At 41.3% G+C, this 265,884-nt stretch overlaps 8 protein-coding genes and 2 long non-coding RNA genes across 20 annotated transcripts in view; 8 read left to right on the plus strand and 2 right to left on the minus strand.

Annotated features, from left to right (window-relative positions):
- LOC131241191 (transcription factor MTB1-like) overlaps nt 1-2,111 on the plus strand; it is a 3,686-nt gene extending 1,575 nt beyond the window's left edge. Inside the window, exons 1-2 of the mRNA XM_058239908.1 lie at nt 1-1,013; nt 1,742-2,111. The exon at nt 1-1,013 is cut by the window's left edge and continues 1,575 nt beyond it. Coding sequence (XP_058095891.1) covers nt 1-714 — 714 coding nt within the window. The 3' untranslated portion in view covers nt 715-1,013; nt 1,742-2,111. The remainder of the gene's footprint in view (nt 1,014-1,741) is intronic.
- Nucleotides 2,112-44,573: 42,462 nt separating this feature from the next.
- LOC131241192 (protein DEFECTIVE IN MERISTEM SILENCING 3-like) lies at nt 44,574-56,766 on the plus strand. 4 transcript variants are annotated; one of them, XM_058239912.1, is made up of 8 exons: nt 44,574-44,797; nt 47,547-47,636; nt 47,897-48,011; nt 48,555-48,792; nt 49,158-49,349; nt 49,806-50,126; nt 55,461-55,686; nt 56,351-56,766. In XM_058239912.1, exons 2-8 carry the CDS (start codon nt 47,586-47,588, stop codon nt 56,354-56,356), a joined length of 1,149 nt encoding a protein of 382 aa, XP_058095895.1. In that variant the 5' UTR covers nt 44,574-44,797; nt 47,547-47,585; the 3' UTR covers nt 56,357-56,766. The 4 variants fall into 4 exon arrangements, with proteins under 4 accessions (XP_058095895.1, XP_058095892.1, XP_058095893.1 ...); XM_058239909.1 differs by having other exon boundaries at nt 44,620-44,797; nt 47,482-47,636; XM_058239910.1 differs by having other exon boundaries at nt 44,620-44,797; nt 47,512-47,636.
- Nucleotides 56,767-60,747: 3,981 nt separating this feature from the next.
- LOC131241194 (F-box protein SKIP8) lies at nt 60,748-78,673 on the minus strand. Its single transcript, XM_058239913.1, has 3 exons — nt 77,989-78,673; nt 66,830-67,026; nt 60,748-61,202 (listed from the first exon to the last, which is right to left on the minus strand). Exons 1-3 carry the CDS (start codon nt 78,403-78,405, stop codon nt 60,944-60,946), a joined length of 873 nt encoding a protein of 290 aa, XP_058095896.1. The 5' UTR covers nt 78,406-78,673; the 3' UTR covers nt 60,748-60,943.
- Nucleotides 78,674-113,493: 34,820 nt separating this feature from the next.
- On the plus strand, nt 113,494-171,252 carry LOC131241195 (uncharacterized). 6 transcript variants are annotated; one of them, XM_058239916.1, is made up of 15 exons: nt 113,494-114,291; nt 116,080-116,253; nt 131,830-131,981; nt 140,893-141,012; nt 141,366-141,462; nt 141,546-141,678; nt 141,795-141,858; nt 148,666-149,437; nt 153,521-153,850; nt 155,824-159,459; nt 159,539-159,611; nt 160,006-160,091; nt 169,272-169,391; nt 170,093-170,163; nt 170,695-171,252. In XM_058239916.1, the coding sequence occupies exons 1-15, from the start codon at nt 113,689-113,691 to the stop codon at nt 170,741-170,743; spliced, it is 6,480 nt and encodes a 2,159-aa protein (XP_058095899.1). In that variant the 5' UTR covers nt 113,494-113,688; the 3' UTR covers nt 170,744-171,252. The 6 variants fall into 6 exon arrangements, with proteins under 6 accessions (XP_058095899.1, XP_058095897.1, XP_058095900.1 ...); XM_058239914.1 differs by having other exon boundaries at nt 113,495-114,291; nt 131,830-131,985; nt 140,882-141,012; XM_058239919.1 differs by having other exon boundaries at nt 114,152-114,291; nt 116,053-116,253; nt 131,830-131,985; nt 140,882-141,012.
- A 6,722-nt stretch (nt 171,253-177,974) lies between these two features.
- On the plus strand, nt 177,975-184,205 carry LOC131241196 (UV-stimulated scaffold protein A homolog). The gene is made up of 2 exons (XM_058239921.1): nt 177,975-178,260; nt 182,251-184,205. Exons 1-2 carry the CDS (start codon nt 178,090-178,092, stop codon nt 184,045-184,047), a joined length of 1,968 nt encoding a protein of 655 aa, XP_058095904.1. The 5' UTR covers nt 177,975-178,089; the 3' UTR covers nt 184,048-184,205.
- A 4,068-nt stretch (nt 184,206-188,273) lies between these two features.
- LOC131241197 (CLP protease regulatory subunit CLPX1, mitochondrial-like) lies at nt 188,274-208,455 on the plus strand. Of its 2 annotated transcripts, none has more exons than XM_058239922.1 (15): nt 188,274-189,126; nt 191,588-191,649; nt 191,843-191,943; nt 198,760-198,843; nt 199,990-200,036; nt 201,265-201,339; nt 201,421-201,498; nt 201,685-201,741; nt 201,883-201,953; nt 202,055-202,154; nt 202,582-202,686; nt 203,266-203,328; nt 203,476-203,598; nt 207,314-207,472; nt 208,191-208,455. In XM_058239922.1, the coding sequence occupies exons 1-15, from the start codon at nt 188,596-188,598 to the stop codon at nt 208,263-208,265; spliced, it is 1,731 nt and encodes a 576-aa protein (XP_058095905.1). In that variant the 5' UTR covers nt 188,274-188,595; the 3' UTR covers nt 208,266-208,455. The 2 variants fall into 2 exon arrangements, with proteins under 2 accessions (XP_058095905.1, XP_058095906.1); XM_058239923.1 differs by having other exon boundaries at nt 208,194-208,455.
- Nucleotides 189,232-190,725, plus strand: LOC131241198 (uncharacterized). Its single transcript, XR_009168972.1, has 2 exons — nt 189,232-190,009; nt 190,170-190,725. It is a non-coding gene; the product is annotated as an uncharacterized LOC131241198 (long non-coding RNA).
- Nucleotides 208,456-209,584: 1,129 nt separating the features above from the next.
- Nucleotides 209,585-239,128, minus strand: LOC131241199 (probable inactive ATP-dependent zinc metalloprotease FTSHI 1, chloroplastic). Of its 2 annotated transcripts, XM_058239925.1 has the most exons (15): nt 238,270-239,125; nt 237,666-237,750; nt 227,973-228,407; nt 227,788-227,841; nt 227,604-227,669; nt 226,474-226,569; nt 226,250-226,378; nt 216,076-216,128; nt 213,599-213,794; nt 213,261-213,375; nt 212,573-212,847; nt 212,323-212,406; nt 212,069-212,181; nt 211,739-211,988; nt 209,585-210,306 (listed from the first exon to the last, which is right to left on the minus strand). In XM_058239925.1, the coding sequence occupies exons 1-15, from the start codon at nt 238,965-238,967 to the stop codon at nt 210,115-210,117; spliced, it is 2,841 nt and encodes a 946-aa protein (XP_058095908.1). In that variant the 5' UTR covers nt 238,968-239,125; the 3' UTR covers nt 209,585-210,114. The 2 variants fall into 2 exon arrangements, with proteins under 2 accessions (XP_058095908.1, XP_058095909.1); XM_058239926.1 differs by lacking the exons at nt 211,739-211,988; nt 212,069-212,181 and having other exon boundaries at nt 238,270-239,128.
- Nucleotides 239,129-250,541: 11,413 nt separating this feature from the next.
- On the plus strand, nt 250,542-253,020 carry LOC131241200 (ABC transporter F family member 4-like). Its single transcript, XM_058239927.1, has one exon. The coding sequence runs from the start codon at nt 250,559-250,561 to the stop codon at nt 252,719-252,721; it is 2,163 nt and encodes a 720-aa protein (XP_058095910.1). The 5' UTR covers nt 250,542-250,558; the 3' UTR covers nt 252,722-253,020.
- A 2,590-nt stretch (nt 253,021-255,610) lies between these two features.
- LOC131241201 (uncharacterized) lies at nt 255,611-258,135 on the plus strand. The gene is made up of 4 exons (XR_009168973.1): nt 255,611-255,776; nt 255,863-255,984; nt 256,182-256,310; nt 257,308-258,135. It is a non-coding gene; the product is annotated as an uncharacterized LOC131241201 (long non-coding RNA).
- Nucleotides 258,136-265,884: the final 7,749 nt, after the last annotated feature.

The raw sequence follows: 265,884 nt of genomic DNA on the forward strand, positions 1-265,884 counted from the left end.
CGGATGAGCCAATTCCAACCGCAGAAGCAACAGCAGCACAGGCAAATTGATTTTGCCGGGACGACTTCAAGAGCCGCCTCTGTTATTGCCCGTCCAAGCGTTGCGGAATCAGAGCACTCGGATGTTGAGGCTTCCTGTAAGGAAGATCGGTTGGGCCCAGCCGATGAGCGGAGGCCGAGGAAGCGGGGCCGGAAGCCTGCCAATGGGAGGGAAGAACCACTCAACCATGTCGAAGCAGAACGCCAGAGGCGCGAGAAGCTTAACCAGCGCTTTTATGCACTGAGGGCGGTGGTGCCCAACATCTCCAAGATGGACAAGGCGTCATTGCTTGGGGATGCCATCACCTACATCACTGAGCTTCAGAAGAAGCTCAAAGAGATGGAGTCCGAGAGGGAGAAGTTCGGGAGTGCGTCTCATGATGCAGCATCTGAGGCCAACTCTGCAGAGAACCGCAAGCAGGTCCCAGCCCCAGACATCAACATCCAAGCAGCACAGGACGAGGTTGTTGTCCAGGTGAGCTGCCCTTTGGACACCCATCCTGTTTCAAAGGTCATGCATGCATTCCAAGAGGCGAAGATGTCTGTGGTTGAGTCGAAGATCTCTGCTGGCAGCGACACCGTTTTGCACACATTCGTTGTCAAGTCTCAGGGATCTGAGCAGCTGACCAAAGAGAAGCTGATTGCTGCATTTGCTCATGAATCGAATGCTTTGTAGCCATCACTTCCTGCTGGGTAGTGTAGAATCAGTAGAAAGGATGCATGGGAAGAAGCCTAGGGCTTTGTAGCCATCACTCCCTGTTGGATAGTGTAGAATCAGTAGAAAGGATGCATGGGAAGAGGCCGAGGTTTTCATATCGGCTGACTCTAGCGAAAAGGGTTTGAATCAAGTATCAGAGTAGTAGAAGGATTAGTATGTAGATTGACTGAGATTCGACCGCGGTGGTAAATGTCCGTTGCTGTTTGTATATTCGTCCCAACTGCGGAACTAGCCTAGACAGCATAATTTATTAATCTGTAAGTTCATTTGCATTTCTCTTCTTCTTCTTCTTCTTTATTATTATCAGTGAATTCATACTAAAGTTGCGAATTTGGCCTTGTTTGGATGCATGGGTGAATTGAATTGCAAACATCCAGTCTAATCAAATGGTCTTGACAAAAAACTAATGATCCTTGCGAGCATTCATTTCACAATGAGGAATTAGCCCTTGAATTGTATGTATGTTCCTTTCAGTTCCAACCTGGAGTTTATGTAATTGCAATTTGGGGCCTGGACCCTGAATACTAATGCTAAAGAAATTAAATTTTGGTTTTATTTCCACTTTATTCAGCTCATAATTGCAATTATTTTGATAATGCATCCAAACACACCCTTGGCTCGTATTTGATGCACTCCCAAAGCAACTTGGATTGAATACATTGTGAGGGTGTTTTCATTTTGAACCGAGCATTTGGGGCAGCTCAACAACCAAAACTCAAATGGGTGGGCTCACATTCTTCCCTGAAATAATGTTTTGTCTGTTCGAAGTAGTTTTTGCAACAAAGGAAATATTGGTGTGGTGGAGATGAGCATCCCGCCCTCCCCATCACCCGAGTTGTTAAATCTAGACGCGACCTAGAAATTTGACTAATATAGTGATCTGACGTTCTGCCTAGTTTTGATTCTTCCTGGTTTTTTTGGCTGCCTTCTTTTCCTTTTTGCATTTCCTTCCATTACCAATCCTGTGACACGATGTCTTTCTCAGGTGATGTAGCTAACTATTGTTCGTTGCTCACAACTATCGCAGTCGAGAAAGTGTGGAGATTGTAGCAAGGCACTACCCTTTTCGCATATTACAACTATGGATTTGTATAAGTTGGGTTCAGGTATTTGGGATGAACTCATCGTTCTCTTGTGGCATAGATATGACTGAAGTTCTTTCAATTCAGTGCAACATTCAGATACCTATGAAGGTTGCAGATCTCCTCTGGTAGTAATTGCTCTGATGTACGTACTGTTACGTGTTGGTAGTATTTTTGTAGACTGGTCGGGAAGTATTGGTAGTGTACATACATATATGTTCACGATTCTACTAAAGTTCCAATAGACTCTATGAGTTCTTATTATTTTGTCTACATTTCATTGCATTCTTTGATGATTTTCCTAGTGCAATGCATTAAAATTGGCCAGTTTCTTTACATCGATTCTTACTAGGGTTGTTTTGCTCATTCATGTCTAGTTGTCAAGGGCAATAAACTCTGCCTAGTAGTGATGTCTGGTCTGGAGAAAAGATGAAGGCTGATGTCAAGTAGGTAGCTGCTGGTCGTTGAACTTTTGCAAAGTAATAGTAAGAAATAGAAATTGACCCCAAATAGCTGGGAAACGCGATGATGTAGTTAAGGACAATTGATATTTTTATCTGCAGCTGGATTCACTAGCAACATATTGGACTATTAGGGTTTGCTTTTTTCCATATTGACGTTGTAGCCAATAGATAGCACCCCATAAAGCAGGGAGTGACAGGAAGAGGATTCTCAGCCGTTGAGGACTTTGCTGGTGGGAAGCAGAATTGTGGGGTGTGATTGAGAACGCGTTCATTGCTGGGAGAGTGCTCTTCTGCTGCTATATCCACCCTTGTTCGAGTCTCTCGAGTAGTTTCGTTGTATTGTTCTTGAGCTGGATGCATTGCGTTTTATAATGGAGGTGTTCTTATGTTGATGCTGGTCTCTGTTATAAGCATGGTTTTAAGACTCGGATAAGTCTGATGCGACTCGTCTTAGTCACCCTCAACATAGGCGAGTTGCAACTTGACTCATGACTGAATGAGTTGGGTCAGGTTGGTAAATCTTTAGACCATGGTTAAAAGATTTCTCACCAATTTATTCCCCTCTTCTTCTGATGAGTTGGGGAGTTCATGCTAATGATCTGGCTCCAGATTTTATCAGAATTGATTTGGTAAGGCTCCTATTTAGAATAACTGGGACCGGACTTGCCTAAATACTGAATCTTTTGTGGTTGTGTATCATTTATTTTATACACCAGCGGCATGTGTTCGGAGTTGGGCTGCATCAATCTCCCCCACCCAGGTGTGTTTGGTTGCACTTCATGATATATGATACCCAAATGCACATTGCCGCATATATCTTGCAGTATTTGAAAACAATGTGTATATATGTACATACGAATGAATGACAGATGCATCTTCTGTAACTCTTATTAAATTTCTCTGCTATGTTGTCAAAACCGCAATGCGAATGGTGTTGGACAAGATTGTGCACCATGACCTAGGCTAGGCTGCCCTTCTGACTTTGAATCGCAAATCTCTTGATTCTCATATTGTGTTATTCCACCTTCTGGGTTTTATGCTGCTTTCATAAACTTCCTTTCAAGGTAACAGAAGCAAACCCCAAATCAAGACTTTCAGTCCATGTTCCTGTGATCAATTTCTGTTCATGTTGGGCCGTTGGGGTATGTAATGCAGATGGGCCTGCATCATCGGTTGCATACAAGACAGCAAGGTTGTGCAACCCATCCATGTTGCCACTCCCGCCATTGGGAGTGCTGCAGCAGCGTGCATTGAGGAGTTGTTGCAGGTAGGCCTGCATTAATGTGCTCTTGTAGATGTATCAGGGGTCGACAGAGAGGAAAGAAAAAGGGGAGGATGTTAAAATGATCGATGTCAATGGTCTGGTAGATATTTATAGGTAATTGAGATCTTCGGGATCATACGGAGAGCCTGTTTGGATGCCCACTAAGGAAAAAAAAATTCACAAATTTCTCTGAATAGATGCTTAAGCATGGCAGCTGCTGAACTAAATATGAGATTGTGGTCAACTCAAGTGTCAAACGGGTGTGAAATTTCACATGTTTTTCTTTTTGGCAGCGAGTCTGTTAAATTGCTCGGATTTTCAAAAACTTCTTGTAATTTATCACGTGTGTGAGGTGATCCAGCAAGTATGGCTGCTGATGGGTCGGATAAGGGTCTGATATTGCAATATCCGCATCTGGCCCCGCTTAAAATAAAAAGTGGGTCGTTTAAGGGTCTGATATTGCAATATCCGCATCCGGCCCCACTTAAAATAGAAGTGGTGTAATCACGTGAAACATTTGAATTTGGTAAAGATTCCATGTCCGAAGTTGAGTAATCGGGTAAAACTTTTGAATTGGATCCGAGATCCCATACTAGAATTTTGACTTTTTGGTGTCGGATATTTTGGGTATTCTGCCAAACGGATATCCATTGGTAGCCTCAGGTGTAGCATGCCCTACCAACACCATAGGACGGTGATCTCTGTTGATATGATAGACCTCACTGCAGATGTAGCATAGGTCAAACAATTTCTAGGTTAAGCTAATTCCATCCATCTGATCACATGTTCATCATCTAAGCCTTATCAATCTGATTTATTTATTTATTGTATTATTATTATTATTGCTGCTGCTAATACTATTACTATTGGGGTGAGGAAGAGAGAGAGAGATGAAAGTGAGTGGGATACTTTTGGAGGAAGGAAGAGAGATATTTTGAAGGGGGGAGAAAAAAGGCGAGGAAAAGGAAAGGATGCGGCAACAGCACTCGTCAATGGCGCATAACCCACCTATATATATATATATATATATATATATATATATATATATATATATATAGGGAAAAGGTGCTATGCTCTCGACCTTACGATAAGCTCCCGTGAAGTTGAGCTGTGTGGGCCCCACTGTGATGCGTGTTGACCATCAACACCGTGCATTTGATGGGTCCCCTCTAAATTATGGGATATCCCAAAAATCAGCCATATACGGAACTCAGGTGGGCCATACCATCTAAAATCACATGCCAAAAACATATAAAAGCACTTGGTGGGGCCCACCTGAGTTTTGAATGCTACTGAAACTTGGTCTGAACCCTCATCCAAGTGGGACACACATAATGGATGAGCTGGATTTGCAAACCACATCTCGGTGGGCCCAAAAAATGATTATGAATATTTTAATGGTGCACGGCCCCTCCCCACTTCTGTATGTGGTGTGGCCCACACAAGTCACAGATTGACTTGATTTTTGAGTCCTAGGCCTACGATGGAATGGTGCATCAGATTGATGGGGTAGATGTTCGAAACGCATCACGGTGGGGCCTACACAACTCGACCTCATGGGACGGTCTTGTGAGGTCGAGCGCATAGTACCTTTTCCTATATATATGGAAAATGTTCTATGCAGTCGAGCTCATGGGAACTTCCCTCTATGGACCCCACCATGATGGGTGTCAAACATCTACCTCATCAGTTAGATACACCACTCCATGATGGGGTCTAGGGCTTAAAAATCAAGTCAATCCCTGACTTGTGTGGGCCACATCACATACAAAAGTTGAGAGGAGTTACCCTCCATTAAAACATTCATAATCATTTGTTGGGCCCACCGAGATGTGTTTCATAAATCCATCTCATCCATTATGTGTGTCCCACTTGGATGAGAGATCAGACCAAGTTTCAAATGCATCCAAATTTTAGGTGGGCCCCACCAACTGTTTTCATATGTTTTAGGCATGTCTTCACATGATTTTAGATGGTATGGCCCACCTGAGTAATTTATACAGCTGATTTTTGGAATATCTCACAATTTAAAGCGGACCCATCAAATGCACGGTGTTGATGTTCGACATGCATCACAGTGGGGCCCACACAGCCCAACCTCATGGCATGACCTTTTGCCATATATATATATATATATATATATATATATATATATATATATATATATATATATATATATATATATATATATATATATATATATACACACCCAAGTTTTAGATCCACCTCTTGTTTGGCCTAACATCCTTAGGTGAGGCAGTGAATTAGATGTAGACAGTGATGTTACATTAGTAATTATAGTGGCCGCACCTAGCGTTTTTTGAATGAGCTCGTCATGCATGCTTCTTGTGAGCACGGAGAGGTGAGAGTGGGATTCTCGCACGCGAAACAGTAGTAGGAGCGAGTAAAATCGCTAAAAATTTAAGCCATGTGCCCATAAGCATGTAGATAATCAAAATTTTGAAAGTACCACTTATTTACGTTGAGAATCTCACCTGATGTCTTGTAGAATCCAGAAGGCCATGACGATCATAAAACTAGGCATGGCCAAAATTGACCAAGGCTCCTTGCCATCATCCACAGTAAAGAATAATTTGATTAGAAATTTTACTTTAAAATGTTATTAGTTAGGTAAATTGTAAAAATACATGCATAATTGGATAATCAAAGGTTGATAATCCGAACAAAATTACTAAATCAGGTAAAATTGCAACAAAAAAAAGAAAAAAAGAAAAATGGATGTTATGAGCATCCACCGGAAGATTCCTGCAACCACCTCTGTGGGGGCCATGGTGGTGTATTAGTTATATCTATACCTATACCGTCCATTTATTTCACCATCTTATTTTAAGGGTGTGAGCTCAAACATGAAACAGATTCAAATCTCAAGTGGACCACAGCACAGTAAACGGTGGGGCTTATGACACCCACTGTTAAAACCTTCTTAAGGCCTACCTTAATATTTATTTGCCACCCATCCCGTTTGTAAGGTGAATCTGACCTGAACTGGATGAAGGGAAAAAACAAAAACCATCTTAATCCAAAACTCCAGTTGCTCCTAAGAAGTTTCTAATGTTTGGCGTTCAATCCCCACTGTTTTCTGACCTAACAGATGAACAGTAGGTATAAGATGCGCCCCACAGTGCTTAGGGCTGCATTAATGCAGAAATGCCGTGCAATGTGGCACACGTGGAGTTTTGGTCCAGTCATCAGTTGGGTTGGACTGCCAAAACTCTCTGGCTCAGAAATCAAGTTGGTCCTAACATCCGGATGGCCTCACGTGTACATTGAATATGAACAGCCGGTCCTCTTCTCTCTCTTGCTTTTTTTTTTTTTTTAACCATCCATTTCCGTATTCACACATGGCCCACCTGATGAATGGACTGACCTAACCCGTGTTTGGAAACGGTCACTATCTGCTGAATGGCCTGGATCTCACACACGTGCATCCCAACAGCACGCACGCGGTGAATCGTCTCCTCAACCTCGCACCCAAATTTCTGTAGCACTCTTAACTAGTATTTGATCTCAGTCTACCAAATCTTTACAGGCTTCTCAAGTGATTCCGCCGAAATAGACCCGAAATCTGAACCGTTCATCTGATAGACTCTGCCTGATTCGCGCGGGTTGGATTAAATCCAGAGTATGGGCCAATCTTGATTTACGAATATAAGAATCCAAATGGAGCTCTGTAGGCCACTGTAATGTTTGTTGACATCTACTCCGTCCATTAGTTGCCAAAGCTAGCATCAGGTGAGTCTTGTAAAGATGAATAGAAAAACCAAATAGCAGCACGATTCAAAGCTCGGGTGAGCTACACGGCGTTGAAGACACGGAGAACATGAGGTGGCGAAACTAATGGACAGAGTGGATGTAACACACGTATCATGGTGGGCCCCACAAGTTTCTGCATTTGCACTTCCTACAATAGTAGTCGCTGTAAAGGATAACGGTCCCTAAACCTGGAAATCGTATTACCAAAAAAGTGTACGATATACCGTACTTTTATAACCATCCATTTTCATTCTCCAAGAACCCCACCAACAGTATGCTTTGGACCGTCAGGTCAATGTGATTTTTTGAGGATGGTCCGTCCAAGATCTAGCCAACCAGATGGATGGTTCTGATCTCACACCTGTTTAAACTGAGTTATCAAAGAACAAGCACGGCAGCACACTCTCAGGGCCTGGATCATCTATTGTTATGTGAGAGTTGCTGGGAACCGTCCAATCCTTTACCTGACCCATCATCAGTAAATCCATGTGGTGTCCCACATCTGGATCTGCACATGTTAGATCCATGGGAGAGGAACCCAAGTCAGCGGGTGGAATGCGTGATGCCACGTCCCAACTTCACAGGCCACGTGTTAGAGCCGTGTCGACGATGCCAATGTATATCTTCTTTAAGTGGGCCGTACGTTTGAAGTAGTTAGTGGGGCATAGGAAGATGATCACGTGACTTTGTATTGAAGCGGGTGGTGGGCATCAAAAGGAGGTTGATTTACGGACGTAACCCTACTTTATTTGGTGGTGATTGTTTTTTGTGAGGGATGTGCACAGCCCATCTGACCAAAGGCCAGTAAACGAGAAGAATGTGTTCCTCATTTCCTCATCACACATTGTATTGGGACTTGGATTGCGTCTGTGAAAAGAAATTGCCACGTGTACATGTGAGACCCACACTGAAATATTACTGTAAAGAATTTTACTTTTTCACCGCAGGTGTTCTTTCTCTGCTTTTTGGTAATAACCTTCTTTTATAAAAAAAAACAATAAAAATAAACGAGTTTCTTTCGGCGTAGACCCTATCTTTCACGGATATTGTCAATAACTCCTTGTAACTACATTATTATCAAATACTACCCTTCCTCTTTGCAACCTTAGTAAAATTTTAATTTTGTTATTTTTAGTTAACTTATTAGGTAAGTTGAAAGAGGAAATGATTATTTTGCCCCATTGACCTCTCTAACTTCCATCTACATCCCTCTTTAATTCCATTCGATCGGCCCCTTTCTCTTTAGTATTTTAAGAGCTTATATTTTAAATGCCTTATATTCTGAATTAAGATGATTTTAAATCTTCATTTGTATTTGGTATCTTGAAATCTGAATGCAATGGATTGCAAGAATAAATATGTATAAGACTTTAAATTTTATTATTAAATTGACTTTTATATCACTAATTAGTGTACATATGTAATGTTTGATTGAATAATTGTAATAAGCTAGCTCATTTAAATATACATTTTAACAAAAAAAATGATAAAATTTCAAGTCTTAGGTGGGTTACAAGTATAAGATCAAGGATTACAAATGAGTGACTAACCAATATTTTTCTATTGTTGATTCATAAGGCCAATATTTTAAATGTTTAAAGTATTATATTGATGTAGTTTTAGTGATGCAATTGATAAGTTGATTATTTTGGAATATCATCAACTTGCCACATACGTGTAATGGATTAGTAGCCTAGTTATATATTTGTTGCATGTGTGAATCTTTTACCTTTAAGAATGAGTAAAAAATTTAATAATTTTGAATTACAGCAAAAGAAATAGATTACAAAATACAATAAAAATAAGTATTTGAAATACCTTCAATTCCAATTACTCTCCAATCCATGTTCCCAAACAACCTTTGATTCCAAATACACTCCAATATACATTGTTAAACAACCCCTTCATAGAGGTTTTTGGGCATTGGGCTTTAAGGTTTTTTTGTTTTTTAGATGATAAATATTGGGGTATCTTTGTCTTTTTCTTTTGAATACTATACTAATCCCATGAGAGGAAGTAACCTAGGACATAGTTTGCACACGTACAACAAAATGAATGAGCTTTCTTTATAAATGCACAAGCATGAACAAATTTTTTTTTTTTTTTGTATCTAAAAGAAGAGGGGGATTATATGTTAAAAAGTCAAAATAAGTTTAAGTGTACGGGTTATTGGAATGAAAGAGCTTTATCATTGACACATTTGCAGGCCCACCGAAATGAACGTGTCTAATAAAGACTGATCCTAAAAGAGATAAATGGGCCTAAGAACAGCAGATCCTTCAAGTGCCAAACATATTTTGAATTACATTGATCTGGGGATGGGTTTTTTACAAATACACATACAAGGAGGGTTTTTCTCAGTATCTGAGAAAGAGAGGGGGTTTTATGCAAAAATTTTAAAAGAACAGGTATGCATCAGGCCCTTAATGGAATAATAGAGCTCTGTTCTCGCACCTGACTCCACCACACGCCCAGACGGACATGCCTGTGGGGACTGATCTAACAGAGACTCTTGGAAATGAGACTCTCGGAAAGAAGAACATGAGGCTGACAGAGACTGATCCTTCATCGGCCATCCGTATTTTGAATTACATCGATCTGGGTCCTTTCCAACATGTGGTGTCCTGTCAGGTGTGGGCCCATGTAGCAGGAGCCCTTACAAGAGCTTCACACCTCACGCAAAATGCTAAAATTATCTAACTGTCCACTCCTGCTTCTTTACAATTACTTCATGATAAGCATATCTACAAGCGCTGTGGGTGGGACCCACCAAGGTGTATCTATGGTATCAAACCCGTCCAGGATGGTCGCCCATCATGAAAGTTGGACGCCTTGGAGAACAAGATCTTTTGGACCACCATGAGAATTTAGAAATACACGGAGTGCTGTGCATTTTTATTTTTATTTTGTCAGTCCCTCGGTGTCTTGTGTCTGCCAGCCAACCAGTGATGGGATGGCCCCAAAAACGTGTCTGTTGGTAAGTTGCACCATAGCAGATAATGGAAAACCATCTGAATATGGGTTTGGAATGGTTTGATTTTTGGGACTTTCAACATTTCATATGACGACGCACTCCTATTATACAGGTTGAATGCATTAAACACGCAGGTGGACCCCAATAATATAAGCTTATTCTACTAAGGCTACTGGACAACCTATCTCTACCTAAGATTAGTACTGCAAAACGTAATTGTTTGCATTTCTTTGTCTTTTTATTTTATTTTATTATATTTTTTACAGAAAGGTCTTAAAATATATTTTACCTTCGTATTTTAAAGTGGTGGCACAATTCATGTTCAGCACACTTATACAGGAGTGATACATACTCGCTTAAAGTGATACCATTTGCGCTTATCTAATGTGATACTATTTACGCTTACTTCTCAACGACACGTAACCTCGCAAAGGCCTAAAAGAGACCATAGACAGAGCCATACGTCTATACCCAAAAAGGCGATCATCAGTTGGAAGGTATAGCACCGACGTATGCTACACACACAACTACTAACATATTAAGCATGTTTCTAAAAATGATCTGTCAATGGTGAATTCTTCCGAGTCCAATATACGTATGGTATGGTTGTCCCAGATGAATCCAAAAGGAAAAATTTTCCAAATGCACATTCGAAACCCTATCAAAGGCGGCAATTAATTTCGAAACCCTATCAAAGGCGGCAATTAATTAGGAGTGCATTTTGAAAAGTTATCAAAAATAGATACAAATCACATGTGATGACATTGCAAAGCAAGAATTTCAAATCTTAATAAGATACAATCACTATGTAATCAGAGGATTAATGCATAAACATCAAGATTTATGCACGACCAACACCTGATCATTGTAACAATTGGTGGCAACATAGTTAGGCAAATCTTTATAAATCTAATCCTGATCGAGCTAGTTCTGCACTTAAGGGCATAAGTGTTTAACCAACCCTATTTGAATACAACAATGGCATGTCCAACACTAAATCTATTTGCACAACTTGGGCCGTTCATAACACCTATAACCAGTGTCTAGATTAAATAGCAATATAAAGTATTTGATAAGTGATATTAAAATAATAATAATAATAATAAATAAATAAAAGAAGAAGAAGCTTTTTTTATTCAATTTTGACACTTAAAATGTTATGATATAGGCTAACATTTTCTTATCACATGGTGTTTGAAATAGGGCTGAAAGTTGGGCGGGTTCAACCTGATCGACCTGTGACTAACCTGACATTGGGTTGGGCTCGAGCAGGATGTATCGGGTTTGGTCTCGGGCTTGGGCTATACAAACACTAACCCATAAAACTTGGGCCGGGCTCAGGTTGAGGTCTCAGATTGCTAACCTAAACTCAAACCCAATCAATATATTAGTTACTTATAAATTATGGTTGAGTATAAATCGTTTGTGTTGAAGGCATATGAAATTCCAATGCTGTCAAGTCTCATTGGTCTAAGTCATTTCCAATGACTCAAGCTAACAGGACATGCCAAACTTCTCTCTCCCAAATAGATTGAGTGCTACACGACACAACTTTTAAAAGAGTGGTCCTATATTTTAGGTTATTTGTTTTTAAAAAATAAAATTTTTTATAATAAATAACTACATGTATAATTAATAAAATCATAAGTACCAAAAGTAAGACGTGTATTGAAGTATAATAGATTCATGTAATAACAAAAATATTAGCATATATCTATCGGCTAACCCAATTGAGCCTGTTTAGGTTGGGCTTGGATCGGGAATTCCTAACTTGGGGTTGGGTTGGGTTGGGTTGGGTTGGGTTAAGTACCAGAATCTTAGGTTGGGCAAGGATTAAGCACCAACCCGCCTGATTTGAGCCCTAGTTTGAAAGAATAAAAAAGATTTTACTCCTGTCAAAGTATGAAAGAATATGAGGCACACAATTTACCACGTCATTCTCTACTTTTCAAGTAGGTGTAAATGTCCAGTCCACATAAACTCAACATTTCCCCTGTTACCCTCAAACCAAGCAGACATTTACATAATTAGGAGAAGAAAATGATAATAATAATAATAATAAAGCCAGAGTATTTTACGTCATTAATCTCTTGAGTCATGTTAATCACGAAAACTATTATCATTAAGCTAGTCCTTAAGTCATATTGTCCAAACAATCCTAACCCCTGATTCCTGAACATTTGTTTGTTGAAATATATCTATTGCATGCTTTTATTTTAACCGTCCACTAAATATCCACCAATCCATTTTTCATTTAGTCCATGATAATCTAAAATGCGACCCCATAGTTTAAACAATAAGTATCTTGTGTATACAATTTCTATATAATTTGTAAGTGCATGTACCGTCCATTACAGGCTACCAGAGCATCACAGTTTTTATCTTGTTGAAATTTTGGACAATGCCACCCAAGGATGCTACGAAATGTATGGGTGCAGGCCTAAAATTGCTGTGACCAGTTGGTTGCCATCAAATGGATATCTACAAGATGATTACCCCAACCCTCCGATAAGTGGACCCTATAATCTGAACGCTCCAGATTGAGAGATATAAGTGTGCAGTGCACGTGCATGATCCACCATAGTAAGATTTGCCTGGCAAGATAGATCATTCCATCAGGATGGCCACAGTATCAAAAAAAATGAACAGCTAGAAAAACACTGTAGTAACCATCGGTTTTTGAACGTGGCCCACCTGAAGAGTGAAATGAAATTGCCTGATTTTTTAAGGCTGAAGATCTCAGCATTTTTTGGACCAGATGGAAAGATCGGATCCCGCACACGAGTTCTCAATTGGCACGTGTGTCTTGGATCAGAAGGGCACGGCGAGGTATACCCATGTGACGCGAAATGTAACCCCAACTCTGTAGGGTCCACGTGATGTTTGCGTTATATCCGTTCCGTCCATCCGATCCATCAGCTCATTTAGGACATAGCACAGTTCATTGAGGACATAGAAAAAACACGAGAGATATCCAAAACTCAGGTGGGCCACACCAGTGGCGAATGAACGCCACCATTGAAATCACAAAAGTTTTGGACGAGAATGATATTTGGTTTCCCTTCATCAAGATGGAATCATCTCATACCTCATGAACGGGTTGGATGGCTTGTAAACATTATGGTGGGTCCAAGGAGTTTCAACGGTAAGCAGTTTTTTATACCGATTGCTTCCTATGCTGTGGCATAGTGTTTTGGATTTCCCTCATTTTTTAGTTCATGTCCCAGGATGAGCTCACGAAAGGGATGAACGGCGTAGATATAATGCAAACGTCACGGTAGGCCCCACAGAGTTTGAGATTACAGGCAAGTCGGTCCACACGGATTGTAGAAGTATCTACTTTTCTCCCTATTTTTTTTTTTTCAAACAAAAACGCGCGGCGCGGCTCGTATAGTCATGACTTGATGAAAGCTACGCAAACGGACTCGGATTTGGTACTGACCCATCCAGCACGGACATTGGTGCTGGTCAGTACTAGAAAAGTTGTGTGGACCCACCACAATGTATTTGTTTTATCCACACGCCGTTCATCCATTTTTTTCAGATCATTTTAGAGCACGACTGCAAAAATGAAGCAGATCCAAATCTCTGGTCATCCACACTAGAGAAAAGAGTGGTAATTGAACGCTCACTGTTAAAAATTTCATGGGGCCACGAAGATTTTAGATCAAGTTGCTGTTTGTGTTTTCACTTCATCATATAGGTCTGTTAGACCTAATCGAACAGGTTGGATGGAAAATAACTAGTATAATGGGGTCTAAAAAAAAAATTAGTGGTGAACTTTTAACAACACTGTTTCTTGTGGTGTGGCTTACTACTTCATTTTTTTTATTGCGTCCTAAAATTATATGGAAAAACAGATGGGCGGGAATCCGAGTCTAATGCAGGTAGAAAATCGACAAAAATCTGTTTACTGACGCGCATGATTCGACGCGTCAGTGCTCATCTTCACACGACACGTACCTCGAGCAGTATAGCTAGTGTGTGGTACACCAGCCAATCGGCTTCCCCACGCTGCGCTCCCTTGCTTGGAAAAGAATCAAACCTAAGACAGACAGATAGTCACGTGCGAAGATTTTAACCACGCGATGGTGCTGTCCAATTGCTGACGGTCAACGTACGTCGGTACCAAATTTCTACCCATTTCCTCGTGGAGAGTGGAGGGAGTGAACGCGAGTTTCCTCCCGCAACTAGCCTTGTGGGCCCACCGCGTTGTCCGTCTGAAATCCACTCCGTCGGTCAGTGTCGCCAGGTCATTTTACAATGACAACTCGAAAATAACCAGATCCAATGCTCAAGGGCCACACAACAAAAAGAAAACGGTGGAAAATGAACGCCTACCGTTCAAGCCTTATTGAGCCCCACAGAAATGGGGTATCTTCGGTAAATCCCTGACTGTGGGTCCCCCCTTGATGTATGTTTCTTACGTCCACGCCGTTCATGTGTTTTGAAAGCTCTGTTGAGGGCGTAAACCGAAAAATGAAGCAGATCCATATCTCAGTGGACCACACTACAATAAAAAGTGGTGATGGACCATTAAAAACTTCCTGTGGGCTGCAACAGTTTTGGATTTTGCGTGGCCCCTTCATCCAGATCTTTGTGATCTTATCAACAGGTTGGATGGAAAATACACATTTCGGTGGCCCCGGAGATGTTTATAATGGTGAGTATTCCATCATCATCTTTTAATGTGGTGTGATCCACCTGATATTTGGATTTACTTCAATTTCTCCATTACTCCCTCAAATGTTCTTTCAAAATTAATGGACCGCGTGGATGTAAGGAACATACATTAAAGTGGGCCCCACATTCAGAGATCCACCCGCGCGTTTCAATGGTGGGAGTTTCCATCTCCACTGTTCCTGTGTTGTGGGCCACTTGGTCATGTATCTGCCTTAGTTTGGGATCTAGTCCTGCCACAAGCTGTAGAAACTAATGGACGGATTGGATTTCACACAGAGATCACGGTGGGCCTCACAGGACCAGTTGTTGCAGGAACTCTTGCAACTCCTGGCGTCCGACTGGATCCTCTGCAACGCCAGTTTTACGCAGCGCCGCCGACTACGGAAACGGATTGGCACCCCCTGCCACCAGCACCGTGGCTGGTGGTCGGTGCTCCGTGGGCCCCACCATGATGTGTGTGTTTCATCCTTTCTGTTCATCCATTTTTAAAGATCATTTTAGGGTTCTATAATGAAAATGATAGGTATATGAATCTCATGTGGACCACACCACGGGAAAACAATACTAATTGGATATCCACCATTAAAATCCTCCTAAAGCCTACTGTACTGTTTATTTTACATCCAATCTGTTGATTAGGTCATATATATCTAGATGAAGGGAAAAAACAAATATCATCTTGATCCAAAACTTTTATGGCCCCCAAAAAGTTTTTAATGGTCGAATTTCATTCAACACAGTTTCCTGTAATGTGGTCCACTTTAGACTGGGATATATCTCATTTTTTTTCTCATACCATAAAATGATCTGAAAAAATAGTTGGACAGCATGGATGAAACACTGACATCATGATGGGGCCACAGAGCACCGACCATCAGCCATTGGCTGGTGGTAGGGAAGTAGCCAATCCGTTTCCGCCTACAACGCCCAAGGTTGTGTGACCCAACATATTTTATACGTAAAATCCACTCCTCTATCAGGTTCTATCCTCGATTCTAAGGAACTGGGGTAAATAATAAGCAATATCCACAGCTCGGGAACAGGAAACAATTGGGATGGGATACCAACCGTAGGTTTGTGCATAGGGCCACCATGGAAAAAACAACGTTTCCCAAACGCACAACTCGAGACTTCTACATGGGCCGTTAAAGCCCATGGCTTTCTTCCTTAACGAAACCGATACCATGTGCCAGTTTTTGGAGAACTCATCAGGTGGGCTACGGCCTGTGAACCCTGGCCCAAAAATCAGGCCCAATCAAACATGGTATGGTACGCTGGCTGTAGAGAAGGGTCTGACTGGAGGTGAGCCTTGCTCTACTATGGGTTGGCCCAATGACATTTGGACAAACCGATCATAAGGTTTTGAGTGCTCTTGGCTGCCCGGACCTGGCCAGATCCTGTCTACCTTGGGCCGGGCATAGGCTTCTAAGTCTTGGTTTGAATTTTAGGCCTGATGATTAATTGGGATGGATCTGGGCTTTCATTTAATGGCCCACAAGTGAGTCCATCCCTTCGCTTTTTTTAACCTCGGCCGAGTATTTAGATGGTGGGGCCTTGTCTCTTCCGAGCACAATTCTTAAATCGTGGGCTGGAAGCCTGGAATCATCTCATCTATTTATGATTTGAACTATCCGCCGTCTATACTAAGGTCAATGAAGGGGAATGATCACATCCATTTGAGCTGTGTGGGACCCTCAGTGATATCTGTGCCATCCGAGCTGTCCATCAGATCCTATGCCCCATTTTAACCCCAAAGCCTAAAATTTAGCCTAATTTAAAGCTCAGATAGGCTAAAATACAACGAGCGAAGGAGAGGATTTGGGAGGGGATATTATCAGTAGAAATTTCCAGATTGTGTGGGAGCCCCATCATGCTGTCTATATGCCATCCAATCCATTCATTGGACACTAATAACCCAGATGAAGGGGAAAACCAAAATTTATACCATTACGTAACTCATTTGGGCCATACCACTTGAATTTAGAGGTTTCAGCCGTGATTTTACATTGTTTGTGGTGTGGCCGACCTGAGATTTTTCCAGCATGATTTTTGTAAAATATAATGATCATGAAGGGGCAGACATGATTCACGGTTTTGATGGCGCAGAAACATTACGGTGGGCTTTACAGAAGTTCGAACAAATGGGAAGTCATGCACCATTCGAACGGTCAGCATACACGTGTTTCAAACTCTGACAAATAGGAATACTGTTCAGTAATCCCGACCATTAGTCTGTTGGGCCCTGCAATGGATGGGTTGTTCATCAAAATTCTTCTCGAAAAGACAACACTACCGTGTAGGAGAGAGAAAACAGGTGGTGCCCACTAGTTTGCAAAAGACCAATGGTCTGGATTACCGGAAGAAGGATCCCACTTCGCTCAATACAACCTGACCAACATGTCGCCACCTCATGGATGGGCAAGTACGGGTGCAGATCCTGAGCCGTCCTCATACCAGACGCGGTCAACCAATTGGACGGTCTAGATACGCGGCCGAAGTGTACCAGTGGAGGGTTTGTAAAGTGGATACCACTTCACCGATGATCGGAATCAGGACGCGACTTGCATGTGCCCTCCCAGGGAGGGAAGCGGATTGGCTGGTGTACCTCACACCATGTATGTAAATGCATATAAGTGTTGTATCGACGTCAGCAAGTTCCATGGGTCTGATCATGGGATATGTTTTATATCCAAGCCATCAATCCATTTGGTGAGCCCGTCTTAAGTCTTGAGACAAAAAATAAGACAGATATAACTATCAAGTGGACCACACTGCAAAAAGTAGTGGGGGATTGAACGCCTGCCATTGAAACCTTTTTCGATTCTGTGAACTGAAAAAGGTTTCAATGGTAGATGTTAAATCCCCCTCCGCTTTTAGCAGTGTGGTCCACTTGACGGTAATATTTGTCTTAATTTTCGTCCTAAGCTTTAATATGAGCTCGCCAAATGAATGGATTGTTTGGATATAACACATACCTCATGATCAGAGTCAAAGAGCTTGTTAGCATCAATACAGTGGCTATATAGTTGGTGTGAGGTACACCAGCATAGAGTTGTACACGAACCGGGCTAGCTTGGTTAACTCGCTCGACTCGACCTGAAAAAGCTCGACTCGGCCCAACCCAGAACTGGGTTCGGTCCGGGACGAGCCATTTTCTTCAGCTTGAAACTGAGTTCGGGCCGAGTTTGAATAGGTCCCAGTTCAACCTAACTCGACCTGACCCGGCCGTTTATATATATATATATATATATTCCCAAATCCTTCTCCTAATCATTTGAACTTGCTAAAGCCCTTCTCATGAACTTGTTGTCCGAACTCGCCTGATTGCTGATCGGGCCAAGTTCGAGTTGGATATGTTGGCCCGGTAACCGGGTTAAGTTTGGCTGGTGACCGAGACAGGCCAGGTTGAGCCCAATTCGACTCGGTTCGGCCCGATGTACAACCCTACACCTGCCCATCCGTATGAGGGGCCCACAGAGATTCCTGTGACAAATCCACTCTGTCTATCAATTTTCCAAGACCATAATAGTTTAGTATTCTAAAAATCAGTCAGATAAAAAACCCAAGTGGGCCACACCATATCAAACAGTTATAATGGAAACCTTTACCGTTGAAACCTTCCTGAAGCCAACCATGATGTTTATATGCCTTCCAAAGTTCATAGGGTTATTACCACTCAGATAAAATGTTGGTAAAAATATCATCCCAATACAAACTTCCGTGGCACCCACAAAGTTCCAAATGGTAGGTATTCAATCTCCGTTTTTTCGTGATTCATGTACCACCTGAGCTTTGATTCAGATTGATTTTGGGATTCCAATACTATTGTAATCCTACGAAACTTATGGACGAAGTGGATTTTGTCACCGTCATTTCCGTGGCCGCACATAGCTTTCGACAATAGAAACTTCGTGTGGCCAGGGCACAGGCAAGTCGGCAATCTGCACCACGTGCGTACTGTCTTTCCCGGCAGTGTGCCACCTTTGTAGGACATCTGTGAAATGAAAACGGTAGTACCTAACACAAAGATCACCTATCACAAAAATCGGCAATGTGCGATTATTGGATGGTCCACACTGTCGGAATCGATTAACAATCGACGGTCCGACTCAGCATAAAATATGGCCCACGTAGTAATTACATCAACCTGATTTCATTGAAAGGTAATTTTGATGGTGAAATCTACGGCTTCAATGGTCTCGATTTTCTATATGAATGACATGCTAGTGGTAAAGTTCGTACGGCAACACCATTTGTGGTCCATTGCCTGCATCAGTCAGTTTTCTTTACTAATCGGCACTCGCCGCTCGGAATCTAATTTGGGAGCGGATTGCCTGTGACCCCGATCACATAGACATCTCTGTAAGAGGTGGGCATCAAGTCGAGTTGGATCGAGTTAGGTCCAACTCTGCTTAATCTGATTTTGAAAAGGCTTGACTTGAACTCGATCCGATTCAGTACCGAGTCTAGCATGCCTGACTCGATTCAATCAGGTATGGGCTGGGCTGATCCGAACCGAATCCGACCCGGTTAAAAATACCGAGTCGGATCGAGTTGACACCTATTCGGATCGAGTCATCGGGTTGACTGACCAGCTGTTTGATAAAATGGCTGGATTGAGGAGATAAACTACGTAAATGATGATTAACCCCCTGAGTCACGGAGCTCGACACTGGCTTATTGTTTTTCACAATTCGCCTATTTGTTTTTCAAAATCCCCCCAAAATCGTGTCGCAACTCGCAAATGCGTTCTTATCAGAAGCAGATTGGCTAGTGTACCTCACACCAGCTATATAACTTGTGTATTGACGTTAGCAAGTTATGTGGGCCCCATCATGAGGTATGTATTATATCCAAAACGCCCATCCACTTGGTGAGCTCGTAGTAAGGCCTGAGATGGAAAATAAGAAAGATCTAAAGATCAAGTGGACCACGCTGAAAAAAAGTAGTGAGAGATTGAACGTTTACCATTGAAACCCTTTTAGGGGTTACATAAGTTTTGGATCAATATGATATTTTTTTTCCATTTCATCCAAGTATTTTTTACCTTATGAATAGATTGGATGGAAAATAAACATTATTGTGGGCCCTACTAATGTTTTAATGGTGAAAATCACTATCTCGTTGCTATCTGTGGTGTGGTCCATTTGAGCTTTGTATATAATTCATTTTTTGGCGCATGCTTTAAAATGATCTTGAAAATTAGATAAACGGTGTGGATATAATAAATACATTATTTGGGGGACCATGTAACTTTGATATCCTTTGAACCATTCATACAACTCAGAGCTCGAGGAGATCTCCGCAAATCTTACGTGGCCTCAAAAAAGAAATAAAAGATAAGCTTTCATTTCCCCTGTTCTATGTGGTGTGGTCCAATTGAGCGTCGGGTTTGACTCATTTTTTGGGTTCACCTCTAAAATTAGAGGAAAAAACAAATCGACGGCAAGATCAAGTACATGCATAGTAGTGGGCCCTAGAAGTTTTAGTGGTAAAAAATCCATCTTTCCTCTGTTTAAATGCACAATCAACATCAAATCACCGTCAAAGCTGCTTCCGAGCGTAAATACAGAAGTAAATTGCGTCCTACCCTACCCGGATGCTAATCCATCGTGAAAGGGCTATGTGGGGCCTGTTATGGGAAGATCCGAGCCCCTTATAGTTTCGAAGATCAGCATCTTCTTAGTTCGATCAGACGCAAGAACACCCGAAATAATGAACACTACCGAAGAGAGCGACATCCGAACATCTGAGCTTCCGAGCCAAGGGAACGACCTCCAAGCCGAGGGCTCGTCCTCGTCCTCGTCCTCATCTTTCTCCGAAAAGGTGTTGTCCCGAGCCGAAGCCGGAGAAATATGCGGACACATTACACGCCAAACTAAGAAACTACCTTAAGAAGACACTATCAATCGTTTCATCCTCAGATACACACGATACCTTACCGATCTCCGGATTATAGGTCATATCTCCACGATCATATAATCCCGATGATTGAGCAAATCGTGCCGAGATTAACGGGCCCAGATCATTCGATAATCGGGTATAAATGCAATGAGACCCCATGGTTATAAGTACGCAACATCTGGCACTATCCCTCTACCTTTCAACTTAGACCCGGATTCCATTGACCTGACTTAGGCATCGGAGGGTCCCCCGACTTAGCCAGGGTCTCCTTTGCTAATCCTTTGTGCAGGACCAGGGTCCTTCGGAAGCGCGTTGCACGGAGTGGAGGGTGATCCAGATTTTGTCATCAACATTTTTGGCACCGTTTGTGAGAAACTGATACAAAAGGTCATATTCCTATTCTCGAGCATAATGGCTAGAGGAAAGAAGAAAGTAGTAGCTGCGGAACCAGAGCCAAATGAGCAGACCCGCTCCTCCTCACTACTTCATGCTGAATCAGCCCTGGGGCCTTCCCAACATTCTTGCAATCGAGCGAGTAAGTATCGAGCCATGCAAAACGAGATATGTCGAAACAGCCCTAGGGCCTTCCCAACATTCTCGCGATCGGGCGAGTAAGTATCGAGCCATGCAAAACGAGATATAGGCCCTGCGCGACGAAGTAAACCAGATGAAGCAGCAATAGGAGCCCCAACCACGCCCGACTCAGGAAAATCCTGTTCCCGAGCCAATTGGTTTTGTCATGGAAGCTCACTCCGCACCGAGAAGTATGAGGCCCGAGGCGCCTCAACATCCCCAGATGCCAGTTTCAGGTCAGAATCCTCCTCCGACCCAAATCCAAGTCTCGGCTCGAAACACAGCCACTCAAGCTTCGACCAACACTTCGGTCACTTCAGCCTTTGCACAACAGATCTTCGTCATCAACTAGAACGGAGAAGGGAAAGGGGGACTCCAGAAATAGAAAACGCCTAACAAATTGTGCCGAATAACAAGGATCCTTGGGAGAAATGGTTCACGGAGTTCAACGACAAATTCTTAGCTCTGGAAAAGAAACAACAACCGACGTCAGTTCCCGCCGCTGTTCAAGCAATGATGGAAGAGACCGAGCCTCCCTTCACCTCGAAAATCATGAACAAGGTGATGCTTCGGAGGTTTCGGATACCTCTCGTCATCCAATACTTTGGGTCCAAAGACCCATCCGAGCACGTGGAAGCCTATCGCTCATGGATGCAGATCCAGACGGCGACGGATGTCATGATATGCCTCGGGTTCTCGATCACGCTCATGGGCTCCGCTCAGAGTTGATACCGGCAGCTCAAGCCGAATTCCATTAGTTCATTAGCGGAGTTGAGTCGACTATTTCTTACCCAATTCATTAGTGGTAAGAAAAGTCCAAAGCCCAACACTCACTTATTTGCTATCAAGCAAGAGCCGAAGGAGTCATTAGAAGATTACATCGCTCGCTTCAATGAGGAAGCACTATTAATAGAAGATTACGATGACAAGATGGCACTCGCAGCTGTGTTCAGCGGCTTAAAAGAAGAGAAATTCACCTTCTCCATTGGAAAGAACCCGCCAAAGATGTAACACCCTAAAAATCGGGGGTCGTGCATATACTCAACTCCCGAGTTCCCGAGGTCACTTATAGCCAATTTTCATTAATATGCGATCCAATTTAAATGCGCAGCCTGGAATCTCCTAGAACATGAAGTACATCCACACAAGTCCACTGAAATGAAAGAGACAATACAAATATACATACATATATATATATACATGTCCAAAAGAATACATGGGTTGCATAAGATGCTACCCAACAAAATCACAAAAGAATAGCAAGACCAAAAGAATAGGACTGAGCCCCCTGCTCAGTGATCCAATCCCGCCTCTCAAGCTGGCGGAGAACCGTCCATCAACTGGAAGTAGGACAGCTCGCCTCCTCGTCCAGGCTCGCCTCACCAGGCTCCTCCAGCCTTGAGTCACCTGCATCTATGAAAGGGTCTGGTTGGTGTTTTAAAACACCGTCCCAGAGTGGGAGTGAGTGATCAACTCAGTGGGTACTATTAGTCTTAAGTTATCACAGGCATCAATTATAATATGATCTTAATGAAAAGCATGCAATCATATACATCTAAGTAATCTTATTAATGCGCATGTATGCAGCATGACATGATGCATGCCCTTACCACAACGCTCCCTCGTGCGACACCATCTAACGATCGCCAATACCAACACTCCCTCAGTGCGACCTCGACTGCCGAGTCGCCACCCTAACTAATGCGATGCATGTGATCGTGTTAGCCGTGTGATTAATTAGGTCCATTCATCCAGCAGATTTGGGAATCTGGTACACCCCACGTATCAATGCCCTAAACGGGTTGCGAGGCTAAAACTCCCCAATGCGTGAGGCCGAGACCCCGCGGTCCGTGATCCCGTCGGGTTCCTCATCCCCGACTTCAAGCACATGAGGAGTGCCATGAGAAAGGGATCGCTCGCAGTCACTACGGGGAGGCGCGGTACCCCAGCATAGGCCGACAGCTCGGACACAGTGTCCCATTCCACCATGCCCGGCTCACGAGGCTGTAGACCAAATTTCAAGTGGGTTATTGATGGGCTACAACGGTTGTAGGGTGTTCCAGGTTCCATACAAGTGTAAACAAGCAAGGTTAACAATCAAGGTTGGTCAGACAGTAGGCTAAACCTCACGAGTCAGGCGAGCGTGAGGCGTGTGACATCGGGCACGAGGGTCCCATGTAGTCGAACTACAGCCACCCGAACACACTCGCCCAAACCCACAAGTCCAACCATAGCGTAGTCCTACCGATGGGACTACCGTCTCTCCTCAAGTTCCTGACCAACCCAAGGGTAGAAATAGAGACTCATAGCATGCCAACTACCAAAGTAATATCAAGCATATTCAACACCATCTTCTCATCTTGCTCAACATACCATTCAAATTTCTCTAACAAGCAAACTATTAACATCATGAATAAGGTGTATGTGTGTGGTGTGGTTTGGTGAGGAAGTTAATACTTCCTCCATGTTGAGAAATCATATATACAAGAGCAATAAATCATACATCCTATGAGGTAACAACACATGGAAAAATCACACAAGGCATGAACATGTAATTATCCATACACCAAATCATGCGAGAGGTAAGAACAATCATCATAGGAGTCAAACCAACAATTTCAAATTATTCCAACAAACCTACAATTCTTAGGGTTTCTCTAGATTCTTCAAATATGACATACAAGCAACCAAAATCATTAATCTTGTATTAAAATTGGTGTTAGGCCACCTAAGAACAATAGTCCGCACCTATGGATCGTTGGAGACTTGGAAGACGACCTAGGAAGATGGATTTTTGGGGTTGAACGGCCGGAATCCCTAAAGCAAGCATTTGTATGTTAGAATCCATGCCAATCTCTTCTCCACTCAAGGGTTTCAAGAAGAAAAGATGAATGATCTTACCTAGACGATCATGGAATGAATGGTGTGGTTGTGGTGGAGAGCTTTTCCTTGAAGAAGAGGTAGGGAGTTGTAAGGTTAGGCTTCCTTGGGCCCCACCATCAACAACACCCTCCACTCTCTTCTTCCTCTCTCTTTCTCCTCCTTTCTCCTCTTTCTCTTCTCCTTTTTCTCTCTTCTCTCTTTCCTTCTCTAGGGCAAAATCGTATGGGGAGAGAGAGAGCCCAAATGAGGCCCTTTTATAATGCCAGGTTTAGTGGAAATGGCCCCAAGTGTTGGGTTTTTACTATACTAGACCTATGGGAGGGTCTTTTCAAGATCTAGGGCCCACTATAGGGTATACATATTGATATACACCGTAGGATAGTTAGCCCTAATGATGATCTACGTATGAACATGATCAGCTCGCCGTTTGGATGCGCCGATCGACAGATATGATTAGAAATCTGTTCAATGGTCACCGATGGTCAATCGGGGCCACGACTATACGGATATGAGTAGGGAAATATCCTTACTCCACGTGTGAAGTTTGGTCGCAAACCGACGGTCTGAAATTCTTAACTTTGCATAAGAGTGGACGACTCAATTCACTTAAGTTCCAACTCATTCCTTTAGGGTATTTGCACTTCTCATGCACTCGTCCTTCGGCTCAAGTTGACCGGTTCTGGACAGTACCCAGGTCTGATTCCAGCGATGGACATCAAGCCCAATGAGACATACATTATTCTATAGTTTTGGAACTAGTGGCCCACCAACGAGCGGTCTAGATCTTGTTTAGAAAATTAGGGCATTTCTGGTGGCCCTCTGGCCATGAAACTTATAGGATAGGTGCTCCATGGCCCGTTGAAGGGCCATGCAAAATTTGGAGTCGATCAGATATGGGGTTTGGTCGCACGTGTCCGATTTATGATCAACGGTCACCGTTCCACGATCGGGTCCCAGAGTTTGTGGACGGGCGTAGAAAAATTCATTAGACCTCCACCGTGAATGTGGAAGAGATCCAATGGTTGGATAGCCTGGTATCTCGATTTCATTTGCAAGCGCCAGATTTCGGTCCTGGCATTGGTGGGGTGCATTCAGTCAGTGCCAGATCCCACTTCTGGGTGTCCGCTGGGTCCATGGTCCGCGATGGTCCACAAGCCCAATGAGATTTATGGTTCCCTTTATTTTTAGAATTTTCTGACCTTCCTGTGACACGGTGTAGCCCATACGGGCTGTCGCTAGGTGTAAACGGTCATCTGGCTTGGAGGCCTGCATCAGGTTCTATCAGGACCCGTCTGGCCTAATCAATTGGGCAAATCTTGATCTAATTTATTTGTGATACCTCACTACAAGTAGCTTAAATGAACAGTCTTTTGGCAAATCCTACGTGGACGCCCCAGGACACTATTCTGGTTGGGCGGGACGTTACACTACACCTGATGTTCAAGTGATCGGGCGGATTCATTGACTTCCTATGGCTGATTAATCGGACTGGTGATGTTCTTTACTGGTACCACCCCTGTATACACTAACATTGAGTCCTTATGGTTAATAAGTAATATTATAAGTTAATTAAAAAAAAATTAAGGAATTTTGGAAATCCAAAATAGTGAAAATTAAGGATGTTACAAAAGACGTTAGCAAAACTCGTTACCAGAGCTCAGAAATACACTAACGTCGAGGAATTCTCCAATGCCTGTAAAAATATCCAAGCGGCAAAGCCGAATGGTAAAAGGAAGAGGCCTAGGAACGAGGAATCTCAGCCGTCTAACAAAGGGCCTGACGGCCGCGCCCCTCATAATAGTCGCCCGAGTAGAAGGTCAAAGGGAAAGTTCCGCTCCTACACCCCCCTTAACACTTCCATCGAGTAGATTCTATTGGACATCTGAGGAGAAAAGCTGCTAAATTGGCCCGTTTGTATGAGGGCAGACCTGAATCATCGAGACATGCGTAAGTACTACCGCTTTCACCGAGATCACGGCCATAGCACGACTGACTATGTAGATCTCAAAGATGAGATCGAGGCCCTTATTCAAAAGGGATACCTACGCCGATACACAAAGGAAGGAAAAATCGCTCAGAAAGAAGAGCGAGAGCAGGAGCAGCTGAATAATACTACTGAAGAGCCCACCGAAATCCGTACCATCTTCGGGAGCTCGTCCGGTGGAAAGGACTCGAACAGGGCGTGGAAAGCCCACTCTCGAAAATCGGATTAGGAGCATTATGTCCACTTGACCGAGCGGCCCTGCAAGGAACTCCGGGTCAGCCCATGCACTCTGACCTTCACGGAAGAAGTTGCACGTGGAATCTAGCATTCGCATGATGATGCCCTGGTAGTTATTATATAACGCCCTGAAAATCGAGGGTCGTGCATACACTTGACTCCCGAGTTCCCGGGGTCACTTATAAACGGTTTTCGTTAATATGCATTTAATCAGGTTTAAATTCCCAGCTTGGAATTTCCTGGAACATGAAGCACAACCACACATGTCTACTGAATGAAGAGATCAAGTATATATATATACAGGTCCAAAAATACATAAGGGTCACACCAAGTGTAACATCCTGGATTTTCACTGTTTTGAATTTCTAAAAATCCTTAATTTTTTTAATTAACTTATATTATCACTTACTGACCGTTAGCACTCAATGTTAGCTTATACACGAGTGGTCCAGTCTGGTCACGATCAGACCGTGTGCAAGCCATCAAGTCAGATGATCGGTTTGTGCTCGACGACAGCTTGTGTAGGCCGTGCAGCAACCGAGGAAGGTCAGAAAAATTTAAAAATTTAGGAAAGCATACATCTCACTGGGCTTGTGGTCTATCGCGGACCACGGACCCAGTAGACACCCAGAAATAAACTATTCAGGTCATCCCAATGGCACTTGCCAAATGCAACCCACCAATGCCAAAATTGGAATCTAGCACTAGTAAATAAAACTGGGATTTCAGGCATTTCAGCCGTCGGATTTCATCTAAAATTTACGATAAAAGTCTAATGTATTTGTCTATGCCCGCCCATAAAATCTGGGTCCCCGATCGTGGCACGGTGACCGTTGATAGCGAATCGGACCCGTGCAACCAAACTCCATATCCGATCGTCCCCAAATTTTACATGGCCCTTCATCGGGTCATGGAGCACCTATCTTATAATTTTCATGGCCAGAGGGCTACCAGAATGCCCCATCAATCAGAATAGACCCCACAGAGTCATTTAGAGACCGGAACCATATGATCAAACCCCATATCCGTTAATCCGTTTGTTCCCAAACTTTGCATGACCCCTCATCGGGCCATGAGTCACCTACCCACCAAATTTGGTGGCCAAGTGGATACTAAGGCTGCTCCAACGCCAATAGCGAGTCCTAGAGGGCCATTGTGGACATTTTAGAAAACTTGGGGCCAATGGGCCCAATTCTAAGAAATAAACCCTAGCTCTCTCCCTCATAACTTCCACCATTCTCTCCCTCATAACCTCCACCATTCTCCAACAACCAAGTTCTCTCCCTCATAACCTCCACCATTCTCCAACAACCAAGCTCTCTCTCTCATAACTCCCACCATTCTCAAACAACAAAGCTCTCTCCCTCGTAACTTCCACCATTCTCCAACAACCAAGGAGAGAAAAGAGAGAAAAAGAGAGTGAGGGAGAGAAAGGTGGACCCTAGATCGAGGTGGGACCCAAGAAAATCAAACCCCACAACTCCCTACCTCTTCTCCAAGAAGAAACCCTCATCCACGACCGCCCTTTCATTCTGTTGATCGTCTAGGTAAGATCCATCACCCCTTTTTCTTGAAACCCTTGTGATGAGAGGGGATTTACATTAAAATCTAACATACAAATGTTTGCTTTAGGAATTTCGGCCGATCGACCCTGAAATTCGCATTCTTGGGTCGTTTTCCAACTCTCCAACAATCCATAGGTGCGGACTATTATCCTTAGGTGGCGTAGCACCAATTATAATATGAGTCTAATGATTTTATTTGCTCAGTTGTTGTATTGGAGAATCTAGAGAAACCCTAGGAATTGTGGGTTTGTTGGAATCATCTGGAATTGCATGATTAGTTCTCATCTTGATGTTGATCTTGTCTCTCACATGATTTAGTACATGGATGATCATATGCTCTTGTTTGTTGATTTTCTCATATGGTGTTGCTTCATAGTAGATAGGAGTTATTACTCTTGTGCATTGATTCCTTGAGATGTAGGAAGTGCTTAACTTCCTCACTAACCCACACAACTCACATGCACCTTGTTCATGATAACTTAGCATACTTGTTAGGAATATTTGCATCGTATGTTGTGATGTATGTAAACATGATACTATTATGCTAGTTGATAATCTTAATGGTTGGCATGCTATGAATCAACATTAAACCCTTGGGATGGTTAGGAACATAAGGAGAGACGGTAGTCCCATCGGTAGGACTATGCTAGGGCTAAACCCGTGAATTTGGGCAGGTGTGTACGGGAGACAGTAGTTCGACTACATGGGTCCCTTGTACCCAATGTTGCTCGTCGCGTACTCGCTTGACTCGCGCGGTCTAGCCTACTTACTGGCTTGCCCTGTTTGTTAACCACGTTTGCTCACATATGTATGGAACCTGGAACACTCTACCACCGTTGCAGCCCATCAATAACTATTTGAAGCTGATCCACTGTCTCGTGAGCCGGGTATGGTGGAATGGGACACTGTGTCCGAGCTGTCGACCTACCTTGGGGCGATGAGTCTCCCCGTAGTGACCGCAAGTGATCCCAATTCTCAACACTCCCCATGTGCTTAAAGTCGGGGATAGAGAACCCGACGGGATCACGGATCGCGGTGCTTTAGCCTCACGCGTTGAGGGGCCTTGGGTATCGCAACCTGTTGAGGGCATTGATACGTGGGGTGTATCAATTTCTCCAACCTACTGGATGAATAGAATTAACTAAGAACTCAGATAACATTATCATTGCATCGCATTAACTAGGTTGGCGACTTGGCAGTTGAGGTCGCTCTGAAGGAGTATTGGTCATACGCGATCGTTAGATGGAGTCGCTCGAGGGAGGGTTGTGGCGAGGGCATGCATCATATCATCCATCATGCATACGCATTAATAAGATTAGTTTAGTAACTGTGAATGTTTACTTTTCATTAAATCCTTAATATAATTGATGCTTGTTACAACTTAAGACTAATAGCACCCACTGAGTTGATCACTCACTCCCACTCTATGACTGTTTTAAAACAGCAACCAGACTCTCTCATAAATGCAGGAGATGCAGATTTCGAGGAGCCTGACGACACGTGCCGTGAGGAGGAGGATGAGTTCTCCTATTTCTAGTTGATGAGCGGGTCTTCACCGGCTCAGTAGATGGGATGTTGGACCGCTGAGTAGTGGACTCGGCTTTATTCTTTTGGGCATACTATTTTTTTTGGTGATTTTGTTGGGTAACACTTGTGCGACCCATTAGACATTCTTTTGAACTTGTATATATACTTGATCTCTTCTATTTCAGTAGACTTGTGTGTTTGTGCTTCATGTTCCAGGAGATTTAAGCGCGTATTAATGAAAACCGGTTATAAGTGACCCCAGGAATTCGGGAGTCGAGTGTATGCACGACCCCTGATTTTCAGAGCGTTACACCAGGCATTGCCCAACAAAATCACAAAAGAATAGTATGTCCAAAAGAATAAAGCTAAGTCTATTACTCAGCGATCTAACGTCCCATCTACTGAGTCGACGAAGACCCGCTCATCAACTGAAAGTATGAGAACTCATCCTCCTCCTCGAGGCTCGAGTCGTCGAGCTCCTCATACTCAGCATCACCTGCATCTACGAGTGAGTTTGGTTAGTGTTTTAAAACATCGTCCCAGAGTGGGAGTGAGTGATCAACTCAGTCGGTGCTATTAGTCTTAAGGTGTAACAAGCATCAGTTATATTACGAATTTAATGAAAAGCAATCATTCACAAACACCTTACTAATCTTATTAATGCACATGCATGCTGGATGATATGATGCATGCCCTCACCACGACACTTCCTAAAGTGACTCCATCTAACGATCGCGTATGACCAACACTCTCTCAGAGCGATCTCGACTACCGAGTCGCCACCCTAACTAGTGCGATGTAATGTGATCATGTTAGCTGAGTTCATAGTTAAGTTCATTCATCTAACAGGTTGGAGAATTTGATACACGCCACATATCAATGCCCTCAACTGGTTGAAATGCCAAGGCCCCTCAACGTGCAAGGCCAGGGCACCGCGATCCTTGATCCCGTCGGGTTCTCCATCCTCAACTTCAAGTACATGGGGAGTGCTAAGAAAGGGACGCTCGCGGTAACTATGGGGAGGCATGTCACCCCTGCGTAGGCCGACAACTCGGCCACAGTGTCCCATTACACCTATTCGGCTCACGAGTCGGTGGATCGACTTCATGTGGTTATCGATGGGCTACAACGGTTATAGGATATGCTAGGTTTCATACATATATGAGCAAACAGGATTAACAAATAAGGTTGGTCAGCCAGTAGACTAGACTGCATGAGTTTAGGCAAGTACGTGACGGAACGACATCGGGTACGAGCGACCCATGTAGTCTAACTACTGTCGCCCACACGTACTTACCCAAATCCATAGGTTTAGCCTCAATACGGTCTTACCAATGGGGCCGGTTTGCTCTCCTCGTATTCCTAACTAACTCAAGGGTTTGGGTGGTGATTCATAACATGCCAACTAACAGGGTTATCAACTAGCATAAATAACATCATATTCTCATACTTCTCAACATACAATTCAGAATCTCTTAGCAAGAGAAGCTAACAATATCTTCAATAATGTGTTATGTGGGTTGGCGAGAAAGTTATGCACTTCCTACATCTCATAGAACCAAATTGCACAAAAATTAATAAGGCATACATGCTATAGGGCAACATCATATGATAAATCAAACAAGAAATAAGCATGCGATCATCAATTTGTACCAAATCATGTGAGAGGCAAGAACAACATCATATGAGAAAATCAAACAAAGTATACAATTCCACACAATCCCCAAGCAAACATCTAAATCCTAGGTTTGCTCTAGATTTTCTAAATACATTATCCAAGCAATCAAAATCATTAGCCTTATAGTATAATTGGTGCTAGGCTACCTAAGGATAATAATCCACACCTACGGATCGTTGAAGACTTGGAAAACGATCTAGGAATGCCGAACTCGGTGCCGATCGGCCAGAATCCTAAGACAATGTATTTGCATGTTAAAATCCCATGTGAATCCACCTTCAACATGAGGGATTTCTAAGAGATGAGGGTTTTACCTACTCAATTGGTGGGGAACGGCTCTTCCGGTTGTGCGTGAAGAATTTGTTGAGGAAAAGGTGAGGAGTTGCAAGAATCGATTTCCTTTGGGCCCCACTAGAGCTATGGCCTACATCCCCTCTTCTTCACTCTCCCTTCCTCTCTTCTTCCTTTCTTCTTTCTCCTTCTTTCTCCTCTTTCTCTTCTCCCTTTTCCCCCTTTCCTCCTAAGGCAAATTCGTATGAGGAGAGGGGTGCCCTAAAGAAGTCCATTTTATAATGCTAGATTTGGTGCAAATGGCCCCAAGTGTTGGGTTTTTACTATACTAACCCTATAGGAGAATTTTTCTATCTTCTAGGGCCCACTATGGGGTGTACAAGTCGATATACACCGTAGGATAGTTAGCCCTAATGATGATCTACGTATGGATATGATCGGCCCGCTATTTGGATGTGTCAATCAACGGATATGATTAGAAGTCTGTTTAACGGTCATCGATGGTCGATCAGGGCCACGACTATACGGATATGAGTAGGGAAATATCCTTATTCCACGTGTGAAGTTTGGTCGCAAACTGACAGTTCGAAATCCTCAACTTTGTATAAGAGTGGACAACCCAATTCACTTAAGTTTCAGCTTCTTCCTTTAGGATATTTGCAATTCTCATGCACTCATCCTTTGGCTCAAGTTGAGCGGTTCTGAACCGTACTCAGGTCTGACTCCCGTGATGGACGTCAAGCCCAGTAAGACAAACATTATTCTATAGTTTTGGTACTGATGACCTACCAACGAGCGGTCTAGTGCTTATTCAGAAAATCGGGGCATTTTTGGAATGAATTAAGTATTAAGATTTCTCGGGAGCAATGACTAGGGTTTGGATTAACTATGTTCATAGTGTGGCCTATTTATAACTAGTAAAAGTGGAGGTTTGGTTATGATTACTCTAAACCGTCGGTTTTAGGCTAAAAGAGTAACGGGGTTGATTTGGTCTATTAGTCAAGATCTGGGCCTTATCTGATTCAGCTCCGGTTAGATCTTTAATTTAGTTATGATTGTCTTGATCAGTTAGCGATGAGTAGGTAAATCTTTGGGCTAAACTTGATGTTCAAAAGATCGGGCGGATTCGTTGGCTTCCTACGGTTGATTAAACGGACTTATGCGGTTCTTTACTGGTCTCACCCGTGTATAAACTATCATTGAGTGCCAATGGTTAGTAAGTGGTAATATAAGTTAATTATTTTAAAAAAATTAAGGATTTTTTAGAAATCCAAAACAGTGAAAATTCAAGATGTTACATATTATGACCATAGCGAACGGTAAGGTATACTATATCCTGGTCGACACCGGGAGCTTGGCCGACGTGATCTATTACGAAGCCTTTAAAAGAATGAGGATACCAAGGTCCCACCTTAGACCTGTGAAGACCCCCTACACGGCTTTACAGGAGAAAGAGTAATCTCCGAAGGAGCCATTTTCCTCCCTGCGACTGCGGGAGAAGGGCAACACCAAGTCACCCTTATGGTGGACTTTCTAGTTGTCAATGTACCATTGATGCATAACGTCATTTTAGGCAGACCTTCCCTCAACACAATGAGAGCAGTTATCTCCACCTATCACCTGATGATGAAATTCTCTGCCGAGGGCGGGATAGGATACCTCCGAAGCGATCAACGCGAGGCTCGGAGATGTTATGCTATAACAATCAAGAAGGGATCGGTCAAACAAACACTTACCGTCAACGTGCTAAACCTCAGAGGACCAACGAAAGAATAGTCCATAGAAGATCTGGAGAAAGTACCGCTCGACGAGGCAGATCCAAGCAGAACTGTCCAGCTCGGAACTTCACTAAACCCTGGGCAGCGATCCAAAATGCTAACCTTCCTACGGCAACATAGGGACGTCTTCGCATGGTCACACGTGGACATGCCGGGGATCTCTTCGGACGTCTTGGTCCACAGGCTGAACATAGACCCAGACCATAAACCGATAAAACAAAAGAGAAGACCATTCGATGTTAAGCGGTACGAGGCCATTGCTGACGAGGTCTTCATCTTGCTCGACGCTGGCTTCATAGAGGAGGTATACTACCCCGACTGGATTACAAATGTGGTCCTCGTCAATAAGGCCAACGAAAAATGACGGGTCTGTGTTGACTACTCGGATTTGAATAAGGCCTGCCCGAAGGATAACTTCCCATTACCTCGGATTGACCAGCTAGTGGATAGTACGGCATGTCATGAATTACTCTCCTTCTTATATACCTAATCCGGGTATAACCAGATCGCGATGCATCCCCCAGACAGGCAGAAGAATACCTTTGTCATGAATAAGGGACTCTACTGTTACCGCATCATGCCATTTGGCTTGAAAAATGCTAGGGCCACATATCAAAGACTGGTAAATCAAATGTTCTCCAAACAGATCAGACCCACTATGGAAGTATATGTCGACGACATGCTGGTGAAAAGTATTAAGGCATCTGATCACCTGACGGATCTCGGTGAAACATTCACCATCCTTTGAGAATACCAGATGAAGCTGAATCCCGCAAAGTGAGTTTTCGGAGTTGGCTCAGAAAATTCCTCGGGTTTCAGGTCAATCAGAGAGGCATTGAAGCGAATTCTAACAAAATCAAAGCACTCCTCGACATGAGTTCACCTCGGACTGTCAAAAAAATACAATGTCTCATGGGGCGAGTCGTGGCACTCGTGCGTTTCATATCCAGAGCAACAGATAAATGTTTCTCCTTCTTCTAACAGTTGAAGGGTCATAAGAAGGCAAAATGGACGTTAGAATGCGAACAAGCCTTCCAGTAATTGAAACAGTATCTGGGCTCACCCCCTGCTGTCCAAGCCCGAAGAAGGCGAGCCCCTGTTCATGTACCTTGCTGTCTCGGCCTCAGCCGTCAGCTCGGCCCTAATCAGAGAGGTTGAAGGCAAGCAGCACCCCATGTACTATATGAGCAAGGCTATGGTACCCGTAGAGATAAGATATCCACCCCTGGAGAAGCTAACGCTCAGCCTCGTCATTTCGGCTCAAAGGTTACATCCATACTTCTAAGCCCATTCGGTCGTTGTGTTAACCAATTCCCCTCTCAAACAAGTTCTTCAGAGGCCCGAAGTTTCAGGTCGGCTAATCAAGTGGGCCATCAAACTCGGAGAGTTTAACATTCAGTTTTGTCTAAAGACGACAGTTAAGGGCCAAGCTATGACCGACTTTATTGCCAAACTCACCACTCTGAGTACAGGAGAGGTTAGCACCGAGAGCGAGACTATTTCACCCGATCCTCCGTCTAGCCCAGGGACTGTGTTAGAAATCGGATGGATCCTCTATGTAGACGGATCATCTAATGCTAAGCGAGCTAGAGCAGGAATCGTCCTGATCGCACCCGATTCCACGTCCATCCAATATGTGATCCGACTCGCCTTCAAAGCCTCAAACAATGAGGTGGAGTACGAGGCTTTACTGGCTGGACTCAGATTGGTAGCAAGTCTGGGGTCCCAGACTCTCCAGGTCCGATGTGACTCTTAGCTGGTGGTAAATCACATATCCACAGAGTACGAAGCTAAGGAGACGAGGATGATCACTTATCTAGACAAGGCGAGAAAGTTAATTGAAAGATTTTAGAATTGTACGATCCACCAAATCCCCATAGCAAAAAATTCGTGAGCTGACGCCTTAGCGAAGCTGGCCTCAACCTCAGAAGGAAGGATCCCACAGATCATTCTTGTTGAATTTATAGAACATCCGAGCATCGACCAGGCCGAGAAGAAAGAGGTTAATCCAGTGCAAGCTACTTTGAGCTGGATGGACCCGGTTTTCAACTACCTCACATATGGCAAAAGCCCCTCGGATAAACTGGAAGCCAGACGCTTGAGAATCCGAGCTGCGCGGTACGTCGTCCTCGACGGTATTCTATACAAGAAAGGGCATTCTCAGCCCTACCACAGATGCCTCCGACCCGACGAAGCGGACTATGTCATTCGGGAGATTCACGAAGGAATCTGCGAAAACCATTTCGGCAGCCGAACCTTGGCCCTGAAGATACTTCCGCAAGGATACTTTTGGCCGACTCTCAAACAGGATTCGAAAGACTACGTTCAAAAATGCGATAAATGCCAATGCTATGCCATCTTGCCGATGCAGCCAGCAGAGGAAATAACCCCTATGAGTGGTCCGTGGCCATTCACTCAATGGGGAATCGATATCATCGACCCCTTACACACAGGGAAAGGGCAGGTCAAGTTTGCAATCGTCGCAGTCGACTACTTCACCAAATGGGCTGAGGCCGAGCCGGTTGCAAAGATCACGGAACAGAAAGTGAGTAACTTCGTCTGAAAAAATATCATATGTCGGTTTGGGATTCCGCGCACCATCGTGTCAGCCAATGGCCGACAGTTTGATAACAACAAGTTCCGAGGCATGTGTCAAGAGTTCGGCATCACAAATGCGTATTACTCTCCTTGGCATCCCCAGTCCAATGGACAGGTAGAAGGAGTCAATAAGGTTATCAAACACCATCTTAAAACAAAGTTGGAGAAATCGAAAGGCAGTTGGGCCAAAGAGCTCCCATTCGTCCTATGGGCCTATAGGACCACAACTCAGTCCTCAACTAGAGAAACCTCATTCTCGCTCTCTTACGGCTCGGAAGCAATGATACTAGTTGAAATTGGCCTTCCTACTACTTGAATAAAGAATTACCAAGAAAATCAAAACTCCGAGCAGATCGCAGCTAACCTCGATCTACTTGAAGAAGCCAGAGACATCTCAAGGCTCCAAGTCACCGCTCGGCATCAGCACGTGCGTGCGATTCTACAACTCTAAAGTCAAGGTCAGGCGGTTCTGCCAAGAGGACTTAGTCCTTCGCCGAGTCTTCTAGAACACCGCCTAGCCGGGGGCTGGGGCACTCGGGCCCAACTATAAAGGGTCATACCATGTGGTTCAATCGACTAAACCGGGCTCCTATCACTTAGAAGACCTCGATGGCCGCCAGCTCCCCCTTCCCTGGAATGCCAAGCACTTAAAGATCTATTACCGATGATGAAACAACCTTTAAGGCTCTTAATAAGTGTACGCCTATGAGCGACCAACCTTTAAGGCTCCTAATGAAATTCACTATTTTCTCTCTACATAATCAGATTATCTATCAAGGAAAAGTTGCATCTCATATGCAGAGGCGGACTGAACGAGTTGATCCCTTAAAGAAGGGGTTAGAGCGTAATCCCAAGAAAAATCGACGAGGCATCCCCTCTGAGTCAGGGAAAAAGCCAATAAGATGGCCCGACTCCCCAGCAAAGGAATCGGCTCATCGCCCGACTAACGGAAGGAATGAAGGTTTCTCGCCAATCGTGGGACGAGCCGACCCCCTAGGGGTTCAGACTCAGCAATGATCAGGCCATTAAGGGTTTAAAAGTTCTACGAGACGGCATTGGAAGGGGCTGACCCACCAAAGGGTCGGCTCGGCCATGCCGTGAAGTAAACCGACCTGTCAACGAATCAATTCGGTAATCAATAATCAACAGTCAATATCCAAAAATTAACTACAAATTAACATGTATAAAAGCAATCATCATTCGAGTGCCCCTTTCCAAAGGGTCGAAATTCATCATCATCTAAAGTAAAAAAATAATATCCACAAACCATCCATAAAGGAAACCATAATTTTTGTCAGCCATAAAAAATTGAAAACTATGCAATTGGAGGGGCTTGGGAGTCGGGAGTATGGTCTGGGCAGACACCTTCAGCGGGCTTCTCTCTGGCGTCTTCAGGCACCAGAGGGTCAAGGTTAAGGTCCGAATACAACTCCTGGACCGCTTCAAGACAAGCATCGAAGCCACAGTCGTAAAACTCAGTGGCTTCGGCTTCCCTCTCCTTTGAGGTCTTGAAGGCGTCCACCGCTGCAGCCAGAGAGGCCTCGCCCTCAGTCCGCTGAGTCTCTATTGCTTGAGGACAGCCCTGTTCAGTTTCTCTACTGCCGCGATCTTAGTCTGCTCCAAGACTTCTCCCAATCGAGCGTTCTCCTTAGCCAGCGAATCTGCATGAGCCTTGGCACGAGTCAACTCAGCAGTTATAGCACCACACTGAGTCTTGAAGTCATCCACGATCCCCTACAGCCGAAGTTCTCTGACTTCAAGATCATTCACAACCCCCCTGCAGCAGAAGCTCCCTAGCCTTCCCGTCCTCAAGCTACCGGCGCAACTCGCCCTGCTCAAGTCGGAGAAAAGTGGCTTCATCCCTCAAGATCCCCACTTCGGCATCTTTCTTTTTCAGCTCTCGCACTCTCTCCCGAGTCGAAAGAAGCTTCGGAACAAACTGGATGGAAATAGAAAAATGAACATACGAATGCGAAAGAAATAGGAACTAAGTAGAAAGGTAACAGGAAATATCGTGTAAAAAACAGAAGCCATGTCGTTCAAGAAAGAGCTGTCCGATTTGGTGAGAAGGCCGGTTATCTCCTCCTCTGGGGTATGTTTGGCAGCCCAAGGCGCAAGGCATGAAAGGTGGTAACCCGATTCGAACCTCCCCATCACTCATCCCCACTTGGGCCGAGCTTGCTGCTTCTGCAAACCCGGTCTCACTACTAGCCGAGGCCTGAGCCTCGACCCTGAGATCATCTTCGGCCTTGGGAGGGGCTATCATGGCGTCAGCCATCTAAACGGCCTCCTCCTGCTCGGATGATGAAGGAATAACTATGCAGGGGCCCACAGGACGAGCCTCCTCGATGGAGGGACGAAAGTAAGCGGAAGGGAATGAGTTATGGTTGCTGGAGAAAGAGTTATAGTTGCTGGGGAAGGAGTTATGATTGCTGGAGTCGGAGCAATGATTGCCGAGACTCGGGTCTCGATAGGCACCACAACAGGAGCCGCGACAACAGAAGTTAGAGCTGCAGTTCTACTGCAGCTACAGAAACTGGACCTAAGGGGCCCTCCCTGCGAGAAGCGGCCTGCCTTCTCCGAAGGGTGGTCTTCGTCTGAGACTCAGCCCTCAACATCTCCTCTGCCGTTGGGGCTGCTTTCCTCCTTCGAGAACCAGATGCCTCGGTCATGCCTGCGCAAAGAATAACAAATCAGCGACTAAATAAATATATTTCCTGAAGAACGGAAAAAAGACTTACTGAAGGAAGTAGGGATCGGCTTGGACTTGCACAGCCCAGACCAGTGAAGGTTGGTAGCTGTGATTAGGTTTGACCAGGAGCGAAGCTCCCCCGATGGCGCCTTAGCCTTGGCAATGCGATTCTTTTGGTCCAAATCGAGGAGTGGCGTGTCCCTCGGGAAATCTACAAGGATAAAGAAAATCTCAGACCAACTGAAGTAAAAGAGAGAGGCGCAGAAAGAAAGGGGATAAATGTTTAAAGTCCAACCTGGCTTGGAGAAGTGGGTGGGGACCCGAGTCGTCAGAGTCCCAAGCTCCGTCGCCGATGCCTCCCATTCGCCAGCAGCCAAGAACCATTTATTCTTTCAGTCCTTGTTAGAGGACAGAGGATTCATGACCAGCCCCGACCCCTTGTTGCCTCGGGTCGCAAAGTAATACCATGGTTCTTGGTTGTCTTGTTTGACCAGGTACAGGCTCATTAGCTCCTCTGGAGCCAGCTCCGAGTTCCCAGCTTGACGCCAGATAATGAAGGCAGAGATTAACACCTCCAAGCATTGGGGGTGAACTATCCGGGAGCCAGTCCCAGATGAGCAGTCAAGGCTTGGATGAAAGGATGTAAATGGAGTCGGAGCCCGCATTGGAGAGAACAAAGAAAAATGACAACTTCTCCCTCAACAGGCGCGCCAACAGTATCAAGGGGCTCAGGGGCCCTTATCTTAACGGAATTTGGAATATCAAACTCCGAATGAATCCATCCCATTTAAGACTTCGTTAACATGGAGCCTCCAGGGACGACCTTCAAGGCCCGCCCACTTGCAGGCATCTCAGCAGCCTCGGCAGTTGTGGCCTGGAGGGTTCGGCCAGGTCTCCTCTTGCCGACCCTCTGAGTCTGAGCCCCTGCCCCTTTCTGTCTACGGGGCTGGAGATATAAGGGCACGACTTCAAAGGGGCCTTCAGAGGCCCCTCTCCCACTATCAGAACTCCCCGGCTTGGAGGAGTCATCATAGTCCCAGGTAGTTTTCAGGTCAGACGACATCTTGAAAGGAAAGAATGTAAAGAGGCACAAGGAGGGAGACTCACCAGACGATCACCTGGAATCGCTTCTGCCGGAAATGCATGGTCGATCGGAATTGCCTGTCGAAAAACCTTAATTGGTCGAAATCGCCCTCGCCGGAAATCACCTCTTCTAGTATCAACTCAAACGTAAAGCGCAGAAGTGAACAGAGGTTTCTGAAGGAGGCTAATATAGACTTTGTCGAATCTCTGCATTAATGACAAGAAATGATGGCCGCAGCCGAATCGTCATGAGCCGACTCTGGGGATTACGTGGCCACACACTATTGGCTCGGGCTTTGCCAAGCAGTACGCTTCTGACATCGAGTAACGTGCTCTGAATAAACAAAACAACGCCCGAGTAAGGAAAGCCCCACCTGAAATGGTACTCGGGGTACACGTGACAATTGGCCATAGGCGGACGATAATTCGAAATCTTAACAGTCGCCAAGCGTCCACTGAAGGATGACTTGTAGGCGGGAAACCCTGAGGACGCGACACTTCGAAATTCCAAAATCACGATGATATCGGTATGCGTGAAAGGTTCAGTAAATGAGGCGGTTGATCTTCCGTGTGGTTACTCTCCGAGTCCGCGGCCAACCTCGATGAGTAGGGGGCTTCTGTTATGGGAATATCCGAGCCCCTTATAGTTCCGAGGATCATCATCTCCTTAGTCCGATTAGACGCAAGAACACCCGAAATAATGAATACTACCGAAGAGAGTGACATTCGAACATCTGAGCTTCTGAGCCGAGGGAACGACCTCCGAGCCGAGGGCTCGTCTTCGTCCTCATCCTCATCTTTCTCCGAAGAGGTGATGTCCCAAGCCGAAGCCGGAGAAAGATGCGGACACATTACGCGCCAAACTAGGAAACTACTTTAAGAAGACACTACTGATCGTTTCGCCCGCAGATACACACGATACCTTACACGATCTCCGGATTACGGGCCGTATCTCCATGATCATATAATCCCGATGATTGAGCAAATTGTGCCGAGATTAACGTGCTTAGATCATCCGACAGTCAGGTATAAATGCAATGAGACCTCATGGCTACAGGTACGCAACATCTGGCACTATCCCCTCTACCTTTTAACTTAGACTCGGATTCCATTGACCTGACTTAGGCATCGGAGGGTCCCTCGGCTTAGCCAGGGTCTCCTTTGCTAATCCTTTGTGCAGGACCAGGGTCCTTCAGCAGCGCGTCGCACGGAGTGGAGAGTGATCCAGATTTTGTCATCAACAGGGCCCCTTGTAATATAAAGATTTTATCCACGTCATCCATCCATATTTAAAGATAAATCTAGGATATTAACCTAAAAACAAGGAGGAACCAAGGCTTAAGTAGACTACAAAGTGGGGATTGAACATTCACCATTAAAAACTTCTTAGGAGTTGAAGAAGTTTCGAATCAAGCTGATATTTGTATTTTCACTTCATCCAAGTTTGCATTACCTTATGAATAGGTTGGATGGTGAAAAACATCACAGTGGCCCTTAGAAAGGTTTCAACATTGGATGTCATTCTCACTGCATCTTTGTTGGGTATCACAGTGGCCCTTAGAAAGGTTTCAACATTGGATGTCATTCTCACTGCATCTTTGTTGGGTATGGACCAGTGTAGTCCACTGGAGCTATGGATCTATTTTATTTTTAGGATAGTTATGTAAAATGATCTAATAAAAGTGATGGACGGTATGGATAAAACACTTATATCACGGTGGGCCCCACATAGCCCTGTTGGATGGATTACTGTCCGGGCGGAGGTATGATGCAATCTGCTCCCGTAAATGAGTTAAAAACAAACGGATGCACGGAGTACGCAACTCGCTTACATCTCCACCATTTCTATGTGGTCTCTTAACATAAAAATTAAAATTAAAATTATTTTAAAAAAAACTAAAACTAAAAAAATAATAATAAAAAAGACGCACCACCTATGTGCCGCTAGTTGCCCCTGCCGGATGGGAGAGGAGAGAGAGGAGACAGATGAGGAAGAAGATGAAGGTCGGAGGGTTCTTGACACTTGTCGGCCGATAGGTGCCGGATAAGGGGTTAAGCTTTTTCGGCTTGGGGCATGGGATGGGTAGGGTGTATATATATATATAGACCCGGATCGGATTGGATCAAATTCTGGATCGGAACGGTTCGATTTGACTATGATCTGAACTTGACTCAATTAATGATCAAATCTGATTGGCCCTGTTCGAACCACACCATTCCAAGCTTTTGGATTGGGTCGGATTTACCAGATAAGTTAAAAATGCTCAACTCTCTCTGTGATCGGAGCTATGTGGAGCCCGTAGATATGTATGCGACAAAGTCACTCCGTTCATCTGTTATTTAAGACCACGACGTGTCAGGATTCTAAAAATAAAGAAGAACCAAGACTCGTGTTAGCCATACCACATGAAAACACGCTTGGTGGTGAGTGAAGTTTTGTATCGGTATGATATTTATTTTTACTATTTATCTGAGCGTTAATAATTCTATGAATGGTTTCGATGGAATATAAACACCATGGTCAGCTCCGGAAAGGATTCAACTCGCTGTTCCCACTGTTTTGTTAGTGTGGCCCAGAGGAGTTTTGGATCTGACAATTTTTTCTAGAAGATGATATTATGGCCTTTAAAAATAGATGGAGGAATGGATTTGTCACGGACATCTCTTTGGACCCCACACAGCTATTCCTGTGCCCGGGGTCACAGGCAATGCGCTCCATATAATTCATCGTCTTTCCAGCAATTTCCCACAGAGAATTATTTGATATTCTGGCGGACTATGATGGGTGATACGCACGCAGTTAGAAAATACCGAGATGCTGCATAAGGGACACGCAGATAATTCAAAAAAAACCGTCCAAATTTGGTAAAAGATTAAATGCATCTTAAAGAAAATTTAAATTTTTTGTTAATTTAGCTATGAGATGGATAGATATTTATGGGATGGTTAAAAATGAAAATAATCCACCGGTCTTATTTAAGAAAAAAATGTCCATGAATCGGAGGTTAGGACTGTTAAACGGATATGATTTATATAATTCAACTTATCTACGGTGAATTTCATAATTTTAACGGTTTATTCCGTGATAATTATGCCAGGTGTACCATTTCTAGGTGCATGAGTATCAAGTGTAATATGCAACCGGAGTATTAAATAACCGCCCCCAACAAAAGTCGTCGTCAGCTGTCGCTGTCTCGCTTCTCACTTGTCCCGTCACGCAGCAATTGTCTAGCGTAGGGCTCTGGTGAGGGTTTAACACCATTTTATATGTTGGTAACGCATCACCGCATGCGGTGCAGACATATGGATATAGATCCGAACCATCAAAATGATGGAAACCACTATATCTGGAGTTTATTCGAAAATCAAACTCATAAAACCATCCTAACCATCCATTTTATGGCAATCAAATGTCCAGTTTAAAAAATAGGCTAGCCGTCTAAATTCAACCCGCGAAAACAGCTGATCAGTATCGTGAATTCGTACTATTTTGATCTATGCTCCAATTGGGTCCCAGAATTGAATGGACCATGTTTTCTTATACGTATGCAACGTGTACCGTGCAGTTCACCACCCTTTCATACTGATGGTGAACTATCACTGTACTCTCATTTCTTACGGAAGTGTAGATTACAATTATATACGGTGCATTGCCAAAATCTTTGTACAGCGTACACGTGTTTCCAATTCTGACAAGTGGAGTTTATGATCCAGTAATCGAGATCGTTGGTCCGTTGATTATCCGTGTGTACAGAGAACTCGAAAAGAATCTCCCAGATTAGAAGATCCCAGCCACCGATATTGTGACCCATTTTCAGTTGAATGTGGACTGTTGCTGTATTTCTCTTCTGATCCTTGCGTTAAGCTCTCTTGTCAAGGGTATTTTCTATCCATAGTCCATACACGATGAAAGGCAACAGTCCATTGGTCTAGATTATTGAACTGTGGGCCTGACCCATCAGGATTGAAAATCACACACAACGTTGCATTAACTGAACATGCAATGTTCTATTTTCCACTGACGTGTCACTTTTGTAACAGATCGGAGCCGTCCAGAAGACGGGCCGCATAATAAATATCAACTTAGACAAAAATCAGAATGTTCCATTCATCAGGCGACCTACACCGTTAAAATCAATGTACAGAAACGGTCTGGTCTCAACATACGTGTTTGCTCCACCTGGTGAGGATTGTTCCTGATCTAAGTAACCCTACGGTAAATTCCACTTTTTTCGCGGCTCAGATATTCGAAGTGAGGTTAAAGTGTAAAACAAAAACTTTTAGAAAGTTCACATACGACGTTTGTGTGACCATTCAGCTGAAAGAACGGGGTATCCTCCACTTTCAAAATGGTGGTGACTCATCCTACTCATATGTGGAACTCATGTAGAGATATCCAGACCACCCAAATTGTGGGTCACATTAGGAGAAGCAGATAAGTAAAATCACACTGATAAACCAATCCTAACCATCCAATATATGACGATAGGAAGGGAATGGTCAAAGTGTAAAGGGAAAATCAGGTGTTGACATTTTAATTTTTGGATTATACTCATAGACAGCTGTTTTAGAGACTCGAATGGTCTGGATTGCGGTACAACTATGCCATGTGCACTGTTGAAGAGTGACCGTATATTTTTTAAATGGTGATAGACTAACATATGAGTCTAACGGTGACTGTACACAGTTCTAGGGCTGTCAATGGGCCGGGCTCCGGTCTGAAAAATCAGAATTATGAATATGGCCGGTCCGATGGACTGGCCCGGCCCGAAATAGATAAAAATCCGGGCCGAAGCATACCGCAATCCCGGCCCGTCGACAGCCATATGCAGTTCTCAGCCGTTCGGGTGTTTTCTCCGGAGAGGAGAGCAACTGCGAACCAAAGAAGGGAGCTTTTTGCCTCTGCATCTCTCTCTCTCTCTCTCTCCGGAGAGAAGAGAGAGAGCGACTAGGAACCAAAGAAGGGAGCTTTTTGCCTTTCCATCTCTCTCCGTGGAATCTAAGCAGGTACTCACTCTCTCTCTCTCTCTCTCTCTCTCTCTCTCTCTCTCTCTCTCTCTCTCTCTCTCTGTGTGTGTGTGTGTGTGTGGAATCTAAGCAGGTACTCTCTCTCTCTCTCTCTCTGTGGAATCTAAGCGGGTATATTTCCTACTTTTACTTGAATTTAGTTTCTTTTCCCAACAAATCTGGCGAGAGGAATCAAATTGCATGTGGAAATCGTTTCTATACGTAGCCTAATCTTTGTTTGTAGAGAGAGAGAGGAATGATCTTATGCAGTGGCTGTAGTGAGGGGCCCACATGAAGTGTGTGTAGCATCCAACCCGTTCTAGATGGTGCATCCCTTTATGAAAAAGGGATGCCCTAAAAATCAGAACAATCCAATTATCAGGTAGCCCACACCATCGAAATCAAGGTTTTGGACGTTTGGATTGGCTATGAAAACCATGTTCTGTCCCACCTGATGATTGGATTTACCTGAATTTTGGGGGGCATCTCAATTTCATGGTGGGGCGCGCCTTTTGGATGGGTTGGGTGTTACGCACGTATGACATGGGCCTCGCATTACTGCACTCGACCGTATATGATCACTTCTTTAAAAAAAAGAAAACTTTGTCACAATTTAACAGCCAAATCATTATGCACCCATTATAAAATCAACTATCAGAAACACAAATAAACATTGGATGGATGGTGGGAAGCAATTTCAACTCATCAGGTGGGCCACACCATGCACATTGAATGCGGACAAAAGGAACATGTGCTGACAGTTCACATTTGCCTTACTGGGGAGGGCATTTTGATGAGCATGGAGGCCTCAGGCTCACATTATGCATGGCTTAGATTTTTTTTTTTCTTCCTCCCTGTGTCCTAAGTTTCCTGAACAGTGTCCCTCCGCAGGATGACTACAGTAAAAAATCACCATAAAAGAATGACATTTAAGAGGGATTCAGCAACATATTTAAGCTTAGAAGATCATATCACAATTTGAGGCATCTCTTACCATGCATCTTTCATTTATAGGGTTTCAACCTTCTAATTTCAAATCCTTTTCTTTTTCACAATTGGGCTTCTTTGCTAGGGGGCAAATGAATGGAGTCAATGTGACCCAATAATAAATGAGTCTGGATCTGAATTTGGACCCTTTGGGTCAGTTACACTGTTCCGCCTATCAAGAAAAAAAAAAGGGGATCCAACCCAGACCTGATCCTTTAAATTCATTATATATTCTAGATTTATTTACCTCTTAACTCTTTTGTGATCTCAGAGTCTGAAGATAGGGGATTTTGTTTTAGTTAGCTTCCTTTAATTAGCAATTAGCGAAAACGTAAAAGTCTACCTAAAGGAAACACATGGTATGGTGCTTAATAGGAAGTCTATATGAACGTGAGATACTCATTCTTGGGCAAGCCGCTCTAAAGGTAAGAAGGTCAGGCTCACCGCAGGTGCCGTAATATGGAATCAGAGATTAGCAAATCCAATTCACATCCAACCTGCATCTGACATGGTTAAGTGGGTTATATATGCTTCCCCATAGTCCTGACTTTTTCAAGACCTGACCAGACCCATCTTATTTCAACTTGGACCCAACCCAGATTCTAACGTATTGGATATGGGGCTAAATTTTGGACCTGATTATGAAATGGGTCAGGTCTATAACTCCCCTCATCCCAACTCAATCCATTTGCATCCGAATTCTTGTTGACAAAGAAAGCAACGAGCTTTTATACTCATGTACATGGAAAATCATTTTATTTTGTAAATAAGCTGCAAATTGCTGTTGACTATTTTATTTTTTTCTCGTATATTACTACGGGTGGATCTGAATGCATCATAGAATCCAATTGCAATATTAGTTTATCAATTTGGAAATAACCAGATAGTAATTCCCTTAGCATTCAAATTGAGGATTTGGCCTCAAAATTGCAATTGGGTTAATTTCTAGTTGGCATGAAAGGAATGCAGCTGCACTGTGAGAGCTACTCAGACCAGGAAACCTCACCTTTTGTCATTTTGTCTTGATTGAACTGGAAGTTTGCAACTCAAGTCACTTGTACATCCAAACGCCAGTCTTTTTTTTTTTCTTTTTTTATAGCAGAGAGTTTAGGCCTGCATATTTTATGTGTCATTTCAATAGCAATCTGTTTCATTTGAGGTCAGTCTGGAGACGCTTAAATATATCCTTTTGCAATTTTTATCCAATCTATTAGACAATTGCACTGAAATTTATACAAGGCATGTTTGGATTTAACGGACTAATTTTTCTCAGCACAATACATATGTAATCTTTCAGCACAATTTTCCAACTGAATTTTATGTCAATCCGAATAACATTAGAGAGACAATTTTTATTTTTTATTTATTTTTTATTTTTTCTGTATTTATGTGACATTTATGGCATAGATTAAGGGCCATTTTTCGTGTACCACCAAATTGTTGTTGGCTGAACTTCCCAAGCTTAATATGTTTAGCATTTGGGCCAGCATGGAAAATGGAATCCACATTATGTGGGCTTCTATTTTCCCACTGCAATTTTGAATGGGAAGGTCCTATTCTTATCTCAACTGCAATTTTGCAGTAGCTCATCCTGTCAGCCCTGGGAACTGGGAATAACCAAGCATGCCCAAAGTTTGGATGTTCTCAGCTTATGCTTGAAATAAGTGCATGAATGCTGATTTCTTTTTCTTGTTCAGCCTCCAATATCAAATCTTTCTCTTGCAAAGGTGTTATTTATTCTGACGTCATCAAATTCCTGAAGCTTTTGCACCGAGGTGACCTTGTGAGGCCAGGAGGCGAGATGCAAGACGAAACAGGACACAAGGTGGAAACAATTATAGGCCATTCCCAGGTTGCTCCAATCATATTTTTCAGCATCTTTTTTAGTGTTACATTCTGTTTGGATCCCAATCAAGATATGTCTATCTAGTGAATATATCATATTGGTACGTTTAGCTCTAGAACTTCACGTAGCAAAAGAGCCAAAAACCATAGATATGCAAAATCTGTTGTAACTTGTAAGCCCGTGGTAAATAGATAGATCATCTTTCTTTAATAATTACAGAAATGGATCAGGTCCGCCTAACTTCTCTCTTCATTGATTACTTGCAGAAACTTCAGGATGATTTACAAAAGCTGGGATTAAAGATCAAGCATCACGAGGACAACCTGAAATTTCTAAAGACTCAGACAAACAACCTAGAAGAATCCATTCTTGATTTGCAAGGTTAATTACATTTATATTTTCTTTGTTTTAGTTGCTTAAGTGTTGTATTCTGCCTATGAGCTGTATTCATCAGGTAAGATAGTGGAGGTGTATAAATGCAGAGACAGAATAGGAGCTCCATGTTTTGTTTCTTAAGTAAATTTAGCTGCCTAGCTGATGAACTACGAAAGTTGTGTTCTACTTTCTTCAGAATGAAGGCATTATGTAAGTGCCCAAGGGTCCATTTAGATGTGCCCCAAATTATCATTGGGTCTTATATCCATGGTGATTCAAAGATATGTTTGCCTGCTGATGGGCAGGCACCTTTACTGTATTTTCATCCAGGGCAGGGAGCTTTCCGGCCTAAATTCCAATCTAGATGACTTCTAGATGGACTAAAAGTTACTGGTGGAGGAAAGCTGGAGTGCATAACATCTGCCCCTAAAGGCAGGATTACCTAAACATACCCATATTCTTTGTTTTCACTTTCGCCTATGTTTAGCAAATTACATTTTACATTTAAGACCCTCATTATTTTCTGTACTAAGACAAATGTTAAATCAGTTAGTCTTGCAAGGTATTACTCATCAAGCACCACTGAGGCTGAGAGTCAGAATCTTAACCATGCACAGACTGAGCAGAGCACCATTGAACAGATACTGCAGCAGGAGAAAACAGCAGCTGCTGTACTATGTCAATTGAAAGCTCGTCATGGGACCCAATCATCAAATTCGCCCTTAACCAAGGATGTGCTGGGTATCGTAGCTACCCTTGGCAAAGTACATGATGATAATCTTAGCAGGTTAGCTTGGTTCAAGATTTTTAATTTCTTTAGTAGTTAAGGGCCTCTTTGCATGCTGGTGGCTCCAATTGAATTGGATCATGTGGCCCTATCAGATTCATTTCAAGAGGGATGCAGAAGGAAATTAATTGGAAAAAAGGGAGCCTTTTTAACAGGTTTCAACATCCGCCAGGAATGTTTTGGATAGACCAAATACGTGATTCTGTTCAACTCAAGTCCTATCGGATAAAAGATCTTAAAGAACCATGATTTCCCCCCATTCAAACAGGCCATATAAATTGTGTTGCAGTCATAAACATATTGTATGTCGCTGTTATATAATACTTCAACTTAACATGTGGCTCTGTTGCAACTTCTGCTACCAGGCTCTTCTCAGAGTACTTGGGATTGGAAAATATGCTGGCAATTGTATGCAAAACATATGAAGGTGTTAAAGCTCTCGAGATGTATGACAGAGACGGCATGATTGATAAGAGTGCGGGGCTTCATGGGCTTGGGCCTTCTATTGGAAGGCCCGTGGAAGGCAGATTTCGTGTCATTTGTCTTGAAGATTTACGGCAAGAACCTTGCTTAGCCATTTTGCTTTTCTTTATGGAATAACCTTTTGAATGTCTGAAGGGGATGCCTATCATCCAGAGTTGGAAACTTTTGGAGATTGACATATCTATGAACTGAACGCCACTTTGGAGCCTGTTTGTATCTACCTCAAAAACCTAATATTGGCATATGGGTATCTACATTCTAGGGAAATGGGACTTCTTATCCCGTCCTGAAAAATGCAGATGGTGAGATGCACTAAATTCTCCCTGTGCATGGATGTGATGAAAATGGCTCCTACCTTTTTTATTATCACATTTATGCTGTGGCCGTGGATGGGATGCATCATCCACATATTGCAGTATGCTCAAAGTCTCAAACTGCAAATTAGTTGCAACTAAATTTATTTTGTCCATATTTGCTGTCATTTGGACAGGTATTGAGTAAATCTTTTTTTATTTTCTTTCTTTTTACAGACCGTATGTCGGCAAGTTTGTAGCTGGGGATCCACAAAAAACGATTGCTTTACTGAAACCTAGATTACCAAACGGGGAGTGTCCACCTGGCTTTATAGGTTTTGCTGTGAATATGATCAATGTGGATACTATGAACTTATATTGTCTAACGACCAGTGGGCATGGCCTCAGGGAGACTTTATTTTATCATCTTTTTTCCCGTTTGCAAGTGTATAGAACCAGAGACGACATGCGACTTGCTGCTCCTTGCATAAGTGATGGTGCCATATCTTTAGATGGTGGAATGATGAAGAGTCCCGGTGTATTTTTCCTAGGCAGTAGGTGAGCACCAGGTTCATTCCTTAGCTTCTAATGGTTCCTTATTTTATTAGCTATTTTGATGAGTCATATGTCTTGTTTACTTATCTTCAAATGTGATAGTGATGATTTTATTGAAATTTCCGAGAATGCTTGCACTTCTTGTTTGTAGTAGTTCTTAGTTTAGAAATTGTGTCAACAAAGCAACCTTACTTCCCACTGCGACAGCCTCTCTCTCCCTCTTGATCACTGATATCGTCCTATCTCTCTATTCCATTGATCCAAACATTTTCCCAAGTTAGTTCACCCTTCAAGTTACAGGCCTAGCTTTCTCCTTAACCATTTTCCCAGATTAATTATCTCCATCACTCGGATGATTACCCAACTCTTTTCTACCCCCTCCATCACAGACAGTCCTTCATGCTCAATAATTCTCATCTTATTTATTTATTTATTTATTAACAATGCTACAAATAAAAAAGGACAAAGCTGAGGTAGAGAGGTGCCCTCTGATGATGATTTGGTTGATCAAAAGGAGAAGCTGAAATTGACTTTCCTACAATCACGAAAAGTCTATTTGGAGAATGATTTCACATACCTTTTCCCTCTATTCTTCTCAGATGCTTCACCCTCTCTATGCCCCTCCACGAGGAAACTATCTCCTTTACTGAATTCCTAACCCAACTAGCATGCCCCAACTCCTTGTTGTCCTCAAGCTAACCGCTATCCACCGCCTCACTGAATTTCCACGCCCCCTTTGTATCTGAGCATGGAGTTCAATTTAAGGTTTTGAATAATGGGATCGGACGTTGTATCGGCATGGCCTAGAAACAATACTGAGGATATTGGATATCGGCCTCTCATTTTTTTCTTTTTCTTTTTGCACAAAAAAATCTTGAAAATTATTGAAAATAGGGGAATATATATATATATATATATATATATATATATTGTCATGGGAAAATATGATCCAAGCACCTTCAAGGTCAGACCGGCCTGGTCACGACCAGGAACGGCTCTACCAAACCACCCTCAAGGTCGGCTTGGCCAGACGAATGATCATTCTGAAGATGTTTTGCTAAAAGGAACTAGCATGAAGCTTACAAACATAGTCCTCAGCAGAACGAGATCTCAAACTACCAAACACACACACTTGCCGAGAACTTGGTGAGCTGATTCGACCAAAGGACTGTCAAGGAATAGCCAGGGTCAGCAAACAAGTTAGGTCCGAGCCATAACTTGGGCTAAGATAGGCTCGGATGGATTAGCTCGAACCATCCTCGGCTATGTGACCAAGTCATGTTCTGACGGTCCCAACCTATGCCGTCCTCAGCCGACTCCATAGAGCCCGGGCCCGGCTTAGATATACTCGGCTTGGATCGTCTTTGCTCGACCAGGAGAGTCCTACCAACAAAGTCGAGCCCACTCCAGTAACGCACAATGGTATTGACTACTTTGCGCATGATCATAGGATGACCGACAACATCACCGCCCGCGCACTTCTCGCCTAATGGCTAAGATCGTGCCTGGATTAACAAACCTCCACAGTATGTTGAACGCTATAAATAAGAACCTCACCCATTGAATAGGTATGCGAAATCTCTCACCCGAAACCCCCATCTACACTACTTAGACCCAGATTCCTTGCTTGACTTTGGCATCGGAGGGTCCCATGTATTAGTCAGGGTCTCCTTTGTCTCCTTCCTGTGCAGGTGCTCGGCTGGTCTAGCAGCTCAGTCAAGGTGAACTGGATTTTTGCATCAACATATATAACACCAAATTATATCTTTTTTGTGTTTTTAACATATATTGAATGATGTATCAGACCATCGTTTGGTAAGAACAATGTCTGTCAGCTTGATTTGCTGAAAGTTAACCATATAGGCCCTAATCGAACATAAATCAAGCACATTTTAGTGGATTAGGACACATTAACATATCATCATCATCATCATCATCATCATCATCTAAGCCTTACCCCACTTAATTGGGGTCATCTACATGAATCTTGTTCTACGATTCCACTTGATCAAGGGTTAACCTTCAATTAGACCATAGGACATCAAGTCTTTTCTTACTACCTCCATCCACGTCCTTTTGGGCATCCCCCTTGCCCTTTTAGAACTTTCAACTTTTACCAACTCACTCCTAACTAACATGGTTCTTGGTCTTCATTGCACATGACTGAACCATCTAAAGTCTACTTTCCCTTATCTTGTTACCTATTGGTGCTTCTACTAAAAGTTTCCCGGAATGCACTCATTTCTAATTCTCTCTTTCCTCGTCTTACCACTCATCCATTCCAACATCTTCATTTCCGCTACAATCATCGTCATTTCTAATTTTAGGGTCCATTACATAGAAATAAAACAACAAGAAGTGATAGTTTACCTGTCTTTGGACTTTCCCAAAATGGTCCATTCCGCTTCTATCTGTTGATTCTACTCAATCTTATGTTTTGGTCATCAAAATAGGCCTAGATCTAGTCTAAAACTAGTTTCTAACCTTCCTCCCTGCCTGAAAGGAACAAAGAAGAAGGAAAGAGAGAAAATTGGAAATAACAAATTTCAAAGTATTGGCCACGTAATGGACTGATTTGCCCCTATATCTTGTTATGGGGATGGCCTATACAGTTGTGATAATCAATATTTAAAAGCATGATTTACTTTAATCCCACAATTCCCTCCCTATGTTTTTGCATACTAAAAATTTTATATTCTTGATCGATCCACTTCTGTTAGCTTAACCCTTTCCCAGCAAGATAGAAATGCTTTGGCTAATCCCACGACACTATCCTTGCCCCTGTCATGATTCAATGTATCCACAAATCTGCATTTTTTTTCTCTTTAGATAATATCATCACCATCTAATCCTTACCTCAACTAATTGGGGTTGACTACATGAATCGTATTCCACCATTCCACTCTATCACTGGTCATAACTTCAGTCAGATCACGATCATCAAATGTTTTCTTGCTACATCCACCTACATCTTTTGGGGCCTTCCCCTTGCCCTTTTAGAGCCTTCGACTTGTACCAACTCAGTCCTAACCAGCACAAGATAACTCCTTTAACCGTGCAAACTAACTAGAGAGAAGATGCCAGAGCAATTTGTTTTTTTTTCAATATCTCCCCAATATCACTATCCTATGCATGCAATATCTCGTTAGATGAGCTTCACTCTTTAAATGGATTATTCTAAAATTCAAAAGATCAACTGATGTACCTTTTACTTCTGGCAACTCCAAATCTCAACACATACCTAGATAGCTGTCTCGCCAATTCACCATGATCACCTTGATTATCAATTTCGTTGTTTTCTCCTACTTCTGCTTCATCTGCCCCCATGCAACTCAACTTCCAATCAGCCTTATGTGAACCTGTCTTCCCCTTCCCAGGCTGCCGTGTCAGTCGCTTTTGGATACCACCATGAAAGACATAACTGTCTTCCTGATGCAGGCCCCCTCTCTCCTCTGCATCACCGGACGCTTTTAGTGAAACCCTCATCACCAGCATACAATACCTTTCTTCTTTCCCCTCCACTTCTCTAATCCTCCTCCGATGCAAACCCAACAATGTGACTTTAATACTAATAGAATCACCATTTCTGCCTAACTCTGTCCAGGTGGATTTTTAACTCTGCCAACTTCAGTTTCATCTCTGCACGTTACCTTTTGGTCTACTTCTAGCACCACCCAGCTGCACGAACAAATTGCTAAAAGGTTTCAACATCCCAAGCATGCAGAGGAACCCCCACAATTCAAACATTCTGATTGAGGATCCAAACAGACTTGAACGGTCCCGTTCCCCTCCATTAACGGAGTACTCTGTCCACCTCCACTTCTGAGGTCATAAATAGAACCAAATACCAAGCCATTTTCTTCGCCCTGCTAGGATGATAATCTTCCACTGCAAATTCACCCGTCATTTGATCACCTCTACTATCACGAACAACGGATTCAACCTTCTCAACAATATAGGCGCTCAACGGGCCCTCTTTATCAGCAATAACCCTCAGCCCTCCCATGAAGGCCTTCTTTCCATGCCCAAACCTTCTCATTCGGCTTCACCGCCATTGTTGCCTCCAAATAAGACCTTCATGGATCTGCATTTTCAACTTGATTCACCCCTTTATGAAGCAAAACCTTCCTCATGTAGTTACCAGCCATTGCTGTCACTGCTTTCTTCTTTGCTGCACTCCAATGCTCATGTTTCACAAATGAACTTTCTATCTGTTTCCAACTACCTTCCGGCCATCCATAATAACAATTGCCTTGAGTGCTCGTCCCTATATCGGAACCCACACAAAAGCAGATCTCAGTTCCCTTGATGTGTGACTTCTCAGTCTCACTTTTTCCCTCAAACCACCCAAACTTGTCAAAATGCAACCTACCCCCATCTGCTTCCAAAAAAAAAAGAAAAAGAAGGGGAAACACAAGCAACATGAACCTTCCTCCAGCATGCCCCAGCCCTCATTCCTGTTGGACCTTTTCCTATTAAGAACAGTGATCCCCCCCCCCGACAAAAAAAAAAAGAAAAAAAGAAGAAGAAGAAACAAGAAACAAAAACAAAGGAGAAGGTCATTGTTTCAGGCACAATTCACTGGCATATGAAAGCTTGTAAGTGATTCGCCTAGATGTCTTCTGGAACATCCGAGGTTTGGAGATCCTGATCGGACAAAGTTCTGTGAACATGTGAGGGCATCATCTCCTTTTTTTCAACATTGAAATGAATTCAGTTTAAATAATGAAATTCCAATTTGAAAATGAAAGATTGTTATTTAAGTAAATTATGAAATCTGTGGTTGGAGTACAGGGATTTCAAATTGGTTTATTGAGATTGGTATGCCTCAAACCGAGAAGTTACCTAGCTATTATGACTGTTTCATGCCATCACAAAGTTCTGTGAATATGTGAGGGCATCATCTTCTTTTCTTCTTCTTCTTTTTCAACATTGAAATGAATTCAATTAAACAATGAAATTCCAATTTCAAAATGAAGGATTCGTATTTAAGTAAATTATGAAATCTGTGGTTGGAGTACAGGGATTTCATATTGGTTTATTGAGATTGGTATGCCTCCAACCAAGAAGTTACCTAGATGTTATGGCTGTTTCATGCCATCACAAAATCAGAAGACTCAACCCAATCACTGGACAATATAAGATTTAAAAAAAATTATCACACCCATTTTCATACTACTGAAATTCAAATTTAAAATTCTTGACCATGTCATGATCCCCTGTTCACTGGTCTGATACAATGACAAAGGCAGTAACAGAGTCCTGTTAAATACAGCAGATATTTGGGTCTCTCTTTGTGGTTTCATCTTCCAATTATGAGCTGCTATCTGATTTCAGAAAAGATATCGATGTGAGATTTCCAGTAAACTCAGGACACTCATATCTACATGTGGACATTGTTAAAACTGAGGAGCAGATCAAGCAAATGACATGGGAAAAGGAAAGAATTGACGAAGATATGAAAAGAGAAGAAGACTTATTAAGCAATGCGAAAGGCAGTTTTGACTATAAAAAGCAAGAGTTTATGAAGTTCCTTGGCAGGAGCTCATCGTACGTGACTCAGGTACTGCAACTGACCTATCTTTGTTAATTGCAATCATACATTTTACTTATGCAAGTGCCTTGTTATACAGAAGCTTCTCTCTTTTTTTTGACTTTTTGGAAGTTTTTTTTATAAAGCAACTTTAAATTTATGAGCCTCGAGTAAACATAAAATTTCGACAAACAAGTCGCATAAATATGGTGCTCTACCTGAAATATTAGTTTTATACGAGTTTTGTCGTTTTCTTTTTTATTTTCTTTTTTTTATTCGGGATATCATGTGGGCAGCCCTTGGAATGCTGAAAAGTGAATGAGTTCTGGTGTATATTAGGCTTGTTTGGGAGTTTGCATCTTCCAAGGATGCAAGACGCACCTTAGCATCAAATGATATTTGATATAAGAATGGGAAATTTTCATTCTCATCTCATCCAGGATTTTGGGTCTAAAATGTCAGAAAATGCTACCGCCCTTGATGCAGGTTGCCTCTTTGTGCCATGTCAAACTCCAAACACCTTGAGTATTCTTTGGATTTGGAAGGGCCAGGGCCCAGAATTTGTCAGCACTCCCCGATGCTATCTTTACCTGCCAAGTCGTCTTTTAGTCAGTTTTTTTTTTTTTTCTATAAATTTAAAACAGTGGCATGAACCACTTCCTATCACTGATTTTTGGATTTGTTAAATGGGCAGAATTAAGCTCAGGCTACACGAGATGGAAAAGTCCCGAACTGAGTTGTGGGTGAGATAAATTGATTTCTTACAAACCCAGAGTCGATTAGGGTGAGCTTCAAACACCGTCCGTTGGTTCTTACCACAATTTCTTCATATGGAAATAGCTATCCACTTCTCATGCTAGGAGGAAAAAAAGAAGCATATCCAAAGCTAAGATATCATCACATGAGCCAGAGAGGGAATTTAAAAATTCATCAGGAAGAGTGAGTGATTAAGCGGAATAAGTCTCTCTTTCCAAATGCTTCATAAATTCAGATTGTGGAATTCTTACAGCTAACTTGAATTAGGGAATGTCTGTAATCTTTATTCTCATTCATGGCACACCACGTTGTGATTGAATTGAAAAACGATAAGAAAGCATGCAATTTCAAGGACAGGCCGGCAATTTCTATTGCATGGGGTTTGCACAAGTGAGTTGCAAATCCACAGGTGGAGAAATACAAGCCTCTATTCACGGAGCTAAAAGTTGTGAATGGATTGTAATGATGTGGTGAGGATGCATGAATTATTGAATCATAGCCAACCCGCGCAGACGGAGTGCATCAGGATCAACCCATCTTCATTTTTGTATGGCCAGGTACGCGAATCTACAATGCTATGCAAGGGCTTGTTTGGTAGGATAGGATAGTATTTTTTACCTTACAATAATCATGGGACCTGCGAGTGATTGCTCAGCTATAGCACACTGTCTAGCTGGTTCTCTGCCCCATAATCTCAATGAGATCATATTCAACTTGCTTTGTGTAGGGAACCGCTACAATGATCTAAAGCTGGCCATTTACCTTCAGGCAAGATGCCACTACTTATCATCCCATACTTTCTTTCCCACCAACAAGCTGCTTACACAAGACATCAGTACCAAGGCAATGGTAGGCCCCATCATGAGGATCACTTGGCACAAAAATCAGGCCACTGGCTCATCAGGTGAGCCACACCATTGAGAAAAAATGGGCAACCTAACGACTTGGCTCCATTGAGTGGATCAGCTTGATATTTGAGTAGGGTAATCTTTTTGGTTGGTCCAATTATTTTCACAGTATTTTGTACTGCACAAGTGGGATGTTGGCGGGAAAGATGATATGGTACAACACCTTGTGGTACCACTGCCCGTCAGCAATCAATTCTCAATAAATTAAACAATGTAATAACGTGTCCTGAATTTTTATATTCATCAGAGCTGTCAGGAATTACAGGGTCTTGACCCTGATTAATGGTCTAGTCATGGAATTAGGAAACTATAAGGTACTGAGGCATCAGAACCTAGATATTGACCTAATGTTTGTATGTAGAAGACCCATGGTTAGGAGATACGGGCTGTTGATACGAAAGAATCCTGTTTGAATCTTTGGATTAGTAGCCTAAACATAAATAGTTTAGGGGGAAAACACAATAGGATCATCTAGTCTGGAAATTTTTTGGCTACTATCCATCCATGGATTAGCAGTCTGGATCTGCAAAAGATGGTCTGCCTCTTCAAAATCAATGCATTAGGACACAATCCTAGGACCTTGATGTTCTGGATTGCATGGTAGATGAGTTACCATGGTTCGGTAAATGGAGGAAAATCTTAATGCAGGGTAGCTCTCATATTTAGCTAAATCCCAATAGTACTCAATCTTAGCTCACTATCTCTGAGCTACAATTTTCTTGAGATTTCTTCTCATTTCGTAGGGTGCATCTGGCTGCACAAAACATTATATTTCATGATGTTGCGCACCAAGTAGACTGATTAATCATGAAATTTCATGATATTGGTGCAAACAAACAAACCCTGAGGCAATGCAGTTAATAATGTGACTGGTAGCAATAGCAAATGGGACTGCCTCTTGCATGCTCATTCTATACAGCAATTGTTGTCTGGATGATTGAAACTGTTGTTCTGGTGGGCCACTATATGAACAGGGCAAAAACAATATCACTACCATTTTAGCTGTTGTGTCGATGACGTGTCAATTGATGGTTCAAAGGAGTGTAGTAAAAAAGAAAAGGGATTGGTATGCATTCAACAGGAGAAATTTGCGAGTTGCTAATCACTGCAGTTTAAGGGCCATGGTCACTCCCAATTGTGGCCCACCTGAATAACAGTTCTAGTCACCCAAGACGATTGGGCCTGGTTCTGTTGCTCAAAATGTGTTTCTCAAAAGGCATAATCAAGTTCGTGATTTTTAACTTAAAGAGGGCATTTTCATCCTTTTTAGGATAAATATTGGACTTGCATTTTCAGCTGTTTCATTAGATTCAGGGTCCACTCATCTTGATCACTATGCGATGAAACTGTTTTGTTAAATGCAACGATGGCAGTAGAGTACTGGCCGTTCTTGCCAATGTGATATCTTTGTTGAATCTGGCCCATTCAGTTTGTGCAAGTGAAGGGGCAGGTTCAGTGAACCAAAACGTTGATATGATAGGACCCACCATTGATGGCCTGTGCCAGAAAATCTCCCAGATTGGAAGATCCTAGTTATTGAATACTTGGCCCCTTAAGTGGTTTTTTTTTCCCCCTCACACACCACAATGGGTGCCCGAACCCATGGCATTGTGTTGAGTGGAAGTCTGGAACCATTGTTGTGTTTCTTATATTGGATGGTTTACTATTTTTACCATTTGGGAGAATTTTGTTGCATGGACCACTTACAGGAAGGCCTCATCTAATTAAAGAATTTTGGATCCCCTTAGCAAGTTACACTCTTTTGCTTCGGAGTCCAAATTAGAGATGCAGCCCATTGAATATTTGATAATAAGGGCGCATTCAGGTGCCACTTAAAAATGAGTTTTAGTGCATTTCTCCCTTGAGATGCTGACACGTATCAGCTAATGTCATAAGCGAGCCAACTAGTTAAGATTCTAGTAAAGATTGTGGCCCACATAGGAATCCAATGGCCCCGGAATCTTACTGGCAGCCATTTCTCATGGTGGCAAGTCAGTTGCAAGGTTCTGATTTTGAACAAGCCACGCACCTTTACATGCATGAGAGGCAGACATCGCTCCCTTTTACCATCATGTTTCTTTTAAAATGTGAAGGTGAAAATGTCTGGCATGTTAACAGGCCCTAAACCATCCCATTTTGGATACTGCTGATTCAGCAGTACTGCTATCTACCCCTTTTTTGTTAAAGCTAGAGGCATCACACGATGCAGATTTTATGCTCCCAGTTTGCTGGGCTCATGCACTGAAAATCTGGAAGAATCGTGATCCTTGAATAGGGATTCCAATAAACACAGGATTGAGAAAGTACCACAACTTTCCAATCAAAGAAATTTTGGAAAATGTTAATGCCACTACCTTTTGGCCCAAGCATTCCAAATATTTTTGTTGTGATATCAATTCCCATAGAGGATGAGAGTGAGAAACCGTCTCCAATTCCGAGCAAGCAATGCCAGCAAACCTTGATTTAAGAAGTGTATTACCAGATGCTTGTCCAAAAGAACAGCTTTCTTACTATGGTAAGGCAGCAATTCTACGAAGAACCAAGTTTTTTACAGCACACCAAATTTCTCCACCATCAAGCGATCCTAGCAAGGTATTCTGTAATGGTAACAGTGGCCGTGGTGGCCATAACAGCCACCAACATTACCTTTACAATATGGGTCGGCTGCAACGGCAGTTACAATCTTCTTCTTTTTATTGAGAAAAAAGAAACCCGAAAAGCCTATATCTACCCTGTAACACTGGGGAAAAAAATATATCTGAAAAACATGTATTTTCCCTGAAGTAGACCATTATGAGGCTGTTGCGGCCTTTACAGAGGGCGTAATGGGGCGCTAACAGTGGTTATGAGTCTTTTTTATCCACAATGGCTGCTACCGCCATTACTACCCCGTAATGTGTAACAGACTAACAGTTGCCACTGTTACCTTTATGTAATGGCAGTCCTTTAACGGCCTTTAAGGCACACCATGGATCCAATGGTCGAAATTCAATAGGGGATCGATCAACCAACTGGGGAGACTTTTCATTTATCTTGCATCCGCCATGAGGAGCGTAGCTTTCTTCTGCCTGCATCCTAACAGAAATCACAACGTCAGGAAAAAACAGCCCAAGTCACGCACTGATTGATCCCCCTATGCAAGGGGGCACCACAACAAGGCCAGCGGCAGCAATTTTGGGGCCACCACAGAGAAGCCAGTGGGAGTAATTTTGATCAACCTTGCTAAGATGGGCGGATGGAACAGCACACACTTGAGGTGAACTTCCCCTTCCCAAATGAGCAAAATGCGCATAGCATTCACCATGCATGTATCACAACATTCATTATCAGGCCCCCAAAATTTTCCATATGACCACATTCATATCTATACAAAGCTACTTAAAGACCTTCACTTCAGATTAGTATCCAGAGAGAGAGAGAGAGAGAAGCAAGAAATATTTATATATATAATATATAACGACTGGCCCATCAAAGGACAGGAGCAAAAACCAACAATAAAGTTGGAGAAACTGTAGAGAAAAACTTTGAAGGAAAAACAGAGAGAGAGAGAGAGAGGACAGGCAAACTCCAGTGATGAGGCAGCTTGACACACGGGATGAATGGTAGTTCTTTTATTCTCCTCTTTACCCGAAAATGTTATGGTGCTCCGCTTCCCCATCGATAAGCATCACTGAACTGTGATGGTGAACCATGTACCACTGCCCGTTGTGAAACTCAAAGACGTTAGTCACGTGGAACGGCCCGGATTCCACATCAACAAAGGCTTTAAGGGTTACCCACGCCATGTCAGAAAGCACACGAACCCGCACATCTCGAATCTGAAAGGCAATTCCTTGTCCCCAGCTAAATGCAAGTTCCCAACTGTCCATAACGGCATTGTACCTGTAGAAAATAATCACTCTGTTGAGTCATTGACGGTTCATAGTGCATTACATCCGTGGAACTTGTATTGTTCAAAAAAAAAAAAAAAACATGTAGAACTTAAAGCAAACTGAATTTTGAGGCAAGTTGCAGTGGCCCAGGAGATCTACACAAATGACATGAATAGCTTTTTACATTCCCAATGGGTGATGGCATACCCATTCAATTAGCTTCAGATGATGGTGGGACACCTGTTTATTATTTTATATGTAGTTCCAGATATGTGGCTTCAGAGAGGTGAAGTTGAAAGATAGACTTTCAGGGAGTATTACTTCGATAAGATTAGAAATTGGAGCACATAGCATTTTATATTCAGAGAATATAACGCAATCGGAGGATTGCACTCAGAAATGTTGCCGAGTGAAAAGCTCCAAAGCTTGTAAGCAGTTCAGAATTTCAAAGTGTCAACTTGGAATTCACCGCTTGATTTCTTCTCCTGTTATCCAACCAACTATTAGAAATTTACTCGATGAACTATGTAACAAGGATATGGCATCTGTTTGAAAGATGGCTCAAAAGCCCAGAAACTCAAGTATATGTCTAGCTAAGTCAGGTCAACTTGAAGATTTGACTCGTGACTCTTCAGAGAGAGAGAGAGAGAGAAGGGGGGGGGGGGGGGGGGGAGCTGTTCAGCAGGCATGTGGGGTTGGTTTAAGTCACCATGAATCGTTTGGAGCCAAGGAGTGAAAAAAAAAAAAACGCATGACAAGTCTTCTTGATTAGGACTGAATCACATTCTCATGTGAATTTCCTAGTGAGTCGGCTTCAAATCTTGTTGAGTTGACTCAGCTGAATTTCAAGTTCATATTCTAGAACAATGATTTGAAATTGTGCCATGTCAAGTTGTCAACAGGCATCAACGAGCTTGACACTCTTGGATAGGGCAAAAAACAAGTTTTAGATGTAAATGACTTCTACTAAAACGATTTTTAAAAAAACATTTTAGAATGCATAATTGATTTATTGGTTTATCATTTTTTTTCCAGAAAATTGCAAGATGATATGCATGCATAAATATGTTTGCCATGCCTGCACTCGCATAGACTTCTGCCCATCTACACAAAAGCCAGAGTGCCAATGTGGCACACGTGTGCGAGATGTGAGCTTCTCATCAGGTGGACCACACTGTTTTCTGGCCTAAAATTCAGGCGGTTCCACTCCTACAATAAGGCAAAATGTATAAAATAAATGGATGGCTAGAAGCAAGCTGTTTTCCATTCATATGCTCCATAAAAAGTGGCCCACCTGATGTAAAGTGCATACCTCACACGTGTGCTTGAGGGTAGATTGGCAGGGCTCTACAACCGTGCAGGGCTCAACAAACCCCCAAAATGTGGTATTTTATAATTCTAAAAACTTGTACACAGCAAATCTGACATAAACGCCATCATGCCTCACATTCCATATCCAGGTATACGACCAGGTTGCATATATCGGAGTTTAAAAGCTATGCCTTGAGAATTCAAATAGGTTTTGGATCCACCCTCTTGCGCAAGTTTGAGATGTTCCTTTTACCTATATATCATGATGTACATCCAATTCTTTCCAAATCAGCCTGGAAGAAGTTCTTGACTAAGGTGCCGATTTGTCCTCATAGGAACCCTACAAAGTGGAAGTTATAGCCATAAGGCAAGTCTTGACTTGTACTTGCATTTCATTATTTACCACCTATGCACTGTAATTCATTGACATGTACACTTCTGGGCTTCATAGCAGGTTGGCTAGTGTCACAATTTCATCTTCCCTATGAGCCCAGACGCATTCTTCTCTCCCCTACTCTAGAAACAGTTCCTAACTGACAACTAATCAAAACCAAGATTGTGCTTGGTTGAAGTGAACTTACAACACAAGAAATCTTTGCAAAATCTACCTCTACCATCTCTGCCAACCATTAACTAAAGAATACATTTCCTGAAATCTACCATCTCTGCCAACCATTGACATGTACACTTCTGGGCTTCATAGCAGGTTGGCTGGTGTCACAATTTCATCTTCCGTAGCCCAGACGCATTCTTCTCTCCCCTACTCTGGAAACAGTTCCTGACTGACAACTAATCAAAACCAAGATGGTGCTTGGTTGAAGCGAACTTACGACACAAGAAATCTTCGCAAAATCTACCTCTACCATCTCTGCCAACCATTAACTAAAGAATACAATTCCTGAAATTCCCCCCCGCCCCGCCCCAAACAAAGAAGCATGCCATGCCCACCACCATCACAGAATCACTTTTAAGTAGCCCGCCAAATTTGTGAACTGCTTACCATAACCCATACACTCCATAGGAATAAACAGCACAAATTATCCAAATGATAGGAGCTCCATCAGACTCTTAATCCCTGCCTACTGTTCTTCGTCCCACCACTCAGCTTATGAAATGGCAAGGAAAAAGTTAGGACAGCCAAGTGCCTGATGCAACAACACAATTTTGACTTTTTAGACTCTCAAATAATGCTATCAATTACTTTCCTCACAACTGTGACAACCTCTTAAGACTGTCAGTCCATCTCTGACAAACTTTTACAACTGTAGTCCATCTGTGCTTGGTCATGAGAGCACCAAGGCCAAGGCTGCTATCATGTATTTGTTTAATGGGTCCAAACAGGAAGATTAGCCCACATCAGTTTTTAACTAACCGCATAGATTAACAGGTACGTCAGATTTTGGAGTACCACCTAATCCATGCATAAACTCAGAACTTCAACAATATGAGGCTAGCCTGAAAACATTTTCAGAATGCAAGCAAACTCGCAGCAGATTTGAGGGTTAATTGAATAAATAAAATGGAACAACTTAATACCCACAAATGGTTTAATACCCACGAATGGACCTTCACTTATGGCTTTCTGGGCCTTCCTGAGAGGAAGTAGGCTACACAAAATATTGAAACAAATTCCCGACTCTTATAGCTCATAATGAAACCAAATCAGTGAAGTCGTCTTTTTTACTTTCATGTCAGAGGACGGAGGATGGAGAAGCGATTCCAACTGCTCAACTCCACAACCATTCAAGCCATCCCGGGTCATATCCTTTTCTTGGTTGGTCAGAAAGGATAAAGTGCTCACAATTAACCATTTGAGGAGAGACGTTTATTGTAACTGTATGAATTCTCTGACTTTGCAGTTACAAAATGGTGGATGATGTGTTCGTGCATTGTGATTTCATAGTAGTATGGCAGAGGTTCTTTTAACTCTTTTGGTATGACCTGGGCGATGCAGCATTCAGCCAGGGACTTCGTTCAGGCTTTAGTATGTTGGCGGTGTGGGTAAGAGATGTAAACTATGTGGTGTCCCAAAATGCTGGCTGGATTGCGGTCAATTTGGAAGGAAAACAACAATAGGAAATTTTGTGACAAGGAAGAACCAACCTGCAACACCTTTCAAAGTGCTCTATGTCTATGGAGAGTGGTGAGTGGGGTACATAGAATAATCAGCTTGTGGCACCTTTCAAAATGCTTTAGGGAGAGTGGTCAGTTGGTTACAAAAAGAATCAGCTCACAACACCTTTCAAAATGCCCAAGGGAGAGTGGTCATTAGGGTAGAGGCATCCAAAGGATTTGTGGGGTGTAATTGAGCTCAAATCTAAGAATGTCAGCCTGGAGAGGCTTTCTTTATAATGGGAGATATGATTCCTCATCACCATTCCATATGAGCTTTTCTTGTTTCAGACCTTTTTATTATTAATAAAATTATATCCGCATTCCAAGGCAACAAAAACAAATGATGCAGTGAAGCCCAACTGAAGGTATTTTCATATCTTTTTAATTATCCTAATCTGAAGTTTCAACAATTCAATTACAAGAACTCATGGCAACACAAGAATGCAGAATGTAACTTTAGGGCAGTCACTAGTTAATGGTCTGTTTGGTAGGAGGATGAAAACTATACTGTGGTGGGAACATCAGCTATTTCGTTTTTTTGAAAGATGACAATATTTATTAAGACAGACAAACGGAAAAATAATACAAATGCAGACAAAAGCCAACCAACGGCAACAGCAAGATCAGGACACTGGCTCCCTAACGAACATTTTAGCCTGATACAAAACTCCCAAAAAAGAACCACTCAATTGGTGGAAGCAACAGTTGTTCCTCTCGCCAGAGGGCGGCCAACAAAGCCACCTTCCATCTCAATCTTCTTTTTCTCCTGGAGCGGCCCTCATGCCAAGATCAAAACAGCATCTCTATAGAGTTTGGCATCACCCAGGAAACACTGAAGAAAGACAGAATACCGGACCAAACATCCCTTGCAAAGGAGCAGTGGATAAATAGGTGGGCCATAGATTCCGCATCATTTTTACAAAAGATGCAGATACGCGGCAGCACATGGCCCAGATTATCAATGGTGAGGATTCTGTTTCTCCCAACATGTTATGTGAAGGTTGAAACCCTAGTGGGAGGCCCATAAGACCAGATTGGGCCAGTGAAAGTAGCTGACTGTAGATCTCTCGCCTTGAGAGAGCAGAGAATAGAGGGACCGGACAAAGAAAGATCCCAATTTGTCCTTCAACCAGGTCATTGAGTCTGTCAATCTGGGAGAAAGCTGAATCCCCTGCAACTGGAAGAGCAACTGAACCAGGTAATCAAATTTGACACCATTGAGGTTGCGCCCATGGTATTCCAAATCGGTTACGTAACGGCTGTTACGTAATGGTAACGGTCATAACCGTTACACGTTACGGGGTCCAAACGGCCGTAATGGCCGTTACAGAAAAACGCGCCGTAACGGCCCCGTAACGGTCCGGTAAGAACATTTTTAAAAAATTAAAAATGGCCGTAATGGCCGATAGGGGGCTGTAACGGCCGTTACGGCCCGTATCATAACAGTAACGGTGGTGGCAGTTACAGCCACCGTTACCGTTACGGAACACCTTGGTTGCGCCTAGAAGGGGGAAGCCACGCACCTCCTTCGATTTGACCTGAGAAGCAGTGGGTGACAGAAATCTCCCTATCTGGGTACAACCTGGCCAGATTTGGGAAAGCCGAATGGAGGGAGGAATCACCTATCCAAGTGTATTCCCAAAATATCCACAAACTGCTGCCAACGGAGAATCCTGCATGCACGAACACCTGGGGAGCCAAGCGAGCAACGGCCTTCCAAATAGAAGATGCACGATAGAAGGAGGAAACTTTGATCTACCAACCTCTGAGGGATGTACCATATTCACCGGCGATGATGAGTCTCCAAAGGCTGTCTTCCAACCCCAAACCTCCATACCCATTTCCCCAATATGGTTGAATTAATGTCTTCAAGATTTTTGTTACCCGTAGCTCACCAAAAAAAAAAAAAAAAAGAAGGGACAATGAAAGAGAGACATAAAGCAGTTTTTTTTCTATCTTTTTAGGTTTGAAAAGTGTAAATTTGCCTCCAAAAAGTTTCCACTATATGCAAAAATTTTAATATTAAGGTTTCCCTGCTAAAAGACAAAATAAATAAAGAAAAATGTTCAAGGATTGCACCTCAAGATTAGATGTTCCCACGAAAATATTTTCCATATCCTACTACCAAACAGATCATAACACCATCACCAATATATTCAGTGTAGAAAGAATTGTTAGAAATATAGCTTTAATGTCAAAACCAAGACATACCCTGTAAAAAGCTCTCCAGAACCATGGACGCACTTCACATAATCTGCATGGAGCCAAAGACGACCCATTGCTGAGAGTGACCTTTCATTGATGATGTTATAGAATATTGCATTAATATTCACAACAGCCTTTGTAGCTGCATAGTAAGACTTCCATCCATTAAGTGGAGTCACACTATCCTGTTCCACCGTGAAGTCCTGAAGAGAACAATTTAAAACACTGACGGTAAATTTCATCAACACCTACAACGTTCAAATTCTGCAAATGTGGGTTCTTGCCCACTTATAGATTCACACATCATTATTTTGGAATAATATGACTTTTGAATGTAAATCTACAAATGCATATCATGGTAGAACATGTAATTGTCCAAAACAAAAGGTACAGTATTTCGTAAAACTAGTCAGTAACTTATCAATAGGACATAAATAAAGGAAATTAGTTCTTCGCTACCAAAACAAAATGTAAAGGGGAGTTATTTGATACTCCGGCAAATTACGATGACTCATAGGCACGCATTCAAAAATTGTACACGTGGCACGCACATAACTCAGTGTCCGTAATGGGGAAATGAACACAGACAGTTCATAAGCATGCATTAGCATACATGCACTGTTTTAAATATCTTTAGCATCAGCGATATATATCAGTTATCACATTGTGAGGAAACAAAAACCCACTGGATTCCACATTTTACAGAATCGACAATATTATCATTGATATTTATATATCGCAATGTATCAACATGCCTTAGGTTATAGAGTTACAGTTTCGACCGAAGTTTGCGATAGCAATATTCGTGTATTTCACAGAAATTAGAGAGAGAGAGAGAGAGAGAGAGAGAGAGAGAGAGAGAGAGAGTTTTGCCCAATATTTTAAAGGATTCCCTTTGTAGCTGTGTTTGAACAACTCCACTTGAATTGTTTTTATGATGATGGCACCAACTCCTCAAACCCTTGACTTAGAGGTTAAGAAACCATTACACGCACCAGACTGGCAAATGAGAGGAATGGCACTACACTTGAGTTGTTTCACATCAAAATACGGATTTGGTGCAGAAATTGCAATCAGAGAGGGATTTTTGGCTGGAACCCCAAAGGTGAGAGAAAATAAAATAAAATTTGTTTTCTTTCAATAGATTAGCAACGAAATATTTTGAAATACATGTCGACGCCTGATTTTGATGCATTAAAATGGAATTCAAGCACGAAATGTGGATATCCAAGATGAATAACAGAAGGAATTGGGACATCCAAATTTCTTCCGCTGTTACCCTTCAGCATTGTTAAGGGTAGAAAAAAATTAGGTTGATGAGCCTAGGCCGATCTACAGATTGGTTAGCTAGAGTCTACCATTTTAAGAAAAATAATTTTTTAATAATTAAAATTTTTTATTTTTTAAATATTATAATAGAGGTATGCAGTGGATATTATAATAGAGGTATGCAGTGGATGACACTTTGCTATAGTTTGCTATAGTTTATACTCTATTTAGCAATAGACTAAGAGTTATTTATAGTTTAAATACAGCAACACACACACAGAGAGACTATTGAGTTACTAAGGTTGGCCAACTCAGCGAGTTGACTTGGGACTCGCCCGAATCAATCTGCAACCACTCTAATCTAAAACTCTTAATATTTAAAATGTTTCTCCTAAAATAGACACTTCCCCATTCCTAGCACTTTTTATCCCTTCAACTTTTAACAATTTGTAGCTCCACAAAGCAAGGATGCACAGTAAACAAATTTCTGGATTAATGGGCCTGGAGGGAAGGGGATGCCATATTCAGGTGCAATCTCAAATAGGCTGAGATAGCAGAGCAGTCAAGCATGCTGACTTTGCTCGAAAGAGTTTATTTCCATCAGGTCGTCAAGGACAGGAGATTTGAAGCCTACACTCAGAAAGTATGTTCACATCCAATACATTTTTGAGGCGTCCTTAAGTTGGCTACACTTCAAGGCCAAATGTATGGATGCTGGACGGGGAGGCTCCGCTGAAAGTTGAAGCCTTTTGCTGGATGGCTTGCTTAATAACATTTTAACCTTAAACAATTTGGTAAGGAGGAGCTTTGCTTTACCAAACAGATGCTTCGGGTGTTGCAAGGAGGAAGAAGACACTGACCGCTTGCTGATTCATTGTCCATTTTCTAGCAACAATTGGTATTCCATCTTAAGAGATTTGAAACATGTCAGGCTTTGCCGAGATCAGTTAATCAGTTGCTGCTGGTTGGAGGATGAGTGCTTGGGGTCAGTCAGAGATGATCCTGTGGCCTGTCTCAAAATCAGTGGTGTGGATCTTTGACTGGAAAGGAACGAGTGAATATATAAGGGACAGAGGTCTTCAGTGTTGACCCTCTCAAAGAGAATAATGGAATATGTGGGAGATGCAGCAAGACTTTCATTAGTTCTCCTCTACATTGCCTATGATCCAACTGGGAGAATTTGCTGTTGGGGATGTGGAGTTCACTGAACCCTTTCAGTTGCTGGCAGCCCCTTCGATCAGTTACGCGGAACTTAATTTCAACAGTTGCTCACTCAGCAACTTGGGACCACCGGGTATTTGAGATCATATAGGCGCAATATTGGCTTGGTGGGGATCAAGCGCTCCAACTACGCCGTAGCGGTTTCGCACTTCATTGTTTAAGGTGACTCCCGCATGGTGCTGACTTGGGTGAGGAGAGGGTGCTAGTGATGGGAGATTGCAAACCTGCTTGAGGAGCATCTCCCAGCTAATGCCATAGCGGATCGGCGGAGCAGTTGGCTACTAGGAAGGATCCGCCTAAACGTAGGCACCTCTAAGCAAAGGACAAGAATCACACTCAAAGTAGAAACAATAACTGGAATTTTTATTCATTTCCAAAATGCTTTGAGACTACTAGTGTGTAAGGCCCTTAAATAGACTCCTTAGACGTACAAATAAGGTATGTTCATAATGTCATTGACAGCCAATAACTCATAACAAAAATGAAAAAGCAATAAAAAGATGTTTAAGGGGTAAGAATGAATTTAAGAAGATTTGGTTGATTGATTATTGTGTAGCTAGTTGATTAATTTTGCATAGCTAGTTACCTAAATATGAGCTTGGGCCTCCTCATTGATAGGCCAGTTGTGGGGCTTGGGCATGGGCTTTATAGATTTAGGCCTGGCCCATGAATCTTGGCCCAGTTTAGCCTACATCAGTCCTCCCTTATGTGAAAGAACTCGACTCTAACGAATTAATGGCTTGATATTGCTCATAGAGGTCAAGATTCAAGTGTCGAAAGTTTGTGGTTGTAATCCATGGAGGCTTGTAGCATCAGAGAGAAGTCGTCCTTGCCAACGGACGAGAAACTTTCAGTAACCACCGTGGCGTGTGGAGATGGTATGGCCGTTGAGAACATTAATTATTGCATCTGTAGGTGGCAAAACAAGTCAAAAGTACTATAGCTTGTTCTTTGATACCATCATCAATATGGTACTCACGATAGATGAAAAGATCTTCCACGTTAAAAATTATGACTGATAAGTTGCAAGACATAAGCATTGGCACTGATCTTCTTTATAATTTTGAATGATCTCGCATTATGAGGATAGAGCTTCTTCGAGGTACCGGGGGATAACCATTTAGGATGAATACGGGTCATAACCATATCACCTTCTGCAAATTCAACAAAACAACGTCTAGCATCTGCATGTTGCTTATAACTTTCATTACCTACAGCGATGTTATGTTGAACTTCATCATACACTTGCTACATATGGCAGATGAAGTCATCAGCTTCTACACTTGGTCTTGACGCTATGGATAGAGGAACCAATTCGACTGGAAAAATGGAAGTATGTCAATTACTGCTTGAAAATGTGACATCCCTATAAGTATGTCGACTGAACTATTATAAGCAAATTCGCCCGTGGGATTACTAGGTCCTATGTATCTATATGGTCATGCACAAGACACCATAGTAACTTTTGCACAAGCTGCAGCTGACCACTTCCATTTGACCATCGCTCTGGTGGTGGTAAGCACTAGAGTACTAAAGTTTTGAAGTTTAGTCTCCGTTGCCATCCAAAGAATGTTCCAAAAAAAACTCACAAACTTGGTATCACGATTTGATACAATTGTCTTCAAAAGTCCATGAAGATGAACAACCTCTCCAAAAAATAATCGAGTAATCTTGAGGGCGGTTGTTGTATTCAAACATGTTATGAAATAAACCATCTTTTGAAAATCAATCAACTAACAAATACTAGATCAACTTTCCGAGCGGTCTTCGGCAAACCCAAGACAAAGTCCATGTTGAGATCTTCCCATGGAGCATATGGGACCAATAGGGGTTTGATACAATCCACTGTTTGTTTGTTTTTTCTTAACCCTTAGAAAGCTAGCAAACTATACATGATTGGCAGATCTCTACGACATTTTATTTCAAAAGTCCATGAAGATGAACAATCTCTCGAAAAAATAATTGAGTAATCTTGTGGGTGATTGTTGTATTCGAATATGTATGAAATGAGCCATCTTTTAAAAATTGATCAACCAACAAATATTGAATCAACTTTTTGAGCGGTCTTTGGAAAATTCATAATGAAGTCCATGCTAACGATCTTTCCACGGAGCATGTGAGATCAATAGAGGTTTGATACAATTCATTATTTTTCTTTTGACCCTTAAAAATCGTGCATAATCGGCAAATCTCTACAACATTTGATTTTAGATGAGGCCAAAAGTATCTATCTACAAAGAGACTAGAGTCTTATCACTACACCCACCAGAGTGTAACACCCTCACAACATACTCGTGGATGGATGTACTGGGTAGGTAAAGTTACGTCCCATGGAACAAGTAGCCATCATGAATGTTGAAATGTGAGTGTCTCGCATGCTCTTCACTAAGAACGCTAGTACAAATCGTCTAAAATCCTTGTCATCAGCATATACTCGCGTCGTATCTCTTCAAATCCCATAACAGTGACAGACATCAATGACAACAAATGTGCACGACGACTCAATGCATCAGCAATTTCATTGTCCATACCAGCCTTGTAATGGATGACAAAGGAGAATCTTGAAGGTAAGCATTCCACTTGACACGGCGAGTGCTCATTTTCTACTAAGAATTCAAATACTTGAGTGCTTCATAATCAGAGTATAGGATGAATTCCATACTAACCAAATAGTGACACCAATGTCATGGAGTCTGTACAATGGCATAAAACTCCAAGTCATAGGCAGAGTACCGCTGCTTCGCATCGAAGAGCTTTTCACTAAAGAAGGCCATTAGATGGCCCTCCTAACTAAGAACCCCACTAATGCCAATGCTAGAAGCGTCGCAGCTCAGCTTAAATACCTTCTCATGGTCCGAAGGCGCAAAAATGGAGCTTCGATCATCTTTTTTATCCTATCAAATGCTCTTGTTGCCGCCCTAGGCCATCAAAACTTTCTTTGTTTCTTGAAATTGGTAATCGAGACATGATGTTGCCGAAGTTTGTACAAAACATTTATAAATGTGGCAAGGCCATGGAAACTACAAACTTCAAAGATAATGGTAGGTGTCGGCCAATCAACAATGGTTGTCACTTAGGCGAGGTCCACCTCTATACCTTTCGATGAGATAATATACCTAAAGAAGACCACGGATGTATTCATGAAGCTGCACTTTTTTAAGTTGGTGTAGAAGCGCTTGTGGCAAAGGATTGCAAAGATAAGACACAAGTGGTTGAGGTGCTCCTTCTTGGACTTATTGTAGATAAAAATGTCATCAAAGTAGACAACAACAAATTTACCAATAAAATGGTATAACGACTGGATCATGACGGGCATGAAAGTGTTGGGCATGTTTGTGAGATCAAATGGCATAACCATCCACTTGTTGAGTCCACCATTCGTCTTAAATGCCGTCTTCCACTCATCACTAGCTCGGATGCGAATCTATTAGTATTCATGGCGAATATCAATCTTGGAGAAGATACTAGCACATGGCATCAAGTCCAACATAACATCAAGTTGAGGAATGGGGAAGCGGTGCTTCACTGTAATTTTATTAATAGCCCGGTCACATACACACATATGCCAACTCCCATCCTTCTTGGGAGTAAGGATAGTTAGGACAACAGATGGGTTAAGGCTCTCTCAGATGTAGTCTTTTTTTTAGCAATTCATCAACTTGACATTTCAACTCGGCGTGCTCAGTTGGACTCATTCGGTATGCTAGTAATTTAAGTAAGGATACTCCAGGAACCAAATTTATGGGACATTGAATATCCCGCAGTATGGCAACTCCTCAAGTAGATCACTAGGGACCAAAATCTTGGAAGTCATGGAGCATGAATTTGACTTCATCAAGAATAGGCCTATATTTATCAGTAACAGGATCCTACACCTATTTTGTGACTCAAGTGAACATTACATCTTGCTCCTTTCTTCATCAAACTTCCACATAGTGAGAACACATGAGTTAGGGAGGGTAGCCGATGTTGAGAATGGAGGCGTAGATAAAGAATGTGACATAGGTTGCAACAGACGAAGGTGGATCCACTAACCTTGCCATATGAAAATATGTGTTAGCTTCATTGTTGCTTAGTGCTTTTTGAATAAAGAGCCCAAATCGATCAAGAAGGACTTGGGTAACGTTCATCAAAATGACGTCACACCAATTGTCGTCCTCATATGTTGATTTATTAGGACACCAAACACCTTCAAGTCACAAGGATGGCAATGTCATCAACCCATGCAGCTTTAGATAGTTTTAGATGCCTTTCAGTTAACAATTTGAGCTTTATCAATTACCTTTTGTTAGATAATATTCATTACACTACCGTCATCGATGATCATGTAACATAACCTACCTTGGTATTTTACCCGCGTACGAAAAGTAGTGGTCCAGCACCGGTCTTTCTCTTCTTCCTCAATGGTGAGTAAGGAGGCAACGTATGATAAGAGTGAGGCCTTCAACCTCAGCTTCAACTGCAGTTTTAGAAAGGGGTCTTCTGATTGTGATACAAGCTCTATATATAATTGTTCCATCTCAATGTGCTCGTCATAATACTCATAGTCATCTGGGTCGTAGGGGTCATCCTCATTACCGCAATAGTGGAGGTTCTTGGCTTGCGGACATACGTTAGAAAAGTATCTTACTTGTCCACAACAATAACGATAAACACCATGTCGTTCTCGCCTGAAGGAAGGATTAGGATTAGGGCGTTGCCCTTTGGTGTCGTGTCCCCACAGCACTGAATGGCTTTGGTATGAATTTTATGACAGAGAACATTATACAGGTTGTGGTTGCCTTACAAGCAGAGTATGCATTTGTGGGCATGGTTGAAAATGGTAGGGAGGTAGCCGATAGCTCTGCAATAGAATCCGGTTAAAATGTGGATACGGACCTTTCCTCACAGAAGGTTCCTCGAACTAGAGAGCCAAAGCGTCGAAGAGTGTGTTGTTCAACTCGACAAGACTTCCGATGAATATTGTCCGTATACGACCATCTCGAGTTGGATCTCTTGGTTTAATCTTACCCAATAGCGATTAGCAGTTACATGGTCTATCTCTGCAAGCTTACAATGGACAGAAAGTTTATTGAACTTCTCAATGTAGTCATTCACCGATAAATTCTATGTTTGAATGCAAGGCGTTCCTAGAGGAGAGTATCCATATTGTCTTAAGGTAAATATTTACTTTCCAGCATCTCTCTCATGTCAGCCCACCTGAGGATAGCAATGCGACCCACGATGAGATTGATGTCATCAACGCTTCACCACCAGATTCATGTTGGGCCCTTCAGCTTGACATTGATAAGGGCCACTTGCTAACATCATCCATGTTATATCATGCAAAATAATCTTCAACCATTGTAATCTAATCGACAAAAGCCTTTGCGTCAAAGCGCCCGTGAAATTTGGAACTTCAACTTGTGTTTTCTTGGTGATATCATCTTTCTTGGGCATCTCTATCAAGGCACCATGGGCTCTCTCTGCAAAGAACCGTTATATGAAGTCATAAACATTCCCGAAGACAAGTGCCATGTTAATTCACCGAAAGTTATGGATGGAACCCTGGTTGCGGATTTGGGTTACCATCAAAATCTATGATCGTAATCTATGATGGAATCAGATGGCTCTCCACGTAGCTGGTCAACATTGGTTTCCAGGCTGGTTGCCCATGTGAATAGTTCAGTGATGTAATTGTCTCATTATTAATAGACAAGCCTCCCTCGATAGATGTAACCACTACAAGTAAACATCGTATCAGGGGGTGACGTCAAGAAAGTAATAGACAAAATATAGAGCGATTTCTAGTTTAGAACAGAAGATTGTTATTGGGCTAAGATTCTAGGTTTTAATGGGTTAGAACAAGGGCTGAATTTGAACTGTTAATGGTTTGGATTTTGGGCTCTTAACGGGCTGGGATAGGTGCTGAATTTGGATTGGAATAGGGCTAGTTTTCAGGGCCTTTAATGGGCTGGATTAGGGGCTAGATTTTGGGCTCATATAGAGCTGATTTTGAGGGCATTTAATAGGCTGGAATGGGGCTGATTTTTTGTGCTTTAATGAGCTAGAATAGGGTTGCTTTTTGGAGTTTTAATAGACTGAAATGGAGATGGTTTTTTTAGCTTTTAATGGCTGGATAGGGCTGATAGGGTTTGAATGGGATGAAATATGGCTAATTAGTTAGGGTTTTAGTGGGCTGGAATAGCAGCTAAATTTCCGATAGTTAGTTATCCAAATAGGAGGCTTGGGACTCCTTATTGCATGGCTAATTATTGCATGGCTAGCTAATTGATTTCGCATAGTTAGTTATCCAAATAGGAGGCTTGGGACTCCTTATTGATGGGCTAGCTATGGGGCTTGGGAAAGGTAATGGGCCTGGGCCATGGGCTCAATTCGACCTACATCATTCAGTTGGTGAAGGATGGGGCTTCAAGTTCAAAGTTTTCCATTTCTATAGGGGGTTGTTTTCCTTACATATGCAGGTTCACAGTTTTAGGCTGTTGAGCTTGTTGTTCCTTTTTTTTAACAAAATTAAGCATTCATTAAAAAAGGAAAAAAAAATAATTATGCCTTCATCTCTCACCTTGTCTTTTAAATCCTCAAGAGTTACTCTTTTCCCCTTTCCCACACATGGCTCCCTCACCTTGTCTTCCAAATCCTTAAAGAGTTATCCTCTTTCCCTTTCCCTCTACTGCTAGGTTACATGATTCTTCAAATCCACCACTGTCAATGACATGTAAACGACCTTTTCCTCTTCCAAGATTTTAAAATCCAACAGCTAATCATGACTTTTAGCAATCAAAGCTTTATCATAAACCAGTAACTTGCCAGCCACCCAGAACAAATTCTGCCACTCCCTTAATAAATCAAGAAATCCAGGAATATCCAATCACATATTTTCAAAACTAAAAGACCATAGAGATTCCTGTCCAGTCTCGAATAAGACACAAATCCAATACTGATTTAGGTAATTCCTCTTTAAAACATTTAACAAAAAAAGGTCCCTAATCAGCATAACTGAGAAAGCTTGTTTGGCAAATAAAGTTTTCGTTCTTCTTCTTTTCAATGAATAGCTTCAATACTTAACAAAAAAGGTCCCCAATAACTATAACTGAGAGAGCTTGTATGCCGAGTAAGGTTTTCATTCTTTTTCTTTTCAAGGGATAGCTTCAAATTTGAGTAAAAGAAAGAGAGCAACTACAAGCCACAGGAGCCACACCTACAAAAATATCAAACCCATAGAAGCACTAACAACGGAAAGGCCAGCCAACCATGCTCCTGATTTATAATAGAAATAAATAAATCATCTATTCCAAATTTCCAATTCATGCTTTTGCTAAACCATGGGCAACTTCATATGCCTCTCAATGAGCATGAGACAATTAGATTGGAAGCAATGTCCTGTAATTCACCCATAATGCCTGCCACTTGCCAAGCCACACAACTGTATGAAACCCAGTTGATCAAGCAGAATTCCCCTCTATAATCAGGTGAGAAAGACCATGCTCCTTAGCAATTGTACTCCTTTACTGTCTTTTACTTTCATGATCTCTGCATGCTGATGAGGAACCAATTGGTTCCAATCATTTGCTTCGAACTTAATGGAATTTTCAGTCCCTTTACCACAAAATTTGCTGATTTCTAACCAACTTGCTCTCTTGCAGAATCTCTCAAACTTCCATTGGAAAAATAAACTGAGAAAATTTCAGCATCAGGAACTTCCATGACTATTTTTTATCGACCAGGCAAAGGTCCCACAATATGGCTCATGTGCAATGTCTAGGCCTATGTCTTCATCAGCAAGAAAGAACATCTCTGTAGCATACTTGCACGCTCTGTTCATACACCATTCCAACACACACTAACACATTTTTTTCCCGTTTTATATCGCAGCTCTGAAACACAATATGCAAGTCATCACCATCATCCAGATCCTATCTAATTGGGGTCAGCTGCACAAATGCTGTTCCGCCAAACCATATCCTTGGTTAGGCCATAGGTCCTCAAGTTTTTTCTTACTACCTCCACGCATGTCCTTTTGGGCCCTCCAACAATGTGAAAGTAATGGATTAAAACCCATGAAAAACTTTTAACCACCAAGACACTTTCTCTTCACACATGCACCACTACGCATGGCAAACATGTAAACCTAGTGCAGTGTGGGATATCTGATCTATGCATAAAGTGCGCCTCACCATGCATGTGAATCAACACAAAACAAAACCACGCTGCTACTCAACATGCAGGGCACCTGTGCATAAAACACAGACGGTTTATGAAAAGCCACAACTGTCTACATTCAACATACATGTGCCACCTGCCTGATGAGCAAACACACCTCATTTTCATGCCAGATCATCTGCATGTTGGGGTCTGCCTTATGCATGCATATGTCCCACACACTGATAGGTTTGCATGCATGCTCCATGTAATCATGGGCAAACAGATCCTATCCATCAAAAACATGATACAGGTGTCCTTCCCATCGAGTCCACGTTAGTGAGTTTGACTGTAAAATCATGGTGAATTTCTGAATTCTGTATACTTTAAAATTGTTTGGTCAGTCACAATAGGGGTTGCAGTTTGTTTCAATCAAGAACTCGAAGAGAAACAGCTTCCAAAAAAAAAAAAACTAAAAATTTTATATATATATAACATGACAAAACAAATAAAAAAAGAATAAGACTGTGGACCTTGTGGTAGAGCGCCTTCCATGCACTGTCGTCATTGGCGGCCCTCCGCATCGACGTGTTGGTCATCGACAGGCGGCAAAGGCTTGGGTAATCCAAGTAACTGAGCGTGTGAGTTGTGATCTCCGGAACCAGTTGCTCCATCATCGAGCCGCCCCCCATTGGCCGCTCAACGGCCATCGTGGCGGGGCCCTTCTCGTACCTCTCCCCTGCGCTCCCGTTCGCGTAAGGAGTGTGGGAATCCACGCCGCAGGAGCAGCTGCACCCGCAGGACTTCTTCGGGCGGCCACCGTGACCCACTGCCGCCTTCTTTGATCGGACGGCCCACAACGCGCACAGGCAACAGAATGCGGTCGCTGCCGCGGCTACGCAGAAAGGAGCGAAAGAGGAATTGAATGGGAAGATGGAGGAATTTTCCATTTATAATGCATCAAGGCCGTGAGGGACATGAAACCCTAGAATAGGGGAGGAGAGGAAGGGCATGACAGGAATTCATGTAAAATATAGGGTTAGAAAAGGAAGACGGGAAGAGAGATTTTTCGGCGTTTTTTTTCTTTTCTTTTTTCTCTTTTTGTTTTTGGTGGGAGCGTTTGGAAAACACGGGACGCTGTGACTTAAGAGTAGTTGCAGTGTGGAGAGAGAAGAAGAAGAGAAGGTTAGCGACTTTTTGGACGGCCAAGGGAAACATAAAACGGAATGGGGATAATTTGGTCATTTAACAATTACTTGTAGAAGTTTATTTTTTTCAAGAGAACGGAATCCTCTGCAACACCCAACTCATGCGGGGTCCACCAGTAGTTTAGGGGCCGGTTTGGGAGCGTGTTTAACAATCCTTTCTTCTTTGTTTTTTTTTTTTTTGGAATGTGTGGCCCACCTGAGTTTTGGATGGCTTCATTTTTAGCCTTGTATCCTCTCATGACCAATTGAGATGATAGACGAAGTAGATTTATATCATCGTTAGTAGGACCCATTATATCTTGAAAAATAATAATAATAATAAAATAAAAATAAAAATTTTATTTCCGCACGCCGTCTAATCCACCTTCTCCATTCGTCCTTTCATTTCGTTAATGGGCACTAAACTTTCTTACGAAACGAAACTACCCACATTCCTCGTTCCTCACATCCATTAAAAATTAATGAAAAATATAAATAAATATTCAATCATATCGAAAAGGGAGAGAGAAAACTCGATAGATCAAGAGGGACGGGGAGAAAGAGCTTTGTAGATCAAGAAGAGAAGCGGGCCCGAATTATCAAACTTTTAAGATAGATGATCTTATCTTGAGATTTATAATTTTCAGTTAATTATTATGTTTATTTATTTCAAAATTTTAATAGGAGTATTATTGTCAGTTGATTATTATATAGGAAATTCTACTCATTTATGAATTTCTATTTTATATATTTATGATATTTAATATTGAAATAATTTATATATATATTTATATATAAATAAAATAAAATAAATTTTTAGAATAAAATAAACAATTTATCTAAGTTTATATTTAAATTTAAAAATTTTATATATAAAAAATTATTTATTAATATTAAAATTAAAATGAGTTATTCCTAAATTTAAAAAGTCATTTATATAAAGGTAAATTATTAAAAATAGAATATGCTCAATTAAGTTATGAATTTTTTTAGTCAAATGTAATATAGTATATACAGATAGATTTTATTATTTTATATCAGAATTGTTGAATTTAACTCATAAATATATTTAGTAAAAAAATAAAATTAATAACTTAAATTAATTTGTAAATTTTAAGCCTTGTTTAATATATGTATTTAATTTCATAAGTAATAATTCATTAAATTAAATTAATCTAGATCGAGTGAAATTTCAAATATTAAAATAATTTGTTAAGCTAATTTAAAGTAAAGTGGTTATAATTAAATTGTTAACAAGCAGTTAAATGAATTTTTTAATTTTTAGAGTTTGTGAATTAATATTAATTATACTAATTGGGAATTAAAAATTATTATTTTTATTTTTATTTTTGTTGTAATAATTAAATTAATGTAGATCTAAATTTAATTGAAGGCTTTAAAAATAATTAATTATAATTCAAAATTTTAGTTATTTGATAAGTATTATGAATTCTGACTTGTATGATTTCTTAAATTTATTAAGCCGAAATTTAATATGATATTAATTCAAACTTCTAATTATTATTATAATTTAAACTCTAGTTCAAGTTATAAAAAAAATAATAATTTAAATATAAGGTACAACAAAATATTTATAAATTAATAAATAATAATTTAAATTTCGAATCAAATAAATTATTTACATTGCAAATAAGTAAATAAATTCAATTTTCAAATTTTGAGACAAAATTAATATTTCAGCATTTTCAGGAATTCTTATAAAATTTTCAGCACTATTATAGAAATCAACTTAATATTTTAACAAATTTCATGAACTAAATTTTAATAACATCGAATTTATGGACCTCAAATAGAACCTGCATTATAATGTAGAAATTTGATTTATTAAATTATTATTTATTTATTTTTATTGATTTTAGAATTATTCATGTTATTCATGCTTGTCTATTGATTATTTATTTATGAGAAAAAAATATATATAGTTGTATCAACAAGTAAGGCGATTGTGTCCCTTGTGTGATAGACCCTAAAGTGAGCAAATAAGGCAATCATGTCTCTTGGGTAAAAGATCCTAAAACCTACTGGATCATTTAGAGTCTCCTTTGTGTACAGCGCATGAGTATAATTGTGTGCGTGGACATACGTCAGAGGTACAACTGGAGCAGTAGTCTGATTAGCTAACGTATAAATGGGTCCATTACCATGAGGTACCAGTGCGTGGGCGTTAATGTAACGTGATCATCCACTTGGGTACGGTGTTGTAAGAAATGATATAAATGTTATGAGTATTCATGGAAAAATCACATGCATCGCATTTTCACAATTCTATTGCTTAAATTCATTATCCGTATTCGATTTTCCTTCATTATTATAAAAATTTGATTTTATCTAAACATGTTAAATTTTGAAGAGAAATGTCCTTATTGGGCTGTTATGCTTACCTACTATAAAAAAATGCACAGGTGCAGAAGTGGAATACTACGAGCAAGCGGGTCTCTACTATTAGTTTTATTTTTCAGAAAATTAGGTTTAGTTTTAATTCAATTCAGTTTTTTGTTATTTAGGTTCAGTTTATGTTCAAATTTGAATATAGAAAGGGAAAATTATCAAGAAAGTTGAATTAATAAACATTTCAGTTGTATCTTCTTTTAAATGACGTTGAATATTTATTGAATTTGATTGAATCACGTGGATTATAATAAATGTTATTATATTATAACTTACGAACTTTGGGATTCGGGTCCCGAAGACCTTATTCGGGTACTCGAATTTCGGGGCGTAATAGCATAGATTTGGAATGCCCTGGATTCGGAACCCCCAGGATTGGAAACCCCCTGGATTGGCAATCCTCCTAGTGTCTTTGGCACCCTGGAGTGTGAATCAACTTTAATTCAAAAATACCTATACATAGTATATTTAGGGGTTTGAATTTAATTACTAAATCAACTTTAATATCCCTAATTAGTGAGATATATAATTTTTGTTACTATGGTTGTGATAAGACTGCTGAAATATATGCTTTGCCTGAAAATGATGAAATTCCAAGTCTCGGACGGACCGCAAGCACAAGATCATGTCTGAGTGACTAACCAACGATTTTTAATCGTTGATTAATATGGACAATGTTTGGACGGTGTTGGACAATATTTGGACAGTGCTGATTTACTCGGACAATGTTTGGACGATGCTGATCATCATTAGTGGGCCATGTGTTCAATAGAATGATAGTGTTTAGTGACACACATGTCACACCTGCAACTATTGAAATGATTTTAGGTGTAATCCAAGCTCTCACCGTGGATTGCAAACTCCCTCCAAGAAGGGATTAGAAACCCTGGATTTGAAACAGCTAAGGGATTGTCAATCCTCTTCAATTCCCTCCAATCCATAGTGCCAAACGACCCCTAGGTAAAATCAATTCCATCCGTCAGGTTGTATCTTCGGTCTTGGACTCTATTACTAAAAACAACCAGATCCACACTCGATTGGACTACACCATTGGGAACAATTGAGATGGTATGCCAGCCATAGGTTTGTGCGTAGGGTCACCATAGCGTGTATCTTTCATCAAAACCGTTAATGGGGTATAAATCGGAAGGATGAAGTGAATGTACAAAAATCAGTTGTATTCAAAGCTAGGGACGACCACGCTGCGTGAACTTAGATGTTTAACAAGCAATTGTACTTTGTTCCCTTTTTTGTGGCCTGTAGAAGTTTTGAATCAGGCTGAAATTTTGTATGTACGGTTTAAGTAAGAGTTCATACTTGATGGAGGGAGTGGATTTACTTATACAACATGCTGCTTTATGCATCAAACGGGCATATTAAATGATTCCAAACCGTGTAACAGGAGCTCGCCATTGGAGCCAGGGTGTCTATGGCATCCCATCTGTAGAACCACAGTTGCTACCGCAAGAATTTGGATCCCCTGTCGAATTTGGATGACATTGGATGGTTGTCTAGTTGTATACCCGTTTGATACCACCAAATGAGTTACTTTTTCTACTCACATCAGCAGCTAGGTGACTTATTTCAAATACATAAAATCGATTCATGATTAATTATAAATAAATTTTTTTACTTAAAGGTACATAATCACTTCAGTTAATTTTTCTTTTTCTTTTTTCTATTTTTCATGAATTTTTAAGGAGGTGAGAGAGAAGTTTAGAAGTATGTAAATATGTTGTTTGCCGGACATACTTATTTTCTTAATAACTAAAAACTAAGATAAGCTATTTGTGGAAGTAGTTTATCTTAAGTAACTAGTGATGATCCAAATGGGACCTTAATGTTTTCCTATGCTTGGGTTTTTTGGCATCACATTGTCATTTAAGGATTACTAGCAAGGAATGTATTTCATTATGGTTGTAGAGCCACAGCTGCCACCGCAGGAATCTGGATCCCCCATAGAATTGGATGGCGTTGGATAGTTGTTTACTTTTATATATGGTATGGCCTACTCGATGATTTTATATGCCTGATTTTTTAAGCATCCCATCACCGTTTAAGGATTATCAAACGTACTGGATCAATCGCATACAAACAACACAATAGGCCCATCATGAATAGAGCGAACAACCATTCAAAATCCTCTGGATTCACATGGTAGCTTGCCTAATTGTTGGATCAACCTCAACTTCCATGGTGAGACAACCGTGCTTGACTTGTTATATGTCATACACGCGTGGCAATGGCCCCACACATGGTGCCTAAGAAAATAAGCTTAGTCTTAAGGGGGTGTTTAGCCCATGGTATTGGGAAGGATCAAGTGGGATGAGATTCAAAAAATATAATTATTACATCTGATATGGATTGTCCTCTATTACCATGAGATAAGCTTAATTTCATGCTATGTTTGTAATATAGTGGAATTCACTCTTTTGTTTGTTGTACATTGAATAGAAATACCCTCCATCATTTGAAACTATTGAGAATAACACGTGTTATATCCAAACCTTTTCATCTGTTTTCTAACTCATTTTATGGCATGGGCCTAAAAATGAGGCAGATCCAAAACTATGTGACCCCAAAGAAGTTTTCAACGGTGGGTGTTCAATTCCCGTTGCTTTATGTGGTGCCGGCGCATGCTCTAAAATGATCTCGAAAATGGGTGGACGGTGTGGATATAGCCCACACATCATGGTGGGACCTACACAACTTGCTAACATTGAGTGGAATTGGCACGGGACCAAATGCAATTCCATCTAATCTAATTCTAAGCTTTTCCTTTCTTCCCAAACATTTAGTGGAATTGGCATGGGACCAAATGCAATTCCATCCCACCTAATTCCATCAATACCATGTGTCAACCGCCCCCTAAAGGATTTGTAGAGTCCCTGTAGACAAATATCTCACCCAAGTAAATGACTAGGCTTTGAGCCCTTTTCCCCTCATTGTCATGCCTTCGAGGTATCAAAAATCATAAGGAGTTGTTTGACACTATAGATTTGAGGGGTTTTGACGGGATTTCAAATCCCCTAGTATGTTTGGCACCATAAAGCAATTAGGGGTTTCAAATTCAGGGAGTTTTGTCGTCGAGGAAAGTCTCATCCATTACTTACTACGCGAGTGCGCCAAGTGCACCAGTTGCCAGTGTTAGCGCCGCTCGCTCGCACGTGTTTTTGGGTAGAGTTTGAGGGGGGGCGAAGTTGTAGAACAGGAATAGTATACGTTATGTTGCTTCGGTGGCGGGGGTGCACGAAAGGCTCATCCGCACTACGCAATGGCACGGGAGGGGCATGCGATGAAAGGCCAAGCATGACCATCATGTGGGCATCCTCGTGTAGCAGTTGAGCTCCTACCAACTCAAAAAATGGCGAAATCTCTGCTCAGCCGGGGGTTTGAAATCCAATATGAAAGCTTGGATTACATCTAAAATCCTTCTAATAGTTGCATGTGAAACATGTGTGTCACTAGGTTAGGCACATGGCCCACTGATGATATCTCGAAACAATTGGATTATCACTTGCATCGCTTGTAACGCCCTGGTTTTCAGAACCCGAATACACGACTCGTATCCCCAAAAACCCAGGAGTTAACAGAATATTAATGGCAATCTATAAAGATCAAAGTGCAAGTAGCGGAAATCAAGTATGGCATAAATTTAATCAAGTGGGAATAATATCCTGGGCCACTCAGCTGGGGCCCAAATTACAAAACTTCAAATTTCAAAATATTTCAAGAGTTACTAACTAGGAAGGAAATAAAAGCAACTATTGGTTGAGCCTGTAAAACTCCGCTGCGTCCTAATGAGGCTCCTCTTCATAATAGTCTTTTCCCAATCCCGAGGGATCTGCATCCAAATCTGTCCCATTCGCACCTTCATTTATACCTACATTATCTGTACAGTTGTATATTTAAAGGATGAGTGGCCAGCTCACTGAGAACTCCCCTCAAGATTACATACCACTGCATTAACCAAGCATTATTCCGGATAGTAAAACATACAAAACATTTCATGATGATCTCGTTTAAGTGCGTGGATGCGTGAGTGTACGTTAACTGGGGATGCACATCCAGTTGGTCAAATGAATGGACCTTTCAAACAGTTAGTCCGATAAACATGAGAATAGGCATTTTAAACAGTTGGCTCGTTCATACATGGAGTTGGGCCTTTCAAACAATCGGCTCATCTCAACAAGGGAATGGACCTTTCAAACGGTCAGTTTATTCAGGCGAGAGAATAAGTGTTTCAAACAATCGACTCATTCAACTTGCGAGGGAACGGGTCTTTCAAATAGTCGACCCGTTCAAGTAAGACAGTGGGCCTTTCAAATAGTCGGCTCACCTATGTAAGATGGTGATGGGCTTTTTAAACATTCAACTTATCAACTAAGAGAATGGGCCTTTCAAACAGTCGGCTTATCCGAATAAGATAAATGGATTTTTCCAACAGTTAGTCCATTAAAAATTAGGAGTGTCATGTACGCATGATTAATTCTAACCATTATTATCCGAAATTGCAAGCAACCAATTTAGAAAGACATTCTAATAGGTGTTACAAGCGTGTATTACATAATTATCATTCAAGCAAAATTTAGCATACTATATATATAGGTTTCCACAAATAGATATTAAGCATGTAATTAATTTTAATAACTATCGCAAATAGCCATAAAAGTAGAGTCATTAATTATTAGGTAAAATTAGAGTTGAACTAACACATGAGTTAACATGGAAGAGGAAAGGGGTAGAATCCTCACTTGAAGGGTTGTAGCTCCTTTCTTGATTCAGTTTTTTGAAGCTAGCTAACGGTCCAATGCCGTATAATTAGTTTCCTAGAGTCATTTCCAACCCAAGAGTTTGTGTTAGCTTATGTTTCCAAAGACCACTAATGGGAAGGTTTGTAAGAGCCCCCGTTTCATGTGAACTAGGCTAGTTTTGGCCCATCAATCAAGGTCTAAGCCAGGCCTAGTTTGGCCCAGGCTAAGTTACAACATCAAGATCCCCAAAAAGGCTTGGGGCCCATGAGATTTGGCTGATCAGCCCGACCCATTCATGGAGGGGCTTGCAAGATAAATGGAGATTGCTTATTAATGTGGTGGATAATGAGATGAATCGAATTTTTCTAATAATGATGCAAGATTAAGCCATCTGATCCAGCGTAAAAACTCCATCTAGACAAGAGTTCCATGACAGGATTGTTTGCTCAATCCTTGAATCATTTACACAAGGTAACAGCTTACGACAGAAACTGATTCTTTCGGGTAGCATAAACAGGCACTGAATGCAAAATGAAGAACCATTTTGAAAATGGATCCAGCTTGAATCCCATCAAAGAGCATAAGAAGATAGCTTGGTTTGAGCTAAACTGGGAACATATAGGAATTGTGACCCCAGTCTAGTACTTCCACTGTTAAAATTATCTGGTCAGAGAGAATTTTTCTGGTCGTGGCCCATTCAGGTGGCCCAAATGGAATAGGGCTGGACCAGCAATGCAGTGAGGCCCACTGGGATTTTAATCTTAGGTGCGGCCCATTGAGATGGGGCCCACTGGATTGCATCCCAGATGCGACCCACTGCAATACATGGTGAGGCCCACGAAGACCTGAACTGTTGTCCGGCCCATGTTTGTGGGTGGATTTGGTCCAGACCACAGCTTAGGTCATGGGCTACACCCGACCCAACCTTCAGACCCAAACTTAGGGCCGTATTTGGCCCAGTTTGAGCCAGTCTCGACCCAGTTCTGGGCCCGACTAAAAGGCATTCCCAGCCAGGCAGAAAGATCGCCTCCAGGCCATCTCCATAGTCCATCAGAGGGGTAGTTTTTGGCCCCGATTGGAAGAGGTTGTCGGCCCTTACCAGCTGCAGTTTTCGGCCCTAATCAGATGTAGTTTTTGGCCCTAGAATGTCTCGATTTGGTGGCTGGAATTCAGCAAAATGATGGCCAGAAATGGCCTTGCTAATCAGTTGAATTTTGCCGGAATTTAAATGAATCAGATGAAAGAGGTGCTGGGAGTTACCTGGACTCCTTCTTCCCTGGAAATGGAGTTTCCCTGAGCCTGAACTGACCCAACTTGACTCGAGCTTGGTCAGGTTGAGTTGGTACAGTGCAGGTGCAGATTCACCAACAGAGGATGCGGCTTTTGCAGCCTTTGTGCAAATGGCCACCACCATGCAACAACAAGAAGATACGTTCGTCAGGCAGTAGTAGGATATGCACACACTGGTGATGGAGACCCTTCGGGAGAGGGACCGCAGAGCAGCGTCCTGAGATAGGGACATCAAAAGATCAGAGGTGTTTTACCGATTTATAAGGCTCCGCCCGCCGACCTTTGGAGGAGTGCCTGACCCAGTTCAGGCTGAGCATTGGTTGGCGAGGATTGCCAAAATGATGAGGCCCTTAGAGTGCACCGACTCCCAGATGGTCACCTTGGCTACGTACCTACTTGAGGGAGAGGCGAAACACTGGTGGGACAGCGTACAGACGAGCATCCCAGCCACGTACGCCTGGACATGGGCAGGCTTCCGGGCAAAGTTCTTGAAAAAATACTTTCTTCGGTTATGCAGGAACGAGAAAATAACCCAATTCTTGAAGTTGGAACAGGGCAACATGACTATTTCCTAGTACGAAGCCTGATTTGACAAACTCTCCCGCTTCGTACCTAAGGCCCTGGAAGACATGGAATACAAATTGCAGAAGTTCAAGAAAGGTATCCAGCCAGGGATCCAATTGCGGTTATGCACTTCGGACTTCGTAGACTTCGCAGAGATGGTGGACAAGGCCATGCAAGTTGAAAAGGATTTTGAGCATACCGCGAGGTCGCACCTCCCAGCTAGGGATCTCCCGGGTAGGCTAAGGCAAGCGCCTCCCGCCTCGCCAGTGCTAGAAGGGCATTTCAAGGCCATGCCAGCTGCCGTCGCACCAGCATTCACAGCTAAGAGTTACAATTATTGTGGTAAGGAAGGACATGCGATCCACTTCTGCTATAAGAGAATGGAGGATAAGGGCCTCGCGTCCCCACCAAAGGGAAATCATCCCCCTCCCTTCCGGCCAACAGTGAGTGTAAGACCCGTATCCTAGTATATATCGTTCCGTAGGCTTTTGCAGTCCTCCCGATCGAATTTCAGCGACCCACGACGTGTAAATAGCAGTGGCGCGCAATCTTGAGTCGTATCCTGTATTTTAGAGTCTGTTCGATCCAAGACTTGTACCCTAGCGACCGCGCCGTCGCCGCGGTTCCGATGTCGCGTCTCGCGCGCCGAGGTGATACCCAGGCCAGAAGATGTGGGCCCGCATTCAGTTCGAGAAAAACACCGCACTGTTGCAAAACCCAAGAGAACATCACATCAAATCCCATCAATCTCATCAATCAATTACTCATCACCTCTCATGTCAAAGTACAACCCCATCCCTAAGCAACCCCCAAAGTCAAACTCTCTCTTACATAAAGTACACCCACCACATCACTCACCCATCTCTCTCTTTCAACCTCTCTCTCTCATCTTTCTCTCCCTCATTCTCTCCAAGCAACCGTCCATGGCTTCCATGGGAGAGAAATTAGTGTGGCCCACCTTCTTACCTTCCATCTCCACCATCCAAGTCCGATCTCAACCGTTGAAGTCCACTCATTTGAGCTCTAGCCTGCATTGGCGGAAGAATGAAGAAGAGATCTAACGGTGAGTATTTTTATTTATTGATTTCGATGATTTGAGGGCCCACATATGTGGGACCCATCTTGATGTATGCGTTGTATAGGGAGGGCCATAGTGGCGGGGTCCCTTCCCTTCTCTCTCTCTCTCTTTCCTTGATTGCATGGCCCACCTTGATGTATTATCCTCACCATCCAATCTGAGGCCCACCATGTTGCTGCACATTTGTAAGACAGATCTGATGAAGGGAAAAACACAATATTAGCTCGATCCGTGGAGTGGCCCGTTGGTGTGGATCCCACCATCTATGTATGTATTGCATGTGTACCGCACTGCTGGGCGTGTGCAACCACATATGTCAGCTGATCTAATCCCTGGTGGGCCACACCACGTGGACCCACCCTGCAGCATAAGAAACCCCAAATAGCTATCCGGCGTCCAGAGAGTCTGGACGCTGGAACGAATCTTGTGTCATATATTATATAATATATATTTATATATAATATATATATAATATAAATATGCATATTGCGGTGGGACCACATCCACGTGGGAGCCCACCTTGCTGCATATATTCAAACCGTCCCTCAATGATGGTGGGACCCACCCCACGCGTGGGGGCCTACCTTGATGATATGTATATCCTCACCGTCTAAATCCCTAGATGGTGGAAAAAAAAAAAAAAAACGGATTGGCTAGTGTACTTCACGCCAACAAATAGTTGCCGATACGTCAGCAAGCTAGGTGGGCCTGATCATGACGTATGTGCTATATCTCAACCGTCCATCTGAGAAGTGGGTCCCACGCAGCTGATTTACTTGTAGTACCTGGGCCGTCCATCTGCTGGACAGCCAGCAGCCACAACTGCTGTGACGTTAGCAAGCCATGTGGGTCCCAATCGTGAGGTGTGTTTCATATCCAAACTGTTCACCATGTGAGACCCACACGTGGTGCATCTGCCTTCCATCCACACCGTCCACTGGTCTGAACGGTGAGGAAACACCATGATATATGTGTCTTAGATCCAGGCCATCCGTCCAGCGGCCTGGACAGCAGCAGCTACATGTCAGCAACTCCGTGGGTCCCACCAGCCACGTGGCTGCCCAAGACGTCAGCAAATCTACTTACCAGGTGGCCCCGACCACGATGTATGGTATGCATCCACACCGTCCATGTCATGGTGGACCTCACCGTGATGTGCCCATGGATCCTCACCGTCCATTGCTTGGACGGTGGGCCACCTCCGTGTATATATTTCATCCAGCGTCCATTTAGGATGCTGGTTGCTGTTTGTAGTAGTGATAATAATAATAATAATAATATATTATAAATTATATATATGGGATGGTGGGCCCCATGTGGGAACCCACCTTGGTATATGTAAGTGCATCCTCACTGTCCATGTGCTCTGGACGGTGGGACCTCTATCCCGGACGTGTTGCATCCAAACCGTCCATCCATTTGGTGATCTGGTGGGCCACATGCGTGGACCCCACCACGAGGTGTGCTTTAACTATGCCATCCATCTCCATGGGCCGCTAATGCATGTGTTGCATCCAAACCGTCCACCTTTAAAACCTTCTTTTTTTTTTGGAGTGACAAAAGTTTTGGATCAGTATGATATTTATTTTTCCATCTAACTTGGGTCTTTGTGACCGTATAATCTGGTTGAACGGAAATAAAATGGTGGGCCCCACGAATTTAAATGGTGAAAATCAGTATCTCCACTGTTATTGTGGTATGGCCAAGATGGTCCTTCTATGAGATTTATTTTTGGTAATGCTCTAAAATGACCTTTAATTGATGTGTCGGCGCCACCTTGATGTGATGTAGGTTGTGCCCATTTGAGAGCCCCTTTTGATATATTTAGGCCTTCGTGATGCGGCCGATTTGATGTATTTATAGCCCACGTGATGCGGCCTGATTTGATGTATTTGAAGCCCATATGATGCGGCCTACCTGATGTATGAGAGGCCCATGGATGTGAGTCATTGTGATGTGTATTAGGGGGGGGAGCCCTCTATATGTTTGACCTTATGTGGGCTGCCCTTTAGGGGTAATGTCGGTTGAATGTCCACATTGGTAGGCAATGATGGTTAGATGTCCTCATTGTGACCTTCCCTTGGGCCATGTTAAGCCCATTTTTACTGATTCCGATTGTCATGACCGATTGTCGATTCCGATTGTCGTGACCGATTTACAGATTCTGATTATCGATCGATCCGATTGTCGTGACTGATTTGCCGACCCTGATTATCGATCGATCCTGATTGTCATGACCGATTTGCAGATTCTGATTATCGATCGATCCGATTGTCGTGACCGATTTACCGATTCTGATTATCGATCGATCCGATTGATGTGATCGATTTGCCGATTCTGATTGTCATGACCGATTGCCGATTTCAATTGACGTGACCGATTTACGGATTCTGATTATCGATCGATCTGATTGTCATGACCGATTTGCCAACTCTGATTATCGATCGATCCCGATTGTCGTGACCGATTTGTCGATTTTGATTAGCGATCGAGGCTGATTATCGTGACCGATTTACCGATTTTGATTATCGATCGATTCGATTGTCGTGACCGATTTGCCGGTTCTGATTATCGATCGATCCGATTGTCGTGACTGATTTGCCAACCCTGATTATCGATCGATCCGATTGCCGTGACCAATTTGCCAACTCTGATTATCGATCAATCCCGATTTTCGTGACTGATTTGTCGATTTTGATTAGCGATCGAGGCTGATTATCGTGACCAATCTACTGATTTTGATTATCGATCGATCCGATTGTCGTGAATGATTTGCCGACTCTAATTATCGATCGATCCTGATTATCATGACCGATTTGCCGATTCTGATTATCGATCGATCCGATTGTCGTGACTGATTTGCCGACTCTAATTATCGATCGATCCCGATTGTCGTGACCGATTTGCCGTTCTGATTATCAATCAATCCGATTGTCGTGACCGATTTGCCGATTCTGATTATCGATCGATCCGATTGTCATGACCGATTTACCGATTCTGATTAGCGATCGAGACTGATTATCGTGACCAATTTACCGATTTTGATTATCGATCAATCCCGATTGTTGAGGCCAAGTATTGAAGCCGATTTTGATTGTCAAGGTCGATTGTTTAAGCCGACTCCGATTGTTGAAGCCGATTCCAAGTATCAATTCCGGTTGTCGAGACCTATATGATGTATATGCGAACCGTAGTCGAGGCCTACTGTGATGTATTCATGGCCCATGGGCAAGGCCCATTGTGGTGTATTTGTGGCCTATGGGCAAGGCCATTGTGATATGTATTAGGCCCATGATGCGTGACGCATTTGATGTATTCGTGACCCATGTGTAGGGCTCACATTTCATGTATTTGAAGCCCATGAGCAGGGCCTACCTGTTGTGTATATGTGGCCCTTGAGTAAGGCCCATGGTGTTGTATATTAGGTCCTTGTGTGAGGCCATGAGTCTAATATATATTAGGCTTTATGTGGGTCATTCCTTGAGGGTAATGCTGGTTAAATGTCCACATTGTCAAGATCGATTGTCGATGCCGATTATTGATACCGATTATGAGTATGTGACAGCATAACATCATGATACATGCCCACATGCATCATCTGCATGTTTGTTATGAGATGAGGTAGATCATTGCATATGTTGTAGGGTAGGTTGTTCACGGGGCTTCCTGATAGGCGGAGTGCCCCACATGAGAGCACGACATGTGCAGGATTGACTATTTGGTGTGACTCATGCATCTCGCATTTATGTGACATGACCACCGTACGCCCTAGGGACATCGGGCCATAGCCTCCATAAGTATTTTGTGGATGGCAGGATGGGAATCTTCTTCTACATGGGGTGCCATAGATATCCTGGGTGAAAGTCCCTAAACCCTCTTGGTTCCGGAGGTTGCTCCAAAGACCGAGTGGATGGATGAGCGCATGAGGGCCGTATACCATTGGGTCGCGTCTCCCACTGTGTCGTGGGCGGTTGGAAGGGGGTACGGCCTTACCCGCCCCGAGAGGAGGGGGCAATGCTGGGCTGTGACCCACTCGAGGAATGGGTCCGCTATCGACGAGGGCCCGATATTGGTAGGCGGATAGTGAGGTCTCTTCCACTCACCTTGTTGCGCGCGATGGGGCGGCAATCTGGTTTGGAGTGTAATAGACCCTGGTGATTCCCCGAACTGTACTAATATGTGGACTTATTAAGCAGGAGTTATATACTCATTCATTCATTCATTCACTATCCACTTGGGCTGGTGGTGCGCAACTATTTATTACGTGTACCTTCGCAATGACTAGAATTTCGGTTGGGGCGCACGACTACCTAAGATTAAGAGTTTACCACATTGAGTCTGACTATCCAAATTTAGGTATGAGACTGGTTTGGATAGAAGTCCCTTGTGGTGGACCCCATAGCTTGCGATACTACATACCTTCATCCCGATTTCACACTGCAGCTTGGTCATTTCATTCGCACCATATATTGTATATCGCATTACATCCAACGCATATGGCATTTCGGGTTACTATGTTTATGCATTTATATGATCTAGATACAACTAACGGTATTCGTGGACTCATCAGGATTTGTATATTGCATTGCATCGGCGACCTGATATTTGGCTTATTGTCTCCGCATTGCATAGCCGATCTACATTGTCATCAGGATATGATATTGTTTTTATTATATTTCTACGTTGCATAGCCTAAGACTGATGATATTTATTGGCCTATCAGTATGTTTGTACTCTGATTTCGTATGATTTAGATCTTACTAGTGTTTCTGATATTGTATGATTATGGGTTTATCAGTATTTCCGCTTACTCTGATCACTCTGATATTGCTTATTGGGCACTTACCTTGTGCACACACTTTCACCACCCACTAAGCTTTCTATAAGCTTATGCACGATAGATGCATGCAGGTGGTGTTAGGTTGCAGCAGCGTTGAGCTTGGAGCGTGCAGTGAATTTCTGGAGCTTTGATTTTTCGATATATGTATTTCCCTTTCAGCATTGTATTCAAATGTTTATATTAGTGGACATGTGATGATAATGTTATTTCTTGTGATTTTGGTATACTTGTGGTTATGCTTCTTATGAGACAAATGCACATTGAAAAATCCTCCTTGTAGGATCCCAGGATCGGAATTCGGCGCATGCGCGCTGGGAGCTGAGAATGGGGTACTACGGAGGCTGTCGGCACCGGATTCGGCGATCGGGAATCTTGTAAGCCCGGTTTCCGAGTTTGGGGCGTGACAGTGAGGCTACAACCACCCAAAGTCGGAGCCCCAATACAGCAGATGAATCCTCCTGCCCGTATGTACGCTGTCTCCACCACCAAAGCTGAAGGAGAACCGTCCCAGGCAATATGCGATACAACTCACGTCGACGATACCCCTGTACTTATCTTATTCGATTCTGGGTAACATTATCTTTCATAGGCTTCGCTATAACGATAAAACTAGAATTAAATACAAACCGATTGCACGCCCCCCTAATGGTAGCATTCCCTATGGGTAAATTCGTTGAGGCAAACAAAGTATAACATGCCCCGTAACCCTTCAACGACACACCTTAGGAAATTTCAAGGACGGTTTTTTTTTTTTTTAGGGGGGTAGACTGTAACGCCCCGCACCTTAATATGTGGGTGTTACCATTAAAACCTGTGATAGGATGACCATAAGCCTAATACTAAACAAAACATGACTTGAACTAAGACAAAAAGAAAACTAAATGCTTACACATGACAACACACACTAATCAGGCCAAGTAACTAAGCCTGAACATACCTATCACCCTAGATCCCTTTTCAATTGTTGAAAATAAATCTTAGAGGAATTCGACCCTCAGAATTCCTAGGAAAACCCAAATGACACTTCAATCACAACTTGGGGATCTTCCAGGGCATTTGATCGTCCGGGTTGACGACCAAACATCTTGCGTATGACCACCTAGAGGGTTGGACAGCTTGGATCGAAAAATCCCAGCACAATGGGGTCCACACAAGATGCATGTGCACGATGTGCACTGGTCGGCCAGGGCGGTCAAAATGCCTCTGACCTGACGATTTTGAGAAAAAGTGGAAAATCCTTCCACTAATCTCATCCAAACGAGCGGACGACCATCTGGGCCGTGTGGTGACCCACCTTAGGCTCCATTAGAAGGACTTGAGCCGTCCATCTTAACTAGGAAGAGAATCCGGCCCGACCCATGTCGTCCAAATAGACCCATGCATACGTGCATGTATACGTGCAACAGACAGTCTCACGCGGACAACTGCATTCTCCAAAACAAGAGCCGTTGTGGTGTCCTCCACGTCAGCAATCCACATCTACAGTTCTCTCTCAATCCCAGCCGTTCCTAGAGGTAGAAATCCGAGCCTTCCGTCCATTTCCAAAAGCGAACAGGCAATGTTCTGTTATAGCAAATGGCATGGGGAGACGTTCCTTTTTGGGAAACTCCCTCTGATTCAATCCAGGCCTCCCGTTATACCATGTGGAACAGTATCCACCACCCCCTCTAGGGCTCCAACCATTCTCTCGCTAGGACTCCCCATCTCGCAAGAAAATCGGATGAGGCGGGTGTTCTCGCGAGATGTGAACAAACGGCTATGAATAGAGGAAAAAGTGGACCCTATGATGATCAGTGGCCACATCTGACCCGCTCAAACGGACTAGATGGCACAAATATACCGTGGACAAAAGTCTACCATGGATGGATGCGTCGTCTTCCCTGTCGAACCAAAAATCCATCATCACAGCATGGGCACCACAATAGCTAGAAAGTTACTTTTCCTGTAGGTCCCAACATCAGGAACCCATCCCCAGTGATGGATGGGTCCCATGCATGCCAAAAACCTGATATACATGGGTGCATCTGACCCTTAAATCGTGACCGTTGGTTGAGAAGCTCGCACGTGCCCAACTCTATAAAACCAACCGTTGGCCTCAAGATTAGGACCACGAGCTAGGAGAAAGAGAGAGGGAGAGAGAGCTAGGGCGAGAGTGTGAGAGAGTAAGAGAGATTGAGAGTGGCAGACTCGATGTCCCATTGAGTTGACCCGACCCGTGCTGGTTGAGTCGGAACAGTGCAGTCCAGTTAAGCCAGGTTGGGAGAGTGCAAAGGAGGGTAGTAGAGGTAGGAGGAAAGTGAAGGTTGTGAGCTGAGTACCTGACACCCGCACTGCACCAGCTCAACCTGACCAAGCTCAGGTCAACTTGGGTCAGTTCAGGCTCAGGGAAACTCCATTTCTAGAGGAGTCCAGGTAACTCCCAGTACCTCCTTCATCTGATTTGTTTAATTTCCAGCAAAGTTCAACTGATTAGTAAGGCCATTTATGGCCATCATTTCGCTGAATTCCAGCCACTAAACCGAGACATTCCAGGGCCAAAAGTTACCTTTGATTAGGGCTGAAAACTACCACTGGCAAGGGCCAACAACGTCTTCCAATCGGGGCCAAAAACTGCCCCTCTGATGGACTGTGGAGATGGCCTGGAGGCGGTCCTCCTGCTTGGCTGGGAATGCCTTTCAGTCGGGCCCAGAACTGCGCTGAGACCGGCTCCAAAACTGGGCCAAGTACTGCCCTAAGTTTGGGTCTGAAGGTTGGGCGAGGTGTGGCCCACGACCTAAGCTACGGTCTGGACCAAATCCAGCCACAAACATGGCCCGGACAAATAGTCCAGGTCTTCGTGGGCCTCATCATGTATTGCAGTGAGCCGCATCTAGTGTCACGCCCCAAACTCGAAAAACGGGCTCACAAAATTTTCAATCGCTGAATCCAGCGCCGACAGCCTCCGTAGTACCCCATTCTCGGATTCCGAAATTTATATGCCAGATTCCGATCCTGTGATCTTACAAGGAGAATTTTCAGTATGAAATTTTTTTTTATAATGGAGCATAACCACAAGCATAACCAAGTCATAGAACAACATCACCACATATCCACTATATCAAAAACTTTAAGTACAAAGCGAGAAGGGAAATACAAGGTGATCAAAAAGCTCCAAAATAAACTGATGCGTGCTGCTACTGTCCAACGCTACCTACACGTAACGGTCATGCATAAGCTTACAAAAGCTTAGAGGGTGGTGTAAGTATGTGCGCAGGGCAAGCGCCAAGTGTGCAGTATCAGAGTAATGCAAAAATATGCGGTATGTCCATGAATGCTATCAGTTGTACCAAAGCTATATAATGCAAGGCATGAATGCCATCGGCCATACCAAGGCCATGTGATGCAAGGCCTATGTAGCCGAATGTCATATGCAAGATGCAAAGCAAGCATGCCAGTCCTCATTAAGTACACATATCAGTACAGTTCCCCTCTGGATATAACCGGGGTCTAATACACCTCACACTGACTGCCTCCTCCCTAACTACTCAGTCAAACAAGTGGAAGAGGCCACACTATCCGCCTGACCAGTAGTCTGCCAATACCTACCCGGCTCGTCGATAACGGACTTATTTGCGAGCTGGTCAAACTCACCTTGGCTTATAGCCCCCTCACTCGGGTGGATAAGACCACACCCCCTTCCAATCGACCACGACACAGTGGGAGACACGGCCTACTGGTATTCGACACTCAAGTGCTCGTGTATCCACTCGGTCTAGACGTTGGAGCATCTCTTGGTACTAAAAAGGTTATGAAATTTTCACCCAAGGACATCCTAAGTGTCCACAATGTTAGAGCTAATATTTTCGGTATCCGATACGACCATCCACGATGTGCCTGTGGAGGCCACGACCCTGATGTCGCTAAGGTGTGCAGTGATCAAGTCACACATATGCAGAATGCATGAGTCACATCGTCAAATCATGCAGCAATCCTACGCGTACCACGCACTCATGTGGGGGCACTCCGTCTCATAAGGAGTCCCGTAAATGTCTCAGCCCAATCGCTTATGCTATGATCAAACATTTCTCATATCAAGCATACATACGATGCATATGGGCATGTATCATGGAGTTATAAGAAGCATGTTATAAAGTAATGAATTATCCTTATAATGCAGATGGGCCTAGACGGCCTACACACAACAAGTACGGCCTATCAATGGGCCCTAGGGAGAGTCGTAATGCGGACATTTAACCAACATTATACTTGCAATATGGACGTCAAACCAACATTGCTCCCAAGGCATAGCCTGTCATAAACTTCATTACCTAAACCATGTTGGGATCACACATTGCAATGAACCTTAAATACTTCCCATTGTGTCTTCAATACATCAAATGGGCCATATCACATGGGCCTTATATTCATCAAGTGGGCCACATCAATGGGTCGCACCAATGGGCCTTATGTACATTGCAATGGGCCATAACCCATGGGCTTTAGAATGCATCAAAATGGGCTTAATCACATGGGCTCACATATATACCAAGGTAGGCTTCGATGGACAGCCAAAAATAAATCAAGATGGGCCTTACATTCATATCAAGGTGGGACTCAACAATGGCCTCATACACGTCGAGGTGGGCCTTAACCAACAGGCCATGAATATGACAAGTGGGCCACCTCGCATGGGCCATATGTATATCAAATGGGCCACACCAATTGGGCCCCATGCATATCAAATGGGTCATACCCAAAGATGAGTAGAAACCACTATGGCTCTTAAGAAGTTTGAATGGTGGAGGTCACTGTCCACTATTTTAAATAGTGGGATTCACTTGAACTTTAGATCTGACTCATTCTTTAACTCATGCCATACAATGAGCTTTCAAAGTGGATGGACGGTTTGGATGCAGCACATGCATCATAGTGGGTCCACTATCCGTCAGCAACTAACAAAATGGCTGGACGGCATGATAAAACACATACATTAAAGGTGGGTTCCACCGTCCACGGCAGTGGACGATGTGAATAAAACACTTACCTCACTATGGGTCCCTCGTGGGGCCCACCATAAGGTTTATATGCCATCCAATCCGTTGATAAGGTCGCGCGGACCCGGCTGAATAGGAAATACAAATTTCATAATGTTCCAAAACTTCTGTGACCACAAAAATGGTTTCAATGGCAGCCGTTCAAATACCATTGTTTCCAATGATGTGGGCCACCTGAGCCGTGTATACGGCTGATTTTTGAAGGGGGGCCCACTGGCCCAAGGGGTCCACCAATGCACGGTGTGGATGTGCAAGACACATCACGGTGGGGCCCACTGCTGGGACCCAGGTCCCAACCCGTCCGTCCCTGGCATAGCAGGTCAGCGGTAGGGCTGCTGCAGATTTTTTTTTTTAGTTTTTTTTTTGCAATCGCGATTTTTCCGTGATTTTCATATGTGGGGCCCACATCGGAAGCATCCACCCCGTCCACTGCTTCCCATAGCATAAGACAAGCCAAACAAGCCCAATATTCGAGATGTTTTGGAGCATAGAATCATCAAGTGGTTTTTCAACAGTAAAAATCCCATTTTCCTGTGCTGTGGCCCGCCAGAAGTTGCAATCGGCTTCATTTTTTGGCTCAACACCTAAAATGATTTGGGGAAAAGGATGGACTGCTTAGATTAGAATCATACATCAAGGTGGGGCTTACACAAGCGGCCCACCCAATAAGCTTTGGAAAAGCTAATATTTTTGCTTTCTTTTCACATGCATAACACATGCATATGAGGTGGGCCCTACTCAGGTGGGCCACCAAATGGTTGGATGGCTTGGGTAAGACACACATATAAAGTGGGCCCCACCCACAAATGGCTTAGATAATACACATGCTTCATGGTGGGGTTCATCCAAGTGGGCCACTCAACTACACCATCACACAAAAGAGAGAGAGAGAGAGAGAGAGAGTGGAAGAGAGAGAAATAAAGTGGGATGCGTGTGATGGAGGGCTCCGCCACTACGAGCCCTCCCTTACAAGAAATCATATATCAAGCGGGTCTCAATACATGTGGCCCTACCAAATCAAGGATCAACGGTGGAGATCCCTTCTCCACCCAAAATGGACGGTTTAGATGACCTCTTTTCATGCAAGGAAAATAAATATCATGATGGGGTCCATGGAGAATGGCCCCATCATGGAATGATCATGAGCATCAAGATGGGCCATTGGCCACGCCTAGGGTCCAAAGTGAGATCCATACCATCAATCGGTAGGCCTCACTTGGCCCATCATCAAAACATGAAAAATCTAGCCTAATGAGCACCCACCGTTTGATCTTCTCGGTCTGATGGAAAGCCGATCTCCTTGAGCTTCACTTTGATGAAGATGATGAGAAATGAATGGCTAAGATGATGGATTTTTGGGATGGAAAGGTGGGCCACACAAATCACATTTTTCTCTCCATGGGAAGGCTTGGACGTGTGCACCTCTTGCTAGCTTGGGAGTTGTGTTGAGAAATGAGAGAGAGAGAGAGAGTTGTAAGGAGAGAGAGTGATGGATGTGAGTGATGGGTGAGGTGATTGTGTACTTGACATGTATGGGTGTGTAAGAGAGAGGGTGAGAGAGAGTTGACTTGGTGGTTGCTTGGGGATGGGGTGAAAGGTGATGTGTACTTGACATGAAGTGATTGATTGATTGATTAGTTGATTGATTGATGAGACATGTCGTAGAGATTCTCTTGGGATTGCAAACGCACGGTATTTTCTTCGAAATAAATATGGGTCTACATCTTCGGACCTAGGTATCGGATCGGTGCACGAGTCACGGCGTTGGAACCGCGGCGACGGTGCGGTCGCAATGGTACAAGTCTTGGATTAAACCGACTCAATTCTATAAGATAAGACTTAGGGTCGCGCGCAAATGTCAATTATCGGTCGTAGGTTGCTGGAATTCGACGAGAATGATCGTGGGAGTCGACGGAACAGTACGGACTAGGATATGGGTCTTACATCTGGCATGCAATCCAGTAGGCCCCATCTCAATGGGCCGCACCTAAGATTAAAATCCCAGTGGGCCTCATTGCATTACTGGTCCAGCCCCATTCCATTTGGGCCACCTGAATGAGCCACGACCAGAAAAATTCTCTCTAACCATATGATTTTAACAGTGGAAGTACTAGAGTGGGGTTGCAATTCCTATATGTTCCTAGTTTAACTCAAGCTAAGCTATCTTCTTATGCTCTTTGATGGGATTCAAGCTAGATCCATTTTCAATATGGTTCTTCATTTTGCATTCAGTGCCTGTTTATGCTACCCGAAAGAATCAGTTTCTATCATAAGTTGTTACCTTGTGTATATGATTTAAGGATTGAGCAAACAATCCTGTCATGGAACTCTTGCCCAGATGGAGTTTTGATGCTGGATTAGATGGCTTAATCTTGCATTATTATTAGAAAAATTCGATTCATCTCATTCTCCACCACATTAATGAGCAATCTCCATTTATCTTGCAAGCCCCTCCATGAATGGGCCGGGCTGATCAGCTAAATCTCATGGGTCCAGGCCTTTTTGGGGACCTTGGTGTTGTAACTTAGCCTGGGCCAAACCAGGCCCAGCTCAGACCTTGATTGATGGGCCAAAACTGGCCCAATTCACATGAAACAAGGGCTCTTACAAACCTTCCCATTAGTGGTCTTTGGAAACATAAGCTAACACAAACTCTTGGGTTGGAAATGACTCTATGAAACCAATTATACGGCATTGGACTGTTAGCTAGCTTCAGAAAACTGATTCAAGAAAGGAGCTACAACCCTTCAAGTGAGGATTGTACCCATTGAGCTTTCCTCTTCCATGTTAACGCATGTGTTAGTTCAACTCTAATTTTACCTAATACTTAATGACTCTGCTTGAAGGATAATTACATGCTTAATATCTATTTGTAGAAACCTATATATGTAGTATGCCAAATTTTGCTTGAAGGATAATTATGTAATGCATGCTTGTAACACCTATTAGAATGTCTTTCTAACTTGGTTGCTTGCAATTTTGGATAATAATGGTTGGAATTAATCATGCATACATGATACTCCTATTTTTGAATGGGCTAACTATTGGAAAAGTCCATTTCTCTTATTCGGATGAGCCTACTGTTTGAAAGGCTCATTCTCTTAGTTGATGGGTTGACTGTTCGAAAAGCCCATCACCATCTTACATGGGTGAGCTGACTATTTGAAAGGCCCACTATCTTACTTGAACGGGTCGATTGTTTGAAAGACCCGTTCCCTCGCAAGTTGAATGAGTCGACTGTTTGAAAGACTCATTCTCTCCCCTGAATGGACTGACTGTTTGAAAGGTCCATTCCCTTGTTGGGATGAGCCGACTGTTTGAATGTCCATCCCCATGCATGAATGGGCTGACTGTTGGAAAGACACATTCTCTTATTTATTGGACCAACTGTTTGAAAGGTCCATTCATTTGACCAGCTGGATGTACATCCCCCAGTTGATGTGCACTCACACATCCATGCATTTAAACAAGATCATCATGGAATGTTTTATATGTTTTACTATCTGGAACAATGCTTGGTTAATGCGATGGTGTGTAATCTTGAGGGGAGTTCCCACCGAGCCAGTCACTCATCCTTCGAATATATAACCGTACAAATAATGCAGACATAAATGAGGGTGCGAATGGGGCGGATTTGAATGCAGATCCCCGGGATTGGGAGAAGACTTGTAACGTCTCGAAAAAATCCGTACAAGGACCCGAGTACCACCGAGTACCACCTCAGACAAAAATTACCCAGGACCAAAACCTTTAAAAATTAAGTTAATGTTAGCAAATGCTAAACTAGAGTGCTTATGAAATTAACAATAATCACTTTAAATATGATCTGCAAGACCCAAACCGTGCAGTATCAATGACACTATATTACCCTGAAATCTAGAATCCGTCCCTAAACCCAATTGCTCTTGGGAGCACACCGAAACTCCGTATCGGACCTGGACCGCACGTCGAAAGTCCAATTACCCCGAAACTATACGGATATGACCACATTACTGGACTTGACAACTCCCTCGGAAATCAAGTCCTAATTGTGTCTAGAAATATACAACTTGAGCCTGAAGCAAAGTGTGTGAGAAACGTGAATATATTTAGAAGTAAATTCCGAATTTAAGTAATCTGAGTCGTGTCACTTGCGGGCCAAATATAAGAATTCAGACCGTCAGAATCTGACCCAAATATACCCTCGGATCAGGAGAAATGTCCCACACATGGCGGTGTACTTGTGGCCCTGATCGAGTGCCGGTGACCGTTAAACTGAAACTGGTCCGCCATAGCTGATCTGTAAATCTGATCGGAACGAAAACTCAGCCTGACCTAGATCCATGGTCAGGGAGCTTAAGTCCGATCGCACGTGAAAAAAGGGCCACCAGAAGTGCTCCGTTGGGCTGAAACAGACGCCCTTTAGATATAACCTAAGTATACCTTGGCCCTGGGGCCATTTCCATCAGTCCTGGGCCTATATAAGGGCCTTAAACCTTCTCTCTCTCTCACCACATACGAATTTGAGAAACCCTAGTGGAGAGAGGAGAGAAAAGAAAAGGAAAAAGAGAGAAAGTGAGAGTAAGAGTTGGAAATTCTTCCTGAGATTCGATCCCGCTATTCCACGCACTCAACCACCATTCATGTATCGCTATACAGGCGATTCCGATTCCGTTCTTAGGTAAGAAAACCTAACCCTAATCTTTTTTAGGGTTTCAAATAGTGTAAGTTATGAAATAGCTAACCTAATTTATGTTATAGGTTGCCAATCCGCCGTTGACAAGACTGAGTGTCTAAAACGAATCTGTTACGCATTTACCGGCGTAAGGTGCGGACTATAAACGTATAGGTTATAGTTTTCAAGGCTTTCAATGTCGGTTAATGGTTTATTACTGATGTGGGTGCTATTTCACATGCCAAATGCGATGTTTATTTCGCTTTATGTATATATATGAATTATGTTGGGTATATTGTAATCCGTGTGTTTGTAGAAATGATCGTATATGTATGGAATTTGAAATTGTGTTTGCCATGATTAATTGTTGTGTATATATACAAGATGTATGTGTAACAACTCCTTGATGAAAGGATTTGCCCAAATACATGTTATCCCAACATACGTCGCGTATGTTATGAAGTGTAGTCTAGGTGTTTGTGAAAATGTTTGAATGAGTGGAGGATTTGCATTTGTGCTCGCCATGACAAATTATTGTAGGTATATGGTTGTTGTGTAGGCGGCAACCCCTTGGTGAAAGGTTTTGCCCTAATACACATTATAATTAACATATGTTGTGTATGTTAAAAAGGTGTAGTCTAATTGTTCGTAAAAATGTCTGAATGAGCAAGTACTTGGCATCAGGTACTTTATTTGGGTGTTGAGATAAGATTCTCAACTATCTTGACTATGTGTATGATTTCCTCTATGCAATTTATATTATATTGTCTGTTTTACTTATCAAATGCGCATGTGTGAATTCCCGTGTATGTTGTACTTCATAATATGCTCAAATGATTGTAGGATTGGAATTATATGTTTATTACTGCTTTGACTATTTCATACGAATACTTATTATAATTGAATGTGTTTGGGACTGCGATATAGTCCAGGCAATCGGCAACATGCCCTGATTTGGTGGTTGAGGTTGTTTTCGCCCCACAGGACGTGTTCGATGAGTCTGAGTTGTACTTCAATTGTCGACAGTGGTTAGGCCACACGGAGTGCTCGTGCACTTCATGTCGATTAATTCGATGTGCGCTCGTACCAGTCGAGCTCGTCAAGTAACCCGATTGACCCGATGTATGTTCACCATGTATGGATGCTACTGCTTAAATCTAAGGTACCAAACTCACCAGTGAAAATCCCTTTAACCTTGGTACCTTGATCCGCTAAGACTCATGAGCCGAGTATGGTGGTATGGGACACCGTGGTCGAGTTGTCGGCCTACGCTGGGGTGACGAGCCTCCCTGTAGTGTCCCGTGAGCAACACAGCCTCGTGAGCCGAATACGATAGTATGAGACATTGTATTGGAGCTGTCGGCCTACATTGATAAGGTGACGAGCCCTTTGTAGTGACCTCGAGCGTACCCTAAGACTGCGTAGAGGCAACGAGCCTTTCCATAGCAACAAGAGTACAGACTAAGCCTGCACTGATAAGGTGACAAGCCCTTTGCAGCGACCTAGAACCGTATCATCGCATGAGATTTACTAGGACTGAAGACCCTAGAATGGATCACCATTTGGGAATTAATATAAGGGAGGTACCTTAACTTTCCAATCCTGCTGTATGAAAAGGACTAATAAGAACTTGGTAATCATCCTCATGTACTGCGTTGCATGTGCTGTTTAGCGATATGTAGAGAGCACGAGGAAGTGACTGACATGCGCGACCGTTAGATAAAAATCGCTGAGGGAGTGCAGGCGAGGGCATGCATCATTTATACATACCATTTCTGCATTAATCAGAGTACTTAGGGATGTTCGATTGTATTTCTTTATCATTACTGCTTGACTGAATTGATAACATGTTAACCTTTGTTTTATTGTTCCACTGAGTTGATCACTCACTCCCACGTTATGGGACGATGTCTTAAACACCAACCAGACCCTTTTGTAGGTTCAGATGATTGCGTAGCCTGCGAGACGGAGCCGGACTTTGAGGATGATGAGGAGACATTCTCATATATGTAGTATTCAAGTGGGTTCTCGTAGACCGTTCTGAATCGATGGGGCTTCAGGGTTATACCTGTAGTGGACTATTACATTTTTGACATTTGTATTTTGAAACAATACATGTAATTATTGACCTGACAATGCATACATACTTTGGGGACTTATACTGATTTGTAGAGTTATACATATTTGAGTCAGTCTTCCGCTTGCGTATTACAACTGTCCCTGGATTATGTTTTGCTGATTTGGCTTAATCTTATTATGTTTTATGCACTAATACAGACAACATTTAATCATCATTAAATATGTTGCATAAGTGATGCATTGGAACTTAGGAGTTGGACTTTTACTCGACCCTCGATTTTCAGGGCGTTACAAGTCTATTATGAAGAGAAGCCTCGTCAGGACACAGCGGAGTTTTATGGGCTAAACCAACAGTTGCTTTTATTTATTTCATAGTTAGTAACTCTTAAAACATTTTAAAATTTAAAGTTTTGTAATTTGGGCCCCAGCTGAGTGGCTCAGGATATTATTCTCATCTTAATTAAATTATGTCATACTTGATTTTCGCTACTTGCACTTTGATCTTTATGTATTGCCATTAATATTCTGTTAACTCCTGGGTTTTTTGGGATACGAGTTGTATACTTTGGTTCTGAAAACTAGGGCGTTACGTCGTTCTAATAACTTGAATAGTTGTCCCTCAGCCATTTCATGTAAGCTTTTTCTCCTCTTCCCCGTTTATTCGCCGCTAATTGTCTAGATTTTCGTCGATTTCTTTAGAATTCTCAAGATTCTAACCTTTAGGTCACTCCATTTTATATTTTGGGCATTCCGACTATCTATTAGTGCAGTATAGTCGCTTGAACGAGCCACATGAAGGCTTGAGGGCACTGAATGGTTTGATTGGGGCCCGAACTTGGGGCCGCATCACCAAATTGAGTTAATTCGGGTAATTAAATAGCAATATTGTCCTAATAATTTCAATTTGGGTTAATTTTGGTTCTAACTACAAGTTATGATGTTAGGATCTGATTTTCTATAATCGGTAACAATAGAATCCGTTGTAATCATAGGGTGTTGCGTTGGAGCGCTCGTAGCTTAGAAACCCTAACCGCAACTAGGTGAAGATCTACCATCAAGCTTTTTCTTCAACATTTCAGTTCAGTAATTGCTTCTATGCTTGTTTTGAGTTGTTGATTCAAAAATTGTTATTAGTTTTAATTTTGTTTACTTATGTAATTATGAATATTTTCCCTTTGAACATATAATTTTCACATGTTATTTCAGTTGTTGTGTTTATAATTGTAAGTCGTGGGTGGTTAGAAGCATGCCTTGGACCCGTGGCCTCGCCCCTTTAGAAATTATGGAACCCACTGATAGATCCTAATTTGATGGGTGGGCCATTGTGGCTTTTCTTGGGAGGAACTCCATTTTTGTTATCCTTTCTTTATAGACTTTTTATTTTTTAAACAATTGGGGAAGGGCTATTAGTCAAGGGAATGATTGTCATTTACATTTATTGTAAATTGAACTGTCTGCGAGTGGGATTGCTTGTATGAATATTGTTTGTAAACTATACTAATAATGGCTGACTAATCATGCATTTGAGACTTTATCAACTGGTTAGTTGGTGCGGGTGTACCTCAATGTACTTTACCAGTTGACAAGCTTATTATGGGTGTCCTTTTCGTATGGACTTTACTGGGTCGTTATTCAGTGCGGGTGTACCTCAATGTACTTTACTAGCCGATCGTAGCTTACTATGGGGTCCTTTTTGTATGGACCTTGCCAAGTGGCTAGTCGATATGGGCGTGCCACAGTATACTTTACCAGCTGACTAGTTAACACTAGGTGTCCTTTCAACCGCACATGCATCCCCAACCTGATTACATTTCATGCATTCATGCATCTAAACGAGATAAATATGTGTGTAAATAAGACTACTTTCTTATGGCATGTTACTTTTGTCATTGTTGTCTCACTGCTCCGTTGTCATTCTGGGAGGATCGGTTGGCCCATAGCGTCCGGATATCCAGCGAAAGCAATGGAAAAGATCGAGAAGTGGATTGATACTCGGGAGTCGTTGGATGTATTGTGTTAGTGAGTTTTGGATATGCACGATTCTCCTTTATTTAACCATCAGAATGTTGATAAAGGGCTAGAGAATCGACACAAACCACTGTAACCCCCTTTCATAAGAAGGTGAGTTAAGGCGTACATCGTTAAACCCCAAACCCATACCACTTGTCATGATACACAGAATTCCTTGTTTTCGTCATTTTCTTAGTATGCAATGGAGTTTGAATTGGGACGATAATGGGGTGGATTGTCTCGTGTTTGCATCGTAGAGGGTTATATGTCAACATCTAACTTCGAATCTAGCACATGCATGGATGGACATGCACGACATGTGTGACAACCCCTGATGGTATGGGTTACGCTGTCCTCCTTGAGAGATTATAAAAAAATGATTGGTTTTAAAGATATATATCTTCCGTTTTCATGGATGTTATCGGACACTATTTCAACAATTTGCATATCCGATTGTCGAATCCTTAACGAAACTGTATGTTGCTCTTTCATTTACAATGGTATAAAATGAAGTCACTATGATTTGCATGAGTTCACGGGCTAATGGTTTTGACCGTAGATTTATATTCGAACGCATAATGTATATTATCTAAGCCATTTGAATGGCCATATGAACGTGCTTTGTAAATCTACAGACATGTTGGATTTTGTAGCATGGGTGGAAATTAAGCAAGGTACCACTTGCACTCTTTCGAGCGCTACATTGCCTGGTTCCATGATGTTTGTGTCATAACCCCACCATCCATCCTATTCCACAAATCTCTATCATGGCATATGACAGAAAATAAGAGAAACCGATTCCCTGGTGGACCACACCACAAGAAAACAATCATGGTTACTGAAAAGTCCACAACTATACTTGGGGGCCACAAAACTGATTATGTGAAATCCAACCTATCTAGTTCATATGTACCGTATTATGCTCACCAACTAGATCATAATGGTGACTTTTCATAATTTACTCTGTATGGTGGTGTGGTTCACGTGTGATTAGAATGTGCATCAAAATGTTTTCTCATTGTTGAAATGAATGGACTACGAATGATGTATATTGTGTTGTCTCTACCATTTGATAGATTATACAATTACTTGTACAAATCATTTAATGGAAACAAACAAATTCAAGAGACATCAAATGGTATTTTTCCGTATGGATGTTAAGGTAGAGATAATGGATTTGCAAAATTTTCAATGTCCTCACCTTTAGTGGAAAATAATGAATAATTTATCTATCATGTCAATCGGTTGCTTACAGTCATAATATATCATATTATGGAGTTAGGGTAAAATCGTAAACAAGGTCATAATGTATAATCATTGTTCATCACGGGAAGTAGGTTAGCGTCATTTTAAAAAAATATATTTTTCCACCAAACTAAATGTGCAATATGAACAATGGTCATATGAGACAATTAATTCCAAAGACCACGAGGATAAATGGTTGCAGCAGTTGCGACACTAGCCATGTCTAAGGGTGTACACAAACCGAGCTAGCTCGGTTCGCTCGCTCGAGTTGACTCGAAAAAGCTTGATTCGACTTGGTTCAAAGCTGAGTTCGAGTCAAGTCGAGCTGATTTTTTGAGCTCGAAATTGAGTTTGAGCCAGGTTCGAGCAGGCCCCAGCTCGACTCGACTCGGATCGAACCAATTTGGTGACTCGGTTACTTTGCCATTGATGTTGCTCACCAATTGTTGGATAAAATGACTCAACCAAATGTGGCCGGTGGCAAGGAAGGTTTGGCTAGTGGCAAGGAAGGTTTGGCCGGTGACAAGCAAGGTATGTACATTAAACAAATACCTTTTTTTTTTTTTTTGGTTTTTATGTTACTTAAAAGGTGTTTGATAAAACACCTGTAAAACCATTACCTCTGTTTTACAAATAGTGGGATTGTAAAGTTGCAGTTCAGGTGTTTGTGGAAATGCCTCAATGATGAACTCGGCCCGAGTTGGCCCGAGTTGTTGACTGAATTGAGTCGAGCTGGCCAATCAGGCTCGAGGACCGAGCCGAGCCGAGTTCGAGCTGAGGTCAGCCAGTGTTCGGGCTGAGGCCAGCTCGACTCTCTTCGACTCGATGTACACCCCTAGCTATGTCTACTGCCATTTTCACTGTGGCAAATTATTACCGTCGGTGTCTCTATAAGGAGCCACCAAGGAAACGAAATCGCGATAGGAAAATATTTATAATCATGATTATCCTAAAGACCAGTAATACTGTTTATCCCATTCAAGAATGAATAGGGACACTTTCTTCCTAATATATGCCATGGTGAGAGATAATGATAATTTGTTGCATGACATGAGGCATGTGACTTTGGAGGAACAAATGGTCATTTGCCTATACGCGGTTAGAAGATAACATACTTAACCATGTAATTAGCCACAGGTTTGTACAATTCGATGAGACTATAAGTCAACACATTAATAAAGTTTATGGATGCCATTGTGTCACTCTACCCTAACTGCGCAAAGTTCCATCGACTTGACACCCTGCACAAATAAGCTCAAACTCCAATTGATGCACTTATTTCCAGGTACACTCTTAACCAAAATATTTGTGTGGTGTGTTTTTTTTTTTATTTGTCTAATCCACATGCTATAAATAAATATTCTTAAATTACTTTGCCAGATAGGATTGCACAGGCACAATAGAAGGCACAGGTCCCATTTGTCGAATTATCATGCCATGGCATTCAGAAATAAAAAACATGTCATTTTACAAAATGGAATGGTGGCTTGCTCTTTTGATGTGAGGTTCGTGTATGTGCTTGTTGGGTATGAATGATCGACCTTTGATGCAAGGGTTTTGAGCAACGCACAAACTCGTCGGTTAGGGATCATCCTACCATACATGGGACCTTCCATGTTTCGACGACATGTATTAAGTATATAGGTAATTTTGGGGCTTTGTAGATTTACATGGTGAGTGTAGGCTATGTAGTTGGTCAGTAGCGTTGGATTTTTATGACTTGCTAGATCCCCATTCGTATATTTATCCATATCATTTTTGGCCATCATCCCACAATTTGACTACTTGATTCAAAACCTACTTGACTTCGAAGGCCATTCTAAAGGTGGCCGTTCAATCCCCCATATGTGATCCACATATGCATTCAATTTGAATCATTATATGCCTGTTACCAAAAAATGTCACACGATAAATGTATGAGTGATGTATATTTTACATGCACATAACGTTACGGCCATATAACCACTTCATGAGACGCTTTCGACTTTGAATGGCATGACGCAATATGTTCCGTGCAGGGCATGGGTGGAATTTTGATTAAAATTGTGATTGAGCACCGTTCGCAAATCCACACTGACTAAAGTTGAGCATTGAGTCGAGCCAAGCCTAATTCGGGCTAACTTGGCTCAACCCAATTTTTAAATAGACCTGACCCAAACTTGACCTAACTCGATACCGAGTCCAACATGCATGACCTGATCCGAATTTGGGTATGGCCTGAACTAACCCAAATCGAGTTTGATCCAGTCACAGGTACCAAGTCGGGTCAAGTTAGTGCCGAGTTGGGTCGGGTGCAATGAGTATCCGCGGGCCAAAATCACAACTCATAACCTAGTTGCACATGTCTAAATTGTTGTCTCTCTATCAACTACAAGACATCTCGGATTTGAAACGTCGAATCCGGGTTTTTTTTTTTTTAATATGTATGAGTTGAGTTAATGCCGAGTCATATTTCGAGTCGAGCCAAGTCGAGTTATTGGATGACTCGGACTCGACTCGGTATGAGTTTGGATTGGATAGAGTCTACTCGGTTTGGATCAACTCACCCACTTGGGTTGGGTCGAGTCGAGTCGTCCCATGCCCAGCTTAAACACTAGCAATGTACATTGTCCACACGATTCAAAACAGTGTTTACATCAATCAATGTTGTTTTTTTAAGTCGAAACATGGCCCACCCAGAAGGGCGCTAATTCCGACATCCGTTTCCTCTAAACCCATCTCAACACATGATGTGATGTGTTGTTCTAACCAACTCAGTACAATGCAAGACAAATCACCAATCTAACCACGCCCTACGGTGTGGCCCACTTGAAATGTGGATTTGCTTCACTTTGGGGACAATGCCCTAAAATGAGCTGAAAAACTAATGGATGGTGTAGATACATAACACATGCACAAGGTGGGCCTCACATTAAGGGAAATAACCGCTAGGTGGGCCCCGTGGTCAGGGAAACACCCATAGTGACGCAGGGATGAACATGATGAGGTCAATCACCGTCTTCCTCAAAGATAACTATTCCAAATCCATGGAACTTCTCTGGACTCCCGACAGAGACTTCTCGAATCCACGAGAAAAGAATTAAAAAAAATATAAATAAATTCAAATAAATTCAAAATTTAATTGATTATTAGAAATAAACAAGTTCACAACCCTTTAAATAGGAATACCAAGCAATGAAAGAGAAATCAAAAGCGAACTATAACTAGAACTTCCTAAAATTCGTAACTTACCATAAATAGTAAATTTACTTTTATAATAAATATCCTATGTGGCTTAACCGCTTTATTCTCCTAATTATTCTAAGCACTTTTCATGTTGGACACAACTGCTAAAGCCCAACGGATGAATAACTATAATCAAAATAAAACTTACTATTTATAGCAAAAACAGAACTAACACATGGAATTCGGCCGTTGATGTGATGGAATATCACAAATTCGGTGTGGGCAACCTGGCATGGCCGGGTTGGTTGGCTAAAGTAGCTCGTCCAACCCCAAAATCATATATGGTATGTTGAGTAACTCACTCTAGCATGCAAGATATGTCCGTTTTAAGGTTCCGATGGTCTTGATGGCTTCTGCCTCTGCTCGGGCCTTCTCTGGTCCATCTTGGACATGAAAATGTCCACGACCCGCTCTACATCACATAGTAACACATAATCCGCTCCCAATAGAGAGTTATTGTTTTGGATATGCCCCACCCACCGACCGGGCATATCCTAGAGCCGGTTCTCAGATTGTAACAAGCTCATGCCATGTATCATACAATAGTATGTTAGGATGCACATTAAAAGTGTCAAAAACAGTGTTTTAAGTATCGACGATATCGACCGATATCTCCCACGATATATCTTGTATCCCATATGTGCGATGCGAAATGCACAAGTAGTTGGATATATCCCACATGTTCAATCCGATAAATATTTTCGATTTTTGGTTTTTTTAATCATGTTAAATCAATTTCAAATTGTTGCAAATTCATGATTTTTTTATGCATCCATGATTTTTCATGTTTTACATGAGAAATCTTAGATTATGAGTTTCGATTTCAAGTTTTGGAAGATATGGGCTAAGTCGAGGAAAATTGAATAAAATCAAAATTTTACATTTTCTCGCAAATCAGTTGAAACATGTGTTTGAGCATAAAATTAAACGTATGTATAACCTGATATAGTGATTATACATTTACTTTTGAATATATTGACTCTTTTCTGTTATTATAAATGCCTTCGTACATTTATAAACTCTATTAATAGACTTTGAATATACTTCATCAATTCAGTTAGAAAATAAATAAACCATGATTTTATACAAAAAAACATACTAGATGCACTTATTTTATACAGTGTTTTGATTTATAATAATGTATAAATGTATTTTTTAATTATTATTGAAGTTTAATTGAAAAATTCAACCAATTGTTTGCGTTCATTATTTACCATAATAAGGATACATTATATATCCCATGTAATAACCGACAGGTATCGGTCTAAAATATGATAGGTACAAAATTCAAGTGGGCCACATCACAAAGAGCAGAAATTGAGCGCTCACCATCGAAACTATTTTGAGGCCCACAGAGGTTTTTTATCCACGTTATATTTGACTTTTTCCCTCCATCAAAGTGGGAATCAACTTATCAAAGGGTTGATGGCATATAGACATAACCATGGGCCCAGAAAAGTTTCAATGGTGTGCGTTTCCATCCCCACCGTTTCCTGTGACGTGTTCAACTAAAGCATTGTACCTGCCTAAATTTTAGGATCTCATCGTCAAATGATATTGAGAAACTGATGGACGGATCAGATATCACGAGGCCCAGCGATGGCCCCCGGGCCCCACGGAACATTGTGTTACTGGAACCCTCTCGTCGCAGGATCATTTCCATGTTACCACCCAAAGCAGAGAAACAGGTCTGTAGAAGAGAACGTCAACGAAAATGAAATCAGATAGTCCAAACAAGATGACCCCCAGCTCCTTGACATTTCACCCCCGCAACTCCACTCCGTAGAAAAGAAGACACCTCCCGAAACCTAAAAAATCCGTAAATAGGGAGACATCGTACCCCCAAAAATTTGATATTCTCATCCATGCCTCCACGCCCTTCTTCCTACCAGCGATGCAAAAGAACAGGTGGACAGAACTGGCACTGCTCAGAGAAAGCGATACAAGGAAGAGCCTACTGCGAGAAGCATCACTTACAGCAGCGAATTAGAAACCAGAGAAGGAACGAGAAGATTAGGATAATGAATTCTAGGGAATCCGACAACGATGATGGATACGGATACGTATACGAGGACTTCGGTCCGATTGCGGACGGACGGAAGGCGAATGAGAAGAAGAACAAGAAGATGAAGATTAGGTTCGAGGGAGACGACGATGACGATTGGTGTGGTGAAGGACGGAGTAAGGTTGGGGTTGGGAGGAAGAGGAAGAGGAGGATGGAGTACGACGAGGATGCTGAGGAGGTAAGTGAGACAGAGTATCTGATGAAGAGGGTGGCGAGAGATCGGTCGAAAGCGGGTTTCTCGAAGAGGATGGACGGTGGGGATTGGGGTTTCGGAGAGGATGGGATGGGGTTTGGGGAAAATGAGAGGGATTATTGGGAGGAGGTGAGGGATTCTGGCAAGGGTTTGAAGAATTCCAACGCTGGGGGGAGATGGAATTCCAGAGGGGTCAAGAAGGAATTGTTGGTGAGTTCTCTTTTCTTCTCTTCTCTTCTCTCTTCTCTGTTATTTATTTATTTATTGGAAATTGATATCTATATCCACCCTGATCAATTTGCATGCACCCATTTTCCTTCTTTCTGTTGCTATCTCTGCAGAGGAGTTGATATTTACTACCACCCTGATTGATAGATCCACCCTTTTCTGCTACCTTCTCTAATAGATACATACAACGTATTGTTGTTGCAGTATAATTAGAAGAGAAATTTGTCACAGGTGCACTTGTTGCAGCGTACATTGCGAGTGACTTCTCTCACATGCAAAATGTAAAGCGAGGCACATGTACGTGGTATCTGAGCCACGCATTAGGTTATCTCCATTTTTTAGATGTCAATTCTCAGACATTATGCCGATCTGATCATCAGGGGACCTGCGGCTCACATGTATGCGTTTGAATTTGGACTGTTGGTCAGTTTTTCTTAAAGTTAATTTGTCAAGTACACATTTGGCCCACCTGATGACCAAATGTGCCTGATTTTTTTTTTTTTTTTTGAGATATGTCATCAACTGTGGGTGACTGCTCCAATACCACATGCGTGACTTGTTTCCACATGTAAGGCGAGTTCATTTAGCATTTCTCTTACTATAAAGGCTGGGTGTTGTCAGTCAGGGCAGATGTAAATAGAGGTCCATTTTGGCACTTCTTCTGAATTTATTTTGGCGGTCTGTTATTGCTACGAGGAAATATATTGAGCATGTTCATCCATAGGCATGCATGCACAACCACCCTACACTTTGATATGCTTGTAAATAATTCCAGATCACTTGCTCCACCATAGGTGGGTTATGTACTCAAAATCGGATTGAGTGGACAATCCTAATCTTTGATGAATGCTCATTTTAGACCCTTGACTCCCACCCCCCTCCCCACATGATAGGAATATGAGCTACCCACATTACAGATTTGCAATAATGGAGATGGACATTTTAAAGGTTATATATAAGTATAAATAAGCTTGTGTAATCTAATGAGTTCAGGAAATTTATGAATAAATGGTACAAGTATTTCGATCATCATTTTTTGAAAGTGGAGTATTTGATTGGTCATCATCATAGTCTTGTCCCAGCTCTTTGGTATTGGCCTATGCTCATAGTAGCTTGTAAAAGTTTGATGGTTGGCTGCCCACCTGACATCAGCCCTCTTTTACTGGGTCGGGGACCAGATATGGCAATTGCTACCAGGCAGAATTTAGTGGTAGTGTGGTACAAGTATTTAAATAAGGTTGAGAATTTTGTAGGGCAAATTGTACAATGATATTTGTCCCTTTCCTTTTTAATTATTTTCAGTTTTTATCTTTATCTTTTTTCCTTTCAGTTTTGTCCGATACACATCAATTCTTAATGTGGAGATATTGTTGCTGCTGCTGCTTCTGCTATTTAGACTTAAATGTATAAGTCACCAGCCAATCTTGTGCTGGAAATGTTGTACGAAAAGGGTTATGACTTATGAATGACAACAAAAGATTACATATATGCAATTACTAGGCTTGCAATGTAGTTGTTCAGGTGATTTTGAGCAAAAAGAAATTGTACATGGAGTTGAAAATGTAGTAGTAGTGCTGGGATTATCCATTAATTGTTTTCTGCTTCAGCTTGATCATGAGACATTGCACAACAATCCTTAAGGTTTTGCTTATCCTTTTTTAATGTTCTTTTATTTTTAACCATCATTATTTGGTTGATATTAGCTATTATCTTCTACTTAAGATGTGTTTTTGTTTTTTCCAGATCTAATTGCGAAGCTTTGGTTTGTAGGATGTTACTAGCAAAAACCAGAAACAATTAAGTTCATCGGAGAAGAAAAACTGGAATTTCGATGCGAGGATGCGGAATTCTGGGGAGGGGTGGAGGAATTCCAGTGAGGAGCCCAATAACTCCAGCAAGAGAAGACGGAAGGTTGGAAATGGAGAAGCAGAGATTGGATTATCGGTGAGGACTGTGAGGGTTATTTTCTTCTTTGGCCTGAGCATGAACCATAGGACATGAACAATCCTTTAGGGTAGTTTGGATACAGGATGTTTGAAAACTGGATTTCACTAAGAATTTGGCTTCCTTGTAATCTCTGTCACATGAATCTAGGTTATTTGTAAAGTACAGTTCTAGAATGTTTTCATGTCTAAATAGATTCAGTTTTTCTTGAACTCATGTTTATATTGCCTGCTGGAGTTGTTTTCAAAAATTGAAGATTTAACATAGTTTATCCAATACATAAAAGTCTGGTGTACATTCTTAGTCAGTGATGTTGTACAAGATAAAATGGATGGCTAAATCAAGCTGACCGATCACATGCACTGAACTTGATTTGCTGACCACTTTCTTCTTTGGCTGTCGGGTTGATGGCCCTCAATTGGATGGTTCGGATTATCTGATTCATTTAACTTTGGGGATATATTCATCCATGATGGGCCTACTATTGGGATGATCCAGAATGACCTACTCGCATACCTCTAAGCTCGAACATTACTGTATAATAAGCATATGAAGTAGGACAATATTACATGATAGGTTACATGGCATTGGGGTTTCTCAACCACCCTGTGGTGCACATGCATGGCAATCAAGCTGGCCAAATTGTAGGCCACACTATGGATGGCTGATGGGATTTAAGAGCAATCTGATTGAATGATTCTTACCACCAACTTTGCATTTTTATTTTTTTATTTTTTATTTTTGGAGAGGTAACAGCATTTTATTGAAAAGCATGCCAAAGGCGAGGAAAGAATACAAAACCAAAAAAGAAAGAAAAGAGACTCCCAGGATGCAACCTAGGTTTCGTTTACATAAATTGCCCAATTCGAAATAAGATTACCGATTGTACAAATCACTTCTTCAACAGACACAAATGTGTTACGGAAACAACACTCATTTCTCACTCCTCAAACTACCGACAAAGTAGCCATGATATGAAGCCTCCATCTGGCTTTAACGGATTTCCCGCTCACACCACCATGCTTGGCCCACAGAAGTTCGTCCACTGCTTCTGGCATCACCCAAGTAATACCAAAAAGGCCAAGGATATGGTCCCAAATCTTCTTCACAAATGAGCAGTGAATTAAAGATATGGTTGATTGATTCCCCATTTTGCATACACAAAAGGCAAATATTAGGTAATACAAGGTATCGTCCTTGGAGATTGTCAATAGTGAGGATTTTCTTTTTGCCCACTAACCTGATATGCGAGGAGGGGGGCTGTGGTACCACTGACAGAAGGGAAGCGGAGGGTCACAATAAGGAGGAGTAAGGATCAAATGGTATAGCGATCGCACCGAAAACTTCCCAGAACAACGAGCGACCAAACTAAGGAATCCACCTCCTGAGGAGTAGGAGAATAGTCCTTAAGGAAGTCAAGCAGTTGAACGAGTTCACCTCTTTCTGTCTCCAATAGGTTCCTCCGACAAGGCGGGGTCCAAACAAAAGACCCACCGCACATCGAATAGCATTTCGCTACTGAGATGAAGCGGTTGGTGGAGATGCGGGCCAAGCTAGGGAATAGAACTTAAAGAGGTCTATCATCACACCACGCGTCGACCCAAAATCTGAATTGAGTCCTGTTGCCAAGGGAGAAAGCAAGCCCTTGGTGAACCAATTGCTCGGTAGCCGCAATTGATTTCCAAATAGAAGAAGCTCTATATAAAGAAGACCTTCGAATAAACCACCTGCCAAATTGCGTGCTGTATTTGCTTGCAATAAGATCTCTCCACATCCTTCCAATCTCGGTATCGAATCTCCAAATCCATTTGCCAAGAAGAGCTCGGTTCATCTAATCCAGGTCTTTAATACTAGCACCACCTGCAGATATCGGCCTACAAACCTCTTCCCATTTCAGTTGGTGAAACTTTTGCCTCTCACTATTGCCTCTCCAGAATAGGTCTCTTCTCATCTTTTCCAATCATTACATAATCGATTGAGGGCATTTAAAAAGTGACAAAAAGAAAATTGGCATATCAGTAAAAACGACTTTAAAAGGGTTAAATGGCCTCCAAAAGAGAGGTATTGGGTCTTCCAACTTGACAAATTTCTCTCTATTTTTTCGATAGCCTTATCCTAAAGGAACTTTAGAGGTTTGCCTATGCATAACGGAAGACCCAAATACGTTGTCGGGAAGTCTCCCGCCTTACAACCAAATAAACCAACAAACATAAGAAGATTTGTGCTGTCGATGTGAATCCCTAGCATTTTTGACTTGGCTAGCTGCATTTATCTTCAGTCCCGATATAGCCTCAAAGCACACGATGATTTTCTAAAGATTGTCTACTAATGGCTTGTCCGCATCACAAAAAGGAGAGTATCATCTGCATACTGGAAATGACCATTAAAGATGAGATGGCTACAGATCCAAATTCAACTATTAAAAGAGGATAGTTAGGAATTTTCACCCTTAGTGATAGTTAGGATATATAAAAATGGTGGGTGTTTTCAAGTTGGATGGGCATTTGGTCCTTTGGATGTTGTTGCCGTCGGAGTCGGACGCTTAGAGTATACTTGAGGAATGGTTGGATAAATCTGGCAGGTCAATCAATGATTTGTTCAAATGGGGGTGGAGTGGGGTTCTACTGGTTGAATGGTACGGATTAGGGTATGGGGCACCCCCCTCCACAATGGGATTTTGAGAGACATTCCTAGGATCTTAGCTATTGGTTCCTGCTTGTTGTTGATGATACGATGGACATGAGTAGATCTAGTCCTCTAGCCGTAGAGGGAAGAGTATTTGTCGTCATGGTGAGAATCGTGAGATAAGAAGGGGAGCCCTTGAATCCTAAAGGTAAAGCCATAAAGGGAGGCCAAAAGATGCCGTTTGCAATTGTAGGATGGCCAAAAAACCGTGGAGAGAAAAGGCAATGTACAAGGAAAGGCAACATAGAGGACATCATGATGTTTCCATTGAGAGCTATTGGAGTCAGTCCAGACAACATTTTAAATATTAGTATTAAGGCCGTCTTTGGCCCCCAATTATGGATACAATATGAGTAGATACAATTATAGGCATATTATGTTTGGGGGATGGGGTGGTTATGGATACCATCCAATCAAGAAAATGTAATATTTTGTACCTTTGAAAAAAAGAAAAAAAAGGGAGAGAGAATGTCATATTTTGAGATCCCAATTTATCACCAAGAGATTCCTTATCTACTCATCTCAGGAGAGATGATGATCTTGAGGTTCCTGTGTGTGTCAAAATAGGGTTTTATAAGCTGATTAACTAGAGAAGGCAAGGGGTGGAGGTTTTCTTGGTCTATTTGTCAACCTTGAGGATCTAACTATTCTTTTGCTCTACTATAGAGATCATGGATAGGGGTCCAAGTGCTTCATCCATCAAAGTTCTCGCAGTAGGTAGTTATTCTGGATATCTGGATGAGGGTAGGATGATCATCTTCATAGATTGGCTTGGCATGGATATGGGTAACTAGAGATTAGAGTGTGATCCTCCTCTGGACAATTTAGTGAAAGTCCAAATACAACCAACATATGCTGCTACACTCCTGCATGACCAATCTCCTTTGAGCTAACAATATCCTGTTAGGTTTGTCATTGCCTCAGATCCATAATTCTGGACCAGAGCTATCCCCTTATTCAAAAACCCAACAAGCGGGATCTATGTATATTTAGTAATCCTGTTTAAATGGAGTGCATGTGTGCAACATGGGTAGGGGATGTATCTACCCACACGGGTTGGAAAGACATTAAACCTGCATCTAACACTTGGGTAGAGGCATCTGCCATATAGGCAGGCATGGGTAAAACCCGCATTTGGAAGCAGTGCTACCAGGATCGACAATATATATATATATATATATATAAGATTCACATGAACGTGCCATCAATGCAATATGACTAGAATTCATTCTTAGTTACTTGAATTCACACAACAATTATTACTTTCACAGCACACAAGTATATATACAGGCATAATTAAAGAAAAAGAAACTTCGAATATAACACATTTGAAATACAAACTAACTATGCTATTAATGTACAATTGATGTAACTATCATGAACTAAATAGAAGGATTCAAGATGGGATCACTCACCTGACGATTTAGCGACGATAGCTGTAGAGTAATCTGATAGAAAATCAGGGAATACCTTTTCTTTGTGAGCATCTTTCTTCTTCTTCTTCTTCTTCTCTCTCTATCCCTTCTCTCTGTTCTATCTCTCTTTTCTTCCATGTTTGATAAATCCCAGGAAAGAACACATGTCCCTCTCTTAAGAAGGGAGAGTAGTTCCTCTTTTGATGAGATGAGGAGAAAATCTATCATTTGTTGCAACTACTTTGACCAATTTCAAATCATTTGAAATTTGAATTTGATTTTTTTTTAAAAAAATAAAAACCTGAGGTGAGGGGAATCGAACCTTCGACCATTCTTTCTCAGAGAGGTAGTCCGAATCCCTTGGTCTATTTGTCCATTTTTGTTACTTAAGGTAGTGGTTAATTCTTGAACCCTGTTAATAGGTGCGTATGCATGGGACATGTGTACGTATGAAAATAGAATGTTATTACATTCTACCCCCCTTAAAGAAAAAAAATCGTCCTCGAAATTTACCTGGGTTACGTTATCGAAGAGGTGAGGATATTTTTCCCGCTTTCATGATGCTTCATTTGCTCCGTGGTGAGTCCACAACACCTTGATTAATGGTATGTTCTTAGTGCATAGAACATCCTCCTTGCGCTTCACGATTCATACTGGTTCTTCCACATAGGATGTATTTGCACGAAGCTCGAGGTCCTGCCAATTAGTGATATGTAAAGCATCCTTTTCATACTTTCGTAACATTAAGACATGAAAGGCGTTGTGGACACTTGTGAGCTGTGGTGGCAATGTGAGTCGATAGGTTTCTACTCCAACACGCTCCAACACTTAAAATGGTCCGATATAACGGGGTGCAAGCTTCCTTTCTTACCAACCTTCAATGGAGAGACTTTCAGAAACACGTGATCTCCCACAAAGAACTTCAAATCATGCCTCCTATTATCCGTGTAACTTTTCTTCCCGTTCTGGGTGGCTTGTAAATGCTTTCTAATAATTTCTATATTCTCGGAAGCCACCTGAACGATTTCTGGGCCAATCAATCTCTTTTCACCAACTTTTGTCCAACAGTTAGGTCCCCTACATGATTGTCCATATAAAGCCTTGTAGGGTGCCATTACCATACTCGTTTGATAACTGTTGTTGTAGGCGAACTCGGTGAAGGGAAGGTTCTCATCCCAGCTTCCTTTAAAATCCAGAGCGCAAGCTCGCAACATGTCCTCGAGTATTTGATTTACCCGCTTTGTTTGACAATTGGTCTAGGGATGTTATGCTGTGCTGAAGTCTAGAGAGGTGCCCATTGCTTCTTGTAAGCTTGTCCAAAATCGCGAGGTAAAGCGAGGGTCACGATCTGATAAGATGGATCCTTGATGTGAGGTCTAGCTAGCTCATCCATTGAGAAATTTATGTGTATTAGAATGAAATGAGCCAACTTCGTTGGTTGGTTGACGATCAATCATGGTTCTTTTGAGTCTTAGGCAATCCTACAATGAAGTTCATAGATATAAAATCCCATTTCCACTTAGCTATTTTCAATAGTTGCAATAGACCTGCAGAGCTCAAGTGTTCCGCTTTCACTTGCTTACAAGTAAAGCACCTAGAGACGTACTCAGCGATTTCCTTTTTCGTATTCTCCCACCAATATTGTCTCTTCATATCCTGGTACATTTTAGTACTCCCAAGGTGGATGGTCAGTTTGGACCTGTGTGCCTCATTTAAGATCTCTTCTTTCAACTCTGGGATGTTGGGTACACATAGGCAGTAGCGGTACCAAATTCCTTTATCTGTGCCAATTCTCCACTCCGACGTATCATCTTCTCGGTGTTGATCACTATCTTTTGTAATCATTCATTTTCGCCTTGTGCTTCAATAATCCGTCGCACCAAGGTCGGCTCTACTGATATGTTGCACAGATTAACCTGCAGCTCATCGAGTCATAACTTGATTTTGAAATCTTTCACAACGTTTAACATTTCCTATTCCCGAATCATCAAGATTGGCCATGGTTTTCTGCTTGTCCTGTTCTCGGCTCAATGCATCTGCCTCCAAGTTAGCCTTGCCTGGATGTTAGCAATGTGTAAAGTCATAATGTTTAAGGAATTCAAGCCATCTTCTCTATCTCATATTCAGATCCTTCTGCGAGAATAGATACCTGAGACTTTTGTGGTTTGAGAAGTGGTCAAACTGTTCACCATAGAGATAATGTTGCTAGATCTTTAGGGTGAACACTATTACAGCTAGCTCTAGGTCGTGCGTTGGGTAATTACGCTCATGGGTCTTAAGTTGTCTAGATGCAAAAGCAATCACCTTGTCGTTCTGCCTAAGTACGCAACCTAGGCCCTTAATCGATGCATCGGTGTATAGCACGAATTTTACTCCATCCGGGAGAGTAAGCACTAGGGTTGTCGTTAATCATCGCTTAAATTCATTAAAAGCTTTTTCACAATCATTGCTTAACTTGAAGGGTACTCCTTTCCGAGTCAAGTTTGTCAATGGCCTGACAATCTTAGAAAATCCCCTAATGAATCTTTTGTAATATCTGACGAGTCTAAGAAAGCTTCTGATTTCCAAAACATTGGTGGGCTATTCCTATTTTAATACATCCTCTATCTTAGAAGGGTGTATTTTCTAATCTCTCCTTCAAAACCACGAGGCTGAGAAATTTAACATTCTCCTTCTAGAATTCACATTTCGAGAACTTGACGTACAATTGATTGTCCTTCAGGGTCTGTAGCGTTGTCCTTAGGTGCATGTCATGGTCTTTATGGGTCTTTGAGTATATCAAAATATCATCGATGAATACAATGACGAATTGATTCAGATATAGTTGAAGGATTTCGGTTAATCAAATCCATGAACACTGCCGGCCGATACGGGGGCCGTAACGGCCGTTACGACACGTATCATAACGGTAATGGTGGTGGCCGTTACGACCATCGTTACCGTTTTGGAATACCTTGTCTGCAACTGATGGCATCTTGATCTTAGGTCGATCTTAGAAAAATACTGTGCTCCTTTTAACTAATCAAACAAGTCATCAATGCGAGGCAAATGATACTTATTCTTGATTGTCACCTGATTTAAGCGACGGTAGTCTATACATAACGTCATCAAACCGTCCTTCATTACAAATAAAATCGGTGCGCCCTAAGGTGCTGTGCTTGGTCAAATGAAATTTTGTGCCCTTAATTCCTCTAACTGCTTCTTTAACTCATTTTGCTCCACCAGTGTCATTTGATAAGGTGCCACAAAAATCGAGGTAATTCCAGGCATGTGCTCGATGCTAAAGTCTACCTTCCTACGTGGTGGCAAACCCGGTATGTCCTAAAAAACTTCTGAAAATTTCTTTACTATCAGGATTTGATCCACAATTAATTGTTGTGGCTCTCCGTCTTCTAGGGCCATGATGCGTTCGATTTTCCCGTTTTTCTTCCTCTTTAATCTAAATAGTGCTCACCTCGAATCGTAAAAGTGACAATCTTCTCATAACAGTCTAATTTGGCATGATACGGTGTAAGCCAGTCCATCCCGAGGATGACATTGAATCCCGACATGTCCATCACTACCTGGCGAGCATTTGTATACTGCCAATCATAATTGGGAATGATCTACATATCTTGTCTAAGGTAACCGCTTTTCCCACAGGTGACACCATGGTGATTTTTTCACTAAGGGTTTCTGGCTTTAACCCTAGTTCTCTGACTACCGATAATGCAATAGAGGATATAGTGGCGCCGTAATAAAATAATATTGTAACCAGAACATCGAGCATGGTGGCCATACCTTCCATGACATTGGGTTTTGCTTCTTGATCCTCGGGTGGTGCGAGAGCATAAACACGCGTTTGTGGTGGTTGCCTAGGCGATTGTCCTCCTTGGTTTTGGGGCAATGCTAATAGAGGTCGCGCAACTGGTTGTGGAAGCCTAGCTTGCTAGAACTGCTGCGATTTTGTCGTTTATTGAAGAGGAAAAGAATGTTGCTGCTGCTGAGGTTGCCTTGGATACTGGTAAGGCGCTTGAGCTTGTTGCTAAGGTGCCATCTGCCGTGGGCAAGCTTGGCCAGAATCTTTAAGCCAGGTCCTGCAGACTTGAGCAGAGTAGCCATATTTTTCGCAATACTTGTAGTTTCCGTAGAAGGGCCGATCTTTGATTTCTCGATACATTCGGTTGACTTTCTGTCCTCGTCTATTTTCTTGTGGTTGTTACAGGCTAGGGGCTGTCTTGTTTTTGCTTCCGGTTTTTCTGAAAAAAATGTATCTCATGCATACACACCTATTAACAGGGTTTAAGAATTAACTGCCACATTAAGTAAAAAAAAAAGGATGGATAGACTAAGGGGTTCAGACTACCTTTATGAGAAAGAGGGGTCGAAGGTTCGATTCCCTTCGCCTACTTGCAGTTGTTTTTTCTTTTTTAAATAAAAAAAATAAATCAGGTGTTCTCATGCATACTTGCAGTTTTTATTTATTTATTTATTTTTTAATTTATATAAATTCAAATTCAAATTTCAAATGATTTGAAATTGGTCAAAGTAGTTGCAACGAAGGAGAGATTTTCTCCTCCTCATCTCATTGAAAGAGGAACCGTTCTCCCTTCTCAAGAGAGGGAAGTGTGTTCTTTCTTGGGATTTATCAAACACAGAAGAAACGAGAGAGAGAGAGAGAGAGAGAGAGAGAGAGAGAGAGAGAGAGAGAGAGAGAGAGAGAGGCTCGCAAAGAAAAGGTATTCCCCGATTTTCTCTATTAGATTACTCCATAGCTATCCTCGCTAAATCGTTAGGTGAATGATCCCGACTTGAATCCTTCTATTTAGTTCATGATAGTTTGTATTTCAAATGTGTTATATTCGAAGTTTCTTTTTCTTTAATTATGCCTGTATATATACTTGTGTACTGTAGAAGTAATAATTTTTGTGTGAATTCAAGTAACTAAGAATGAATTCTAGTCATATTGCATTGATGGCACGTTCATGTGAATCTTATATATATTGTCGATCCTGGCAGCACTGCTTCCAAATGCGGGTTTTACCCATGCCTGCCTATACGGCAGATGCCTCTACTCAAGTGGTAGATGTAGGTTGATGTCTTTCCAACTTATGTGGGTAGATATATCCCCTACCCATGTTGCACACATGCAGTCCATTTAAACATGATTATTGAATATACATATATATACTCTGTTCACTATCAATGATTTAATGTGGCAGAACCTTGGTGGGAACTTCTCACTAGGCCTGGCCAACTCACACTTTATTTGTGGAAAACCAAATAGATGTAACTGAAGATGAACTAGTTGTGCAAGGTCAAGAGGAGGCGGCCGAGCTGGTGGATGACCTTGGAGATTGATGGCCCTACTTGTCGGAGGGAGAACTAGCTGCATTGGAATAGTCCAATTTCCTTTTCATTTTGTCACTTAGGATGTGAATTTGTAACAAGACCTTGAATGGGTGGGTCAATAATCAAACTCATTTAACTTTATAGATGTTATCTTGGAACTTAGATAAGTCATTTTGTAATAGACTTTTGCCTGTTGTTATTATGATATTGCTGTTTTAGTACACATTGTGTACAAGTCACACTGTGAAACTCGGGACTGGAGTGTGTACTTGGTTCTTGAACTTTAGGTTGTGACAGGTTGGTATCAGAGCCCATGCTCAAGTTTAACTAGGGCTTAGGGTCGACAAAGCAAAGAGTAACCGGTAGATCCCAAGAATTAGAGACTTAAAACCTAGGGTTGCTTGTTGAATGCAAAGACTCTGAACTTAAGGTATTCTTACTTTTATTACATAAACTAGGTTTACATTAACCATAACTGCAACCTACAACCATCGTTTTATGCGAAGGAAATGCCTCATAAGAAGACTGGAAGTATATAAGATTTAGGCATTTAGCACCTTCCGCTAGTGCCCCATTTCTCGTGGCACATTTTGTAGGTCTTGCTGTGCCTGAAGTATTTGAAATCTCTCAAGGAGGACACGATGAGAACGTGCCGAATGAGTTTGTGGAAGAACAAGTTCTCGGACCACCACCCGCTGGCCATCCTGATGGTGCTGGTCCTAACACACAACCTTGGGATGCAATGTTAATTCAAATGGCTAGCATGATGCAGCGACAACAATATTAGTTTACTATTCAGTGGAATATGCTCTCCACACTGAGTCAGATGCTGTAGGCCCCCAAAATGCCCCTTCGTTCAGACCCGAGCAACCACGGGATGTGGATATATTCAAAAAGTTCACTAAATTGCAACCCTTGACCCAGCTGTCGCAGAGAACTGGCTGAAGCAGATAAATAATACACTGGAAGTGATGAACTGTTCTAATTATTGAAAGGCCAGGCTTGCATCATTTGTGCTTGAGGGCGATGCAAACATCTGGTGGAAGTCAGCAAAGAGGACGGTTCCTCTTGGATATGTTTGGGCATGGTGGGAGTTCCAAGATATGTTTTACGAGAAATACTTCCCAAAGACGCTCTGCAATGAGAAAATGGCGAAATTTATGAACCTAGAGCAAGGATCCATGGCCGTAGCCCAATATGAAACCAAGTTTGCTGAGTTGTCTCGATATGCTCCAAAGATGGTAGAGGATGAAGATTTCGAGCAAGGTCTTCGCCAGAATATTCAAACCAAGTTTTGCTACTTAGACATTGAGAAGTTCCCACCAAGGTTCTACCACATTAAATCAAGATAGTAAACAGTGTGTGTGTGTGTGTGTGTGTGTGTGTGTGTGTGTGTGAAACCTGCATCTGGAAGCAATGCTACTGGGATCGACTATATATATAGGATTCTGTGTGTGGGTAAAACCTGCATCTGGAAGCAATGCTACTGGGATCGACTATATATATAGGATTCACATGAACGTGCCATGAATGCAATATGACTAGAATTCATTTTTAGTTACTCGAATTGACACATCAGTTCTTACTTGTACAATACACATGTATGTATACAAACATGATTAAAGAAAAAGAAACTCCGAATATAAGTACAAACTATGTTATTAATGTGCAATTAATGTCACTATCTTGAACTAAATAGGAGGATTCAAGTTGGGATCCCTCACCTGACGATTTGGCGAGGATAGCTATGGAATAGTTTGATAGAGATAATCAGGGAATACGTTTTCTTTGCGAGCCTCTTTCTTTTTCTTCTCTCTCCTCTCTGTTCAATTTCTCTTTTTTTTCATGTTTGATAAATCCCAAGAAAGAACACACTTCCCTCTCTTAAGAAGGGAGAACAATTCCTCTTTCGACGAGATAAGGAGGAGAAAATCTCTCATTTGTTGCAACTACTTTTACCAATTTCAAATCATTTGAAATTTGAATTTTAAAAAATAAAAAATAAAAACCCGAGGTGAGGGGAATCAAACCTTTGACCCCTCGTTCTCAAAGAGGTAGTCCAAACCCCTTGGTCTATCCGTCCATTTAATTGTTAAACCCTTTTAATAGGTGTGTATGCATGGGACGTGTACGTATGAAAATCAAAGGTTATTACGGGAATTACCTACCTACATCAATGGGGTCATTGACAAGGGTCTAAAGATGGAGGGAAGGAGTTCTTGCCGATTGAAAAACGAAGATTGGATCTTGGAATGTTAGGGGCTCAGCGACCTTGATTGAAGGCTGGTTGTGGAGGATCTGCTTAGCAGAAGAGTGGATATGGAAGTGCTTCAGGAACTGAAGTTGGAAGATTTCAATGATTGTAGTATATCTATGGGCTTCCTATTAAAATTTCTCGGCTTTAAAGACAAAAGGAAAGACTAGGGGATTTTATTATAATGTGAGATGCAGATTCTTTGCTTGTAGAAGATGTTCACTGAGGACCTACTCCCAATTTCCCTCAGTTGCATGCTGGTGAAAGATGGATTTAATTGGCGGTTAACAGCTATATACAGGACAAACGACCTAACAATGCTAGAAGATCTTTGGAATGAGCTAACGACAGTCAGTAGGAGGTGGAGCATGCCTTAGACTTCAAAACTATCAGGTTTGAGCTGAGATCATTAGGGGTAGTAGAATCATGTAGAGATTTGTGGATTTCATTGCTTCTGATAATCTGATCAATCTTTTGTTGGGTGGATGCAGGTTCACTGGTCAAATAATTAAAAAAAGCTTCCTTGATGGTTTTTCTTTCATGCAGATCCCTTGGGACGTTGCAAAGTTGCTTGGAAGAGAGGAGCAGGTTCACATGTAGTTGGAACCATGGATAGGGACAAGGCTCCTTAAGGCATCATCTTAAAGATTTGAGAAGCGAGTAGAAAAGATCCTATTTATCCTTGGGAGGTATAATCATGCTCATCAAAGCCGTGCATCCAACCTCCCAGTTTACTCTCTTTTCAAGATGAGTAAGTGACAAGAAGGATTGAGAAATTGCAAAAAGACTTTCTTTGGGAAGGAAACCCTAGGGTCATATGTTCCACCTTGTGTAATTGGAGGATGTGACAGAAGTTGAAGACAGCAGGAGGCATCAGTTTTTGAGGAGTGCTAGAGAAAATAACTGGGCGTTACTCAGGAAATGGTGGTGGAGATTTGGGAACGAGATGTATGTGATGTGGAGAAGTGCTATTAGCAGAAATTTGATGATTTCGAAGGTGGCTGGTTCCCTGGATTCCGTCAAGGAACATAGGTTTGGAGAGCGTTCGGTGCGATAGGGAGAGGGAATGATGAGTACAGTAGATGCCTCCCTAACAGAGTGCAGAAGTCCGAAATCCAATTCCGTTGTTGGATGTGACAACAGGTTTCAGTTTTGGATGATGTTTGGATTGATGACGCTTTGTTGGTCAATGCTTTTCCTTCTCTCTCTTAATAAAGAGGTGAAAGTTTCGAACTGTTATGACTTATTGAGTACATGAGGGTAATATGGTTTGGAGCATGACCCTTTGTGGAGATCTGCATGAGCACAAGATTGGTAATTTTGTAATGCTTCTGGAAAAACTGCAAGGTGTGTGCTATAAGCCTGTAACCCCTTGGCTGAGGACAAAGGGGCCTGGAATTGGACATAAAAAGAGAGCCGTCTCTGCGAAATCCTTTCTTTCGGATTCTGATAGCTCTGTTTTGAGGCTTGAGAAGGTGTGGAACTATCGGGCCCTTCCTTGAGTTAAATCTTTCGCTTCAATCATTGTAGCCAACCAAACCCCTCACTGTTGACAACCTCAAGAAGAGGAGGAATCAGGAAGCCAACTTTTTATCTATTGCAAGTCCTCAAAGGCAGACTTTTTTGGGCTGGCCTGGTCCCGCAGAAGGTCTCTGATGGACCGCATACTGATCTAGGGCCTGAGAGAAAGGGCTATTCCATCCCTGCAGGAGTCGATCCCGCCTGCTGTAATACGAGGGATTTGGAAAGAAATAGACTCAGGATTTTTAAAATCAAGGATCCTCAATGGAGTCGTTAAAGTTGAAAATCCAAGCCATGGTTTCGAGCTGCGCCTTGATTCTTCCCGATTTCAGAGGAATCAACGCATCTGATCTACTTTAGGATTGGAAGTCTATTGTCTTAGGAGCAGGCTAGGGCTTGTTTTGGCTAGTGGATTCATGATAGGGACCCCCGCTTCAGTTGAGGGAAGTCTGGTTCCCCTTAAGGAGAATTCAGGTGGAATGATTTCTGGTTATCCCTCTGACTTTTATATTGGCTTTTTATTCTTCATGAATTATCACTCTCATTAGAACAGGATAATTAGGATTATTCGATCTGTGTCAATATCAGACCATGATCCATAATCTATCCATCAAAAAAAAAACATGATCTACCCATGTTGGGAGCCGCAATCTAGATGGTCTGGAATTCCATACGTGTATGCCTTGCATGCAGTGGATAAGCACCACAAGTCAAGAAATGACAATCACCATAGTCTGACTGTAAAATGCGTATGTCTTTTAAGTTCCCAAGTTTGTGTCCCTGTGAATCAGTCTTGGTTTGTTGCCACTTTATAAATTTCTTTCTATGGTTGGTGAATCAAGGCTGTTCATCTTGCTGGCCTTAGCCTGAAATGTAGAACCACATCTAATAGAGGATCCAAATCTCTGATTAATGGATGTCTGTTCTGTTCCCATTCAAAAGCCACCGATATCTGAGTAGACATCCCTGATGGCTGTGGGATGGTTCATTGCCACTTATGCTCTAAATGTTATTCTATGGTTGGTGAATCAAGGTTGTCCATCTTTCTGGCCTTACCTTAGCCTGCAATGTAGGACTGCATCCAGTAGATGATCCAAAATTTTGGTTAATGGATGTTTGGTCCCATTCAAAAATGAAAAACCGCAGTACACATCCCTGATGGGCGTGATTTGTTATTGTGGCCCATGCATGATGATACCTACCTGATAGGCAATCTGGATCTATTGTGCTGTTAGCCATGCATCCAGTGATGAGTGGCTGATGCAGGACAATTAACTACTAGCTCTAAAAGCTTGAACTGTTAGAGTATGGCGAATTAATTCCTTTATCTCATAGCCCAGACCCCATATTGCATGGGTTAGGACCTCGGCTGAACCCCCTTCGTGGGCCCCAAATCACATGGGCCGCCTACCCCGAGTGTCCTCGCATCCCACGGGCTACCCCACTCGAGCTCGGTGTGAAATGCGCATTAATCACCCTCGGTGAGAAGTCTCGAATACGAGACCTCCCCCGTGGGCCCCAAATCACATGGGTCACCCACCCCAAGTGTGTCCTTGCATCCCACAGGCGACCCCACTCGAGCCCGGTGTGAAAATGCCCTTGCATTAATCACCTCCGGTGAGGAGTCTCGAACACGAGACCTCCCGCTCTGATTCCAATTTGATGCAGGGCAATTAACCACTTGCTCAAAAAGCTTGAACTGTTAGAGTATGACAAATTAATCTTTTTATATCATAGCCTAGGCCCCACATCGCATGGGTTAGGACCTCGGCCGAACCCCCTTCGTAGGCCCCAAATCACATGGGCTGCCCACCCTGAGTGTGTCCCCGCATCCCATGGGTTACCCCACTCGAGCCCGGTGTGAAATGCTCATTAATCACTCTCGGTGAGGAGTCTTGAACATGGGATATCCCCCGTGGGCCCCAAATCACATGGGTCACCCACCACGAGTGTGTCCCTGCATCCCATAGGCGACCCCACTCGAGCCCGGTGTGAAAATGCCCCTACATTAGTGGCACCGAAAAGAATCTGGTTCATCATGACCAATGGTGGCAGTGGCTCGTATCTCCTCCTGTTGGTTGCCATGAGAAGCAGACATACATAAACCCATGACGGATGGGCAGGGAGAGAACCAGACAGCGGTATACCTGATTTCTTTCTGTTTTCGTTTTGCCTTTTTCTTTTTGATCATTCTTTGACTAACTATGATAATTATTTAGTTGATTTTAATAATTCTCTTTTATTTCAATTCTAATTGCTGAGTTGTGTATTTGTTTCCTTCTCTTCCTTTTAATGAAGTTTTGCTTATCAGACAAAAAGAAATTCTAATTGCTGAGCTTTGCTTTGTTGGATATTGATTGTAAAAATTAGGAAAAGGTGAATCTAATCAGGAGTAAAGATTGGGAATCTGGGGAGGGGACGGAATATTCTGAGGATGGGCAGAAGAATTCCTGTGAGGAGCAAAGGAACTCCGGCAGCAGGAGAGGAAGGAATGATGTAAATGGAGGTGCAGAGATACGAATGTTGGTAATTTTTCCCCTTTGACTTGAACATGGCCTAGGACTTGATGAATCCGTTATGTTTATAATGTTTATCATCTGTTTTCTTTCTTTTAAGTTGTTGTTGGTTTTTTTTTTTTCCTGTTGTTTTGTGGTTGTTGCATTCATGTTATTGGTTTACTGAATAGCAAAGAATTAGAAAGTTGTTTCATTCAGAGCATTCATCTGGTTGCAATTTAGCTATGGCGGTTCTACTTCTAGTGCAAAATGCATCGTTTTGGAAGAGATGGGGTTTAGTTTGAATTATTCTGAATCCTTATGGCTTCTCTACCGTTGCCCATGCTCCTGTATGCAATGATGATTACTCCTTCGAAGCTTATAATGGTTAAAACTTAAAACTGTGGGGAATCATTGTTGTGAATCCTTTTGCCTCTTAAATCTCTATGATGGGTTTATTTTTTTCTCATGTAAAACTAATGGGAATAGCACTGCAAGGATTTAATGGTTGCTTTGGCATGAATTGCTGGCTTATGCTGCAATGCTAAAGCTCATTCTCCAGCATTTGTTTTCTTTGAAACTTTCTTTACTTGCAAAGATAAAAATGATTGTTAAGCATGTTTGTGTCCTTAAGCTGCCGATAGTCAGAAACTGAAGTTGGTTTTATTTAGCAGGACTGACTGCATGGAACAGTGAACAACAAGCAAGAATGTTTTTGTTTGGGAATAATTGTTTGGCAATGTGTATATTCCCAGAGGAAAGATCCTACACATTTTGGCTTATTAACACTGAGAAACATGTCTCATTATATCTGGATACCCATAAGTCTGAAGAAATCCAAGAAATACTATTCACGCTGGAGAAGCTGTTTTCCTGACCTTAAAAATTTAACTACTTGGAAAAATCACATGATTCTTGTCTTTAGTCCTATGGAGCTCTAGGAAGGGATGGCTGTTATTGAAGGGGAAAAATACAATTCCGGAGAGCTCGAGGAGGGGGAGTGGATGCCGGTTAGACGCAGAAGATCGGATCTGCTGAAGTTAGGGGGTTCCAAACATGTGTTATCAGAGTATGCGACTCTCTTCGTTGAAGGATTCCCGGAGGGATGGCTGCCGATAAAATTTTCCAGATAGGGTCTCGGTGGCGCCTTGGGGCTTCACCTTTGTTCTCATGAGCTCGGAGGTGGAGCGTAGTCGGGCAGTGGTTCATGGAGAAAGCTTCAAAGGGAGAAAGCTTACGATCTAGAGAACTCATTTTGGTCTTGAGCTGAAAAACAAGGAATGAGCTGACTCTGGTGTGGCGGAAAATTTTTGTCGTACAGTTGGAGGAAAGGAGCGTGGCCAGTGACAAAGCTATCCTTGGAGCCGTCTTTTCTTCGAAGGGAGATACAACAATCTCCTTTAGGGGCCCGCAGATATGAGAGCGGGGTGAGGGAAGAAGAAGATTAAATGGCACTAGAGATCTAGAGTGTTATGGCTGAAAGAAGGGGATAAGAACACGTTCCTTCTATAGTATTGCTAGTGCTCGAGCTCGCGGTAACAGGATTTCTAGTCTAATTGTGAATGGGGAAAGAACTACAGATCACGGCCAAATTTGTGAAGCCATTGTTTCATATTGCAAGAAGTTGCTATCCGGGGAACAATGGGGTAGGCCGAGACTAGTTAATTAAAAATTTTCCCTTCCCCCCCCTGTGGATGCGACTTTTCTAGAAAGACCTTTATCGAAGGAAGTGAAAACCCGTTCTTTGTCACATATGTGGGGATAAGGCTCCGGCCTAGAGGGTTTCCCTATCCTTTTCTTCCAGAGATGTTATGGACTTTATGGCCGAATTCTTGGAGCGGAGTTGCCTATCTTCCGAATTGGGGGCCTCTTTCATTGCCCTTATTCCTAAAACGAAGGGGGCTTTTAGGTCGATTAGCCTTATTAGGGGTCCTTACAAAATCCTGACTAAGGTCCTGGTCTCAAGATTCAAGGAGATAATCTCTAAGGCTATCTCGGAAAATCAAGGGGCATTTGTGCTGGGTAGACGATTCTAGTTTGTGCTCGTGTAGCTCATGAATGTATTGATTTTACGTACAGAGAGAGGAAAAGCGGGCTAATTTGCAAGTTGGATATTGAGAAAGCCTATGATCATGTAGGCTAGGATTTCCTAAATTACATGCTCGACAGATTGGGGTGCGGGCCGTGCGGCGTAAAGTGGAGAGGGGGGATTAGATCCTGCATTCAGTCTGCTTCGTTCTCCATCTTTGTAAATGGATCACCCAAATGTTTTTTTAGAGTTTCTTGAGGACTCAGGCAGGGAGACCTGCTTTCGCCGTACTTGTTTATGGTTATTGCAGAGGCCTTCAGCATGACGCTTTGACAAGGAGAGGAGAATGTGCTATTTAGAGGGTTCGTGATTGCGGGACTTGGGAGATAGTGTGAGTCACTTTCAGTATGCATACGATACGCTTCTCTTTTGCCAGGCGAATGCGGAATCAATTTGAAATTTGCGAAAGATTACTGTGTGTTTTGAAGTGGTTTTGGGGCTTGAAGATTAATGTTGCGAAATCCTAGATATTGGGTGTTCATGGTGGAGATGATGACCTTGGCCGGTTTGCTAGCATAGTTGGATGTCAAGTTGACTCATTTCCATCGCCATACCTTGGGTTGTCTCTTTGTATCGGGAAGCCGACTAAGCACCTATGGGATATGTTGATTGAAAGGACTGAGAGGAAACTTATATGCAGGAAGCATAGATATCTTTCGTCGGGCGGCCACCTAACTTTGATCAAGACAACGTTCTGTAATATGCCGGTGTAGTTCATGTCTCTATTCAAATGCTCGAAGTCGGTTTTGCATAAACTGGAGATGCTTAGGAGAGATTTTGATGGGAACATGATGTAGGATGCATGCATGTGGTTAAATGGTTGAGCGAAATCAATAAGCAAATTAAATTAAATAATAAAAAATAACAAATCATGCTAAATCATCAAGCATCTCAAGAAACTAGCATGAAACTATAAATAGATTAGGCCACATTTAACAAACTACGCAATGCATGATCATAAAATGTAAGGTTTTTTTTTTCAAAAGTGACGGGAGAATATATATTAAAAAAGGGAGAGAATACAGGAAAAGGGAAAGAAAAAAAAAATCTGCTTAGATAGCAGACAACAATTAACAGCCTAGAAAACAAAGATCATAATCTTTTAGCACGTTAACATTAACCACCCATTCAAACAACAACCTTTTGGCCCTGGAGCAAACTGCTTCAGCAGAGGAAGAGTTGTCATTGAAGCATCTTTCATTCTCTCTTCCCATATGGACCACTAGATAACTAAAATGGCCATTCTCCAAACGGTCGTTCTGTTTTTTCCTAATTTGAACCCTTGCCACGACGACAAGAGGTTAAGGGTCGAGTCGGGAATGCACCAGCTGATTTTGAATCGTTGACAGAAATTGGCCTAGATTTGGGCAATGAAAGAGCAATGCGAGTAAGTGGTTCACCGATTCTTCTTCTTTCTTATAGCATAAACAGGCATTGGCGATCTGCATTCCCCTCTTTCTGAGGTTATCGATAGTTAGAATTCTGTTTCTACCCACCAGCCAGCCAAAACAGATGAATTTGGGGGGAGCCGAGTACCTCCAGATGAAAGGGGAAGCAGGAACGGAAAGATGCGATTTGGGAAGGAGGTGGGAGCAGAACACCCGAATAGCATAAGAAAGAATCTACTTCAAAATGAGAGAATTATTACTACCTAGGGTTTGCTCAATTAGGACGTAGGCTAACCTAGAGTTCAAGGAATTTGGGGAAAAAAGTGAAATTAGGGTTTGTATAGCTTAATTGGCAAGGGGGTTTGAGGGTTTAGGTTTTAATAGAAGGGAATTAGGGATTTGGAGGGTTGGAGGTTTGGGGATTTAGGGTAATTAGGTAAATCGGGGATTCTATGGTTTAAGAGATTTGGGGAAAATTGAAAAGTAGGGAATATAGGGTTAGGGTTATGGTTGTGGTTACAAAAAAGAGGGTTTTTAATATAGGTGTAAGAGGGAATCAAAGGGGGAGAATAGAGATGTGCACGGCCAGCTATAGGCTTCACACGTGTGGTTGTACAGTCACACGTGTGGGTGGAGCTAGGGTTTGGGCTTTCAATGTTAGGGTTTAGTGGGGACAGTCAAGGGGAAGAGTGGAGAAGGATTTTTGATGGGTTTTGTAGGCTAGGAAAGAAGGGAAGATGAGAATCGAAGAAGTACCTTTGATGGAGAAGATGAACTACGGATGATAGTTGGAAGCTTCGCACTTCCGTTGTTGAAGAAAGGCTTCACACCAATCCTCGTTCCAAATCACTTGGAAACAATCTTCCCACCACATGAAGATTGAAAGAGAAAAACTGTGGAGTTTTTCTTTTTTAAAGAATAATAATCTCCCCCCCCCCCCCCCCCATAGTCTTAGACAATTTTATAATTATAAAAGTAACCTGACTAATTGTATTTTTACTAAATCACCCCATAATCTAAGAAAAAACATAATACAATACTCATAAATGGTCCATAACATAATCAAACTATCAAATAAATCCTAAAACAATCCCATGCCATCAAATGGGCTATGTGCCATCTATCGGGGCCTACAGGTGGTCACAATCATAATCTGATGGTGATGATGGTCCCTGATCACCATTCAATGGTCGAAATAATATGTTGATGAAGATCAACGGCCTGATGCTTCTCGGAACAAAGCGCTCATGATGATCCGGGACCAGTGGGTCCCATGTACGAGTCATCCAGCCATAAAGACACCGGTGCCCTCCTCGTGTACACTTGAACGGATGGCGTGTGGATGTCCTCATTAGGACATCACATTACGGATGCCATTACGCATATATCAGAGGAGGGTCCGAGCCCCAATGTCCTCGGATCGTTGGATCGTGAGGACTTCATGATTGAACCGTTGAATGTGACTTGATCATGGTCCACCATGATTGTGGACGTCTTAAGAGTTCATCGGATAGTCTTAGTTTACTAAAATTATAGTGATTTTTGTTTTGAGCACTTGGTTTACTTTTTGAGATTTTATTTACATGTTTTATTGGTTTTATGCTTTATAGGGGGGTATTTGTAATTTACAGAGTAGGGGGTTAAAAGCAAACATGTCTTTCGTTAATGGTCTTTTTGTAACAGATTAACTTTTAGACTATGAAGGCTTGGATGTCCAACCCTAGCCTTTTTTTTTTTCCTCTCTTGTGTTTATGGATAATGTGGTGTGAAACCCTATTCAGTGTGAATCCAAATGAAGACTACCTTGGTGTGAAACCCTATTCATCCATCTCTTCTCTCTTCTTAAGCTCCAAAGGTATTTTCTCTCATTTCTTCTCTCTTTTCCATTTCAAATCTTCTTCTCCTTTATTTTTTTTTTCCCTTTTCTTCTTAAACTCAAACCATCCCAACCTATACCTGAACAAAAAGTCCAGTTGTACGTGTGAATTCGTATGTTCATACGACTGTATGGACAATCCATATGGACTGTTTTGTGGACCTCACTTCAGCCCTTTTCTTACATCCTTGTTCTTCTTTCTTCAACCAAACCCTAACCTAAAACCTTGGATTCCAGTTTCAAATAAACTCCATACATTTCCCCAATTTCCAAACCCCTAACCCTAACCTTAATTTCCCTAATCCTAGAATCCATTTAGGACTAAGGTTTCCCTTTAAAATAGTTCTACCCTCGTGTTTTGGATGGAATTTCTTAATTCCATTGGGCCTATTTCGAATTAACATCTTACTAGTTCCTTCTTACGAGCATGTGGTAGCCTAGGATTACATGTAATTGCTTATTTATTTAATTGTTTGGTTTATGATGAGGTTGCTGAAATTTCATACTTTTGTTACTCATATTTTTAACTGAAAAATCTGATTTCATTCGTCATCTTGGGTTAGAAAACCATCATGCATCAGATTTTCTATGGAAAGATGCTTTTGAGGGAGGAAAATTTCATTTACTTTGATGGGACGAGGTTTGTTAGATTGGGGTGCTGGCATTAAACCCTTGAAGTTGATGAATACAACTCTCTTAGGGAAGTGGATATGGAGATTTAGTTTGGAAGAGGGTAGTCTTTGTAGGAAGCTGGTAGCCTCCAAGTATGGCACGGGGGGAGGGCAGATGGTTCGTGAAATATTCCTCGCTTTACAAAGCATTTGCTACCTAGAAAGTGATTGCGGCTACTCAACACATAGCATGGGCATCTCATTTAGGATTAGAAAAGGCTCGCGGATTCACTTTTGGGTTGATGTGGGGATTGGGCACTTCAGGACATGTTCCTGTTGATTGCTCGTTTGGCTCCCGGTTGATTTGTTTGGGTGGAGTGCTCTTTGGAGGGTGGGTAGGTGGTTTGGTCCTCCCCCCCTCTGCCGCAGGAATTTGTCGGATGAGGAACTTGATGAGTTTATGGACCTGCTGAATTTTCTAAAGTTCGTTAATCCTGATTTGCATCAAGAAGACCATATTAGTTGGTCTGGGCATCGTTCCTGAAAGTTTTCAGTGAGATCGCTTTAGAGCTTCATCTTCGATACATCTCATACCACGGGCCCCAAACTTCTTTTCCTTCATTGGTTTTATGTAGCTCCTCCATGGGTTGCGGCCTTTGTGTGGTTGGTAGGACGAAAGAGAATCCTCACTGTTGATAACTTACGAAGAAGAGTGCTAATCCTCCCCAACATATGCCTTGTGTGCATGAACAATGAGGAATCGATCAATCATCTTTTAATCCATTGCCCATTTGCTGCGAGAGTCTGGGATCATTTTCTTTGTTTGTTTCAGCCTGACTGGGTTATGCCGAAGACAATGGAAGATTTGTTGTAGGCCTAGCATGGAGGCGGAGTTGGTAAGTCTAGGAAAGCAATATGGCGGTTGTTGATTATGGCGATGTTTTGGGTTATTTGGGGAACTAGGAATGGTCACAGTTTCTGGAATGAGACGAAGGAGGTGATCGATGTTATTCACAAGGTTAAAACTCCTGTTTCAGATTGGGTAGTCTATGTTAAGGCAGCTTCAGCTGCCCCATTCCCTTGAGTTTCCTTCTTGGTTTGTCTAATTATATTCTTTTCTCGCTTTATTGTAAAATTTTGTTATTTCTCCTTAAAAAAAGCTATTAGTGATTATTGAGTGATTTCACGAGCAGAAAACAGAAAGTACTTAACAAGATTGGGCACTTAACCCTTCAACCTTGTGCTGAAATAAATCACGAAGAAGAAGATGCTCAGTTCCTCTTTCTAGTTTGAAATATGCCAATAATTCTGAGAGTTCTCACAGATTCTATTTTAGGCTATAGACGTCAAGTCTGAGCTATACCTATGTTGTTGTTGTTGTTTTTTTTTTTTTTAATATACAATCTCATGTGTCCAATTAAGATGCTGCCTCTCGTCATCAGTGCAATAGTTGAACAATCAGATATATTTTTACTTAATTGTTCATTAGGCCTGCTAACAGTTGGGCCTTGGGCTTGTTCAGGCTAGATTTTGAACTGGTTGGGCTGGGCCTATTCAAAACATTGATTTTTCCTGGCCCAGGCCTGGCCGACTGCAAGGTCTAATGTTCTGGATGGTTTAACCTTGATTGTTGGTAGAAACTCTCTTAGCACTAACATCCATGAGTGCTTGGCAACAATGTTTTAAATATCGACAATATCGGCCAATATATCCCACGATATATCTTGTATCCCACCCGTGCGATATGAAACGCACAAGTAGTGCCGATATATCTCACATGTTCAATTTGTTGAACATTTTCAATTTTTGATCCCTTTTTTTTTTTTTTGTTGAAATTATATTAAATCGGCGTCAAATGGGTATAAATCCATTGGTTCTTCATGTTTTGCATGAAAAATCATGGAGTTGGAGCTCTGATTTCGATATCCATTGGTTCTTCATGTTCTCCATGTTTTTTTTTTTCAAAATTTTCCTTCAACCGGCAATCAATTGAGACTAATTTCGAAATATTTAGGAGTATTTGATGAAATGATCATCACATACACTATAATTTCGAAATTTAGAGTGTAGGTGGTCCGATTTGGCGAAAATTCGAAATTTTCCTAATTTCTCCCAAATTGCTTGCAATGTTGCATTCTAAACATGAAATCAAGCATGCCTGAGGGTTGATCTACTGATTTGTTAAGTCCTTGTCAATTTTTGGAAAATAAAAATATTTTTTAATTAAAAATTAATAAAATATTATTATTTTTCGAAATTTCCTTCAACCAGCTGTAAATTGAGAATAATTTTAAAGTATATAGGAGTGTTTGATGAAATGATCATCACATTCATTCTAAATGTTATGCATTCAATTTGAATATAGTCGCATGAGTCCAGTCAGACAATGCATAGCTTAGGACCCTATACAAATGAAGCCTATTATCTGCACCTTTTTTTTTTTTTTTTTGGGAGATGTTATGATTTAAAAGTGTGTATTGAGGTCTTTTTTTAACAATGCCTGAAGTTTCATTGAAAAATTTAACAATTTTCCTAAAATTTCCCCATGTTTCCTAAAAAGTGCAATAAATTACTCGATACAAATGATATATCCTGTGCGATAACCGATATGTAGCTGTATCCCATGGATGTGATATGTAATACGATACCGATATTTCGAACTCTGGTTGGCAATGGTGTCTGATTTTAATTATGAATGGTTGTTGCTTCTCCCAGTTGCATGGTATGAATGCACACAATCTAAAAAGGTATTCACAATCAAATTTCTTTTGTTCTTCACTGTTCTATCAGGTCTATCAACTTTTTCTACTTTTGCATGTACAGAGTGCGGGAAAGAAAGTGTTTCTTTAATTAGTGTCTTTCTTTCCCTTTTATTTTCATTTTCCAACCAGATCTTCTGATTCCTATGACATTCTTCTATCCAAGAAAATTTCATTTCATTACTAACGAGCCTTCATTTTTAGGATATTACCAGCCAGAACAAGGAAAAGAGGAGCTTAATTTGCCACCAATGTCGAAAGAAGAAAAAGGCTGGTGTTGTCTTTTGTTCCAATTGCAAGAGGCGGAGTTACTGCTATCCCTGCCTTGTCAAGTGGTAATTAAAACCCCCAAAACTCCTTGTGGAAATATGGCAGAAAGCAACCTCAAAGGATTGGAGAAGTGGTGATTGCTGAAATGTTGGAAACATCATTTTAGTTCTTCACAATATGATTCTAATCTCATAGATGGAGTTTTAGCACTTTTTTGGGATTTGAGATGTGGGGCTTTTGTTTCTTTTATCATGATGCAAAGGATGAAAAATTCTTATTCAAGGAGACCATGTGCCGCATTTAGGATTAACTATTGGGATATATGGGAGGAGTATCATTCTTTATTTGTTTCTTCTTTTCTCATGATGCATGCTTCTGATATGCACTGATGTACTTCTGTTTAAATCAAATGGGCTAGGTATCCTGAACAGACAAAAGAAGAATTTGAGACTGCATGTCCTGTCTGTTGTGGCAATTGCAATTGCAAATCATGCTTGCGTAATGTGGTCATGATGGTAAATTGCTTGCTGCTTTATCCTTCACTGTATTCTCAATGGCTTAGTTTTCTAGTTTACATTCAACTTGCTGTTTTTTCCAGGCTAGAAGGCAGGAAGCAGATGCAAATGTCAGACTGCAGCGGTTGCTCTACTTGCTGCGTAAAGTTCTGCCTCTCCTCAGGCAAATTCACACTGAGCAGAACTTAGAGATAGCCATGGAAGCCAAGATTCAAGGTAGTGCGATCTGATGTGATCATTTAATTGGAGTTTGTCCTTTTCTTTAAGCCCCATGACTTTTGAAATATCCGCTTTGAGCAATCTTCATATTTTTCTTTTCACTTTCTCTTTAGGAATACAACCGATAGAAGTGAATGTAACAAGGTCTAAACTCGGCAAGGATGAGCGTCGATACTGGTATGGGAGCATGCATATCCTCCTCCTACTTCATCTGAACTGTGTAAATGTTTTGTCATATTGCTATTGTGATGAATCATTCTCATTTTAATTCTTTGTTATGAGAATAATGACAATGGCTTCCTATTACTATTGTGATGAATCCTTCTTATTTTAACTCTTTGTTGTGAGAATAATGACAATGACCTTGCATTACATCAAGTAGGATTCCAATTTGACTAGTGAACGGGTGCGAGTGTCTTCTAGTGGATTAAATATGGATCTACTGCTTTTTTTTAGTATACTTTGGTTGTCGTCATCTCAAGCATAGTATTCGTGACCATTTGCACTCTAGATTTAGTAAATGAGTTGATATTCTGTATAGAATTGCATGTTAAGTATCACTTGGTTCTTAGTTATTGAAGGGCAGGTGGGAAAAACCTGGATTGACGTGGTACTTGGCTTTGAACTTCTCAGAACCTACTTGATTTCAACTCAGTCTTCACACAACCTTGCCATGCACATTTAAGTTGGTAAAACTTAAAAAAAAAGGAGATGCACATTTTGTTTTTCTGTTTGAAAGATATCAAGAAACTTTCATAGATAGGGGCACTGAAGTGGTGCCACGAAGAAAAAACAAAACACAACCAAAACAAAGGCACATAACTAACAATTACAAAAATTCCGCCCAACCCTTAGCCGAGGCCCGTTCAATAACAGGGAGCCAAAGAAGACTAGCAAGTTGGGGCACATATTAGGGATAGCCATAGACCACTTTTGGAGATTGTCGATCATTAAGACTCATTTTTCTCCCAACTAATCAACCAAAGGCCCTGATCTTTGTTTGGGGGGGGTGGGGGTGTGTTAATGCCAAACATGGCTCATCTTCCCCATACGTGGCGCCAAATTTTCTGTACAAAGCAGAAAAGAGATGCACATTTTGTTAATAAGTACATAGCAAAGCTGGCCCTAAATAGCTGGGTGCATAATGCCAAACATGGCTCGTCTTCCCCATATGTGGCCCTGAATTTTCTGTACAAAGCAGAAAAGAGATGCACATTTTGTTAATAAGTACATAGCACACAACATTCGTAAAGCTGCCCCCAAATAGCTGGGAAGGCGAATGATCCAATAGTGTCGACTAGAGTCATATCGAGCAGAAAAGGGATCCATGTGTTGTGTGTATGCCATCCAACCTGTCCATCAGGTGCACTGATCATTTCATATGGAGGGCCCAAAAATCAAGCGTATCCAATCATCATGTGGGCCAAAACATGGGAGCAAATTGGACTGCCCACCATCCGACCTGTGTCTGGTGCATCCCACCATGTTGATGGGATACTCCAAAAATCAGGTTTTTTCAATCATCAGGTGGGCCACACCATGTGAATTTGTGGGATTCTGTGTTTTTTGCTATTGCTTTCTATGGTGCAGCCCACCTGATGATTGGATTGGCTTGATTTTTGGGCTTCGGCCAAGCTGGGGGTGCACCTGATGGATGGGTTAGATGGCATATGCACAGCCAATGGGCCCTGTTTTTGCTGGACACTACTGTAAGTGACATGGAGTCAGCACTACTGGATCATTCTCCATGCATGTACATGTCAACATGCATGTGTGCGTGCTTTTGCTAGGAGGTCTCACTCACAAGTACTTGTGGATGGAGAGAGAATTCTCTTTTGGGAGGACCTTTGGGTGGGTGATATTCCTCTTGCACAACAGCCCGGATAGAGGGTTGCATCAGTTTCTAGCTGGCTTCAAACTTATGGCAAAAGTTCCAATGTGAATCCAGACAATATGACTTTCCGAACTCATACTATGGCGTGTTATGGCCACTGATATAGTGGAATGGCAGAAAAGGGTTCATGTAGCCGACCCCAGTGGGTAGTCATTATGGTGTTTGAGCTTTCTGTGTATTCTTGAAACTGTATGGAACGGACAATCAGATATGGGTGCCTTTGTTGATTTGTTTGTTCTCCTTAGAATCATTCATGAACGCTTCACATCAGGCTCAGCAGCGTCTTCCTGGTTTTGCTAGAATCTCATCCCCAGCCTTCTTTTGGACAGAGGTAGCAAACAGAAATTTGAACTTCGGATAATCTGAAAAAATAAAGAGTTTTTTCATGTCGAGAAGATGAAGAATCTGAGTACATCTTCCTCCACTTCAAAGTAGCTAAGAAATATGTTGTTTCTTCCTCTAGCTTTTTGAGGTTAGTTTGATTTTCCATCCTGGTGGCAAACTTCTTTGAAGGTTTTTTTTTTTTTTTGTGGGGGGGGGGGGAGTCCATTCGATGCCAGGGTTAAAGCTACATGGAAAATGCTTCCTCATGCCATTTCGTGGAGTATATGGAAGGAGAGACAGAACAGCCTTTGGAGTGGTAAATTCGGTGGACTCTTTAAAGGAAAATATGAAGCTCTCTTATCCGTTGGGGAAGAACGGTGAAAGAATTTAAAGGTGTTTCTTTTTCAGGTTTAGGTAGGAAGTGGTCAGGGGCCTGTATGATTTTTTCAATTATTCTGTAAATGCCTGCAAATGGACCACCATTATTTCTCACCGTTATTTGCTTGAAGGAGGTATTGCTGCCTTGAAAACCATGTGAATCCTCTCTGAATTTCATGTGTTTCTATACTGATAAAAACTGTGGGGCCCACCTTGATGAATACATCTCATATCCATGCCGTCCATCTGTTCCGCCAGCTCATTTTAGGGCGTGAATCCAAAAATGAGGCAGATCCAAAGCTCAAGTGGACCACACAACATGAAACAGTGGTCCTAACGAACCTCAACCGTTGAAAGCTAAAACCTTCCTAGGTCCCACGCTAATGTTTATCTGTCATCCAACCTGTTCATAAGGTCATATAGAGACATGGATAAAGGTAAAACACAAATATTAGATTGATCCAATACTTCTGTGGCCCCCAAGAAGTTTTTAATGGTAGGCGTTGAATTCCTACTGTTTACTGTGGTGTGATTCACTTGAACTTTGGGTCTGCCTCCTTTTTTGGGGTCATGCCCTAAAATGAGCTGGCGGAACGGATGGACAGCATGGATATGACATATACATCATGGTGCCGAAAAAGTTTTCCCGCCTCTGTTTTGTGCCCAAACACAGGACTGGTCAATGTCAACTTTGGGGCAAGAGCCATTATTACTAGTGTAAGTAATGATGACTGCTATACACTGTATTTATGTTGTAAATTGAAAATCAAACAAGCCCTAGAGGTAATCAATGATGTACGGTGGCAGTCCTAGAGATCAACAAGGGAGGCTCAAAATTCTGTTTTCATGACCTTGTGATGACAGGGACTCTTAACCGTGAGGAATTGGAAACTCTTAAAGTAGGCCTGAGATTTGACAAAGATCTTCTTGGTTCTCTTGAGCGCCTCATTGTGGAAGTGGACTCTAAAGCTTATCTCATGGGCATGTGGGTCTGCTCTTGTTTCATGGAAGCACACTTTTTATATCAATGGAATCAAAGGGATGTGTGCTCATTGCATACTCTCACTCGGTCCAAAGAGTGGAAAATGCTATTCCAGCTGACTTGGCCAAGAGCAGCATGGTCAAGCATTCCCTCTTTGTCGGCAGCTTCCATCCTTGATGGATGGAGCTCTGATACTTTCTTTTTAATAAATTATCCTTGCCTATAAAAAAACAAATTACCGACAACTAGCATGTAATTAGCAACTTGTCATGCATTAATGACATGTAACCCAGTCCAAAAGTTTGGTCCCACAACAAAGATTGCCTATTGCAAAAATCAGCCAAAATTTTGCTTCATGTGTTCTTCATGGCAGGGCCACATGCTATAAGTTGCACAGTAACTTTTTTGTTAAAATGATGATCTCTTTATTGATAAAGGCCGAAGCCAAAAAAATTACAAAGAAAAATAAAACAAAAGAAACCATTTACAACTCTAGCCACAATGGCAGGAAGCTGATCGACTACAATATAACTCGCTACTCTCGCCCAATCCATAACATCCTGTTGCATAGTAACTTGTTAGCCAAAATCTATTTGCATGCGAGACACCCCCCCCCGCCCCCCCCCCCCCCCCCCACACACACACACACACAGGCATTTGTATCCAACCTGCAGTAACCTCATGGCAGGGCGGACTTTTTGGACTGGTTGCATGTCACTCAAACATGATAGGATGGAAATTATGTACTGTTTGAATGGTAAATTGGTGGTCTAAGCAGTTGGACTTGAGCATCACACACATATAGATAGATCCAATTAGCTACGATGGGGGATTGTGATGCTCTGGTTTGGCATTCTCACAGGTTGGGCAGATTTTTCGGTACATTCCTTCTACAAGCTGGACATGATGCATAGCCGGAGGGAGGGAGGGAGTCTGTGTCTGTGGGGTGTGGGGGTTATTAGAGCTTTTTTGATAGATGACTGAAGAACTTGGCTGTACACTTCTGTTTGTTTCCAAAGGGGATAATCAGACTTCATTTAACATGCTCTGGACCTCTTCTTTCACGTTTCTTCTGATGATAATATTCCAGGCTGAGTTAATCGCCATTTGGTTCTGCATAGTGTTTCACAGAAACATATTTTTATCCGACCAACCAATACAATCTTGTGAATTAGCAAACAGGGATTTGGGGTCATTTGATAGATGACTGAAGAGGGACTCGGCTGTAAATTTTTGTGCTGAACCCCATTTCCAAGTTCTTCTGTTTTTTTTTTTTTTTTTTCCAAAGGGGATAATCGGACTTCATTTAACATGCTCTGAAGCAGCTGGAAGTCGTCCATCTCTTCTTCTTTCAGGTTTCATCCGAGGATAATATTCCAGGCCAAGTTATTGCCATTTGGTTCTGCAGTGTTTCAAAGAAACATATTTTTCTCTGACCAACCGATACAATCTTGGGAATTTGACTGCAAGATCACTCATCTTCCCAAAATAGAATGGATTTTCCATACATGACTGAGAATTTGAAACGATCTAAAAGAGTTTTCCCCCACTGCTTAGCTTGATTACCCATATCAACTGTTCCTCCACATTTTAGAAGAACGCACTCTCCGGTTGATTGTTCCATCCTCTATCGGCTGACCCATATTTCTCAACAGCAACTCTTCACCATAGAGCTTCTTTTTCCACCCCAACTTGCCACACCCATTTGCAAAGGAGACTTCTATTTTTCTCCTTCACTCTCCCAAACCAAAGACCCCTTGCTTCCTTACCCATTTGAACCTCTTCCCATCTTACCAGATGGAAATTCTTCTTTTCTGCCGAGCTTCTCAACAGAAATCGCCTCTGAAAACTTTCTATTTTTGATGCAATCATGGATGGAGTCTTGAAGAGCTTTAAAAAAGTACACTGGTGAATTGGCCAAGGTTGACTTGATAAGGGTTGTTCCCAACCCAAATACAGAGATTCGCTTTTCCAAGAAACAAGCCTTTTTTGTTTATGTTTATGTTTTTTATTCTTTCAATAACAGGATCCCATATAGAGGTTGAAGAAACTGTTGAACCCAACGGAATACCGAGGTAGTTTGTAGGGAAATCTCTTGGTGCTTACAAGTTGCAACCTCATGGTGCACAATGTGCTTACACAATGTTTTCCCTTATTTAAATAGGCATAGGGAAAGTAAAAATAAAGACCAAAGACAAAATTCACTTCTAAGATATGATGCCTACTCGTTAGCTGTTATAAGTAGAATGGCAATTTATTGTTAAAAGAGTTGCTATGATTGGTGATTTATATGAAAACTACAACCGCCTGCTTATAAAAGAAAACCTATGTCAAAGATAGGGCTGCCAAAATTAGGTGATCCACTTGTTGTAACTTAAGAAACCATCAACAAGGAGGAGACCTTTTCTTCATCCATCTGATAACAGAAAGGGAGTGACTTAGGGGTGTCAACTTGTGATCCTATTGTTCCTATTTTTTATGAGCAACTTTAAAAGACACCATATTAGAGGAATTCCAATACCATTTTATGCTTGTGAGGTTTGCTTACTCTGAATTTGTGTATAGCCTATCCCTTTCACGTGCTTCCACTGCACCAGTGTGGTGCAAGTATGCCAGGTCCAAGCTTTCCAATAGGTAATCACTATTTTTAGGTGCCCATGATGGAGAATCAAGCTGGTTGGCTCATCATGTGGTCTTCGCATGCTTATGTTACTATTACTGGTGTAAGTATTATCTCGGACCACGAAGACCCCAGTCGTGCTTCTGGTTTCCATTCCCATCATCATATTGAAGTTGGAAACTCCTCGTGCTCTGCCATAAGAACTTGGAGTCTGTCTCATGGTGAAGGTAAGGTAACGCTGTGATTAGAAAACAAATGGAGGGTTAAAAAGCTAGCCAGGCACATTCTTTTTTGCCACCTGATCAGTCGACGACTGGATTCTTGTCTCAGGACTCAATGCGTCAACTAATTAGGGCCCACCAAATGAGCAGCTTGGACCTTGCACACGTGCAATGCATGGGGGCTGGGCTATGGCATACGAGGAACTTTGATGGGTGTATTAATTCACAATCCTTTACTCATTATGTTTGTGTTGGAATCTTTGCTGATTGTGTTGGTTGGTCTCAGACTCATTTTCTATTGGTATGGTGATTAGTGCTTTATCTATGCTCAATCAAACCTGGCTGTCGTTCGTTAGAACCTCAGGTCAGGTTTATTGATAGATTTGAATCAATATATAATGGCAGCTGCATTTACCATATTCGTGGTACTGCTCAGTCGTCTTGAACTTTGAGATGTGATGGATCTTTGTTGCATTATTGAAAAAGCACAGGCACCTTCTTTATTTCAAAATTTTAAATTCTATTTTAGTGATTTTAATCATGTGAATTATACTTCATGTAACAGCGACAATTGCAATACATCCATTGTCAATTTTCACAGAAGCTGCCCCAATTGTTCTTATGATCTCTGCCTCACATGTTGCCGGGAACTACGGGAAGGTCAGCAACCTGGAGGTAATGAAGTCAAATCTGCTCGCAGGCAGTTTATAGACAGAATTCATGGTCAGATTGTGGATGTGAATGTTGAAACTAATGCATCGAGGAAAAGATTTGGTTGGGAGAGCCAAGCGACACTGACAACAGATGATTGTGTTGCTAACGCATCCACCTTTCATGATTGGAGAGCAAACGGTGACAGCAGCATTCTATGCCCCCCAAATGAGCGTGGTGGTTGTGGCATTGAGTTACTTAAGTTGCAGCGCAACTTCAAAGCTAATTGGGTAGCCAAGCTGCTTAAGAATGCCGAGGACCTTACCAGCAGTTATGATTTCTCTGATGATGATTTTTCTACGGGTTGCTCTTTGTGCAGTCCTAATGGTTCTGCTGAAAATGACAGAAATAATTCTGGAGTGCGGCAGGCAGCTTTTAGGGAGAACAGTAATGATAACTTTCTGTACTGCCCAAATGCTTTTGACTTGGGAGACGATGAAATTGAACACTTCCAGAGGCACTGGGTGAGAGGTGAACCAGTGATAGTTAGGGATGCCCATGAAAAAACTTCTGGGCTTAGTTGGGAACCGTTGGTCATGTGGAGGGCTCTTAGAGAAGAATGCAGAAAAAAGTTAAAGGAGGAAAGTCGAACTGTGAAGGCTATTGATTGCTTGGATTGGTGTGAGGTAACCCCTTTCTTTTCTTTTCTTTTCTGTTTTTTTTTTTTCTTCCAAGGCATTGCGTACATTGTTTCATTTCACCTTTCTGACACTCAACATCTTCAATATTTTGTGGTCCTCATTAGGTTCTGTTTGCTTCAGTAAATGTTATCAGGGCATTATGTGATACAATAGACAACATGTTGATATTTTGAAGTCAACTATACATTAGTGATGATGTTTTAATGTGTCTAGAGCTCCAGATTGCAGCCCGAGTGCCATTTCCATCTATTGTATATCTATTTATGACTTTCTCTGCATGTATGAATGTATAGTTTATTTCAGCTACCCTATCATGTCAAGAGAGTTTCTTTGTCAAGAAGCTTGCAGGCGCTATATTATTTTCAATTCAAGTATTAGGTTTTCTGCTTATTAAAATGGGTTTATTACTAGGCCCACTAAGGCTTGCTAAGCCATTGTTTTGTTGGTTAAACATTATTAGGCATGACGTCAGTGTTGTTGATGTAGCCTTTTATTTGACTTTCTCTCACTGAATTAAAAGGGTTCATTCAGAAATAAGTTATAATGGGGGACCAAGAAGTCCAAATAATATGCCTATAAGGATTCATTTTTGATATTCATGAGCATGCTGTTGAATGAACTCGGGTAAAATTATCTATATGAGGATTTTGAACTGTTCTAGTTGGATAAGTGTCTATTTGCATGTGTCTGTTCCAGTCAAATCGGATTGGAGTAGTCCCATCAGGTCCATTTTGAGCAGAAGATAAAGTGAAAAAATTGAAGCCGCCACTTTTTAACGTATTCCTTTTCTGCTCAGGGCATTTTGGATGCACCAAGCACTGATTTATTTTCATTTGAAATATCTTTTCAAGATTTTGTACAAAGAAGTCAGTATTTAAGAACATTCCAGACAGGATTGTATTTCTTTCTCCCTTTTTCATTGCCCTAAGTCCATCATCGATAGAATTGATAAATTGAGGAGAAACTTCATGTGGCAAGGCTGCTTTGAGGGGAAGAAATTCCCTTTGCTGAACTGGAGAGAGGTTTGTGGTTTTTTTTTTTTTTGGGGGGGGGGGGAGAGGATAGTCTTTGGCGTCAAATTATTTCTGCTAAGTATGGCTCTTCCCCTCAAGGCTGGTGGACGAGATCCTCTTCGCTATATAGAGCTTCTTTTATTTGGAAAGGAATCGCTAAAACAACTCCTATGATCTTTGAAAGAGTTTCGCACTCCCTGGGGAATGGATTCAGAACTAAATTTTGGCTCCACCTTTGGTGTGGCAATCAGACTTTGGCTGAATCTTTCCCTGGTCTCTTTGCCATCTCTGCTGATAAGGATGTTTTAGCGAAGGACTGTTTCATTTATTTGGGGGAGGGGGAGGTATCTGGCTCCCCCTGTAGGAATCTCTTAGATTTAGAGATTGAGGATCTTAAGATTCTCCTTACTTGTTTGCAGAATTTCCATCCTGTTGCTGCTGACGAAACTCATTGCATTGGAAAATCTCTGCGTCTGGAGCCTTTTCCATGCTCTCGTTCTATAAATCCCTTGCGGCGGGTTCCTCCATATCGGCTTCTCATTCTGCACTTTTGTGGAAATATAGTGTCCCCCCGCTGGCTTTTGGTTAGTTGATGGGAAGAAGCCATGTCCTCACTGTTGACAACCTTCATAAACGCGGAATGTGCATCCCTAGCGTTTGCATCCTATGCCTCCGATCCGAAGAAACGGTTGATCATCTTTTCATCCATTGCCCCTTCTCTTCAGATATTTGGCGGAGCATCTTGAGGCTTTCAGGGATTGTGTGGGTGATGCCCAAGTCAATGGAAGCTCTTATGTGTTAGTGGCACGTTGATTCTAGAGGCTTGATGGGCAGTATAAAGTGGAGGGTTGTTTTCCTTGCGTTGTTGTGGGTGATTTGGTTGCTGTGACTGGAGTCTTTTCTCGGGTCCTCCTTTTGTTTAGGGACTGGGCTCCCTAAGTCTTTTCTTTCTGCTTTGTTGGGGTTCGCTGTCATTGGGACAGTTCTTGTATGGTTGGGTTTCTCCTTCTTTTCGGTTTTCTTGTTCTTTTCTTTTCGTTTTTCCCCTTCCTTTTTCTGTGTTGCTTTCTTTCTTTGCTGCAGTTTTGTTCCTTGTTTTGCTAATAAATTGCTTATCTTTTAAAAAAAAAATACCACTTGAACCCCCCTTCCCCCCTTGACTCTATTAGATAACCAAGCATTGCACCTGCACCTAGTTTTGCATTGTCTCCTGTATTCCTTACCTTCATGAATTGTTAGTTACAATCAGTGTTTTAAATGTCGATGATATCAGCCGATATATCCCACCTATGTGATACGAAACGCACAAGTAGTGGGATAAATCCCACATGTTCGATCCAGTGAGTATTTTTTATTTTTGATCTTTTTTCTATAAATCATGTTAAATTAGTGTCAAATTATCACAAATCCATGATTTTTCGTGTTTTGCATGAAAAATCAAGGATTGGAAGCTTCGCTTTCGAAGTTTAGAAGACATGGACCGAGTTGCGGAAAATTGAAAAAAAAAATCCCAATTTCTTGCAAATTAGTTGCAATCATTGTGTCCAAACATAAAATCAAACATGTATGTAACCTGATGTAGTGATTCTTCTTTTGCTTTTGAATGTATTGCTTGTGTTTCCACACGTAGTCTTACATTTATAAATTATATGAATAGACTTTGAATATACTTACATCAATTCAGTTAGACAACGCATATATTAAGGCCCCATATAAAGAAAACCTATTATGTGCACTTGTTTTTTGTAATGTTTTGATTTATAAGTGTGTATTGATATCTTTTTTAAGAAATGTTGAAGTTTCATTGAAAAAGTCAACCAATTTCCCAATGCTTCCCCATGTTTCCAGCAACAACGACACATTATGTGATACAACCAATATATTGTTGAAGTGATAAAGTCCCTTGATATACATTGATACACCACACTCTAACAGCTTAAGCTTTTAGAGTAAATGGTTGTTTGACATGGTATCAGAGCGGAAGGTCCTATGTTCAAATCTCGAGAGCAGCAAATATGCCTCGCTAATATATTATTCTCCCACAGGGGGTTAGGAAAATCAGGTCCGGCCCAGGGACCGGGAAATCAAGCCTGGCCTATTTATGGTGTGAATGTCCCTCCACCCTTGTCAGCATGTTCCCATGCGGAGTTCCCACCCTGCACGTGCCGGGGTGTGGTGGTTTGAAGTGATATAGTCCCTTGATATACATTGATACACCACACTCTGACAGCTTAAGCTTTTAGAGTAAATGGTTGTTTTACATATATCCCATAAGATAACCGATACGTATCCGTATCCCAAGGGTGCGATACGTAACGCGATACCGATATTTTGAACACTGGTTGCAATCTCTTCCATCCTTTTCTGAACTGTAAGTTTTGCAGCATACTTATATGCTATGATACTCAGATACTTCAAAATACACAACATTTCCACATTTATTGTTTCTTTTACTTCAATTTTATTTATGGAATCTGTACTTATACTATCAATAGAGTAAATTATACTTCTATTCACATTGTTTATGATGTAAACACTACTTAAATTATCTGGATCTTCTTGGGAGTATTCGTTTTGAAGAACTGATCACCTACAAGCAGCTGTAATATGCTAAGAGCCTGTTTTTCTATGCCTACAGAATCTTTGTTTCCTCTTTTGCCCTAAAAATATCAAATATTTTCAGGGGAAATGCTTGTAATAGAGGGTTGTAGGTTAAGTCATCTTACAGTGCTTTTAGGTGATCAGTCTTCTTTTTCTTTATGGGAGAACATAATATCGGACCACACCATGGGCACTGCTGCACTGATAAAAAAGAAATAATTAGCGAAGTCTTATTATTTGTCTTTTCTGATCTTCTGTTATTATTTGGAATTTCACCGAGTTCTTTCTTATCCTTTTCTTTGTTTTAGCCCAATGTCTCTGTTTAGTTTTATATATATATTCTTGCAAACAATTCATCATTGTTTACACCTAACTGTTTTGCTTCTACTTGTAGCAGTTGCAAGTTGCTCAAAAATCTGTTTAGGAAGCTCTTGACATATCTATATTGCTGTAGGTTGAGATTAGCATCCCACAATTCTTTAAAGGCTACTTGGAGGGTCGCATGCATATGAATGGTTGGCCAGAGATGTTGAAACTCAAGGACTGGCCTTCATCGAGTTTATTTGAAGAGTGTCTGCCAAGGCATGGTGCTGAATTCATTACAGCGCTCCCATTTTATGATTATACCCATCCAAAATATGGTCTTCTCAATCTTGCCACAAAGCTTCCTAAGGGTTGCTTGAAGCCTGACCTAGGACCCAAAACATACATTGCATATGGATCCTGCAAGGAACTCGGGAGAGGTGATTCAGTGACGAAACTGCATTGTGATATGTCTGATGTGGTACGTATATTTTCAATCCCGTAGACATATAACTTCATTTGCTGTTGCACAACTCTCTCCCTCTCTCTCTCTCTCTCTCTCTCTCTCTCTCTCTCTCTCTCTGTTTTGTTTTGCTAAACTAATGTAGTTTGTGTATATCTTTAGTTTGCCTTTGTAGTCCACAGTCACTTTTCATCTGGCACAATTTCACTTGTTGAATGGCTCTCCGTATTCCTTAAACTTGTCTACCTCATTCCTTGTTACTCATCGCTATTGGATTATATGCAGACATCCGTAGTTTTCCTCCTATTGTCATGCTAGTGACATTGCTTACTGTTTGGCAGTTATTTCACGACTGCTAGTGTTGGCTTTAGAGTAACGGGTGCTTCGATCGAACCATAATTCAAGAATCTAGTTGCTTCACAGTCAATAGGTAGCCTGTTAATCACCTTCTGCAAGTGATAAGTGAATAGATGAAATTCCTATGATACATGTTTTTTCTATTAGAAAAATGTGAGTCTTATCATCATGAGGGTCTAGACTCTAAAGAAATGTTGTACAATTTTCCCCGAGATATGTAAAATGGAGGGAAAAGGTCTAGCAGGTGTTGTTGGTATAATCCATTAGGGCGATGATGATGATGATGTCGGCCTGGAAGGAACTTTGAAGGTTATTTGCTTGCATGAGAGGGTGTTCTTAAGCCTTTGGGGATCTTTTCCTCTGTTGTAATTTTCTGTCAATTTCATTCTTAATAAAAGCCCCTTCATTAATTAAAAAATATTGCATAAGATGCAGATGCAACCCTTGAAAAAATCTGACCAAGTCACACTAAGGAATAAATGGTATCACAGTTAGCTGCTTGTTGCATTTACTGATGTCTGTACAAGCAAAACGGTATTAAAGGATAGGCAGCTCTTATTATTGAAAGTTAATTGTTGCAACACCTGATTTTTGAATTGACCATCCTACTCTGTTCTAACTTTTCTATGCTTCTCTATGTTACTCTCTGTGTAGATTACTCCCTGTGTAGATGTTGTACCTATCTCAAATGCTTGGTCCTTGCTGTGGTTAGGTGGTTTTTTTTTTTTTGGGAGAAGTTTATTTGGTATGTTACAAAGGGAGATTTTGGGATGTTAGGTGTCTTTTAAAGATTCAGATAAATTAGATGGATGGTTCAGATAGCCTTGGAACTTTGTGGTTTTGAGTCTTCTCTATTATGAGTATTAATATTGTGGATGAGGGAGCAGCTATTGGTTTTGGTTGTCTGAGAGAAATTCTGAGGCCTTTGCCTTTGTTTATGGGTGTTCAATCATGCAATCATGAATTCATGATTATGGAAGCTCACATTTTAATGTTTATGGATTTGTGGGAACTTGCATCTTGAGTGTGGGTCTTAGTTGTTTGGTGAACTGTTGAAACTTTCTCCTGTTATTTTGCACCTCTCTTGCAATTATGTGCAGCCTGTCCCTGTTGAGTTTCTATTGATGGAAGAATTTGAATCTATGGGTCCTTGTTGATCCTCCTGATCCGACAGTTGGTCTTTGCGACCAACAGTTGGATTTGCATTAAATCTTGGGGGATCTCTTGACCACGGTTGGCCATCAATATCCTACAGCCAGATGTGCACCACCTCTGCTGGAAGGGATTATCCTGATTCTCATTTTTGTTGATGATCATTCAAGACTCAAAAACTGCCAGATTTTTTCAGTGATCATAGACTTCAAAATGTTCTATCTGCTAGGTTTCTTCGATGATTGTCAAGGACTGCAACATTTTCTTGTTTGCCAGATTTGACTGTTGTTGAAGTCAACTGAAATGCTTTGCATATTTTTTTCCTAACCCTCCTAATATCTAACTGTATATCACTACCATTGAGCATGCAAGTGTTCCTTTCGTCTCATATCTTCACAAGTTGCTCCTCATGCTGTTCCTGCTGCTACTTTGACTAAAGGACATCAGCAATGTTACCGTACTTTCGTGTGTTTTTATTGTAGGTAAATGTTCTGACACACACAACTGAGGTGAAACTTGCTTCGTGGCAACGTGATTGCCTAAGAAAATTGCAGAAGAAACACAAAGATGAGGACTTGAGAGAACTTTATGGGGGTACAAACAAGGTCTTGAGTGATGCACTAAAAAAAGAGATAAATGGACCAGATGAACAGCTTAAGATTGCGGAACCTCGACCTATACAATGTAGTTACATATCTGAGGGTGATTCTCCATTGCCAGAAGAGATAAAAATAAATCGAGAGAAAATGAAATTTGAGGAAACAGAATTTGCGTCTTTCAAACATGGTACCAAATTTGGAAAGAGTTCACAGATTCTAGAGTCACTGGATCTTGAAACAACGAGTCCAGATGAACATGCTAAAAGTTCTGTATGTCTAAAATCCAGAGATGTAGTTGAAGAGCCTTTGCTGTTGACAGAATTTAAGGATGCAGTGCGAGAGGAACAAGACAACCAACAACTTGCATCAGAACACCCTGGTTCTCCAAAATGTAAATGTATTGTTGGTGTGGGCACATCGTTGCTAGAAGAGCTGAATATGACTGCACAGGTTCTTGATGATCAACAAGAAACAGCCAGTCCAGATGAACATGCTAAAAATTCTGTATGTCTAAAATCTGTAGGCATATTCGAAGAGCCTTTGCCATTATCAGAATGTATGCATGCAGGGAAAGAGGACCAAGATGAACACCAACTTGGATCGGAACATAGTGGTTCTCCAAAATCTAAACGTACTGTTGGTATTGCCACACCGTTGCTTGAAAAGATGAATATGGCTCCACTGATTCACGAGAATCAACTAGAAACAGCCAGTCCAGATGAACATGCTAAAAGTTCTGCGTGTCTAAAATCTGAAGACATAGTCGAAGAGCCTTTGCCGCCGACAGAATTTGTGCATGCAGGGACAGAGGAACAAGACAAACAACAACTTGCGTCAGAACACCCTGGTTCTCCAAAATGTGAATGTACTGTTGGTGTGGGCACATCATTGCTGGAAGAGACGAATATGACTGCACAGATTCTTGATGAGCAACAAGAATCAGCCAGTCCAAAAGAACATGCTAAAAATTCTGTATGTCTTAAATCTGAAGACCTAGTCGAGGAGCCTTTGCCAACACCAGAATGTATGCATGCAGGTAAAGAGGATCAAGATAAACACCAACTTGCATTGGAACACCCTGGTTGTTCAAAATGTAAATGTATTGTTGGTATTGGCACACCGTTGCTAGAAGAGATGAATATGACTACACCGATTCATGATGGTCAACTAGAAACAGCCAGTCCCGATGAGCATGCTAAAAGTTCTGTATGTCTAAAATTTGAAGACATAGTTGAAGAGCCTTTGCTGTCAACAGAATTTATGCACGCTGGGACACAGGAACAAGACAAACAACAACTCACATTGGAGCACTCTGGTTCTCCAAAATGTGAATGTATTGTTGGTGTGGGCACATCGTTGCTGGAAGAGACGAATACGACTGCACACATTCTTGATGAGCAACAAGAAACAGCCAGTCCAGAAGAACATGCTAAAAATTCTGTATGTCTTAAATCCGAAGACCTAGTCGAGGAGCCTTTGCCATCACCTGAATGTATGCATGCAGGGAAAGAGGATCAAGATAAACACCAACTTGCATTTGAATACCCTGGTTGTCCAAAATGTAAATGTATTGTTGGTATTGGCACACCGTTGCTAGAAGAGATGAATATAACTACACCGATTCATGACGGTCAACTAGAAACAGCCAGTCCTGATGAACAAGCTAAAAGTTCTGTATATCTAAAATTCGAAGACATAGTTGAAGAGCCTTTGCGGTCAACAAAATTTATGCATGCAGGGACAGAGGAACAAGAAAAACAACAACTTGCGTCGGAGCACCCTGGTTCTCCAAAATGTGAATGTATTGTTGGTGTGGGCACATCGTTGCTGGAAGAGACGAATACAACTGCACAGGTTCTTGATGATCAACTAGAAACAGCCAGTCCAGAAGAACATGCTAAACATTCTGTATTTCTAAAATCTGAAGACATAGTTGAGGATCCTTTGCCATCACCAGAATTGATGCATGCAGGGAATGAGGACCAAGATAAACTCCAACTTGCATCGGAACACCCTGGTTGTCCAAAATGTAAATGTATTGTTGGTATTGGCAGACCGTTGCTAGAAGAGATGAATATGACTACACTGATTCGCAATGATCATCTAGAAACAGCCAGTTCAGATGAGCATGCTAAAAGTTCTGTATGTCTAAAATCCGAAGACATAGTTGAAGAGCCTTTGCTGTCAGCAGAATTTATGCACACAGGGACAGAGGAACAAGACACACAACAACTTGTGTCGGAGCACCCTTGTTCTCCAAAATGTGAATGTATTGTTGGTGTGGGCACATCGTTGCTAGAAGAGACAAATACGACTGCACAGGTTCTTGATGATCAACAAGAAACAACCAATCCAGACGAACATGCAAAAAGAGTATTCCTAAAATCTGAAGACATGGTCGAGGAGCCTTTGCCATCACCAGAATTTATGCATGCAGGGACAAAGGACCAAGATAAACACCAACTTGCATTGGAACACCCTGCTTCTCCAAAATGTAAATGTATTGTTGGTATCGGCACACCGTTGCTAGAAGAGATGAATATGACTACACTGATTCACAATGATCAATTGCATGAGAGGAACTCCTCATTGCTGGAAAAAATGGATATTGAGTTGGAGCAACCTGATAAACATCAAATTGAGGTGAATGAAAACTCTTTGATTTGCAAGGAGGTTGTGAGGAATGATTCTTTGCCAGAAAGCCAGGATCTCGAGGTCAATATGTTGGATAGGAACTCCCAGTTGCTGCAGAAAATGGATATTGTGGTGGAGCAACTTGATAAACATCAAATTGAGGTGAATGAAAGCTATTTGATTTGTGAGGTTGCCAGGAATGATTATTTGCCAGAAAGCCGGGATCGCGAGATTGGTACGTTAGATAGAGAGCATTATGAGGTGAAACGAGTTGATTCTATTGAATGCTGTAACATTGTCAACAGGAAGTTGCCATTGCGAGAAGACCTGGATCTCAAGGCAGAGAAATTACATACACAGAATCGTATGGATGGTGGTGGAGTTGATGAACGCGTATGCGTTGTTGAGAGGAGTTCATCTTTGCCTGAGTTCATGAATTGGGAAACGAAAGCACAAGATGGAGAGAAATTAGAGATTAATGAATCTAACTTTTCTGGAAACCATGATATTGCTCACAGGAACTCATCATCAGATGAGGTGTATTCATGTTCCAATGCTCCTGCCATTTTAAAAAGATATTGTCCCAGCGGAGTTGACACTAAGTATGAAGCAACAGCAGATAGCAGATCATGCAATCCAGAAGATGTTTCTGCTGCTACTGAAACACCAGAAAAGAACCCTGCCAGTGCGAAGGGTGCTTTGCGAAATTCTTTTCCAAGGGGGAAAGGATCTACTGTTACTGGTTCACTGGGGTCAGATTCAAAGGTTGTTCATGGAGGTGCTGTTTGGGATATTTTTCGGAGGCAGGATGTGCCAAAATTAGTTGACTACTTGCAAAAGCATTGGAAAGAATTTCGTCATAACAGCAGTCTTCCTGTCAACTCTGTGAGTAACCTCGTGTGTCATTTTTTCAGTATTTATTGAGATAAAAGATCTATTTTTAGTCTTATTAAGATTGCTGCAGGTTATTCATCCTCTTCATGATCAGACCCTTTTCTTGAATGAAAGACATAAGAAGCAGTTAAAAGAGGAGTACGGTAAGTGATTGTCTTATTTTCACCTAAGGGCCTGTTTGGATAGTGGGAAAAGGGAGAGAAAAAAACTGTAATGATTTCCCAATGATGATTTTCCAAGATTTCCATGAGACAGATTCCCATGGATTCCATCTTGGGGGGCTTGTTTGGATGGGAAGAGGAAATCTGATAAAGCTCTCACACTGGTTACCTCATATCTTGTGCTTGAGAATTTGACCGTGGGTAATGATCATTTTTTCTTATTTTTTATCAAAGCATTGTGAAATATCCCATCATGGGAAATGTCATCCATTTTCTCTTCTTTCTGTTTTCCATTATCCAAACAGACCCAAAGTTTGGCTTGTAAATTTGCAGAATTTTATGCTTGATGTTATTTAGTAAATCATCGTTCATGCAGATGTTGAACCTTGGACATTTGAGCAATACCTTGGTGAGGCAGTTTTTATTCCAGCAGGATGTCCTCATCAAGTGAGAAATAGACAGGTTAGACTCATAACTTGTAATGAGCCCAGATTCTCAGTAGTTATTGTTGATTCTTGTGGTTAGCAGGATAAAAGTTAATTATTTCATTTTCTTCGCTGAGATTGTTGGCTTTTCTATAACTATAACTAGCCGTTTGAGATTTAAAAGGTTACTTCCCTGCTAGATCCTTAGTTTTACTAACAGTAAGTGTTGCTCCCTTTGGTCAAAGTGTCGGAGTGTGGGGAGGCGCTGGTTCTGATGCTCGACAACCTGAAAGGTGAAGAGATGTAGGATATTACCCCCATTCACGCAACCCACAGGCCTGCAGAGAAGATGCTCTTGTCCCTCCCCAATGACCCAGGGCCATTGGAGGATCACAAGTCGAGGAGAAGGAAAGGTCTATTATGAGTCCAAAGGTCTGAAATGGGTAAAGGAGGCACTTGCTGCCGTCGGTAAGCCAGTGGTTCAGACGAGGATGTCATTGCCTTTCTCCAATTTGTCAAAAAAGAAAGGCAATCAGAATGATCATGTTGCTTCTCTTAAGTAGGCCTGAAAATATCCTGAGGGGTGGAGAGAGTTGCTCAGGTTGGAATCCTCTATCAATTACGACTGAAGGGTAGTTGGACAAAGAAGGGCAGAGGGTTAAGGTAGGTTTCCCAATGAAGGTTGGGTCCAGGCATTCCAAGTGATATGTACAGAAAAGCGAAGGTGTAGGTGATAGCGACATAACGTTGACTGTCGTGTGGATTCAATTTGGGGAATCAGGAGCAAAGACTGGGTTTCTTTAGATGCTTTGGGTGTTGTGGGGGGCATCATAATGGCTTGGAACTCTAAGATCTGGACTAGAGAAGATGGTGTGAATTGTTCTCAGTCTCAATCATTCTGGAGGTGACGGCCTTCGGGTTTCAGGTCGCTGCTCTATGTTGTGAATGGCCCTTACCAGGCGGAGCTCAGGCCAACTATGTGGGAAGGAAAACACAAATTCCAAGTTAAAGAGATGTTCAGAAAAGTGAAGGCGCAGGTGATAGCGCTGCAAGTGTTAAAGCTCCAATCTGTGGACCGTTAGGTGCTGGATTCAATTTGGGGAATCAGGAGCAAAGATTGGGTTGCTTTAGATGCTTTAGGTGCTGCGGGGGGCATCATAATGGCTTGGAATTCTGAGATCTGGACTAGAGAATGGTGTGGATCATTCTTGGTCTCGATCATTCTGAAGGTGGCAGCTTTGAGTTTTAGGTCACTGCTGTCTGTTGTGCATGGCCCTTACCAGGAGGAGCTGACTTCTATTCGGGGAGCCGTTGGAGTCTGTTGTGGTGTACGGGTGGCAATGTCAACATTAAAGAATTCTCGGAATGGGTTGCTTGCAATGAACTGGTGGACCTGCCAGTGGGGGGAACCTAGTTCACCTGGACTAACAGGCAATGTCAACATTAAAGAATTCTCTCATTTATGGACAAATTCTGTGTCCGTATATTGGATGGAGATCTTCCCGCTAGTTTATCTTTGGGGCTTGTCTACACCTGTTTCTGACCATCGCCGTGGAGGAGGAAAATTGGGGCCCAAGCACATTAGGTTTGAGGGTGGATGCTTTTCTGAATCTTGTGAATGAATGGTGGCTATCTTTCCAATTACAAGGCTATGCTAGCATCATTTTAAGTCAAAAATTGAAGCTGTTAAAAGGCAAGTTAAATCAGTGGAAACAGGAGTTTCTCGGAAAAGCGTGGCTGAAACTAAAGAGGAAATTCAAGCCCTAGACATCAAGAAGGAAGGGGAAATTTTTATTTGAGGTTGAAAAGTCTCCGCGACTCACACTGTCGCTGGATTCCTCTAATTATCTTAAAGAGGAAGAAATCAAATGGGGCCAATGCTAGAGGTTGTGTGGCTAAAGGAAGGGGACCAAAACACCAGATTTTTCCATAACATTGCAAGTGCAAAGGAAAAAAAAAAAAACAATAGGATAATTAGCATAGTTGAAAATGGTTAAATAATTAAAGGGAAGGAGTAGCTTAGCGATGTTGTTGTGAGGTTCTTTAGGAATCTCCTGTCCTTTGAAGAGTGCACGGTGCACTCGCCCGCAGCTAGACAACCTGCCCCTTAATTAAATTACTTTGCTGATTCGGTGATGCTTGAGAAATTGATCATCGAAGAGGAAATCAAAGTAGCCATGGACTCTTTGTGGTGTAGGATGATGGAAACTACCCTAGGATGCAAGATGAGAGATCAATTACACATTAATTTCAGCACTCAACATGTAAAATCAAACATATCTGCAATTAGATTTGGAAATTCAGATTTATAACATGAAGTTCCTAAGTTATCACATACCCGGTGCACGTAAATATAAAATAATTCGAGAGTGGCCCGCTTGGAAGTAGGGACTTCCAATCTAGCGTGGGTAGTGCAACAACCACGTGGATAGACAATGATGCAAGTAAAATTCTGATTTGGGGGAAAGTTTCACAAAAAAATTCAGATTTTCATTAGGGTTTTGGATTCAGGGATGGAGGTTTGGGGAATTGAGTTTCTAGGGATTTAAAAGATCCAAAGATTATGCAGGTTTGGAGGGAAATCAAAGAGGGAAAACACCAAACGAGGGCCCACACGTGGCTGCCTGTACGGACGCATGTGCATGCTGGTCCACTCGTGGATAGGTAAGAGGAAAGAGAGGATGGATTGGGTAATGTTTTGATGGGTTGCGAAGGTTATAAAGGAAGGGAAAGGAGGAAAACAAGAGAAAAAGAATACCTTGTTGAAAAAGAGAAAGAGGAAGAATGCACCTTAGGGAATCCACCATAAAAAAAGCCTCTACCCTTCCACAATTCAATTGGAATGAAGAATTTCTCACAAACCCTAAAAAACATGGAGAAAAATTTCCTTCACACAAGAGAGTTTTTTTTTTTTTCCTTCTCAATATCTCCACTAGGGTTGGACGTTCACCCCCCTTGCTTTTATAATGAAATATCAACATAATTACAATTATGCCACTCACTTAAGTGAAATGACCCATCATCCAAAATAAGGAAATGAAAACACTTATTATCAATCTCAACTATCAAATAAATCTTAAAAATAACAAAAAATATAAAGGAAACAAGATCAAGGTTCAAGGGGCCCAGATTTGAAAGATATGGCGGCCCGATGGCCTGATTAACAAGATCCAACGGTTGGATTGAGACGAAATAAAAATTCTATGACTAAAATGTCCTAAGCATCCCACATGCATCATTCCAAAGTGGGTTCCTGACGCATGTCCAATGCATGTGGGGTCTTAAAAATGGCATGGCGGGCCTCATCTGGAACTTGTCTCCCATCCACAAAGAGAGCTACACAAAATGTAGGTGGTCTCCACCGTCTCTGGTACACCCGAGTAGGTCTTCTGATCCCCATCACTTTGGATCGAGATAAAGCGTCGGGACCGGACAACTTTTCTTTAACATTTTTTTAGACTTCTTAGAATGTCGCGAAAATGGATGTCGTCAATTTTATCATCGAGTTCTTTGAGAGGAGGCGACTGTCATTGGAGCTGGGGGCATTGTTCATTGCCCACATTTCGAAAAAAAGGAAAGAGCAGAAAACTTGAAGGACTTTAGACCCGTAAGCCTAGTTGGAAGCCTCGACAAAATTTTGGCTAAGGTTCTAGCCACTAAATTCTGGGCCTCTCTAATGAACGTTATATCTGAAAATCAAGGTGCTTTTGTGGTAAATAGACAAATATTGGACAACACTCTCATGGTCCATGAGTGTATCGGTTTAAGAGACATGAAAGGAAAGGTGTGGTTTGCAAATTGGATATAGAAAGGCTTATGATCATGTTTATTAGAGATTCCTGGATTACATGTTATGCAGGACCGGGTTTGCGAGGAAATGGTGAGAGTGGATGCAAGAACGTGTTTAGCTAGCGTCCTTCTTTGTGTTAGTCACCAGATCTCCTAAAGGTTTTTTCAAGGCCTCGTAGGGTCTTAAGCAGGGTGATTCTCTATCCATATTCTTATTTTTTGTGGCAGTTGATGCTCTCAATAAGATGCTAGATAAAGGGCAAGAGTTGGGCCTAATCCATGGTTTCAAGGTGAAAAATGTGGGTGCTCAAATTTCTCACTTTCAATTTGTAGATGACACATTCTATTTTGTGACATGAAAGTAGGAGCGGTGGATAATTTGCAAAACATTGTATGGTGCTTCGAAGTGGTCTTAGGCCTGAAGATGAATTCTTATAAGTGCGATCTACTAGGTATCCACATGACTAGGGAGGAGATGTTGACCTTGGCTAAAGTGTTTGGATGAAGTGGAGGATCCTTTCCATCCACATACCTTGGCCTCCCTTTGTGTATTGGAAAACCAGCTAAACATCTAGGGGTTAAGGTGATTGAAAGGGTGGAGAAAAAGCCTTCAAGATGGAAGTTTCACCACTTATCCTTGGGAGGAAGAATCAAACTTGTTAAAGCTACGGTCTCCAACATGCCCATTTACTCCATGTCTCTCTTTTGTTGTCTGAAGTCGGTTTCCAATGATTAAAGAGACTACGATGGGACTTTTTATGGAATGGTGCGGAGGCAAAACATAAATTCCACCTTTTGAATTGGGAAAAAGTTTGCAAGCCTTTTCCAAAAGGAGGGGTAGGTATAAAAGGTCTTGATGAAATGAATTTGGCCCCTTTAGAAAAGTGGGTGTGGATGTTTAGAACATAAGAAGGTAGACTTTGGAGGAAGACGATAGCTAGCAAGTACAAACTGCAAGGGTGGAGCAAGGAATTTTCTCTTTATCGTGCATCGGGCTTGTGGAAAGCGGCCTCCAAGGTGAGTTTGGAAGTTAAGGAGTGTTATTCTAGCTGGGCGATGAAAATCGCATTCGGTTTTGGGAGGACACATGACGTGGTGACAAACAGCTCTCGGAAGTGTTTCTATGCTTAGTTCGCCTATCTTCGGCTCAGAATATTACAGTGGCTCGATTTTATTATGGATGAGGTGATGCGGTGGTGTGGACCCCTCTTTGTCAAAGGGCTCTTATGGATGAGGAAACAAATGATCTCATTAAGATTTTGGATCCTCTTGAAGAGATTTCATCTTTTTATGGGGACTAAAGATTGGTTGATTTGACATGTTGAAAAGTTAGGCTGGTTCTCAGTCCGATCTTTCTTCAAGCTTCTAAGGCAGTTGAATCCGGTCACTCCAAAAGTTCGCTCCCATCACTTCTGGTTCAATGGAGCTCCTCCGAAGGTCGTGGCTTTTGTTTGGTTAGCAGGAAGGAAAAGGGTGCTAACCATTGACAATCTTAAAAGGAGTTCTATGGTGCTCATCAATGTTTGTGCGATGTGTATGCCAAATGCAGAATCGATAGACCATCTTTTCATCCATTGCGAGTTCTATAAGGTGTGGGCTTGCTTTCTTGGCCTCTTCAAGATTGCTTGGGCTATGCCGGAATCCATTGCCGACCTCCTCTTTGCTTGGCACGAAGGAGGAATAGGGAAAGAGGGGAAGATGGTGTGGAACTTGACTCTCATGGCAATGATTTGGGCAAGTTGGGAGGAGAGGAACAATCGTTGCTTTTGCAATGGAAGTGTTCCCGTGGATGTAATCATCAGGAAATTAAAGTTAGATATCGTTAGTTGGGTGTCTGGTCTAATGGATGTGATCGTTTGTTTCTTGTTACTGTTGCTTGGGTTGTAATTCCTACCTTAGCGGCTTGCTTGGGTGGTCGTTTCTTTTTAATAAAGTTTTGTTCTCTTAAAAAAATAATAATAAAAATTTTAAAAAAAAGAAATGGCAAGATGAGATCTGCTAATCACATTTAGTATAGAGTCTCTATGATTGTCATCATGTCACATGGGGAATGTTAAGTTGTTGACCACTATTAGGTGGAAAGTATTTACCTCTTGGTATTCCTTTGTTGTGCTGCTGGTCTTATTGAAGGCATATGATATTCCCATATCTTCATTGTAGAAGGTAATGCAGGGGCATTTTCACACTGGGCTCGAGTGGGGTTGCCTGTGGGATGCAAGGGCACACTCGGGGTGGGTGGCCCGTGTAAGGCGAGCCCCACCCGCGTGAGGCGGGTGACTCGTGTGAGGCGGTGCCCATGTGATTTGGGGCCCACGAGGGGGGTTTGGCCGAGGTCCTAACCCATGAGATGTGGAGCTTGGGCTATAAGATAAATGAATTAATTCTCCATGCTCTAACAGTTCGAGCTTTTAGAGCAGGTGGTTAATTGTCCTACATCAGAAGGCCTTTAAGTATTCCTGCTAGGCTCGAATGGTGATCTGTATGGTACAATTATAGACAAATGTTATGCATTTTTTGATGTGTATTGAGTGGGATGACTTTGGATTCTGAAAACATATTGAAAACAGTTCATTCTCTAATGCCTTTGCATATGCTCGACATGAAGTATATTATCCATGCCTTGGAGATGTGTGGAAAATTGTATGTGAGCTGTTGTTATTGTTGTGAACCTTAAAAGGCAATCTTCTGCTTCTAGTTTATACACATCTGTCTTCATTTCTGAATGGATTTGCGTGCAAGCTGGTAGTACAATAAAAGAAAAGAAGTAAAGTCTGGTATAGCTTTGATCTGTTCCAATTTGTTCAGTTTTTGACTTTTACTAGAGTCGGAGCTTTCTTATGCCATAAATGATAAATGCAAATGAGCTTTTGATTCCTTGCATGCTTTTGGATCAAACATGTTATTTTGTCATGGTATGCCTGCAGGAATTCCATGTGGACCCATTTCTGCACTATGTAACACAACTAATTGTTTTCTCCATTATGGTAGTGCACACTATTTATTATTTTCGCAACTTTCTCATATTTTTCTTAATCTATTTCACTTGTTTAGATGAACTGGTTCGGGTTAATAATTAGGAATTGTGAAATCAGATACATTTAAGAGAAAGAAACATGGCTTTTACCATGACCCTTTTTTTTTTCCCCCCTTGTGGGTGCTTGTTCCATGACTGCAATTGGGTAAAGATAATTCTATGAAGCTTGACATTCCTGAATTTTATAATTCTTTTCTATCAGCAACAAAAATTTATTAAAAGGTGCAGAAAAAAGGACCTCTAATCTGTTAAGGTAATGGACGAGAGGATCAAATACACACAGTAGGCCTTGAGACCTCCTGGTCCTCCTCGTTAGTGAGCGATCCACATCTAATTTGCTTCCCCAGGGACATGCTGAAAAGAACTCCTATTTAAACCAAAAATGCTTCAGTCCCATTAACTAATGAAGAATGGTTTCAACCAACCGTAATGCAATGGGGATTTTCTTGAAGCAATGCTTGTGCAAATAGTGTCTTGGAGCTGGTGTTGAGACATTGTAGTATATCATGACTGCCTGATTATATACTGCACTTATGCCATCAGTTGGTCCATTTTTTTATGCTCCTGGTTGCATTGTTGTACAAGGGGTTTTTGTTTCTTGAGAATTTATAGTTATATTTTGGACCCTAGAATTTTTTTGCGTTTAACTGTTACATTGGACTTTCTTGCCATCATATTACGAGATGCTTAAGCTAGAACAGAGTAGAATAGGATATACTGCTCTCCACTGATTCAATATCCTTTCTCTAGCATGCTTTACTTGTTCTGAATCCATTCATTTTTCCTAAAATAAATTTTCCATTTCAGAGATCAACATGAATAATTGCAGAAGATTATTTGCCTCAAGGTTTTATCTGCAGTTATATTTATATACACATTTTATTGAGTTAACTACTGCTAATATTTGCTACTACTACCATTATTGCTGCTACTTCAGCAGCAGCACCATCAACAGGAACAACTATGACCACCACCACCACCACCTTGATTACTCGGTGCTTACCTAGGGATCAATATACAACTCATGGTCAAATACCATCCTAAATCTTGGTTGAAATCTTTTCAGAACATGTTGATTTATGTCTGTCAGTTTGTTCCCAGGGAACTCATAAGCCTACAGTAGCATCAAGTTAATTGCCAAAGCATCAATGTCATCCTACCTTGGATGGGATCTCATCCCAGTAACACGACCATGGAATCTCAACAGGGTCACCACCCCATGCAGTGAAGATATCATCCTGAGTGCTATAAAAAGATGTGGTGGTTTACATAATGTAGCAAGGAGGCCAGCCTGGTTGCATTAATTCAGTGTTTTGTTATCATCCATCCATACATACACCATCACAAATGGAATAGAATAGTCATGAGGGTGCGTTTTGTTGAGCAACCAAATGCACCCTAAAGATAATAAAACAGTAGATTTATTTGCATTACTTGTTGGGTGTTCTAAAGCTTCATGGTTAGGAAGCTATGGACATCCTTGATGCATCCATGCATAAGTCGATTGAAGCAGCATTGTCTCATGTGCCCAAAACTCCATACCATATTTTACTTAAACCCAGCCAGACAATTTTCCATCACTGATTGGTGCCCTGTGGTTGAAGGTCATGGCATGGGAACGCGAAAGACAACACCTTCTCCGACATCATTGAATTGACTGCTAAAACGCCCCTATTCTCAAATCACCCATTCCTCTCTGTAGTACAAGTTTTGATGAGATTGAATGAGGAAGAAGTTCATGCTCAAATTTTCTTAGGATTGGTTGAGCACGGGCACCAAACCACCAACTCTTTGAATCCATCTCCCAAGTTCTGAAAACAGGCAGTGGTTTCTCCACAATGATCTGGTGTTTAACATATCGGAGCTCTGTAGGTCCTTCCCGAGGATGATATTGATAATCCTTTTCTGAATGCATCCGCAGGGATTAGTCTCGTCTTAAAATGGGGCGGGGACACCCTGTTGTAAAACTTTAAAAAAGAAAAAAGATATTTATAATCCTTTTCATCTACCTACCTCAAAGTTTATTGGTCGGTAGTATTTGATGCATTTTTCTTATGCATTCATTCAACATGTACCCTTATATAAATGATAAACAATTACGAGCTTTGGAGGTCCTCAGGATGATGTTTCTGATCTTTTTCATTTAATTTCTGGGAAGTAATTATTGGTTGGTGGATTTGAGCCCATCGCTCAATGGTAGAGAGTGCGAGTTTCAACGACGAGGTCTCTTGGGTTCTTGCCTGTTCACCCATCCAAAACAAAAGTAGTTTTGCATGGTTGTATGCTCATATTTGGCAAACTTTTTTTCCTTGTGCATTTATTCAATATGTAGATTAGATTTGCATATATGATATATCTAAACATTGATTGAACCCCATGTCTTTCTTTTTTCAGTCATGCATAAAAGTGGCCCTTGACTTTGTGTCTCCCGAGAGTATTCATGAATGCATTCGTCTAACAGAAGAGGTCCGCCTGCTCCCAGAAAACCATAGAGCCAAGGAAGAGAAATTGGAGGTACTTCTACCTTTGCATTGTTTTCTTGTATGCTGTTTTCGTTAGTGTACCAAAAAGTGGTGTGCTTATCATGTTTGCCACTTTGGAATTGGTAGGTATGTTTTGACTGACATTTTGGGAGAAAACAGAAATAGTTGATGTAACAGTGTCGTAAATGAAGCAAAGTTTTGATGATGTATCGGTTTATTTATTTTAATTAATATATTTTGATGATGTATCCATGCATACCATCAGACTTGGACTGAAGGGAAATATAACGTTTTGCTTGAGTGAAAGTCAGTTCATATCACTTTCTGTGAAATATCTTAAGCTGAATTCGACAGCACATACTTCCACTTATCTTGGGATCAATATGATAAATTTTGTGCAAGCCTGTCAGCTGTTGATCATATTCTGATGTTGTCCACCAAAATTTGTATGATTCATGTGTGATGAAACCGTGAAAGTGGTTTCATGCCTGTGCTTGTTACTAAAAATTGATAATTCTTGTCATGCTGGGTTTCCTGTAATCAATGGTAAAAAAACCAAAACTGAAACTGATGTTTGTTTGCATTTTGCATGTATAGGGCATGCACCAAGAGAAATGTTGTAGAAGCTACTCCATTATTTTGCTCCTGAAATTTATCCCTGGTTCTCTTGAATCATCTCCTTCTGCATCGCATGCTGTTATTACTTAGTTTCTGTTTGTTTTTTCTTCTCAGCTCAAGAAGATGGCTCTATATGCTGTTAGTGCAGCTTTAAGAGAGGCCAAGAGTCTGATCCAACAACTCAAGTAAGATTTTGTCTTGTTGCTTTGAAGCCTTGTTGTCTCATCTATTGTTGAATTGTTCATTTGGATGCTCGTTGGTTCTTGATTGTAGTTCCTTTACCAGCTGTGGAAAGTAATTGTCTGAGGAAATTTCCCTTGAGCCACATCTAACTAACATTATTGATCTGACAACCACCTAGTCAGATGAATCCTTTTAATTCTGCACTCAGCAAACAGCCACTGTCACTGATTTCACATATGATCTTTGTGGATATAAATTACCTCTAAAACCTCATAATAACTGCTGATGCATTCTTTCAACTCTAGATGCTCAAAATCTTCTCTTTTCAACGACTACAATCACCATTCAATGGATGACTGCATTATTGTTCATTGTCAATCTGTCCTTTCGCACTGGATGGAAAAGAAACCTTATCTGGAGACAAAACTCAATTTCAGGCCTGTCTGGTCCGATTTGCTGTGGGCTGGGATTGTCTCCCCTTCAGGCCCGTCTGGTCCGATTTGCACTCATCTGTTTTTTCTTTCTCTTGACAGTAACACTTGCGATGCCCAACCTTCACTCTATCCACTCCATCCATCGTGATGCCGCTGCTCTTCCCAATCGGCTGATTGATTGCAGGTGTGTAGAGTCAAAGAAGCTCAAGGGCTGGCATGGGTGCAAGGCCATGAAGAGGAGCTCTATGGAGAAAAGAGTGGAAGAGAGTCCAGGGTGAGGCCGAGGCCCGAGGCTGAGGTGCATCACACTGAAGGATGTTCGGAGGAGAATAAGGTTGGCGACATTGCGGTAAAGCCTCACACACAGAGAGAGCAGGCTTGAAGTTTGAGCTGTTTAATCATAGGCCCCCGAGTTCATGCCTGTCTAGTAATTTGGCTGAAAGTCTGAGCTAATGCTGGTCTGGTCGCATTCCACGTGTACCCGGTGAGGGACCCATCTTAATCAATGGCATCAGCGAGCCCCCTGTGTGTGCATGTAATGTAGACTTTGTATTGTTTGTCTAGCTAGGCTCATATGTCTAGCTAGGATGACCGGACCCCATCACTTCATTGATTAATTCACTTAACTCAATATTTAATAATAAAATTAATAATATCTATAGCAGTAATAAACTAATCGTGTATACTTAAAAAGAGGCCGGTTCCTCTGCAAGGGCTGCCCACTCCACCATGAAAGTTGGATGCTCATATTCCATCTCTTTCAAGGTCAAACAATTCCATGAAATCGTTTGATCTATTTCTTGGTTTCATATAATATCTATAGCAGTGTGTGGTGATCCATGAAATTGGACACGATGCAGACATGAGTGAAAAAAAAAAAAAAAAACTCCCAAACCACGGGCCCCACCATAAATGGTTTCAAATATGAAGATCGGGTTGATCGAATGGGCTAGCTGAGTGTTGATTTCTTTTTTTCACTTGAACCGCTAATTGGGTGTTCACCAATCGGCCAGTTAAGAAAGGGTCCGACTTCGGTGGATCCACCGAGGTAGGTGGGACCTCTGACTGTGGGGCCCACTGTGATGTATGTGACTACATCCACTGAAAGCTCATTTTAGGTCATGATAAAAAAAAATGAAGCATATCCAAATCTCAGATGTTCCATAGTATAGGAAACAAGGGTAATTGACAATTAAAAGCTTATTGTGGGCCACAAATTTGGATCAAGATGATCTTTGCGTGGTTTTTTTATCTAGGTCTTTATGACATATCAACAGCTTAGAATGGCAATTAAAAACATGAGATTTTTCTTACTGTACGACTCACTTATGAGCCAGGCACCTTACCGAGCCCTCCCATACTTTCCAAGAATAATCCCCTGCTGTACGGACGCACATTTATTGGAGCAAAATGCCCCTGCTTTGTCAGAAACGTGGCGTGTGAAAGCTGGGGTTCCCTATAGCTACGAATTATATCCGTAGAAAAAACCGTAGACATTGAGAATGCCAATGCTTTATCAGGAATGTGATTTTGGAAAGCTGGGATTCCATATGGCTACGGATTATAACCGTAGCTATAATCGTAGCCATTGTCGAAATTAACGCACAACCTCCGGTTTTTTTTTTTTTTGAGAACTTTAATCTACCTACATTTTTCTCACATATTATATAAGTATGTATATATAAGTATATATTTTTTTTTCTCTTTTTATTAATTTAACAAGCATATCTCCTAAACCAAAATGAGTTACTTGACGTATCATTTATGATTTTGGGGTAGGAGAAGCTACTTTAGCCAACCAACTTAGTTAAATTTTCAAGATTCCATCAGGTCGATAGTCGAAAATCTATTTCATTCACTTCACGGTCAATTTCAATCAATCAGTGGGGAATTTCGTTCACTTCGCGATCAATTTCAATTAGTTCGCGATGAATTTCATTCACTTTGCCGTCAATTTCAATCAGTTAGTGGTGAATTTTATTTACTTCATTCACTTCGCGGTCACTTTCATGCATTTCACGTTCAATTCTGATGATTCCCTTTCACTTCATGGTCAATTCCATTCATTTCGCGGTCAATTCCATGCATTTCACGGTCAATTCCCTTCACTTCACGGTCAATTCCATGCATTTCATGGTCAATTTTAGCGATTCCCTTTCACTTCGCGGTCAATTCCCTTCACTTCACGGTCAATTCCGCGCATTTCGTGGTCATTTTCCTTCACTTCACGATCAATTCCGACGATTACCCTTCACTTCACGGTCAATTCAATTCATTTCATGGCCAATTCCCTTCATTTCACGGTCAATTCCGTGCATTTCACGGTCATTTCCCTTCACTTCATGGTCAATTCCATGCATTTCACAGTCAATTTCGGTGATTCCCTTTCACTTCATGGCCAATTCCCTTCACGGTCAATTCCATGCATTTCGCAGTCAATTTTGGCGAATTCCCTTCACTTCACGGTCAATTCCATTCATCTTGCGGTCAATTCCCTTCACTTCACGGTCAATTCTGTGCATTTCGCGGTTAATTCCCTTCACGGTCAATTTCATCCATTTTCACTTCACAGTTAATTCCATGCATTTCGCGGTGAATTCCATTCACTTTACGGTCAAATCCATGCATTTCGTGGTGAATTTCATTCACTTCATGGTCAATTCCATGCATTTCGCAGTCAATTCCAACGAATTCCCTTCACTTCACGGTTAATTCCATTCATTTCGTGGTCAATTCCCTTCACTTCATTTAAGAAAAAAAAATTAAAACTCTATTGACTTTGGCTCAAACAAGCAAATTGCCGGAATTGACTGTGAAGTGAAGGGAATTGACCGTGAATTGACCGTGAAATGTATGAAATTGACTGTGAAGTGAAGGGGAATCGTCGGAATTGACTATGAAATGCATGGAATGGACTGTAAAGTGAAGGGAATTAATCGTGAAATGCACGGAATTGACCATGAAGTGAAGGGGAATCGCCGAAATTGACGGTGAAGTGAAGGGAATTGACCGCAAAATGCATGAAATTGACCTTGAAGTGAAGGGAATTGACCGTGAAATGCATGGAATTCACCGTGAAGTGAAGGGAATTGACCGCGAAATGCATGAAATTCACCGTGAAGTGGAGGGAATTGACTGCGAAGTGAAAGGGAATCGCTGGAATCGACCATGAAATGCATGGAATTGACCGTGAAGTGAAGGGAATTGACCGTGAAATGAATTGAATTAACCGTAAAGTGAAGGGGAATCGCCGGAATTGACCGTGAAATGCATGGAATTGACCGTGAAGTGAAGGGAATTAACCTTGAAATGCATGAAATTCACCTTGAAGTAAAGGGAATTGACCGCGAAATGCATGGAATTGACTGTGAAGTGAAGGGATTTGACCACGAAGTGAAAGGGAATCACCGGAATTGACCGTGAAATGCATGGAATTGACTGTGAAGTGAAGGGAATTGACCGTGAAATGCACGGAATTGACCATGAAGTAAAGGAAATTGACTGTGAAATGAATTGAATTGACCGTAAAGTGAAGGGGAATCATCGAAATTAACCGTGAAATGAATGGAATTGACCGTGAAGTGAAGGGAATTGACTGCGAAATACACAGAATTGACCGTGAAGTGAAGGAGAATCGCCAGAATTGACTATGAAATTATGAGAATTAATCACAAAATGCATGGAATTCACCATAAAGTGAAGGAAATTGACCGCGAAATGAATTGAATTGACCATGAAGTACAGGGGAGGGGAATCGCCAGAATCGACCATGAAGTGAAGGGAATTGACGGGAAAATGAATGGAATTGACCGTGAAATGCATGGAATTGACCATGAAGTGAAGGGAATTGATCATGAAATGCATGAAATTGACCGCGAAGTTAATGAAATTCACCGTGAACTGATTGAAATTGACCGCGAAATGAATGAAATTGACCGTGAAGTGAATGAAGTAAATAAAATTTACTGCGAACTAATTGAAATTGACCGCGAAGTGACTGAAATTGACTGCAAAGTGAATGAAATGGATTTTCGACCATTGATCTGATGGAATCTTGGAAAATAACCAGGTTAGTTGGCTAAAGTATTTTCTCCCACCTCAAAATCATATATGATACGTCAAGTAACTCATTTTGATTTAGAAGATATACTTGTTAAATGAATAAAGAAAGAAATGAATAAAAAGAGAGATTTTTTTTTTATATGATTATATATAAATATTTATATAAATATGTATTAGAGAAAAATGTAGGGGGAAAAAAGTTCTTTATGTATAAAAAGAAAAAAAAAAAGTGGCAGCCTTCTGCCGCATGCCTTTTTTTTTTCCTGGTGTAATCCCCACCGTTTTATGGGTCCTATCATGAGGTATGTGTTATATCCAAACCGTCCATCTATTTGGCGAACTTGTATTAAGGCTTGAGACGAAAAATAAGATAGATCTAGCTATCAATGGACCACACTGTAAAAGCCAGCGGGGGATTGAACATCTACCATTGAAACCCTTTTAGGGGTCACAGAAGTTTTGAATCTTTATGAAATTTGTTTTAGCTCTTCATTCATGTCTTTGTGACCTTATGAATAGATTAGATGGAAAATAAATGTTATGGTGGGCCCTACAAAATTTTTCACGGTGAAAATCAAGTGGGTAGATTAGGATGGAACATAAGGTAAGTGGGTAACTCACCCTGATAAAGAAATGATTTAAAAATCAATATGTAACAAAACTTAGGCGGTCCACACCGTGAGACCTTGGCAGTTTTGGGAGCATAAATATGCTCAAAATGTGGTTATAAAAAGGGGTCGGCCCAATCAAACGCCACCACGTTAGGGCTCTGGTGTGTTGGGTGAGGCTCAAATCCACTCCCACAATTTATATTATTTAAAATGATATGAGTTGTTAATTGGCTGTAGGTCCACAGAGTACTTCTCGCCGGATCAAAGGGATTGGATTTTACGTATACAACAGGGACGACTCATGTTGCTTGGATGTTTTAGATGCTTTATAAAACAAGTGTTATGGGCGATTCCAGTCGCAATGTGGTCCACAATTTACATGGTTTGGATTGGATGAATCACCCCCCTTGAACAAGGTGTAGGAAGATAAGCTCATCTTACACCATGTAGGCCATCTTCAATCAAAGTGAATCTTGAATAGATATGTTCAATCCGCCGAAAGTCTGGCCCACAGTTTGGATGGTCTAATTTGATTTACATGTTTGTTATTACGCTACGCGTATAATTCTGAGTATGAACCATCCCACTTAGACGGTTTCGAATTTTCTTTTTTTAAAAAAAAAAACTGTCTACGGACCCACTGTGCATACGGACCGTACTTTCTGTTGTAACCATGAAATAAAAAGCTCTGTGCGGCCCAACGTTATGTGTACGTGACATCCAGTCCGTCTTTCACTTGAGTCCACGCCATGTGAGGAAGTGGGGATGGGGATGCCTATCACTAAACTTTCTCCGGCTTATATTTGGTTTTTGACTCACCTCTTGAATGAGTTGGATGGTATATAAACATCAGGTGGAGGAAAGTTTTGAGTTTTGGATTTGCCCCGTCTCACGTCCCAACATGAGCCGCCCAATGGACGGACTCGATGCCACACAGACGCTGCGGTGGGCCCCGCATCCTTTTGATACGATGGCTGTGGTAGGAAAACGTCGGCTTTCATCATCTTATTCATCTCATGAACCGGTCAAATGTCAAAGCTGCCCAAGTACGCAAGCGCGCACCGCTTAAAGGTGCACGTGTGACTACCGAACTCTCCGTGCAAGTACGACTACCCGCCCTGAAAAAATTAAAGGCATGTTTGGATGCTGTAACTTTTATAAGTCTTAAAAAATTTACCTGGAAGTGTAAGTAAGTTATAGATAATTCTATTTGGATGTAAGTTGTAATTTATTTATATGTAATTTTATTTCTGTATTTAGATAACACGTAACTTTGTTATAGATAATAAGTTGGATATTCACATTAGATAGAGTTGAAATAGAAAATCGTTGAAAAATTAGATTGACACATAAAAAAATGGAATAAAATTATTCCATTTTATTAAGCCCATATAAATGAATAATTTAATCAATTCTTAGGCGAAACTAATCAATAGATGAGCCATATAAATGAGCCCATGTTTTTAAAATGGTAATAATGTAGGCGAAAAACTTGAGTTACATATGTGTTTGACATTCTAGCTGGCCATCAGATGGGTCCACTATGTCTGATGACTAACCCATAAAATTACAATGATCCAATTATTAGAAGGCCAACACGTACATTGGATGTGGACCACTGAAACAATCCATCTTCCGAGCAAAATAATCTACGTTTGGGCAATAATTCTACACAACGGCGCCCGCTTGATGCACAGCTTGGTTCTCCCATACATGACAGGTTGGCATGTATGGCTGCATGTGTGGGATTAGCAAAGCTCAATGAACAATTTCATTAATAAAAGAGAGTAGCCAAATACAACAAGTATAACTATAAACCAGCGGTGACTTCCATTAGCAAGTTTTTTAAATGATGCTAATACTATAAGCCATGAAGGCTACGTGCCGTGTTATGTGGGGCCATTATGATGCATTTGTTTCATCCACACCATCTATCCATTATTCCATATCATTTTAAGTCATCACCCAAAAATAAGGTACATCAAAATTACGGGTGGACCACATCACTGGAAACAATGTTGGTTGAAAACCCATCGTTAAAAGCTTTTGGTGGGCCACCAATGTTTTCGTTCAAACTGATATTTGTTTTGTTCCCTTCATCCAGGTCTTTATGACCTAATCAACAGCTTGGATGTGAACCAAACATTACAGTGGGCCCTAGTATTTTTTTAATGGTGGACTTTTAATCATTATTGTTTTTGGTGGTGTGGTCCACCTGAAATTTAAATATCCCTCGTTTTTGGAATCAAACCCTAAAACGATCCAAAAGAATGGATGGACGGCATGGATAAAACAAATACAATATGTGGGCCCCACAGATCATCGGCCATTATCCACGCCACGTCCCCAGGCTTCGTCCGTCAACGCAGAAGCAAAAAATCAAACAAAAATTAAAAAAAAAAAAATGAAAGAAAGGAAATAGAGAGAAAAGGCGTTTCCTACCTTGCGGAAGCTCGATGGGAGAGGGAGAAGTAGCCTGAGAGAGGGAGAAGGAGACTTGAGAGAGGGACGCTTCTTCGATGCATGTGCGATTCTTCCCACCGATTTTCATTTCAAAACTTTCAACCGTAAGATTTTCGCCTCTTTCTCCTGTAAGAAAGTCACGGGTTGTGAGAAAGTTACCTGTGACTTTCCTCCCCCAAACACCAACTATAACAAAGTTTTACATTTTAGAAAAGTTGCAGGCATCCAAACAGGCACTAAAGGGAAAGCAAATCATTTTTGTTCTCTTGGGCGCCTCCGAATCATATTTTCTGCAATTTATATTTCCTGGTAACGGTGTCTGTTTGTGGTGCGATTTCGTTTGGGGAAAAAAGAGAGAATGGAAGGAGAGAAGCTGTTAGCCCTAATCGAGAAAGCTACCAATTCTACATCCCAAGAAGTGGACCCTCGCCTTCTCAAAGCCGTCAAATCCACCGTCCGATCTTCCGATGACAACGTTCGCATCGCCATCGATTCCCTCATGCAGAAAATGAAGAAAGACCACTCCCAGGTATTCTTTCTTTTATTATTGTTAGCTTTATACCCTCAAAATTCTTTTTTTTTTTTAATTTTTATTTTTAAAGAAGAAAGAATAGAGAGAGGGGAAAATAGTTTGGGAGTTTCAGAAATCTAATGTTGGTAGAATTTCCGAAAATTGCAAAAATGGAGTTTTTTAAGTGGTGTTTGGAAAGTCTCATTTCTTGATTTTTGGAAATTATACTAATTGTAGAAATCCCGAATATCACGAATTGTTTTTCTCGCAGTCTGTGCCAAACACGTCCTAAGCTATTCACTGTTATTGGTGTGGATGCGATACAAATGGTTCCCGCACTTTTGACGACTAGAATAGTGCAGGTAGGTCCCACCATGGGTCTGTGGAGTGCGTGTATTGTACCTGGAGAGAAGATCACCTTGATCGGTTGGTGGGCCACCTAAGTGTTTGTCTTCATTTTCCCAAGGTAAATTTAAGGTTGCCCACCTTCTGATCAGTTGATCTGCAGGCAATGTGTAATCTATTAGATCATGAAGATGTTAGTTTACATTTCATCCAGTTCATGCCGCTAGAGCTGGACACGAGTTGAGCTAGCTTGTTTGGCTCTCTCGACTGGGCTCAGATCGAACGTTGGGTTCAAACCGAGTCGAGTCATTGTTTTAAGCTCAAAAGATTTTCGAGCCAAGCTCAAGCTGACCCTGGCTCGATTCGGCTCGGCTTGGTTCAGAGTTTGGATCAGTTCAACTCGGTTTGAGTTCGATTAGGCTTGGGTGCCCTTTTTCAGTCGACCGAACCTCAAAATTTTGCCCCTTCTGATTTCTGAAAATTTGCCCCCATTCCTGCTCATCAAGTCTTGATGACCAGCCCCTCTCAATCAAACGAGTTGCCTCACCTGTCTGCGTCGCCTCCGGCCCTCTCTCTCTCTCTCTCTCTCTCTCTCTCTCTCTCTCTCTCTCTCTCTCTCCGGTGTCTCGCCCATTTGCCTCGAGCCCTGCTCTCGACTCTCTCTCACTCTCTCAATCTCTTTCTTACTCTCGTCCATCCGCCTTTGTCCCCTTGCCAGACTGTTTGCCTCTCCTGTCGCCTCTGGCCCTCTGCTCTCTCTCTCTCTCTCTCTCTCTCTCTCTCTCTCGCACCCGTCTACCTTTGGCCCCCTACCCGGCCGTCTGCCTCTTCACAGACTTGATTGCAATTGTCCCGTCCGCCTCTACACAGACTTGACTGCAATTGTCTCGTCCGCCACTGTCCGGTCACCTTTTCCAATCAAAACGCGGTAACCCTCTGGTCCGCCACTCTCAGGCCATCTTAGTGAATTGATTAGTATATTTGTAAATTTGAGAATTGATCTTGCTCGTCTGCCTTTGGCCCCCTACCCAGCCGTCTGCCTCTACACAAACTTGACCCCCATTATCCACTCACCTTAGTAAATTGATTAGTATACTAGTGAATTAATTAGTATATTAGTGAATTTGTGAATTGATTAGTATATTAGTGAATTTGTGAATTGATTAGTATGTTTGTGAATTTGTGAATTGATTATTGAATTGATTAGTATATTTATGAATTTGTGAATTTGCGAATTGATTAGTGAATTGATTAGTATATTAGTGAATTTGTGAATAGATTGGTATATTTGTGAATTAGTGAATTGATTGGTATATTAGTGAATTTGTGAACTGATTAGTGAATTTTTTTGCAAGTCATATTTTATTTTCAATTATACATATATGATGTTGATCAGTTGATGGATTGGGTTTTATCTTTTATGCATTGGATTTTATAGGATGAGTGACCTCTCGGGAAGTGCTCGTGGTGTATAGATTGTTGAGGATGATAAAGCAATATGAAACATTTGGTTTATCTTTTAAAATAATGAAAGATTTGGTCTTTATTGAACACGTAGCGTGGCTAAAAAATCAGTTTTGGTGTATTGTATTGTTCACCACCGACATGGGGTTGTATTGCCCTGTATCGGGCCGAATTTGACATGGCCATATTATTCGTGGACGATGATGATATGTATTGGGTGATATGTGCCAGCTTCTAATGAGGCTTTAAACCTTGACAGATCCACCAAACCCTAGCTTACCCACGAATCCTAAGGGAGAAAACTCTATTGAGTCATTGACTTATTTGTCACATGGTCCAGGGACACAATGATTCTTAGAACATGGAGTGCCCTCATTATTTAGATTAGAATACAAGGAATGGTCTCCTGCACCCTGATGGAGGTAAGTTACCATATGCCCCCACTGCACATGCCAATGCATCATGTTTGTATGGCATCTGATCCATGAAGTTCCCCTGGTGCAAAGTTCAAGGCGGTTGCTCATTAGGTGTGTCAACTTCTATGAGAACAGTGGATGGTTTGAATCGGACCTGTTTTCTAAAAGAGGCCTGAGAAGAACAGCTTTAGCAGTGTTTTAAATAGCTTACGCTATGTATTCTGCATAGTGTAGCTTTGCCTTCACGCTACCTAGCTTATGAAAAAAACTTAAGTCATGTGTAGCATATGCTACACATTACATAGCTTATGCTACATGCCACACAGCTAACATTACAAGTTATTTTTCACTAAAACATTAAAATGAATTAATGTTTTCAATGATTTGTTACATTTTTCTATCTAAAAAATAATAATTAATTTTTTCACTGATTTTAAAAGAATATAAGTAATAGTATTAAGTCAGTTCCATTGCTATTTCTTTATCTTTATACTTAATATTTGCCTCATCTTTCCTGCTAGTTTGCACCAAACATTATGAAATTTCATTATTAATAAGTCCAATTTGGTGCAAAGTGTCATGAAATTTCATGATATTTGGTGCAACCCAGTGCAACCTTAATTAAAAATCTAGAAGCAATGTGTAGCTCACACCACACTCTACGTAGCTAATGACTTATGCTTTGGAGAGGTGAATGCTACACTACATGCTATTCTCTATTTAAAACACTGGGCTTCAATGGCTCTAAGGTGGATGGTTTTCCTGCCGGGGATTAGTGTTGGTGATCTAATCTCCCCTTATTGCTTGTTGCCTTTAGAGAAGACCACCTGCCAGTGTCTATCCTTCCTGGCCACATCACTAGATAGACTTACCCAGATTCCATGCTTTGCCATCCAGCTAAAACAAGTCACAAGTCCAACTTACTAGTGATCTGTAAGGTTCCATGCAGTCCCCAGTGCACGTCAATGTGCCATGTGTGTATGGCATCTGATCCATGAAGTCTACCTGGAGCAAAGTTCGGGGTGGTTGCTCATCAGGCGGTTCACCTTGTATGGGAACAATTGATGGTTTAAACCAGACCAGCTGACATTCTGATTCAGCTTGTATGTGTGGCCAGCACTGATGAGTGAGCTGTCGTGATTTTTTTTCCTGACGATCTTTATGGCAGGGCCATCTTTTTGTATGGTTTTGATGCTTTACACATGTTGACATGTCTACTTGTGTGGGTGGGTGCACCGTGCATGTGATCATTCCTCTTGGAATATCATTCCTCTTGGAATATAGTCAATTGTTTTGTTAATTGTGGGCGTTTTCTTTTTGAATCTTACTGGTGAAAGAGGAACTTGTAAAGCTGACCTCAAATAGCCAGGACAAGGGTTTGATGATTTTGTTGATTTTGGCACTTTTCTTTTCTTTTTTTGAAATTAAATTACTGGTCCGCGGTGTCCTTGGAAGTTTATATTGTTGTATGGAGTAGTAGAGAGATGTACCCAGACTTATGGAGTCATTATACATTGCGAGAAGGTCGCGCTTTAGATTGTGATGTTATTTAAAAGTCCTCTTATTCAAATTCTTATCAATTGACACATTCTTTATTATTTCTGGTTTGTGTGAGTTTCACTTGTTGATTATTCCAGTTCATGCATTTCATTACTTAATATGACTACTCTAAGATTGTCATGATCCCATTATTAGGATCATTAGGTCCTTTATTGTCATTGTTTTTGTGTTTTCCTTTGTTATCATTTGTAATAAAGAGGATCTCAGCATGGAATTTTTGCAGGTACGGTACCTCACTCTTCTCATCATTGATGAACTGTTCATGCGTTCAAAGCTTTTCCGATCCCTCCTTGTTGTTAACTTCGATAACTTTCTGAGCTTAAGTGTTGGTTTCCGAAGAAATTTGCCACTCCCCCCTCCTCGTGCCGTTGCATCCACCTTGCGTTCAAAAAGCATAGAATTGTTGGAGAAGTGGAATGCTTCATTTGGGATTCATTACAGGCAGCTTAGGTTAGGCTTCGAGTACCTGAAGAATACCTTAAAATTTCAGTTCCCTAACCGCCTGGAAAACGCAGCTCGATTACAACAAGAGAGGAGGGAAAGAGAGATTAGGTCGAAGGAGATTTTGCTGAGTAAGTATGGAACCTTGAAGGAAAACTATGCTTCAATCAAGGGTGAAATACAGTCTACGCTTGATGAAATAGGAGAATGCTTGGACATTATTTGTGTCAAAGAAGATGAATTTATCCACACCAATTCTGTTGAGGATGGAGAGGCTGAAGAATACAGCTCTGCCTTGCAGCAGATCCGTCTAGAATCACTGAAAGAGGGGGAAAAGGTTAGTGAAAACAGCGACAATAAGGCGGTTTTTGACGTATTGAGGGACTTGTACAAGCTTCTACTGTCGAGGCATTTGCCATTGGTGCAAGAATTGGTGTCTGTTCTTGTGAGGGTCGATCTGGCTGACAACAAGTTTAGGGATTTTATGCTAAAAGAGTTCATTGATATCCGGAAAATTCTTCAATCATTAAAAAAGAGATGCGAGCAAACGGGCTGTGCTCTTCATAGTACTGCTGCCCAAGAAGAGGAGGATCTGTGGGAAGAGGGTAAGATTGAAGTGCCTGACAATGAGAATGCTAGAATGCCTACAAGATCAAGCAAAGAAATCGTGAGCACTTCAACTACCAATGCAGACCAGGGCAAAGTCCCGGATCATGGTAAAAAATTGAAAGGCAAGGCATTAAATCTTGAAGGAGACGGTTCGGATTCAACATCTCCGAGGGTGAAGCTTTTGGCTGAAGCTCCAGTTATGCCATGGGGCTCCTTCTTGGATAATTGGGGTTCAGACCGTGATTTTCTGGCAAACCAGAGGGGCTTGGAGCTCGAGGGTCATTGGGGCAGAGTAGACTATGATGCTGTTATTCCCGCAGAAAAAATTGCTGAGCTGAATGTTCAAACAACACTATACAAGGAACAAAAAGTTGAAATTCAACCGTGCCTTGCTCCTATGAGCAAAGGTGGGCTTTGTCAAAGAAGGGACTTGAGGGTATGCCCATTTCATGGGCCTATCGTACCTCGTGATGCTGAAGGAATTCCAATCCATCAAAACCTGTCAACGGATGAGAAAGCTGTGGAAGATTTGTTGACTGGTTTTTTGGATGGTGAGGATGATCATGATTTAGGCAATACAATGGCTAAGAAACTAGCAAAACAGGCAGTGAAGAATGTGCGGAACAGAGACAGAGAGGAAGAGAAGAAGAGAGAAAATGATAGGCGGTCATTGAAGCGTGCAAAGCTTGCAAAGGTCCGTGAGCACAATGAAGCAGTTTTACGGGAATCTGCACTTGCATCAACTTCCCGGTCAGAAGCTGTTGAAGAGGACTTAGTGATGGGGAACCAAGGTGGGCCTATTGTCAGAGGAAAGAAGCAGACATTGTCATCTATGCTACGTGAGAAAGTAACAACAAAGGATAGAATAGCACGGAGGCTTTTGAACACCCGTGTAACAGATGCAGCAATAAGACAGCTGAGACAGGTGGAGGAAGCAAATTACAAGGAAGCTTATCCAAATCAGTGGTAGACGATGGTATTTACAAGACCTGAAAGTTCTATTCTCAAAGAAAGGCTGGATGGTGCAAATTCAAACTGAAACAGTGATAGAAACAGGTGGTCAAATAATGTTTACAACCACTAGTGGATTCTTTTCTCATGGGCCGTACTGTATATCAAGATCGAGAGAGAGGGATCTTCAATTGTTACTTACATTGCCATCTGATATGGTGAAATCAGTTTGAATAATCTTAGAAGTGGATGTATTGTTTTATTCTTTTAATGTAAGAGACTAATCTCAGTTGATTTCATCTTTTTCCGGTTTATGTCTATATCTTTCTTTCGTGCTTTCTTTTGATAACACATTAGTGATAATGCAGTTTCATCTAATATTTATATTTTACATTGAAAATTAGGAAAGCAGATGAAAAGCATGTCATGGCAATGTTTATGAACTTACTTGAGTACCAGACCAGATGAGCAGATTATATTTGAAGCTTCAAGCTGGAAACATCAATGAACTACTGTACCAGAAACCTTGTACCTGAAATTTTATAACTATCATCTTTGATAGCATATGAACGTGGACAGCAACTTGGGTTCAGGTCAACCTGAACCCGACTGACCCAACTTGAGTTCGGGTTGAATTGGTTTGGGTTGTCAAGGTCCTCGTGTCAGGTTTGAGTTAGAAAACCCCAAGCTGATTTGAAATTTCAGGTCGGGTTGGAAAGAATCATATGTATTTCGGTCAGGTTGGGTCGAGTATCGAGGAATTCTGGTTGGGTTTGGGTTGGTCACCACGAAATGGGTTGCGGTTGAATCTTCTTGATGAAAGCTTGATCCACATCTCAGGCAGGTCACACCAAAGATAACAATGTTGGACAATGGGAAAGGGACAGACAAAAGGTGAATACATAGATTAAGGCGTGCTCCCTGTGGTGTTTTCCCACCTGAGTTTTGGACCACAGGATTTTTCTTGTGATCTGCGGTGAACATGAGAAGCACCAGATGCACGGTTTGGATTCCACACAAACATCACGAGTGGGCCTCGTACAGCTCGAATGTATGGTGATTACCATACATTCAAAACATACGTAATCATTTTGGGAAATTTGCAACAATGAGACGATCCTAACCATTCGATTTTGCTCATTGTATTGGCGCTTCAAACTGACTTTCGATGGACTGAGGGGATGGGGTTTTCCGGCCATCCTGGACCCACAGTTGGGGTCACAAATCTGAACGAATAGGATTCAACTAAGGATGCATTCACATTGAGGCCCATTGTTAACACCCACGATTTCTCTTCTATAAATGCACGTTTGGAGAGTTATTTGATACTCTGGCAGTGCATGAAGCTTGATACTTAGGCACTCGAATTATCCACGTGGCACATGCTTAGTCAAATTAAATCACCTCAGCAAGTCCTCCATCCCCAAATCAGATTGGTTGAAGGATACTCACGTCTTATTCGCTGACACTCATCAGATAGAAGGAAAACTATGTTACTCTGGCAGAGTCTGATGAATTGCTTAGAAATTGCTCAAATGGAATAGAATTTAGTTTTAACTAAACAGTCTAAACTATGGATCTAAGTTTAATATATTACTGACCAAAAATTATGCTTATTTCATGATCAGACTGTTTAATTTGAGTTAACTTACAATTTCTGAGTTACTGCGTGACGCAGGGATGAACGTGCCGGAGTATCAAGTAAATCCGCCGCAGCGGAACACTCAAACTTTCCACTCCTGTGGCGAAAAGTGGAAAGAGAGGCTGTAATTGTCAGGCAAAAAGGGTGCGGATTAGGTGCCGCCGAGTTGCTTGAAACTCCCACCATAAAAAACTTCTTACGGGCCAAGTTAATGTTTCAGACTTCAGTGCCATCAAACCTGAAAAGACACGTATTACCGATAGTAAACTTACTATTTATAGAGACGGTCATGATTTCCACTAGTTAGTGTGCATGGTGTTTGGCCAAAAATAGTAAGTGTCCTATTTGGCTTCACCAAACCGTTCTCCTAATTATTTTAAGCTTTTTTCACGTTGGGCGCAACTCCTAAAGCCCGACGGATGAAGAGTTATAATCAAACTAAAACTTACTATTTATAGTAAAAACGAAATTAAAACAGGGAAACGACCGTCAATTCAGGAGTTTTTTGCAATTCCGGGCTGCGCAACTCGGCGTAGCGGGGTTGGTTGGCTTCAGTAGCTCGTTCTATCCCAAAATCATATATTTTATGCCCGATTTAAGGTTCGATGGTCTGGATCACTTCTGTCGTCGACCGGGCCTTTTCTGATCCATCTTGGCCATGTAATTGTCCGCGACCCGCTCTACATCACTGCATATCAAGGGTCATGTGCTGCCGGAGTATCAAGTAAATCCGCCGCAGCGGAACACTCAAACTTTCCACTCCTGTGGCGAAAAGTGGAAAGAGAGGCTGTAATTGTCAGGCAAAAAGGGTGCGGATTAGGTGCCGCCGAGTTGCTTGAAACTCCCACCATAAAAAACTTCTTACGGGCCAAGTTAATGTTTCAGACTTCAGTGCCATCAAACCTGAAAAGACACGTATTACCGAGTTTTGCTACTGAAATGATGTCACCAAGTTCCGTGGCCTCCCCCATGATGGATGTATTGTGTCTATGCAATCCATTCATTTGAAGAGATCATTTCAGGGCTTGAGCCAAAAAATGAGGGTTTCCAAAGCTCAAGTGAATCCTTAAAATATAAAAAAATAACAAAAAAAAAGAAACTAATGGGGATTGAACACCTACCATTATAAAAAAATAACAAAAAAAAAGAAACTAATGGGGATTGAACACCTACCATTAAAAAATAGTTAGAGGCTGCATAAGTTATCCATATTTGTGTGATCCCTTTATCCATATCTGTGTTAACATTTAAATAAGTTAGATCTCAAATAAACATTATTTATGGTGGCCCTAGGAAGGTTTCAAAAATAGGTGTCACCGTGCCCCCTGTTTTCTCGGTGGGATCTACTTGAGCTTTGTATCTGACTCATTCTTTACCCATTCTTAAAATCATCTCTTTCATACGGATGAACAGTGTGGGTAAAACACATACACCATGGTGAGGCCCACAGAACTTGGTGACGTTGCTTCATTAGCCAAACTCGCTGGTAATCCGCGTCCATATCCGGCTTGATCAAAACCTATTGTGGCCTACAATGGGTTTTTAATGGTCAATCACCATGTTTCCTATTGTATGGCCCACCTGAATTTGGATATGTTTTATTTTTTTTGATCATACCTTAGAATGATCTCTAAAAGCAGATGGACGGCGTAGATATAGATACATACATCAAGGTGAGTCCCACGGCAAGGGCCGCACCTAGTCCGCTCCTCCTGATGACATGGGCAATTCCGTCTTTTGGTTGGAGATGTCGGGTTGCTTTCGATATTGCGTAGGGGAATGCATGGTGGCCACGATGTAGGTGAAGTTTCCACCGTACACGCAGCATTTATCGCTGATCCGAACTTTCCAACCTACGTAGATGGATCATAGGTAGAAAACTATAATGACTGTGTGATCATGACAAGTCGATTGAAGGACTTCTAATGGGCTGTGAAACAAAAAAAGTAGTACATGCGGCAAATTTGATAGGTAGTGGTCCATTAATCAGAAGTCACTATTCTCTAGTCGATTTAATTTTGATTAAAATATCCAATCTAAAGTTTTTCCTACTATTTTATCGGTTCGGATTCTAGATAAATGCCACGTGTACGGTGGAAAACTCACTTGTATCATACCCACAACGCATGCGTCATTGCTCCATCAAAACACGTGTGAGGTCTGAGTAGGCTCCACTTCCGTGCCAGGAAGAAAGATATTTTCCCAAAGGAGTGATCATCCCATACTCTCCCTGACCACGGATATAAAATGCTCGCATACCAGTTCTACACAAGGGAAGCATGCATTTTAATCCAAAACATCAAAACCGTCACTGACTTGGGCGGACAGATAATCCCAACTGCTTGTTTCGTGGCCTCAAACAGATGGCTGAAAATATTTCATTAGTTCAAATTTTACAAATATAAATGTATGTATCAATTTTTAATTATATATAAATCATAAAAAAATAATTCCCATCATTTGGACGGTTTTGATTTATAGAATTCACTGCCATGTGTGCATAGAGTGTATCGATGTGTATGATTTTCCATACTCCAGCAGAGTATTTATGTACCATAATCCTGTTATCAGAGGAGTACTTCCTCTTTCTTTCTTTCAATCCACACCCAAAACCAAAGACGGCTCACGATTTTTCTTCCCAAAATACCCTCTCCCCTTGGTTTTTTTTTTTTTTTTACTCCCAACACCTTCTCTTCTCTACCAATTCCACCTTCCCTCTGCGCAGAAAAGCAGAGCAATTCCAGACTGGTGATTGCAAAACCATAGAAGACCCACTATTTTTCTTCCAAAAATACCCCCACCATTTTCGTTTTATCACCTCTATGGCCTCCACTCCATCGCTTTTCTGATAATCTTCCTTTGTTTTTTTTTTTTTTTGTTTTTTTTTTCCTTTTTTAAATCTGAAAAAAAGAGAAGAATAGAGCCATGTCTGCTGCTGTGAGATCGAAATCCTTCAAAGACGCAGCGGCGAGAACGCTCTCTCAGTCCAGATACTCTGTTTCAAATCACATGCATGTGGGTAGAATCTCCAATATCCACAACAAATACACCAGAAAGTGGGATGATTTTTGGACCAAAATGCCCTTCTGCCTCAGCCCATTCAAGTTGGTTTCTCTTCAGGGGGATTTCCTAGATAGGCGGGGGAGGTTATCGGGAATTGGGAGGGGGGGCGATAGGCTGTCAAGCCGGGTGAGGTCGTATGGGGACCCTCCAGAGATATGGCAGCAGCAACCCAGCGACGGAATCACGGTGCAGTCGCCACCGGGCCCACCTTACCCGCCAAACCTGAAATTGATTCGTGGGGGCGGGGGAGGGAGTTCGGGTTCTGGAGGTGGGTTCAGCTCAAAAGATGGGTTTTGTTGGGGCGGGTCAAATTTGGGAAGCGAATTCCCAACTCCGAAGGAGATATGCAAAGGGCTTGATAAGTTTGTCATCGGGCAGGAGCGGGCTAAGAAGGTAAATTCGGGGCAGCTTAGGGCGAGAAGCTGCTTAGTTGCTGTATCCGGTGGTTCTGGAAGTAATGGCCCCTGCTGCCAGCATCTCAGCATAGCAGGTGGGGGCCCTTGCATTTCAAGACTGGGCATTTCCATAATTTTCACATACACATGCCCCCTGTGCTGAAGACTGCTCCTGCTGGAGACAGCTGAATTGATGAGCTGTTGCTGGTGGGGGGATACTCCTAGAACAGCAGGAAAGGGGAATGAAGCAGCTTCTCCACCCAAATGGACTATTATAGTTGTAACTGCTTGTATCATCATCATCATCGTAACCTTGTAATTGCTTTCTTGTTCATATCTTAATTGAATTCAAGTACTTTTTTTTTTCTTTTTTTCTTTTTAATCTTGTTTGTAAATTGCATGGTTTTACTTGATATTTTGCTGTGGAAAGTGTCATATTTGGAAATTCAATATGTTTTCTGTAGAAATGGTGATAAGGCTTGATAGTCTGTAGCGTCAGAAACGTGCTAGATTTTTAATTAAGGTTGTGCTTGGTTGCACCAATATCATTTTGGTGCAACCAAACACAGCCTAAAATAATAGGAAAGAAAGAGCAACATAACTGATTTAATACTGTTACTTATATTATTTTACTAAAACCATTAAAAAGATAACAAATTTTTTTTTTTTTTTAAATCTAGATTGCGAAGCTCCAATCCTAAGGTGGGTGAAGGCAACGGATTGTGTGGCATTCTCATTGGTCGGGCAAGTTTTTGGCGCGATCCTTCTATAAGTTGGTCAGGAGTCATAGTTGGAGTGTTTTGAGTTGTAGTTATTACCTTTGGCATTATGGTGCTCCTTCAAAGGTAGCCACTTTTGTGTGGTTGGTTGGTAGAAAGAAGGTACTCACTGTTGACAATCTCATTAAAAGAGCTGTGATCATTCCCAACATTTTCCTCATGTGTATGTTTGATGCCGAATCAGTTGATCATCTCTACCGGTTTTCTATGAATTTGTGAGCTAGCTTCTTCTCTCTTTTCCATATGCCTTGGGTGGTGCCAGGTTCTACAGAGGCTTTCATTGTGGCATGGCATGGAGGAGAGTTGGTAAGGAAGGGAAGACGGCTTGGAGGATCGTACTGATGGCAGTTCTGTAGGCCATTTGGGGAGAGCTGAACTCTCGGTACTTTGAAAACAGGAGCAATTCTGTGGCTAGGGTCGTTAGAAAAGCTATGGTCTCGGTAGCTGTTTGGATTTCCGGCCATTAGGTGCTGATGGTTGTTTTGTCTTGCCCTCGTTTGGGTTGTAATTTCCCGTCTTAGTTTTGCTAAGTCGGTTTCTCTTAATAAAATTTTGTTAATTCTCAAAAAAAAAAAAAAAAAAAAAAATTGAAAATTGAAAATTGTAACAAATTATTGAAAACATTAGTACTTTGAAAACAGGAGCGATTCTGTGGCTAGGTTCGTTAGAAAAGCTGTGGTCTCAGTAGCTGTTTGGATTTCCGGCCATTAGGTGCTGATGGTTGTTTTGTCTTGCCCTCGTTTGGGTTGTAATTTCCTGTCTTAGTTTTGCTAAGTCGGTTTCTCTTAATAAAATTTTGTTAATTCTCACAAAAAAAATTTTAAAAAAAAATTAAAAAATAAAAATAAAAAAATAAAATAAAATTGAAAAATGTAACAAATTATTGAAAACATTAATTGATTTTAATGTTTTAGTAAAAATTAAGTTGTAATGTAAGCTACATAGCGTGTAGTGTAGGCTGTGTAGCATATGCAAATAAACATGTAGCATAGGCTACACAACTTAAGCTATTTTCATGAGCTACGTAGCATTATGTAGCATAAGCTACACACAACTTAAGTTATTTTCATGAGCTACGTAGTGTTACGTAGCATAAGCTACACACTAGATAATGAAGCTATTGAGAATACTACTCATTAGATGTGATTTGGAGTATGGAATGAGCTGCTGCCTGCTGCCCCTCCACAATGTGCATATCTAACAGAGTCTGGATGATTCTGACCAAGTCTGAATGAGTGTACATATTTTGGTCCCTTGCCCATGCACCTAATGAGAACTTTTGAAACATGGATTCTTGTTTATATGTTCTTGTTTGGGTAGCAAGTGGAATTCTCATATTCATCTCATAATAATCACCTAGTTTTTTATTCCAAGAATCCAAATTATGGAAAAGTATAATGATTGCTTGGTGGAATCCATATCCATCCTTTTCTTTGCTATCGAAACAACACAAATTGTCACATTAGAGGAAAACCCTTTTCTTTTTCCACAGTTTGGTGTGGAATCCATGGTTTCCAAACATGGCTTAGTGATCTATGAGCATCAGTTGATTTACATGGCTTACGGTTTCAGTTCGTATTTTTTGCAATATAGCTTAGATGTACCAACTTATTTATATGTTCTTCCTTAAGCTTCTTCGTTTTCCCATGAAAATAATATAACATTATTTCCTGCACCCAGGTTCTCTCCGTGGCAGTGTACAATCATTACAAGCGGATCTATCACGATTCTTTGCCAAAATGGTTAGCTTCAAAACTCCAATTCCAATTTTTCCTTTCTTTGTTTTACAAACCACATGCAGATTTATCACCTAGGCCCCTTTGTCTTTGTGTTGGAAGTTTTTTTTTTTTTTAATTGCCAACTATGTTTACATCAGCACTATGATTTGGTTTATGATTTGTCACTGATGTTGATTGGCGCAATCTGGAATGTTAGGTCTGCAGGAGATTCAGGTACTGGTGAAGCAGATACAAACGACATCAATGAAGTGGAGCTTGAAAAAAGCAATGTTCTTTTAATGGGCCCAACAGGCTCAGGTATCCACTTTCGCTGTCTTATTTTGCATTTTATTGGACTTGATTGATAATTGCAGTGTTTATTTTAATACTCTTTATGTACCAACATTACCAATGGCGTCGCACTATAGATGTCAACATGCATCATAAGTGTATGTATTTTCATGTTTATACATGACATGTATGATATGCAACTATCATCATGCCTTGTCCCAATTAATTGCAGTTGGCTACATGAATCCTGTTCCGCCATTCCACTCTATCAAGGGCCATGACTTCAGTTAGACCATAGTTCAAGTTTTTTCCTTACTACTTCCACACATGTTTTGTTGGGCCTTCCCCTTGCCCTTCTAGAGCCGTCAACTTGTACCAACTCACACGTTCTAACCGATGCGACCCTTGGGCCTCTGTTGCACATTATCAAACCATCTAAGCCAGCTTTCCTCATCTTATTGCCTGTACTACTCCTAAGCTCCCTCAAATGCATTCATTTCTAATTCTATCCTTGCTTGTCTTGCCACTCATCCATCTTAACATCCTCATTTCAGCTACGCTCATCCTATGAACGCATTGTTCCTTAACTGCCCAACATTTTGTCCCATTAAATATGGGCTGGTCTTATAGGTATCCAATAAAATTTCCCTTTCAATTTGAGTGGTACAGATGATCACATAAAACTCTAGAGGCACATCTTTGTTCTTCCACCCCGCATGAATTCTATGGGCAACATCCTTCTCAATCTCTCCACTCTAATAAATCATCGACCCAAGATATTGAAAGTGGTCATTTTGGGAAAAGGTACATGCCTCATGATTAAACTCCACTTGTACTTTTTCTAATAAATTATGAGTGTATTTTTCTTCCTTGGTTTGGCCATCATAGTCGTTTTTCATCTTAGAGTTCTTCTTTGGCTTTTGCTTCTAATAAAGTTCATCATCTTTCCAAAAAAAAAATTTAAAGCAATTTTAACTTATTCCTCGTTTCCACGTAAAATTGCACTCCACGTTCTCTATTTTAGTCTGACTAATTTTAATTCCTTTAGATTCTAAAGCGCCCCTCCATAACTCTAGCATTGTGTTATGCCCTTTCTCATCCTGTCAATAAAAACTATGTTATCTACAAACAAGATACACTATGGGATCTCTTCTTGCAAATGCCTCATTAACTCGTCCATAATCGATGCGAAAAGGTGCGCTCAATGTTGATCCCTGCTACAAGCCTACAATAATTGAGAACTCACTTTTCTTTCCATTAGTGGTCCTCGCATTCTTTTACTACTGCTTAATCATGTCAATTATATCCTCTTCAAACTCCTTTCGTTCCCAACACCCACTAGATTAACTTTTTAAGGACCCTATTATAAGCTTTCTCGAAGTCAATAAATAACACGTGGAGATCCTTCCTCCACTCATTATATTTCTCCATCAATTGTCTACGTAGGAAAATAGCTTCAGTGGTAGATGTTGACATGCTTTAGCATTTGGTCAATCACTCTTTTTCCAAAATTTTGTAGTATGGCTCGTAAGTTTAATCCCACAATAGTTAGTGCAGCTCGTAGGAACCATTGAATTTTCCCTCCATTCATCTGGCATTTTCTTCAATCTCATAAAATTTTTGAACAACTTCGTCAACCAAAATAACCTAGTATCTCCCATGCGCTTCCAAACTTTGACTTGTATATGATGAGCATCTATTTTGGTCTGATGGTCTTTCCTTATTTTCATCTTTCTCGAAGCTTCTTTCACTTTAAATATCCTAATCTACGAAAGTATCTAATAGACTCCTACATCATTTGGGTTTATGGTTCTTCCTATGATTCTATTCCTATGCTCTTAGAGTGGTTGCATTAACAAGTTTTGAAAATAGCAAAATAGCTTCTCCATCTTTCATGGATCTCATTGTCCTTGACAAGTACCCTCTAGTCATTGCTCTTTGTCGCAGTTGTGCCCTAGTAAATCAATGTGGATATTATTCATTGGTGATATGGATGTGACATTGATGATCGTATTCGTTGATCATGATGACCATGGTCCTAGATGGACATGTTACAATGCCATAGTTAATGTATGGGAGTGCCTTAAATCATATATGAACATGGATATGAAGGAGAGGAATTCTTCTGGTTGTCCTTGCGAACTTGAGATTGGACACAATGGTGACTGACCAAGGGAGAGTTGTGGGTCATAGATCTCAATATCCATTGTTCCATGACGGCCTAGGTAGTTGTAGGACATGCCTGTGGTTACTCTTACTATTATATGGACATCCTATGTGAGTGGATTGATGACGAATCAGGATGGAAGGTCTCCACCATCAAGCTCTACAATGAGTAGGTGCCTTTGCCCTCCCCCACAGGAGTGTGAGTGTGCCATGGGAATAGGCTCCAGGTGTTGGATTTGTTGGGCACTTGCATTGATGGATCAAGTTCAAGTCTCTATATTGTGAGGGCCATTATGCCTGGATTATGATTGACTTGAGGATGTACTAGATCTGATTTATTCTTATACCGAGGACGTGAGGATTTCAAGGTCTCAACTACAAGTGTTTTGGCTTACTTTATGAGGTCATCAAGTGGCCAATAAAAGTGGGTATAGCTAGGCGTATGCATCAAGGTCTGATTGAGGCTCACATGGACCCTGGTTTCTTAAGAACTATCTTATAGTTTAGATCTTGGGATCAAACATTCATCAAGTGGTTTTTCCGTTAGGCTTGGCCCTCAAAATGTTTTAAAAAGTTTTATAAATGTTTTCAATTGTTAACTTTTGTTTTGACTATTAGGAAAGTTTTGATTGCACTTAATGATGCTTTGATTATTTAAATCTAAGGGTCTACCACTTGGTTTGTATGGGTATTGGATCAATACTGGATTTAATGCAGGGGCATTTTCACACTGGGCTTGAGTGGGGTTGCTTGTGGGATGCGGGGGCGCACTCAGGGTGGGCGGCCCGTGTGAGGCGATACCCATGTGATTTGGGGCCCACGAGGGGGGTTCGGCCAAAGTCTTAACCCATGAGATTCACATTGGGCTCGATAATATCACCGATATTATCGGTGTCACCGGAGTTGCGACACCGAAACTCACTTTCTTCATTTCTCTTACTAATATCGGTGAATATTCGGTGATTTTATCAATTTTTAATGTAAAATACAGTTGTTGACCAAAAATCACAGCCCTGTCAAGAGATAACTGTAGCCGACAACTCCTTGACGATAAAAGGGACGATAATATAGGGAGCTGCGTAAATACCAAAAAAAATCGAGAAAAAAAGGGAAAAAAGAAACTTTTGGAAGTATGTACCTGTAGAATAGGATCGTTGATCGGAATTAATGGGGCGAAAAATATGCGAAATCTTGAGAAATTTGGAGAGATTTTTCGAGTTTTTAGGGTTCCCTTCCGGAACCTCTTCTATCGGCGGCTTTTGCTCGAGTTTTTTCAGGGTTTCGGGTTTTGAAACCCTTTTACAGAATCAGATTGCGTATGAGTTACTCGGTACGCTTTTATCGTGCTGAGTAAACTCAGTTGGGCCTACTGTGAATGTATGTGGGTTATCCACACCGTCCATACATTTTTCTAGCTCATTTCAGTGGTTGAGCCAAAAATTGAAGAATTCCCAAAACTCAAGTGGACCACACCACAGGAAACAGTGGGAATAATGACTTCCACCGTTGAAACCTCATTAGGGCCCATAGTGATGTTTATTTATTATCCAACCTGTTCATAAGATCACACAGACATGGATGAAGGGAAAACACAAATAAAAGATTGATCCAAATGTTCTGTGGCCCCAAGAAATTTTGGACGGTAGAATTTCAATTCACACTGTTTCCAGTGGTGAGGTCCACTTGAGATTTGGATGTACTTAGTTTTTGGTTTAGAGCCCTAAAATTATATGTTAAAAAGGATGGACGGAGTGGATAAAATATTTAAATCATGGTGGGCCCCACAGACTTTACTCAGTACGCTTAGCGTGCTAAGTTACTCGGTACGCAATCCGCGTCCCCTTCTATTGCGTCCTACCCCGCTCGCTCAGACGGTAATCCGTCCGAGCAGGGCTCTGTGGGGCCCACCATGATGTAAGTATTTTATCCACACCGTTAATTGCTTTTCTTAGATTATTTTAAGATCTTACTATGAAAATGAAGTAGGTCCACAACTCCAGTGGACCACACCAAAGGAAGATACAGAGATAATGACACCCACCGTTGAAACCTTCCTAAGGGCCACCGTGATGCTTTTTTACCATCCAACCTATTCATAAGGTCATGTAGACGTTGATGAAGTGAAAAAACAAATATCAGCTTAATCCAAAACTTCTCCAGCTCCAAGAAGTTTTTAATGGTGGACGTTCAATCCCCAGTTTGTGGTCCACTTAAGCCCTATACTTGCCTCAGTTTTTGGCTCATATGTTAAAATGATCTGAGAAAAATGATGAACGGCGTGATAAAACACTTACATCACGGTGGGCCCCGCAGATCCCTGCTTGGACGGTAATACGTCCGGGCGGGGGTAGGCTGCAATCCGCGTCCCTTTGGAGTGAAAGCAGCAGGCGTGCTGACCTCGGTGGCTTGGATGTCACCAAGTTCCGTGGACCCCACCATGATGAATGTGTTATATCCACACGGTCCATCCATTTGGCGAGATCAATTTAGGTCATGAACCCAAAAATTAGACAGATCCAAATCTTGGGTGGACCACACCATAGAAAGCAGTGGGGACAATGATTCCTATCGTTGAAAACTTCCTAGGGCCCACAATGATCTTTATTTGTCATCCAAGCTGTCCATAAGATTGCATAGTCATCGATGAAGGTAAAAAACAAAAATTACATTGATCCAAAACTTCTATGGCCCCTAAGAAATTTTCAACGATAGACGTTCAAATTCACACTATTTATTGCGGTGTGGTCCACTTAATCATTGGATATGCTTCATCTTTGGAATCAAGCCCTATAATTATACGGTAAAGTGGATGGACGGAGTGGATAAAAGTATATAAATCAGTGGACCCCATAGAGTTGACTCAGTCCACATAAAGTATTACATGAACTCATTTTAATTACAATTGGAGTGATTTTGATTATAGTGGGCCCCATAAAGTATTATATAAACTCATTTTGATTACAATTGGAGCGATTTCTTATGGCAACGCATGCTTTTTGAGCCCTATTAAATGAAAACTTATTATTTAATGCATTGTTTTGTAATTTTTTTTATTCCTAAATATGCAAATATGTGTATTTAGGCATGCCCTGAAGTTTTACTAAAAAATTCCATCAATTTCTCCATTTTTCGCCATTTTTCTTCGCATTTCCAGTTATCGGCGATATTATCGGCGATAACGATATTATATCTTTAGCTCGTGTGATTTGGGGCCCACGAGGGGGGTTCGGCCAAAGTCTTAACCCATGAGATGTGGGGCCTGGGCTATGAGATAAAGGGATTGATTCGCCATGCTTTAATAGTTCGAGCTTTTAGTGCAAGTGGTTAATTCTCCTGCATCAAATGAGTATCAGAGCGGGAGGTCTCGTGTTCGAGACTCCTCACCGGAGGTGATTAATGCAGGGGCATTTTCACACCGGGCTCGAGTGGGGTTGCCTGTGGGATGCGGGGGCACACTCGGGGTGGGCGGTCCATGTGAGGCGGTACCCACGTGATTTGTGGCCCACGAGGGGGGTTAGGCCGAGGTCCTAACCCATGACATGTGGGGCCTGGGTATGAGATAAAGGGATTGATTCGCCATGCTTTAATAGTTCGAGCTTTTAGAGCAAGTGGTTAATTGTCCTGCATCAGGATTGCCATGACAATGAAGGGTTGGATCAGATAATGGGTACATCGTTGAAGTGGGATCAGAAATTTCCAATGTAGTGAGGCATATGGACCACTATAGGGTGGCAGAGTACCATACTCGTGTCTTTCCATGAAACCTTATCTCCTTATATATAGATCTTATCCTAGACGACAACAATGAGTAAACCTCGGATGCCCCCCACCCCCCGGGACATCACTTGGGAGGAGGAGCTTCTCTCCTTCTTCATTTCCACACGTGGGGTCCATATCATACAACTTTAGACTCCTATTCATTTCACTCTTACTTTAAACATTCATAACCATTAACCCATGATACGCAGTCCTTACATGTTGATTGTTTTATCTTCCTAAGTAGAAAGAAATCTACTTCTCTTGTATCTGATCCACTTTTAAAAGTTATTAAATGTTCATCTCTCTTTGAAAGTATGTGTTTGCAACTATATACATGCAAATTCAGTTCCATGCATCCTTACATGTAACATTTTTGGGAAAAAAGGAATGCTAATTGCAATGAGTTCTCTTCCCCTATGGGGACACATGGCACTTATAGGGAGGGCCATGCCATACATGGACCATCATCCAAAAGTCATGCTAGTTGGACAATCCTAAGCTCTCGATCTCAGGAAAGAAATGACTACCGTTCATTTCCAAGTTCTATTCTGATCAAGTGATTGGGATGTTTCATTCAGCCTGATTTTGGGCCATGGCCTATATATGATATGACCTTCCAGTGAGTGGTCTGGAGCTTGTACTCATCTTCCACATCTTCCCTTGGGAAATCATGTGCAACTTAGCATTGCTTTTGTGGCCTGTGGGAATCATGATTAAAAAGTCATGTGCTTGGGCAGATATTTTTATCTGATTCTTCTTGTGCATTATATCACCTCCACAAAATGTACTTCCACACAATAACATGCCTCAGTAGTCATTTGCTGATGGTGAAAATTATGCTTGTTGCAATTATTTAATACTTGTGTCATTATGGCCGCTGGTTTCACTTATGCACTTGTAACATTACTTCAAGGACAGGGAAGACATTACTAGCAAAAACTTTAGCGCGGTTTGTCAATGTACCATTTGTTATTGCAGACGCAACAACACTGACTCAGGCAAGTTCAGTTCTATTTGTATTGGCATTATAATGTATACTGTTTTGGTAAGGCACACACCCCTTGTCCTCATGGAGAGATCCAAGCCTCTCCTCTTGTGGGCCGCACTGTATTGATGCCTCACCCCAAAAATCAGGCTAGTCAATTGAACAGGGCAGACAGCATATGTGCATCTCATTTGGACCGTTGGAAAACTTTTAGAAGCTGACCATTGTTTTCCTTCATGTTAGAACATCTAATCAGTGGACTTGTGTGGTTTTTGGGCTAGAGCATCATGGTGGGCCTGCCCAGCTTGGATCCGGCACATGTGGCACAGGTTCCCACATGCAAAGCTCCTAATCAGAGGCTGAAATCCTTTCATTGCTTCATCAACATGAGTTTATCTAGACCCATGCAAAGGAATTTTAGTTTTCAAAGGATGCAACCTAGCTCACTATACTTTTTAGTTCCAACTTATTGACTGTGGACTACATTTCACCACCAGAAGTTTCTCTCTGTGGAAACATCTCTTCTCAGGGTGAAAAGTTTCATGTTATTATACCAAAAAGGCTACATTACATGAGTTGCAAATTTATTGTAAAGGTTTCCTGCTGTCCTCTTTCTTTTTTTTTTTTGAGAGGCAACAACAAATTTTTTTAAGAGAGCGTGGAGATAGCGCACCAACTACAAGCCAAGCAGAAACCAAAAAGTAGAAAAGCAAAGAACAATCTTTCAGCCCCTGTATACATGTTGCCCATTCAACTAAAAACAACAAAACCCTACTATAAACCATTTCCTTTGTGCCAATCTCGTTTCTAAAACATCTTCCATTCCTCTCACCCCAAATAGCCTACAACCCAGCGCCAGTCTCCATAGAGCCCTTGACTGCTTCCGCAAAACAACCCCATGCCATGCCAAAAGAAGGTCACCCACTGAAATTGTCTTGGCTAGTTTATCTTCTTGAATTACCACGGCCTTGTGTTAGGTTTGCTCTGTGAGTTCTGTTCTTAGTAAAAAAATTATACACCTGTTTTTCCTTTGTTGTAATTTTAGTATGTAATTATGCAAAACAACCCTTGTAACTTTTGCATGATGTTGCTGTTATTTGCTCATAACATCAACATATCGTTTGGTTACAATGACTAAAAAATAAAATTTTCTGTGCAGGCAGGATATGTAGGGGAAGATGTGGAATCTATATTATACAAGCTACTTATGGTATTTGTCAAGCATATCCTGTCAAGACATTGTGGTTTTCATGAACAACATGTTGTTTTATTTACCTTAATTTCTTGATATGCCTTTACCACTAAATTGCTCACATTTCATGCTACCTTGCCGGTTTTTTTTTGAGCTTCTGATTTTTCATTCGTCTAGTCTTGGTTGAGGGCTGCCTTGACTGCCTTCAGATTTGAGTGGAGGAAGCAGTATTTTTCTCAACACAGGAGGATGTAGATATTGATTCTGAAAGTACATCTAACCTGAGAAATCACCTCTTCCGTACTCTGTAACCGCTCTTGAAGCATGGCTATGGGTTCAAGTACTGGAGTACCTCAAGAAAATATATTGTTGCTATATAATTGTCTTACTGAATGCACACACACTTATAAATAATGGATATGCATACATTCTTGTGTACACTTGCGCACATGTGTATTTTAATCACAGTTTGTTTATACATATTAGCTCGTATATTATCAGCATGGAACCAAAAAAAAAAAAAAAAAAAAACAACAACAACAATAAAATAAAAATAAAAATTACTGGCTCTCTCACAGAATGAGCGTTCTTGTTTAAATAATCAAAAATCAAGAGGGTAGGAATTAAGCTTAGCAAAGCATCCAAGCATTATTTATGAAGCTAACCAAAAAAAAGAGCATCCAAGCATTATTTATGAACTTTACCAATGCGGATTGTGTAGGCAAGCATTCAGAAGTTACCCTGAATCGACTTTTGGTTATAGATGTCGATTGGATGAGTTTACTTTGAATTAAGAAGCATTTGGAGTGATTCGGCAATGAAATATGATTGGGCATATTATTGTTTTTCCACTTTCTGTACCTCAATTATTCTGGTGGAAAAAATATTGGTAGGAAAAGCAACCACCACACCATGACCACACTTGAAATTGACAAAAGCACGACTCTTAAGATAGTGTTGACTGTGTAACTTTGCTTTCTCAAATTAAAGAATACAGAGTAATCAAATTCTAAAATATTGACAAATTCGATACTAAGACGCACAAGAGTACCTAGAAGTCTTTCACTAGTACCTAGCATAAACATGCGCTGCCAAGATCGGTCAGCAGACCATTTTTATCAGCTTCCTACCAAGTGCATTTTTTGGTCTTAGAGTTCTGCAGCATGAGCACCATGTTATGGAATTTCTGTTGGCATGTGACATTCTTTCAGAAATCTTGCACTTATCTTGGTCTTTTGCTCCTCAGGTTGCCGACTTCAATGTGGCTGCTGCCCAGCAGGGAATTGTATACATTGATGAAGTTGATAAAATTACTAAAAAGGTCCTCGTAGTAACATCTTCAATGTTCAAGCACTGTGGTTCTACCTTATGATACTTCTACACCCTTTTCTTTTATATGCAGGCTGAGAGCCTCAACATCAGTCGAGATGTATCTGGGGAGGGTGTTCAACAGGCATTGCTAAAAATGCTAGAAGGAACAGTGAGTGCATAAATGCGAATTTTATTATATCTCATACTGTGGCATGTCTGCATGCCACACTACCAACATGTTTCCCTGGCATTGATGCTGTTAATCTTTCAATAGCATGGAAAATGTCGATCCAGAATATATTTCCACTTCACTTTCTTGACTCGCTTTTTTGAAATTCGATCCAACTTTATCTAGGTCGTCAACGTCCCAGAGAAGGGAGCTCGTAAGCATCCTCGAGGTGACAATATTCAGGTATTTCTGCACCAATGTTATGAAATAAGTGTGAATAATCGTGTGCTGCACTGGATATGGTAGCTCTACCACCAGGTTTATGTTGTCTTTGACCTATGTAATTAGCTTCTCGTTGTTAGCAATGCATTTGGTATTTTGCAGATTGACACGAAGGATATTCTCTTCATATGTGGCGGTGCTTTTATTGACTTAGAAAAGACAATCTCAGAAAGGTATATGGTTAAAATGAGAAAACCAACTAATGTGCTTGTGCTAATTGCCTTGCGTTGGTGGTTCATTTATGGAAATTTAACCTGTTTTTGTCCATGCCCAGGCGTCAAGATTCTTCTATAGGGTTTGGAGCCCCGGTACGTGCAAACATGAGGGCTGGTGGTCTAACAAATGCTGCTGTGACATCATCTCTACTAGAATCAGTGAGTTCAAAGCAGTTGCTACTGGACTACTTGTTGAGGAGACATTGTCTGGTGCACCAGTCCATACAGATGGGTCCCATGGTTTGGTGATTCAGATGGGTTGATTTCGTGGGAATCACTGTGGATGGTAGATGTCTCAAAAAATCCTAAATTTGTTGATCCTAATTCTTAACCCTCAAACCATTGTCCTTCAAAGGGGTGGTTAAGAAAATTTAAATGGCTGACATACAATCTGGAGGATTTTTAGGTAATTTGCACTCAACTCTGGGGCATGTCAGATTTTCATTCTGGATCATTCATAAATGGGTCCCGCATTTGTGGAATGTGCACATCAAGACTATATAACCCATTGAAAGGCTCTACTTTCATGATGGAGTTTGAAGTCTATTTCAGATTCTTTTTTATAAGAAATTATTGCATTTTGTAGGTTGAAAGTGGTGATCTTATTGCATATGGTTTGATACCAGAATTTATTGGACGGTTTCCAATACTCGTTAGTTTGTCAGCTCTAAACGAGGACCAACTTGTTCAGGTAGTTATCTTTGGCATGAGCTCTGCGCTCTGTTTGTTTACGTGGATCTCTGTGCATTTGTAGTCATCTTGTCACTATTATCATCTTTCCTGAGTTTAACTAATGGGTCATACACTTTAGAGAGAGAGAAGAAGAAGAAGAAAAAACTTCTTATGAATAATGGTTTGTGTACTGGCTGCAGGATGTTGACAGTGTCCTGAGCTGCCCAAGTGCACATATTTGGGACCATGGTTTGGTCATCCTGACTGGATGATTCTAACCACGAAGTCTTCGAACTTTTATTATATGAAAGATGGCTAAGATTTGGTTTAAAAAAGAGAGGATGCTATTAACCATCTATCTGTAGATCCCCAACTGAAGGGTTAGTATCTCCAAATGTGGGTGATTTTTAGGGACAGCTCCCATCCATTGTGGGGGCCATCAAATCAGTGGTTTGGTCCACTGAACCGTAGGCGCTTCCTGCTTCAAGACACGCCATGTTCTAGGGCTCAGGAACCAAGAATTCCTTATGTTCATATGATGTTTTCTATAGGTTCTGACAGTACGACAAATTGTGGTCATGATGTTTTGCTTTTGTAGGTTCTCACAGAACCCAAAAATGCTTTAGGAAAACAGTACAAAAAGCTGTTCCAAATGAACAATGTAAGTTTCAGTTCTCAAGATACTCTACACCATTTCTTTTGTATCAAATATTCAAAGGACCACAGATCTATGGATTTTTTATTGCTTTGGATGGATCAGCAAAGCCTGAAAGTGTTTTGATTTGTATCAGTTTTAACTGTGTCCCAGGTCAAACTGCATTTCACAGAAAATGCTTTGAGGCTAATTGCAAGAAAAGCAATGGCCAAAAACACCGGGGCCCGTGGCTTACGATCCTTATTGGAGAATATCTTAATGGAAGCAATGTACGAGGTGCGTAAATCTCTTTTGGTTTGTGGATCCACGTAAATCAATGAAATGGGAGATGTCTGTGTGTCCACTTATAAGAAGTGCTGTGTATCATATTCATAACAAAATTAGAATCAAATTTCATATGCAGTCATATACCATAGATCTGCAATATTAGTCATATGCTTGCCCTCTCCTCCCATGGAATATATGTGCAGAAATCTAGACCATCCAAATTGTTGATGTAATAGTGTATGTATCTCAGCATAAAATCATGCTGAGAACATTATATTTACCATCAATTTGATTATTAGGATTGCTTGATCAATGTGATTTTAGAGAGAGGCTTTGTAAATAATGTGCCCACAACTTTGGGTGGTGTGGCATGAGTGGCAGTGAACTATCATGGAAATCTAGCCCTCTTTTGGTGGAGGGGGGGTGTGAATGAGTTGGAGACAAGTTCAGCTTTAACCACCTAAATGCCCTTTTTTCCCCTTAAAATCCCTTCTCATGGCCCCTTTCATAATACATAATAGTATAATCATCTACATAAACTAATTGCCAGTAATTTTCGCCCATGGCAACTGTCGTTACATATTGTAGAGATGTAATATATAATGGCATGTGAGCAGTGTTTGGCAAAGATGTATAGGTGGGTTCCCTACTATTCCTTGCAGCCAACTACTTAAGCGTGCATCCTTACCTTTTTTGTTCCAACGGCGGTGCATATTTGTGCCTTGGTGCTGGCTTATGGTGTCTCTGTTTATTACCTGATATGAGGGAATTCCATGGGTGTGTGTGCCTCATGCTCGGTAGTTGTAGACACCCACCTGAAACAAGAGTGAACCACTCTTCGAGCTTCAGCTTGACTTCAATAAAACCGTCTCTTATTGATCTAAAAGTCATTAAAAATCCAAACGGGTCAAAGAAGGAGCATCTCGGCACATCCTAGAAACAACCAATGGACCTGATCTGCCAACACCAAGTCCAATAAAGATCCGGTCATAACTGTGCATCCAAATGCCCGAACCCTAGGAACTCTTCATACGTAGCAAATGATGTGCGAAAAAGGATAAAATGAACTCTCTTTACCCAAGGACCACTCTCCTTGCTACTTAATCTTCCTCAGAAAGCACAATGTTAAGGTTTGAAAAATCATATTTCCAAGTTATGCCAATATCAAGATTAGTACAGTCGTTCTTATATATAAAGTGGCCGTGATATTATAGAAAGCAAGTTTTGAGGCTGAATGATCTCTGATCAAGCTTATTTATAGCTCATTAGAAAGGTAGTCAAATGATCTTTCCAACTAAATTAAGTTTCCTCTAATCCGAGTTATGTGCATTGTTGAGTGGTCGAAATCGTAATAACTTTTGTTGCACTTTTGGCAAATCAAATAGGGTCCGATTGAAGTGATATCAATTCTGTTAAAAGGCTTATTAGACGACCTTTTCAACGAGCCTAATATCACTAAAAAGGGACATTCAGTCAAATTGCAAACAACTGATTTCATACACTAAATGGTCGTACTTTTAGCAGGTCAGATGGGGTTCGATCAGGGTGATTATAGTCTTGTTAGGAAGCTTAACTGATTATCTTTCCAATGAGACTAAGATCACAAAAAATGGATGGGCAACGAATAAGACATGGACTTCTGAATTGTTTGCAGAAAAAGATATATATATATATATATATATATATATATAATATTTTAATAATAGGAAAGGATACCTACATTGTCTCTTTTATATATTATTTTGATACCATAATTATTTCCTTTTATAATATTTTAACTTAAATGTTATTTTAATATATATAAGCAATTTTATTTTATATATACATTATTTTAATATATATATATATAAGATAATATATATTATTATAATATTAAAGTAATGATTACCTTTACCACATCACCGCCCATAGTTATTCAGATAATATTATAACCAACACCAGATCTTGTGCCATCGCTAGTATAATGATATTTTAATATTAAATTCTCTCCAGTAGCGTGAGATGGGTATTATTTTAATATTAAAGTTTTCTATATATACCTATAGCCTCAAGCCAAAGAGAAAAGGGGGGACGAAGGGTGAGAGAGAGCAAAGAGCCAAGGAACGAACAGAGAGCAGAGGGTAAAAGGGAGAGTCAGTGTGGGTGAAAATATAGAATAGAGTCCGAGCTGATGGAGTTTTCGTAGAGGTTCTGTTTGGGGTGCCCTCAATATTTTTTATATGCAGACATGCTGCCTGACATAGGAGACAAAATAGCCCACTAAAGAAGTCACTAAAGTCGAGAGTTTTTCTATCTCGATTCTAGTTGCACCCCATTTCACACATTTCTTGCATTCCATTTCACACATTTCAAGTGCATCCACTGCATTCCCATTTCCTTTTGTCTTATTCCTCATTATTCTCCCATTCCCATCTTTTACTTTATTTGCATGCCTAGGGTCTTAAACCCTGTGAAGCAAGGTTAGTTTGCTCCTTGTTTTATTTTTTGCCATTTTCTCTTTATTTGCGTACTCGATGTCACTTGGCTTTGCAAAGTAAAGTTAATTTGCACTTCATTTTATTTTTTGGACATTTTTACTTTATTTGCCTACTCGGGGCTACTTGGCTCTGCAACGCATGTCTAGATAGTTTTCTTTTTTAGTTATGTCTGTCTGGCCCTTATGGGTTATGCAAAGCACTGCGAAATATAGAAATGTTAAAATTCTGTTGGATCCTCCAAAAAACTGCAAAATATCATAAAAGTAGAGACCATACATTGCATAGGCAGAAAATGGCTCCTAACCCTTTTCTTTTCCATAACTGAGGTCCTTATCCATAATCTACGGTGCAGACCAACACGGGAGTCACTCGAGTCAAGGATTCTTCGAATTTCTCACTCTAGGTGATTCTACGGGTCGTAGCCAACCGTAGATTCTGAAGCCTTGTTCTGGCTAGTGGTGACTCCAAGTCGAACTCATTTTTACCTCTTGAGTCAACCCCACGATCAATCAAATCAAAGCCAAAACTGACAGACAGAAAAAGCCAAGAAAGTGTAAGCATTCATTCCGACGTGCTACGCGGGAGGGCGTTCACAGTAGTATGTTTAGCAACTTGGCCCAATGACCCTCTGCTTGCTTGCCCTCTAAGGTGTGTGCACATCAGGATTGGGCTGGCAGTAGGTACTGTATGTAACTGCATTGTCACGTGAGTGTTGTCAGGGTGAGCTTATGCCTTGGCTAGTTCCAAAGCCTGTATAAAAGAGGGTAGTTAGTGTCTGGTGGTCAGCTGATCATAAAACTTTTGCCAATCTACCATTTGTGATGTGACCGAGTCAGAGTCAGGATGGATCCTGGACGTGGATGCTTGATCATAACCATTCGTGACAATGGCCATTGTTTTTCTTATCCCATTGATTATTGGGTGACTTTTCATACCTGTCTGCTCCAAGTCAGCCCAATATGCTAGACAGGACTGGATTATATGCAGTTTATAAAATGGGTCATAATCTAATGCAAATGAGTTGTGTGGGCTCCACCCTGATGTGTTGAAACCTCCACTCCAACCATCATGCAAGCCATCCATCATTTGGCCACGGACCCAAAATTCTTCCTGATCCGTGACTCCCCGAGAGTGCCATTGGGGAAGTTTCATGTTCATGTTTATTTGTTCACTAAATAATATCACATACATTATGTCCAAGCTGGTAGACTTACGAATATCTGTTTCTGTTTTTTTTTTTTTTTAAGATTCCAGACACAAGAACAGGAAATGATAGAATCGATGCAGTAGTGGTTGATGAAGAGGCTGTTGGATCCATTGGAGGACAGAGTTGCGGAGCTAAAATTCTTTGTGGCGACGGTGCATTAGAACGCTACCTCTCACAGCATAATTTGAAGGATCCAGTGGTATGTAAACCATCTTAAAATGTGCCTCTAATTTGTGTAGTATCACGGATAACTATACTATAGACCATTTTTTTGCATCCGAAAAAAAAAATGGGGAGGGGGGGTGTCTAGTACCATGTCTATCACATATAAGAGGAGAGCAGGACTCTCACGATGGGCTCTTGATGGGACTCACCAAGAACCATTGTGGGAGCCCAAAGATCATGCACTCCACTCATCATGTGGCCTGCAGGTGGCATGTTGAATGTGGGCCCACCTGCTGGCCTGGATGTCGCACTCAATTGCATGGTGGCTCATGAGTGCCATTGTGCATGCATATGCCAGATCCAGGCTGTTCGTCAGGCAGCCTTGGTGGTGAGCATTCTCTAGACCAAACATCAGGCTGGGCCACTGACAAGGTTGGCCACATGCGTGAAAACAAAGAGAGCAGTCTGTTGTTAGAAGGATGACCTATTGTCCACCTACTGAGTAGAGTAAGGCCTGAGTTCTAGGCTATGCATTTTCACCACAGGGCTTGCCTGATGAACAGACGAATGGACCAGATCTTGCACATGCATTCCATGTTGGAATGTGTTGCTGCTAGCATTTGTTGTATATCAATTGCTTTATAATAATTTTTTAAAAATTGCTTAAAAAATGGAAAGTAACATGTGCTTTTAAGACCTGTATGTGTGGTGCTACTGTTTGAGATCCATATATAAGATAAGCTTTTGTGCAGCAGATGACCCCAGAAGGGTCTGAGGGAGAAGCTGAGGTGGAGTCGGAGCTTGCTTCTAGAGTCGCCATCATGTAACATTTCGGGCGGAACCATTTGAGATCTCTGCCCTGTAAATCCATATAAATTATCTGTATCTTCGCTATATAGTCATTGCAAGTGCCTGCTAGTTGATCCAATTGTAAACTTCCACCCCCGTATCTAAATGAATTGATAATTTAGGAAATGAATTTTACTATTAATATATATGCCATAGGTTCAATTGTTAGATTGCATGCTTTTGAGGTGCGTTTGTTGCATTTCAGATGCAAGGCTTGATATTGTGATGGGGCAGAAAAGCTAATTTTGATGGCACCGGCAAATTAAATGGCTGTGGACCCATTGGCATGTTGATTGTGGACCATTAATTGCTTTTCCTTGTGACCATTCGTTAGTTGTCCACCAATCACAAGGGCCAATTATGCCTTTTAGCTCATTTCAAAAATAAATAAATAAATTTATGCCTTTTAGCCCCTCCTGAGCTTTTGTTCTAGTAGCCGTTCTGTAATGGCTTACTTTTTAATCTTAGGCTGCTTTTCTATTCAAGACATTTTGAGATTTGTTTTGGCAACTTTTTAATCTTGCGAAACAATTCAGCTGATCCCCTAATGGTGTTGTTCACTCGCGTTTAAATATCAAACTCTATGGCCATGGTGCTTCTGTTTTATCACCATGAGCCTCATCCAAATTAATTGGCAGTGACTCCATGAATCCTGTTCTACCATAAGGACCCAGACCAATTAGACCATAGGTCAGCCTTGATTGGACTGTGCTGAAGGAAGTTATGGCATGAGTTTGACTTGGACCAGAAATGAGAGCAAAGAACTGCTGCACATTGGTTGATTATAATCAACCTCTGATTAATCACTTTGCTTAATAGCAAGTCTCTGTTTGGGTAGGGGATCCTGCATAATTGTGGTTCTAACAGTTATTCTTTTAGTGTTGCTTAATTATTAGCCAATGTTTATGGTGTGCTTTTAATATCCGGTGGCTCAGAGCATGGCTAATCCACGGTGGGGGCACAAGTATAACCATTTGCCTCACATTGGGCTGTAAGGAGGAGGGGGGGGGGGGGGCAAGTTGCTTCTTACCAACTCTGCATCATATCATGCCTAATTTGTGGGTCGAAGAAGCAATTTCTCACATTTGTAGACCCTGCTATTGACTGCTGAAATGCAGTGCCCAGGAATCATGTATCATCCTATCAAATTTTTTTCCAACTGGATCCAAGCAATTTCTCTCACATAAGCAATTCGAATCTCAATGATTACATCAGTTCACCGTTCTTTGAGAAAGGGGTTTTCATCTCTATGCATTACCTAAATTCACAAATCAAACATAATTCGTTGCTCAATAAATAGAAAAGCAAAACAAAATTATTAAACCTTGCTCAAATTCCAATTCCAGTCGGACAATTTAAAAAAAATAAAGCAAAGCCTCATTTGATGGATGGATGGATAATCGCATCTCCAACACCAAATTAGCATAAAACTCATTACTTAGATAATTGTGATCTCAGGAAAAAAAAAAAATCTACCAATCAGGAATTAACAGCACTCAGCAGCTTCTGATACAATCAACTTTCTAGGAAGAACGTTTAAAAATCCACATTACTCCAACAATTTCGTCCTTTTCTTTTCGATACAAGGAACAAAACCACCCTCCCTTTGAATCCATCAGCATGATAAAGTACCTTGACAATTTCTTCCTTTTCTTTTCAATACAGCTTGGATCAAAAGCACCCTCCCTATTGAATCCATCAGCACTAGAAAAGCAAGCTAAAGTACTCATGAGTAATGCAAGCCCATGAAACTCCCAAGAAAATTACTGCCGTCTCGTGCATTTTGCATCGAAGATGAGGATCAGCTCACAGTTGCTGCCAGTTGTTTCATTGTGGAATTTCTTCTTTTGAAGCATTGAAAGAGAATGCCAAATTGTGCCTTTGTTCCACTGCTTCAAGGAATGACAGGCTGCCAGGATTTTCTTCCTGCAGAACAAGATTCACAGGAGTTTCGGCAGGGTAACTGTCAAGAATAAACTTAATTTGATTGCCACTGATCTCCTTCCTATCTAAAAGAACCTGCAGTAGAGGTGAGACCCATATAAGGAACTGTCAGTAGAATTACTCATACCATGTGTCCATCAATGTTGTCAAAATCGTTATCGTATCGCAAATCAGAAGTTGAATCATATCCAATCGCAAATCAGATCGAAAATTGTAAGATTTTTTTTATGATTTTCTTAAAAATATAAATAAATCAGAAAAAATAAAAATAAAATAATTCATCCTTCGCTATCAATATCCACCAAGTAATACTGTGTCATAATAGTGTTAATAGGATTCTTATATTTCCTTGTTTTCCTTGAAAAACATATAAGGATGCTTTAATAATTTATGTTCTTGTTAACTTTATTGAATGTAGAATCATGTTGGAAAAGTGTCATTTGATTCTGTAGAGCATCAAAAAAGATATTTTGATTTCTAACCATCATTCCACAATACATACAAGTTAAAATGATAGTAATCATTCATAAAAATATTTCAGATAAGTCATACATCAAATTTGGTGTTTTGACCAGTTAAGAAAGAAATCATAAATTTTTTTATTTTTTATTTTTAAAAAAAGCTCTACGATTTAAAGTTGAAAAGAATATATATCATTTAATCTCTTATAGATATCAAAATAAATTAATTTACCTTTTCTAAACTATTTTTTAAAAGGTTTTTTTCTAAATTATTCTAAATGCCCCCGCCAATTTAAAAACATAAAATGAAAGCCAAGTGAAGCTTAAAAGAAGGATTTGAATCCTAAATCATAGGATTCATATAAAAAGTGGGATTCAAAGGTGGGATTCCGATTGTTTTGCTTAAGATTCGACTTAAATCATAAATCATATGATTTTGAAGACATTGCCAATATCATTTCAGACATGAATTGATTGGCATACCACCTCCATATCAAGTTGTGCATATCTATTAGAATATTCCATTCTTTTATTTTTAATCCATATCAAAATGACTGGTGAAACAGGATTTGTAGATCTGACACGAAATAGCTGGGGATGAATGATGATGGTTTTTTTTTTAAATGATTTCAAGACTATTCTCTGGTAAATATACAAAAACAAAAAAAAAACAAAAAAACAAAAACAAAAAAAGAGGAAAAAGACCATTTGTGAATGTTAAGTATGGTAATGGTGTAATGAGTACTGTTTTCCACAGTTTGTATTCCTGATTGACACCAATACATGATGATCACCTTCACATTCTTTATTCTTGGTTTCATTCTCTGTTTCCTCTTCATTTTCTCACATGTCACTGTGGTGGGATGGCTGATTTTTTTTTCCTCTTCATTCGGCTAAAAATATCCATTGGAACTTGGAACCTCCTCCGAGGTTCCGAATGTGCAGTTAAAGACAGGATGGAAAGACCGATTTAGGTGCAACAAAAGAACTAATGTTTCTTCATGGGGAAAATAAAAGAATGCATTGTCAAGAGGATGCTTACATACCCTCGCAGTTTTTACCAGAGCAGCATGATGCCGCCTCAGCAAAGAAACTGTTCTTCCATACATGTCACTTATCAGCTCCTCAGTTCTTTGAGCAACCAGATCATCCAAATTGAAGTTAATAGGGGGCTCGATAAGGTCATAGTCATCATAAAGTGACCCTTCAAAGTCCAGCCGAGGACCCACAAAGCTGACATTTTTTCTCCAAGGGGGCGGCTCTCCATGTATGGTCATTGGATTCTCCAAGTTCCATCTGGAGGGCAGGAAAGAAACTGCTAACTATCTAAAACCTCTAATGTAGGAAAATTGGAAGGACAGTGAAAGAAAGCCTACATGGTTAAAATTTTACGAGCAAGCCAAGATGCATCAGCCAGGTAATTCACTGATGCTCTTGATGTGTCTCTTCCATAAATAACCTCTTCAGCTGCCCGCCCTCCTAACAACACCTTAACAAATCAACCAGCTTAGGTGAACATATGATACATCTGATGATTTAGAAAATGAAGACAAGAATCTCATATGAAGCCAGATCAACAGAGGAAAGAAAGAAAGAAAAAGGAAAAACCAGTACTCTCTCACAGTTGTACCTGAAGCCGATGCAACAATTGGGGCCGCCGCTCAAACATGTATGACTCATCATCAAGACGGTGAAACACAATTTGAGAGAATGTCTGCAAGCATCAATTAACAAAAAAATAAATAATAATAATAAAATAAATAAAAAATCAGCACCATGTAAATTGTCCGAAAAGTGATCATATTGGTTACATAAATCAACGAGCATTTGATGTGAGTGACGATATAAGAGAGGATGAACTCAGGGAAACAAAATTGGACCTGGCCACGGGGGTTGATTGAAATGCGTTCACAGAATTCAACTTCCGCGTTCTCATAGCGCCTTAGCAGATGGGATGTCATTGCTGTTCCTACTTCAGTAGCAGCTCTTCGGCATTGCCCTTGATGACCCAATTCGATTCCCACACGTTTCGGGCCAACAGTGAGCCGATCAACAGCATCATCCACATCAGACTGAAGAATTGAATCGTGCCCATTTCTAACTGCCACCAGGGCAGCTTCTTGCAGCAGCTGTGCCAACTTTGCTCCCGACCATCCTGATAACAAGTTAATTTCAGATCTCATGCTCAGCAAAAGCAGGAGCAATTTTATTGATGTGTAGAAGACTGGGAACCAGGTTGATAAAACACAGTATGAAGTACGATTATCATATCAGGTCAATGTGTCAAATCTATTGTCAAGGGTTATGTCTGCTATCGAGATCACTTCTTGTTCTATGAATCAGTTATAATTGCCAGCAAATCATCATTTTGTATCTTGCTCTTCACCGCCAGTTATATTTTAAGTCAAAGTCTTTGGAAGAAGATGCAAGTGCAGCATGCAAGGTGAGATTGTACCGTTGATAGTGCTCAAATGTTTTTTTTTTTTCCTTTTATTTCTTCGATAGGCTTACAGTTGAACTGAACAGTAGCCATCAATAGATTGGGAGCATTTTAAGAGAATCAAATACCAGGTAAGTTTTGCGCATAGGTGGACAGATCAACTGTGGGTGACATTTTCACTTTGCGGGCATGAACTTTCAAAATGTCCAGTCGTCCTTTTGGTCCGGGAGGACGGATTCTTATCTGCAAAAGGGAGAATGAATGTAATGAAATTCCATGTTATTAGCATCCCATATATCTGTGATTGTTTCCTACAATCACCATATCAAAGAAGGCAATTCACGAGTGGATGCAATGACAACGAATGTCGGATTGAGATAAATAACTGAACATTTATTCAAAGGCATATTTGATATAAACTTTGAATTTCCCAACGATGCATGTTAGGTGAGTGAAGACGATGGACCTTGCGGTCAAAACGACCCGGTCGAAGAAGTGCAGGATCTAACAAGTCCATACGATTGGTAGCACCTAAGAATATAACACCTTTGCCAGTATCGAAGCCATCGAGCTCTATCAGGAGCTGGTTCAATGTAGTCTCCCTCTCCTGTGTAGCTGCATTATAAAGGTAGTTGGTAGATTCACTGAAAATCCCTTGGCGCCTGATCATGCCAAAGAAAATAGAGAATTATTTGAAACAATATTTACAACTATGCAATCTCAAGTCAAACAATATAACATTGCATTTTACACAACCAAATCTCCTTTGGCCATTAGAATTGTGACTAAATATGATTCAAATGAATAAAAAAATCAGTGGCCAAATGCCAAGAAAAGGCACAAGGGAGGCATCTGCATGGTAAGCAGTAAAAGAGTTTTGTTGAATAGTGGGGAATTGTAAAGCTAGAAAGTGGTCACCCATCAAAAGCGGAACCAATTTCAACAGACGATACCAAACAGAACAAGACTGCCTCACCAGCTCACTGGCACCAGATGTGCATGACACTACCCTCCAGGATTCAATCCAAATAAGACTAACTTTACATACAGCTCATTGACACCAAAAGCATGATACAAACCTCCGAGTTGTTATCCAGATAAGAATAACAATACAATTAGTCAGTAAAACAAAGTTTATGAAGTGCAACTTTAGTAACAATAAGAGGGAAAACAAGGAGTTAAGATTGCTGACAAAGAACTTTCCTAAAATGACCACTTTTGATATCTTGAGTCAATAATTCACGAGTGGAGAGATTGAGAAGGATTTTGCCCATAGAAATAAAATTCAAGCTGGGTGGAAGAAATGGAGATGTGCCTCGGGAGTATTATGTGATCACCATGTACCACTTAAACTGAAAGGGAAATATTATAGGATAGCTATAAGACCAGCCATGCTTTTTGGGACAAAGTGTTGGGCGGTAAAGGAACAATATATTCATAGGATGTGTAGCTGAAATGAGGATGCTGAGATGGATGAGTTGAAAGATGAGGAAGAATTGAAAAGGGCGTAGATAGAGGTAGTAAGAAAAGAATTGATGACCTACAGTCTAATTGAAGGTATGGCCCTTGATATTGTGGAATGGCGGAATAGGATTCATGTAGCCGACCCCAATTAATTGGGATAAGGCTTTAGATGATGATGATGATGATGATGAATAACACCACAAACATACATAGATATGTACATGCATGAGTACATACATTAGTGATATCCCCAAAGCTTTAAATTGACATGTGGATTTAAATTGTCCCATTACCCCTAGTAGCAGGCTATGAAGTAAAAAATCACGCCAATCTAATAATCATAACCCTCTGAATGTGGACCATTTTGTTACAACCATCCATTGTTTACGAGCCATGGATCAGATGGTTATATTAACTAACCAAAGTGCTTCTTTGGAATCATGAGCAATCTTTGGTGCCTATAGAATAGATATTTCATGATGATGTTTGGATCTATTTTGTTTCTTCAATCAATCTCAACTATCCATTTCTCAAGCTATTGATATGATGGTTAGAATAATCTGATTAGAAATGACAAATGCTCATGTCCTACAGGTTGGACAATAATTTACCGACCAACCAGCAAAATGACAAATGCTCATGTCCTACTACTTGGACAATAGCTTACTGACCAACCAGCAGATAACCTCTCTCCAGAACCAATTATAAAAGAGAACTATTATTCCTATAATCAGTGTTCAAAGTATCGGTATCACTACAACTTTCACTAGCCGGGGATACAGAAACGATATTGATATTGCCGACAATATCGCCGATTTCCAGAAATGCTAGGAAACGTGGGGAAAATGATAGAATTTTTCAGTGAAACTTCAGGAGATGCGAAAATACACATTTGCATATTTAGGAATTAAAAAATTGCAAAAAGAATGCATAAGTTTCCATTTAATAGGGCCTAAAAGTAAGTGTTGTCGTAAGAAATCAGTCCAATAGTAACACAACAATCACTTAAATCTCATTAAACCAATTAACAAGCAAGCAAACATGCATAATGCATTCATACGTTGCACATCCATGCATAAATAAGCATATAAGCACAATACACATGCGATGATCCAACCATCCACCCATTAATCCATCCATCCCATTCAACCATTTAACCATCCATCCATCCCATCCATCCATCCAACCATCCCATCCCATCCCATCCATCCAAACATTTTTACAGGTTTTTGGCAATATCAATACATTGGTGATACATTGGCAATATTATCAAAATATCGCCGATACACTGGTGAAACAAGCGACACGGCAACACCTAGAATTTACACAGTCGAAAATACTAGCAATACATTGGCGATATGGATAATATCAAGGATATTATTGTAATATTGGGGATACTCTGAACAAAGCCCATAATGCACGGAAAAAGTGAAAAAGTTTATGGTAGTATCATTTGAATTGTTAACAATAATTCCATACCTGGTTGCTAGCGCATCAATTTCATCAATAAAAATAACAGATGGCTTGTTTACCTGCATGAAGAAACCATGAACTTCTTACACAAGTAAGGAGAAGAAAAAGAAGAATAAAGAAAGAAAGACAAACCATCTCAACATAGGAACTAGAAGAGGTGCCACCTTTTGTAACCAATAGTAGTGAGACTTGTTTCATATTCAAGCCCAAAGGAACTCTACTTTCTGGCTATTGTCAACTAGTAGAGTTGGCCACAGGCAGGCCTGGATGTGATTGGGACCCAGGTTTTGAACTTCTCAAGTGCTGGGCCCATCGAGTACCTATCCAAAATTTAATTTGTTTAACCAGGGCCCAGCCTGTTGCCAGACTATCTACTTGGTAGGAGGGAAGTTTGTCAATGATGAATCAACGCAGAAGTATCTGGCAATTTGACCATGACTTCCATATTTCTTTTTATTAATGAGATTTGCATGATGACAATGAGCAAATGGCATGTACACACAAAAACTTGCTGGGGTTGTATATAATTGTCTGAAATATGATCATGCATCAAAGCAAATCAAACTTATATTGATTGGATACTAGTTCAGATCTAGGCTTTGGAACAATTCATTATGAGTTAAAAATCCATGTAAGTAAAAGGGTTCAAGACAAAAATGAATAGGCCATTGCTTCTTTTTTCAATTACTAGAATTTTATTCAAAACCAAATGATAAAAAAGCTACAACTGGTATAACAAAATAACCATACTACACTTAGAACAGAATCCCATCCAATCCGCGCAAATATCTTCCTGTTGATACCGGATTCAAAGGATTAGTGCATGGTCCCTGCAAACTTCTTTAAAAACTCCAGCCATTAGATCACTTCATCGATCACCTGGTTAGCACTGGAGAATGTTCTATTGTTCCTTCCCTCCCATGGCGACCAGATAATCAATAAAATGAGAAAGACAACACAAAATCCTCCTTTTGCCTCTTTCTACTCCACAGTCCCAAGCTTCCATCACAATTTTTACTGATTTTGGCATCACCCAGACCATTCCAAACTGCTTAATACACCAGCAGACCACCACCGCAAACCAATGGATCAGAAGCCGGTCCACTGATTCAGCATTCGAGAGACTGATTAGAAACCATCCAAAAGAATGTGCTAGCTAGTAGCTACTCAAACAATCCATCATCAAAAACTTGTCTGACCTTTCACCCACCCAAATGTCACCACCTGCAGAGAGCGGTTGAACAACAAAATTCAAGCGGAGATCTGCTCTCCTCCCTCCTATCATATGAGCATAGCACGATCAGACTGAGAGACCCAAAGGGCACCATTTACCCTCCCAAAATCTAATGCATATCCCATCACTAATCATTGTTCGGAGTATCCCTGATATTATTTGTATCTCTAGCTCAGCGATACTGATAACGCTAGTAGCATCTGAAATTCCAGCTATCGGTGATGTATCACTAAGTATCACCAATACTTTCGACTGTGTAATCCAGATGTTGCTTGTATCACCAATGTATCGATATCGCCAATATTTCTGACTGTGTAAATTCCAGGCGTCGCTTCTATCGCCAATGTATCAGCAATATTTCAATAATATCATCAATGTATCAATACAGCCAAAAAAATTGCTTATTAAAAAAATTTCCGTTTCAAATTTCTTTATGGGCACATCGTTGTATGCAGCGTTCAAATTGTCAAAATGATAATATCGATATTGATATTATCGTTGTCACAACATGGGCAATATCAAGACCACAATGTTTCATTTCCTTTCTAGTTGTCGACGATTTCTCGCCAAAATATCATGTGTTGTCGATATTCTGAAATACCAATGGATGTTTGGTTGGAAGGTTGGATGGCATGATGGATAGATGGGATTGATGGGATGGTTGGACTAATTTCTACAACAGCACATGCTTTTAGGGCCCCATTAAATGGAAAGTATTATTTATGCATTCTTTTTGCAATTTTTTTATTCCTAAATATACAAATATGTGTATTTTATCATCTCCCTAAAGTTTCACTGAAAAATTCCACCATTTTCCCCGTGTTTCCCTGCATTTCCGGCTATTGATGATATCAATACTGTTTCTGTATCCCTGGCTATTGAAACTTGCAGCGATATCGATACTTCAAACATTGTCACTAATGTTGGGTTTGATTCATCAATGGATTCTTGCTCCACATTGAGGATTGTTTTCCACACCCCCAATCCTCAATACCTCAATAACATGCGAGTGGACCACCCATATTCCGGCCATCCATATTTTCATTCACAAGCTCCTTCCCAAACCCCTTTCCTCATTTCCAAATCTCCATAACCATTTTGTGAGATTGATTCATAGCTTTGCATGACTTCATACACATACCCCCTAGAAAAATCGGCTTGAAAACTTCACCCATTCCACTAAAGGGTGTTTTTTATTCTCCTCCACACCCAAAATAGAAGTTATCACTGTAGTTGTTTCCAACTTGTGCAACACACTTTATGGGCAACAAAAAAGCAACATGAAATATCAGCATAATAGACACCATGGCTTTAATTAGCATGATAACCTCCAAATGAAGGGTACTTGCCTTTCCACACTGATAATCTCCTTTGGACCCTGTCGATAATGGGCCCCACCACCTTTTTGAAGGTTTATTAATCAACAATAGGATAGCTAGACTCCTCTCTTTCAATCTAACCTACTGATTTCTTTTTTATTTTTTCACAAGCTCACTTTTTGCCCCGAAACCACCTTAAAGCATATCAAGTTCATTTTCAAGATGCAAGCTCCTCTCTTTCAGCATCATAAAATAAAATCAATATTCTGAAAACTACGAATGGGATACATTAAGACCCAACTTGAAGACTTCAATCAGCATCTCCAAATATGCCTTTTTGATCATCACACTTAAAGCCTCCACCATCACCATAAATAAGAAAGGAGATAAAGAATACCCCTACCCAGGACCCTTGGAGCCTCTGAAGAAGCCTTTTAGAGGAGCCATTCACAAGCCCAGAAAATTAACAGTGTTGGTAAACCGTTGCATCCAAGACCTCCATCTCATGCCAAATCTCATCCTCCCTAATAAATATATTAACATGATCATAAGCTTTTTTGAAATCCAACCAACAAATAACCCCATCGACCCCCTTTATATGATTATATCTAGAAGCAATAAAATCATGAGAACCCAACACTCCATCCAAGATCCGAAGTCCATTGATAAAGACACCTTGCGAAAAGGATATGACTAAACCAAGGACTTAGCAAAAGCTAGATGCTAATATATTAGCAAGAGAATTTTATACGTGAAGCCCATATGTTGTGGGGTGTATTGGACTCATGTAAAACAATAAAAACCCATATAAACCTTTTTCTTTTTACCTAATAAAATTGAAATTTTATCAAAACATAGAAAGAATTTAAAAAAGAAAAAGAAAAACATATAATATTTTTGTATTTAACATGTATCTAATGGCAATCAAACCATCATTTGACAAGGATGTTGTCTATTGGCTTGACCTAGTGAAAGTCAACCAAATAAGCCCTAGTAGAACATTTATCAAGCACAATTTGGACTAGGGTCAATCGTATTAAAATAAAACATAGATGATGAAAAAATGAAACAAAAAGATGATGGCCTACTCTTCTTCCATATTTTCTTTAAGTGGTATGTTCTACTTCAATCCATTGGATCCCTCTCAAATTTTGTGTTTGGATCCCCAAAATAGGGCCATATCTAGTTTAGCATGAGTTTCTGAGCTTCCTCCATGGTTAAAATGAAGGAAGAAGTGGAGAATGAAAGAAAAGGGGGAAATTTTGAAAGGGGGCCTTTGTGGTCGTATCCGCTGTATTGGCCCCATAACAATGGCAACACAGCTCTTATTTTAATTGGATTGATCACGATATATCGTGTAATGGAGATGGCCAATATAGTTATGATATAATATAGGCAATACGGTTGAATCATACATGTTTCAAAATCATGGCCTTATCTTTCTTTAGCAAATTGATGACTTCCAAAAGCCTTTCCTCCACAATAGAATATTCCAACATGTCAAAATCCTCAACTAATGCAATTGAACTCCAAATTATCAACAGTCAGTCTGTCCCAGCACTTGTCACTGTACAACTTGTAGAAATCCCCTATTGCAATACAAACCTCTCCCATCAACCCACCAACCACTAGGCTATGAATTTGATTACATTGTCTTCTTACAATAGCAATCTTGTGGAAGTTTCTGGTGTTTTTTGTCATGTTAACCATGTGACTGGCGATCTTTACTTCCATATAATCCCTTCCTCCACTGCCTTCTTTTTTAATTCCCTTTTCAAAGATTTTCTCAAGCTTTTATCTCCTCTGTCAGGCTACCTTCCTCCTTTTATCAATGCTAAGTTTGCCATCCTCTCATCAAACTTTCTAAAATCTAACTTATTCCATTCTTTGATTTCGATTTTCAAACACGTTAATTTGCAACCAATTTGTAACTCGTTGGTCCCTGCACTTGAAATAAATTCCACCACTCCTTTACCATTTCCACAAATCCATCCACCTTGAGCCACATCAATTCGATCATAAAATGTTTTTTAAGAGATAACTAGAAATTTATTAGAAAAGCCCGCCAATGGCGGGAAAAGAATACAACCCGAAACTACAACAAAAACCAAGAAGAAAGATCAAAAGACTTCACAGCTTTTGCATATGTGGACCACTCCAAAACATCATTTTTCACCAAGAAAATAACCTCTTCAACTGAAGATTTCTTGTTTTGAAAACAATGGGCATTCCAGGTTTTCCAAATAAACAATAGAATTCCCATCACAAGTAGCCTCCAAATAATTTTCCGAGCTCCACCCCTCCATGCCAAGCCCATTTGATCCTAAAATGTAACAGACCCCAAAAATCAACCTTCAAATCCAGAATAGTAAGTGAATGGAAGTAGGCCTCAGAATAGCATGTTGTGGAACCCTCCCTGTAAAGATCCTCCCAGTTGTCAAGATAAGAAAACAATCCCTTCTGGCCACCACCAGGTCCTCCTAATTGTTGGACTAAGTGAACTTTGGATCCCCTAAAGAAAAATCAATAGCTTTTCACTCCATCCATTTTATGAATCCACACATGTTGGCTGTCAGTCCATAATCACCTCTTTTTCAAATGGGAAACATATGATATTTGAATCTCCTCCATTTCACAATGGAGAATCCCTCCACATTTTCTCCCTTGCATGCTGATCATGAGAGCCATAGATATAGCCAAAGATCCCCTAGCCTCCAGTTTTCATATCTCTAAACACCATGGAGATGGAAAATATGCCTACATAACCATCTTGCTTGTTCAGAGCCCTGCTATCCCTCAATACTGCAATGCTTCTGCAATATCATCGTTGAATGCTTGAATTTGTTTCCTAGGAAGCCGCCTAAACCTTTTGCTTCCTTCACATGCATCCTTTTACAGAAGCCTCACAACCCTTGAACATTCCACGATATGAATTTCATTAGGGTTTTCACCATCATAATCCAACTTTCACTGCCTCAAAGTCCCTCTATCACCTCATACCACAGAACTTGAGGTTCTGAACATAAGCTTCTTCTCTTCCCCTAACCTCTTTTCTCAAGTTGTTTCCTCCTACCTCTCATATCTTTACTCGAACAAATTCCTAATCCTGACAATGTACCAACATGCCCTATCGTCAGAAATTTTGCAGAAGGCAAACTGTCCCTACTAGCCAGTTGATTTTTCTTATGAAACACTAAGGTTATGTGCAGATATTTCCCTCGAATTAGAAATACCCAAACTACCGTCATCTGTATGGTTTGCCCATTTCCTCAAAGCGTACTATACTACTATGTCAAGACATTTGTATCGAATTAGAAATACGCAAACTACCCTCATCTGTCATGATGGTTTGCCCATTTCCTCAAAGTGTACTAACTACTATGTCAAGACATTTTTATGTTGTCAGCTATCAACATATGACCGCTAGCAAAAATCAAAGCATTGATATTTTTATTTTTTTTAAGGTGAAATTTTTATTGCTAAGAGAAAGATCACATAGAACGAAAGGGAACAAAAGAAAGAAGAAAACGAAAAGAAACCTAGGAGAAGGGAAAGGATACAAAAACCAGTCCCACGTCTAGAGCCATCCCCAAAAAACACTACAGACCCAATCCCTAAGAAAGACCATCACCCTAGAGAAAACCCTTGCCGAAGAAACCCTTGGGTTCTAGAAGCAATGATTGTTTCTTTCAGCCCAGCCAGCAGGATGGTCCTCAAAGCATTGATGACAACCCCATTTTAAGTTTTAAATTGCGCCCAAAAAAAAAAAAACACTACAGAGCCCAATCCCTAAGAAAGACCATCACCCTAGAGAAAACCCTTGCCGAAGAAACCCTTGGGTTCTAGAAGCAATGATTGTTTCTTTCAGCCCAGCCAGCAGGATGGTCCTCAAAGCATTGATGACAACCCCGTTTTAAGTTTTAAATTCCCCCCCCCCCCCCCCCCCCCCAAAAAAAAAAAAAACACTACAGAGCCCAATCCCTAAGAAAGACCATCACCCTAGAGAAAACCCTTGCCGAAGAAACCCTTGGGTTCTAGAAGCAATGATTGTTTCTTTCAGCCCAGCCAGCAGGACCCCCCCCCCCAATTCCCCACTTCACAACAGCCTTCCCTACTATGTGGCATTCTCTATGTCCACATCTTCTTGGGCACATGTCATCCTACTAACATCGTGCATCCCTGATCTGCATAGCCTTCATCTATCCCCTCGAATTTCCTTGCTCTGGTTTTCCCCTCGACTCATCTTCCCCCGGAACCACAAATAGCAGGCAGCAAACATTCACTACCAAAATTCGGTAAAGTCACTAAAACGCATCACAACATGGGTACATGCTTTCAGCCTAGCAAACTTGATCACCCTTCTACCTGTAGAGGCCTCATCAATCTCCACCACCAACCATGCAATTTTTAGCAACAAAAGTACGGTTGATTCCCAAGTGGGATGCCATAAAGACAACATCATAAAGCCTCCCCCATTTAATGTTCCTATTCTTCAATTTCTAGGACAACCATTGCAAAACCCTTCCCCGTTTACAACATCTTTTTTTTAGATAAGATTTGTTAGGCTAAAGCCAAAAGGGAAACAAACAAGGAAAACAGACAGCAAACAGAGAGAGAGAGAGATACAACAACCAGGCCCATGGTTGGGAAGATCCCATTGACAACCCCAATAAAATTGCTCACGGCGCACAGTAGCAAAACAGAAGAAGAGCTCTGTTGAAGACCCTTGACGCCACAATACTCCAATTTCAACACCTTTTGGATCTCCTTCAACACAATCAATCCATACCATTGTTGTTTTTTTTTGTTTTTTTTTTTTTATATAAATTTAAAGGTAACGATTTTATCAAATAGAGAAGCCAAAATTACCAAATGAATTACAAAAAATTAAAAAATTAAAAATTACAAAGCAACCCAAGAAGAAGAAGAAGAAAGAACAATCTTCCAGAACTAAAAGTGTTTGAAGCCCAATGCATAACATCTAGCTTAGTCCATCTAAAGACCCAGATAATAACGTCCATCTCCAAACTTCCCTTCCTCTTTTCCCCACCCCATCCACATGCCAAATGAACAAGAACCCCTAAATCGACTCCTGCATAACCCACAAGACACCGAAAGAACCCAAGACTCACTCATGAAGTGGAAGTGTATGAAAAGATGGCTGATTAACTCCTCGTTTTGCAAACATAGGAGGCAAACATTGGTGATTATCAACTCTCTTTTACAAATTATCCACTGTAGGCACCTTCTTCCTACCCACCAGCTGTGGGGCCCCGTGAGATGTGTGTTTTTTCATTGCTAGTAGAAGACTGGCGGAGCTAGGGGTGCACACGGGTCGGTTTGGTCCGGTTCTAGGGTGAATCCGGAACCGAACCGTTCCTAACAGTTCTACAATTTTTGGAACCGGAACCGAACCATTAGCACCCTAGAACCGGAACCGGACCGTGAAAACGAAACGGAACCGGAACTGGCGCATAAGACGAACAAAGAAATGAAAACAAAAAAAATGAAAAAAAGAAACCAATAAAAATGAAAACCCATTTCAACAGGAAAAAAAAAAACTAATAATCGTACCTCAACTGCCATTGAAGGAAATGCGATGGCCGTCCTTCTCAGTTCTCAGTGTCAAAGAGGAGAGCAATGCGCATGGGGTTTGCAGGTGGCAGGTGCCGCCGCAGCACCCAGATACGGCGAGAGAGAGAGAGAGAGAGAGAGAGAGAGAGAGAGAGAGAGTACATCCATTGATAATGCCAGAGATCTAAGGCTTTTCTACAGGAGGATAAATGAGGTGAAGATTTGATGATTTGAAGAGTGGCGAAAGCGACCGGGGTCCATCGATTTCCTATTTTCCTCATTCCCCAAATACAGAAACGAACAAAACCCCGAGTAATTCCAACCAAAGCCCTAGTTACGAAACCCTAATTCTTTCCTTTTCCTAGACGAAACCAAATTAGACGAGATCAAAATCGGAAATCAGATAGAAAACCGGAATCAAACTCTATCGATCGATTTCGACGAAGAATGCACGAAAATCTGTGGAAATCGGTCGAGATCTGGTCATTTTCGGCGATCCCGACCTCGATCGAGCGAGCAAAAAGGCAGGATTTAAACAATCTAGGGTTTATAGATGAAAATCTGTGGAATGTATACAGAAACAGAGAAATTACGAGAGAAGAAAGGGGCCTGAAACTTCGTTCTTGTGGAAATTATCAGATATTGGGGAGATTTGATCGCCTAAGACACCGAAACTGAAGCTCTAATGGCCGACAAGCATGCTTTCATATCTCTCTCCCTCTCTCTCTCCAAATCAGCACTTCATCCCTCTTGAAATACCAAAGCTGAAATGGATTGGCTAGAGAGAGAGACAGGGGGGAAGGGCGCTGGGACCGCCGGACCGGGACGAGATAGAGAGAGAGAGAGAGAGAGAGAGAGAGAGAGAGAGCAGGGGGAGGGTGGCGAGAGAGAGAGAGAGAGAGCAGAGGTAGGGCGATCAAATAGGGCAGGAGTAGGGCGCTCAAATAGGGCAAGCGCTCAAAAACGGGCGCTCAAACAGGTTTTTTTTTTTAATTTAAAACTAAGTTGGATCTACGATTCAGATCCACAGACCACGGTTCCTATCATGGTTCGGATTTACGGTTCGGATCAACGGTTCGGTTCGGTTCTACAGGACCCTAAACCGGAACCGATTCATAATCAACAGTTCAGAAATTATGGGAACCGGAACCGGACCGTTAGCACCCTGAAACCTGACCAAACCGGACCGATCCAACGGTTAAATGTGCACCCCTAGGCGGAGCAACCCACAAAAGGAGCAAACTGATATTCTAATCCAATACCTTCGAATAGTCCAATATTCTAATATTCAGATTGAGACTCTGCAAACCTCACCTCATTTCAGACCATCATCCTACCTCCACCAAGATGTCCCTAACTACTGTTGTACCCACCAAACTTGTCAACAAGCTCTTTCTCATCAATCTCCGATGCCCCTACCTCTACCTTGAAAATTTTGTTTGAAGGATAACTTGACAATTTACACCCTTCTGATTCTTCCATCAATGCCCTTCTTGTTTATTTGTGCCGTATCTACACCACCTCTCTATAGGTCGTCCCATAAGAGAGAGAGAGAGAGAGAGAGAAGAAAAGAAAGGGTCCTCCCATTCCTTCCTGCCATCGTCACTCCCCAGTTCTTTCCTTGCTCCTTACTCAACTCTTTTCTCAGCTTGTCATCTGTTCCCAATGCCTCTTTCTTTCGATGCCACAAGGGGTTTCCTCGGTTCCAAACTGCATCTGGCCTTCTTCTTTACTACAATCTGCCAGTTGGTTTTTTTTTTTTTTTTAATTATTATTAGCTTTCAGTTGCCAAGGAACTAAATCGCTACTATCGATGATTTGATTATCATGACTGGAAAGGATGGCAGAAAGAAAAAAAGCAAAGTAAATCAGCAATGATCCCTGCAAATCTCTTACCAGCTCTGTAACGTGGTACATCAACAGAAACAATCATTGTGTCAGAAGTTTCTGTCAATTGAAAGTTGGGTTTGTGGCCTCTCAAAATTGGGGAAAGAATTTAAAACACGCACGCATGAGTCATTTCCAAGCTCACATAGAAATAGAATAGAACAACCTTAGCTCTCTTGAAGAGATCGCGGATACGGGCAGAACCAACACCTACTAGGACTTCAACAAATTCCGACCCAGCCATTTGGTAAAATGGAACACCAGCTTCACCGGCTATCGCCTTTGCCACCAAAGTCTGGAAAGTAATGGAGAAAAATAAATGAACTGAGCAAGTAAAGACAATGTTTTAAAACAACAATTTGCATGGTTGTTTTCAAGAATATAACTAACCTTTCCACATCCTGGAGGCCCCTCCAGAAGGACCCCATGAGGAGGTTTTATCCCCATTTTATCAAATAACTCCGGATTCTTCAAGTACCTCACCAACTAATCAATAAATAATGGAGTTAGATAGCTTTAACTAGAGGAAGTCTTGAAGAAAGCTAAGTATTATGGCCCAAGAATGGAACTCCCAAAAATGGAAAGCAAAAGAACATCCAGATCCATGCATCAAAAAAACTGAGGAGATGAAATAATAAATTACTAAAGGCAGAAAAAGATGAAACGCATGCAAAAAAGAATGAGGTTAGCAGCAAAGCACAAGAACATAAACTTGCATAAAACCAATGAGAGTAATGATGGGGCATTTTCACACCGGGCTCAAGTGGGGTGGGATGTGGGATGCAGGGGCACACTTGGGGTTGGCAGCCTGTGTAAGGCTGGTGGCTCGTGTGAGGTGGAACCCATGTGACATGGGGCCCACGAGGGATGTTTGGCCAAGGTCCTAACCCATGGGATGTGGGGCCTGGGCTATGAAATAAAGGGATTGATTCGCCATACTTTATCAGTTTGAGCTTGTATAGCAAGTGGTTAGTTGTCCTGCATCAAAGAGTATGAGACCCTTCAAAGTATAGGTTTAAAAGTTTGAATCATGCTTCCTCTTCATCATGTGACATGACATGAAATTTATGTACATGAAATGACAAGCTAAATCTACTCCATTCTACACCATGTGAACTACACAACATGTTAATGTGGGTCTCCAACTTTGAAATAAACAAGTTAAGGAAATAAGCATTTACATATCGTGATAACAGACTTTACAAGCTTGGAAGCATTTAAAATAAGGTCTTTTTTGCTTCCGGAAAGGAACAATAGAGAGGATCTTGAAAGCATTTTGCCTCTGTTCAAGATCAAGAAACAACTAACGAATGGCTTTGAGGTTCTCATGTTTCCTGACTTGGAGAGAGGCAACATACAAACATGTTGTACGTTAGGTTGCACACCACATAACAACAGGTACATGACGGGGTCCAGCATAAAAATGGCCTGATAGCATGGGTACTAAAGTAACAGAAATGCCATCTCATGCCAAACAACCAGCCATAAGAACCAACATATAGCATAGAAAATTATCTTACCTCCTGCAGTTCTTCTACTGCTTCCTCAATCCCAGCAACATCACTAAAACTGACTCCTGTTGAACCCTAACAGAATCCAATAGAAAAAAGCCAATTTGAGCATTTTAAGTCATCATTTTATAACCAACGTTAAATCCTGCCTGTGGCAGAGAGAAAAATGAATTGAAGAATTGCTTAAACTAACATCAACTCGAGCCTGCGGTTTTGACTGTCCAAATTCAATGCCTTGCCAAATATCCTGCATAAAAAAATGTGCATTTCATCAACTGAAATACATGGGAGTACATCAACCTTTTGAAACATAACTGAATTGATTAAACCACTGCATATCAGAAAAGTGTTGAGTCCAAAACAGGAGGCAGAAATCACCCATTTCCTGAAGTTCTTTGGCCTTCTCGAGAGAGTAAAGCGAACAAGGAGGACCATGGTCAACCCAACCAGCATAATTGGTTTCATCATCTCAAGACTGGCAGACCCACCGCCAAAAGTGTAAAACTCGTACAGTTTTGAGATTGCCCCTCCATCACCAAAGAAATCGACAACATTATCCCAAATCCTCTCCGCAATGCTGAACACAACACCAAGCGCGAGCTTGAGAAGTGGTTTCACCAGGGGCCAGACAACATATACAGCACCAGCAAAAAGAAAGCTGGTGACAGCAAATACTGCAGTTGCCAAGAACCCCCCAATCACTACAGCAGCAGCAGCTATCACAGCTGTTACCATCCCAAGCTCAACCATCACTCTGCTAGATATGGAAGAAGCAACAGGGTGAGGGTATTCGGGCAATTTTCCCACATAAGACTGCATTTAATATACCAATTGCTTGTTAGTGAAAATAGAAATATAACTTTTCCGAATTGAAATGGCTTGCTCTGAAACGTAAACAAAATATGGTTGTTCTCTCTTAATCAATCCACTTAAAAGATGATGATGCTGATGTGATACAAATAAAATAAAATATAAATTTTGCAAATGTCGAATATATTAATAAAAGGAAAATAGTCCAATGTATAAATCCATAGCAGAATTCACCTTGGATGAATATTATCACCATTTTATCCAAATACATTACTCTATGACAAGGTGGTGTGACTTCAAGTAAATTTAACCAGTTGAATTGGAAGGAAGTGCGTAAGCCCTATTGTGATGGGAGTGTTGGGATTAAGTGGTTCGATAAGCTTAATGCGGCGTTGCTAAGAAAAGGGGTTTGGAGGTTTGGACGGGAGGAGGGTAGTTTGTGGAGGTCCATCATAGTAGGAAAATATGGCTCCTCTCATATGGGTTGGTAGATGAAGGCTTCGTCCATGTATCATGCTTCTCATCTTTGGAATGCCGTCGCTAGGATTGTTTCCAAAGTGTTTGGTGGTTTGAGTTTCTCCATCAGGAATGGCGTTCAGGTCAGGTTTTAGGATGATGTTTAGTGTGAGGAGTCCTCTCTTAGATCGGTCTTCCCGAGGCCAGCTGGGCTTTGTCCTGTCTCTAATGTTTCTGTCGCCTATTTTTTCAGTCTCTAGGAATAGGGTGTTTGGGTCTCCCCTTGTCGGAGAAATCTATCTGATGCAGAGATCATCCCCCTTCTTTCCCGTCTGCATAGGCTCCAACCTACTACGGGCATGAACGATTCACTAGTTTGACAATTTGACAAGTCTAGTAACTTTTTGATGAAATCTTTCTACACTCTGATCTCCCAATTTGTGAACTATATGCTTTGCAGTCATACAGGTGTTGTTTCATCCAATGGTGCTCCTAAATTCACAGCTTTTGCTTGGCTTGTTGGAAGGAAAAAGATCCTGACAATTGACAACCTTTGGAGAAAGGCCATGGTGCTTCCTAATATTTGTCTCCTCTGCCTCAAGGAGACGGAATCAGTGGATCATTCATTCATCCATCATCTTTTCGTGAGAGATGTTTGAAGCAGTGTTTTGTTGATGTTTAGTGTCTCATAGGTGATGCCTAGTTCTATTGATGGTTTGTTTCACTCCTAGCATGCAGGTGGGTCAAGGAGAGAGAGCATCTAGATGAAGAGTTGCTTTACTTGCAGTCCTCTGGACTCTTTGGGGCGAGAGGAATGATCGGTGATTTCGGAATAGGAGTCGTTCTTCTACCGGGGTTACCAGTAAGGTTAATCAATATATTAGGGATTGGGTGCATTTTTTTCTTGTTTCCTTTTCTTTTCTTTTCTTTGTTGCTTTCCTTTTCTTTATAGCATATTTGGCTTGAATAAATTCAATATCCTTCAAAAAACAAAAGAATAATAGTCCAGTGTACAAGTCCATTGCAAAATTCACCATGGATGAGCCTTACCACCATTTGATTAGGATCAAACAGTGACAGGAAGTGGGTCTTCTTAATCCTACCATTGCTTGAAAAGTCAAGATAAGTGGAGCCCACTTCTCTTGATCAAGCAGTGATGAGAATCAACCGTAGTGATCTGTCACTATTATACGAACTGGATCACCATGTTAGTATAGTTATGTATGTCATACTCGTCCTTGAGTTAACAGAATGATATTTAAAGGTAGTCCTCGCTTAGTTTTTCACCATTGGAATCTAAAAGATTCATGAATCTCTTGAGGAATCTTATAGAACTTGAAATTCATACTCATACCATATAATTATTTGCATACAATATATGTGCCTATAAATGAGAAAAGCTAGTAATCAATGAGGGAGACTGAAATTGAAAGCATCTTGGGAAAGCAAGAGACACAAAATTTAAAGCAGGGGACCAAATCTTGGTAATACAGGAGACTGAACTGAAAGCATCCACCACAAAATCCAAGCTCTCAACATTAAGGGCCTGTTTAATTTTTTAAAGCAAGTGTAAATACCCTGTAAATGGGTAATTATTACCCTTTCACCGGTTTGAAAATCCTTTGGAATTTCAGTTTTGGAAACTGGTTTAAAAGGGCTGGTTTAAATTTCTAGACACTACTGTGATGTATATGATATATCCGTTCCGTCCATTCGCTTTACCACAACATTTTGAGGCATGAGCCAAAAAATAAGGCAAATCCAACATTCAAGTGGCCCACACAAAAGTAAACAGTGGCCTCAAGAAGTTTTTAACGGTGAGTGTTCAATTCCCTTTTTTCCTATGGTGTGGTCCACTTAATCTTTGAATCTGCCTCATTTTTTGACTCATGCCCAAAATTCAGTTGGCATAACGGATGAATGGTGTGAATAATTCACATATATCACGATGGGCCCCACATATATTTGTCAGCAACCTCGATTTTAGTGTTGAAAAAAGTAACAGTCAAATCGACCCTCGGGAACAATGAGGTAATTACCATAGGAAGTAATTATTACATATTTGCAATGCATTTGCGATTACTTTGGAAAATCAAACATGCCCTAAGGGGCCGGTTGGATGGGAGTAAATGGAGGTAAATGGGGGAAATGGGAGTAAATGAAGGTAATTGACATTTGAAGTGTGTTTGGATGGGAGTAAATGCATGGAAATGAAATGAAATGGGAGTAAATGGGCTTGTAAATGAAATCCTCTCCACAAGTGAGGATTTGGAAGTTAATGGGGGTGAAATACCTTTTTGAGCTCCTTGGAGAGTCGCACGAGTAAACCAAAGTGCCGCTATATACATGTCTGTCATACACGTGGCACACTAATGATACTCCAAAACAATTTAATTATCAACTACATCACTAAAATCACACCAATAAAATGATTCAAACCATCCGAAGGTTTGACCATCTAAATAGACGGTTAAAAAACATTGGCAAGTTGCTTTTTGTGATCCTTATGGTTATGGCCCACCTGAGGCTCAAAATTTCCTCTTTTTGGCTGAAGTATATATTTCAATGGGCTTCTTATAATCATTCTATTAAATATCACACGTGCACACTGATTTGAGATATTAAAGCTAACTCACAAGAGTTTCAACACCAAGTCATGGGTTTGAGTACCCATGGTGGTGAAATTCAATTGTGTGGTGTGAGTTCGTGGGCGTGTGTGGAGTGTGAGTGCGTGCGTTAAAAAAAAAAAGAAGCTAATTTGGGATTATCACATGCATTCCTGTGAATATATTGAAATCTTTCAATGCATTCTAATTCCTCTCATTTACTCCCATCCAAATAGAACATTTGGATTTCAAATGCGTTTTATTTACTCCCATCCAAACACAACTGAGTAAGCCATTTACTCCCAATACATTTACCTCCAATTCTGTTTCCCATTTACCTCCATTTACGAGCTCCCAATCAAGCCCTAAGGCAAAAGGGACCTAGCTATCGGAGGAAGAAAAGACCTTATAGGTGAAGTGGAGGCGGTGATCAAGAGCCAAGTGGAGGCCGCGATTAAGAGCCACATAGCTTAAGGAGGCTGATGGAAACAAGAGATTTTTTCACAGTATTGCGAGCATGTGAGCTAAGATGCAACAAGATTAGTAGCATTGTTGTAGAAAGCAGACGGTTTAAGGAGAAAGATCAGGTATCAGGTGTGCGTAGGGGGGTACACGAATAGAGCTAGCTCGGTTGGCTCGCTCAACTCGACTCAAAAAAGCTCGACCCGACTCGGTTCGAAGATGAGTTTGAACCAAGTCGAGCTGATTTTTGGAGCTCCAAAACAAGTTCGAGCCGAGTTCGAGCTTGCCCCAACTCGACTCGACTCAGATCGAATCTAACTCGAACTCAGCTCGACTCGGTTTGACTCAACTCGACTCGGTGCAGGGGTATATATACCCTTCCAAAAAAAAAACCTACTTTTCTTTACTCCTTTTTACTCACCCAGCCACACAAACCTTAACCCCTTTGGCCCTTTCCCTTACTCGGCATCCCTAAACCCTAACTCGAGCTCGAGCTCCCCTCTTCCGGTCTTCCTCCCTCTCTCTCTCTCTCTAGTCTCCCCCTCCTCTCTGGCGCTCACCTCGGTCTACCTCCCTTTAATATTGATGTTGCTCACCAAGTGTTTGATGAAATGACCCAACGAAGTGTGGCTGGTGGCAAGGAAGGTATGTATATGAAACCAATACCCTTTTTTTTCTTAATTTTTATGTTTCTTAGAAGGTGTTTGATAAAATACCTGTAAAACCATTGCTGCTTTCTCAAATACAGTGAGATTTTGAAGGTGAGGTCAAGGTGTTTGTGAAAATGTTGCAATGGCGAACTCTTAGCTTGAACTGGCCTGAGCTGCTAACCGAACCGAGCCGAGCTAGCCAGTCAGGCTCGGGGATCGGGCCAAGCCGAGTCCGAGCTGAGGTCAGCTAGTGGCCGAGCCGAGTCGAGTTGAGGCCAGCTCGACTCGGTTCGACTCGATGTACACCCCTAGGTGTGCGGGTCGGTGATCTAGTTTTATGAAGAGCTACTGTTCGAGGAAGGGTGGAGGAGACCAAGCTTGGACAACTTGAATTTCAATAGTCTTTCAAGGGAGGAAGCTAACTCGCTTGAGAGACCTTTCACTAAAGAGGAAGAAGGTTGTTATGGATTCTCTGGAAAGCAATAAAGCCTTGGGACTTGATGGATTCCCTTTGCCATTCTTCCAAGTATTTTGAAATGTCGTCAAGGGTAACATTATGAGCTTCATGTCAGAATCCTTAGACAGGGAGCGTCTATCAACAAAGCTTGGGGCATCCTTTATTACCATTACCCCGAAGGTGACAAGTTTGTAAAGCTTAAAGGACTTCAGACCAATCAACTAGATAAGAAGGCCCTAGAAGATTCTTGCCAAAGTCTTGACTTCTAGATTCCACACAGTCTTAGAAAGTGTCAAGGTGCATTCACTGAAGGACGGCAAATTTTGGATAGTGCACTTAAAGCTTACGAGTGCCTTGATTTGAAATATAAGCCTAAAAGAAATAGTTTGTAAACTAGACATTGAACAGGCTCACGCTATGTTGACATGAGCTTTCTAGACTATATGCTAAGTAAGATTGGGCATGGGAGGAAATGGAGATGATGGTTTAGGCAATGCATCAACTCAATTAGGTTCTCATTTCCAATCAATGGCTCCCCCAAAGGTTTCATTACAAGTTCGAGAGACATAAGACAAGGTGATCCACTTTCTCCCTTTATCTATGTGAGAATGTGTTGAGGGTCAAATATTGCATATCAGACCCAATTATTGCCTGGATTTATAAGCATGATACCGTTCAATGGCCCGATTTAATCATGTTTTTATTGCAGGATGTAATCAGGAGCGTGGACTAAAAACTAGCACTAAAAGCGTGGATTTGACACTCTGAAGTCACCAGAGCAAGGGACACACTCAAGAGAACTAAGACTGAAGAATTTACATGCCAGGGATCCGAGGAAATCAAGCCATTCACGTTAAAGAGGCCCGAAATTGGTGAAGAATGCAAGATCACATAGTTCCCGCCATCTGATTGGCTCAAAACTTCATACATGGCCTGAGGGCCATAAATTAACCGTACATATCAAATTTCAGCCCTCGGATCACTATGGAAGTGCCCCAACTGACAGATCAGCCCATAAACCGTTGATTCTGGGCCCACCTGATATCTGGAACTGTCTCAACTTTGGTCTCGACGGTTTAAATAAGATGAGAAAATGAATGGATGGATCAGATTTTTGAAATACACCACAGTGGGGCCCATATGTGACGCGTGTACATTGCATGGTACATGTACGCGAGCCGCACCGGACCAGCGCCCGCCCGTGCCAGTAGCAACCTTCACAGAGACGGAAGTCTCCGTTTTCAGTTACGCAACGAACACCGCTGGCCCTTTTTGCGGACGACTGTGGGACCCACACATCACCTGTACGACGGATCCGAGCCGTTCATCGTGTAGACGGCCTCGAATACTATTAAACCTTGCTGAAATTTTACACCCATGCGTGCACATGTGCGCGATACAGAGGCCACAAACAGGCGGTCCTGCGACGTTCAAAACGATTCTTGGCGTGATTTCTTCTCTGGGCCTCGTGAATGGACGTTCAAAACTACCCATTCTTGACCGAAATTTCGTCCTGAATTCAATGGACGGGGTGGATTTCCTCGAAAATACCTCTGTGGGGCCCCACCAACTCGACAGCGAACTCCTCCTGGCGCAGGCCCTGTTTTTCGCGTCCGGACGAGTCCGGGATTTGCAGGGAGTAGTGGGTCACTATCGTGAATATTTTGAGTGATCCAGATCGTCCAATGTGTCCACAAGGATGCCAATAACCTAGCCAAGATTTCAGAATCGACAGATAAGTTGATATCACGCCGCAAATACACTCCAAAGGCAAGACGTTTTGCGCTTTTGCTTCGCATGCGAATTCTACTGCGGAAAAAAGACTCCCGACTGAAGTTGTACAAGGACGAAGCCATTGCCATGGGGTCTTCTATAAAGGAGAGGGGATTCAAGCTGGAAAAATTATTCAAGGACGGATCGGTTTGGCTTGGTCGATTGCACAAGAGAGAATAGTTGGAGTTTGGTATTTTTTATTTATTTCTTTTTCTTTTTATTTTTATTTTAATTTGTTTATTTTTTAAGAGATCCAGTTCATCCATGTCTGGCTGAACCTCTTAGCTAGGGCTAGGAGGTGAAGCCTGTAGCGTGATGGGAGACTGTTGCTATGCCTTTTATTTAGACTGAATTGATTTTTGATTTAATTTTATTATGAGAATATTTGTAGTCTTTAATGGCCTGTTGTGACTGACATTACAATGGGTTTGCAATGGCTTTGAGTATTTCTTTTTTCTTATTTGGATTATGACGTCAGGAAGCCCTGTTGTTCACCATCGTCTCCTGGATATGGTTGGATGTCGGTATCCTTCCTAATATTTATAATCATCTGATTAGTTGGTAATTGGTTTAATTCTGTTGTTGATTTTGTCTCCTGGGCAGGGTTAGATGATGGAATCCATTCTAATTCATATACCTTTCATCTTTTGAAAACCAGATCAAGTAACGTTCAGTTTAAATTTCATAATTCTTGATGCAAGCATAAGATCTCCCTGATCCCTACAAGTGGATCCTCTGAATCCCTAGTTTCCTTCCTTTGAATTCCTTAAAGTTTTACATTAATCTCTCACCATTATTCATCAATTTATATTTGATTTAGATTGCATCTTAGGCTAGTTCTATTTCTACCTAGTTCCAGGAAACGTACAAGTTTCAGTCCCTGTGGATTCGACCTCGGACTTACCGAGTTTATTACTACATCACAACCCTATACTTGGGGAGTGAACAGAATGGCAAAAGCTTTGGGAAGAATGTTGGACAGAGGACAAGAGGTGGGTTTCTTTTGAGGGCTCAAGGTGGGAGGGTCGACCTTCCCAACTTCCCATCTTCAATTTGCCGATGACATGTTCCTCTTCTGCAAAGCCGATGCAATTATGGTGGATAAGTTGAGAATGCTTATCAAGTATTTTGAAGTGGGGTCGGGCTTGAGAGTCAACATCACCAAGAGTGAGATACTAGGAGCTCATATGCCTATGGGTGAGGTTGAGCAATTGGCAAGGATCTTTAGTGGTGTGGCGGGTTTTTTACCCTCTGCATACCTTGAGTTACCCCCTTGCATTGAGAAATTGGCCAAACAATTGTGAGACAAAGTAGTGGAAATGTTCGAAAGGAAGCTATGAAGGTAGAAGAGTTGATATTTGTCATTTGGAGACCAGCTACTCTAATCAAAGCAACATAGCCCCTATACTTCATGTCTTTATTAGATGCTCAGAGTTTGTGTTGGTAAGGTTGGAAAGATTAAGGCATGATTTCTTATGGCAGGGGTAAAAAAAGAAGAAGAAATTCCACACATTGCTTGTTGGGATGGGGTGAGGTGTGCAAGTCTCGTGAAGAAGGAGCAAGCATCAAGGACCTAGAGGCTATGAACCTCAAGTTGCTGGGAAAGTGGCTATGGAAATTTGGGGTGGAAGAGGATGCCTTGTGGAGAGATAATAGCTAGCAAGTACATGTGCCAAGAAAAGGTTGGTGAACTGGGGATTCTCCTTTCTGTAGAGAATTTGCAATCTGGAAAGGAGTAATCTTTGTAAAGCCGAAGTTCATTAAGGGCATCGAATTCTCTCTGGGTCAGATTTTTTGGAAGATGTTTGGGTCCAGGAAACCACCTTGCAAAATGTATTTCCAAGAATAACCTGCCTTAATGTTTCGATTTCTAAATGCTTCTCTTGGTGTGGAGAGTAGTTTGGTTGCCCCCTTGCCAAAGGTACATCCTTAACGATGAGATGGAGTATGTCTCGCTCCTGGATCACCTCCAATTATGTTGCTCGCTGAGTGGTGACTCGGATATGGTGATCTGGCTGAAAGGTGAGTCAGGGCATTTCTCAGTTCGCTCGTATTATATTATTTGAGCTTCACAGTGGTTTGGTGTATGGTGCCCTCCCGGGTCGCAGCCTTTAGGTGGCTAGTGGGAGGGCGAAGGGTCTTGACCGTTGATAATCTTAAAAAATGGTCAATGATTATCCCTAGCATGTGTCTTTTGTACAAGATGGGTGCCAATCAATCGATCATATTTTCATTCATTGCCCATTCACAGGGCAAATGTGGTATGGCCTAGGAGCTTCAATGTGCCTTGGTCAATGTCGGACTCAATCAGGGGTCTTCTTCTGGCATGGCATAGACTGAGGTTGAAGAAGCAAGCAAAGGGTTGTTTGGAAGTTGAGTCTCTTGGTTGTCCTATGGTCGATTTGGGAGAAAGGGAATGGAAGATGCTCTCAAAATGAAAGTGATGCAATGGAGTGGGTTTCTAGTAGGGTGAAGTTATATCTTGTGGTATAGCCCTTTCGTATAGATGTTTTGAAGGATGTTAATTTTTCTATCTTTGGGTTGACCTTTTGGCACCATCTCAGCGCTCTTTTTCAATAAAATTATCATTGCCTTCCAAAAAAAAAAATTGAATGGAGGGTTCAAGCCCTTGTCTCAGTAGTAGAGAAAGAGCATTTAAACATAGAGGTCATGGATTCAAGCCCATATTACCTATCAAAAACAATATAATGAATGAACACCAACCAAAAAGAGCAATCCACCAAATGAACGAGTTCTGTCCAAAATAGTTTAATCAGACAGCATGATTAACTAAAAATAACTAGAGAAACAAGAACACATACACTTATTTCACAACAGAGAAGCAGAAATACATTACCGTGGTATGCTTCTCAATTTCATACTGTGGGCCCCTGTATTCCTCCAAGAGGGTTTGTGATTGATTCTCAGTTAAGTTCATCGCCCTGACACAAGATGTAATTTGCAGGACCTGAATATACATCCTTGATTTTTCAAGAAGAAAAGAGCTCAACAAGAGAGGCACTAAACTGACATTTCTGCTCGACCTGGAGTGGGCCAGACAGTCGGACCAGATACCCAGCAAAGAAGTTAGATCACTAAAAACCAGTTTGGTATAGCATTGAACCATCTGGTCAACAGGCCCAACAACAGCCCAGGCAGTTCGTCTTGTCAGATAAACAACTTTTAACTGTCTGATTGGCTGCTGAAAGTGGACAATTTGCAAGAAGTGCGCACACACCCCAATTGTACAGCTAGAATTTTCCAATGGGCTACATTTTTGGGGAAGGAACGGTTCACAAAAGAGCCCACCATACAAAAAGCATGGATCAGCAGAAGCAAGCCCGAGATTTAAGTCTATGTGCCAAGCAAAACAAAATCATTTGGCTCGACCAATCCAAACATTGTATATGTTTCCTCCAATGGAAAAAATAAAGGCAATGATTAAGGAAATTGACATTCACCACTTGGTTCTCTGCAACTGCTTGTCGCCTGGAATTTCTTTCAAATCCACGACAAAATTGCGGTAACCATAATCGGAATCAACCCCAGCCACCGATTTTGAAGTCAACAGCTTGATCTTATCACTCTTCCAGGCTTTCTGGAAATCCTCGAAACTCATCTTCGGCAATTCCTGCAAATTACGATCAAATTCTTCCTCTTCTGATAAACGCACCCTGAAAACCTCCTCCGGAACATAAAGCTTCCCCTTAAACTCTCTAAGGATATCCTTCAAATACACCGGATCAGACGGTTCCCCTGTCTGACCCCCGACCACATCTCCCTTCCTCTTAATTCCCCATATATCAGACAATTTCTTTGCAAGCTGAAAGATTCCACTGTCAGCAGCCTTGTTGAGATTCTCCTTCTCTCTGAGAGTGTAGAACCGGCTCCCGACGAGATAGCGTGGCTCGACCTGGCTAGGGTTTTCCCTCAGAACCCTAGATACGAAATCGTCGCGGGAGTCAGATTTCGGGACCGGATCGGAAGCGGAGTTACGTGGAAAGGTGCCAAGAGATCGAGAACGGCGAGATCCTTTTCGGAGGTTTGGATTGAAATTGAAGCGTTTTGAGGGTTTGTGAAGGGGAATTGAGGGGAGATTGGGGATTGGAGAGCGGTGATGGGGAGTGTTGTATGAGAGAAGGATGTCAGTGGCGTTCATCCCGAGGAATTTAGAATGCGATTTTTGGAATTAGGGTTTTGAAAGCATTTCTAGGGTTTTATGGAGGGGAAGAGATTGGGACAGGAGAGGAGAGGAGATGCAGAGTTTGGAGCATAGATGTTTAATCCGGAATTGGGGTTTAGGCGGGGTTTTGTTTGCAGATGAAGGGGGATGGAGAAAGCCAGTCCGTGCGGGTAGGATAAGAACCCTACTCGCAGGCACAGGGGAGCGAGTTGGGAGACGTTCATCGGGTGGATAGATCTGGCCCAAGTATGAAATAACGGCCGGTTCAGTAGGCGTGCGATCAATGTGGACCGTTGCTCAACTTTTGAACCTTTGCTGCCTCCATATGCGTGTGAAGCCAACGTACGAGCGTGCATCGGCTTATTTGGGAGGCCGCGAATTCGGTGGATCCCTGAACGTGGGGCCCCCCTTGATGTATATACCTTACATCCACTCCGTCTATCCGTTTTGAAAGATTATTTCATGACATGAATTAAAAAAAAGAAGCAGATAAAAATTTCAGGTGGATCACACCACAAGAAACAGTGGTGATCAACAATTAAAAACTTATTGTGAGCCGCAATAGTTTTGGATCAAGCTGATATTTGTGTGATCCCTTCATGCACGTCTTCGTGACCTTATATTTGGATCTGCTTAAATTTTTGGTATCACTGCCAAAATTGAGGTGTTAAAACGGATGGATGGCATGGATCTAAGTAATATAGATCAAGGGGGGCTCCACAGGGACCCACCGACCTCGGTGGATCAAGGGATCCATTGAAGCCGCGCCCATCTGGGATTGGGAAGGTGGAAGGTGAGAGCCCATGTGATGATTGATGAACCTTACTGATCTAAGACCTCAACGGGAATGTAGCACTGGTTGCCCCGACCGTGATTATAATCCGACTTGCGGCAATTTACCTTAGGGCCTGTTTGGCTGGACCCATCCCACGGTATTAGGATGGATGGGATCACCATATCCCAAGATATGCATGACGAGCCAAATAGACCCAGTGAACTTGTCTACGGGATATAAGCAATCCCATGAATTTTAAAACAATTCACTGACAACACCATCATTACCTTAAAATTGATCCCATCCCTTGGTTGGACGGATTGGAAGGTAAAATCCCGGATAAGCCGGGCGTGCCAAACAGACCCAATGAACTCGTCCCAGGATATAGCAATCCCATGGATCTTAAACCAATCCACTGACACCACCATCATTTCCTTAAAATTCATCCCATCCCTCCTAATCCCATGGGATTTGCCAGGCCAAACAGGCCCTTAAGCCCTAGCAAGCTCGGTGGAGGAAATATACAACGTTCAATAGCAAGTTGCTGGCCCACTGTTTAAGGATCCATGTTGATCATTTGGTGGGGCTATAGTGGTAGGGAGATGCAAAAAGACCTCTCTTTAGATGATAATAACATTCCAATTCACTGTTAAATGTGGACCAACATCCATGATCTTCCATTCGTGGCCCCCCAATATGTTGGATACGTTCATCTTGTGAGGGAAAGATGTTGCAGACAGATCCACCTCGTTACAGGCCCACTAACCAGATTGATTAGATTTACCACCCGTGGTCCGAACAGATCTGATCCTGACTTTGCATTGGACGTGGATCAGGTGGTGTTGCCCACACCACCCCAGGAGACTGTGGTGATGGGTTGGACACTGCAGGCCACCTTGATGTATGTGTTTTATATCACCCATTCATTTTGTCACCTCTTTTTTAAGGCAGGAACACAAAAATAGAGTAGATTAATATTAGTGCTTGAACTCTCAATGTTAAAAACTTCCTGAACATATAAAACTTTTGGATCGGATTAATATTTATATTTTTCCTTCATCTAAACTGCGGTGTCATTACTAATATATTATGTCAAATAAATATTATGGAAAATAAACATTACGGTGGGCCTTAAGAAAATTTGAATGATGGGTATTATTATATCCACCGTTTCCTGCGGTATATCTACATCTGTTGGAAAATGAATTAGAAAAATGAATAAACGTTATAGGTATAAAACACATACATCATGGTAAGCCCATCACGGTTACAGTTGGTGTGGGCAACCCCACCTAATCTGCATAAGGAGGCACTGGGTTAAGCTTGAGTTCTATTGTAAGTTCTTAGGGTGCATTTGGTTGCGCCAAATACAGTATGGAAATATTCTCTTCTAGTTTAGGTCATGTTTGGTTAAATCAAATACCAGCAACCAGAGGCAACCCTGGCCATTTGGTTTTCATGGTTAGGATAGTCCTGTAAAAGTGTTTCTTTAAAGCCACGAATGATCCATCAATCACGACGATTGAACGATCATCATGATAGGAATGTTATTGGTTGGTTCTAAAAATCATGCAATTGAGACGATTGTAACCATCTGTTCAACGGCATTAAAAAAATTAAAAATTAAAAAAAAATAAAATAATTTTTTTTTTATTTAAAGGACAAACAAGATCAAGTGGACTAAAAACAGTCCAGTCATCATCTTGAAACCACTACTCAGTAGACTCCACCCAAACAATCCATGACCCGTCAAAAACATGCATATGCACGACTTGGCTGGGACCCGGAATAACCGATGCCCTGACTGTGGGGGACCCACCTGGATGTATGTGTTTTATATCTAAGCCTTCCATCCATTCTACCAACTCATTTCATGGCATAAGGCTAAGAATAAGGGAGGTACAAATCTCAGGCGCACCACACCACGCCAGGGGCCTTAGGATTTCCCAATTTTAAATTCCACCGTATTTTTTAAGCCAAGCAGCACGTAACAAATAATTATGAAAAGTGGGCCCATAGTTCTATAATCGCAGGCCTTCAATTGTTGAATCTATGCTAGGAAACAATAGACAGGGTGGCCTGAATTAAGCCAAACATAAGTTGGAAAAGAAAAATAAATAAATAAAACTCATGCATATTGTATGAAAATATTGGCCATTTGTTGTATAAAGTTGAAAAAAAAAAGGATGAGAAATGGTCATAGACAAGTTTGCACACGAACCAATGTTTCGAAACCGAGACTTTATAAGCCGGCCGGCCACTTTGGATCAGAACAAGTTGCCAATCTAGACCAGGTGCGTAATAAGAACTGGTTCTGTAATTGGACCGCCTAATTCACAATTCACATGGGGTTTTAGAGGTTGTTGGAACAATTTTATCTTGTTTCTATGGGTGTGGCATCTAAGTTTTCTATCAAGCTGATATTTTATCTGTTCATGTAACACAAGAGTCCTCACCTGATGGATGGAGTGGATCTTACATATTGAGTGGTGGGCTCCACAGAGCTTCGGCCTACACCCACCTTCTATAACAAATGTTGTGGACAACTCCGGTCCAAAAATAGGTGGACCACTCCTTGTTTTGAAACAAGCATGGACTTTGGTGTACAGCACTGTCTGTACAAAACATCCGTGCAAAAGTGGGCCACACAATAAAAATCCCCTCAGGTGAAAATCTCACTAATCGACTCGTTAGGTGAGCCACGCACGTGCACCGGCTTAGGCCAACGTCTGTCCACTGCTTTGGATGAAGTAGCTCAACTGACATCGTAGCGCGGCTCTTCAAATTTTATATTTTGCATGGTTGGGGTCTTCTGCACGAGTGGCATATGGAGTTGGGCGGGAAATAAAGATTCGTACCTGAGCTGTCATGTATCTTCACAAGGGTCGAGTGTCGGAACAGTTCAGATTAACCTACTACGATCTTCGACTGGCCCACTGCAACTAAGACGTCTATGACTTAAAATGATGTGTTGATTGACAGAGAGACAGATCACCGACAACCCATGGCCATTTACACGTAGGCAGATGGCTATATTTCTCCCAGGAACTACAAGATCGAGCGTCTGTTCAGCCCCCAGCAAACTGTCCATGTGGGGCCCACCCAGTGATCAGGACCAGACCATACAATGGCCCCACAATGGATGAGAGATACCCAAAATCATCATATGGTTTTGTGCAGGAAATGTTAGGACCCATTCCGAGGCGAGGCCCACCAGATCAATGACTAGCTGTTGAAAGGTGAGCCCCACCGGTACCATTTATGGTTTGAAAAGGGATAACTCCCATAACCGTTTTTAAGTCTCTCTTTGATCTCCACCTATCGGAAAGATGGGATCATATGATCCATAAGTATTTTGAACCACTTGCTGATGGATGGCCCGAAATGATAAAACACCCTTCCACGTGGACTGCAGAGGGACTTCTTTCTTTTTCTTTGCCGTCGCTCTCAAGGGACCGTGACTGAAATATATTTCCATGTTACAGGACAGGAATCTTCTACAGCACCTGTTTTTCGAGTAATGTGAAACACCCAAGATCTTTATGGCCCACCCTGTTGTAAATGTCGCATCCACTTCGTCCATCGTGTATTCCTTCTAATTTTCACTGTACATCCTAAATATTATCCATATTCAAAGCTCAGGTGGGCCATATCACAGGAAACAATGCAAAGTCACGCTTAAAACTTATGAGTACACGTGTAGTGGCCATCTGAAACTTATATCAGCCTGAGTTTTCTATTTTCTATTCATCCTGGTGAGGGAATCTGATGAATGGTCTGGATGGAAAATAAATATAATGGTGGGCCCCACACAATTGTTGGTGTCTCTTTGCCATTATTGCCTGTGGTGTAGCTCAAGTGAATTGTATAAGGGGGCGTTTTGTTTACTCCATGACTCTCCGTCATGGGCCGCACCTGATGGACGGAGTGGGTGTGAAACAAACAACAAGGTGGGTGGGCCCACGGAGCTCTGGTGTTCTCCTATCGCATAAAACAGGTGTTGCAGAGGATTCCATATGTTCTTAAACATCTCTAATTGCACTTTACGTTAAAGAAACGTTTTACCCAAGTCATCTTTATGCTAGGATCAGTCCATCCTCCTTTCCACGAAGAGTGATGGTGATGTTTCCTACTTCTGGAAGCCGATTCCGGCCGTGATGTATGTATTTTACTTCAAAGTCGTCCATCTGTTTTGCCCCCTCATTTTAGAGCAGAAGCCAAAAAATAAAGTAGATCCAAATGTTAAGTGGACCACATTATAGGAAATAGTATAGACGCAGAAGTCCAAAAATGAAGCAGCTCCAAAGGTTAGGTGGACTACATTACTATAAATAGTATAAACGCAGAAGCCCAAAAAATGAAGCAAATCCAAAGGTTAAGCGGACAACATTAAAATAGTATAGACACTCGTTGTTGAAACCTTCCTAGCAGGAATGTCAATGGGCCATGCTCGGACTGGCAAAATCAAAATTTTGATAGGGTCATCCCAAAACAATTCAAAATCTGGGCCGAAGCCAACTAGGGGTGTACATCAAGTCGAACGAGTTGAGCTGGCCTCTGCTCGAACTCGGCTCGGCCACTGGCTGACTTCAGCTCGAACTCGGCTCAGCTCGGTCCTCGAGCCTGACTGGCCAGCTCGGCTCAGTTCGGTCAACATCTCGGGCCAGCTTGGGTCGAGTTCAAGCCAAGATCGAGCCGAGTTTGCCATTGAGGCATTTCCACAAACACCCGAACTGCAATTTCAAAATCTCACTGTTTTACAAATAAAAGCAATGGTTTTGCAGGTATTTTATCAAACACCTTTTAAGCAACATAAAAACCAAGAAAAACAAAGAGAAAAATGGTATTTGTTTTATGTACATACCTTGTTTTATGTACATACCTTCTCCCAAAAAAATGTCAATTTCTGAAAATATCGATCAGAAATGCTAGGTTGACTGGCATGAGGAGAGATTGAAGAGGCAATTTGCAGTACACAAACCAATATCAACTTGTGCAACATCTAGACCACTCATAACAGAGGTATTTTACATCTAGATTACAAACATCAAGCCCACAATTTGTGGTCCATCACCTGTGATTTGAAATAATGGCAGGGAAGTTTTATATACTAAAAACAGGATTTCGCTTCTAGGAGTTTACATGTGAAACCTTGTGGTCGAGATTCTCCTGAATAAAAACTTTAAGATTATCCGGCTGAGTAGATTTTTGCAGTATGTCAGAGTCCATCCACAGTGGAACATATCAAACCAATGTTCTAGCCTATTAAATCATCAGAAAGGCCATACCATTACTGCTCTCTTGTGTAGAAAGATTGGCCTATAGAATTGCATTTTGATCAAATTTCTAACAAACTTTTAGTCCAACCCCAGCCGCTTTCATCTCACTGGCTTTGGGCTCCTCTTGCTTATTTTTCACTTTTGATTATGTGTTCTCCATTAGAGTAGGCGGAGGCTTCTTTACAACCTTCAGCTATTACAGTCACAACTCTGATTGTTGGTTGATTCATAGTAGCCTTGGAGGAAGCAGCACGAACATGCTGAGAAGAATCTAATCACATTTCCTGCAAAAAACCAATTGAATGTGCACCCCTAATTTCATCATCTATCAAACAAGAAGAAAATGCCTTTGCAGGCAGAAATTAAATGACCCTAGTTTTGGTTGTCCCCCAAACGCGCCCTTCATTTCATTTTTACAACTTGAGGTTGTTTTAAAGTCTTTTTGGAGACAAGTCTTTCCTCTTATCTCATCACTTATATTTTGCTTGCTTAGGTGAAATCTATCCCGCACCACCGTAGGCACTACCTGAGGCCATCCCATGATTTTTGCAGAAAATGCCTTTGCACGCAAAAATGAAACAAGCCTAGTTTTGGTTGTCCCCTAAACGCGCCCTTCATTTCATTTTTACAACTTGAGGTTGTTTTCAAGTCTTTTTGGAGACAGGTCTTTCCTCTTATCTCATCACTTATATTTTGCTTGTTTAGGTGAAATCTATCTTTCATTTTTCAACCTAAACTCGGAGAAAACAGTAATTTCTGCAAAGCTGAAGGATCTAGCAAAGGCGCTTCCTACTCAATACTAGAGAAAACTTTCATGTAAATGCACTAAGTTTGGAGTGGAAAACGATGCGAGATATGAAAACAGACATTAGCGGCGGTGGTCGAGACGCATGGTTGTGCATTATTCATTTTGAATTTCAACTAATCACATTTCAGTCATACGGTACATTCGATCTCTATATACATGGATATCTTTCTGGTTAGAGTAAGCTGTTACATTCTTACAATTAGTGTATTTGCATCTTGGAGAACTCATGAAAATTATGGAGACCCATCTTAAAGATGATGGTATAACCAATCAGATGAGCATTTTTCTTTTGGCTATGTAGAATTCGGATCATTACCCAATTTCAAAATTTACATTTTATGTATCCATTTTCTGGCCAATTAGGATCAATAGTAGCCCTTTGTCATGGCCATAATGGCCGTTATGGAAAAAAAATGACTTATAACTGCGGTTAGGCCCCGTAACGACCCATTAGGCTCTAATGGCCCTATAATGGTCTGTTACAGGGCAAGTATGGGTTTTAGGTTTTTTTTTTTTTTTTTTTAAATAAAAAATAGACTATAATGGCCGTTATGACCCATATCATAAAGGGGACAGTGGTGGCCGTTAAGGCCATCATTATCGTTCCAGAATACTTTGCCCTGTGTGGCTGTGCCCTTTCGATAAAATCAAACAATCTACATGGATGAGCATGTGCATCATGTTTTGGGGTCCTTGCTATTATTCTTTGGCCTTCATAATGTGGATGTTTTATGGCTGATTCATAATTTAAGATAGCTGAAATTTCGGATGGATTTTTACTGGGAAAGAAAAAATCTAAGAAAATTCTTCTCGAAAAAAGAAAAGAAAAAAGGTTTATACCGAATGGAAGTTTCGGTTTATGAAAAAAAATAAAATAATAATAATCCTTTTGATACCTAAATGTTTATTCTTTAAAGAAAAATCACCGCCTTTCGTTACTAGAAGGTTTTTGACAGTAAAATAAGTTTTTGGAGGAAATCTGGGCTCCCTTATTTATTTATTTTTTAATTGTTACACATGTAAAGTATCGCATGCATAACATAGTTATGATTTTAGTGCTTACATTTATATTCTTTTAATATCCGTATTTTATATTCTCTATCGTTTATAAGAATTTGATATAATATGAACATTTTAAATTCTGAATAAGAAATTATCCTAATAGGTTGTTATACTCACCCTATTACAAAAAAATGCACATGTGCAGAACTCGAATACTACAAGCAGACAAGCCTCTACTATTAGTTTTTTTTTTTCTTTAGCAAATTAGATTTAGTTTGAATTTCAATTTAATTTTGTTTGAATTTTAATTTTATTTTATTTTTCAAATCTAGTTTGAATTCCAAATTTTGATGTAAAACTATCAATAAAGTTAAATTTAGTAAGCATTATATTATGTCACCGGTATTTTTCTTTTATCCTACTTGGGTATCAAAATTTTGGGACGTGATAGGATGTTTGTGAGAAATCTACCCCATCCATTTGTTTTACCAGCTCATGTTAGGACATTGGCCCCAAAATGTGGCAGATCCGAAAATCAAGTGGGCCACACGACAGAAAAAAGTGGGGAAGGAAATGGCTACCATTGAAGCATTGGTGGGGCAAAGAAGTTTAGGATTATGCTAATATTTATGTGTTTTCAATTCATCCTGGTGCGAATGACCTTGTGAACGGTTTGGATGGAATATAAACATCACTGTGGACCCAACGGTGGACCCTGGGAATACGGACCATTGTTAAAATTCTTTTCTTAACCATCCATATATGGATTCCGGGTCTTGGTATGGAGGATATTTTTGGGGCATAGTTCATCAACGGTGAGATGACAGACCAATGATATGGATTGCCGAAAAATGAGCCCCACTTGTCAGAATTGAAAAATAGGATGTAATGTGCAAAGCTGCGACCCACGGCCACGGACTCGGCCTTCATAATGGTTGGTGCTGGAAAAGCTTTGTGGACCCCACCATAATGTATGGGTCTTATCCACGCCGTTCACCCATTTTTTCAGCTCATTTTAGGGGAATGAACCCAAAAATGAGGTAAATCCAAATAAAGGTTGGAGCACACCAGATGAACAGTGGTGATTGAATGCCCACCGATAAAAACTTCCTAAGGCCCACCGTGATGTTTATTTCAAATCCAACCTGTTGGCAAGGTCACACAGGCCTGGATGAAGGGAACTCTCAAATATCAGCTTGATTCAAAACTTTTAAGGCCCCAAAAAGTTCTTAACGGTGGTTGTTCAATCACCATTATTTCCTATGGTGTGGTCTACCTGAGATTTAAATCTTCTTCAATTTTGGGCTCATGCTTAAAAATGAGTAAAAATGGATTTAAATCTTCTTCATTTTTGGGCTCATGCTTAAAAATGAGTAAAAATGGATGGAAAGCATGTATGAAACGCATACCTCATAGAGGGTGCGGATTGGTTACTGACAAGGTCAGTAGCCAAATCACTATTGAAGTGACATCATCAAGATACGTGGACCACACCATGATGCATGTGTTGTATCCATACTGTCCAACCATTTTTATGGATCCTTTTATAGCATTAGAAAGAGAATGAAATAGATCTAAATTTCAAGTGGACCCATCATAGAAAACCGTGGGAGCAGTCACACCCACCGTTGAAACATTTATAAGGCCCACCATGATGTATTTTTGAGATCCAACCTATTTATAAGTTAACATAGAAATAGATGAAATGAAAACACCAATATCAGCTTGATTGGAAACTATTGTGGCCCTAAGAAGTTTTGAACGGTGGATGTCACTGTCCTCGCTATTTTCTATGGTGGGGTCAGCTTGAACTTTACATCCATCCCCTTCACTTTGTGATGCCATAAAACTATCTCTAAAAACGGTTGGACGGTATGGATATAACACACGCATCATGGCTGGATCCACAGAGCTTAGTGACGTCACTTCCGTAGCGATCTGCCTACTGACCTTGTCAGTATCCAATCCGCGCGCCATCATAGAGGCCCCACGGAACTTTTCCAACATTAGTTGGGGGCGGCCAGCCCTGGTAGTGGGGCCCACCAATACGTATACATGGTATATCCACTCCGTTCATCCTTTTTTCCAGATTTTTTTAGACAATTAGACAAAAAATAAAACAGGTTAAAATCTCAGGTTGACCACACTATCAAGGCTGAGCCTAGGAAGTTTTTAATGATTGGCGTTTGCGTTCAATCACCACTGTTTCCACTGGTGTGGTCCATCTTAGAATTGAATATGATTCGTTTTAATCTCGTGAACATAAAAAAAAAACAGATGGACGGCATGGATATACTTAAAATACATGAAGGTGGGCCCCACCCACATGGCCACACCCTACCTGGTGAGGCCGGCCCCTCACCTAATCCGCTCCCGAATCCGAGACAAGCGGATTGCGGACTGTCTCACACCACCGACCTCGGTGGTGTGTTGACGTCATTAAATTCTATGTATCCTACAATATAATGTATGTGTTATATCCAACCCGGACATCTAATAATATATATCCAAAGCTCACGCCACCGGAACGCAATGATAATTGAACATCTACCGCATGAAAACAATAGTAATTGGATATCTACCATTAAAATCCTCCTATCTTTACTGTTTATTTGACATCCAATGTGTTGATTAGGTCATACTGGCCAAGATGAAGGGACAAAAACAAAAATCAGCTTGATTCAACGCTCAGGTGGACCACACCGGAAAGCAATGATAATTGAGCATCTACCACATGAAAACAATAGTGATTGGATATCCACCATTAAAATCCTCTTAAGGCTCACTTTACTGTTTATTTGACATCCAAAATGTTTTTTAATGGTGCTTATTCAACATTGTTTCCTGTAATGTGGTCCACTTAAGATTGGGATATACCTCATTTTTTGTGTCATACCGTAAAATGATCTGAAAAAACGAGTGGACGGGGTGGATTTGTCATAGAGATAATGGTAGACCCCACCTATCTCTCCGTCACAGGCAGTTCTGCGTAATACATCATAACCAAACGGATTGGCTACTCCCCCTGACACCAGCCCCGTGGCTGATGTTCGGTGGTCCGTGGGCTCCATCATGATGTATGTATTTCATCCATGCTGTTCATTTATTTTTATAGATCATTTTATAATATTAAAAAAAAAAGATATATCCCAAACTCAAGTGGACCACATTACATGAAATAGTGTTGAATGAATGTCGACCAACAAAAATTTTTTGGAGGCCATAGAAGTATTGGATGAAGCTGATCTTTATTTTTACCCTTCGTCTGGGTCTTTATGACCTAATCAATAGACTGGATGTCAGCTAAACAGTACGGTGGGCCTTAGGAGGATTTAAATGATGGATATCTAATTACTATTGTTTTCCTGTAGTGTGGTCCATCTAAGATTTATATCCCTCTTTTTTTTTTTACGATGAAGGCCTAAAATGATCTTTAAAAATGGATGAACGGATTGGAGGAAATACATACATCATGGTGGGGCCACAGTGCCCTTGCGCAGGAACTTCCTGCGAAAGGCTTTCGCAGGAAATCCGCGTCCGTGTCAGGGGGAGTAGCCAATCCGTTCCCGAGAGAGAGAGAGTCAGAGAGCCTTTCGCAGGAAATCCGCGTCCGTGTCAGTAGCCAATCCGTTCCCGAGAGAGAGAGAGAGAGAGATATCAAAGCCTCACCGCAGCAAGGAAACCCTAACCGTAGCATATCGAGATGGGGAAGAAGAAGACGGAGGAGAGTATAGGAGCGTCGAAACCCAAGGAAGGAGGAGGAGCTGCTCCGAAGAAGAAGATATCTGTATCGGCCATGCTTGCTAGCATGGACCAAAAGCCCGAAAAACCCAAGAAGCGCGACAAACCCAAGTCGTCGTCTTCCTCTGCCAAGGCTAATTCCTACACCGACGGCATCGATCTCCCTCCCTCTGATGAGGATGATGACATCGAACCTGTCGATCAAGACTCCGACAGCGGCCCGCCGCAGCCATCCCGTCGGTCCGCGAGGCCAGCTGCTTCTGTTGAGCTCACTGTAACGGACAAGGAGATGAAGAAGCGGGAGAAGAAAGATCAGCTTGCTGCCTATGCTGCCGAGGTCACACGAAAGGAGGCTCTCCGTGACGACAGGGATGCCTTTACGGTTGTGATCGGAAGCCGGGCCTCGGTTCTTGATGGCGATGGAGGCGCGGCTGCGGATGCCAATGTCAAGGACATCACTGTTGAGAATTTCTCTGTGTCTGCCCGTGGTAAGGAGCTGCTTAAGAATGCGTCGGTTAAGATCTCTCATGGGAAGCGGTATGGCCTTGTTGGCCCGAATGGCAAGGGGAAATCAACGCTCTTGAAGTTACTTGCTTGGAGGAAGATCCCTGTTCCCAAGAACATTGATGTGCTGTTGGTCGAGCAGGAGGTGGTAGGCGATGACAGGACTGCGCTGGAAGCCGTTGTGTCCGCTAACGAAGAGCTCATCAAGCTTCGCCGGGAGGTGGTTGCGTTGCAGGACTCGTCCGCTGCTGCCAATGAGGATGATGATGGCGATGATGTGGGGGAGAAGCTCTCAGAGCTGTACGAGCAGTTGCAGCTGATGGATTCCGATGCGGCAGACGCTCAGGCATCCAAGATCCTTGCCGGTCTGGGTTTCACGAGGAAGATGCAGGAGCGTGCCACCCGGTCCTTCAGTGGCGGCTGGAGGATGAGGATCTCCTTGGCTCGGGCCCTGTTTGTCCAGCCCACCCTACTACTGCTGGATGAACCCACGAACCATCTTGATCTCAGGGCTGTCCTTTGGTTAGAAGAGTACCTTTGCCGTTGGAAGAAGACTCTGGTTGTGGTATCCCATGACCGTGACTTCCTCAACACTGTCTGCAATGAGATCATCCACCTCCACGATGAGAAGCTCCATTTCTACCGGGGCAATTTCGACGATTTTGAGAGTGGCTATGAGCAGAAGCGCAAGGAGATGAATAAGAAGTTTGAGATCTATGACAAGCAAGTCAAGGCTGCAAAGAGGACAGGTAACCGGGTTCAGCAAGAGAAGGTCAAGGACCGGGCCAAATTTGCTGCTGCCAGAGAAGCTTCGAAAAACAAGGCCAAGGGCAAGGTGGATGATGATGAGCCAGCGCCAGAGGCTCCTAAGAGATGGAGGGATTACAGCGTGGAGTTCCACTTCCCTGAGCCCACTGAGCTCACGCCGCCGCTATTGCAGCTAATAGAAGTCAGTTTCAGTTATCCCAACAGGGAGGATTTCAGGCTATCAAATGTTGATGTGGGCATTGATATGGGAACAAGAGTCGCAATCGTGGGGCCCAATGGAGCGGGTAAATCGACTCTTCTCAATCTGCTTGCCGGTGATTTGGTTCCCACCGAGGGTGAGGTTCGGAGGAGTCAAAAGCTTAGGATTGGCAGATACTCCCAGCATTTTGTTGACCTCTTGACAATGGAAGAGACACCAGTTCAGTATCTCCTCCGGCTCCATCCGGAACAGGAAGGGCTCAGCAAACAGGAGGCTGTCCGTGCGAAGCTTGGGAAATTCGGCCTCCCCAGCCATAACCACCTAACACCTATTGCCAAGCTGTCAGGGGGTCAGAAGTCGCGCGTTGTTTTCACTTCAATTTCCATGTCTAAGCCCCATATCTTGCTATTGGATGAGCCTACAAACCATTTAGACATGCAGAGCATTGATGCATTGGCTGAAGCCCTGGAAGAGTTCACAGGAGGGGTTGTCTTGGTTAGTCATGACTCGAGGCTAATATCTCGTGTATGTGAGGATGAAGAGAAGAGTGAAATATGGGTTGTAGAAAATGGGACGGCGAGAACATTCCCTGGGACGTTTGAGGAGTACAAGGAGGAGCTGCTGAGAGAGATCAGGGCTGAGGTTGATGAATGATGCAGCCTCCAGTGAGGTACTTATTGTTTCATTATATAATAAGCTGTTTTGTGTTTCTAAACAATTTTCTTTTTCTTTTTCTAATTAGGCATTTTTCTGAGCGTCACTCGATGTTTGTTGGTTACTGGGCTATATAAGTTATACGCTTGCATGCGTATCGACCTTCACTATTTTGAATTTGGTGGCTTCTTCCACATTGTGGAAGCATACTATTGTAACAGAGAGATTTTGTTTTTCCATACGGGTTTATGTATTAAGAGGAAGACTCATAATTATGCAAGCAGGTTCAGTTATTTTTATATCATCTACTGTGCTTCAGTAGAATTGGATTAGATATTCTAGTATTTCCCTACCACTCAACTTGAATTTCAAGTCTATTAAGCACAACTTTAAGTTTTACCATTCAATCTTTTCGGCATGTCTTCCATCCATGCCTGGTTAGGTGTAATATTTTTCTTTTCTAAATTTAAGCAACAGGAATTTTATTAAATTTCTATCCATTAAAGAAAAAAGGATTCTTTGATTCCATCTTTCAAAAAAAAAAAAAAAAAACATTCTATCCATTAAGGAATGGATAAGAATAGCTAAAAGCAAGGAAGCCCTGGCTACACTACTTTAGGCGAAGTCATCTGCCACAGAATTAGCCCCTCTGGAACTAGAATAAAAGGAAACAAAATAGGAAACATCACCCTCTAATTTCATTTACATGAAAGCAATGCTTCCAAGGAGCCCAAGGTGATCTGTTAGCCCAGGGAATGACACGCTTGGTGTCTCCATTGATAATGAGATGATCTAAAGACCCCAAAGTGTCTTTAGAATTCCACAAGCCCATTTGATTGCTTCTATTCTATCCTATTAGTCTCCAAAACCACAGGGCCTTGAGAAGGAAAATTTGGTATTTCCTTGGTCATCTCTGATAACACTCCTATCTTGAATGCCCTGGATTTCCAAAGAGAGCAGCTGTCCAATCCGCGTCCTTTGGGTGACTAAAGGACGTGGATTGGCTAGTCCCCCCACCAGTAGCTCCTGGGCTGGTGCTCATAGCTGGCGCCTTACCATTGGTGCATCAAAGTGGGTCCCATCACGCCTATCGAGGTAAGTGAAATGACATTTATAGACAGCGTTAGATCCTGTTTCACCCGAGTACTTGCTCGAGACCAGAAAAAACATCTGAATTCTCTCCCGCCTCTCCCTCTCTCAAGTCCAACAAAAACCCAATTTCTCTCCCGCTCTCCCTCTCTCCCTCTCTTAAATCCAACAGAAACCGCTATGTCTCTGTTGCATCTCATGGTGTGCTAACCCTAACGCATGAATCGGAGCTCGAATCCAAAGCCTCTCTCAAGCACACCATAGGAGCCCTCCATTGTCTGTGAGAAACCCAACAATTACCACCTGCATAATCATTCATTCATTCAATTCCAATCCTTCATTCTCTCAATCTTGCAACAGCCTAGGGATTTGGAGATTTCTCATTTTCGAATATGGATTTGGTCATGTTTCAGCTTCGTATGTCGATTTTTAGGATTTAGGGAATTTTCAACTTTGGAGGTAGATTTTAGAATTTGGGGATTTTCCAACCTGAATGTGAAAATTGATTTGGGGAATTTAGCATATTCTTTGGGATGCCTAATCTAGACTTGGTACGGAGCAAGGAGTCTACAAGCACTGGGGATGCATGGTTCGACTTCACATTCATATTCGACGAATAATGGAGGGCTCAGCCGAACATAGATTACAATCTGTTTAGAGACCAAATTCATTGTTAGACTTGAATATGTTTGAAAACTAGCCCACCCTTTTGGCGACGAAAAGCCAACTTTTCAAAGTTTTCTTATTGGTGCAGTTCTGTGAGCAGAAGATCTATTGAGAATGTCTTGAAAGGTGAAAATTCAAGTGCATCAGACTCCCGAAATAGCTACCAAGTCCAGCAAGTTTTTGATGGGCCTGTTTGGATGACCTTTGGTTGGCAGAAGGGGCACGACGTGTTTCCACCCAAATCAGTAGCTATACTGCATTGATTTTTTGGAAATAATCACCATCAGTACTGTCTTCATCATAATCATAGACTTTTCCTAGCGGGTTGGAGTTGCTGTGAAAATTTATAATGTGCGTACAAATATAGAAGTAGAAAAATTGGGGAAACGTAGGGAGAACTCCAAAGCTTGTTGTATCCTATAACCAAGTTTCACATTGTAACACTAACAAATTGAGGTTTGGAATGTTTCATTTTACCCTTCGTCATTGTTGATTTGTGTTAACATGATTTGAAAACTAGTTTTCCCTTGTCGACACAGCCAATGTATGCATGTCAGTTGAACTGCTAGTGAATCTCCCTTCTAGTGGGGCAACCTGGGCTTGACTCCCACTGATGTACTAGTTTCAGTGCTGCCTGAACTGATCATGAAATCCAGGTTGAATGAAAGGGAAAAAAAAAAAAAAACTGCCTAGAGAGATTAGGTCGGGTTTAATATGGTATTGATGGTAATTACACAAGCCTATAAGAATCCCGGTAGGCTTCTTAGCAGCAGATGTTTTCGATGATAACTAGTTCAGGTATATAGACTTGCAGCTAGGCTGTCAACAGGGATGCAGATTGCGTACTGAGTTACTCAGTGAGCCCACCGTGTTATGTCTTCTTGACTTATCATGAAGTATGTAACATAGAAGGGTGACTCTTTGTGCATGCATGTACACCTCGCAGATTTTTTTTAAAGGCTTTTGCAAGCTTGAAATTTTAAATGCTCAAAGAGGACTGCTGTGATAAGAGCATTGGATGATTTTTGGCTGAGAGTCCCGGCGTCACATACAATCCATATTGCATCTGTTGCCTACAACACCTTTTTCCTTGGAGAATTCATGCAGCCTGATTGGGATATGTTTCATTAAGCTACCATAATCCTGTTTCCTGATAGCTTTATCTTTCAACATTTGCTGAGTTTTTGGGAAATCATGATTGGTTATTTGGTGATTGATGTCATTCCTCGGAGCGTTCACCCGATGGCTGAATACCATGGAGCAGCTCATAAGGTCGGAGGAAATTTTGCATAAAGCTATGGTAACTCTTTTACAGCTCATGATTAGTTTTCTATAATGTGGAAATTTTGCATAAAGCTATGGTAACTTTATTTGCAATGTTTTCAGTTTATGATGTAGCAAGACGAGACACATTTACAATTCTTGTGGATATAAGGGCTAAGGAAATCGATCTCTACTCAACTAATCAAGATTGCATCAAGATGCTTGTTGGAAACAAAGTTGATAAGGTAATTCCTACAAAGGTTTACAACAAGTATACCTCCATTCTCAGAGGACTTTTCAACGCGGGGTGGTCTCAGAACTTCTATGCTGTAAATGTGGTTTAAGTGCACTTTCAATCACAGCCTTATTCTTTTGAATTATATATCATAAAGATTTCCACAGTTTAAATACAAGATATGCATCTTGATGTTTAATTTTGCAGGAAAGTGGAAGGGTTGTCACGAAGAAAGAGTGAATTGATTTTGCTTGGGAGTATGGATGTCTTTTCTTTGAATGTAGTGCAAAAACTCGAATTAATGTACAACAGTGTTTTGAAGAGCTTGTTTTAAAGGTGCACGCTCTGTCAACATTTATTTTTATTTTATTTCAGGATGATCATGTGGACATGGAAAAGGTTGTCCTTGGCATTTGTGATGGAAGAGTGGTCTGACGGATTGATTTCCGTCAGAAAAACTGCATAAAACAGAAAGCCCACTTGTTTCAACTCAGAGTAAAAACCAAGTAGAAATGAGTGAAGTCTGTTATTTCAGGCCGTTCAGCAGGAAATAGAGAGCCTAGTACTTGGCTTGTCATTACTGCAGCATATATATCAGTTTTTATTTATTCAATCAATCAAGCATGTTCTTCTTTCTTGCAGCGAATTTTGGGTTAGACTGATTTTTAAGATCCAGTTGAAAATATGGTGACACATCTAATGGATGAGTGGACTGGATGAAAATTCTCCACCATGCAGCTATATGCTTAACTATGTTTGTTAGTTCCTTAAATTCTCGTATGTATGTGTGGAAGCTGCTTTAGTGCTGGATTCTTTTTTTTTTTTTCCTTGTTTGATATACATGATGGAAATATATTGGTAGGAAAATCCAATCAGTCCTACCAAAAAAAAAAGTGTGATTTTGCACTGTGGGAATGAAAAGTTGGTGGTCCACATAAGTTGATTTGTATGTCCAGAGGTTTCTAGAAGCTAGCATGGCATAGGGAGCTTCCCTACCCCTCTTGCATAAAAGATCCATCATCATAGTATGTAGAATGTACATGCCTGCTTGCATAATGCTACCACCAGTATGATTTTCTTGAACTGTAAACTCCAGGATGCAGGAAATTGTCTACTCCAAAGGGAGAATATTCATCTTCGCTCCCTGTCCAAGGCTCCTGTTGGCAAAAAGAAATTTGATTTGTTTTGCACTTCCTTATCCAATCATTTTCATGATGGATTTCATTTTTTAAATTCCAGCACTTTTTGGAAGTATCTTTTCATGCAGTGTGATTTTTTTTCTTGTTTGATAGATGATGAAATTAGGGGTGCACATTCAATTGGTTTTTTGCAGGAATTGTAATTAGATTCTTCTCAGCATGTTCGCGCTGCTTCCTCCAAGGCTACTCTGAATCAACCAACAATCAGAGTTGTAGCTATAATAGCTGAAGGTTGTAAAGAAGCCTCCACCTACTCTAATGGAGAACACATAATCAAAAGTGAAAAATAAGCAAGAGGAGCCCAAAGCCAGTGAGATGAAAGCGGCTGGGGTTGGACTAAAAGTTTGTTGGAAATTTGGTCAAAATGCAATTCTATAGGCCAATCTTTCTACACAAGAGAGCAGTAATGGTATGGCCTTTCTGATGATTTAATAGGCTAGAACATTGGTTTGATATGTTCCACTATGGGTGGACTCTGATATGCTCCAAAAATCTACTCAGCTGGATAATCTTAAAGTTTTTATTCAGGAGAATCTTGACCACAAGGTTTCACATGTAAATTCCTAGAAGCCAAATCCTGTTTTTTAGTATCTAAAACTTCCCTGCCATTATTTCAAATCACAGGTGATGGACCACAATTTGTGGGCTTGATGTTTGTAATCTAGATGTAAAATACCTCTGTTATGAGTGGTCTAGATGTTGCACAAGTTGATATTGGTTTGTGTACTGCAAATTGCCTCGTCAATCTCTCCTCATGCCAGTCAACCTAGCATTTCTGATCGATATTTTCAGAAATTGACCTTTTTTTTGGAGATTTCTTTGTTTGGATTTTTTTTTTTTTTTTTTCCAATTTAAGGAATTGCAGTGAGTTGTGAAAAACCATGGTGGATCTGTTCTTATTGGATGCTTGTTTTGGTCTTTTGGATATGCATGTATTGAATTTTTGTAACAAAAACACGATATTTGCACTAACAATAACATGCTTTTATAACTTGGCTATGGAACAAACTTTTTGGGAACAAAATTATTGGAACTTTGTGTTCTATGTTTTGGGAACAAAAACTATTTGGCTCAACATTATAAATCCTACTCAGCCAGAAAAATCAAAACAAGGGAGCTTTACAAATCATTTTCCACCAGAAAGATTCGAAAAAGAGAATCTCACTTCAGTGGTGAGATGACATGGCAAGATTTGATTGATAGGGTCGCATGCTTATAGATACCCAACAGTGTAAGGTCCACCGATCAAATCTTTCCACATCATCTCACCATCCAATTTAGGTCTTACCTCAGAAAATATCTAATCCGTGACTACGTGTATGAGATCATAGATGATGAAATTAGTTGAATGCCACACAACATGGATACCATTTGATATTGAATTTGGACCGTCAATAAATTTTTCATAACTGCTCATTTATTTTGTCCTTGTGTGGCCCAACATGTCTTTTCTGAAAATTTGTTTGTGGGAACGCTGTTTGGAACATTAATTCAGTTTTGAGTTTGTTGTTTATTTCATGCAGGAACTTGCATCAGAGATACAGGACAAGATTTTATTTATGATTAATAATATTTCAGCTTCAAATGTGGATGTGAAAGCAAAAGAATTTACTGATGTCCTGAAAGAGCAGTACTATCCATGGTTTGCTCAGTATATGGTGATGAAAAGGGGAGAAAAATCTTATGAACCTTCTAGTTTCATCAGAAAATTTTTAGTTTCCTGCGACATTATATTTGATAGAGCAAGCATTGAGCCAAATTTTCATGAGCCAAATTATGCTGAATAAGGAGATTGTCAAAGCTACTTATGAGAATTGCAAGGTGCCTTAGCAAAACTTTTTTGTTACCCCTAGTTGTCATTGTCACCATACACTTTTTCCAATCTCCCATAGACACGGACGAATGAGGTCCAGCCGGAGCTTCTACAAGGGATCTTCAAAGTGCTTGGAATGCAGTTTTGTCATCAAGAACGTCGAACAGCAATTCAAATACACTGAGGTCCTTTTGACTCCTTTAAAAAACCAACCATGCACTCTTTTTTCAACTTCCACAAAAAGAAGTGTGGCTGTAAGCACGCCAATGACTACTAAATATTTTTGAAGAAGACAGTTGCATAATAACTGAAAAAAAATTTCTGCAGCCAGCCATAAGGAGGTGGTGGTAGTGGTAGTGGTGGTTGTGTTGGGCCAATTCAACCCCACTTCTAAAAATTGATCATATCAGATAAACGTGACAACACATTGCTCAATGTAATATTTTGATAACATAGCTGATCATACTTCTGGATGTTTCAGTTCTCAAGTTTAAGCAGCTGCCTTGGCTTTAGACTTCTTTCCTTTTGTCTCTGGCGTTGGGCTGTTCTGGAAGGGAAGGAAGGCAGTACCCATGAAGGGTTGTAAAGGTGCCGGAATCTCAACGCCATCTTCCTTTTGGTAATTTTCAAGAATACCGCAAGTGGTCCTTTCTGTTGCTGTGAGGGTAGAGTTCAACAAATGACTGCCTGTTTTTTCTCTCTTTTGTGGAATATTGCGGAGTCCACCTGCTTTTATGACTTACTAGGAAACTAATTTTGTAATTGTAATTGTAATTGATTGAATGAATGAACGAATGATTATGCAGGTGGTAATTGAATGAATGAATGATTATAAATTTTTTTTTTTAAATGTAAGACATAGCTACGAATTAAATCCGTAGCTATAGCTTTCAGACTTATACCTCGCACCACATCTACGGTTATGCTACGGACTAGAACCGTAGTGATAGATCTGTAGAGCAGTTCTTAAGGATTCGGAATAAGGTTTTTGCAATTTTAGACTTTAGTTGCTAGTCTTCTATTTCTTTCAAGGAAAGGTAGAGGAGCACACTAGTTGAACTTTGTTAATATGGCATAAACCTATATAAGCCAAAGATCTCGGGAATCACTTGTTTGAATATGTACATTAAAAAATAGGACCGACAGAAGATACAGACTGTCAAATATTGCACACACACAAAAATTCTCCAAATCAATGAAAATTCCAAACATGGTCCCATAATATAAGCTTAAGGAAGAGAGTGCAGCATATCAAAGGTGTTTTATATTTTACAGTGACTATCAAGGTTCGTGTAGGGCATACTTGAATAAGGAATGCATTTCAATGTTCTTGCAAAATATGGTGAACAGTTTGGCCCCTTTTATTCGGAGAATATACCCATAGCCTGCGTAACAATCCTGCTTACCTTTAAATAAACATCTGGGAAACTTGCATATTTCAATGCGTTCATCATATTGACAAGGCTAAAACAACAAAAAGGACTTGATTATTTCCCAAAACTCAGTCAAAGGAGCAGCTAAAAACATATTTCAAAATGCTCGTCATATTGTCAAGGTTATGGCAACTGAATTGCAATTATTTTATTTTATTTTTTTAAAGAACAAAAAATGAGATATGTTAGAAAGGTTATCTCTCTAGTGCATGTGGACAGCATTCGAAAATGCTTGCATCATGGGGCTCATTAAAGACAACATAGCCCAAATATTACACCAACGAAACAAAATAGGCAATAATCCAAATCTATTTGCTTCGGCATCTAAATCACCTGCATTTACATCCAGTTACACATAAAATTGAGCGGGGCAAGTTAACAATTCAGCGGGGCAAACATGAAATTGAACGGGGCAAACTAGAATTTGAGCGGGGCAAACTGAAAATTCAGCGGGGGAAACATGAAATTGAGCGGGGCAAACATGAAATTCAGCAGGGCAAACTAGAAATTGAGCGAGGAAAATATGAAATTCAGCGGGGCAAATTAGAATTTGAGCAGGGCAAGCATGAAATTGAGCGGGGGAAACATAAAATTCAGCGGGGCAAACTAGAATTTGAGCAAGGCAAACATGAAATTAAGCGAGGCAAGTATGAAACTCAGTGGGGGAAACATGAAATTCAGCCGGGCAAACTAGAAATTGAGCGAGGCAATCACGAAATTTAGTAGGGAAAACTAGAAATTCAGGTCCCCTGAAATTGTAATTGGTTCTTCGATCTTAATAAGAAGCTTTAAAGGCAATTTTATATTAAAAAAAAAAGAAAAAAGAAATTCAGCGAGGGTAACATGAATTTCAATGAACTTGAAATGTAATTGAACTAGCCTAACATATAATTGAAATGCAATTGAACTAGCCTAACATGAATTTCAATGAACTTGAAATGCGATTGAACTAGCTAAACATCAAATTCTAAGGTCATTACTTGAGGAATTCAACCCGATGGCCTGGCTCATCCTTAGTCTCAAGTGTTTTTTCCTTTTTGTGGTAATGTAGCAGCTGTGAAATGCAATAATATATACTAACCATCGTATGTCTTTGGCATTATTATGTTATTTAGGCTGCAAAATTTTACAATAATATGACAATGGCTGTAAGCATGCTTAGGCAATGGCGATAAGCAGGCTCAAAGTGATTCTTGGTCTCTGTTGCACGACTAAACCATGTAACCCTACTTTACCCATCTTATTACCTATTGGTTCTACTCATAAGTTCCCCATCTTATATTCATTTCTAATTCTATTATTCTCTATCTTGCCAATCATCCATCTCAACATCCTTATTTCAGCTACACTCTTCCCATGAACATGTTGTTTCTTAACTTGTTGATTCTAATCAACGTATGTAATAGACTATTAGATAGCGCTTGATTGTAATCAACATATGTAATAACCTATCAAATTGCACTTATGAGAGCTTTGCACTATCATTGCCGATCCCTAGCCCAAATAAAGGAGGGTTGCATCAAGTTGGTGGCCAGCATCAAACCTATGCCACAACATTCATCAAGATATTGTGATTGTATAGAAAAAATAATCAACTGAATAGAACTATATGCTCACTTTAGCCTCAAATTCACATAATCTTGTGATATTTTCATGTGCTGCTGTTTTTGCCCCACTTAAATTTTTTTTATTTTTTTTTTAAATATTCATGCCTTAGAAAGATGATCTGAGTCCTATCTACAAAGCAACCCAAAACTTTCATGCACAAGTATCTGGGGATGATTTATGGGATCTGTCACTGGGTAGCCAATCACACAATCATAGAATTGATAATTTCTTTATTGTTGAATTCTAGTATCATGATATATTAGCTGTAATTTCAAGGCCATTAGCAAATATGAAATTCAGCGGGGGAAATTAGAAATTGAGCGAGGTAAACTAGAAATTGAGCAGGGCAAACATGAAGTTTAGCAGAGCAAACATGAAATTTAACGGGGCAAACATGAAGTTCAGCGGGGCAAACATGAAATTCAACAGGGGAAATTGAAAATTCAGTGGGGTAAACTAGAAATTGAGCGGGGCAAACATGAAATTGAGCGGGGCAAACATGAAATTGAGCAGGGCAAACTGAAAATTGAGCGGGGCAAACATGAAATTGAGCGGGGCAAACTAGAAATTGAGTGGGGCAAACATGAAATTGAGCGGGGCAAACATGAAATTGGGTGGGGAAAACATGAAATTGAGCAGAGCAAATAGGAAATTGAGTGGGGCAAACATGAAGTTCAGTGGGGCAAACATGAAGTTTAGCGGGGCAAACATGAAATTCAACAGGGCAAACTTGAATTTCAGTGGGGCAAATAGGAAATTGAGCGGGGCAAACATGAAGTTCAGCGGGGCAAACATGAAACTGAGCAGGGCGAACTTGAATTTCAGCAGGGCAAACAGGAAATTGAGCAAGGCAAACATGAAATTCAGCGGGGCAAACATGAAATTGTGCGGGGCAAACTAGAAATTGAGCGGGGTAAACACGAAAATCAGCAGAGCAAACATGAAATTCAACAGGGGAAACATGAAATTCAACGGGGCAAACATGAAATTCAGCGAGGCAAACATGAAATTCAGCGGGGCAAGTATAAAATTGAGCGGGACAATCAAGAAATTCAGTGGGAGAAACTGGAAATTCAACGAGGGTAACATGAATTTCAATGAACTTGAAATGCAATTGAACTAGCCTAATATGAATTTCAATGAACTTGAAATACGATTGAAGCAGCCAAACATCAAATTCTCAGGTTATTACTCGAAAAATTCAACCAATCATGAACCGGAAATGTCGGTGACAACTCGAGCATATTGCCGAGAGGTAGGTCAAATAGACCAAGAACTCTTGAAATTTGAAATCATTTTGATCCGTATGCTTTTATCATTTTGAAATTCAACTTGAATGTATGTGGACTATCCACGACATTCATCCATTTTTCTATCTATATTAAGGGTTTGAGCCCAAAATCCGATTTCGCTTGCTACGCCTCACAATGATGTTTTATTTGTAATCCATCATGTTCATTGGATGATGTATACATAGATGAACCAAAGGCCCAGATGCAAGCTTCATCCAACAGGCAATATATGAAAATATACCTATGGTGCGTGCTTTCTTCGGTGGACCGGCAATTTTCGAAATATGAGGAAATGCTAATGTATGGAGAGGATGCAATCCAACGGGAGAATGGTCCGATCCAGTGGAGGGATTTTCATGCCGGAGAAAATGGGTTTTTTGTATTTCTTAGTGGAAAGGGGGTGAAAGCAACGTGAGTGAAAGTAACGGCAGTGAAAGGAGAGGTATTTTCGTCCTCAAATTCGTTGTCCGTACGAGCATGTTTAAGTTCGTATGTGATGTAGGACAATTAACCACTTGCTCTAAAAGCTCGAACTGTTAGAGTACGACGAATTAATCTTTTTATCTCATAACCCAGGCCCCACATATCATGGGTTTTAAGACCTTGGCCGAACCCCCTTCGTGGGCCCCAAATCACATAGGCCGCCCACCCCGAGTGTGTCCCCGCATCACACGGGCTACCCCACTCGAGCCCGGTGTGAAATGCGCATTAATCACCCCTAGTGAGGAGTCTCGAACACGAGACCTCCTCCGTGGGCCATACCCACCCCGAGTGTGCCCCTGCATCCCACAAGCGATCCCACTCAAGCCCAGTGTGAAAATGCCCCTACATTAGTATGTTAAGTTCGTATTACTTCATAAAAACCGCTGGATAAAAGGTGGTATCGTAAGGCCGTAAAATTCTCATTTCTCATGTCTGAAATGATCAGGATCTGTCTTCACGTCAGTACCATAAAAACTCAACGTACTACACACATTTTTACTGACATTGTATGACATATTAGAAAATCCTATCCGTGAGTAATGTGGGCCCAAGCATGAAAATCACCAGCCTTGAAATAAGGCTGACAAAATATACGATTAGGCTAAAATCATGTGTGGGATCAGATCATAGGCCATTTATTTACTTTTATGGCGTCGCATATCAAATATTTGGATCGTCATTAATTTGTATCCGAGAAGATTTAGTAAACAACCAAACCGTTTTCACAGTTCAGATTTCCAAAGACTTTACACATTGGCAGGGATTAGAGGTCTAGTACTTTAAGAATATAATACTAGAGGCGGTATGTGATCATTTCTCATGTCTAAATTCCATCCTTCTATGTTTAGTACATTTACAGAGTTGCCATCTCCTCACATCAGATTCCTCAACTGAGTTCGTTTTGCCTACCTCGCTACTCAGGTTCCACACGCCAGCATACGTCGCTCCAATGGAGCATAAATGCTGGGATAGGCCGGTGATTTTAACCGTCCATATTATCCTTACTATCTTAAATAAGCTATTCTATCAGAATAATGCTTTTTTTATGATCTTAACCTTTTATTTAATGAGTTCAATTTGATCCATTGAAAATTTTCTTTTCAATGTTTTAACATAATCTACATAAGGTCATTCTCAAAATCATTATTTCACTGTAAATTTCTGTCAAATTATATTAAATAATATAATAAATAATGTAGACAGTTCCGATCATCGAAATACGCCATCATGTGAGCCCCAATTGAGAGACACATTCTCAGATACCAGGTCGCGATCGGAGGAAAAACAAACTCTTCTATAGCCATCTAAAATCCGTTGGATATCGCTCCATTTTTCTATTGAAGAAAATAAGGGAAGTACTTGCATACTCTGGCTGAGTATGCCGCTTCATACGCAGGCAATTATGGTGGATAAGTTGAGAATGCTTATCAAGTATTTTGAAGTGGGGTCGGGCTTGAGAGTCAACATCACCAAGAGTGAAATACTAGGAGCTCATATGCCTATGGGTGAGGTTGAGCAATTGGCAAGGATCTTTGGTGGTGCGGCGAGTTTTTTACCCTCAGCATACCTTGAGTTACCCCCTTGCATTGAGAAATTGGCCAAACAATTGTGAGACAAAGTAGTGGGAATGTTCGAAAGGAAACTATAAAGGTAGAAGAGTTGATTATTTGTCATTTGGAGACCAGCTACTCTAATCAAAGCAACATAGCCCCTATACTTCATGTCTTCATTAGATGCTCAGAGTTTGTGTTGGTAAGGTTGGAAAGATTAAGGCATGATTTCTTATGGCAGGGGTTAAAAAAGAAGAAAAAATTCCACATGTTGCTTGTTCGGATGGGGTGAGGTGTGCAAGTCTCGTGAAGAAGAAGGAGCAAGCATCAAGGACCTAGAGGCTATGAACCTCAAGTTGCTGGGAAAGTGGCTATGGAAATTTGGGGTGGAAGAGGATGCCTTGTGGAGAGATAATAGCTAGCAAGTACATGTGCCAAGATAAGGGTTGGTGAACTGGGGATTCTCCTTTCTGTAGGGAATTTGCAATCTAGAAAGGAGCAATCTTTTTAAAGCCGAAGTTCATTAAGGGCA

This window comes from Magnolia sinica, chromosome 3 (genome assembly GCF_029962835.1).
Source record: "Magnolia sinica isolate HGM2019 chromosome 3, MsV1, whole genome shotgun sequence".
Taxonomy (NCBI): Eukaryota; Viridiplantae; Streptophyta; class Magnoliopsida; order Magnoliales; family Magnoliaceae; genus Magnolia; species Magnolia sinica.

Bases quoted from the DNA above. Each gene is read 5' to 3' on its own strand.
- LOC131241192 (XM_058239912.1), top strand. From the start codon at position 47,586: ATGCAAGACGAAACAGGACACAAGGTGGAAACAATTATAGGCCATTCC. The intron at 48,793-49,157 runs GTTAGCTTGGTT...TTCTGCTACCAG, and splicing joins CATGATGATAATCTTAGCAG to GCTCTTCTCAGAGTACTTGG. The intron at 50,127-55,460 runs GTGAGCACCAGG...ATCTGATTTCAG, and splicing joins GTATTTTTCCTAGGCAGTAG to AAAAGATATCGATGTGAGAT.
- LOC131241194 (XM_058239913.1), bottom strand. From the start codon at position 78,405: ATGGAAAATTCCTCCATCTTCCCATTCAATTCCTCTTTCGCTCCTTTC. The intron at 67,027-77,988 runs GTCCACAGTCTT...TGTTCTCTTCAG, and splicing joins GGAAGGCGCTCTACCACAAG to GACTTCACGGTGGAACAGGA. The intron at 61,203-66,829 runs GTATGTCTTGGT...TATTTTCTACAG, and splicing joins TCTGGAGAGCTTTTTACAGG to GTACAATGCCGTTATGGACA.
- LOC131241195 (XM_058239914.1), top strand. From the start codon at position 113,689: ATGCCTCCACGCCCTTCTTCCTACCAGCGATGCAAAAGAACAGGTGGA. The intron at 149,438-153,520 runs GTAACCCCTTTC...ATATTGCTGTAG, and splicing joins ATTGCTTGGATTGGTGTGAG to GTTGAGATTAGCATCCCACA. The intron at 160,092-169,271 runs GTTAGACTCATA...TTCTTTTTTCAG, and splicing joins ATCAAGTGAGAAATAGACAG to TCATGCATAAAAGTGGCCCT.
- LOC131241196 (XM_058239921.1), top strand. From the start codon at position 178,090: ATGGAAGGAGAGAAGCTGTTAGCCCTAATCGAGAAAGCTACCAATTCT. The intron at 178,261-182,250 runs GTATTCTTTCTT...GAATTTTTGCAG, and splicing joins TGAAGAAAGACCACTCCCAG to GTACGGTACCTCACTCTTCT.
- LOC131241197 (XM_058239922.1), top strand. From the start codon at position 188,596: ATGTCTGCTGCTGTGAGATCGAAATCCTTCAAAGACGCAGCGGCGAGA. The intron at 201,954-202,054 runs GTATATGGTTAA...GTCCATGCCCAG, and splicing joins GAAAAGACAATCTCAGAAAG to GCGTCAAGATTCTTCTATAG. The intron at 203,329-203,475 runs GTAAGTTTCAGT...ACTGTGTCCCAG, and splicing joins AGCTGTTCCAAATGAACAAT to GTCAAACTGCATTTCACAGA.
- LOC131241199 (XM_058239925.1), bottom strand. From the start codon at position 238,967: ATGAACGCCACTGACATCCTTCTCTCATACAACACTCCCCATCACCGC. The intron at 237,751-238,269 runs GTGAATGTCAAT...ATCTTGTGTCAG, and splicing joins CAGTTGCAGAGAACCAAGTG to GGCGATGAACTTAACTGAGA. The intron at 211,989-212,068 runs GTAGGCTTTCTT...CCTGCCCTCCAG, and splicing joins GCTCGTAAAATTTTAACCAT to ATGGAACTTGGAGAATCCAA.
- LOC131241200 (XM_058239927.1), top strand. From the start codon at position 250,559: ATGGGGAAGAAGAAGACGGAGGAGAGTATAGGAGCGTCGAAACCCAAG.